Below are 288,358 nucleotides of genomic sequence, written 5' to 3'. Positions count from 1 at the left end.
TGGCGTGTTGCATGAGTGCAACAGGTTGTTGTGACTTAATTGTTGCGCAAGTGGTATGGAGGCCATGTCCTGCTCTGGACTGCTTGGCCCCTCCATTGCTGCTTGCAGCTATATTTATTATTCTTCTTCTTAGGACTGGGTGTCTATGGCAGCCCCCATAAGCGCTTGGTCGAAAGTTGTGAAATTTGGCACACTCATTGGGGACAGTCCCCTGGTCCAATTCACAAAGTTTCATGTCCCATACTATGGCACTCTAGCGCCACCAATGGGTCAAAGTTGGAGTTGTGTTTACACACGCAACTTTTGAACCGTATGTCCTATTTTCAAAAATGAGGTACCATTGGATTCCCTGGATCAAGCCGAGTGCAATGCACACCATGGCGTCAATTTCCGATTATATAGATTTTCTGCTATTTCCGGTTTTATCAAAAACCTCTGAAAGCCTACTCCTCCTACAATTTTTGTCAAATCTTCTTCAAAATTACCAGATATGCTCTTCAGACCAAGCCGCACAAAAGTTATGGTAGAGCATTTTGATCCCCACGACCGTTTGTCCGTGAGAGCCAATCAAAATCAGCAGAATAGACACCAAACAGGAAATGAAGTCTTATCTCAGCAGTTCTTTGAGGCAGTGACACCAAATTTGATATGCCTACTCGGAACCTTATTCTGAGTATGTCCTCCAAAAATGGTGTCATGTGACTAAAGGGGGCGTGGCCGGAAGCATAAACGTGTTTTGGTTAATAACTGTTGAAGTGTTTACCTTAATAAAGTAATTTCTTTGTCTGTTGGTGTCTTGTGAGATATAATGCTTGACCATCGATAATATTTCATAACAACCGAATTGACGCGGCCGCCATTTTGGATTTTATGGAAAAGTGTAAAAACCTTTTAAACGCCCCAAATGTTGTCCAATGTTTACTAAATTTGGCACAGATGATCTTCAGACCAAGCTTCACAAAGGTGTCGGATGGATTTTCCATTTTCAAAACCGTTTGTTCGGTAGAGACGATCAAGGCGGCGGCGAAGCCGCAAAAGACACGTGAGAGCGTAACTCAGCAACCATTTGTGCGATTGTCACCAAACTTGGGTTCCATCGTTCCCATGAGGAGCAGAAGAGGCCTGCGGTGTTATACCAACAAAAAAAACACTTTGAACACTCACTACTTTGGAACGCAAACAGATATTTCAACCAAACTTGGCGTGTTGCATGAGTGCAACAGGTTGTTGTGACTTAATTGTTGCGCAAGTGGTATGGAGGCCATGTCCTGCTCTGGACTGCTTGGCCCCTCCATTGCTGCTTGCAGCTATATTTATTATTCTTCTTCTTAGGACTGGGTGTCTATGGCAGCCCCCATAAGCGCTTGGTCGAAAGTTGTGAAATTTGGCACACTCATTGGGGACAGTCCCCTGGTCCAATTCACAAAGTTTCATGTCCCATACTATGGCACTCTAGCGCCACCAATGGGTCAAAGTTGGAGTTGTGTTTACACACGCAACTTTTGAACCGTATGTCCTATTTTCAAAAATGAGGTACCATTGGATTCCCTGGATCAAGCCGAGTGCAATGCACACCATGGCGTCAATTTCCGATTATATAGATTTTCTGCTATTTCCGGTTTTATCAAAAACCTCTGAAAGCCTACTCCTCCTACAATTTTTGTCAAATCTTCTTCAAAATTACCAGATATGCTCTTCAGACCAAGCCGCACAAAAGTTATGGTAGAGCATTTTGATCCCCACGACCGTTTGTCCGTGAGAGCCAATCAAAATCAGCAGAATAGACACCAAACAGGAAATGAAGTCTTATCTCAGCAGTTCTTTGAGGCAGTGACACCAAATTTGATATGCCTACTCGGAACCTTATTCTGAGTATGTCCTCCAAAAATGGTGTCATGTGACTAAAGGGGGCGTGGCCGGAAGCATAAACGTGTTTTGGTTAATAACTGTTGAAGTGTTTACCTTAATAAAGTAATTTCTTTGTCTGTTGGTGTCTTGTGAGATATAATGCTTGACCATCGATAATATTTCATAACAACCGAATTGACGCGGCCGCCATTTTGGATTTTATGGAAAAGTGTAAAAACCTTTTAAACGCCCCAAATGTTGTCCAATGTTTACTAAATTTGGCACAGATGATCTTCAGACCAAGCTTCACAAAGGTGTCGGATGGATTTTCCATTTTCAAAACCGTTTGTTCGGTAGAGACGATCAAGGCGGCGGCGAAGCCGCAAAAGACACGTGAGAGCGTAACTCAGCAACCATTTGTGCGATTGTCACCAAACTTGGGTTCCATCGTTCCCATGAGGAGCAGAAGAGGCCTGCGGTGTTATACCAACAAAAAAAACACTTTGAACACTCACTACTTTGGAACGCAAACAGATATTTCAACCAAACTTGGCGTGTTGCATGAGTGCAACAGGTTGTTGTGACTTAATTGTTGCGCAAGTGGTATGGAGGCCATGTCCTGCTCTGGACTGCTTGGCCCCTCCATTGCTGCTTGCAGCTATATTTATTATTCTTCTTCTTAGGACTGGGTGTCTATGGCAGCCCCCATAAGCGCTTGGTCGAAAGTTGTGAAATTTGGCACACTCATTGGGGACAGTCCCCTGGTCCAATTCACAAAGTTTCATGTCCCATACTATGGCACTCTAGCGCCACCAATGGGTCAAAGTTGGAGTTGTGTTTACACACGCAACTTTTGAACCGTATGTCCTATTTTCAAAAATGAGGTACCATTGGATTCCCTGGATCAAGCCGAGTGCAATGCACACCATGGCGTCAATTTCCGATTATATAGATTTTCTGCTATTTCCGGTTTTATCAAAAACCTCTGAAAGCCTACTCCTCCTACAATTTTTGTCAAATCTTCTTCAAAATTACCAGATATGCTCTTCAGACCAAGCCGCACAAAAGTTATGGTAGAGCATTTTGATCCCCACGACCGTTTGTCCGTGAGAGCCAATCAAAATCAGCAGAATAGACACCAAACAGGAAATGAAGTCTTATCTCAGCAGTTCTTTGAGGCAGTGACACCAAATTTGATATGCCTACTCGGAACCTTATTCTGAGTATGTCCTCCAAAAATGGTGTCATGTGACTAAAGGGGGCGTGGCCGGAAGCATAAACGTGTTTTGGTTAATAACTGTTGAAGTGTTTACCTTAATAAAGTAATTTCTTTGTCTGTTGGTGTCTTGTGAGATATAATGCTTGACCATCGATAATATTTCATAACAACCGAATTGACGCGGCCGCCATTTTGGATTTTATGGAAAAGTGTAAAAACCTTTTAAACGCCCCAAATGTTGTCCAATGTTTACTAAATTTGGCACAGATGATCTTCAGACCAAGCTTCACAAAGGTGTCGGATGGATTTTCCATTTTCAAAACCGTTTGTTCGGTAGAGACGATCAAGGCGGCGGCGAAGCCGCAAAAGACACGTGAGAGCGTAACTCAGCAACCATTTGTGCGATTGTCACCAAACTTGGGTTCCATCGTTCCCATGAGGAGCAGAAGAGGCCTGCGGTGTTATACCAACAAAAAAAACACTTTGAACACTCACTACTTTGGAACGCAAACAGATATTTCAACCAAACTTGGCGTGTTGCATGAGTGCAACAGGTTGTTGTGACTTAATTGTTGCGCAAGTGGTATGGAGGCCATGTCCTGCTCTGGACTGCTTGGCCCCTCCATTGCTGCTTGCAGCTATATTTATTATTCTTCTTCTTAGGACTGGGTGTCTATGGCAGCCCCCATAAGCGCTTGGTCGAAAGTTGTGAAATTTGGCACACTCATTGGGGACAGTCCCCTGGTCCAATTCACAAAGTTTCATGTCCCATACTATGGCACTCTAGCGCCACCAATGGGTCAAAGTTGGAGTTGTGTTTACACACGCAACTTTTGAACCGTATGTCCTATTTTCAAAAATGAGGTACCATTGGATTCCCTGGATCAAGCCGAGTGCAATGCACACCATGGCGTCAATTTCCGATTATATAGATTTTCTGCTATTTCCGGTTTTATCAAAAACCTCTGAAAGCCTACTCCTCCTACAATTTTTGTCAAATCTTCTTCAAAATTACCAGATATGCTCTTCAGACCAAGCCGCACAAAAGTTATGGTAGAGCATTTTGATCCCCACGACCGTTTGTCCGTGAGAGCCAATCAAAATCAGCAGAATAGACACCAAACAGGAAATGAAGTCTTATCTCAGCAGTTCTTTGAGGCAGTGACACCAAATTTGATATGCCTACTCGGAACCTTATTCTGAGTATGTCCTCCAAAAATGGTGTCATGTGACTAAAGGGGGCGTGGCCGGAAGCATAAACGTGTTTTGGTTAATAACTGTTGAAGTGTTTACCTTAATAAAGTAATTTCTTTGTCTGTTGGTGTCTTGTGAGATATAATGCTTGACCATCGATAATATTTCATAACAACCGAATTGACGCGGCCGCCATTTTGGATTTTATGGAAAAGTGTAAAAACCTTTTAAACGCCCCAAATGTTGTCCAATGTTTACTAAATTTGGCACAGATGATCTTCAGACCAAGCTTCACAAAGGTGTCGGATGGATTTTCCATTTTCAAAACCGTTTGTTCGGTAGAGACGATCAAGGCGGCGGCGAAGCCGCAAAAGACACGTGAGAGCGTAACTCAGCAACCATTTGTGCGATTGTCACCAAACTTGGGTTCCATCGTTCCCATGAGGAGCAGAAGAGGCCTGCGGTGTTATACCAACAAAAAAAACACTTTGAACACTCACTACTTTGGAACGCAAACAGATATTTCAACCAAACTTGGCGTGTTGCATGAGTGCAACAGGTTGTTGTGACTTAATTGTTGCGCAAGTGGTATGGAGGCCATGTCCTGCTCTGGACTGCTTGGCCCCTCCATTGCTGCTTGCAGCTATATTTATTATTCTTCTTCTTAGGACTGGGTGTCTATGGCAGCCCCCATAAGCGCTTGGTCGAAAGTTGTGAAATTTGGCACACTCATTGGGGACAGTCCCCTGGTCCAATTCACAAAGTTTCATGTCCCATACTATGGCACTCTAGCGCCACCAATGGGTCAAAGTTGGAGTTGTGTTTACACACGCAACTTTTGAACCGTATGTCCTATTTTCAAAAATGAGGTACCATTGGATTCCCTGGATCAAGCCGAGTGCAATGCACACCATGGCGTCAATTTCCGATTATATAGATTTTCTGCTATTTCCGGTTTTATCAAAAACCTCTGAAAGCCTACTCCTCCTACAATTTTTGTCAAATCTTCTTCAAAATTACCAGATATGCTCTTCAGACCAAGCCGCACAAAAGTTATGGTAGAGCATTTTGATCCCCACGACCGTTTGTCCGTGAGAGCCAATCAAAATCAGCAGAATAGACACCAAACAGGAAATGAAGTCTTATCTCAGCAGTTCTTTGAGGCAGTGACACCAAATTTGATATGCCTACTCGGAACCTTATTCTGAGTATGTCCTCCAAAAATGGTGTCATGTGACTAAAGGGGGCGTGGCCGGAAGCATAAACGTGTTTTGGTTAATAACTGTTGAAGTGTTTACCTTAATAAAGTAATTTCTTTGTCTGTTGGTGTCTTGTGAGATATAATGCTTGACCATCGATAATATTTCATAACAACCGAATTGACGCGGCCGCCATTTTGGATTTTATGGAAAAGTGTAAAAACCTTTTAAACGCCCCAAATGTTGTCCAATGTTTACTAAATTTGGCACAGATGATCTTCAGACCAAGCTTCACAAAGGTGTCGGATGGATTTTCCATTTTCAAAACCGTTTGTTCGGTAGAGACGATCAAGGCGGCGGCGAAGCCGCAAAAGACACGTGAGAGCGTAACTCAGCAACCATTTGTGCGATTGTCACCAAACTTGGGTTCCATCGTTCCCATGAGGAGCAGAAGAGGCCTGCGGTGTTATACCAAAAAAAAAAACACTTTGAACACTCACTACTTTGGAACGCAAACAGATATTTCAACCAAACTTGGCGTGTTGCATGAGTGCAACAGGTTGTTGTGACTTAATTGTTGCGCAAGTGGTATGGAGGCCATGTCCTGCTCTGGACTGCTTGGCCCCTCCATTGCTGCTTGCAGCTATATTTATTATTCTTCTTCTTAGGACTGGGTGTCTATGGCAGCCCCCATAAGCGCTTGGTCGAAAGTTGTGAAATTTGGCACACTCATTGGGGACAGTCCCCTGGTCCAATTCACAAAGTTTCATGTCCCATACTATGGCACTCTAGCGCCACCAATGGGTCAAAGTTGGAGTTGTGTTTACACACGCAACTTTTGAACCGTATGTCCTATTTTCAAAAATGAGGTACCATTGGATTCCCTGGATCAAGCCGAGTGCAATGCACACCATGGCGTCAATTTCCGATTATATAGATTTTCTGCTATTTCCGGTTTTATCAAAAACCTCTGAAAGCCTACTCCTCCTACAATTTTTGTCAAATCTTCTTCAAAATTACCAGATATGCTCTTCAGACCAAGCCGCACAAAAGTTATGGTAGAGCATTTTGATCCCCACGACCGTTTGTCCGTGAGAGCCAATCAAAATCAGCAGAATAGACACCAAACAGGAAATGAAGTCTTATCTCAGCAGTTCTTTGAGGCAGTGACACCAAATTTGATATGCCTACTCGGAACCTTATTCTGAGTATGTCCTCCAAAAATGGTGTCATGTGACTAAAGGGGGCGTGGCCGGAAGCATAAACGTGTTTTGGTTAATAACTGTTGAAGTGTTTACCTTAATAAAGTAATTTCTTTGTCTGTTGGTGTCTTGTGAGATATAATGCTTGACCATCGATAATATTTCATAACAACCGAATTGACGCGGCCGCCATTTTGGATTTTATGGAAAAGTGTAAAAACCTTTTAAACGCCCCAAATGTTGTCCAATGTTTACTAAATTTGGCACAGATGATCTTCAGACCAAGCTTCACAAAGGTGTCGGATGGATTTTCCATTTTCAAAACCGTTTGTTCGGTAGAGACGATCAAGGCGGCGGCGAAGCCGCAAAAGACACGTGAGAGCGTAACTCAGCAACCATTTGTGCGATTGTCACCAAACTTGGGTTCCATCGTTCCCATGAGGAGCAGAAGAGGCCTGCGGTGTTATACCAAAAAAAAAACACTTTGAACACTCACTACTTTGGAACGCAAACAGATATTTCAACCAAACTTGGCGTGTTGCATGAGTGCAACAGGTTGTTGTGACTTAATTGTTGCGCAAGTGGTATGGAGGCCATGTCCTGCTCTGGACTGCTTGGCCCCTCCATTGCTGCTTGCAGCTATATTTATTATTCTTCTTCTTAGGACTGGGTGTCTATGGCAGCCCCCATAAGCGCTTGGTCGAAAGTTGTGAAATTTGGCACACTCATTGGGGACAGTCCCCTGGTCCAATTCACAAAGTTTCATGTCCCATACTATGGCACTCTAGCGCCACCAATGGGTCAAAGTTGGAGTTGTGTTTACACACGCAACTTTTGAACCGTATGTCCTATTTTCAAAAATGAGGTACCATTGGATTCCCTGGATCAAGCCGAGTGCAATGCACACCATGGCGTCAATTTCCGATTATATAGATTTTCTGCTATTTCCGGTTTTATCAAAAACCTCTGAAAGCCTACTCCTCCTACAATTTTTGTCAAATCTTCTTCAAAATTACCAGATATGCTCTTCAGACCAAGCCGCACAAAAGTTATGGTAGAGCATTTTGATCCCCACGACCGTTTGTCCGTGAGAGCCAATCAAAATCAGCAGAATAGACACCAAACAGGAAATGAAGTCTTATCTCAGCAGTTCTTTGAGGCAGTGACACCAAATTTGATATGCCTACTCGGAACCTTATTCTGAGTATGTCCTCCAAAAATGGTGTCATGTGACTAAAGGGGGCGTGGCCGGAAGCATAAACGTGTTTTGGTTAATAACTGTTGAAGTGTTTACCTTAATAAAGTAATTTCTTTGTCTGTTGGTGTCTTGTGAGATATAATGCTTGACCATCGATAATATTTCATAACAACCGAATTGACGCGGCCGCCATTTTGGATTTTATGGAAAAGTGTAAAAACCTTTTAAACGCCCCAAATGTTGTCCAATGTTTACTAAATTTGGCACAGATGATCTTCAGACCAAGCTTCACAAAGGTGTCGGATGGATTTTCCATTTTCAAAACCGTTTGTTCGGTAGAGACGATCAAGGCGGCGGCGAAGCCGCAAAAGACACGTGAGAGCGTAACTCAGCAACCATTTGTGCGATTGTCACCAAACTTGGGTTCCATCGTTCCCATGAGGAGCAGAAGAGGCCTGCGGTGTTATACCAAAAAAAAAACACTTTGAACACTCACTACTTTGGAACGCAAACAGATATTTCAACCAAACTTGGCGTGTTGCATGAGTGCAACAGGTTGTTGTGACTTAATTGTTGCGCAAGTGGTATGGAGGCCATGTCCTGCTCTGGACTGCTTGGCCCCTCCATTGCTGCTTGCAGCTATATTTATTATTCTTCTTCTTAGGACTGGGTGTCTATGGCAGCCCCCATAAGCGCTTGGTCGAAAGTTGTGAAATTTGGCACACTCATTGGGGACAGTCCCCTGGTCCAATTCACAAAGTTTCATGTCCCATACTATGGCACTCTAGCGCCACCAATGGGTCAAAGTTGGAGTTGTGTTTACACACGCAACTTTTGAACCGTATGTCCTATTTTCAAAAATGAGGTACCATTGGATTCCCTGGATCAAGCCGAGTGCAATGCACACCATGGCGTCAATTTCCGATTATATAGATTTTCTGCTATTTCCGGTTTTATCAAAAACCTCTGAAAGCCTACTCCTCCTACAATTTTTGTCAAATCTTCTTCAAAATTACCAGATATGCTCTTCAGACCAAGCCGCACAAAAGTTATGGTAGAGCATTTTGATCCCCACGACCGTTTGTCCGTGAGAGCCAATCAAAATCAGCAGAATAGACACCAAACAGGAAATGAAGTCTTATCTCAGCAGTTCTTTGAGGCAGTGACACCAAATTTGATATGCCTACTCGGAACCTTATTCTGAGTATGTCCTCCAAAAATGGTGTCATGTGACTAAAGGGGGCGTGGCCGGAAGCATAAACGTGTTTTGGTTAATAACTGTTGAAGTGTTTACCTTAATAAAGTAATTTCTTTGTCTGTTGGTGTCTTGTGAGATATAATGCTTGACCATCGATAATATTTCATAACAACCGAATTGACGCGGCCGCCATTTTGGATTTTATGGAAAAGTGTAAAAACCTTTTAAACGCCCCAAATGTTGTCCAATGTTTACTAAATTTGGCACAGATGATCTTCAGACCAAGCTTCACAAAGGTGTCGGGATGGATTTTCCATTTTCAAAACCGTTTGTTCGGTAGAGACGATCAAAGGCGGCGGCGAAGCCGCAAAAGACACGTGAGAGCGTAACTCAGCAACCATTTGTGCGATTGTCACCAAACTTGGGTTCCATCGTTCCCATGAGGAGCAGAGGAGGCCTGCGGTGTTATACCAGAAAAAAAACACTTTGAACACTCACTACTTTGAAACTCAAACAGATATTTCAACCAAACTTGGTGTTTCGCATGAGTGCAACAGGTTGTTGTAACTTAATTGTTGCGCAAGTGCTACGGAGGCCATGTCTTGCTCTGGACTGCTTGGCCCCTCCATTGCTGCTTGCAGCTATATTTATTAGGGGCCAAGCAGGGAAGCTGCGAGGCACCTATTGTAATTGTTAGTATTATTATTATTATTATTCTTAAGACTGGGTGTCTATGGTAGCCCCCATAAGCGCTTGGTCGAAAGTTGTGAAATTTGGCACACTCATTGGGGACAGTCCCCTGGTCCAATTCACAAAGTTTCATGTCACATACTTGGCACTCTAGCGCCACCAACGGGTCAAAGTTGGAGTTGTGTTTACACACGCAATTTTTGAACCGTATGACCCATTTTCAAAAATGAGGTACCATTGGATTCCCTGGATCAAGCCGAGTTCAATGCACACCATGGCGTCAATTTCCGGTTATATAGATTTTCCGCTATTTCCAGTTTTATCAAAAACCTCTGAAAGCCTACTTCTCCTACAATTTTTGTCAAATCTTCTTCAAAATTACCAGATATGCTCTTCAGACCAAGCCGCACAAAAGTTATGGTAGAGCATTTTGATCCCCACAACCGTTTGTCCGTGAGAGCCAATCAAAATCACCAGAATAGACACCAAACAGGAAATGAAGTCTTATCTCAGCAGTTCTTTGAGGCAGTGACACCAAATTTGATATGCCTACTCGGAACCTTATTCTGAGTATGTCCTCCAAAAATGGTGTCATGTGACTAAAAGTGGGCGTGGCCGGAAGCATAAACGTGTTTTGGCTAATAACTGTTGAAGTGTTTACCTTAATGAAGTCATTTCTTTGTCTGTTATGTCTTGTGAGATATCAAGCTTGACCATCGATAATATTTCATAACAACCGAATTGACGCGGCAGCCATTTTGGATTTCATGGAAAAGTGTAAAAACCTTTTAAACGCCCCAAATGTTGTCCAATGTTTACAAAAATTGGCACAGATTATCTTCAGACAAAGCTTCACAAAGGTGTCAGATGGATTTTCCATTTTCAAAACCGTTTGTTCGGTAGAGCCGATCAAAGGCGGCGGCGAAGCCACAAAAGACACGTGAGAGCGTAACTCAGCAACCATTTGCGCGATTGTCACCAAACTTGGGTTCCATCGTTCCCACGAGGAGCAGAGGAGGCCTGTGGTGTTACACCAGAAAAAACACTTTGAACACTCAGTACTTTGAAACGCAAACAGATATTTCAACCAAACTTGGTGTGTTGCATGAGTGCAACAGGTTATTGTGACTAAATTGTTGCGCAAGTGCGATGGAGGCCATGTCCTGCTCTGGACTGCTTGCCCCCTCCATTGCTGCTTGCAGCTTTATTTATTATTATTATTATTATTATATTTCTCCGCTAAATGGCCCAATAGCTCAAAAAGTCCTGGACCCGATTTTTTCCAATTTGGCCCAATGATACAACAGGTCACTCATTACTCCCAGACGGCTAGTGGACCATGTGCGCCCAAAGGTGGTGCTATAAAACACGCCCAAAGTCTACGTGATTTCCCCAGTGCCCCATTACTCCAAAATGCCTGAAAATTGGTATACATGCCTTATTTCTCATGGGGAACAAAAAAGCCTCAAGAACCCATCAAGAACCCATAAACTCTGCCATGATAGATTTTGCTTTACTGTCCAAATTTGGTACAACCTTCAAAACCCTTCTACTCATAAACCATAGACCCAATCAACTTGAAATTAGTTCCAGATGTGTAAAATACATGTCTTTACATAGGGTGACATGGAATAAGAAATGCAATACAAAATGGCTGAAAGAAGATTATTCATGTAAATGTCCAAATTGCCTCAATATTTCTTTTGTTAATAAATCAAATATAATTTTGACTGATTGTTTTTGAAACCTAATAGGGTTCAAGACGACATCAATCTCTAGTACCATAAACAATTTCACCTTGGTGTGTCAATATGATTGAATTCAATTGAATTGCTCCACAGTGCGCGCGCTCCAAATTCTCACAGACTCATTCTGCCCCTTGACACTAGGGTGACCACCTGTCCCGCTTTGCGTTGTGTCGCACAGCATTTTCAGCCCTTGTTCCGCACGTCGCATATTGAAAATGCTGTGCTATACAGCGCAAAGAGGAACAGGTGGTCAACCTACTGACACACGCGCGAGCTTGGCGAGACGCACACACATCCTTTCTGGAAATGATGTGCTGACCAAGCCCCACCCTCACCCTCATTTTGCTTCCAATCGCAGCTCGCCGTTACGAATATAAATTATTTTTTGGCGGCCATTGTTGTTTTCAACTGGAATCACCAGAGGATGTTGGAGGCAGCCACGTTCGGTAAGTCCTATTTTTACACATTTTAAGCTAGAATCAATGATTGGGTTCGTGAAAGTTCACTACTCTTGAATTATGGTGAAGGTTTGAGCACTTTTAGACCTTTAGATTGTGAGTTTGAAGTGACGGAAAACCGAACTCGAAAAGTAGCTAGCCTTTTCCCTCTGTGTTATTAATGAATCATGTAGCATCTCGGCGAATTGATCAAAAAGGTAGGGGAGGGCAGCTTTTAGGAGAACAAGCAATTCCCCACAGACCTGTCAGCTCAGAATTTTTATTTGGGTCGAGAAAGTCTTTGTAATAAGCCTATGCGCCAGGGAGACCACATAGGCTTAGGCGGCAGCCATGTTTTGGTCGCGTCATGTTCATAAGTTCACCATTTTACAGTTCGGTCGACACCAAAAATGTGTTTGTTACCAAACCTCGAGGAGGGAAGCCTTTAGGAGATGTAGGAATTGTGATTGTAGCCAGATGTTCTGATTATTTTTGTGATTTGTGGAAAACTTGCAAGTGGAGTGAGACTGCGTCCCGAGGGTACATTGTTTTGACTTAGGCTCAATGACAGACTCGGCTCACTCACTCACTGGCAGTGTGTAAACAATATCGTAATTCACTAAAAATTCTAGTCCTACAACGTCAGGGAGGGCTGCTTTTTGTAGACAAGAGTCTACTGAAGATAGCCAGTATATGGGATCTTTCAAAACAAGCCTATTTCATTTGTCATTTTCCTGAGAAAGCGACCTACGTTAGCCAGGCTAGTTTCACTCGGTCAGCCTATTTAAAGGTCTCTCACAGTCAGAATCACTGTTTACAGGCAAAGGTCGAGCTGGTCTTTGGTCAGATGTGTATATTGACCAGTTTAGAGCTAAATACTCTTGCCAGAGCCTGGAATCGAGCCAAATGTTTTGAGTGACTTTGCATTCCCAGGTCTCACGGAACACATTTGGATTCAAGTTCAAGTAATGCCACTGCATTTCACAGTCAAAACTGTAGTTTATGTCAAGTGTAGATGTAAAAAGCTTTATTTTTCACAACTGACATGGATCCTTTCTTCACTTTTTACAGGTCTGGAGGGTCATGCAGAGGCCTGCTCAACAGAGTTCAACAGAGGATGCTGAGAGAAACACTGATCCCTTGCTGGACTACCCCCCTCTAGCTGGACAGAATCAGAATCAGGAAAGCTTCTCTTCAGCCCTGACCCCAGGACAGCTTGATCCATCGAGCCAAATGTTATGAGTGACTGTGCATGGCCGGGTCTCACGGAACACATTTGGATTCAAGTTCAAGTAATGCCACTGCATTTCACAGTCAAAACTGTAGTTTATGTCAAGTGTAGATGTAGAAAGCTTCATTTTTCACAACTGACATGGATCCTTTCTTCACTTTTACAGGTCTTGAGGGTCATGCAGAGGCCTGCTCAACAGAGTTCAACAGAGGATGCTGAGAGAAACACTGATCCCTTGCTGGACTACCCCCTCTAGCTGGACAGAATCAGAATCAGGACAGCTTCTCTTCAGCCCTGACCCCAGGACAGCTTGATCCAGCTGGCCTGCCTGCAGGCCCCTACCTGCAGGCCCCTGACACAGTAGCTCTGCAGACTGCTTTTTAAAGAATATTGATGAAAAAGGACAAACCAGCTTTTTTTACTTTGATGAAAGTCTACATTTTTTATCCTTTCCATGTCCCAGCATGCCAAGCTGCAGACTTTTAGTGTCTTAAGTAATTAAACCAGTTCACGTTATAGACTTTTGACCTGAATCCAATGATTAGTCATCTGAATAAAAACCACTCAAGAGAAGTATTGCTTCTTGGTTGATTTGTGCTCCACATCAGTACATCTCACACATTTGCATTTGTTTCCATGGGATTCATGGAATTGCTAGTTTCTGCTCCACCATTGTATAATAAAAAATATAATTTAGGACAGCAATTCCGTTTTTATGTTATCCTTTTGCATTACACACATTTAGTCAATGTACTTAAACTCAACCGATTGTTGTCATTTTACCATACTGTTCATTTTGAACAGACATCAGTGTTTGGGAAGATAACTGTATATTTCCACTTTTGATCTGTATTTCCATCGTAAATGTTTTCTTTAATTTCAATTGGAAGGGGTATTAAAAGGTCTTAAAAAGTCTTATATTTAACTTGTTTACACCTGTAGACACCCTGTGAAGCCCCCCCCCCACTCCAGAGACAGTTGGTGACAGAGAGGGACAGACATTAAGTTAAACATAGTTGTGCCTTAAGAGCAGAGTAAAAAATAGAGACTAAATGTGTAAATGGATGTTGAAACTCAGTTCTCTGAGTTGGTGCATGTCAGTTTAGGCAAAGGTTGTCTTTTAAACATCTAGGTTTAAAAATAATTCAGATTTGATTGGAACTCTCTCTTTTATAAATTTATAGTTGGATTTGACATCTAACAGCCATTGAATTAATTAAGCAAGTTGTTTAACTCAAACAACCATAACACAGTACATATGGTTTACAAAGCTGCAGTCAGATTTGGCGAAATTGTTAGCTTCGATGTTATCTTAACATATACATGGGGTCTTGATGATGATGATGCGCACGCAGCTTCAAGGCAGAAAGACGCATTACATTTCAGGAGACGCCGAGACCTTAGCGCGTCACTAGCATCTCGTCATATCACGCAGTCGGAGCACAGCTAGATCATCAGCGTCAGCGCTCTTGGGTACCCAGCATGCAATACGGCATGTCACAAAACGCCAAGACTTGTGGAAAATAGCTTGGTTACAACAGCGATGCAAGGGATTTCAGTTGTTGCGTTCGTTCAGTTAGATGTTTGTAATATTGTTGTTTGTTAGTTAAAATAATCTCGTTGGTCACCCTGAGAGTGCATGTTCTGTGGTTTAATGGGAAGTGATAGTCGGCCTTACTTCATTTATGTTGGCAAGGAGATGATCATGGGCTGTGCCATAGACCTCCTGCCCATGAGGCTCTTCTTGATTGTAAGAGGACTGTGGTTCTGGAAAGCGGTCTTCGAGCCATCTTTGAAAAAGTCCGGAAACAGTGTGGCGAGCAATGTGTTTTGATTGTGGGAGGCATTTTTTGGTCGACCTCATCCCGCTACAGCAATAATGTTTGGCGTGACTTGCGCTGGGAGGGAGGTAAACGACATGGATTCGGATAGTGTGCGTGCAGGTGTATTTTTATATAGGGTGAAATGGAATGAGAAATGCAATACAAAATGTCTGAAATTTGTGTATTTATGTAAATGTCCACATTGCCTCGATATCTTTGTGTCAATAAATCAAATATCATTTTGACTGATTGTTTTCAAACCTTATTGGGTTCAAGATGACATCACTCTGAAGTACCATCAACAATTTCACCTTGGTATGTCAAAATATGATTGAATTTGAGTAGTTTAAACTTTGGCTGAATCTAACAACTCTTACTCTTACTATTTCTTTTTAAAAGTTAGGAGCACACAAAGAAATTTAGGAGCACAGTGTTTTTTTATTGTATTTGTTTTTTAAACATAACTTAACACAGGGGCGTCCTTCGACCCTTTTTACTGGCACACAAGTCCGAATTGAGGTAGTAAAACATAAGTAGGTACTAAAACATAAAAACAATATTACATGAAGCAAAAAAAAATTGTAGCTTGCATTAGATGTCCCTGCCAAAACTGATATCAAACTTCCCTGAACTGTTAGTAGTGGGTTAAGCAAGGTGAGTTTTCTATAGCCTAATACATTTACATTTAGTCGCTAAATGACTAAATGTAAATGTAGTCATTTAGCAGACGCTCCTATCCAGAGCGACTTACAGTAAGTACAGGGACATTCCCCCTGAGGCAAGTAGGGTGAAGTGCCTAGGACACAACGTAATTTGGTACGGCCAGGAATTGATCTGGCAACCTTCAGGTTACTAGCCCAATTCCATGACCGCTAAGCCATCTGACTCCTTACTCCCTAATAATGCATTGTGCGCAACACGCTCGGAAGAAGGGATATGAATAGGGGCCTGTGCCCCTGTACAGTTTAATGTCTAACAACGCCACTGATTTAACAGTTAATGCTGTTAGACAACTAGCGACTTTCACTCTGATAGAACTAGAACAAATACTTTAAGAAATATGTATATAGTTTATAATATTTTCTTAAAATACTGGGACATTATAGACTATGTAAGCATGCCACAAATTAAAATGCTTGGTAGTCAAAGCTAGGTAGACCCAGAGCCATATAAAGGGGTTGAAATAGGTGTGTCTCAAGGTCAATGCGTGAGGCTTGAGAACCCTGCATCTGATAGAGCTTGCAACAATGAATTGCAGAGGGGTCCCCTATCGTCCAGCTAGCTGTCGAAGCTCGGCAGGAATTTCAGGTTCACTCATTAAAAACCAACTTGACCCTGTCACTGGACATATTGTATAATAAAATGTTTTATTGAATGCAATTGGTTGCTTTGTCTATTCTGTTCTATTTACCAAACTCCCTATTTGTCTTAAATTGAGCTAGTGTGAACTATAGTATGGTAGCTAGCATGGCCACATTTAGCTCTGCTTCACAATATTGCTGCCTAGTGTTATAAGTTAATGTAAAACATAAATGTTAATAAAGTATCAGGCATATACATGATACAACACACCAGTAAACAATTGATATTATGTGTTAACATACCAAAAATGTCAGTAAATCGAGATGCTGGTTGCCAGCAGGGAGGTTTTTTGCGAGGTACTTGAACCAAGTGATCACGTGTCGGCGAAATCAAAGAGTGTCGTAACTCTTTTTATATGGCTCTGGCCCATTGGTTGCGAATCGTCGCTCGCGCGTCATTATGTTATGTTCACAATGTGCAGTCGCGACTCCGTTATTTGCTTTCCATGTGAAATCAATGGTATGCTTCACTTCATCGCGCTGTTGTTCCGTGTGACAACAACCCGTCACTCGCGCACTGTGCTCGTGAATTATTTTTCAAGTTCGCACATACCTATTTTTAGGCGCAAATGTACGGTGGCCTACATGTGCAAACGCGCTGCAAACTAAGAAAACACATGCATATGGACAAAACACAAGCAAATTAAGAAAACATCTTCATTAATTTGACAACACATGCGTAGCATTCAGCAAAAGTGCTGCAAATACACACAACACAACCAAATACATAAACACGCTGCAAATACGCGTTGCAAAAATGAAAGCACGCAAACCAAAAACGCTGCAGTACATAAACGCATTGCAAAAACGAAAGCACGCAAACCAAAAATGCTGCATCCAGTTTTCACAACGGAAGTTTTCCAGGCCTCTAGGGGGAGCTCCAAGTGGAACATCTTGATTTTCGGCCCCATGGAGCGAGAGAGAAAGAGAGAGCATATGAAAAGTTTGGACCAACATCGAAGTAAGTCTTTTGAAAAACTGTAAAAGAGGAGGGGCACATGTGAAAATCCAAAAATGAATACTAATCTTTTTATGTCGCCTCTTTACTTCGATTTTGGTCCCCTTGTTCAAAACAAACTTCTCATCTGCCCTCTCTGGTTCGAAAATCACGCTCTTCCACTTAGCGCTCCCACTAGAGGCCTGGATGGATTGGATTGTGTGATGATGTGCCGTTGTGTTATCTGGTTGCAGCGTTTTTCTGTTTGCATTTGTTTTCGGGGTTTGCGTGCTTTCCTTTTTGCAGCGTGTTTCTATATTTGCAGCGTGTTTAAGTATTTGGTTGTGTTGTGTGTATTTGCAGCGCGTTTCTATATTTGCAGCGCGTTTGCTGAATGCTGCGCATGTGTTGTCAAACATGAAGATGTTTTCTTAATTTGCTTGTGTTTTGTCAATTTGCTTGTGCTTTGTCTATTTGCAGCGCATTTGCACATGTCGGCCACCGTACAAATGCGAGTGAAATACTCGCACTGTAGAGCCCTGTACTAACCGGAACTTCAATGCCACAGCCTCAATTTGATGTCCTTCTGATAACGAAGGTCTCCTCTACAGGACTGTGAAAACCACGAACATTTCCCAGCGGCGGGATTTTTTATAACTCTAGCTTATGTCCAAGGAGTGCCCCTGTTTTAGAGCTACATTTTGAGTGCTAACAAACTCCCCATCGCTCTATCCGGCTAGTTAGCTTACCACTAGCATTCCTCTCCCTGCTTCACTAACAAAATGTGAAAGACAGATGTGCCTTGTTTTCGCTAATTTAATCGGATCGACCTCAAAATCCGTTAACATATAGTGGAAACGTACATCTACTAATGTTTGGTCTCAAATATACATACAGAAAAATTTAAAATTTAAATTCCAGCGCGTTCAAACGGTCCCCTCAGTAAAGATTGGCTAGCAAGTTACAGCAGCAGCCTGGCCCTGTGACAGGTGGGGGGCGCAAAGGGCACACTTATTGCCTCCAACTAATTTTTTAGACAACTCATTCATTTGTAGCAGATACATTTAAAAACATGCAAGCTAGTAGGCCTGAAAACTAGGATTGAGAGAGGTTGATGTAGAGGGAGTATGAGAGAGGTTGATGTAGAGCACAGGTGTCAAACTCAAGGCTCGCGGGCCAAATGTGGCCGGCCACGTCATTTTATGTGGCCCGCGGAAGCTTAATGGGCTATTGAAATAAGTCTACGCTGCTTTACAGCGTGCATTGACCATAAACGACATCTCTCACCATGCATTTCGATTGTGTTACGGCAAAGTGACGACATCCCGCCTCTAGAAAGCAGTGTATGCACATCAGTGTTAAACGCAAAGTTTAACTGGGTGAAGGCGAGCATGGATTGAATGATAGCACTCCAATGCAGCCGGTTCTGCGAACGTACCCCATGTGCATTTTCAGCCAAGGTCCTCGGGCATTCAACCCAAGTTGGTATCGCTCTCGAACTTGGTTAGAGTACTCAGCCAAGCTAGCATGTTTCTGCTTCCGTTTTCGACAATTTGGAGCCAGAAATGATGAAGACATCACCTTCATTAGACAAGGTTTTATTGGAAAACGGCAATGTTTATTTTACATAAAGCTCAAAAAGCTATTCTGCGTTCAAATGAACGACAAAAAAAAAGTTTTGCTCTTGCACTATGCGCGCTTGCATTTGAATTTGGTCACTGAGACACTGACACAAATATGTCAATTTATCCTCCAAGAAAAACAGCAGAATGTCCAAGAATTAAATGGCGGTCTTAAATTGCAGCATAATAGGCCCTATGTTCACAAAAGCTACAACAAAAACACCATGTTTTTACATCGTTACTGACGTTACATCGTAGTTACAACTGGCCCTTTGACGGCAACCATAATGCTGATGTGGCCCTCTATGAAAATGAGTTTGACACCCCTGATGTAGAGGGAGTATAAGAGAAGCTGACCAAGCTGAATGAGTATTTTATTTGTTTGATGTGCAAGGCAACTAAACACATCTCTATGGGAAAATTAAAAAGGGAAAACAAACATTATGGAGATCCATAATTACTGAAGAGCTCTGGCAGTAGTGCAATGATTTGATAATGGTTTACTACATCAGAACCTGATGACTAAGTCGATGTATTAGATCAAGTACAACATTTAAATTAAAGAAGCCAATGACAAAAGGCTCTCACAAACAAGCTAGAAGTGGATAGTAGCTTACTTGTGCTACTATAACTAAAGCTTGTTTGTCAAAGCAGAGATCATTTTGTCATTCTCCTTTTTTAACTCAACCTAATCAACACAATAAAGTAGGCTTGTTTTGTCCTTTGCTAGTGCATGGACCAGGGGCGTTGTTAGACCCTTTTTACTGGGGCACAGCCCACCGTCACTTTAGGAGACGTCTGTACAGGATCGTGAAAGCGACATTATCAGCGGTGGAGCCTACTTGTGAAAATGTGTTATGCCAAAGCAGTATCCCAATCAACACTTGTAAAATTAAAGCAGTTGAACCGAAAACTCAAACTGATGGCCGCAGAATTCCATTAGTCAGCATACCTGCAAACTCATCCATGTGAATCGTGTAGATCTGGAGAGTTTTTATTTGGGGGGGGATACAATTTCAAAAACCTACTGCAGTCGGTTCACAATAAAGCGTCTTTTGTAATACGTCAGGCGAGTCATTTGGCCAATCACAATCAAGTGAACTGCAGCGTCTTCTTTGAAAAGAGTACAGTAGTCAGCTTGTCGACTAGTCAGCTTGTCAGCTAACGTAAGATCAGCGAAATGTGTTGCAGTAGCCTACCTTCAATATTGGAGCTAAATATATGTTCGTAATTTCATTACGAGCACGTAATGAAACAAGACCAATTGGTGTCTGGTTTATTGAGTGATCGAAACACCTTGACCAGCGGATCACTTAACGTTAATTTAATGCAGTCGGAGTTAGCCTTGACATTTGAGTTTTTTTTTTCACATTTGAGAAAACAGCCTTGAGTTTTCCAGTATGAGCGAGCTTAAAGAGAAGGATTCAATATATATAGGACAGCTGGACCTCAGGGCTAAGGTGCAAATGGAGCTGGGCCTGGATAAAGATCGAGGTCAAGACCCATGAGAAGGGGATTTTGGCACATTCTTTTGGGCTACCCACACAGTTAGTTGTGTTGCTCATTCCACGAATGCAAGATCCTTACAAGATGTACCTCATTGTAAAGGTGACTAATCAGGCTTTCCAACGATATTAAACACAATACCAATTGGTATTATTGAAGTGGAGGAATAATCAGGGGGGGGGGGCTGTATAAAATGTGTCACCTTTTCCAGCCCTTCAGAGTTTGCAGGTATGTGCTTTGGTCAAGTTTAATTGAAGGATAGACAAAAGTGTATATAAAACTTTTAATACATAAGTTCCTTCATCTAATGTTTACTATCATTAGATGCTAATGATAATTAATTGCTTTTCTTAAGTTGATTTCAATTAAAAGTTCTGTAACTTGCATAGTCTATTGTGTGTTACTGAATCAACCAGAGGGCAAAGCATAGATACATTGTAATTTTAAAGTTAAACATTATAATTTATATCACTTTTTTACTACCTCTCAGCATTGGTAACGTGTCCCACACTGTCCTACACCAGCATACTTTTTGACCCACATTTGTTTTTTTGAGATCTGGTCATCCTATTCCCTACTAACCCTCTCTAACACTAACTTCTGCCAACCCCACCGCCAAAGACAGAGGAACAAAAGACAAGCTGCATTGATGTGTGTATGTGTCTGAGTGTGTGTGTGTGTGCAGGAGTGTGTGTGGATGTAGGCCATTCTGCCTCCAACAGGTTTTTAAAAAGGTAGGATCAAAGCTGCTGACACCACAGTTAAGTATTGCAAAACACAGGCAGACACAGTGCCAGAAGTGCAAGCCTACCTGAACGATGGTATCTGGCAGTGCTTTGGCCACAATGGGACAAGCAAGTTGGACGAGAGAGAAGTCGCCTCGCTTCCATAGAAAGAGCAGCCATCACTGCTCCCATGGCAATCAGAATCAGAACCAGTTGTAACAGCAACCAAACAAACCGTAAACCAGGATTTCTACCAGACTTTCATCAACTGACTGACTGGTTGAATGGCTGACTGAGTATAAACATGTGATAGTCCCAATAGTGTCTGTGTGTGTGTTGGAAAAGAAAGGTGTGTGTTAGTGTGTGTGTTGGTATGTTTATGTGGATTTCATGGACCACATTTTCCAGTTTGTGGAGTTGAAAGTGAGAGAGAGATCAAACAGGACAGACCAAAGAACGAATGACCTTTCACAGGAAACACCTCGGCCCTTTTCTATCTCTTTCTCACATTCTCTCTTTCTCAGTGTTCCTCTTTCAACGATCTGTCTCTTCGAGTCTCGCTTGCTGTCATCTCTCTGCAAAGCTGCTAGGGCACCTATTGTTTTTGTTAGTTTTATTAGGGGCAAAGCAGCGAAGCTGCTAGGGCACTTATAGTTTTTTTTTGTTTTGTTAGGGTTCCTCCGGTAAAAGGAAACCTATTGTTATTAGGGCTGGGAATCGACTAACAAAAAAAAATCGCACAATATTCTGTGATTAATCGCAATTAATCACATTTTCCCCAAGCTCGTTATCATCATGTAAAACAGTGAATTAAATCATAAAGAATATTTTAAATAGAACATTTTATGACATCTCCTGAACTGTAAACAGTCTCTCCTGGGAACTACAGAATAGTAATTCCCACCAAATATATGCAGCAACTTTATAAACAACGAAGTGTTTAAGCGCACATTGAATATTTAACGTTTAAACCCTGAAGGTTATCAAAAATACTGGACAGGGCTCTACGCTAACTTTTTTTGTTGGAGCACAACAAAAGGGTTGTGCTCCAACAAATACTTAGGATACTTGGGGGGTCCTCCAAGTATCCTAGTCTGCGAACGCAAGCTGTCATTAATATTTTTTTCAAGCTTGTTGTTTGTCAACAATGTCAACATGACACGCACGCTTTTTATTTTGAGTCTTCGGGTCTGTAACTCCCAGAGCCAAAGAAATTTGTGGTCACGAAATGCTAATTTACTATTACTATTACTATTTTGCCGATAACGACCTAGCCTAACTTTATTGCGGGCAGTTCTGTTATGTGTGGGGCACATAGGCTACCCAGAGCAAGCTAAAGGTGCAGTCATGGACAGAGATGATTTGATTGTATTGTATTTTAGGCTCGTGAATGACCGTGGTAAAGTTGGTTTAAAGCTGCCTAAACAACACGTATGTTTAAGGACCATCAACAAATTACACGTTTTAAAAGTCAATAGCTTCTCAACAACATGAACTAATAGCGTAAAAAATTATGTTGAACTGTTGAAGACAAAGCCTTTATTTTGTTAAGTTATTAAGTTATTAAAAAGTGATTTTGTATTCAAAATAAACCTTCAAACTTCAATAGCTTTTTGGTCATGTGACCTATAATCCTCAAATTCATTTCAGTGTTCACTGACTATGCATATATTATATATAAGTGCTGTCAGTTAAACGCGTTATTAACGGCGTTAACGCAAACCCAAATTAGCGGCGTACATTTTTTTATCGCGCGATTAACGCTCTTTTTGACCTAGCAAACTTTGAGTTTTTTTCACATTCTGTTGCAACAACCACTGACGTTAGAAAAACTACAATACCGCACCGGATCTAGCTAGACCAGAAACAAAACAACAGGCACGCCACACACACTTGTTTGGGCTTGCGAGCCGGCTAAAGAGTGGTGTCTAAAATACAATTTTGATGGCCAAGCACACAGCTGATGCGAATTCTCCGCCAGGCGATTGCAATGTTGTTTTAAAAAAAAAACATTTGCACGAAGCAATCCGAACCACTTTTCCATGTTGATAAGAGCATTAAAATGTGAAAAAACAATGGATGAAAAAGAAATCAAGGGACATTTAGAATATATAAAAATGTGCGATTAATTGCGATTAATCTCGAGTTAACTATGACACTAATGCGATTAATCGCGATTAAATATTCTAATCGTTTGACAGCTCTAACATATATATACAGTGGGGCAATAAAGTATTTAGTCAGCCACCAATTGTGCGAGTTCTCCCACTTAACCCTTGTGCTACCTTCGGGTCATTGTGACCCACCGTCGTGTAGGTAAATAATTTTACCTAACCCTTGTGCTACCCTCGGGTCATTGTGACCCACCGTCGTGTAGGTAAATAATTTTACCTAACCCTTGTGCTACCTGTGAATACCTCCGGGCGGGACATGCCTGCCCGCCCGGAGGCGCGTTAGGCCTGTGAGGTCAGGTCGAGCGTCAGGGGAAACCGCGACGGGACATGCCTGCCGGTCCGCCGGCCGGCCCGGAGGCGCTTTAGGCCTGTGACGTCAGGTTGAGCGTCAGGGGAAACCGCGGCGGGACATGCCTGCCCGCACGCGAGCCTGGCGTGGCCTGACCTGGCCTGGCATGGCATGGCAGGCCTCGCGGAGTGGAATAATATCACGCTATTGTGATTATGAAGAACGATCGTGGGTCACGTGATAGACGAACTTACCTGTTGGTCACTTTTATAATTTCATACTTTTACGTAAATACATAAACATCCCACTCTCCCACTCCATTTAGTCCAACCACGGCCTTCACGATCGTCGATCCCTCTAGGCGGGAGAATTGGCCGGGTGTCCGTCCCGCCCGCACGCTCGCCCAGAGGCGTGTCACCCCTCGGAATTCGAGGCCTGTGAGACGTCAGGTCGAGCGTCAGGGGAAACCGCGGCGGGACATGCCTGCCCGCCCGGACGCCGGCCGGCCCGGAGGCGCGTTAGGCCTGTGAGGTCAGGTCGAGCGTCAGGGGAAACCGCGACGGGACATGCCTGCCGGTCCGCCGGCCGGCCCGGAGGCGCTTTAGGCATGGCATGGCATGGCAGGCCTCGCGGAGTGGAATAATATCACGCTATTGTGATTATGAAGAACGATCGTGGGTCACGTGATAGACGAACTTACCTGTTGGTCACTTTTATAATTTCATACTTTTAAGCCTGCCTTTATATACCTTTATATAAATATATAAACATCCCACCCTCCCACTCCATTTAGTCCAACCACGGCCTTCACGATCGTCGATCCCTCTAGGTGGGAGAATTGGCCGGGCGTCCCTCCCGCCCGCTCGCTCGCCCAGAGGCGTGTCACCCCTCGGAATTTGAGGCCGGGGCGGGACATGCCTGCCCGCCGGTCCGCCGGCCCGTCCGGAGGCGTTTTAGGCCTGTGACGTCAGGTCGAGCGTCGTCAGGGGGAAACCGGGGCGGGACATGCCTGCCCGCCTGCCCGCCCGTCCGCCGGCCGGTCCGGAGGCGCGTTAGGCCTGTGAGGTCAGGTCGAGCGACCAAAAGTTGGTCACTTTTATAATTTCATACTTTTATGCCTGCCTTTATATACCTTTATATAAATATATAAACATCCCACCCTCCCACTCCATTTAGTCCAACCACGGCCTTTACGATCGTCGATCATATCATCAATCATTTGTCCATGTAATCACGTGAGCTGTAGGCAAGTGCTACTAACACACATTCGTTGGGGGTCAGGACAGCCGTTGTCTAGGGTCACGCAGCTATGGCTCGGGATTTCAGTGCCCTGCAAGTTCTACAACAGATGTTTGCAAATATCGAGCAAAGTGAGTCAGAAGAGGAGGCCGAGGATGTGTCAGAAATAGAAGACTGCGAAGAGTGCGTGGAGCATGTGGCAGAAGAGCAGGAAGAAGAAGAAGAAAAAGACGACGGGCAAGAGTACGCGGAGCATGTGTCGGAACAAGCAGACGGGCAAGAGTATAATGCGGTCGACGACAACTCAGCAGCGGCCGCCGCCGCCCGAGCCCCTGAAATCGACAGAGATACTTTCTTGTCGATGGCAAAATTGAATGGCGTTCGGTTGCGTATCTGAGGAATCCGAGGCTGCTGTCGCAACGTGAAAGCCGTGAGAGGACCCCCAGAGGACCCACAGCGTACGCCGTTTCCCACACTCTCGACATCGTCTCTGCGTTTTTACTCTTTGTCACGCCACAAATCGAAACAGTGATCTTGGACGAGACAAATCGGGAAGGCTATCTGAAACGCGGAGAGGAGTGGAAAGCCATGGACGCCTCTGACCTACGTGCCTACATAGGGCTGCTAATCCTGGCAGGGGTGTACAAGTCCCGAGGCGAAGCGGCCGCCAGTGTATGGGACGCGCAAAGCGGCAGAGCGATTTTCCGCGCTACCATGCAGCTGAAAGTCTTCTACACCTATTCGACGTCGATACGATTTGACGAACGTGGGACGCGAGCGGCGAGACGCGCCACGGACAAGTTGGCGGCGATACGAGAGGTCTGGGATATGTGGGTAGAGAGATTACCCCGCCTCTACGACCCAGGGCCCGAAGTGACCGTAGATGAACAACTGGTCGCGTTCAGAGGACGGTGTCCTTTCAGGCAGTACATGCCGAGCAAACCGGCAAAGTATGGGATCAAGTCGTGGGTCACGTGCGACGCAAAATCAAGCTACGCTTGGAAGATGCAAGTTTACACCGGGAAGTCGAGCGACGGAGCCCCGGAGAGGAGCCAGGGGATGCGCGTCGTGCTCGATATGACAGACGGCCTGAAGGATCGCAATGTCACGTGTGACAATTTCTTCACATCCTACGACCTCGGACGAGAGCTCATGGCGACGAGAAACATGACCATGGTTGGCACCGTGCGAAAGAACAGGACCGAGCTCCCGTCCGAGCTGCTGACGACGACGAACAGGCGACGGGTGCTGTCGTCGCAGTTCGCCTTCACTCCCACCACCACTCTGGTTTCCTACCTCGCAAAGAAAAATAAGAACATTTTACTCATGAGCACACGCCACACAAACGACGAAATCAGCGACAGAAACGACGGCAAACCGACCATCGTCTTAGACTACAACCTCAACAAAGGAGGTGTAGACAATCTGGACAAGGTCATCGCGGCCTACAGCTGTAAAAGGAAGACGGCCCGGTGGCCCCTCGTCATCTTCAGCAACATCGCAACGTTTCCTCCTACAACGCCTTTGTGATATGGAGAGAGGTCAACCCCAACTGGATGCCGCGTAAGCACAACAAGAGGAGACTTTTCCTCGAGCAGCTCGGAAGGGCCCTTGTGACTCCGCTGATCGAGAGGAGACGATGTCTGCCCCGCGCGGAAGCTGCTGCCGCGGTTGTGAAAGATCTACGGATGGCCAGCTGTCGCGATCCACCTCCTCGACGACAACCCGAAGAGGATGGCGCAGCAGCAGCCGCCGCCTCCTCATCGGCAGGACCGACCTCGCCGGTCCCTGCCAGTAAGAGGAAGAGATGTCAAGTCTGCCCGGTGAAGAAGGACCGTAAAACGTTCACTGTTTGTCGCGGTTGTAAGAGGCATGTCTGCAAATCCTGTTCGCGTGTATACTGCCCCACATGCCCCACCGAGCTGGGCTTCGGCCAAGGAGAGGTTCCCGTTGACCCCGGACGACCTGCGGGAGTGTGTGCAGGAGACTGAACAACTCAGTCGAGTGCAGAAGATGGGCTTTGCTCAAGTCAAAGCACAGTGCTGCTGCTGCTGCTGCTGCTGCCGCTGCCACCACCAGCAGCACCACCACCACCGCTACATGCATGGGATGAATAGATGATGTATCAGGACGGCAGGCTGGAGGTCTATCCATAGTGCTGTCTGAGGGTCATTGTGATGCACGGTGTCATGCACGGTGTGACAACTTTTCATGGTACAAAAATAAATAAAGTGAAACATTTGATTTTATTCCTCGCGTTGTCTGCCTAGTCTATGACGCCACTCTCGTGCCGTATCGGGGTCGTGGTGAGTCAAACTGACATTGTGACAACTTTTTCATAGCCAAAAATAAATAAATAAAGTGAAACTTTTTATTTCTAGCCTTGTCTACATGCCTATTATTACACTCTCGCGCTGTATCCTAGTCTGCGCTGTGACTCACCATACCTAGTCTGTTACGCCACTCTCGTGTTGACGACCTTTCGTAATACAAAAATAAAAGTGAAACATTATCTGTCTACATAAAAAAATAAAAATAATTCATATTTTCCCTGGCCGGGGAGCAATCCAGGGCTGTGGAGTTGACAGCCTCGCAGCCTTGCCACTAGACCACAAGGGGAGTTGCTTGTTCTTTGTGCTGTCTCTGCCTCTTTATATATATTTTTTTTTCTTTTACACTGCAACGTCTGTGTCGTCTATTACGCGACCCCGCACTGTCTCCGGTTCCTTGTGACCCACAGCGGTCTTCTGACAACTTCTCATAATACAAAAAAAAAAAATAATAAAGTGAAACATTTATATTCCCCCAGTGTGGGTCACAATGACCCCGAGACAGCGCGAAGGTGGCGTAATAGACGGAGCTGTGGGTCACAACGACCCGGAGACAGCGCGAGGGATAAATGCAAGCTGCATAGACAATGAGGAGAGCGTGAGGGTTAAAAAGATGAGAGGCCTGTAATTTTCATCATAGGTATATCTCAACTATGAGAGACAAAATGAGAAAAAAATCCAGAAAATCACATTGTCTGATTTAAGAAAGTATTTGCAAATTATGATGGAAAATAAGTATTTGGTCAATAACAATAGTTCATCTCAATACTTTGTTATATACCCTTTGTTGGCAATGACAGAGGTCAAACATTTTGTAAGTCTTAACAAGCTTTTCATGCACTGTTGCTGGTATTTTGGCCCATTCCTCCATGCAGATCTTCTCTAGAGCAGTGATGTTTTGGGGCTGTCGCTGTCACGACGTGAGGTGGGGTTGGACCCAAATGCAGGGGAGTACCGAGGCATAGCGAGGAACACAGGTTTAATTCTCAAAACGGGAAACAGACAGGGTACACGCAGGGACAAAGGGTAATGCTAAGACAAAGACTGGACACAAAGCAGGAACCTAAATACACAGAAACAAACAAGACACAGGTGAACACAATGAAACTAACGACAACTGAACGAGACAGGTGACGACAATGACAGGGAAACACTAGGGCAGGGCAAAACCAAAAACAATAGGGGGGCACGGCTGTGGCCGTGACAGTACCCCCCTCTCAAGGGACGTCACCCGACGACCCACAAGGCAGGGCAGGGGGTCAGGGCAGGTCCGGGGGACGACCTGGAGGCAGGGCAGAGGGTCGGGGCAGGTCCGGGGGGCGGCCCGGAGGCAGGGCAGAGGGTCGGGGCAGGTCCGGGGGGCGACCCGGAGGCAGGGCAGAGGGTAGAGGCAGGTCCGGGGGGCGACCCGGAGGCCGGAGCACGGGCACGGGGGCACCTGGGAGCACGGGCACGGGGGCACCTGGGAGCGTGGACGAGGAGGCGCCTGGGAGCGCGGACGAGGGGGCGCCTGGGAGCGCGGACGAGGGGGCGCCTGGGAGCGCGGACGAGGGGGCGCCTGGGAGCGCGGACGAGGGGGCGCCTGGGAGCGCGGACGAGGGGGCGCGGACGAGGGGGCGCCTGGGAGCGCGGACGAGGGGGCGCCTGGGAGCGCGGACGAGGAGGCGCCTGGGAGCGCGGACGAGGAGGCGCCTGGGAGCGCGGGCACCGGGGCGCATGGGAGCGCGGGCACCGCGGCAGGCAGCAGCCAGAAGTCCTCGGGCGGAGGAGGAGGCCAGAAGTCCTCGGGCGGAGGAGGCGGCGACCAGGAGTCCTCGGGCGGAGGAGGCGGCGGCCAGGAGTCCTCGGGCGGAGGAGGAGGCGGCCAGGAGTCCTCGGATGGCCTGGCACTGGGCGGCACAACCTCGGGGCGAGGCAGGGGCTCAGGGCAGGAACGAGGCTGGGGCACAGGCCAGGAACGAGGCTGGGGCACAGGGCAGGAACGAGGTTGGGGCACAGGGCAGGAACGAGGCTGGGGCACCGGGCAGGAACGAGGCTGGGGTACAGGGTAGGAACGAGGCTGGGGCACCGGGCAGGAACGAGGCTGGGGTACAGGGCAGGAACGAGGCTGGGGTACTGGGCAGGAACGAGGCTGGGGTACTGGGCAGGAACGAGGCTGGGCTACAGGACAGGAACGAGGCTGGGCTACAGGACAGGAACGAGGCTGGGGCACAGGGCAGGAACGAGGCTGGGGCACAGGGAAGGAACGAGGCTGGGGCACAGGGCAGGAACGAGGCTGGGGCACAGGGCAGGAACGGGGCAGGGGTACAGGGCAGGAACGGGGCTGGGTTCTGGCGGCAGGCGGCCGACTCTCCCTGGCAGGAACAGCCTTGGTGGTCTGGGTGCTGGGCGGCGCAACCTTCTTCGTCCGGGCGCAGGGCGGCACAACCTCAGGATGAGGCAGGGGCACAGGGCAGGATCGAGGCAGGGGCCCAGGGCAGGACCGAGGCTGGAGTCGGGGTTCCGGCTGGGGCTGGAACCAGGACTTGGGGTGGGCCTTGAGCTGCAGGCTTCGGGGTCCACCAAAGGCCAGACGGGTCCCTAGGAAAGGGTTGGGTGACCTCTCTGCTGGGTCCCATCTTGGTCTTAGCATTCTGTCACGACGTGAGGTGGGGTTGGACCCAAATGCAGGGTACCGAGTACCGAGGCATAGCAAGGAACACAGGTTTAATTCTCAAAACGGGAAACAGACAGGGTACACGCAGGGACAAAGGGTAATGCTAAGACAAAGACTGGACACAAAGCAGGAACCTAAATACACAGAAACAAACAAGACACAGGTGAACACAATGAAACTAACGACAACTGAACGAGACAGGTGACGACAATGACAGGGAAACACTAGGGCAGGGCAAAACCAAAAACAATAGGGGGGCACGGCTGTGGCCGTGACAGTCGCTGTGCAACACGGACTTTCAACTCCCTCCACAGATTTTCTATGGGGTTCAGATCTGGAGACTGGCTGGGCCACTCCAGGACCTTGAAATGCTTCTTACGAAGCCACTCCTTCGTTGCCCGGGCAGTGTGTTTGGGATCATTGTCATTCTAAAAAACCCAGCCACGTTTCATCTTCAAATGCCCTTGCTGATGGAAGGAGGTTTTCACTCAAAATCTCACGATACATGGCCCCATTCATTCTTTCCTTTACACGGATCAGTCGTCCTGGTCCCCTTGCAGAAAAACAGCCCCAGAGCATGATGTTTCCACCCCCATGCTTCACAGTAGGTATGGTGTTCTTTGGCTGCAATTCGGCATTCTTTCTCCTCCAAACACGACAAGTTGAGTTTTTACCAAAAAGTTCTATTTTGGTTTCATCTGACCATATGACATTCTCCCAATCCTCTTCTGGATCATCCAAATGCTCTCTAGCAAACTTCAGACGGGCCCGGATATGTACTGGCTTAAGCATGGGGATACGTCTGGCACTGCAGGATTTGAGTCCCTGGTGGCGCAGTGTGTTACTGATGGTAGCCTTTGTTACGTTGGTCCCAGCTCTCTGCAGGTCATTCACTAGGTCCCCCGTTTTTGTTCACCGTTCTTGTGATCATTTTGACCCCACGGGATGAGATCTTGCGTGGAGCACCAGATCGAGGGAGACTATCAGTGGTCTTGTATGTCTTCCATTTTCTAATAATTGCTCCCACAGTTGATTTTTTTCACACCAAGCTGCTTACCTATTGCAGATTCAGTCTTCCCAGCCTGGTGCAGGTCTACAATTTTGTTCCTGGTGTCCTTTGACAGCTCTTTGGTCTTGGCCATAGTAGAGTTTGGAGTGTGACTGTTTGAGGTTGTGGATAGGTGTCTTTTATACCAATAACAAGTTCAAACAGGAGCCATTAATACAGGTAACGAGTGGAGGACAGAGGAACCTTTTACAGAAGAGATTACAGGTCTATGAGAGCCAGAATTCTTGCTTGTTTGTAGGTGACCAAATACTTATTTTACCGAGGAATTTACCAATTAATTCATAAAAAATCCTACAATGTGATTTTCTGGATTTTTTTTCTAATTTTGTCTCTCATAGTTGAGGTATACCTATGATGAAAATTACAGGCCTCTCTCATCTTTTTAAGTGGGAGAACTTGCACAATTGGTGGCTGACTAAATACTTTTCCCCACTGTATATATATATATATTTAAAAAATATTCCCAGAGGAGCATGCCCCGGACCCCCGAGGGGGTTCGGATCCTTGTCACCTTTTTCATCCCTGATGAGTTTGCACCCCTGAGTTTCTGTTTTTAAAAACTTTAAACATTGCATCATTATTAGACTATTGAATGAATTACACAAAATTGACCGGGAACAGGATTGGTTATTTATTTATTCATTTATTACTTTTTTGTTTTCATTGTAACATTGTTTCAAACTGACTGGCTTGGCCAAGCTTTGTAGCATGGGGAGTCTTTCCAGCTGACAGTTTTCAGCACATTTTGCGGCATCAAACATTTCCAGGGAGGGCACCTCTGTACTGATCCGAATGAGGTCCTTTGGAGGATGGGTTTAAACTACTCATTAATGGGAAATGTAGTGTTCATGTTGTATTCGCAACATGTAGGGTCGCAACTGCGCTCTTGGTTTTCAGCATGGCTTGCGGTAGGACAGAAGGGGACTCAGTTGGGGGGTTAATTTTGTTGACGGAAGCATTGTTTAAGTGTTTATTTTGGTAAGTTTTCTTAGTTCTATTGTTCACACTGAGGGCTTCGTATGTACATTCGCAAACGTAGCGTTATTAGCGCCATGGCCAACCCGCAGATTGCGCACGCTTTGATACTTCAGTTAACGTATTTTCGAAACATGCAGGTCATCGAGTAATCAGCGCCTTTCTCCGCCCACTATACCGTACATTGCGAGCATTTAAACGTGCAATTGAATGGGCCTCCTTCTCTCTTTCAATCATGGATCAGCCACCAAAGTCGAAACATCGATGACTGTTTGAAATGATCCTGATGCCAATATTTGTATATTGCGAGGAGTTTAACAACTGCTGGAATGGAATGTGAATGCTGAGGCAGAGATTCTATGTAATCTTTGCCATTTTCAGTTCCCGCGACAGGCAGTCTGCGCTTTTACCTCAGTGCGACATGTTTGTACATACATCACCATGCTTTTACGCGCAACTTGCGAAACAAATGGGTCAGTGACATATGTACCAGAAAAATTTCAAATAACAGGCATAAAAATGATTGACTTTTGTTCTACTAACTCTCATCTTTATAGAAACATATGTTGTTTTTTGATTTTCAATTGGAATCAGAATTTATGTGAGAATTTGTTTTATTAGTGCATAAAGTCGTCATATGGTGTGACATGAAAATAATTGTATATAAACTGAAATTGGATTATACCTTTCTTAAGTTACTCACTTTATCAAAGTCATTAATCATAACTAAACAGTGATCCATTATAGTTTTGTGAAGATTAATTACATTTGTGTATTATTTTCTAAAACATTGCTCAATGTGAGACCTATGCCGTCGGGTCTTTCAACATATTTTCTATTTATTGTGACAAACCTTGCTATAAAATTATAAAAATATTTGTGACTCTTGCTGATACCATTTTCTATGTGTTCCATGAACATTTTCAGGTGTTATCATTAATAAAGGTATGTTATTTTCACAATTTGGATAAATTGTGAAAATTACTATTACTAAAAAACTATACCAAATGATATAGTGTCACATTATATGACAATATCGCCATGTGTCAATGCAAACCATGTATTATCCTACTTATTGGTGAGTACTGATCACTCATATGGCAGGAAATATTTAACCACTCTTAAATGCTGGAAGGTAATATTCAAATGTTATTGATTTATTTGATATTTAACAATAAAACTTTTTTTTATATATTGTATGAAACATATGAACATATGTTTGGGTATCAAATTTCATTTCAATTCAAAACTGGTCTGCAATATGTATTAATATAAGTAAAACAAACATACAGGGTAGCTGAGTGGGTCCATTAGTAAATCAATTCATCTAGACTTCATTGTACATAAGCCAGTCAAATTTGCAGAGAGTAACAAACCGACTGCCTTGCTGAGGTTGTGATATGCCACAAACAACTTCCTGATCTTGATAATAAATGCAGTCTCGCCTGTTTGGCCAGACAAAACAATTTTTGTCTCCACATTGTTTCATGCAGTTCACCTGCAGCCCCTCCATACTTCTGTCAACAATTTGTCCCACATATGGTTTTCCCTCATACTTAATTAAGACAAACTGTCCTGTGTATCCTTCATCTGAAATGCTGTCTGAATCCTCAGCTGGGCCTCTCCAATTGATGCACTTGATTGGGCACATGCATACAGCACCTGAGTAGAAGAGTGGGCTTGGGGCTCTCTAGCAAGCTGGATGGAGAAGAAGGCACCTCCGTAGCAGAGCCACCATTATGGGCCCGGGACTCTGTAGTGGGCCAGCTGGGTTGGACAGAAGGCATTTCAGCCGATGGGCCACCATCATCACTTGTCTTGTCACCTGGCACCTCATCAGGGGATACATGGTCAAACTCAAGTTGGTGCAGCTTGTGACAGGTGCACATCCCTGGATACTGGCAGAAACAACTGAGATCTCTGTAAAATATATTTCCTGGAGCAAAAGACAGAACTTGGTGTGTACTGCTGATTCCAGTGACTGGACGCACTGATGGAGGGAGCATTTCAGCCTTGGTGGAGATCTGCTCTTCTTCAATCTACATGATGGTGACATTTTCAGAGGACTTTTGCAAATACTCATACAGATCCCTTGGTGTTTGTAGATCACTGCCTCCGAGGACATACATGTCTGCCTTACGCTTCAGCACTCCTCCCACACCGTCAGGTGCACCCTTCCCATGGGAACGCTCTGAAAAGTTCCAGGTGACCCTCTTGAATCCCCATGTATAGGGAATGCTGCTCATGAGGAAGCAGTTTGATCGATTCCGGTACTGGGTTGCTGGCCCATCACTGAGGACATGCAGGGTGTCGATTGCATTTTCATGTCTTCTTCGGAAATCATCAATAACTGGCTTGATGTGTGCCCACACGGCACGCTCATCACGACGCAAGGACTGGGAAATTGTGGTATAGCACTGGGAGCCACCGACTGGGTAGGCAACTCCAGTATGCATTGTGGCCTGCTGCCTATTGCCACCAAAATGAAAGGCCTGAATCTCAGTGTTGATTTACACACAGTTATCTGAAAAGTCTACGTGTAAGACCATTTCATTGGGATGGATGTTCTCCTTGATGTGTCTGAACTGTTTCACCTGATGAAGCCAGTTTAATTGATGACTTGCAATTGCATTGAGCCTTTGGTTGAACACACCAGTTAGCTCTCCTACTGTCCTCCTCTTCTTTTTCTTCACCCAGTTCTTAGCTTCTCTCTCCCACTACAACATCCTGCTTCTCCCACTGCTCCCATGTTGCAGTGTCAGCTGGGTTGTGGTCCTGCAGGTTAGGCTCATCATAACAGCACTTTGTGCACACACGTTGCATGCATTTTGTATTTTCAGTATCACATGTGATACCTGACAGCAGTGCTGACAGGCTTTTTGTTGTGATCATGCCTCTGCTTGAAATAGCATCAATTAGGAGCGAGATGTTTGCATGTTCCCAGCAGGCACATGTGTTGCGGTCGCTGGACCTAGCCTCTGTGACATAAAAAGGTTTATACCTTATGAACTGTCTGTAGGACAGCTGGTGCTTTTTTTTGACATTTTTGCATGTAGGCCTTATGAAGGTCCTTTAGTGAGCAAGTCAGCACTCGTCTTTGTCTTTTCTCTTTCCTGCCTACTGTGTCCTTCTTCCCAGGAAGCACAGTGCTATTTTCATCTAACAACATCTAACACCTGAGCCTTTTTCTCATTTATTAACTTTTTCCTTGGAGGCAAGTGGTTTTTTTCTCCGACTGTTAGTTTTGTTACGTTTTGCGTCACACTTTGTTTCCTAAATTTCTCAGCCCTCTTTTTTTTTATTGCTGACTTTTCTCTGGAGCCTTGTGTTCTGATCCTTCAGTCTCCTTAATGATTTATTCAGCTTCTTTATCTATTAAGTGTGTGGGCTTGTTGGTGACGTAGGTGGGCTTGGTGGTGGTGATGTAGGACCTGGGACTTGACCTGGGTCTACTTGGATGTCTCCATCATAGATGGAGTTATCTGGGGGAGTCATGTTGAGTAATGCATTTAAATTTCTTCTTTTCGCTCTACATTTTGTTTGAGAATTTCTCCATATCTCCCTCAGCTTCTCTCTTCTTGACGGTGGGAGAGTCTAGATTATAAATGTAGGCATTTCCCCTTTCTGTTTCTTTTCTTGATATCTGTTAACAGAGTAACATAATGGTATGAACATTTAAACAGTTGTTCAACATTGTCTATTTTCTTAATTTCATAACTGCGTTACTCTTACTTGCACTGCCTACACTGTAACCAAGAAGTCCAATTATATTTTAGCTATCATGTATTGCCAGGCGTCAAGAAATCAGCCTCAAGGCCTTTTGAATCAACAGTGAAAGCACCCTTTAAAACCCTCCCTCAGACCTTCCTATTGGTCAGCTAATGGAAACAGACAGTTGTTGTTTACTTTTCTTTTCCTCAGCAACTCCTCTCTCTTTGCAGGGTCTAAATTCAGTCTCTCCCTGTATCTCTTTGTCCTCTCTGCACTTGTCATCATTATTTGCCTCAAGTTGACAAAAGAAAAGGGAATGTATGGTTTGAGATGAAGACAAAACATTGTTTAGACTTAAACAGCATTCTAAGGTTTCTGTGAAGGGGTCTGCTGTGTCGAATAAAACTAAACTAAACACAATCAATTGTGGATAATTACAACTTGTATGTGATGATGGACCCAAATGTTTAAAAGGACAAAACATACATTGGACTTTGTTATTTATTGTTACATCTGCAGGAAATTACAATTCATATCATATGGTGTGACAATCAAATCATATGGCATGACAGGCAGACATGTCACACCATATGATATTGTCACACCATATGATGTATTCTGCACTTAGCACAACCTTTAGTCTTGTAGCTACACATTAGCATACAAACAACATGCTAGTTATAACAAAGCAGCTTAGATTTACATGTAATTATGGCAAAATAATAACATTTCTTTTGCATTTTTATGAAAAATGTGTCACACCAAAAGACATCTGGAAGTGGGACTTTTGTCAGAGTGCCAACAAAATATGATTTATTGTCCGTCCGTTCGTCCGTCACACCATATGATTTTGATTTGTGTGACAAAATCTTTTTGATTAGAACTGACTCAAAACATTATGCTTGGACTTTGAAAAGAGTACAATCACAAATAGACATCTGTAGTATTTGTCTGTATTTATTTGAGAATTTTTGTATTCATTTTTCTTAGTTTTATTCAAGTTCTCACTTTGAGAAACAAGTGCCGGACAGTCACACCATATGAGTTTTGTTATGTTTGGTTGAAAATTCTGAAAAAATGAGTGATGAACTGTTTTAATGTTGAGTGTGTTCACATAAAGCATAATGTGCTGCACAATATTGAGAAGGTTTTTGGCAAATATATTTTTTATTCATACATGTTGGACACTGAAGACAGCAAAACTGCCATGTCACGTCATCCACCCAAATACGCCTGAAGTGGGTGCAAAAGCGTTAGTACATGAGGCCCTGAGTGTGAAGGTTAGCTAGCTAGATTGCTAGCCAGGTTGTTACAGCGCAGGATAGATGCAGTAGGCTATCGCAGGATATCAGCCTACAGTATGAGGTTTATCCAAGTCACGATTATTAGTCGTTGAAATCTCTCTAAAAAATAGGAATAAACGTTTCCGGTTGCAAATAATGGTTTGAGCATTTTCGGGTTCCATAGACGCAGAAATAGTCTTATTTTTTATGTGTTAAACATTTCAAATTAATCGCCAAGATTAACGTGTTAACTTTTCCCAGCCCTAATTTTTATTGTTAGTATTCCTATTATTATTTTTTTTCCTCTTCTCCATGCAATGGCTCAATAGTGCAAAAAGTCCTCAACCCAATTTTTTGCGGTCACTCACTACTCCGAGACCGCTAATGGCCCAGGTACGCCCATAGGTGGCGCTATAAGCCATGCCCAAAGTTGATGTGATTTCCGCTGCACTACATTTCTCAAAAATGCCAGAAGTATTTTACACATGCCTTATTTCTCAATGGGAACAAAACAGCCTCAAGGACCCATAAGGTCCGCCAAGATAGATTTTGCTGTACTGTCCAAATTTGGTAGAACCTTCAAAACCATTTTCCTCATGAACCATAGATCCAATCGACTTGACATTTGTTACAGATGTGTAGAAAACATGTCCTTATATAGGGTGAAATTGAATAAGAAATGCAATACAAAATGGCTGAAAGGGGTGTATTTATGTAAATGTCCACATTGCCTCAATATTTTTCAAACCTTCAAGATGACATGATTTTGAAGTACCATACGCAATTTCACCTTTACATGTCAAAATGTGATTGAATTCAATTGAATTGCTCCACAGCGTGCAGGCTCCAAATTCTCACAGACTCATCCAGCTCCTTGACACACGTGTGACGCACACACATCTTTTCTGGAAATTGTAGGCTGACCAAGCCTCCACCCACAATCTTTGGTTTTTAACATAGGCCCTTGTGGACCTTGGTGTAATTGTATTTCCGATTTTGTATGCAGTAGTAAAAAGTTCTCAAATTCTCATATCCACTCCATGAGTCTAAAATGTCGGAAACTATATATGCCTTATTTATTATGGGAAACCATACAGTGGTGACCCATACAGTCCGCCATGTACGGTGAACATTTTGAAAAACGTACAAATATCTTATGAACCATGACTCCAATTAACTTAACACCAAATACATTAAAAAAAAAAATCCTTGAAGCACAAACATTCGCTTTCCCATCTTTATTGAAACTGCCTTCCATCCAGGGCTGGATGCAGCCTGCTTTGACTGGGGGTGCAGTTAACATTTTGGGGGGGTATAATGATTATGGAAGGGGATCTCATTATTTTTTATATTGATAGGCCTACCATTTTTGAGACTGCTTATTGATCCGAGTGTTAAAAGCGCGGAGCTAGGCGTTGTAAACATTCGGGGATTAGCCCAAACCTAAGAGGTATTCTGGGTTTGTTGTGATGCTAGATAGGGACTTTCACTCTTAATGCAAGCACGCATAGCACGCAAGCGACATTTTTTGCCCTTCATTTGAACGCAGAATAGCTTTTTGAGGTTTATGTAAAATAAACATTGCCGTTTTCCAATTGGTAAAACCTTGTCTAGTGAAGGTGAAGTCTTCATCATTTCTGGTTCCAAATTGTCGACAGGGGAAGCAGAAACATGCTACCTTGGCTGAGTACTCTAAGCAAGTTCGAGAGCGATACCAACTTGGGTTGAATGCCCGAGGACCTTGGCTGAAAATGCGCATGGGGTACGTTTGCAGAACCGGCTCCATTGGAGTGCTGTCATTCAACCCATGCTCGCCTTCACCCATTAAACTTTGCGTTTAACACTGATGTGCATACACTGCTTATTAGAGGCGGGATGTCATCACTTTGCCGTAACATAATCGAAATGCATTGTGAGAGATAGTTTATGGTCAATGCATGCTGTAAAGCAGCGTAGACTTATTTCAATACACCATTTAGCTTCACATAAAATGACGTGGCGGGCCACATTTGGCCCGCGGGCCTTGAGTTTGACACGTCATACACTGTAGACCGGTACAATGTATTTTGAGTACGGGGCACTACAAAAACATTAAGTGCATTGTCAATACAGAGGAGTACAGACATTTCCCATTTAATCCCACAATTTACACTGTTTAACACACTCTCATGAAATCCCAGATAAAACACAAACATCGGTAAGCATTGGCTACGTGCTGATTAAGCTATGCATAACCTGTTTAAAAGAAAGCTTGTCCTAACCAGCTTCACGTTAATCACCGCCGGCAAAATCCCTAACATTGATTTTAGCTAACTTGCAATACCATTCAATTGCTAACAAAACATTAGTAAAAATAGCTTGCTGATCAGGGAGACCTGGTTCATAGAGGAGACTCCGAGACCCAACCGCGTCACTAGCATCTCGTCATATCATGCAGTCGGGGCACACCTTCTAAGCAGAGCGGGTTATTACCCAATTTCACTCAAATGGAGTTGTGCTTTAACATGCATTAAACCTTATGTTCACCAATTATTCAATTACTGCCAGCATTAAAGTTTGTTGTTCAAACCTTTTGCTAAACGGGAAGAACTGGTTCATGCAGGAGACTCCGAGACCTTAGCGCGTCAACTAGCATCTCGTCATATCACGCAGTCGGAGCACAGCTAGATAATCAGTGTCAGCGTCTTGGGTACCCAGCATGCAGTGCGGCATGTCAAAAAACGCAAAGATTTGTGGAACATAGTTCGGTTACAAACGCTGTGCGAGGGATTTTAGTTGTTGTGTTCATTCAGTTAGATGTTTGTAATGTTATTGTTTGTTAGTTAATATAATCTTGTTGTTCACCCTGATTGTGCATGTTGTGTAGTTTAATGGCACCAGAGAGTCGGTTGCTTAATTATCATAAGCTGTTCTTGCAAGCAGCTTATGAACATGAGCTTTGCCTAGCCCAGAAGCTCACATGACTGTCATTAAATGTCCATTGGCTGGAAAGGGATCAACTAAAGAAGAGTTTCATTATCCACGGTTTTCAAACCATCTTCGGGAAAGATTGAAAACAGTGTCAGGTTAAAATGTGTTGGGGGGTTTCCGGGTTTAATAATGGCGTAACGTGTGTTTTCCAGGGCTCTGCCAAGTTGTGACAAACTTTCTATAATTTTCAGCATTTTCATTTCTTATTTGGTTATCGTAGACACATTAAGTACTGTTAACCGTTTGTTACATCTTGCCCTCATCCCGACTGGTTATGGTTTGAGTAACCCGATGTTTGGAGCTTGGGGTTATTGCTAACGTAGGCCGTAGCAGTAGGCTGATATGGTGTCTTTTATCATCCTGCAGACAATTGCACAAGCGTCTCGACCAGCTGCCGAAACGAGGCAATCGCGGCGTGTTTCGCAGCCCGTGTGGTCGGTCCCATTTGATAACATGGGCGCCGAAAGAAAAAAGGCGGCGCTTCCAGGCGCGTTGCAGCAGATCGCAGGCAGCGTGTCCCAGGCGAAAGGGAGGCCCCGCGAGAGCCCCGGGTTTGCCTGGACGCTCAACCCTGCCTTACGACTTGCCGGGGCTGGGGACAGACGATGACAGTTGGAAAGACGCTTTCAGTTTGTGGAGGTTCACAGAAGCTTTGGAGGGACTCAAATGATGCAGCTTCCGGTGCGCCTAAGAGATGGCCGCGTCGACAAGAGCTCCGCAAAAACCCAGCTTCGCCACCAAGCTCCTGTTTGGTCATTGACTAAGGCCCCGTTTACACGGAAGAAAAACGCATATATTTTCATGCGGTTTGGCCTTTCATTTACACGAAAACTGAGGTTTTATCACGGAAAACGAGCATTTCTAAAAACTCCGGCCAAAGTGGAGATTTCTGAAAACGCAGTTTTTGTGTTTGCGTGTGCACTAGCTTAAACGGAGTTATAGGTTCTCAAACCTCACAGTATGGGACTAAAAAAGCATCACGTCATGTGAGTGTCCTGTTTATAGTAATAGGTGCGTTCGACTTCATGCAGCCGCCTGCAGCCCGGCTGACTTGAAGCAGCCAATGGCTTTCTCAGGTTCAACGCAGCCGGCTATCGGCACCGCCGGTGGTGCATGAAGTCGAACACAACTAGCATAATGGGGTCATTTATTTGTGAATTGCGTTACATTTCTGAATCACGAAATACATTTTTGCATCGCATTTGTGAATCATTCAAACAAATGAACCTCGCACCTGAAAGGTAAAGGAAGTCGGTAGTGTTATTCGTCAATGTTGATTTTGAAAATTCTGATTGGTTTGCATGGCTTTATCCTTCACATTACACTGCCACCTACAGGTTTGGCATATTTATGATGGCGCTCGGGGGCGTATATGCGGGTTCATGTAAACAGAAACATTTTTTAAAACATACTTGTGTGTACAACGTTATTTTTAAAAATGGAGGGGCAGAAATATTTGTTTCTGTAAATACCCTGCTATTTGTAAACGTGGCCATAGTCACTGATCTGCAAATTTGGCACTATTGCACTGTACTCCACTTAGGTTAGAATAGGTTATAGGGTTGAAACAGGTTTTTTGTGCATTAGGGTTAGTATAGCGTACTATTTATTGTTATCTGTAATTTAGGAAGTTTTAGTGTTAGGGTTAGTATAGTCGTATATTTATTGCTATCTGTATATTTAGGAAGTTTCACTTATCTAAGCTCAGCATAGATGTAAATTTGTTCTGTGTACTTATATGTTATGTTATGCCAGGTGCTTGCGTTGTCTTGTTTTAAGAATTTCAGTGCCCAGTCTAACCTTGTGTTGTTCTGTGCACCTGACAAATAAAAGACTTGGACTGATACATTTATGATAAACTGGACACGAAAATTGAGCCACCCTGCGCTTTGAAATGTCTTCAGTAAAGGAGGAATTCAAATAATCTGTGGCAGCTCTACAAATTACAGTGGCTACACGGGGCACTACTATACTTGAACTAGAGCGCTCTGCTGTGTCCTGCAGCGATGACCTAACCACCCTCCAGGCCACAGTGGCTTCGCTCTCCTCAGATGTTAAAGGATTGAAGGACAAATGCGGGGACCTGGAGGGGCGCCAGCACTGCCACAACATCCGCCTGGTGGGCATTGCTGAAGATCTGGAGGGGCCCCGCTAACTGTCCCAACTGTTGCAGGACACACTTAACCTGGAGGAAAGACCCTTGCTGGATCCTTGCCCATAGGTCACTGCAAGCCAAACCCAAGGAGGGTGAACCACCACAGCCTTTTGTCGTTAGAATGCACTATTACCACGTTTGGAACCAGATCCTATGGAGAACTGGGGAGACATCACCCGTACTTCCAGACTTCACTGCTCGGTCAACCTGAAAGGACTGGCCGGAAAGCTGCCTAGCCAACTTCCGGTGGGCCGCTGGATGGATGAACCTAACACATGTATCCTACTACAGGCCGCCTGACTACTTTCTTTGCAATTTTGTTGTTATTGGTTTTCTTACTTCATCACGGCGAGCCACTATCCACATAACGGGTGTAGGGTTGTTTTGAATATTGGCCGTTGTTCCTTATATAGGCTTAAATAGCAGATTCCATTATGGCCTGAGGCCATTATCTGTCATGTGCCCTATGCTATTTAGTTTGATACCCTGGGGCCAGTTCTCCGTTTGTCGCTAACTCAGTTAGCTGGATTTGATTGTTGACGATTTGTCATTATCTTGGATTGTTCGGTTCTTTGAAGCTCATTCTGGACTTGCTGTCATAGCAACAAGTCATTTAGCTTAAACCTGCTCGGGAGCAGGCTTATTTTATGTAAACAAGATTTGATCGCGACTATATAAGCAGAGGTGATACAGGAAGGCTGTCACAGACATGTCTTGTCAGTTTTTATGACAATCCTTGAGCACAGCGCGATATGCTACTAGCCTATACTTTTTGAGAGATAGTCTATCGTTTTTTTATGAGGGTGTCATTTACATCACACATTTGTTGAAACCACATTATATGACATTAAAGGGGCAATTCACTGCAAAACCGATTTTACCTTGTCATAGTTGAATAACGACAGTTCATTGGGTAAACTGAACATACCGTGAATATCAAAGTCCATTGACACCTCTTTCCTATTCAAATCTCAAAAAGAAAAAATTTGGCTGTAAAACGCTAGCTTTTCAACAAAGCTACCGGTCCTACGTAGGACCGGTGATCGCCCTCTTATTGGCTCTGGTCTGTATCTTTGTCACGCCCCAGAATTTACATCCAGACAAGCCCGAGGTAGCGTCTATCTCCGATACTAGTTTAGCTGCGCGCTGCTCTGTGTAGGCTACTTATAAGGAATTACAAAGAAGAACGTTTTGAATTATAACAAGGATATTGAAAATGGACCATGGTCGTAAATGCTGTGTTCCAGGCTGTACAGGGAAGGCTAACACTCACAGTCTTCCAAAGGAGCCAAACATTCAACAGGCATGGCTGCTGTTGTCTATGAGAAGATCCCGGCAAAGTTCGACACTCAATCATTCATTTGCTCTGAACATTTCACCCAAGACAGTTTTGACAACCTTGGACAATTTCAAGCAGGATTTGCTAGGAAGCTGAACCTGGAAAGAGGTGCTGTTCCGACCGTATGCTCATTGCAACCGCAAGCTATAAGGACAGTATGATGTTGTGCTAACAGTTATTAGCAATGCTAACGTTTCCTGTATATAGCATACCAGGTAGAATGCTAAATACGTTTCTACACACATCAAATGACTCTAGCTAGACTAGCTGTAATCGGCATTAGAAGGGAAGCCTCCGAAGAATAGCCAGAAAATGAACAGTAGTCTGGCTTATTGCTAACGCCTGTCTAGATAATCTATTTGAAAGAACTGGAGAAAGGCAGGTTCTAGATGCAGGATACGTTAGCATTAACTAACGTTAACACCTAGACTGTAGGCATGTAAACAAGTTTAGCTTGCTAGTTAATGCAAGAGCATAGGTAGAATGTGTGATCATTTAGCCTAGTTTATTGGCAATGGGGCTAACGTTGATTCATGTTCCTGACTGTTTCATTCAAATAAATAACCTGTGTAATGAAAATCTACAATTCACAATGCATGTTTGTCCACATCTTTGTCATGTTATTTTACAGCAAGATATATAGAGCTAGCCTAGCTAGCTAACTGAAGCCGAGTAGAATCACGATATGGTTTGGTTGCTAAGCTGTAGCCTAACGTTCTACCCACCTAAGTCAATCCAGTTTGCTTCAACAACAGAAGTGGAAACAAGTAATGTTATCATTTCAAATGATATATAGTCAATCTGTTGAAAACAGTGTTGTGTAGACACAATAGATTTATTTGCGCGTTTTTATTTCAAGTCTCCAACTTCGGTGTTTCAGCGAGTGCTGCTGTTAGCCATGTTGCGTTTTTGCTCCCAGCTTCACTCATTGATAACCAACCAATCAGCGCGCAGCTTATCTAAATATTAATGAGCATACCATAAAAGGAGAAAAGCTAGTGTTTTTTCCCGGGAACATTTCAGAGGATCTGTCAGAGGGCATAGAACAGCACCCGGGCCACTTTAAACCAAACCAATGTTACATACCCTATTCGGAGACCTTAAGGAACAGTGTGAAATACCCAAAAAACCCAGTCAATTGCCCCTTTAAAGATGATAAACAAAGTATGAAAATAAAAACCAAAACCTACCTTACTGTAATAAGCAATAAAACATCTAAAGTGGTCACCACTATACATTTAATTTGGTCTGCTACTTTTTGCCAGCCCTCTTTCTTGGATTTGCAGACATTGAGGTGTTCCCTGGCGTTCTGATTAAATCTTAAAATTCGGAGTAACCTTCGAGCAAGCTGTTGCTCTGTTGCGTAAAAAACGAGGTGCTCTTTTTGGCCATTTGGAGCAGCCGTAGATTTAGGCTATGTGAGCAGCCAATAGCAGCGTTGATCAAGGTTTCTACTATCGATACATAGCCCCTTTTAGACCAACACTTAACTCAATCCAGCTATACTAATTATTAGTTGTTGTTTTCAAAAGAGCATAGGTCACTGATCATAACAATGAGGTAGCCCCAAACATTGTAAGCAGTCAAAACATAAAGCATTCATTGTGAAAAACCAAATAAGTGCCAGAGGGAAGAACCATATAAGAGCATGCAGTTAAACAAGTTACAATTAAACAACATGAAACTCAAAAGTGCAAGTACAATTAAACAACATGAAACCCAAAAAGTGCAAGAGTGTACCTGTAGAAGAACAATCAACAGTAAAATATTTCACAGCGAGTACAAAAGTTTAAATCCGTTTTAACTAACCAACAAGAGCAACAAGTCTCTCAATATGAGTCATTGTGAACCTGGAGGAAACTAACATCAGGTACAGCCAAGCATTCCTAAGTGCCGTTGTACTCCCGGAACAAGTGCGTCTTAAATTGTCTAGTTGAAACTGTAAGGGTTTGAACCAGCCAGTTCCCTAGCAGGGTACTTATTCATCTTCAACATCTGGGAACGCAGATTGCTTTCCTACAGGAGACCCCTCTGAGAGTTTCAGATCACTTTAGTTGCGTAAGGGCTGGATAGATCAGCTTTATCACTCCACGTTTCAAAATAAAACGCGAGAGGTCGCAATTCTGGTGCATAAATCTGTGCCCTTTGTCTCTTCCAATGTAATTTCAGATCCCCTTGGCAGAAATATTATTGTTGTTGGCAGCCTCTACAACACTCCATTGATCCTTGCTAATGTTTATGCGTCAAATTGGGATGACAAAAATGTTTTTCTTGCTTTTCTGTCTATTATCCAGATATGACCTCACACTTACTCATACTGGAGGTGATTTGGTAACCCTTCCTTTTACAGTCCCTTAATTACTAGGTATTTACATGAAAAATAAAGGGTATGTTTTGTGTATTATTGGGTAATTCCTATTGGCACCAAGGTGGTAAATATATAGATAATTAAAAGTATTTACCCAATAATTAAATGCTAACGTGTTGGTTATTATTGGGTAATTTTCACTTGTATTAAGGTGGTAAATATATAGATAATTCAAAGTATTTACCCAATAATTAAATGCTATCATGTTGGTTATCACTGGATAATTTTCACTGGTAATAATTAGGTAAAGACAGAAAACAAAACTTAGTATTTACCTGGAAATGTTTAAATATTACCACTTAATTACCGCTCAGAGCTCAACGTTAAAACATTTTGCCACTAGCCCCACCGGGCTAGTGGGTTTGAAACTTACTTGCCCCAAGACAATTTTTACTGGCCCCCCTCCAAAAGTTGTAATTTATCATTGTTACAACAAAACCAAAGACTTATCTTATTGTGTAAACATGTTTAACCATTTATTAAACACATCCTGGATATAAAAATAACAAAAATGAAATCACATTTCTAGTAATAAAATTTTTTAAGGTAATAGTCAACAAAACAATTTACTTTTTAAATTATTTGTTACAAACATGACGTGCTCTCTCCTCTGCTGACAGCCCTCTCTGCACAACTCTGTCTGGCTGAAACTGTGAAACCTCTGGTCCCTCAATGCTAATATATAAAAGCTTCCATAGCATTTCATCAGTACGATACTGAGTACCCAAGTCTACACCATTCTTCTGCTGCAGTTCAATAGCCTGGGGGAACGAGGCGAACGACTGCTCTGTCTTAATTACGTGATATGCCGTTGTTATAAGTCGTGCAATAACACGATGGGCATCTGCATTTAAATTCCTGACCAGCATTGTCAACGGCCTGGAAGATGTATTGTTAACCACCCGCTTAGCTGTCACGCAAACCAGGTGCTGTCTGCTATTACCATGGCTAATTTGTCTGCTTTAGACGGGAACATACGTCCACATAGTTCCTTAAAAAAAGTTGCTTCCGTTTGAGCTTGTGGCTCTCCTTTGCTGCCATCTTCACTTTATTGTGTCGCACCAGTTGTTAAAAATGTTATAGAGATTAGAGAATTACAATTTGACAACCACTAGTCACTCACTACTCAACTCTTGATTTGCCAACTGTGCACCCCACGAGCTGCAAAGTTATTTATGCAATTTAGCAGATAGCAAAACATATAAAGGATGTTAACTTTTACAATGCAATTTTTTTCAATCAATAATTTGCTGTGGCTCGATCGGGACAGTGAGTTTCTAGTTTCACTGTCCCAACGTAACTTTTTACTGACCCTGGGCCATCATTATTGTCGAGCCCTGCCGCTAGTAGTAAGTTGGTAACTACAGGAGATATATATGGTAAATGATAATGTGTTATTCGGTAAATAAGACTATTACTAAGTAGGTAAAGACGGCCGAGCTCCAGCAGAATTACAAAAAAAAGCTGTATTATTACCCTGCAGTTATGTAAGGTTTATATAGGTAACAGTCCTCGTCTAAGATAGTACTTCCAATAAAATACCTCCGCAGGAACAGATTTCCTTTACTATCATGTTAAATCTTCTTAGATACTGGGTAAGTTATTGCGCATGTTTGGACAATTTACTCAGTAAGCAAGCTAAAACTGTGCTGTAAAAGGAAGCCGTGTTTGTTTCCATGGTGTTACCAGGCTCTTACCATATCTTTTGTAAGCTAATATTACTTTGTCAACGTCACCCTTTACGGTGGACTTGTAATATACATTCCACAATGATACCAGGTAAAACTTGGCTATTTACTCAGTAAGGTGAAACTGTACTGTAAAAGGAAGCTGTGTTTGTTTCCATGGCGTTACCAGGCTCTTACCAAATCATTTTCAACTGTTCATTACCTTTTCCATGCAATAAACACAAACCTAAATTTTTCCATAGATAACATGATGAACACAGAGGTTATATTTATACAAACTTCAATATTTAAAATATATATTCACACAAACTTGTATTATTTTCTTTTTTGTTGCAATGTCACTAAGAAAAACATGACACTTTACACTGTAAATTTTTACATTATTTTAAATGAAAGCACTGTTTCCATAGCAAAACATGCAGTGTTTCCCACAGATTAGAAAGCAATTTGTGGTGGTGGGGGGGGGGGGGGTGTTCGTTACACAGATTTCTATCTCTTTCTCTCCCTGACCCTGTCTTTATGCTTGAGCAGCACTGGTTGAAGCCTGAAAATATTGTAAACAATTTCTACATGTATGCATGTAGCAACGCTAGTGCTAAATAACTATTTAGTTGGTCGGCTCCATGACGACGGGTAAGTAGGGCTTGCGAGACTGCTCACCAAAAGAACGATGGGGAACCCACTTGTCTAGCAGATTAAGACATGTTCGTAGGTACCTAGCGAAAAGCAACGTGTGCTGACGAAGTGACTCTGTGTGTGTGTATGTGAGAGACGCATGAGTGACAGAGAGACGGAGGGAGAGCAGGGAAAGGAAATGCAGCTGAACGAATACGCTATGTGTTTTAGATAGTGTTAAAATAAAATATATAGAAACGCAATAAGTGGTGGCTGGTGCTGATTCTGTGGCGCACCACCACAAATGAAGCGTAGCGCAAGTTCAGTCAGGCAAGACCTCTCCCTGCGCTCAGGCAACATCAACCATGTTTCACTACTAACTCCCCCCACTACGAACGCTCTTCTTCCCTCTTTCCTATATCGGGCTGTCATACGGGTCGGTTCGATTATCGTTCTCGTCTATCAATCAACGCTGTCAAAATCACATGATTGTGCCTTTAAATAAGATTCTCTCCCCGTGTAGTTCCTCCAGGCGATCAAGTGCGCGACTGTGTGATGCGTTGGCTCATCGCTCTGTTGTGCTTGTTTCTTTTTGGGGATTTTTCTTGTTTCATTATATCTGATTCCGAGCTGGAGCTCGAGGAAGTCGTCCCGGGTTCTCGCCGCAGCTCTCGGGTTGCTTCTCGTCGGGGCTCCGACGGGTCTGCATCGGCTACGGGGCTGCGTGCCCGGGGCTTCAATCCTGCTCCCGGGTTGGGGTTCTCCCAGCTCTAAGCTCTGGCAGGCGAGGCGGACGGCGTCTCCTCCGACCAAGCCCAGTCGTCCCCGGTTTCCGGGGTAATCCGCTCTTCTGGTCGTAAGCGTGCCAGGAAGACGTTTCATCAAGAGCTAATGGATCCTGCCGCCGCACTTCTGCCGGTCCCGCCGTTGCGCCTCCGTCTGCTCCCGCATCTACTCCTCCTGGAGAAGCCTTGTCCTCTACCCTGCTGGTCCTTGCCTCATCCTTGCAGTCCATCGACGCCCGTCTGCGGTCGCTGGAGAGCGCCGGGGCGTCCACCTCCGCTGCTGCTGGGATGTTCCCGCCCGTGGGCGCTCCACCTCCTGCCCCGGCGCCCCTGGTGGCTGTCGATGAGCCACAGTCAACCCTGGCCTCCGCCGTGGCAGCACCGTTTTCTGGGAGGCCTTACGTTCCTGCCAGTGCTGACTTTTCCCCGAGGTTGAGGTCGCATATTTTGCAAGGCAGGAACATTAATCTAATCCGGCTGATCCTCCCTTCCCCTGAGTGCGACGTCAGCATCACCGCCAGCAGTCAAATCTGTGCCATCATTAAGACAGCTAACCCAAGGCAGGCCAGGGACATGTCTATCGGAGAGTTTGTCGTGGCGTTCGGCATATTCCGTGAGGTCTTGTGCTCCGTCTTTCCCCAGCGGAGGAAGGAATTAGACGGGTACCTGGCCCTAATTGGAGATCTAATTTGCGTTATGGGAAGAATGTTTTTTACCTATACCACAAGGGGTTCTCCAGCAAGGCCGCCCTCCATGTCACCCGATGCAATATGCTGTTGGACTGGTCCTTGTCATGCTGGTCGGGGGCTCGCAGGCCGTGGTGTGCAACTCGTGCGGCGACATGGGGCATGTACCTGCTCTATGCCCGTTGGTGCCGTTTCAGGCATGGGATCCCTGGTCCCCGCCTCGTGCTTCTCACAGGGCCAGCTCGACACGCGTGGATATCCGTGGCCGCAAGGTTCATGTTGCTGGCACCAACGCAATATGTAATAATTTCAATGAGGGTGTGTGCTCGTTTGCCAACTGCCGTTTCCTTCATGTTTGCAGCGGCTGTCAGGACGCTCACCCCCAGTCAGTGTGCCCACGCCGGGTCCTTCCTCAGCGAGGGCGTCGTGGTGGTCCGAAATGATGGCTGGTCACCTCTCTACCCCAATAAATGTTGACGCATTGGCTTTGAACTCTCCACTCATCCTGATTCTGTGTTTGTTGACCACCTGTTATCCGGGCTGACTCAGGGATTCAGGGTGGGGGTTTCGTGTCCATTGTCCTCCTCTCTGGTCTTGGGTAATCTTCAATCGGCACAGCAGGAGCCGGACGTTGTGTCACGCCTTCTGGCTAGGGAGTGCGACAAGCGCTACGTCATAGGCCCATTTAGCTCGTCTCCGTTTCCCCTTTTTCGCAGCAGTCCCCTCGCCGTTGCTAAGCGGGAGTACTCCGGGAAGAAACGGCTTATTCTGGACCTGTCTTCCCCGCGTACTGGTCCGGTTTCCGGAATAAACGGGCTTATTCCTCTCGAGCCATACTCGTTGCACTACGCCACCGTTGATCACGCCATTAGGCTCATAAAGCTGGCAGGGCCCAGAGCTTGGCTTTCCAAGGCCGACATCACCGACGCCTTCGTCCCCGTGCACCCCTCTCAGTGGCACCTGTTCGGTATGAAATGGGAGAATCGGTTTTATTTCGCCGTGCGCCTTCCGTTCGGGTGTAGGAGCAGCCCTTCTATTTTTAACCAGGTGTCCGAGGCCCTTTGTTGGATCCTTTTAAATAGGGTACGGGTCCCCGCGCTGCTTCACTTGCTACACAATTTTTTGTTGGTAGATCCTCCTAACGATGCTTCTGGCTCTTCGCTGTTCCCCTTTCCGACGAGAAGACACTCGGGCCGGCCACTTGCCGGGTTTCTGGGTATCATGCTTGACACGGTTGGAATGAAGGCTTTCCTACCTGCCGAGAAGCTCAAGCGAGCGTGCAGCCTGGCCCGGTCTTCCGTGGCTTCTTCTGTCGTTACCAGCCGGCAGCTGCTCTCCCTTCTCGGGTATCTGAATTTCGCTATGCGCATTATTCCCCAGGGCCGTTCATTCATCTCCCGGCTGCTCGTCTTGGCTTCCTCCGTGTCCGGCCTGCAAGACCCGGTGTGCTTGGACGACGGGTGCCGGTCCGACTTGTCTTTCTGGCTTTGGTTGCTAGAGGTCTGGAACGGCGTGTCTTTCTTTTACGACGACGTTGTTCGGTCTTCGGACTCGCTTCGGTTCTTTACTGACGCTACTCCGTCCGTCGGTTTTGGGGGGTATTATCAGGAGCAGTGGTTCGCTAGCCCGTGGCCCCACGACTTCGCTGCGCCCGGTGCTTTATCCGCTCCGCACGAAATATACCCAGTAGTGGTTGCATGTCACCTGTGGGGCCAGTCGTGGTGCCGCATGCTGTTTTGTGCGACAACCAGGCCGTGGTTAGCATTATTAACAAAGGCCGTTCAAACTGCCCGCTAATCATGTCATTCATGAGACGCATTATATGGCCCTCCGTATGTCATAACTTTATCCTCACTGCACGTCACGTTCCGGGCCACGAAAACTCGGTAGCTGATGCTCTCTCTCGTTTCAATTTCCAGGTTTTCAGGGATCTGTGCCCGGACGCATGCCAGTGGCCCCTAGCTGTTCCCCCTCTCTCGTCACTGGCCCTAGATTAAAGGAGCACTGTTGGAGAAATTGAAGATGTAACACATTTATCCTGTATAAGAGTGATTCTGTGTTCAGCATTCCTTGTGTGTAAAGAGAAGCCTACCCCCAAATCTGGACTTTGGGTAACATGAGGCATACGTAAACAAGGTGACATGGGCTGACCACTCTCTCTTACTGGAGAGGCCATAAAAGATGTCTGGCCTTATCTGTGTTGGGTGAATCATGTGGTCAAGCTTACAGGGGTCAAAAGGCACACACACACTCAAAGTGCACAACGGTGGAGAACCTCGCAGCAAATATGGCTGTTTAAAAAAAGGCACATTTTTGGGGGGGGGATGGTGGAAAGGTGACAGAATTCTGGACTAGCTAAGAGGCACAGCTTTCGATGGACAAGGTAAGAATGAAATTGTATATATATAGTCGAATTTTGTGTTCAAAATTGATTTTTAAATTGAGAAAAATCCACAGTGGAGTCGTTAAAGACGCACTGAGGTCCTATATTAGCTAAGACCCGGTGAAAGACCCAGTGAGGTGAGTACATGGTATCCTATTTTACTAAGACCTAGTGATCGATGACGTATCAAAACTGATGCCGTAGCAGAAATACCCAGTGAAGTAAATAGGCCGTGTCATATGTACAGAGACCTGGTGATTTGTGGTCATCAGTAAACTAAATACCTTTGCTAAAATCCTATATGTATATCAGTGAAGTGAAGACTGTGTGCATTCTTTAACTAAGACCTGTGAAATATTGGTGAAGCGAAATGTGTTAAAATCTGATGAGTAGCTTAAAGACCTAGTGATGTACATAGCACAGTTCAGAGTCGATTTGAGGAAGACTACCATAATAAACCTCCGTGCGCACATAAAAGATAAATGATGTTTTCGCGATTATTGTTCGCGCCCGGGGCAAAGGTGCTGCATTAGTGTGTTTATTGCTGCTGAGATGATTTGTTGACATGTGTTGGGTTTGGTGGTATTAATATTTACCTAACTAAATGGACGTGTTGAAGGCTTGTCCAACCAGAACGCTGATACATGGTTAAGCTGTCATTTTCTGATGAGTGATATTAGGTGTATATGTAGACTTTGGATCCCAAATAGTACTAATAGTTGATAGAATTGTACATGAGGTTTTGTTGTAAATATAACCATGGTTAATTGTTTTAAAAGTTGTACAGAGGAATTGTGAAATGCTTTGAAATATGGAAACCAAAATTTGGGTTCAATGGTGAAATTGAAGTTTAGTTTGAGTTCCGATTTTTAAAGTTAAAGAATATAGTGAGGAGAATGTGTTCAATTTTGTCTCAAATATGTCTCAAATAAGGCTGATATGATTCTAGCGAATTTGCCAGTCCGCAGTCTGTTGAACAAAGTCTTTAACAAATTGCTTTGGGATCTGACAGGAAAAGATCCAGGCTATGACTTTGTTAGCTAATGGCTAATAGCTAACCGTGAAAACGTGGAGAAAGTGCATTTTGCTGTTCTGAGACCGAGGAGTCCAGGAAGTTGAATTTGCAACTATGGCAACGACATTTGTAGCTAACAAACTTGCATACAGACTCAACAGCGATGGCGGCGGGTACAGGCTAGTAAAGGTATTGCAGCTTGACATTTGACATCAAGGATGAGTAACCGCATGACGCATGCGCAGACTAATTGAGAAATCGAGACATTGAAAATACGCAAATGTAGAGAAATAGATTAATTTGGAGCGAATTTGACATTAATTTGGTTACTTTTGAAATATATTAAGTGATGAGTATTTTGATACATTTGCTAACAAGGTTTTTGGTTGTTCGAGTACATTTTACATGAGTTTCAGAAATTCCGAGGAAAGGTGGGGGCTAAGAGTCCCGTTACGTTGAAGTTTTGCAAAGGTGATCCAAGAGGGTAATTCTGCTTAATTATGTGAGTATTAATGCTGAAAGATGTGTCCGTTTGGATGAATTCGAAGTTTGGTGGTTAACAAATGCATGATCAACATTTGTTGTAATTCCTAGCCAAACAGGGAGGGTTTTTTGAAGCCTTTCCGACCAGAACTTGTATTTATAAGCGGCATATCTGTGATGTGTGATGGTATTCAATAAGAATGCAGAAATTAAACCCCCGTTTTATAAATTGGTTCCAATACAATCGGAAGAGTTATATAGCAAATTAAGTGAATAGAAGGTAAACGCCAACCATCTGTGTTGTTCAAAGAGAAGAAAAACAAAAAGTTTGAATATAAAAGATGGTCCTGGCGCGCTGTTGTTTGATTTGAGTTTGAACGGCGCGCTGTTGAGTTGAGTTCTTAAAACTAAGAGTAATTGAGAAAGTAACAAGAGTGTAACATTTAATCATAATACAAATTACAAAATATTCAAATTAAATATTTTCATTTTGGGTTTCTGGTCCACAAAATTGAGATTTGAAGAATTGTCTGTGCATTACGCATGTTGTGGGCGCTGGTAAATATAGGAATATTCAAAGGAATATTCTCTGTATGCTTTGATAAGACATTTGAGAAGTTAAAGAATAAGGTTTTTGTTTTACGGGCTTATGGTACTCATGTTAAATTGTGAATTTAAATGTTTAAAAAGAAAAAAGGAGAATTAATATTTTCATTTGTCTTAAGGGCATTGTTTGGTTGACGTGATTACGGACCGTAATACTGGCATGAGTGACTTAGGTCTGGGAGCAGTTTTAACTGTCCGAACATGGATTTAATGAAACAAAATTATGATAACGATAGTTTAAAGCAAATTAAAATGTGGGTCAGAGAATTAACAGAAGGCTAATTTTGAAATCAAACGGCGTGATTCAGTCAATAATTGCAACCTTGTGTGTTATGGGAACTTATGGGAAGTTTGCGTTTAGACAGGAAGGTTGTTTTTATTTGGCGAAGGAATGTTTTGTTTAAGGATTTGATTTAATTTGAAATTGTAACTTTAGTAGCCACTTCTGATTATAATAACCACTTGCACATCAAATATCCATTGACATGGAATCAATTGGTGGCACTTTTCCAGTTGGGTTATTTTGAAGCTGTGTTTTCACAAATGTTTTATTTTGGTTTGAAGAAATGTATGTAAAACAATATGAGGAAATGATTTGAAAGTTACATAAAAGATTGGTTTAAGAGGATCATAAGGTTATGGAATAAAACAAGAGAACGTTTTGTGTTGTGAAGAGATGATTGGTATAAACACTTTGATGTTCTGAAAAGGTAACTATGCATATACTTTAGGTATATGGGAAAACATTTAAAATCTAAATAGTGAAATGTAGGGTTTTTAAGAGTTTTGATAAAGGTATTGGATGCAATTTGGTTACAAATGAGAAAGAGAAAATAACTAAAATATACTTTTATTTGGAGTTTGATTGAAATATGATTTTAAGTTTTACTGGATGTTTTATCAGGAGCCTGACACAATGTTTTGGATAAACAGTTAGGCTGTGATAAGGTTGTATTAATAAATGGTATTAGTGCATAAGGAGGGTTATTATAACCTTTGTTCTGAAATAATTTGGGAAGACTCATAAGTCTGATAAATTGTGGTTATGATGGTTTGTGCTAATTAGCTTGTTTTGGACTGCAGCCAAAGCAAGTTATGAAGTTCTACCTATCTGACCTTTATGGAAAATATAGTTGGAAAAATGTTTTGTTAAAAGCTACATTGGGAACATTATGTGGTCTATATTTTCATTTGAGAAACATACAGATTAAATTCTGGTTTGGGATAATGACAATGTTTTTATAATGTCTTTGACAAAAAGAGGTGTGATTTGGTTAAACAGAGAATCTAAAATGATATAGGTCTTAAACTTAACTGTTTTGAGAGAAGGAAAAGGTTTTTGGAGTGTAAGAAATTAGACTAACAGTTGATTTTGTTTAAAAGGGAACAAAGAAACAGATTTCTAGACATAAAAAGAGATATCTTCTGCTAATTTCTGTTTCAGGTGGAGCAGTAAACCAGAGAGTGGATGAGTCAAACCAGGAGATTGGGTATTGATTAACGTTATTAAAAGAAAGAATTGGTCCAGCCCAGGTGGGAGGGACCATATCAGGTACTACTCACCACACCCACTGCATTCAAAATAGCAGAGAGGACGTCTTGGATGCATTTGTCACATTGTAAGTAAGGGACATCGATACAGGGACAGATTAGTTACTCACCACAGTCTTGAGGCACAAGTCTGACTACAAAGGGGAGTCATTCTCTTAAAGAACGGCGCGTCTCAAACTCAGTGAAGAAATCAACGGCCAACAGAGACATAGGGTGTAGACTAAATAGGCTAAAAAGATAGGAAACAGTAAGCAGGGAAAGGTAGAAAGGATGGGTGAACCTCATATTTCCTCATCCGTAGTATTGTGACCTCCGTGGTACCATATGTAGCTTACTGTTGCTAATATTCATAATAGTCTACCCTACACTATGGTTAAAAGATGCAATGTTTTAATAATAGTGACTATCTAAAAGGAAAGATGTCGATTATGAAGAATTTGTTTGCTCAACTAGAAGTTCATACTGATAACATTGATTTTATTTTTCTGGGAATGCTAAAGCAGATGTGGCAGCAAAAAGAGGCAGCCATACAGGTGTCTTAACATTAGGAAATGTGGATGTGACTGTCTTGAGAGATATGTAAGAAGTGTCACCAAAATTATGGGTTGTGTAAATTCACAGGAGAAACTTAGGTTACTGAAGAATCTATTTTGTTATGCTATAATATTGAGCCATGAGATGAATCATGTCTCAACAGGAGGGACTGATAATGAGAATGTTCACAGTATATGGATTTGCAAACTATTCAAGAAAACTTTAAGAAAAAAACTTTTTAGCATACTTTGAGAGAGAACAAGTAATGCATGAACTTTATTGAGCTAACGAAATGTTGTAAAGACTTGGGTATGGACCAACGACGAGTCAGTTGCTTTCAACTGACCTCTGTGAGAATGTAATTTTAATTACTGTGTAGTGTACTTCTTCTGAAATTCGCAGACAGGAGAGAGATGATGTCTCAATCCAGTGAGAGGTCCCTGACCTAAGGACACTGGATTGTGGAGACCGATTTGACACGTTAAGTCTGGAAAATGACCCAAGGTGAACGGGGTCATTCCTGACTAGTTTCAGAGAGGAAATGGCATGGCACACGTGAGTCAAGCGTGCACTTTGTTTGATGATGTCAAAATAAGGAAAACTCTGCGCTGTGCCTAAAGTACAGTGCGTTGAGGTTGCCGTTTTGATCAACTAGACTACATTTTCTATGAGAAGATTACACTATCACCATGCACACAATCATGGCATCAGTTTCAGCAAATTGGACTTTGATAATGATGGGAATTGTCTTGGGAATGACGTTCCGTTTTGTATGTTGAAATATGTAGGAACTACATGGTGCTATGACTACAGCTATGATTTAACTGTTTAATTGATAACAATTTAAATGTTGAACAGATTCAGAAGTGAAGTTTTAATCTTGAGATAAGTGAGAAACTTTTCTGTGTAATCAAATTTAGGTACAAACACTCCTATCATGATACGTTCTACCAGTTATGTAAAGATGTTCCAGTTGATTTGTTATGTTCCAGGGCAGAAGTTTGAACGTTTTGAGAACAGTTATTGACTGTCGGAAGAGAAGATAACAATACTGTGACCGTGATACTACAATACTTCATTTATGGGACTTGATTAAGTATTATTTGGGAGTTGCATTAAAGCTTAATGTTTTGTTTTTGAGAAACCTATTTGTACTACAGAAAGTTTATATTCATTTGAAAAGAAACAGAAATTGAGAACATGTAAGGAGATTTCAGGAGATGTGCCAAAGTGATCTTTTATCATGAAGAGGTTGTAAAAGAGTTAGCAGGAGGCTGGAGAGAAATGTCTGTTGATCTAGAGTCCTGACTGCTCTGTAGGAAATCACCTTCGGGGGAGGGTGAGCTTCTTTTGCCATCTATAAAATGGAAATAAGTTGTGGGGGAGTGCATTTGGAGACAAAATCTGGGGTGACTTAAGGGTTAAACAGGTTTTTGTTTGGTTAACTGAGGTTTATGACTCCCTGACTTGGAGAGAAATGCTTATCACCTAAACTGGAGAGGAAGAGCACAATCAGGGCCTGTCTTAAAAAAACCTGACTGACAGTCTACTGAATGTTTGATGGTTTTAGAGATGACCAGGTAGACAACAAGTAGGCATGTTCTTATATCCTGATAATTTCTGTATTGAATTCTTTGTTGCAATCTTTGTTTCTATTTGATTTTGTGTGAAGGAGATCTGAGGTGAGGTCCAACTCATCAGACGTCAAATGACCATTCTGCTGCGTGATGACGGGTTTTACCCAATACCATGGGTTTCCCAGTTATGTCCAAGCATTCACACTACTAGACTATAATGCTGTGTAGTCTTATTGAATATTACAAATCTTTTATTTTTATGAATTATTTTTATTTTATGTATTTTTGATTTTATTGACTGTGTGTAGACGTGACTTTGGAATAACACATTTTATTCAGGATAAACAGGAGGGATATGTTGGAGAAATTGAAGATGTAACACATTTATCCTGTAGAAGAATGATTCTGTGTTCAGCATTCCTTGTGTGTAGAGAGAAGCCTACCCCCAAATCTGGACTTTGGGTAACATGAGGCATACGTAAACAAGGTGACCTGGGCTGACCACTCTCTCTTACTGGAGAGGCCATAACAGATGTCTGGCCTTATCTGTGTTGGGTGAATCATGTGGTCAAGCTTACAGGGGTCAAAAGGCACACACACACACACTCAAACACACACGCGCACCAGGTCTACGCAAGAAGACCAAAGAAGAAGAGCCATGGAACATTTGCATGCCTTTGTCTTAACAAATGACTGTAAAGAGTGGGGCTGCATAAATAGCTAGCTAGCACAACATGCTAGCGGACAAACTTTGTAGCACAATGGCGTGTGATGTTTTTGTCTCCTTGTGGGCCAACCGCAAGCAATAAGCTTTCTTAAACCGACTGACCGTGTGCAATGCTTGATAGATTAATATTTCTGACAAGCACTCACTGCAGGTTTATTTAGGGGCAGCTAAGGGATATATGAGGAATGGATTGGCGGCTTCCACCCTTCGGTCCTACGATTTCGCTTGGAGATCATATGCTATGTTTTGCTCTTCTCTCTCTGTTCCCCTGTTTCCCTTGTATGTTAATGTTGAATGTGCTTTTGTTTTGTCACTGCACGGATGTTCGCCATTTCCAGCCGTGCTATATTAAAGGTCTGGTCGCGGGCATCCAATTTAATGCCAGATGCCTGGATCATTCGTTTCCCAGCCTCTTGTCCAACCCCGCTATCAAATTGCTGTTCAAAAGAATAGGCAAAGCGTTTCCCCCTAAAATGGACGACAGTTCACTCTATCCGTTCTGCATGCCATGCTTTCGGTGCTCAGACGTGGTTGTTTCTCCCGCTACATCGATTCCCTTTTAGATTGTTCGTTCCTACTGGCTTTCTACGGGTTTCTTCGTTGCGGGGAATTCACCACTCGGGCGAGTGCGTTCAATCCCACCTCAGACGTTTGCTTTTCTGATTTGATGTTTCACCCTGAATTCTTCAATCTTTTTCTTAGACACTCTAGATCCGGAGGCTCTTGATCCATGGTCATTGCTCGCACGGGGGGTCCTTTCTGTCCTTTCTCTTCCATGCTTAGGTATGTCAAGATGAGGGCTTCCTCAGATCCGCTCTCCCCTCCCTTCTTAACCCCTACCAATAAACCTATGTCTCAGTCCTGGTTCAGTCACCACTTAGCGCAGGTAGTGGCCAAGTGCAACCTACCCCCTGGACGGTATTCAGGCCATTCGTTCAGGATAGGTGCTGCCACGTCCGCTGCAGTCCAAGGGTTGTCCACTGCGACTTTGCAACAGCTGGGGCGTTGGTCTTCCTCTGCATATTCGTCCTACGTCCGTCCGGATGCTGCTTCCATCATCAAGGCCCAAAGATCTCTACGGCCTTGATGGCTCTCGGTGAGTGTTTGCAAATAACTGGTGGTCGGTGGTGTTTCGTTCTCGCACCAACTGTGTGTTCTACGAGGCTTCTCCCTGTAGCCTTGCAGGCTCCCTACGCACACAAGGACGTCGGTCCTCCAGCCGTCACAGGCTGTTCTCATACACCTAGGGCGTCGGCCCTCTAGCCCACATAGGTCATGTACGCGGGGATGCTGGTCCCCCAGCCGGCACAGGCTGTTCACATAGACTCAAGGGCATCGGCCCTATAGCCCACATAGGTCACGTACGCGGGGACGTCGGTCCTCCAGCCGGCACAGGCTGTTCACATAGTCTCAAGGGCTCTGGCCCTCTAGCCGACAAAGCCGTCTACTATCACCTACATACTCGAGGGCGTCGGGCCTCAGCCGGCACAGGCTATATCATGAGGGTGTCGGCCCTATCGCTAAAACACACTTTCCGACACAAGGGCATCGGTCCTGTGGCTGACGGGCCATGGCAGCTCGGCTGGCTGCTGCCTAACTTGCCTCGTCTGGTTTTGACTGTACGGAACAGTTTGACTGATCTGTTCTTGCCTTGCTTTCTCCCTCTGGATCCGGCCCAGGTTTTGTATACTTAGTACCTCATGTAGATCCCTTGAATGTGTTTTGTGTGCTTATTCTTCAGAGGGTCATTGGTTATCCCGTTGGTGAGTACGTTTTATGATTCTACTTCTCACCCCTTTTCTCTTTTGGGGATTCTTCTCGGATTTCGGGCAGGCGCCCTCTGAGCTATGATTCCCCTCGGGGTCTAAGCTCCAAAACATTGTTGTACATTCACCATTCTGTTATAAACATCACTCTCCTCTTACCTGGTCTCTCCTGATTGAAATGAAGCGTAGCGCAAGTTCAGTCAGACAAGACCTCTCCCTGCGCTCGGGCAACATCAACTATGTTTCAGTACTAACTCCACCCACTACGAACGCTCTTCTTCCCTCTTTCCTATATGGGGCTGTCATACGGGTCGGTTCGACTATCGCTCTCGTCTATCAATCAACGCTGTCAAAATCACATGATCATGCCTTTAAATAAGATTCTCTCCCCGTGTAGTTCCTCCAGGCAATCAAGTGCGCGACCCTCCACCTCCCGGTCGCCACCCTGTTCCTGTCTCCGTCTTCGACTCGTTGGTCGTCGGCTGCCGCCACCAGTGTCTGGACTCCGTGGGGGATTCTTCTCGGATTTCGGGCAGGCGTCCTCTGAGCTGTGATTCCCCTAGGGGTCTAAGCTCCAAAACATTGTTGTACATTCACCATTCTGTAATAAACATCACTCTCCTCTTACCTGGTCTCTCCTGATTGAAATTAGTCTATGTGTGGGAAACACTAACATGAACAAACACAAAGGTAAAAAAACCTCAAACTTCAAATAACTTTGTAGAATAGAACACGTCAGTATGAGCGTGGCCCCTTACTTTCTAAACTTGTATTTTATGGGGAGCTGCTCTGAGTGAACTTTGATATTTTCCCCAAGAAGTTTTTGCATAATTGCCTAAAGTGTCATCTTCTCTAAATACGGGAAGTGATCCAATGTCGTCCCTGTCAGTGGCAATGACACTTTCTGCAATCATGGCAGTCAAAGCTATCATATTTCTGTCGACATTTAAATTTCGGCAGCTGAGGGTCAAGCTCTTGAGGCCTGTACTACGAATCAAGATTTGGTGTTAGCGAGGTAACTTCAGGTTCAACCCAGGGTTTTCTGTATCACAACGGTGGATCACTTGTTACCAGGGTAGATCGCCATGGTAACACATGCTGAATGCCTAACCTGGTCGGCGAGCAGGTTAAGCAACAAAGCATAGCCTAGAAATCAGTTGACTGTAACAAATATCCATGAGGACTGCTCCTGGTAGCCTAAAGCATTCCAACAGGTAGCCTACTCGTCGCTCTCTGCAAATAAATCGGTATGGTCAAGGAAGATGTGTTCCCTCCTCAAGTAACGATCTGCAACATTTTGCAGCAGCAATAAATACGCCATTGTGTGGTGTAGTCCTAGTGTACGGAATAAGCCTACTTTGGGCCTATAAATACAGTGATAAGTCACTCATTATTTGATGGCAAAGTTCCCTGTTACATAACATAATTGATTTGAATTGAAGGCAAAGCAAGGCTAGTTTACAGTTTTTTACAATCGTTATGACAATCTTTTCAATACATCTAACAAGTTTCCTTGTTACTTGTTACTCTTACGCTTAATGCACCAACACACCTACCACACACAATTGGCAAAACTGTTAATTTCATGCTCAAAATCACACATTGTAAACTAAACTCAAACACTCATTTTCATAACACAAAAATACACTAACAATACACTATGTCTACCAAAACACTAACACACGTTTACGTTCAACAGGAACATTTACTGTAATCAATGATAGCACATGTCATAACAAACACTAACATCAGAAGAAATTACAGAAACTGCATTCTATTATACAGTATATGCGTCAGGTCTCACAGTATATGGATTATAGATTGTGTTTTGCAATGCAGTTTCTTTTGAAGCCTCTTAACATTTTTGTTTTGTTGGGTTTAGTAAATGCATGCATTTAGTTTCTTTTGTTGCAGAAATTCAGAACAAAAAAGGAATGACCCATGTCAGATTAGCTTTATAGAATGTACGGTTACTGTATTGAAAAAAAGAAGACAGAAACATAATTGCTGCAGTAAAGGCTTCAGTTGCAACAGGACATTACTGCAAGAAATATGCAATTTAGCTGCCATTTACCATTAATATTTCATCAGTTACCCTCGCTCTGGCCCTTCTCTGAGCAACACCACACATTCTAACTCCTCTCCCTTGCCCCACTCCTCTCCCTTGTCCTGGTACTTATTATCCTCTCCCTCGTGCAGGCATTACATATTATTTATTTCTTTGTGTTTCTCTGTAAGATTAGCCCAAAGAGGTCCTCTTACTGAATATACCTTATGGTCATGCGATTGAAAGAACCTCAACACCTGAGTGTTTCCCAGTTGGGAATCAGCTGTGATTTACAGTATTTGCATTACTTCAACCAGCTGTTTCTCAGTAGCAATGGAATAAAATACAGGGGATATGTTTGTGTTTCAATTTACAATATGAAAAGCTGTTCACTTTGGCTTTAGCCATTAAGTTAGGTTTTGAACATAACATGTTCCGACATACAGTGTGAAAGCATTGGTATATTGGGCAGTAAAAATCAATTGTTTTGTTCTTGGTTGAGCTTGTGTGTAAAAGAAGTTCAAGCATTTAAGATGCAGTGCCCTCCAAAAGTATTGGAACAGTGAGGCCAATTCCTTTATTTTTGCTGTAGACTGAAAACATTTGGGCTTGACATCAAACGATGAATGTGAAACCAGAGATCAACGTTTCAGCTTTTATTTCCAGGTATTTACATCAGGATCTGATGCACAAATTAGAAAATATCACCTTTTTGTTCGAACCCACCCATTTGTCACGTGAACAAAAGTATTGGAACATGTGACTGACAGGTGTGTTTTGTTGCCCAGGTGTGTCCTATTACATACATTATTCAATCAATAAATACCACTGAATGTCTACACTCAGGTTCAGATTGGGTAAGATAGGTTTTGTCTATGCAGACTGTATTCAGAGGTGAAAACAACATGAAAACCAGAGCGCTGTCTTTGGGTGAAAAACAAGCAATTGTGAGTCTTAGAGAAGATGGAAAATCAATCAGAGCCATTGCAGAAACATTGGCCATAGCCAGTACAACCATTTGGAATGTCCTGAAGAAGAAGAAAACTACTGGTGTACTAAGTAACAGACGTCGAACAGGTAGACCAAGGAAAACATCAGCAGTTGATGACAGAAACATTGTGAGAGCTGTAAAGAAAGACCCTAAAACAACTGTTAGTGAGATCAGCAACAACCTCCAGATGGCAGGAGTGAAGGTATCACTATCTACTGTTCGCAGAAGACTTCATGAACAAAAGTACAAGGGCTACACCAGAAGATGCAAACCACTCATTAGCAAGAAGAATAGGAAGGCCAGGCTGGAATTTGCCAAAAAGTACAGAGATGAACCTCAAAAATTCTGGGACAAAGTTTTATGGACTGATGAGACAAAGATTAACTTTTACCAAAGTGATGGAAAGGCTAAAGTTTGGAGAAAGAAAGGAACTGCTCATGATCCCAAACACACAAGCTCATCTGTGAAACACGGTGGAGGTAATGTCATGGCTTGGGCTTGCATGGCTTCTTCTGGGACGGGCTCATTAATCTTCATTGAGGATGTAACACATGATGGCAGCAGCAAAATGAACTCGGAAGTCTACAGAAACATTTTGTCTGCCAATTTAAGGAAAGATGCAACCAAACTGATTGGCAGAGCCTTCATCATGCAGCAAGATAACGACCCAAAACACACTGCCAAAACAACAAAGGAGTTCATCAGGGGCAAGAAATGGAAGGTATTAGACTGGCCAAGTCAATCTCCAGACTTAAACCCTATAGAGCATGCATTTTACCTGCTTAAGAGGAGACTGAAGGGAGGAACCCCACAAAACAAACAACAACTGAAAGAGGCTGCAGTGAAAGCCTGGGAAAGCATCAAAAAGGAAGAATGCAAAAGTTTGGTGACGTCAATGGGTCACAGACTTGCTGCAGTTATTGAAAGCAAAGGATTTGCAACTAAATATTAAGTCTTATTCACTTAAATATGTTTTAAGTATATCTGTTCCAATACTTTTGCTCACATGACAAATGGGTGGATTCAAACAAAATGTGATATTTTCTTAGTTGTGCATCAGATCCTGATGTAAATACCTGGAAATAAAAGCTGAAACGTTGATCTCTGGTCTCACGTTCATTATTTGATGTCAAGCCCAAATGTTTTCAGTCTACAGCAAAAATAAAGGAATTCGCCTCACTGTTCCAATACTTTTGGAGGGCACTGTATGTGTTTATGGATTTTGTGTCAAAGCAACAAGAAATGTGTTAATTGTATAGCCAACACAGACGGATGTTGTGTTAACTGTGTCAAGAGTTTAGGAAACTTGTTAAAAGCATTGAAAACATTATCATAGCGATTGTAAAATACTGTTTTTATATAGGCCTAGCACAATTCATAGACAATGGAAATTCCAAGTGCTTTACAAATGAGCAGACGTGTAAGTTTAGTGTGTATTTATTAAAACAAAACTAAAATATTGTACAATTATGAAAATAGTTAGTTGGAAAATTATAAAGGAGAGAAATATTCAATTTTAAATTAGAACGGATGAAAAAGGTATAACACCTTATTTTGCGCAAACATGTAAGCTTTCAATTGTGCGTAAGAGTGCTCTTGGGTGCTCTTGTCAATTCTGTTCTTACCTAAGAACAAATCCCATATAAGAAAACATTGGTGAATGCCAGAATCTTTGTGAAAACTGCGTAAGTGGGGACAAATGTGTTCGTAAGAACATTTGGTGAATGAGGCCCAATGATTTTGGAGAGTGATCGGAAATTAGGATATTATGATATGAGGTTGATATGCAGATTTTCTATACATATGTGAGGTTGTCTCTTGCTGTGGTTAAGAGGTCACGCAGTGAGCCTCTGACAATTCACATATAGATTGGAGAATGTGCACTTTAACCTACGGAAAGAGCAACATGCAGAAAATAGTACAAACGATGAGTGATGACCACATCACTTGGGTGTTGTTATCGTGTGCATTAAGTCATGGAATGTGTACTGTTTAAGGACATGTTTTGGTGGTTACTATATTTGTACTGTCCAACTCATGTATATAATGTCCATCTGAGAGAAATGTTTCTCACTCATGCTAGCCACTCTGTTGTGGACTGGTGGCATGATCCGACGTCAATGCTAATAAATTAAGCCAACCCTTTTCTAATCGTTGTGCCTCTGTCCGGTCTACCTGTTAAGAAATGTCATCCTTACAGAGGTGGGGATAACATTTGAAATCAAGTTTGAGTCAAGCAAAAAATAATCGATTCTAGAGAAAGATTTGTGTCTGTGAGAAAAAAGAATAATCCCTGTGTGGTGTACTCAAGCCTCCATATATCAACTAGATATACTAGATAGACTGGATAACATTAGATTATTCAAGGTTATGGAGGCAGCAGAAGGCACCAGGTTTGTTTGGGATGATCTATCCATAAAATTGTCAAGCACAGAATTGAAGTCACCACTTATGATCACATGTGTATCTGAGAGACTGGGCAGTAAATTGAAGACCTTACGGAAAAAATCTGGGTCATCAGAGTTGGGGTTAAACACAATCTTTCAATATCATAACCCCCCAACAGGGGGGCAACAGCGCCACCTAGAATCCCACATTCTGGGCCAAAAGTCCAAGTTCAGATGTCCATATTTCACACCAGGAACTGTTAAGGAAGAATTTGAGTGGCACTGTGTAGATCTGAATAGTCAAGGGATATGGTTTCAATACAATTTATTTAGACTATACAATTACATATGATTAAACAAAGCTTTGCTGATCGTTCGTAAGAGTGATAGAGAACTATCACACATGCAATGCCTTATTTAAACTTTAGATCAAATGGCATTCTATAAGGTCAATCAATCAATGTAGCAAACTCTGTGATTGGCTAACTCAACTTGGTGACAGCTTGAAACAATACATCTCCAGTGTGTCCCAAAGTTCTTTGATGTCACAGCTCTCTCCAGAGCAGTAGATAATAAAGCCACAGGGGTTGACCAATCAAATGGTCAACTGTCCTTTGTGTGACCATCTTCAAACAATACTTTCAATTAACACAAATAATGAAACAGGACACAGTCCTTCTAGCCAAAGTTCAGAGCAACTGTCTCATTGACCCCTTACAGTAACCAGAGGACAGAAGGCCATATAAGATGCTTCACCCATCCCCCAGGGCAAGCTGCCCACAGAGCCATCAGCACCTCACATTCCTTTGAACTCTACTTAATTATCTTCCCTTCCTGTCTCTTACCAATGAACATAGAAGATTATAGATTTCATACACATACATCTATGCATATGACCAAAATTGAACAAACAGAAGAGAAAGTAGAGCATCCAGACTGGCATTGTTTTACTCTCCGGATCAATACCTTTCCAATTATGTATTTGGTGTAGTCGTATGACAACATTTACATTTTTACCCTGCTGGACTAGACCATATGCACATTTAACAGACAAAAGAAAAGGTCAAATGCATAAAATTTGATTTTGTGTACATAGTGGCTAAATTCTTTAAATACACTTTTTTTTTTTACTTACTTTTATTGTTAAGGATTCAACCTGGGACTAAATACAACTCCCTGTCTGGGATTTTGTATTTAGACCAATATTGATACTCTTCACATAATGTCGGAACCACTTTCGAAGATGATGATGTGAAATATTGCTAAGTGAAGGTTACATATAAAGACAGTTAAATATTCACTTTTCGAGTATTGATAATTTATGGCTTGTATGTATATTTTAATTGATAACAAAGATGTTTAAAGTAACGAGTTTAAAAAGAAAACTGAATTTCCCAAATTGCGGCCAAAAAGTTTGAACGATAATAGGCACCAAATTTGTAGTTCCGTTTGTTCACTTTGGTTGTAGCGCAGATGATATTAAGTTATTAAATATGAAATTACTTTAAAAACTTGTATAAATCACACATGTTTATTGTCCCTAAATGTGAATTAATAATTGATGAGTTATACAGCCTACCTACCTGCTATAACTTTTATGATATCAAGGCAAGATGTCATCGTTCCGTACTCACACAAGAAGCGTTGTTGGAGTAGCCCGCTATTAGATACAGTGGACCTTCAATGACTAATGGATCCCCATCATGGTAAAAAATATTTTGTATTGCTAATAGGCCCTTACCTACATAAATTGTAAATTTCTTGCCAAAACAGAAGAATACTGAATGGAAATGAATTACTATTTAAAGTTGATAATAATAAATATTTACTTTTCAAACGTATTCCAAATAACACAAATAAATGAGGGTGATGGTTAGGTGGTGGAGGTGGAGCTGTAGAGAAAAAGTAGCTGAGGGGACCTAAATCAACATCTCTACAATTATTGTTGGTATCTATTCTTGGGTCTGTACCGATGAAGGGTCTGTCCACTCGCTGTCGGAGGCCTCGCTTTAGGTGTTCTTGGTTTTGTCCTTGTCATCTGTGCTTCTCTCTGACTATCTGGCTGCTGGCATCCAGGGCTTGTCTTCCAGAGGGCGCTCTAAAGGGGCCCCTCTCTCTCTCCCTGTCCTCAACACAAACACACATACACAGATAATCAAAACAAATGCATTATTTCACATACACATGGTCTCTCTTGTACACAAATACTTCTAATCACAATCCGACCATACTAGCTCTCGCTCACTCTCTCTCTCTCTGTCTCTCTCTCTCTCACACACACACACACACACACACACCTATACACTCTGCTTTCTGATGCTCTTGTTGAAGTGAGCATATGCAGGGGTGAGAGTCTTGTTGCACTGGGATGCATGCGCCTCCTGATGGTCCTTGGTTACCTTGCCCAACCTGCCAGGGTGGCTGGGTAATGGTGGATGGGTAGAGGGAGTTTACTTTATGTTAAACCAACACAGTCTGTTGGGTAATAGGAACAACAGTATCATTTGTAAGTGTAGTTTGTGCATAGAGTATTATTATGGTGAATTATTTAACATTGGGATACATTAAATTAAAAAACAAAACCATTATGGGAATGCAGTCCCAGCGAAGTGTTAGTGTCATTAAATAAAACTGTAGTTGTATATATAGTTTATTAGTTTACCTCCTGGATTCTGGGCATGGGTTAGTGGTAGGAGGCTGGGCCCAGCGCTGGATGTAGAGCATGAGGTTGGGACGAGCGCTGCATGCAGAGCAGGGGTTAGTGGAAGAAGGCTGGGACCAGTGCTGGATGCAAAGCAAGAGGTAGGGCTAGGAGGCTGGGACCAGTGCTGGATGCAGAGCAGGAGGTTGGGACCAGCGCTGGATGCAGAGCAGGGGTTAGTGGAAGAAAGCTGGGACCAGCGCTGGATAGAGAGCAGGAGGTTGGGACCAGTGCTGGATGCAGAGCAGGAGGTAGTAGAAGGAGGCTGGGACCAGTGCTGGATGCAGAGCAGGATGTAGGGCTAGGAGGTTGGGACCAGCACTGGATGCAGAGCAGGGGTTAGTGGAAGGAGGCTGGGACCAGCGCTGGATGCAGAGCAGCAGGTTGGGACCAGTGCGGGATGCAGAGCAGGGGTTGGTAGAAGGAGGCTGGGACCAGCACTGGATGCAGACCAGGGGTTAGTGGAAGGGGGCTGGGACCAGCGCTGGAAGCAGAACAGGGGTTAGTGGAAGGAGGCTGGGACCAGCGCTGGATGCAGAGCAGGAGGTTGGGACCAGTGCTGGATGCAGAACAGGGGTTAGTAGAAAGAGGCTGGGTTCAGTGCTGGATGCAGACCAGGGGTTAGTGGAAGGAGGCTGGGCCCAGCGCTGGATGCAGAGCAGGAGGTTGGGACCAGTGCTGGATGCAGAGCAGGGGTTATTGGAAGGAGGCTGGGACCAGCGCTGGAAGCAGAGCAGGGGTTAGTGGAAGGAGGCTGGGACCAGCGCTAGATGTAAAGCAGGAGGTAGGGCTAGGAGGCTGGGACCAGCGCTGGATGCAGAGCAGGAGGTTGGGAACAGTGCTGGATGCAGAGCAGGGGTTAGTGGAAGGATGCTGGGACCAGCGCTGGAATCAGAGCAGGGGTTAGTGGAAGGAGGCTGGGACCAGCGCTGGATGCAAAGCAGGAGGTAGGGCTAGGAGGCTGGGACCAGCGCTGGATGATATAACGAGGGTCCTACAACCGCGGTCCTGAAACTGCGGTGCTGAAACTGCGGTCCTGAATCTGCATCTCTCTGGCTCTCCAGCTCTGCAGGTTCATACTATTGAAAAACGTGGCATAGTCACGTAGATTCTTTTTCGTGAATGGGATCACAACATGAAACGGGCGATTGTAATCTACTGCCCTTCTGCTTATTTAAGGTCCAGGGTGGCTCATTATTAACACACATGGCTTAGCATATCATTAGACAAATCGAGTAATTACAACCTTGTAAACTACTGGTAGGACAGGAAGTGCCCTACAACTTGATTCAGATAGGTGATTGTTGTGTGATTTTCTGCAAATAAATCGACTGATTCATACTGTATCTGGTGTGATTCAACTGAATGGGTCGTTTTCCAGCTCTGCAGAAGCCTATTAACGACCATTCATTTGAACATGGGCGTCGCCGCAATGTAACTTGGGGGGGGTCACGTCCCCCACACTATAAAAAAAAAGTAGTTTGGACCCCCCCACATTTGCAATAAAAATATTAGTGCATGACTGGTCTACTAGTCCAGCGATCTTTCCATTGCTTCTCAATCAAATCTGTGTCACTTTATCAGTAGGGAGAATACCAGGGGTGGGCCAGATCATTTTTGCTGTGGGGGTGCTGGATCATTGATAGGGGGAGCTGCGCAATCATATATATATATATATATTATCAGGACCAGAGTGGGACCCATTTTCAGCCCGGGAGTGTAATGGCCAAAACCAGCCCATCCCCACCAGGATGCCTGACATACGGGCATATGTTGAACATTCGGGGCTTAACCCGAGTCAAGGTTTTTATGTGAACTGAAATCGGAATTTCACGTTAATGCGAGTGCGATATTTTTTTGCATTAAGTTCAGTGCAAAATCATTTAATTCATCTTAATGTAATATAAAGATTACGTTGGACTTATATTGCTATATTTTCCCAAAATTACAACTCAAATGTTTACCTGAACGATTCAGGGCTTTTGAGAAACCATATTTTTCCCACCCTTGCAGAAACCTAGATTTATTAAGTGACAGATCTTTCTCTTTTTAACCTGGCTTTTTCGGTTCCTCCTGGAATATTTTTCCCATCCATTTTATTATTTTTGCATCAGCTTAATCTTGCTAACTCCCTCTACAACAATAAATGATGGTTTAGGGTTGTCTCCATGAAAACAACATACACGCACTTATGTTTGAGAAAGAGAGCATGCATGATGTATGCGTCTAATCATGCGCTTATTTAGATTAAAAACCTAGTGTAGTCTATTAGCTTACTTATCAGACAATCACTTAAGAAACTTTCACACACTAACTTAAGAAACTTAACACATATTGTTTCATTCGATGTGTGAAAAAACAAAGAGAAAGCAGGTTATCTGCCGGCCAAATTTATGAGCGGGCAGAGCGCCCCACCGGGAATTCTCCCAATTCTCTCGATGGCCACTCCGGGCCTGAGTACTATTACTAAATGAGCAATATTTTCGGGCATGCTATCGGGGTGCTTTGGTCTTTCTTCGTAAGTCAGAGTTGTCCAAGTTTTCCCTTCAGTGGCTAAAGCACCCTTATGAGACATTCTCTGACATACCATTAGTTAAGTCACAAAGATCCTTCTGCAAACATTAAGATTATAGCTAGTTAGATAAGCAAGCTTTTTACCTACATCTAGCACTAGGCAATACCATACTTTATTTACCCATTACAAGTGGAACAGCATTTGTTGATTTCTTAATCTGGGTCTGAAATATGTTGTGCTTTTGGTCGTGTTCAGACCTAGGCCCCAATACGAGTAGCCTGGCTGCCACCCCAACTTCTCCCCGCCCACAATAAAAATTTGGTTGGGAAGTTGGGTCTGGAGGGTCTCGTATTGTAGCCTGACGTTGTCATACTCATAATTCTAGTCAGAATATGAGTCTGAGAACTCTCCGTTGGGCTTTGACTACGAGGCGTGTTTCAAACGAGCCTGGAAAACAAATGCCTCTTCGCTCAATTGGATAGATATACAACCAATCAGAGCAACAGAGTATGTTAAGCGCCGCATAGTTGTTGTCAACAGAACTAAACTGAGAGGCAGCTAAATCTTTACCGACTAAACTGCAAGCAGACTTTAAGTATGCTTGAAGAATGAATACAAACGATTTTTGCCGGTGTTGTAAAATTAATTTAAGGGTAGGGGGAGTACTTGTTCACACGGTCAACCTTTTTGAGCGAAACAATAAAGGGCAATGCATACGAACAAGTTCTCCGTTTAGGATTACAACTCCACAAAAGAAAAGGAGAAACCACAATGGCCACTGGGTTTTCATTGTGTCCCATCTTCTTCGCAACCATCGGGGCCAGCTGATAAATTAAACTTTTACCGAATCCCGTAGGAAGGACGGCAAAAACATATTTTCCATCGACAAATGCCTTGATTGCGTCTCTGTTCCTCTTTCAAAATTAATGTGCTGTCGATGTCTTCTAAAACAGGCTCGATGGCAGAATCATAACATCCCAGATCTCCAGCGGTAGCCATGTTTGTTCAAAACTAATTTAGCTTAAGCGCTCTTTTGTGTCTTGGGTGATTACGTTACTGTTGATCATCTGTCCATCATCGTATAAAGCCCGCCCTGGCAATTTCATTGGTTCGCCCAGATTCTGGTTTTCTGTAGTTGGTCCCCAATACGAGACCCTCCAGACCCAACTTCCCGACCAAATTTTTTTGGGGCGGGGAGAAGTTGGGCTGGCAGCCAGGCTACTCGTATTGGGGAACAACTACAGAAAACCAGAATCTGGGCGTACCATTGAAATTGCCAGGGTGGGCTTTATACGATGATGGACAGATGATCAACAGTAACGTAATCAACAACGTCACAAAAGAGCGCTTGGGTTGAATTCGTTTTCAACAAACAACATATTACGTTGCTCTGATTGGTTGTAAGTCTATCCAATTGAGCGAAGAAGCATTTGTTTTACGAGTTCGGTTGAAACACGCCCCGTAGTCACAGCCCAACGGAGAGTTTTCAGACTCACATTCTGACTAGAATTATGAGTATGACAACGTCAGGCTACAATACGAGACCCTCCAGACCCAACTTCCCGACCAATTTATTTTGTGGGCGGGGAGAAGTTGGGCTGGCAGCCAGGCTAACCGTGACCTAATCAATGACTGAAAAAAAAAAAAAAAAAAAATGTATTTCAGAATTGTCTCCCAAATTAAACAAGGTTGCTAAACTTGTAATTTTGGCAATTGAATGTTACTCTGTAACACAGTGGCGATTTTAGACCCTTTTTACTTCATCTCAGCACACCTAGAAATAATAATATTTATTTTATTTTATATATATATATCGTTTTTTATTTTATATATATATTGTTTATTGTCATTTGATGCTGGTAGTTCATGAAGAAAGGGACATCCTTAGTTTTTTTATTCTTTCAATATTTTGCATAATAATTGCATAAATGTATTAACTAAACTTAAATGCACCAGAATGCGGGAAATTGTATCTACATGAAATTCTGGGGGAGAAACCCCCAGACCGCCCGGCAAAATGCCCCCCCAACTCTCAAAATCCTGCTTACGCCCATGCATTTGAATCAGGTGTGTTGGAGCAGGGAAACATGTAAAACATGTAAAACATTTAGCGGATGTAAAAACAACCGCTAAATGTCGGCCCACAACACTTGGACCTCTTCTTTCCATGGTCAAAACAATGATAATACAGGGTCTGATTCAGTTTTCAGCTGTTATGGCAGCCACGAAGTTGGCTGGGCATCTCTATTAGCCTTAAATTAGTACCAGAGCCCTATTTTAGTACCGTTATAAAGCGGAAATGAGAATACGCGGATGGCCTATCGTGACTTCCGGAAGAGAGCAAATTCTAGACGGTTTAGCTGTCAGTGGATCCGGGACCCACTGGCAAGAACAGAGCCAGAGGTAAAAGCAGTAGATTGAAGTTAATCCACCATTTAGAGCAGGGGTGTCAAACATACGGCCCGCGGGCCGGAACCGGCCCCCAAGGAGGTTCGATCAGGCCCGCAGGATAATTTGAAAGTGGAAAAAATGCATAAAAGACATGGAATTAATATTTTTAAATCGCTGTAATTCATGGATTATCCGCTAAGGGGCGCACTCTTTCCATCAGAGTAGAAGACAAGCCGCATCACTGAGACAGACTGAAAACAGCAGACGGTATCAATTAATACCTTGGTCTCTACTAGGGATGGGCGAACGATGCCTTGTGAAGCTTTGGTGGTTTCTTCCGGATTGTGCCGGCCCAAAGAGCCGAACTATCGGCGCTTTGAAAATGAACAGCGTCATCTAGCAGCCGTTTAAACTGGCTGAATGAGGCGTAGTGGTTGTCTCCGACGGTAGACTACCCTACGTTATTCAATATTTAATTAAGGCTACATGTGTTCATTTTGATCTGATATTAGTGCTCACACATTAAAATGTTGTGATACATCCGTAGGCCTTTAGAATTATGTCATTTTCTCACAGTAAAAGTTAAAGAATATCGTACGAGATTCACTGGACTGGGGCGCGAACTTGGGATCCCAGATTCGCATTAACAATATGTAACCGTACAACGCTTTAACCAACTACACCACCGAAGAGATCATTACTTGTTAAAGCGGTTGGACGGACTTTATACGATATGGTCTTTATATCAATTAAACTAGATAACACAGAAGAAAGACATGATATTTTGGTTATTTATAGCAGAGTATGGTATAATTTTAATGGTCCGGCCCACTTGACATCTCCCTAGGCCGTATGTGGCCCACGATGCGAAATGAGTTTGACACCCCTGATTTAGAGGCTTTAACCCACCGCCTGATTTTTTATGGATGATAGATGTATTTTGTTGCAGCAATTACACCGTGGATAAATGAAAGTAAATAAATGCAAACAAATTAATACGTATAAATACATAGCCTTTATATATTTTATGTCATTTAATTTGTAATTTATAAATGTTATGTCAATTAAGCCTTAAATTATGTAATTGGTCGTTTATTTAAGCATTGTATTTTGTAATTATATCTATTCATGTATTTAAGCATTGAATTATTTATGTATATATTAATAGGGTTTCAAATAGAAATGTGTTAATAATAGGTTAATAAGTTTCAATGCATTTTTATGATAATCGTATGTCAATCAATTTACATTGTATTATCAGTGCTAAAAGTTAGTACTTGATCTTATTCAAGTGTCAACCAGACCTTTGCATAACCCCCCAGTGGGCCTTGGTCAATTTGTACCCTTTAATACCTCCTGACAGCTGGTCTGAGTGGTATGGGAGAATTATGGATGTGCACTCAAATATCTCTTGAAGAATGTTTGTAGGACTGTGTTGAGTTTGACACACAGAATTGAGGTCGTTCTGAAGGCAAAGGGTGTTCCAACCCAGGACTAACAAAATGTACCATATAATGACTGGTGGACAGTACACATGAATTTTCATGTGAACAGTAAGATTCATACCAGTACAGCACCACAGAAACAAATAGTTCTTTATTGGGCATTGAATTAATGAATACAAAAACAGGTGGTTTAATACCTTGTGACCACAACATATTTACAGGCATATATCTACAGAATAAAGTCAGAATGAATGTTTCCATAGAGATGGATGGAGGGATAGAACAGTATCTATACTACTGATGCAGTATGAAGTTAACCTGCCTATTGTTCTGCAGTGGTGGTAACAGGTGCTCAGAAAAGGCCAGGAGAAACAGACACCCACACAGTCGTGAGAGCTGGAGGCGAGAATTAAGTATTTAAAATGGTAGTAAGAGGCAGTCATATGACCATGTGTGGAAATTAATCTCTCACATGCTTTTCATAGCAGACACATCAAACATACAAAAACCTAAAGAAATGCCACTAACATTCATCTTGAGAAAAGACTGTACCCCTGCCCCCACCAATCAGAACCCCCTTTTGCTCTCTGTTGTAGTTTTCCTAAGACGCTTCCTCGTCGATCTTGGGAGCCAGGTAGTATTTGACGTGGCCCATGTCAGCAATCTTGTACTCCACCACTGAAAGAAGAGAGGACAGGTTAGACAGGCAGGGAGTGAGGGGCTAGAGACAGGAGAAGAGGCTCTGAAAGAGTACAGACCTAGAGGGATGTCTGCAGACATGCTGAGGATGACAGTCTTGGACAGAGGCGTGGCCTTGGTGAAGAAGTTCAGGTAGTTGAGAGCGAAGATAAGCTGGACCGGCTCATTCATCTCAATGCTGACCTGAGGGAAGACATAGATAACAGCGAAGACGAGATTACCTACAAGTTCTGCATTAACATTCTCACCCTCCACCAGAGCTGATGAAACATGAAGCTGGTACAATGAAGGCATTGTGTGCGTTTGTGTATGTGTAATACATACAGCCTCCTCCTCCTTGTCCACGTTGCTGGTCTGGGACAACTTAACGTTGCCCGTTCCCAGTTCTCCGGTGGCGGAGAACTTTACTCCGTCTTTGGCGCAGGAGATCATGACCGCGTCCCCAATCTGGGACAGGTCGCGGCATATACGAGCAAACTCCCCCGATGGCATTTTCACAACACAGCTGTACTCCTGTTCCTGAGGGGAGGGTTAGCATAGTACAGGACTGGACTTTCGGTGAAGCTCTAAAGTAGTGAACCTGGAATCTAAAACAGTGTTATAGCATATTTAACTAATTCAGGTTGAACTGTGACTTACTGGGATCCCCAGCTGCTCCACATCAAGGTCCATCAACTTCATCTCATAGTCTGAGACCTTCTCTTGGTCTGGGAGAGAGGTGCATTGAACATGATAAACCACTGTTGGTAGAGAGAGTATGCAGCTCCAAAGCTTAAGTTAGTGTGTGTGGACTTACTGAGTGTCTCAAACACAAGGGCCAGTGTGTCTGCGTTGTCTTCTGCTCTCAGGGTGATTGTGTCTTCATTCCCAGCACACTTCAGGATCTTTGACATGCTGGGGAAAAACAGACAACACTCCAGAAACAGCACAGGAAAAGACTGTATATTTGCAATGGTAAATAATTTGCAATAGTAAAAAATATTGTTAACCAATACTAGTCAATCTGATTGTGAACCAAGATAAAAGTATAATTCTCTATTTACATCAATTGTTATTTTTCCTACAAACCATGTTCAGATAGTCTTAACATGAAATGCTGGCTAATTAACAGTAAGAAGGAAAACCATCTACAAAAACGTGATCTCACCCATCTATGGGAAACTAGGGTGTTTCAATGTTAGTGTAAGAGTCTTGGCTCAATATCGTATCCCAACATTCAGACTCAGTGAATAATTCCCGCCAACTACAAACAGGGCGGTAAATTTGGCGCTCAAAGTACGTCACGTGAATGCAGGACTTACTGTTATTCCTGCCCACAAGTAACAACGTGTATAGCCCTTTATTATAAATTAAAAATTCAACACTTAACTATAATCATTTAAGATATGACCACATACATCCACTAAGGAGTAACTATTTTGGAAAATGCTCATGTACAGAAAGCTTCAGACGGCTCCAATTCTGGGACATATCCGGACATCTCGTACATAGAAAGGCAATAGAGTGGCGAAAACTCACACACATTTCAATGTGTCAACTATCCACAAAGATTTGATTATTGCCAGGTTTATCAAACAAATAACTGCAGCTAACGCTACGATTTAACACTTGGTCTGCCATCATGGCTAGTTAGGTACCTGGTCAGATTGACTCCCATGGCGAGGTTTCTGTCGCAGCGATATGAGTCAAAGCCATCGCTGCGAAGGGTGAGCTGGACGAGGGAAACGTGAGATGAGTCCATGCTCTGGAGCGAGATGCCGGACGAGCTGACGTCCCAACACGCCTCTGTGATTAAATCTTTCAGAGCCTCCAATACCTTCTTCAGGATAGAGCCCTGGACTAAACGAGCCTCAAACATGGTGATATGAGTTGTGTCGGTTCTAGAAGTTAATTGTAAAAAAGGCTAGAATGTCCTCACAATACGCGTCGCTTGTCTGTAGTTTGGTAGCTGGCTGGTACAAAAACCCTCTCCTAGTGAGTCAGCAAAGTGTGAAGGAAGTACTCCAATTTGGCAGAAATCGGACAGAATATCCTTCCTGTTCTGTTGAGGTTTGGACAGAATACTGAAAGCGCGCGCTCACGTGTTGCTTTAACGCCTTTACGTCTGTCGTCATATCCGCTTGCTAACGTACTCCTCCCAACATTCCAAATTAGACTTTACTGTTCCGTCTTGGCTCACATTTCATAAGTGGTCGAAATCTTAGACCGAAATCTTAGACCTACCAACATTTGTATATTGTTTGTATCTTATGAAAGACGTTTGTTCTTTAACTTTGTATAAGTTATTTGCAATAAATATATAAATATATACATATAGATAATTATTTTTCTTCAAAATGGAGGTGATGAAAGAGGATGAAATGATGCAAAATGAAAAATAGTATTAAATAATCAAGTGATTAAAATAATTTAAAAGCGATTTTATAAAAACTGTTGTGAAATGAAAACCTATGAAAACAAAGCCACGTCATTTCAAACTTTTTAATTTCACATCCATTTTAAACCCTATTACTATATTTTTCCATCAACATGCATTTCTATCACCTTTATTTCATCAAATAATTTGTGTTACTTCCTGATGGACAGGATGGACGGCAGCTCCGCCAACTGCAGACCTCTCTACTCAGGCCCCTCAGACCCAATTATCTATTTGTAAACATTGGGGATGCGTGCGCTTTATGGTTGCAGAAAACCACGCAGAGAGAAAGACAGTTAACCGACTCAATATATTACAGCCTACTTTATTCCGAATAGTTTAGTTTTAAAATGTACGCATACTACAACAGCTTTTCACCCAGTGCAACCCAGTGGCACTCCTATGCAACTAAATTAACCTAAGTAAATGGGATAAATCTCACACACCCACATGCTTTGCCCTGTCAATGGTCAAACGACAAAATGAAATGGCATAGCCTTCAGTGGCCAAAAATACAAAATTATCTGATCGACACTCCAAGTGTTTATACCTGGGATAAGTTAAAAGCTTACAAGTCTCTTGGTGCGTACAACTTGTCATGTGTGGTCATGGAAAAAAAACTAACGAAAAAGCTACTTGAGAATTTGAAGGTTATACTGTCAAACTGACTGAAGAACGAAATAACGACGTGAAATAATGAACATAGTGTGGCTCATTGGCTAGTCAATTCCCATGATGCATGGTGGTAAATAGTGTAAAAAATGGCTGATAAGTTTGCCTTTTGTTCGAAATACAAATGTAAATTCATGAATTTCGTTTTTTAAATGTGTCTGCTTAGAATGTTGCTTAGTGCTTTGTTGCGTGGTAATTGTCATTGTTGTGCTGGTTTACCAATGTAATCATGAGTTAAATGACTGTTACGTTTCATCAGAAGAGCTGGATTCTTAAAGAGTAGATGTTAATGCAGTAAGTAGCTTCTTTCAGAAATCTGCAGTGTGACTTTTTGAGGGCCCCCGTTCCCGCCATGTGACGCAAGATCTGAGGTGTCTGAGGGGCCCCTAAACATTTTTATTTATTAGTAAGTCAGAGTAAAATGATATTAATTAAGTTTACTTCTTGAGGTTCCTACATTAATTGAAAGTACACTTGAAAGTATTGCAAAGTATACTTTGAGGCTCTTTAGGAAGTATACTTAATGAACTGAAAGTGAACACAGTAACACAGGTTACTTTAGAGTATTCCAAGGTATGCTTTTAAGTACTTTAGGAAGTATACTTTATGAACTGAAAGTGCACTACACAGGTTACTTTAGAGTATTCCAAAGTATACTTTGAAGTACTTTAAGAAGTATACTTGATGAACTGAAAGTGCACTACACAGGCTACTTTACAGTATTCAAAAGTAAACCTTAAAATACACTGTAAGTGTACTTTAAAGTGTACTAAATGACCTAAAAAGTGGGCCAATTCAGTTTACTTAGTACAAACATAGTATATAAATAAGTACACTGCTAGTATACTTTAAGTAACATGATAATAGTATACTTATATACTACAACAGTACGTGGGAAGATCCCAATCAAACACGTTAAATCTGGAGCAGACGCCATGTTGTCAGAGCAATCAGCTGCACTTGCACTGGTGACGTCACTACATCTCCATGGCAACATATCAACAACTGAACAGAACAACTCTCTGGTTGGTTAATAACTACTAACTAACCGAGAGTGAGGTCATGCCGGGAAATATCAAACTGAGGAGGTCGATACGGCAAAGCCTCAGTTTGATATTTCCCGGCATGACCGAACGGTCGAGGTTAGTAAGTAGTTGTTCTACAAATCTAATCAGCATCATCTGGATAGTAAAACTCAGCAGCCGACTCGTTGATATCGCTCATTTTGAAGCTGGCGTCAGGGGGCAATACGGATCCGTATAGACCGGCAAGGAGGGCAATACGCGGCTGGCATGACTACCCATTAGCCAATCAGAACGCTCGTACCGTTGTTGCCATATAATAAAAACGTTTATTGACCTCTGCGAACATTCGGGAGGTCAATAAACGGATTTATTGACTTTTGAGAACGCCTTTGGACCAATAGGAACAGCGTTTTAGTCTAGTAAGCAATTATTACACTAGTATATAAGAAACTAAAATATAATATAATAAACCTCCTAATGTACAAAATAATATATAATATGGTATATTAAACCTCTAATACACATATTAAACTTACAAACCTACTAACCTAGGGCAAGTGGGGTACAGTTAGTGCAATATTGCTGATGCAACCAGTAGCTGAAAGTGCAACCAGTAGCTGAGTACAACCAGTGGCTGAAAGTGACAGTGTGTAAAGTGGCTAGTGAGAAGTGTCGACAGTGTATCAATGTCCATATCAATGTTCTTCAAAAACCAGATGGCCCTTGGAAAGAAACTGTAGTCCAGTCTTTGTGTACCGAATGCTTCGGTATTGCCTGCCAGAAGGTAACCGCAGACGCGTCTGCTAAATGACTAAATGTAACCTAGTTGAAGACTGAAGGATGGGTGGTAACAGTCTCTTCCTGCCAACTTTCCTGAGGTATCGTGTGTGGTAGGTGTCCTGTAGGGCTGGGAGCTTCCTGCCAATGATGAACTCAGCAGACCTGACCACACTATGTAGGGCCTTGCGGTCCCTTTCCGTGCAGCTCCCATACCACACTGTGATGCAACCAGTCAGTATGCTCTGTAGACCAACCTATGGGCAATGGTGGGCCATTTGTGGTGTGGTAGTAACTCATGGCCTATACTTTCAATGTTTCAGAACTTGGACAACTTTTTACCATTGCATACAAAATTGGAAATGCAATAACACCAAGATCCAAAAAGGCCTTCTGTAAAAACCAAGGAGTGGTCAGCCCACCCTTTAAAAAAAACCTTGGATGTGTGTGCGTCTCCCTAAGCTTGCATGTGTGTCAGGGGCCAGGATGTGTCTGTGAGAATTTGGAGTGCGCACACTGTGGAGCAAGGGAGACAATTAGAAGAAGCCCTAGCAATCAGCCAAGCAATCATATTTCAAATACTCACAATAAATCTACTTTTCATCTTACATTCAACTGTTTCCCAGATTTGTGTACTAAACATTGTCAAGTCTTCCATTGAACTTGTGATTCAATCGGAGTATCGATTAATGTATTGTGGATGTATAAAGCAAATTTTAGTGTTAGCAAAAACATATTTCCCTTTAATTAAATAATTTTGAAGATTTGAAGTTGCCCTTGCACATGGTAACATTTTGGAGGGTCTACCTTGTGTGTGGAACATATCAAGTCCCTAAGTCATTGTGGCACTTATTTATGAACACATGCAATATGTGCCACAAGTGCAAATTCACCATTATGTAAATAATTTGGCCATTTTGTAATATATTCCTTATTTCTTCTCACCAGTTCCATCAGTTTCGTATTTCAAGTCAATCGGAGCTACGGTTCATGAGGAGATTTGTGTAGGTTTGGACAAATCTTTATTGTACAGACAAATCCAATATGGCAGCCGTTATTGGTTCTCATGAGAAATAAGGCATGCTTACTAAATTTCAGAATTTTGGGACATATGGGCTGGAAATGGCATCACTTTGAAAATTGACAAATTGTGGCGTGGCCTGTAGCGCCACCTATTGTCTCACGTGGACCATGTTGGGTATGGTAGTTACTGCGCTGCAGTTTCAACATGCCAAATTTCTCAACTTTTTACATTACTGGTCTAGGGCAGCCATCGACTCCCATGGTACTTCCTCCTCCTACCGGAGGAACTCTAAATATATATGAGAAAACAGTGTGTGCCGACGCAAGCACACCCAATTACAAGAAGAAGAAAAGGTAGAAACACAGTAGCTTTGCTGCTTGGCCACCAATAAAATGAGGCAAGACTTTTTACTTGAAGGAACATACCAATTATTTTATTGGAGTGTTTGATATTTTCTTGCACACAATCATAAAATGCACTGCCACACTCCAGTTTGAAACTAGCACACATAGAAAATGGATGGAATAAATACTCTGTGCTGGTCTCTTCCCTGAGTACAGTGAAAACACATGTTAGGAACTGCTGGGCTGAGTCGGACGGATGGAACTTGCAAGGTTATAGAAGAATTCATGAAAGAAGACAAGTATTCTGGAATGTTTTCAAATCCACTATTGTGTTCTGTGCATTGTATAAGCAATTGGCACCTTTTACACGTGGACGGTCACTTATCAAGAAACATTCTACTGATTCTGTTTCTATATTAGGAGATGCTGACAGGATGGTGTGTTGTTAGGCACTGGGCAGGATGTAGTTTGTGGCCATGGCGAGAATGGGGGCACCAGTAGGAACTCCAGGGAACGGACCGCTGGAGCCAGCGATGTCAATGTGGGAGTAGGGTAGAGGCTGGTCTGAGTCCTGCCCATACTGAGATAGAGAGTGACAGTTTCTCATATGAACTACAATCAATAATAACAACATCATCAAGCAACATGTGTGTGTACCTTGTCTAGGCCAGAGGCCATGATGAGGAAAGCCGCAGGGGTCTGGTGACCTCGGGGGGTTGCAGAGGAAGGTAGGTTGTTGCTCTGCAGGATCTCCTCGTACTCAGACTTGCCCTTGTGAAACTCATAGTCCTCACGTCTGATACTGGACACCTCAAACACGTCCCCCAGCACCTCCCCAGCTACATTACCACCAGGGACACAACACCATCGATATATAAGTGTACACCTCGAACACTTCCCCCAGCACTACCACCAGGGACACATCAGTAGCTTACCTTTTTGCCACTGCAGAGCATTCCCAGAGCGATGGGCAGGCCCATTATCCATGATGATCTGTAGGGAACAGCCTCTCATCACTGTCTGTGTGTATATGGCAGACTAAGTGTGTGTGTGTGTGTGTGTATATGTTTAGCAAACATTGTAAAGCCGCATTTCCACTACAAAAACGTAACCCTGGAACTCAAAGCAAAAACTAAGTTCCTACTACGGGGGTAGTACTTTCCAAAATACAGGAACCTTTAGGGTGGGGCTTGCAGTGTCAAACATTTCAGATTAGTTGAGTACTCTTGGCAGCATTCTAGTATTCCAACCATCTTGTCATTTCTGAGGCAGCAAATAAGTACAATAATAATCTGTTCATGATGCATCTGGATCCTTCTTGCTGCAAGCACACACACATTAAAACATGGAGAACAAATTAACATACAATAGCTGGACCGATGAAGTTGACCAAAGTCCAAACATTTATGCTTGTAGCAGGAGGAAATTATCTGGGTAGCCTGTCTGTTCCACTTCAATCTAATTCAAATTGCTCTGTTTTAGTAGTCTAACATGCACCTTAATATTTTTCTCCCATAGATATACATGGAATTTATTCTCCAAAATATGTAACAAAGCACACTAATCAGCGTATCAGGACTTTAGTTCATGTTCAGTTTCTAGTTTCAAATTACGGGACGAGCCCGCAGCAACTGGAATCAGCGACCGGTAGGGCTGGGCGGTATGGCCTAGCTGCCTTCTCGATCCCCTCCCTGCCAAACTTTGTAGGGAACTTCTCCATATTATTGGACCGCCCATGCTTAGTATTATTAATGAATCTCTTGTAACTGGACAAGTCCCTGACGATTTCAAACAAGCTATTATCAAGCCCCTTCTTAAAAAACCAAACCTGGATCCAGGTTGTCTTAGCAATTACAGGCCCATTTCAAATTTGCCATCTCTCTCCAAAATTTTGGAAAAAGCTGTGGCAAAACAGCTCACTGAGCACCTCTCCTCAAATCAGCTCTATGAACCTCTCCAGTCTGGATTTCGTCTTCACCACAGCACTGAAACTGCATTAGCCAAGGTAGTCAATGATCTATTATTAGCCTCTGACGCGGGCTTTAGCTCTGTCCTTGTTCTTCTAGACCTAAGTGCAGCTTTTGACACTGTAGATCATGAGATTCTCCTGGAACGTATGGAGAACTATGTTGGGATTTCTGGTACTTCACTTCAGTGGTTCAGATCGTATCTATCTGATAGATCACAATATGTCCACTATGATGGTTGCTCATCCAGGAGCTCCATTGTAAAATACGGAGTACCACAGGGTTCAGTTTTAGGCCCTCTGTTATTTTCACTCTATATGTTGCCTTTAGGAAACATAATTAGAAGTTTTGGGGTAGATTTTCACTGCTATGCAGATGATACTCAGCTATACATGTCTATAAAGCCGGGAGAATTTCCACATGCTATGGAAACCTGTGTTTCCGGGTTGAAAACTTGGATGACTGCAAATTTCCTTCTTCTTAATTCGGATAAAACCGAGGTTCAAATTTTTGGTCCGAAAAAACACCGAAATAATTTATCCCATCTAACCTTAGACTTAGACGGCGTCAAAGTATCTCAAAGCCAGCTGGTAAAAAATCTGGGAGTCACAATGGACCCAGACCTTTCATTTGAGTACCATATTAAGCAAATCACCAGAACAGCATTTTTCCATCTACGTAATATTGCCAAAATACGAAAATTCCTCTCAAAGGATGATGCTGAAAAACTAATACATGCTTTTGTTACGTCCCGATTGGACTACTGCAATGTGTTGTTCTCTGGCCTCCCAATTACCTACCTAAAAAACTTACAGCGGGTGCAAAATGCTGCTGCTAGACTATTGACTAAAACTAGAAAGTTTGATCATATAACATCGACTCTTATCTCTTTACACTGGCTCCCTATCCAAGCCAGAGCTGATTTCAAAGTTCTACTACTAACTTACAAATCTCTGCATGGATTGGCACCACTGTACCTCTCCGGTCTCCTTGCACCCTATTGCCCCGCAAGGTCTCTAAGATCTCAAAATGCCGGCTATCTGGTAATACCCAAAGTTAAGAAAAAAACTGCTGGAGGTAGGGCGTTCTCATATAGAGCACCTCTTCTTTGGAACAAATTACCCATCTCAATTAAGGAAGCTGATACTGTCTCGACATTTAAAACTAGATTAAAAACGTTCTTGTTTAGTCAATTCTATGATTGTTAAAGGGAAGTATGTGTGTACTTTCTATGTAAACCTGGGATGTGTGCTTGCCTATGTGTGTATCACATGTAACTTTTAAATTTTAATTATAGCTTATGTTCACATTGCCCAGCTAGATGTTACAAATAAAGTAAACCTGTTACTGTATATTGTTAGTATTATTATTATTATAGTTCCGTTGCTGTATATTGTTACTGTTATAGTTTTTATTACTAGTTGGAGACAACGGGGGACTGGCTGTTTTCATCCTTATTCGTATAAGTATAACCTACTTTAGAGTTCTTTCCCCTGGAACAGATTTCATGTTCCAACTGAGGGGGGCTGTCGTTGTTTTGGTGTGTGGGGCTGCATCAAATACCCTTTTTGCTCTGTTAAATTGCTGCACTAGTCCACACTTGACCGGTGGGGATCTCATTCTATTTTGACTGTAACTGTTAGCTGCTCCTGGCATTCTCTAATCCCTGCTCTCCTCTCTGTCCCCCCCCCACACATTCCCTGTGGTGTGGGGGGTTTGAGCTGTCAGGACCTGCTTGGTCGTCGGTCTGCCAACGCTGAACCAGGTCGTCACCCGGAATCCAGTCTCCATGACGGCCAACAGCGAGTTTCCCGGTCCCATCCAACGTCTATAAAGCCGAACAATGGATTTTGGTGTTTCAAAACCCATTGACACTGTATGACTATGTTTAGCTTGTGTTCTGCTCCTCTCTCTTACCAACCGTCTCTGGAGGAGGGGATCCCTCTCTGAATTGCTCCTCCCAAGGTTTCTTCCATTTTTTCTCCCGGTGGGAGTTTTTCTGGGAGTTTTTCCTTGTCTTCCTTGAGGGTTTAGGTTGGTTGAGGGGCAGTTCTATGGGCGCATGTGAAGCCCTCTGTGACATGCTTGCGTGTAAAAAGGGCTATACAAATAAATTTGATTTGATTTTGATTTGATTTGATGGCCTAAAATGTTTATCACGGTATAATTCGTAAGCACTGACAGTATCGGTATTTATCAAGATATATTAGTTATTCTTAAAATGTCATAACAATGCAATCCGCACTGCAGGGGCTAATCTACCGCACTCTTACAGATTTGGATTGGGTAACTCCGGTGTGTCACTGTCTCAAGAGTTGAATTTTCCAAATTTTGCAGCGTTTAATTGCCACGGAAAATCGACGGAAAAAGCCTACGTTTATGGGATCGTAGGTCGTTTATGAGTTAGCTCTAGCTATAAACAATTAGGCTATTACATGACTGAATACTCGATTCTGTTGGCCTACAATAAACATACATTTCACAATTCTAACCAACTTGGCATTGGATTTGTCTCTTTGTAAAGAGATTGCTAATGTTTCTACCTTTGGCTAGCACAATTCGACGACACAATTTACAGAGTAGGCTACTGTTTGTTGGTCGATGTCGGATAACTTAAAACCAAATCATTTTCTAACGACAGAGGCTCGTGATTTTTATATGCAAATGACACATTTCTGAGAGTGACTTAAAGGCCATATTGCAGGTTAAACATCACTGTTGATAAATGGGTACATGAAGCGCTCAAGAAATGTATATCATTTTTGGTGTTAGCATTAGCATATTAGCGCAATTTGGTGATGACGTCACTTTGGGGAGACGTGGAGGAGACTAGGCATGGATATCCATAGACAATATAAAATATAGATATCTATGGAGACTAGCCGCAGATTAGTACTAGAACTATGGCGAATGACTGCAACTCACCAGGACGCTTCACCAACTCCACTCAATCTCCTCGGACCATCTAACTACATAAAACATTTACATAATTTCTACAGAATTTAACACTTTCTGTTATGTACGCTATTGAAGCTTTGTCCCAAGATCTCTACAGACCATGCAGCTAATTTAATGCTCAACACTTGAACACAGGGGCTTATTACTTGAAAGAGGAACTAGGGGTGGTACAATTTCTGCGGGAAATTGTAGGGCATGCGTCAGTTGCAGATGGGTCCGTTTATTATGAAACAAGCCGGACCCCTTTTGAAACCAGCTATTCTAACAAAGTTGTCACCAGCAGTATTTTTCAGATGGAATCGCAATTCAAACAGTACCATCTGCTAACTGAAAATATGCCCCCAAACGCGTAAATAAGCTTGATATTTAGTTCGGGGGAAATGGCTAATTCAAAAGAAGTTTGCTGGAAGCGATCATTGGCCGGGTTTCCCAGATTCGTTAAGAAGCGCTTAACGCTAAGATCTTCTTAAGAACGTTCTAAGAGCGTTCTAGCGGGAAACCCAGCCATTGTCAGAAAAAAAGCCGACCATTTGGTCTCAGTCTAGAGCCCTGCATGGAGAAGCTGCATGAAGAAGCTATGAGCCAGCTAGCCTAACTGATGTTGCTAGCCAAACTTCACTGAACGTGCCGGTGTTATGTCCCTACTGGTTTCCGAGCTAACTGGTTTCCCAGCGGTGCATGCACCTATCAGTCTGCCTCTATCACCAGATTCGTCACAAATTCACAAACATAATACTGGCGTTTTTCAAGTCAGATCTCATATTTGCTGTGGCGAATATTAAAGTATAGGCTATGTGCGCACTACGTTACCATTCACGACAAAATAAATGGAAACAAAATAAAACATTTGCAGGCTCGCATAAAGTGGGATTCGATTGCACTAGAGCAAAACACTAAAGTTACCAAAGGCCCTTGCTTTACGCAGTGAGCCATTCCAGCTCATGGAAATCTACAAAACAGTTAGGTACTTAATAACCACCTTGGCCTTCAGGTAACATTTTGATTTGGCTTCTTCTGGAACAACTGGTTACCAGAGAGACTACCCGAATGTAGGCTACTAATAACGTATTTGGGGTTTGTTCCGAGGCAATAGCCGTTTTTACCCCGACATCAAAGCTCCTTTTGACACCACATATTAAAAATTCATACTAAGAACATATCCCAGACAATACGATCAAAATACGCGCAACACAACATGAAAACATTTGTTTCCTATGCGATTTCGTGTTGCCCATGGCTGAGTGTTTCTTCGCCATATCTTTTGAAATCAATTCATTTCATAAGTTTATATTCTTAACAAATGTAGTGATCACTACATTACAGCCATTCACGCCATAATAAATGGAAGCTAAGAAAATAAAAGATTTGCGTGGGATTCGATCCCACAAGCAAAAACACATCCATTGATTGAATCCATTGCATTAGCCTACATCGCAAGCTACTGAAGCACATGGGAATACCAGGAATTATGGCAAAATCCATATCATGGCACAACGCAATACCGGTATTCATACCGGTATACCGCCCACCCCTAGCGACCGGCACTAAAAGTGTATTTTTCACAATGCAAAAAATAATATTAATGTCATTCTGTTTTCTATTTATATTCTATTTTATATACGATGCTGACGTCAGCAGACAAATTTTCCTAATCACGTGGTAAGTTCCTGCAGTGGAAATGCAGCAAACAATGGGCTGCAGGAACCTTCTAGTTCCTTCAAAAGGTAGTTCTGGGAACTAAAAGTTCCAGAACCTTGCTACATTCATTTTGTGTTTATGCATGTAGCTGCCCCTCAGTTTGACATGAGGTCATGCTCACAGAGTAGTTGGGTCCCATGGCACGGATGGCGTGGCCAGTCAGAGTGGCGATGGTGAAGAGCTGAGGAGACACCTCCCGTACCGCCTAGAGAGAGGGGGAATTCCTGAGGTGTGTGAGGAAGAAAAAGTGACATTCCCACATTTGAATAGTTTGTGTTCTGACCTTCTCTTTCATCTCACAGAGCAAGTCCACCATAACCATGCGGCCCTCTGCATCAGTGTTCCCCACACGCACCCTGCGACCTGCACGCGACACCACTAGCTCATCAGCCACGTAGCAGTCTGCGCACACACACACACACAGGGACAAATAAAAAAACATGTGGCTTCATTCTCGAACGCAGTTATGAAGAATTTAAGAAGGAATTTCTTCTGAATTGGATTTAGGAAAAACATTGGCATTCATGAAAGTTCTCTCATCTGGGATTTGTTCTGAACTTCAGAAGACTCGAACTCGAAATAGCAGTCGTAAATCGGCCAGTTGTCTCAAATGCGACTCCTTAAAAAACCACAAGGATCAAAGGAATTGCATTTGAGAAAACTCTCCGTGTTTGAAGCGTTAATGAAGTTATGAAAAATCGTTAACTCTACAGACTATGGCAAACTGTTTTATCATTTAACCAATTAATTTTTGATATCCAAAATTCGAATTCTTGATATCAAGAATTGCATTTTGGATATCCAGAATTCGAATTTTGGATATCCAGAATTGCATTTTGGATATCAAGAATTCATTGGTTAAATGATAAAACGGCTTGCCATAACAGACATCCTCGGATTTAAATAATTATAATACAATTCCACTGCTCATCTTACTGGTATGTTGCACTGACGCACCTGTGCACCGGTTGCTTTTCGCTTGGACATAACTTGCGTTGCTGTTGCTTTCCTAATTGTGTTGATTCTGACTGCCCTTATAAGGAGCTGTCGGGGCGTGTATGTATGCAAATTCAGGAGCACGAGGACACACTTTAAACTTAAGACAACTCTTCCCGGGAAGCACAGCTCAGAAAACTTCTGCTGCATAGGAACACATTTTCAAGCTTTCGTGAATTAGGCGGATGTCCTTTTCTTACGTTGTTTTTCCGAAGCCCGTAAGAAACAATTCAGAAGAAACTGAAGAAAATGTTCGAGAATGAGGCCCATGGAGAGACAGAGGGAGTTAAAAAAGAAAGAAAAAGAGATTCCACTGACCTGCCCCTACGCTGTTCCTCACCATGGCCATGGAGCCAACTACTTTCAGATGCTTAGGCTTCATCTTGGCCAGGACCTGGAGTGAGAGGAAGTTAGATCAACATCACCAGTACTACCAGAGTTAAAACAACACTACCCATACTACTACAGGTAACAGTGGAGGCAGTAGACCAGCCTCACTGACAATAACTGACCTGGAAGAAGCCAGCTACAGCTGCTGCTCCACACTTGTCCCTGTGCATCCCCGCCATGATGCCTCCAGCCTTGATGTCTGCTCCTCCCGTGTCATAGGTGATTCCCTAATGTTGGCACGTGCACATACACAACTTGATTAGAGCATAACAGGGGGTGATATACTTATGTTGGTGTTGGGGTCTCAGCTCTGTATTTGGGTCAGAGTCCCAAGTCTTATGTGGTGGACTAGGGTCCCAGGTACTAAAGCAGCAGTGTTCTCACCTTGCCCACCAGCATGAGGGTGGTTTGGATTGGGCCTTCTCCACAGTACTGCAGCTTCACCACTCTGGCCTGGTGGCGGGGCACCGCTACGAATACGCACTCACATTACAACAACACTCAGGAGAGCAACTTCACTCAACAGTGCTAGTAATGGATTAATTGATAAAAAGCCTGCTGATGGGTGATTGGTGGTAGTCTACCATTGGCACAACGGTTAACAGCAGCCAGACAGGGGTACTCTTTCTCCAGCACCTTCAGCTCACTCACCACCTCCACCTTTGGAAGAACATGAGGTCAGACCTCCTTACAGAACATGGTGTCCGACCAGGGACGGACTGGTCATCTGTAACACCGGGTGTTTTTCTAGTTGTCCGCTTAACAATTGGGGTTAATATAGGGTTAGACCACACTTCAATAACAAGTGTGAGTTCATAATATCTGCGACCACGTAACCGCATGCAACTTTTGTGGACGGGCCGAGCTGTAGAGCTGCTAGTTGCAGCTAAAAATAAAGTGCTGTGTGCCTGACTGGCCCAGGCGAATTAGCTTGATATTGCCAGACCAATTCACAATTGCGTATTAAGTCTGGAACCTCTCAGTTCCATTTTTAGCCCATGGGTTAGGAAATGGGTTCTTAACCCATTTCCAAGACGTCATCTTGTGTATTTAGAAAAATGCCTGAAAAGGCACTCCAGTCATCACATCAACCACCCCCGACAAGAGGTGAGAGGTACTTTGCTGAAGCAGGGCTCATAGCATTAAAGATCTAACATTGTAACATTTTACATGAGAAGTGTAAAAAATATTTTTGGTTCATTAGTACACTACGACAGGACTATGACCAACTATGACCACCACAGTCTAGATCAGGCTTCCCCAATTAGATTTCCAAAAGGGCCAAATTTGGTCAGGCATGCCAAGCAAAGGGCCAACATGTTTTTTTGGGGCGACAGTTTTCTGCGCGGATGTTACTTCTATTATGATTTTATAATTATTAGTAGTGGTGTTGGGAATCACACAAGAGAACATTTTTCTCTAGAACAAAAAATGATTACAAAACCGACATTTAATTATGAAATTTCCCTGGAGCATATTCTGTGCAAAGTCAGCAAACAAAAAGTCCAGCAAACACAACAGACAGCTGTTCCATTTCGTTTCGGTCACAGGACGTCTATTGCTATAGTGAAAATGCTTCTGTTTTCGAATTGGTAGTAGACTGGAAAAACACTCCCCTGCTAAAACTTCGACTCTTCTGATAGCCGACAGCGGAACTTGCTTCAACAGCTCAACAACTTTTATTTTTTCTCTTGGTTTAAAACTTAGGCAGCCATGTCGATTGCACATTGTTTAATTAACTCGGCAATCGGCGAATGGCTTGCCAGAGCTAGGATTCATTGTTTTACACATAGTTAAAACCGAGTGCTTGTATGGTGTTAACATGCTTGCAATTTTTTGTTTGCACTGGTCAGATTTTCTGGGTAGTTTGCATTAAAACTGGCAGCATGAAGGAAGTTAAAGCTGTCAGCGTGGGCCAGACATTTAGCTCTTGCCGGCTGGATCTGGCCCGCTGGCCGCTAATTGGGCTGGTTGGCTGGTCTAGATAATTAATGGGAAACACTTTGGGTGACATGAGGTCAGACTTCCATACAGGTGTTAATTGCATTTCTGGTACCTGAACAGGGCTGTCCTTAAAGAGAGCCTGGACGTATTCAGTCACACGAGGAGCAGCCATACGCTCTGGATCTGACCCTCCGATGTCCCGGCACACCAGCCTGAGAGGGTGGAGGGGGTAGCAGAGAAAAGAGGGTAGGGGCAGCGAGAGGGGGGAGGGAAAGACAGGGGCAAGGAAGTAAAAAGGAGAGAAGTGGCAAGGGTGAGAGAAATGGAGAAAAGGGGGATGGACAGACAGTTGGAGAGAAGAAAGGAGGACCAGAGAGAGAAAGAAAGATAAAAGGTAAGGTGTGGTTAAACCATCACACACATTCAAAATATCCAGTAACCAAGACTCTGGTTTTACATGTTGTGAATTACTTCTTCAAATCAGAGCTTATTTCTGATGACCGTCTCACCTGCCACCCTCAAGAGCAGAGGCCAGGTCCAAGAGTATCTGTCCCTGGGCCTGCTGGGCCACCCACAGTCCCAGGACACACACCTTGTATGGGCTGGGCTTCAGACTTGCCTCCCTCACCTCCAGAGGCTGGGGAACACAGGTACACACTGCTCTGAGCATCCAATCAGACAGTACAGTGTAAATAATGTGTGCGCATATGAGTGTCTGCATATATCTCACCATGTAGAGAGCATGCAAGGCCCCCAGGGCAGCCACCAGGGTGCTCCTCTTGTAGCTGCTGTGGCATGGACAGATAAGAAGAGGGCGCTGCATGCCTGCTTTCATGGCCCTGAGGGAGAAAGACAAATGATTAAATGTTTAAAACTCTCTGCTGCAAACCAGGTTTGACAAGGTAGTCTTAGATTGCATGACTGACCGGTAGACAATGCAGTCTCAGGTCACTGACCGTTTGATACCACTAATGGCAGCATCACTGAAGCGCCTGATGTCATCGTAGTCACGGATAACAGGGCCAGTAGAGGAAAACACAAGGCGGTTACCAGGGAGACCAGGGACCTTCAACACCACAACCTCCTCCCCTAGACCACTGTCAACCTGGGGGGGAAAGGGGGGGTGGGGTTAATATTCAGCATGTGTCCTCTTTATAATCCAACGGAGTGCAGTGTCACATTGACATTGTTTGGATAAGCATTGACATAAAATGTAAATTAAAATAATTTGCCTCCAGTTTAGCTTGCTCTCTCCATGTCCCAGCTCTGGTCTACAGCGAGTTTCCTACAAATATCTCAACTGGGCACTCTGCAAAGTTCATATTTTGCAGGTGTCCTTTTTAAAATCCAACGGAGTGCAGTACCGCGATGGAACTAATGCGATTAACAAAGGCATTCACAATTAAAATAAACTAGCAAGGAAAATAGGGACATTTGCTTGTACAACCGATAATCATCTGCTTTCAAAGGAGCTGGCTAGCAAACAGAACGACAATATAAAGTGGATATACTTTCAGTATAGATCAGTGAATTTTGTTGCATAAATTAATGTGTTTACTGATATCAAAACTGCTGTTTGTAGTGGTAAGACAATTTAACAGAACCAATATAGTACATTTTGATCAACATAAGCAATATATAACATAGTAAACAGAAGACAAATTAAGGCTACATAACCATTCGCATGAATGTAGATTACCAAAGCATTGGCAATTTGACTAGAATAGATGTGGTTGTTGAACAAGTACTTGAGAGATGACCGAGAATTTTAATAGTGATCTGGGAAATATAGGTATCAAAAACACTGAGAACTGTCATCACCAGCTGCATCATGGGCACTGCTCACAGGTGCACACTATAATTCCAGAAATCTGTGTCACTGACATCATCGTGGGCACTGTGCCCTATCTGGGTGTGTGTGCCACCAATTTTATCACAGGCACAATGCACTATCTTGAATCTGTGTGTCTTTAGTGTTGTTATCCAGTTCCAGAACTCTGTGTTCCAGCCTCCCACAGACCAGAGTCGGACGTCCTGATTTTTGCTCCACGGTACTGATACAGAAGAGGGAGACACTGAGCTGTCTCTCAGAGTTTTGTTGCGGGGTAGGTTAGGTCATATACTCTCTGCTTAAGCATTAATAAAGGCTAATGTGGCTAAATGGCTTGTCTTAGTGTCACTTTTCTTGATACCTGGTAGAGTTGTTGTTTTTCTTCCTTACTACACATAGCACATACACTGGTATAAATACAGTGCCCTCCAAAAGTATTGGAACAGTGAGGCCAATTCCTTTATTTTTGCTGTAGACTGAAAACATTTGGGCTTGACATCAAACGATGAATGTGAAACCAGAGATCAACGTTTCAGCTTTTATTTCCAGGTATTTACATCAGGATCTGATGCACAAATTAGAAAATATCACCTTTTTGTTCGAACCCACCCATTTGTCACGTGAGCAAAAGTATTGGAACATGTGACTGACAGGTGTGTTTTGTTGCCCAGGTGTGTCCTATTACATACATTATTCAATCAATAAATACCACTGAATGTCTACACTCAGGTTCAGATTGGGTAAGATAGGTTTTGTCTATGCAGACTGTATTCAGAGGTGAAAACAACATGAAAACCAGAGCGCTGTCTTTGGGTGAAAAACAAGCAATTGTGAGTCTTAGAGAAGATGGAAAATCAATCAGAGCCATTGCAGAAACATTGGCCATAGCCAGTACAACCATTTGGAATGTCCTGAAGAAGAAGAAAACTACTGGTGTACTAAGTAACAGACGTCGAACAGGTAGACCAAGGAAAACATCAGCAGTTGATGACAGAAACATTGTGAGAGCTGTAAAGAAAGACCCTAAAACAACTGTTAGTGAGATCAGCAACAACCTCCAGATGGCAGGAGTGAAGGTATCACTATCTACTGTTCGCAGAAGACTTCATGAACAAAAGTACAAGGGCTACACCAGAAGATGCAAACCACTCATTAGCAAGAAGAATAGGAAGGCCAGGCTGGAATTTGCCAAAAAGTACAGAGATGAACCTCAAAAATTCTGGGACAAAGTTTTATGGACTGATGAGACAAAGATTAACTTTTACCAAAGTGATGGAAAGGCTAAAGTTTGGAGAAAGAAAGGAACTGCTCATGATCCCAAACACACAAGCTCATCTGTGAAACACGGTGGAGGTAATGTCATGGCTTGGGCTTGCATGGCTTCTTCTGGGACGGGCTCATTAATCTTCATTGAGGATGTAACACATGATGGCAGCAGCAAAATGAACTCGGAAGTCTACAGAAACATTTTGTCTGCCAATTTAAGGAAAGATGCAACCAAACTGATTGGCAGAGCCTTCATCATGCAGCAAGATAACGACCCAAAACACACTGCCAAAACAACAAAGGAGTTCATCAGGGGCAAGAAATGGAAGGTATTAGACTGGCCAAGTCAATCTCCAGACTTAAACCCTATAGAGCATGCATTTTACCTGCTTAAGAGGAGACTGAAGGGAGGAACCCCACAAAACAAACAACAACTGAAAGAGGCTGCAGTGAAAGCCTGGGAAAGCATCAAAAAGGAAGAATGCAAAAGTTTGGTGACGTCAATGGGTCACAGACTTGCTGCAGTTATTGAAAGCAAAGGATTTGCAACTAAATATTAAGTCTTATTCACTTAAATATGTTTTAAGTATATCTGTTCCAATACTTTTGATCACATGACAAATGGGTGGATTCAAACAAAATGTGATATTTTCTTAGTTGTGCATCAGATCCTGATGTAAATACCTGGAAATAAAAGCTGAAACGTTGATCTCTGGTCTCACGTTCATTATTTGATGTCAAGCCCAAATGTTTTCAGTCTACAGCAAAAATAAAGGAATTCGCCTCACTGTTCCAATACTTTTGGAGGGCACTGTATGTAATGTTGTTGTTTGTGTGTACCTACAGAGCTGTAGTCCTGCAGAGGTGCTTTCAAGCATTCCAGTTCATGGGGAAGAGTTTCATGGTTCTGGGTGACCAACAAGATGCCATCGTAACTGGAGAGGGGTTAAGAAAAACACGGTTAGAAAGAGACACATGTACACACACATTCATTATAATATTACTTACTTTTGGTTCTTGCAGTCAGTGGTCCACTCAATTGGCTGGACACTGGAAATAAAAACATTCATCAAATCAAAGCACACTTTAATGCTGTAGTAGAAGGTTCAGTCAAACAAGCTATGTTTATTAGCCTGTGAAGGATTACTGCTCGTGTCTAAGCATAGGACTGGAACGCCATTGTAGTCTGACAGGGTATCAGGGGAAGTAGGTCAAAGTCTACCTTCCTCTCTGTCTTCTTTGTAGACCAATAATAGGAAGGCTAGCACTGCAAAGGAATAAAAACCTGTGCAGCACCATCTCTCTGAAATACTCAGGTTTCACTAACTCTCCTGGGCGATACCATCCCAGAATTGTCCTGTTGACTTGAACTTGAAAGACTTGGACAGGAAGCTACCGCATCTCATCAAAATCTAGACCGTTTAGTATATGATAATATTGTGGGTCCTGAGGTTAGACCAGGTGAGAACCACTGAAAGACAAGTGAAAGACCACAGCGTTTCATTTTCTAGGCTTCATTGTTGGAGATTTAACGGGTGAAGATCTACCCACCCTCAGCCAAGCACCATCGTTTTCCTTTAGGTGCACCTAAGAAGATAAGCAATCAAGCTAGCTATGCTTGATTAAAAAACGTAAAGCAAAACATTAGTTAAGTTCATAGTTGTTTATGATAAATCAGAGGTTTAGTCTCTTACCGGGTGCACATTGTTGGCCTTGCGACGTCTCCAGAGGAAGAAATAACCGTCAGCGGACATACACTCCCTTGTTCACGTGACGCAATAGGTGCGTTCGACTTCATGCAGCGCCGGCGTCGCCTGCAACCACCGGCTTGAAGCTGAGAATGCCAAAGGCGGCTTCAAGTCAGCCGGGCAGCAGGCGGCTGCAGGCGACGCCGGCGTTGCATGAAGTCGAACGCACCAATTAATCTCACAGAGTGTATCATGGGAGTTGTAGGCGTTTATCGGAAATATTAAACATTTCTTCCCAATCAAAATACCCAGTGGCTTTCCTATGAAATGTTGTACTTTTATATTATCAATTGTACCATAATCAGTTTCATGGTTATGGTACTACGGATACATCATTTTAACCCTACAAAACGCTGAACCAGGAACTATACCCTCCGTATTTTGACAGAGCCTTGCTTTTCCAACAGAGGGGGAGGGGAGAGTGCAACACAGGGGAGTGACTGTTTCAGTCCAAAGTGCATTTTCAAGTTTGTACAATGTGCTTTGCATACCATAAAAGTAACATTCCCTAGTCAGCATTGAACTTTAATCTGTGCAGGAGATAAGGCGCTTTAGTTTTTGCACAGAGTGGTGTGATCAGGTAGGCGACATTTGCCTTGCTGAAGTCTTGTGTGCCTTTGTTGTTGCTCTTTCTCTGATTAATTAGTAATGTATCTGCAGTTGTGGGTCTAGCTAGACTAAACCGTTTTGAATGTATCTGTTGGGAAGGATACATTCAAAACGTATTTCGTTACAGAATACATGCCCAAAAATGTATTTTGTAACGTATTCCGTTACGTTACTGAATACTTGGATTACTTCCACATTGAATTGCATTTTATAAGTGTAGGAATGCGACCATCAAAGTCTGCTTACTAAAATGCGTTTCCCGATAACGATGGATCTTAGTTGTTACAAGGTTCTCCACGAGCAAAATAACGAACCATCTTATTTTTACGTGCGTTTCCCGAACATGCTCGTAAGGAAAACCCTTGTACGTGTCTCTTAAAAACTATTTCAGAGTGGATGATAAGCATGCATTGGCCAACCCAGAGCCAATGACTCTATGGCTCTGGGCCAACCATGGTACGTGAGTTTGCGTTCCTTGTGCATGTGATGGCCATGCATTGGCTTAGCCAATAGCATTGCAGAAGGAAAGAACGAGAGGCAATGACATGGGAGCGATACATGTAGTTGTTAGCAGAGCCATAGAAAAAGAGAGTTGCGACACTTCCATAGACTCCCATTGTTATCGAGGAATGCGGAAGTTAAGCGTGTCTCATGCAACCTATAGTTCCAAACATGGTATTTTCCACCGTTGAACCCCATTCATTTTCAGTGTCTACGAAGTAAGTTAGCTGGTAAATTGATGAAAATCATGCATTTTTTCATATTTCAACCACCACATATCAATTGTTATGAGTAGTATTTCATATGGCCAACTTAAGATAAACATTTTCGTAAGATTATAGCTTGTTAGATTCTAAATGCAGTTAGAGCTGTTAGAGCCATATATGGCTTATGGGGTCCGAAGCAAGTGAGCTGGTAAATTGATGAAAATCCTGCATTTTTTCATATTTCAACCACCACATATCAATTGTTATTAGTATTATTTCATATAGCCAGCTGTAGATAAAATGTACTGTAAGATTATGGCTTGTTAGATTATAGCTTGTTAGATTCTAAATGCAGTTTGCGCTAGACTATAGTAGAGCTATGCAACACTTTTACTGTAGCTAGCTTTGCGGTCTAAGTTTTGTGAAAAGCAGACATTAAGATCACCTGCTCACTACAAACAAAAGGAGTGGAAGAACACTGGACATATTGTACAATAAAATGTTTTATTGAATTGCAGTTGGTTGCCTTGTATATTCTGTTCAATTTTTTTCTATTGAACAGTTGCCGGTGATCATGGTTAGATTCAACGTGCATCAAGTACAAACGTGTTGTTAATGTGGTAAATTGTAAGTGGGCTGATGAAGAAAAAAAAAAGTTGAACAAATCCCATTTACTTCAACAGTCGAAGGTTAAACGTTAAGTGGAACAATGTAGGGTAGCATAGCCATTTCCAGCTCTGCTTCACAATATTGCGTTATGCATTATAAGTTAATGTTATACATACATGTTAATAAAGTAGCATACATACATGATACAACACACCAGTAACCAATTGATATTGTGTTAATATACCGAAAATATCCGTGAATCGAGATGGTGCTGCTGTCGGTCCCGCCGAAAACCATTCAAACACGTTGACAGCAGTGGGTTTTCATTTAACTACAGCGAGCTACCGGAACCACGTGACAAAAAAGCTCTAGCTTTTTTCCTGCGTTTCACTGGCAGTGAGTGTTCACACATGTTGTAGTTCACTCCATTGTTCACCAAAAACGTCAGCGAGGACTGCCTAATGTAGATAAGAGTCAGCTGAAGATAGCCAGAATATCGGATTTCTTCAACTGAGCCTGTTTCATTCGTAATTTGCCTGAGAAAGCGACTTCCGTTGGCCAGCTCCATTGAAAACCATTCAAAAAAGTTGACAGCAGTGGGGCTTTTTGGAACTACAGCGAGCTACATGAACCACGTGATCACGTGTCGGCGAGATCAAAGCGTGTCGCAACTCTCTTTTTCTATGGCTCTGGTTGTTAGTACAGTGCAGAGCCATAGAAAAAGAGAGTTGCGACACTTCCATAGACTCCCATTGTTATCGAGGAATGAGGAAGAAAAGCGTGTCCCACGCGACCTATAGTTCCAAACATTGTATTTTCCACCGTTGAACCCCATTCATTTTCAGTGTCTCCGAAGTAAGTTAGCTGGTGAATTGATGAAAATCATGCATTTTTTCATATTTCAACCACCACATATAATTTGTTATGAGTAGAATTTCATACGGCCAACTTAAGATAAACATTTTCGTAAGATAATAGCTTGTTAGATTCTAAATGCAGTTAGAGTTAGACTGTAAGTCTAGTATCTTACGTACAGCTAAGCAACACTTTTACTGTAGCTAGCTAAAGAGCATTTGTATCAGAACCAGAAGTCCGTTGGTTTATAGTCTTTCAAATTAGTTCTAGTTATTGGTGTTTGTTGGCGTACAAAGATTGTCTTTATTTGCCTATAGAGCTAGCAACAATGAATGGAATATTATGGGGTCCGAAGCAAGTGAGCTGGTAAATTGATGAAAATCCTGCATTTTTTCATATTTCCACCACCACATATCAATTGTTATTAGTAGTATTTCATACAGCCAGCTGTAGAGAAAATGTATCGTAAGATTATAGCTTGTTAGATTCTAAATGCAGTTTGTGCTAGACTATGGGTCTAGTATCTAGAGCTAAGCAACACTTTTACTGTAGCTAGCTAGAGAGCACGTGTATTATAACCAAAAGATCGTTGGTTTATAGTCTGTCAAATTAGTTCTAGTTATTGGTGTTCTTTGGCATACACAGTTTACAGAATCTGCTTTTAGAGCTTTTAGATTAGAGCTAGCAACAATGAATTGCAGATTAAAGCCTATCGTCCAGCAACGCTCGGCAGGAATTTCAGGTCCACTCAGTAGTTAGCTAGTTAGCTCAACTAGATGCATCTACTACTGCGGTCTAAGGTTTGTGAAAAGCAGACATTTAGATCACCTGCTCACTACAAACAAAAGGAGTGGAAGAACACTGGACATATTGTACAATAAAATGTTTTATTGAATTGCAGTTGGTTGCCTTGTAAATTCTGTTCTATTATTTTCACAGTATTGCTGGTGATCATTTGCTGGTGTTGCTGGTGATCATGGTTAGATTCAACTTGCATCAAGTACTACAAACATAAGTGTTGTTAATGTGGTAAATTGTCAGTGGGCTGATGAAGAAGAAAAAAAAGTTGAACAAATCCCATTTACTTCAACAGTCGAAGGTTAAACGTTAAGTGGAACAATATAGGCTAGTTACTGCTAGCATAGCCATTTCTAGCTCTGCTTCACAATATTGCGTTATGTATTATAAGTTAATGTTATACATACATGTTAATAAAGTATCATACATACATGATACAACACACCAGTAACCAATTGACATTGTGTTAATATACCGAAAATATCCGTGAATCGAGATGGTGCTGCTGTCTGTCCCGCTGAAAACCATTCACACAGGTTGACAGCAGTGGGGTTTTTTTTTTACTACAGCGAGCTACCGGAACCACGTGACAAAAAAGCTCTAGCTTTTTTCCTACGTTTCACTGGCAGTGAGTGTTCACAATGTTGTAGTTCACTCCATTTTACACCAAAAACGTCAGGGAGGACTGCCTTATGTAGATACGAGTCAGCTAAAGATGGCCAGAATATCAGATTTCTTCAACCGAGCCTGTTTCATTCGTCATTTGCCTGAGAAAGCGACTTCCGTTGGCCAGCTCCATTGAAAACCATTAAAAAATGTTGACAGCAGTGGGGCTTTTTGGAACTACAGCGAGCTACATGAACCACGTGATCACGTGTCGGCAAGATCAAAGCGTGTCGCAACTCTCTTTTTCTATGGCTCTGGTACAGTGTAGGAACCACAAGATAGAAGTTCTGGGAAATGCATGGAGTTGCCTTAACTTATTTAGAGAGTGAATAGACTCTCTTTAACTAAATACAGTTACTCATAATTTGTATTCTGAATACGTAACGCCGGTACATGTATTCCGTTACCCCCCAACACTGAGTATAGATAAGATGGTGGTACCAGAGAATGTCTAATAAAGAGAGAACTCCCACTCTCGGGAAACTTCCGGGTTCTGAACTGGTTGCAGTTCCACTCAAGTTCCATATGAGGGCGCTAACGGTCGAGTGCAGAATGAATGAAGGTCTATGGAGCTATACCCCTCAAAATCCACTTTTCTCAGGAAATAATTTTTTGTCTAGTAATTTGAATTCTGAAATCGAAAGGGGAGGCAAAAAAAATACACACCACTGGGTGTTAGATTTGTTTTAAAGTCGCCTTTCTGTTCTAAAAAGCCTTTGAAAATGGCATTGACGTCATACACATCGTACGACCAGAGCTACTGCTTGACGACAAGCTCTGGTTACTTCCACTTTACTCTCGAGGCATCGACAACACAGCTGACAGGTTAGGCTCTCCCTGTCAATACACATGCTAGAAAGAGTTTTGGCTTGCTAATGTTGTTGCTAATGTTGCTAATGCTCTGACATTCTGGTTCTGCTTCGGATGCCATCAAGCGGGATCTCTGGTCGTAGTCAGTCCTTGACTAACCAATCAACATTCGTTAGCAGAATGCTAGCGTGTTATGGGCAACAACGATTTACCCTGTAAGAAATCGAAAGGACATAAGTACTCGTTCATTCAACTTTTGACCTGTAATCCATGTTGAACATGCAAAAACTATAATCAAATCTGAGATTTATCAACAACAATCAGGCGAAAGAGGCAAATTTAGCCGTTTAGCTCCATAGACTCCCATTCAACATGCACTCGACCGCGATCACTCCCAGTGGAACTCTGGTGGAACTGCAACAAAATTCGGTACAATGGGGATAAATAGGGAGTAGGCAGGCTCTCCTTAAACAGGCTCTGGTGGTACTGTCAGGCCAAATAGTGTCCTAGGGCCAAATAGTGTCCTACCTGACGTCACAATGCCGTTCTGAAGCAAGGACGCGTCCGTCGCTATGCCGACCTTAAATTCCTGAAATATCTACGAGTGCTAGCAGGAAACTGTCATGGTTGCTGCTATACTGGTTACTAGGTAGGAAGTTTTGTATTTAGGCTTATTTAAACCAGTTTATTCTACGCTACTATTTAAAGTTTTCACTCGTTTGATAGCTGGTGCTAGCTGGCTAATTGTTTTCGTCAAAAAAATTCACTTATTTAGCATCAATTTTAACAGACCGGGAAGGCCACACGTATAGTATTCTACCTGCGTGTGTTGCTGTCTCAGGAATGTCGAACGAGTGAAAACTTTAAATAGTAGCGTGGAATAAACTGGTTTAAATAAGCCTAAATACAAAACTTCCTACCTAGTAACCAGTATAGCAACCATGACAGTTTCCTGCTAGCACTCGTAGATATTTCAGGAATTTAAGGTCGGCATAGCGACGGACGCGTCCTTGCTTCGGAACGGCATTGTGACGTCAGGTAGGACACTATTTGGCCCTAGGACACTATTTGGCCTGACAGTACCAGAGAATGTCTAATAAAGGGAGAACTCCCACTCTCGGGAAACTTCCGGGTTCTGAACTGGTGGCAGTTCAGAATGAATGGAGGTCTATGGAGCTATACCCCTCAAAATCCACTTTTCTCAGGATATATTTTTTTGTCTAGTAATTTGAATTCTGAATTCGAAAGGGGAGGCAAAAAAATACACACCACTGGGTGTTAGATTTTTTTAAAGTCGCCTTTCCGTTCTAAAAAGCCTTCGAAAATGTAATTGACATCATACACATCGTACGGCCAGAGCTACTGCTTGGCGGCAAGCTCTGGTTACTTCCACTTTTCTCTCGAGGCGTCGACAACACAGCTGACAGGTTAGGCTCTCCCTGTCAATACACATGCTAGAAAGAGTTTTGGCTTGCTAATGTTGTTGCTTCGTTAGCAGAATGCTAGCGTGTTATGGGCAACAACGACTTACCCTGTAAGAAATCGACAGGACATATGTACTCGTTCATTCAACTTTTGACATGTAATCCATGTTGAACATTCAAAAACTACCATCAAATCTGAGATTTATCAACGACAATCAGGCGAAAGAGACAAATTTAGCCGTTTAGCTCCATAGACTCCCATTAATTTTGCACTCGACCGCGATCACTCCCAGTGGAACTCTGTGGAACTGCAACAAAATTCGGTACAATGGGGCTTAATAGGGAGTGGACAGGCTCTCCTTAAACAGGCTCTGGTGGCACCTTATATCATATCTGCAGTTTAAGACATTGAAGTGCTTTTCGATATCAAGATTGAAGCCTTGTTTTCTTCCTCTCCATGTCCACTTTTCCAACTTCTCCCTGCCTGCTTCCATATTCATTCTGTCTTCTACACTGATTCTCTCCCTCCTCAAATTTGTTTTTATCCTTTGAACCTTTGATTTTAGTAGAGGACGCTAATCCTCTCACCTTGCTGATTTTGAGAGGATTCTCTGATAGGCTGTCCAAAAGTACAGGACGGTTGAGCATCTACGTGGTGCAGCAATGCGGTTGGTGCAGTTCCAGTGCAGCAATGATGACGGTGGAGTCAGGGTGGGCGTTGAGCAGAGTGAAGGGCTTGGTGTGGTGGACCTCAAGGCCTTCGATGCCTCCATGCCTTCCACCATGATAGAGTTTCTAGAGATGGGCCATAAGGGCATGGAGTGTGCTCAGAGGTACATACCATACTTCTGACAGATCCTCATCACCATGCCCTCATCCCCACCCTTCCAAATCCATGTTTTTGTCTGCCTATTCTCAGTCAGAAAATATTTTATTAAGACACGAAGTAGTGAACTCATTACCTTAGATTCAGTCTATCCAACCTACCCTCCCCCCACCTAGGGCCCTGTCCTCAGGCCAGTGTATAGTGCCTAGGTCGGAGGTGAAGTTGCTACCCCCGGTCTTGGCCCCAGAAAAGGTGGTGTGCGTCGGCATGAACTACCGGGACCATTGCCTGGAGCAGAATGCCCCCATCCCCAAGGAGCCAATAATCTTCAGCAAATTCTCCAGCTGCATCACCGGCCCCTACGACAACATCACACTGCCGGATGAGAGCCAGGTGAAGGAGGGAAGAAAGAGAGAGATAGATAAATTAGAAAAATTGGGGGGAGAGGAAAGGAGAGCAAGAAAGAGGATTAAGACACATAATTACTTCACGGTTAAGCTCTGTAGTGTGAGCTACTCTGGCAGGTGTAGTAGAAACAAGAGATTGGAAGAAGCATACATTTGTATCAAGCGTGGCTTTCCCCAGATTTGGGCTCACAGAGGAGCAGGGACCAGGAGGGAGATCAATACTTTTCTTTTGCATTTCTGATTGAAGGAGGTGGACTGGGAGGTGGAGCTAGCCTTTGTGATTGGACGGAGAGGGAAACACATCAAGGTGAGTCTCTGATACCTGACGCAGATCGTCACTGCATTGAAGTTCGCAAAACTGAGATATGGTCATTGACGTATTTAACTTTGGACTTGTCCGTTCTTGCGCATAACAGTGGATCGCTAATAAATCGCCAAAATGTCATGTTTGTATGATTTACAGTCTCACGGGAATTTGCGAAAACATTTCTGAATATAATTTATTTTTAAATAAAAAAACGCATTGGCACAAAAACAATAGGGTTTCAGTCTCTACAGGGCTTAAACCCCTCAATGTAACATTAGAAAAATAAAGAGAAAAAATATAGCTGCAAGCAGCGATTCGGGTTCCTCCGCAAAATGGCAAAATATTATAAAAATGTATATTGTAGAAGATCAAGAGTTGGACAACAAGAGAGCAAAATTACTTCATATTTGACCAACAACAGGCTGAATGGAGATTCAAACTCGAGCATGTCAGCTCAACTTATTAGCTCCCTTTTTATTAGAGGTGATTCAACTAATTTTAATAATATGGGGTGTTTTGTATGCAAATACTTGATTTTTTAGTTTGTAGACTAGGAACAGGTGAGATTTATCAAGAAAATGTCCTAGAAGTGTGTGTATGCCGCTCGTATGAATATTTGATAAATTACACCTTGAACTGTTCCTGGGAATATTCCAAACCTCCACATAAGAAAGATTTCTACGCACACTTGATAAATGAGGCCCTAGGGACTGATGTCCGTAAGCTGTCGAACACGGTGCATCCCTCTGCTTCAAGAAGAATTCCGTGTGTCGCCGCATGTTTCAATAAATTCGACGTGCTTCCCCCTTTGCACGTAATAGTTTTGCAACATTTGTTGCATTTTGCGATGTCGAATCCTTGGCTGTGAAATACAGCCACACTTTCGACCGCTTCGCTTTAGGCATTTTAAATGCACTAAAAGCTAGCCAACGATAGCTAAAGACTAGCAGAGCAAGTGTAATATGTTTACTAGCAATCACGTGCAGTAAATGGTTAATATGCTTTTACGTCCGTTTTGGTGATCCCGGAGGTAAAATATGGCACTTTGAAAGTAGACTTCATCTACGGTAGCTAGCTAACGGTAGACTACATAGAAAGTGTGATATTTTACGGCCGTTTCGGAGCGACAGAGGGAAAATATTTCAGTCGACACATTAAGTGGAACTGAAATGAGGAAGCCAAATGTGCGTTTTACTCCGGTCCAATCCCTATATGTTGCATAGGAACTGGTTCCATAGTGGAACCATGTTTCGGTACCCAACTCTAAGCATGTCATCTCACACAGGGCTTGAAATTGCGACCGTTTTTTGTTGTATATGCTACCGAAATTGTGTCTGTGCGACCTCAAAATATTGTAATGAACCAGAACCACCCAAAAGGAGGGGGAACCAATTACCAGGTAGCTGCGGGTAAAGCTGCCACCACCTTTGTATAGCCTTTGTATAGCTGGTATGGTCTGGGTCAGAGGTCGGCACACACAAAATACGCAGTAGTTATATATATAAAACCCGGCCGTCACGAAATGGCAGGACTAAGCTTTAAAATAATACTGCACGCCAACTCAAAATGACTGTACTTTGCACCCCAAAAATAACCGGCCTGCCACACTAGCCTGACATAAAGTGATAACACACCCAAACTCAGACCCCCACCCCTCGCCCCTCGGCTTGAAGCAAAGGCCCCGGTGGATGTAGGTGGTATTGCATTAAGGTTAGGTTCCCGTGTCTTGCGGTCGTTTTATTCTATTAACTCAGAGGCAGCTGGGTTTTATATAACTACTGCGTATTTTGTGTGTGCCGACCTCTGACCCAGACCATACCAGCTATACAAAGGCTATACAAAGGTGGTGGCAGCTTTACCCGCAGCAACCTGGTAATTGGTTCCCCCTCCTGGCTCATACCACTAGCTTTTTAATCGAAATTTTTTCCCAAATTTTTGCTAAGTTTGAAACCAATCCGAAATGGGTAAACTAGCACCCCATTTATTTACCTACGTCAATAAAAGTTGCCTGCAAATGTGCTCGTGCACAAAAGTTCACATTGGCCGATAGCCGATTTACATTGAGCTGAATGAGCCATAGACTTATAGTGAATGAGCACAGGGAGAAATGGCTTGAGTTGCCTGCCTTGTTGTAGCAAGTTTAGCAAATCGTTGTCACCAGGGCCGTAACTACCATTGAGGACACCGAGGTCGTGTCCACTGTATTTTTTTTCGTATTTCTGTTTTTTTTTTGCTTAAATCGTGGTATATAAACTCAAAATAAAGTACACGTGAAACTGACTGCAGGACGATGATCTTGGTCTCCCACAAACCGTAACGTGATTTTATACTTGAAGAGCCGAGTAGCTCAAGAGTTTGGACATATGTGCTGCGCGTCATCAACAAAACGTACTGTCGTTATGGTAACCACCAAACACAAGTCGGACGCTGATGTTACCGCCATAGACATACCGCTACTGTTAGTGAATAGCCTATGTTAGTTACAGTCACTGGAAGAGGAGCGCAGCAAACTAAACATGTAGGTTAAGAGAAGTTTAAGTGGCAGATGACTGTGAGAAGAAAGATTCATTTTCATGTGGAAATATTGTATTGCAGCAGCGTACTACTCAGATAAGGGAACATCAAATCAAAGTTTGGTTAACTCCGTCAGTACTGTACCGGTTGTCAATCAATTTCCACCGGTTGAATCAACATTCATTTTGCGATTGATATGATATGTCATTGATGTGATTGATTGAAAATGAAATTCAGTGGCAATTGGGAAATATCAAACTGACTCGCTATCGCTCGGTCGATACGTTCCAGCCTCAGTTTGATATTTCCCGGCATGACCGAACGGTCGAGGTTAGTAAGTAGTTTATTATATGGCAATTTTAGATTCTTTTCATTTTGTAAACGAAAATCAATGGTACCTTTAGGCTAATTGTAGCTAGCTCTTAAGTCTTCTCACGGTGTGTTTCATGTGTTGCCAAGCAACTCATTACTTTTGATAGAAAGCGGACAACATGGTTCTGCTAAAATGGCTTTAATTTCATCACAAAATAACGACACAAGTGATTCAAAGAGTCTGGTCTTCATCCTCACTTTCGATGACAAAGCTTTTCAGCATCATCTGGATAGTAAAACTCAGCAGCTGACTCGTCGATATCGCTCATTTTGAAGCTGACGTCAGAGGGCAATACGGATCCGTATTGACCGGCGAGGAGGGCAACACGCTGGGGTGACTACCCGTTATCCAATCAAAACGCTCGTACCGTCGTTGCCATATAATAATAATAAAAAAAAAATTGTGGTAACTTGCCCTTACTTCATGAGTCCCATAAAGGTCCTTCAAAAAGCCTCAGAATGCCCCATGTTTACCTCAAAATTTCAAAAGCTCCACACCGCCCCATATTCAAATGTCATAATGATGATGTTTTTGCTCTTTAAGACTCAATAAGAGAAAATGGCCATATTTAAATAATGTAATTTTAAAAAAATCCGGGGGAGCATGCCCCCGAACCCGCCTAGAAGTTCTGACTCATGACCTCAGTATTTTTTGGGGCCTGCGTACGGCCCTGGTTGTCACACATACATGAAATGTTGTTAATATAGTTTATTCCAGTTATTTTAAAACAGATTTGATTTTTCGTAAAAACGTTCATGACATGATGGCAAATATATTATGTTAAGCGCGAGCATAGATTGTTGACATGTCTATCTTGAGCAAAGACGAAGATTAATATTTAACTGTTAACCACAATAGGAAATGATATATATTTAAATAATATTAGTCTTGCCTTAAGAAACTTTTGTTAAATACACCCATTATTCTTTTTTTGATCGTGTCATCAAGCCAGACTCCTTTTGTGGGACAATGAAGGTCCTCGGTGATTATGTTTCACCCCCACTTACATGTGATGGAAACGTCTTGTAGCCTATGGTTCTGTGAATCAAAGGCAAATGTTCAATAAAGTATGGAAGATTTCGGTTACCAAAATAACTACGCTTTCTTTGCCTGGCGAGAACAATGACGGAGCTGTTCATGTTAACAGTTTATTTCATCCGATACAATGCGTTGGAAATCATACTCATATCACGAAGAAAAAAAGCAATATATGTGATGAGTTCCATCTAGAATAGCCCTATATTTAGCCCTATAGCCTATTTCTAAAAAACAAGTAGAAGGAGTACTATACAGTGACAGAATACATTTCCGTTAAATTTGCATCATGTCTCTAATTCTTATCAGACTTTCTGCCCATAGATTCTGCCTTAGCTCACACGCTCGCAACCATATAAATCTATGCTCGCGACTGGTTGTCGCAAAGTATGACGTGTACAGCTAGTTGCAAGCGTGCACGAGGTTTCGGAGCTAGGGGAAAAAAGAGCCACTGTTTAAAGCTAGACCGGAAGACACGGAAGTGGAAATATGGCCGCGTCTAGTCTCGCGCTCTCGCTTGCCTCACTGCGCCACTGAGCACTTTTCATAGAAATGAATGGGGACGCCATCTTGGAAGACAAAAGTAGCTTACTGTAGTTATATTAACTCTATGCCCAAACTAGGTTAAGCATGCAAGACCCTCCCCCGCCTGACATTAGGGGTGTATAATGGTTTGGCATGCAATGGTCACTAGATGGCGCTTCTTGCACAGAGTTTAAGGCAAGGTCGGGAAAATAAACGGGCCTTCTTCAATTGCCATTAATTTCCGTGTTGTTAGTCGTGATTATTTCATTAGAACGTTTCATGTCTAGCCCTTCATTCAGCAAAATTCAATTTATTATGAAGGTTGTTACTAGTGGTGTTTTTATCAAGATTAATCTAACTGTAATCTTGGAATTAATCTAGATTAAAATGGCTCATATGAATTCCGCCGAAGTCATTCAGAATATGTGTGCTACCCAAATAATGACTAAAAGTAAGTCTTTGAGAATGGGTTTCTCAAGCCAGGTGAGCTAGGAGATTAGTTAGCTTGGCTGATAGAGCTGTGCTGACAGGCTTGCCTCGGTTGCACTCAAACAGTAGTTTACAACGACTCTTCCCCTGCGCTACATCAGTGCTTGGCCCAGTATCTTCCGCATTAGCTAAGGGATGCTTTGCTTTAGGTGGTATTTGAGACTGGAAAAACTCGTACAGTAAACTAATTCCGCATCGCACAAGGTGCAAACAACCTTAGTCTTGTCGAGGTTTCCATTCGGAAGCTTCTTAAAAATAAATTTTCTCTGAAGCAAACCCGGTGGCTTCATAGCTGCATCCATGTTAGCACGTCACGTTTGATGTGGTCATTTCATACACAAGGCATACACACAGGTTCGAAGATCGTTCTCGCCCCCTACAGTGCAATTCGGCTGGGTACACATACGCGCTAAAATATCAAGGTGAAAGTCATCATAGCCTGGGTAGTATAGACCCAGCTCCCAACCCAACTTTGAGAATAGATTAACGGCAAAAAAAAAAATATCGCCCAATAAGAGTCTCACGTTAACGCAGCACGTTAACGCCGATAACGGCCCACCACTAGTTGTTACACAAGTTGCGGGTTGGACTGCCGTTGGTGTATAAATGCGTAGCCCGACATCAACATTCTATATTATCGGCTGACAATGATCACTTGTGTCCAGTACTTGTGTACTTGTGTACTGTGTCCAGTCAAAAGTATTGTAGTGACCTGACAAGGGAGTTCCAGGGCTCTCAAGTTTTGAAGACAGGCAAGATTGACATTCTCTCTCACTCCCCCCCCCCCCCACATAGCCATTTATGTAATTATATATTAATTATAAATACATATATAATTACATAAATGGCTACAAAAAGGCTATGAATTAAATTGTAAAAAAAAAAAAAGATGGCCATAAATATATAAATATAGCCACATAATTATATAGCTGAATCCATTTACCTACATCAATTTACTTATTTCAAAATGACGATTTTGTAAAGAAGACATTTATTTATTTTGTGGGACTTTTATTTCCTAATGCCACATATTTCCAAACACCAAATTTTTTCTGTGGTGTATTTATTTCTAATCTCATATGCAAACGAGAGGGGCGTGGTTATCTTCAGACCAACGCAGCTGCACAAAGATTGAAGGCAGATATAGGGACACCTACTTTTGAAAGATGATGGAAGACATTAGTCGTGTCAGAGATCGCATGCTGGCCTTAGTAGATCAAATTGATCAGCATGGCTTGTCAGGATATATCATTTTGGTACACATTCTAGATTTTGCAGAGGTACCTGGGCAGATAAGTGCTCTACAGAATAGACATTGAACACAAAGTCTAAAACAGTTGAAGACTTATCAAGCACCGTGTTCGTGTGCAAGACGGCAAGTGCAGAAAGCCACCATGGGGCTTAAAATAATCTTCCTAATGTTAAGGATTAAGCGTATTTTGATTGTAGCATATTGTCTGGGTTCACAGTGACGATCTAAGTATTAATTTGTAAGATGTAGTTTCATAAGGGGCTGTGGTATCGTGGGAAATTTCCAAAACCTGTGCTAGGGGGATAGCTCTACTTGTGTCAGGGGTGACAAGTGCCATTGCATGGCCGAAAAGCATACAATATTGACAAGCTTTGCCCAGAATGTCTGTGTCGTCTCTGCCTTTTTATCATGGTTCCCAATGGGAGTGATGGCAGCGACTTAGTACGTGTGGGGACTTGGGGGGTATTTGAAAGCTGTAACGTAGCGCTGAAGTTATCTTTGGAAACATTGCTTTAGCTCCTGTGACGTGTAACTCGTCTGCAAAGCTAACAATCACTGCCATCACTACGTCTTCCTAGGTGGTATGTTGGCTACATGGGTGGATCTACAGGGGGGCAGGGGGGGGCAGCTGCCCCCCTAACTTTGGTGATCGCTTCATTTGCAAGAGCACTCTGTCCTTTGATTAGTTTTGATTTTAGTAAAGACAAGAACAGCTTAATACAGGAGTGCCCAACCTTTTTTGAACCAAGATCTACTTTTAAAGTTGATAGTGTATCGAGATCTACCAAGCCATAACAAAAGCCATAGCGTAGCCACAATTTATAGTTTGACACCATTTTCTGACACATAGATAAAGTTTTACAATAATAACACATTTACTGAAGTAAATGTGAATGTGAGTGGTGCAAAGAATAACCACAAGTAGGCCTAGGACTGGACCGTAACAACACAACATACAAACAACCCAAATAATACAATGCCTAATTCAAGTTGGAAAAGTGGTATTTCGCTACCTTAGTGGGATTTCTTAGCTTGACGTTGTCATACTCATAATTCTAGTCAGAATATGAGTCTGAAAACTGTCCGTTGGGCTGTGACTACGTGGCATGTTTCAACCGAACTCGTAAAACAAATGCCTCTTCGCTCAATTGGATAGACCTACAACCAATCAGAGCAACGTAATATGTTGTTTGTTGAAAACGAATTCAACCCATGCGCTCTTTCGTGACGTTGTTGATTACGTTACTGTGGATCATCTGTCCATCATCGTATAAAGCCCGCCCTGGCAATTTCATTGGTACGCCCAGATTCAGGTTTTCTGTAGTTGTTCCCCAATACGAGACCCTCCAGACCCAACTTCCCGACCACATTTTTTTGTGGGCGGGGAGAAGTTGGGCTGGCAGCCAGGCTAGGGATTTCTGGCACTGAGAGGAGGAAGCTAGTCTCTCATAGTCCGGACAGTAGGAGCTGAGTGCCAGCCGTAAGCAAACTGCAAGGTGGTCATCAGTCATGGTGGATCTGTATTTCGACTTGATGATTTTCATATGTGAAAAGGCAGACTCACACAAATATGTTGATCCAAAAAGTGCAGTCAAATTCTGTGCAGTTTTTCTTAGGTTGGGGTACTTCTCTTTCTGCATTAGATTCCAGAATTGGACATTCATGTCAGGTGTTGCTCTGGATTTGAGCTCAATGTCATTTTTCAGTGTTAGGATCTCAATAGCACAGCTATCCAGGTTGAAGAGTGAAGCCACTTTGGACGTCACACAATCCACATTTATATTTTCCCCAAATGGAAAACTGAGATAACTGACAACAGGCTCAATGGATGCAAAGTCGTCAAAGCGCCTGTCAAATTCTGACAAGATGCTCTGCACTTGATCATAACGTGCACTCTCAAGTTCTGCACAGTCTTTGCCTTGACGTTTAAGTTCTGTGTCCATGTGTGAAAAGTTCCGCAGATCACACTGTTGCAGCCGACTTGATACCAGGTGTAACTTGCTTTTAAACGTGTTCACGGAACTGATCATGTTCATGATGTGTTTCTCTTCTTCTTACCCTGCAGCTCTAGATTCAAGTTATTGAGATTCCCGGTCAGATCGGTAAGAAAGGCTAAATCCAAGAGCCACTGACTGTCTTCTAACTGTGCATATTCAGCATGGTTTGAACGTTTCAGAAATTCATTAATTTCGGGCAACAATTCAGAAAACCGTTCCAGAAATGTACCTCTGCTGAGCCACCTTACGTCTGTGTGCAGCAGCAGGTCTGTGTGTTCTGCACCACACGGAATAATCGCCTCTGCAGACTCCTGGCCCGAACAGAACACACAATCTTTTTAGCCACATCCATCACGTCTTTCATGTTTAAAATCTTTCTGCACAACCCTTGCTGGTGAATGATGCAATGATAAGTCAGGAAATCTGGGAAGGATTCACACTGTTTGCACAATCCAATGAACCCAGCAATGCGTCCAACCATCGCTGGAGCCCCATCGGTTGGAATGGAGACGAGTTTGAAGAGGGGCAACTGGCTCTTATTAACGAATTCCATAAAAACTTGAAAAATATCTGTGCCTCTCGTGTGCCCTTTCAAAGGCAAAATGGTCAGCAGCTCTTCTTTTACACTCAGGTCGTCAAAAACCATTCTAACAAAAACACATAGTTGAGCCACGTCCACAGCATCCGTGGATTCATCCAACTGGAGAGAGAAACCCTCACATATGTCAAGATCATTCTTCAATTGCTGTTCAACATCCTCTGCCATTCCCTCGCATCGCTGTGTAACAGAATTTCGTGATAACTGCAAGTCCTGAATAGCTGACACAATCTCCTTTCGATTTTTAAAATCGGCAAAGAGCTCATCTGCGGCTTCCATGAACGCTACTTTCACAATCTCACCATCCTTGAAAGATTTATTTCCTTTCGCAAGAATGCGACTGACACGATACGATGCTATGGTTGCAGCCTTACTGTTGTGCTGCTAGCTGACTTTTCAATTCCTGGACTTTTCGGGCCCGCAGCGGTGATTTAGCTGGGAAGTTTGTATCGTAGCTCTTGTGGGCCGTCTTGAAATGCCTCTCCAAATTCCCTTTCTTTGGTAAAGCCACGTTTGCATTGCAGATAAGACAGATGGACTTTGCATTCGAATACACAAAAAAATAATCCTCCTCCCACTCTGATCCTAAAATGAAGTTTTAGATTTTTTAGTTCTGCCATGGTAGTAGCGCCTATCCACTTGCTCTAGTCTAGCTTCTTGCGCCCTTTCGAGTCCTTAGTTACAACCTAGTAACCATACCCTGCATGCACAGATAGAAAGAAGCGTGAGATTTGTTTTTCATTATGCCTCATATAGCCTACTATTGTAGGCTACACATCTACACACTGCTGCTTCACATGATCGGCAATTCATTGTGCCTATTTAAGCTGTTTTAAATTGGAAGTTTTAATGTATCTTACACAACAGTAGAAATAGGCTACACACAACAAGTGACACAACATTTCTCGCGATCGACTGCAACTCAGCCAGCGATCGACTGGTAGACCGCGATCGACTGGTTGGGCACACATGGCTTAATATATAATATAAACTCTTGTTTGTATCCATAACGTTTACTGATGGTTGCTGTTTTGCCGACCTTACATTACAACACACAATAATACAGTGCCAGTTGGGAGATCGATCATTTATATGATTAAGCAGCCCTATAAAATCCACTTAATCTCACACGCTTGTGAAATGTTAGCTGCAAAGCATAACAACTGTCACCTTAAGCTTTCCTAAAAAATATGGGTGATCATGGGCCATTTGTGGACTGAAATGATACGTTTTTAATTAGGCTATAGTAAGTAGGCCTTCTTGAGTATTGTCTGCTGTTTTATACTTGTAGTCCACTGCATCTTGGACACAAATATTGTACTTTGAATTTTCATTTTGCTTTTTATACTTGACTTTTTAAAAGATGCACAGTTTTGTTTCGTTTGAACACTGGGCTCAGGCCCGGAGTTGCCATCGGGAGAATCAAGAAAATTCCTGATGGGCCGCAATGCCCGCTCATAAATTCGACCAGCAGATCGCCTGCTTTCTCTTTGTTTTTTTCACACACCGAATAAAACGATATGTGTTAAGTTTGTTAACTACTATGTGACTGATAAGTAAGCTAATAAGCTACACTAGTTTTTAATTTAAATAACACATGATCAGACCGTGCATTAAAATGTGCAGTTTTCAGTTGTCGCACATGCTCTCTTTCTCAAACACAAGTGCGTGTACCAAGGTTGTTGCCATGGAGACAAACCTAAACCGTCATTTATTGTTGTGGAGGGAGTTAGCAAGATGAATATGATGCGAAAATAATAAAATGGACAGGAAAAAGATGCCAGGAGGAACTGACAAAGCCAGGTAAAAAAAGAAAGATCTGTCACTTCATAAATCTAGGTTCCTGCAAGGGTGGGAAAAATGTTTTCTTAAAAGCCCCGAATCTTTCAGGTAAGCATTTTGGTTGTAGTTTCCAGAAATATAACAATATGAGTCCAACTTAATGTTCATATTACATAAAGCTCAACAAAAACTATTTTGCACAGAAATGTATGCAAAACATTCGCTCGCATTACTGGGAAGTTCTGATTTCAAATAACATCAACAGCACCTAGGTCCTAGGTTCGGGTTAAGCCCCGAATGTTCAACATATGGCTCGTTCCCTGGTGGGGGTGGGATGGTTTGGGCCATTACACTCCCGTGCTGAAAATTGGTCTTGTTTTTGTTTGTTAAAGCCATTTACATATAGGGATTCCCATGTACCGCTCACCCACACCACCATGCCAAGACTTCTTGCCCCCCCTTTGCCACCCCATGTAAAATGTTCTGGATTCGCCACTGGTTGGCTTTAACCGGTCTCAAGTCGGCAACTGTAGACTAAAGGCCGATATATGCTTCTGCGTTTTTCGAAAAACGGACACATGGGAACGCCCTCGTCTCCATGGAACGCCCTCTACAACCTCTCCGTCAGCCCCTCGTAGAGCCTCGGACAGCTTGACGTGCACCTCCTTAATTTTGTAACTCTCCGTCGTAGCTACGGAGAGCTACGGAGAGCTACGGAGACCCCCTTGGCTGTGATTGGTCAGTATTAAGTACCGCTTGCGTCAGGGGTAGGGGCGGGGTTGCCGTGATAGCAGGACGAACAGAATCCTTTGACCGCCATTGCGTGTAAAGTTTTTACAATTCATATTTCAGCTAAACGGTACAAGTAAATCAGAATCTGAATTAAAATGTGATGAGAAATGGGCAGTGTAGTTGCTGAAAATGTGCGTATTTTATTGATGGAACGGCTAATTTGTAAATTTGCTCCGACTTCGGTAATATAGGTAAATAAACACTCAAGGACGTCTAAACAAAAAACCGTTGCGAAACCTACACTTCTGGCAGTGAATTGTTTTCAGCACCCACAGCCTACGGAGAACCATAAACGCAGTCTATCCGTCCGTATCCGTGCGTATCCGTGCGCCCGCCCATCCGTAAACGGAGACGCAGAAGCATATTTCGGCCTTACATGTCCGGTTACCTATCAATGGGGGAAAAACAATAAAAGACGACATCGGTGTGGCCATTTCAGCTAGCTAGTGTTGGGCTGTATTGGCACAGACCTGAACAGCCAAACCCGTTTTGTCACTGATTGGTTATTCAAACGAGTCCGGTGTTAGTGGTTTGATTTAATATTGAAGAATTACATTAATAATAATATCTGGGTTTGGGTATTGTGTCCCGTGTTGAATGGGTCTTGGTCTGGACATGTCTTGGTTATTTCAATTCATTGCTAAAATTGACAACGCGTTATGAAATGTGGCTTCAATTTGAAGCAGTAAATCCAAAGGTATGGGTAATGTCTTGAATGGTCTGGTTTCACTTCAGGTCTCATCTCACTAAATGGTAATACTGGCATGGCATAATGGTGAGGCTAACTGCCTTCTTATCGACCTAGCTATCCACATAATGGCAGAGCGACGTAGTGGTGGCAGTGATTGTCTTCTTTGTTAGGCGGCACTAATCACTCCCCACACTACCTGTACATCTTGCACACGAACACAGTGCTCGATAAGTCTCAAACTATTTAAGACTTAAATGTGTATGTTCTGTAGAGCACTTATCCACCCAAGTACCTCTACAATTTGTGCCGTTATGTTATGCTGACAAGCCATGCTGATCAATGTGATCTACTAAGGCCAGCATGCATTTCTGACACGACTAATGTCTTCCATCATCTCTCGAATCTAGATGTAATACTTGATGTAATTCGATCTGCCTTCGATCTTGTGCATCTGCGTTGGTCTGAAGATAACCACGCCCCTCTCGTTTGCATGCGAGATTGGAAATAAATACAGCACAGAAATAAATGTGGTGTTCGGAAATATATGTGACGTTAGGAAATAAGTCTAAAAAAATAAATAAATGTGGCATTAGAAAATAAAAGTCCCATGATATAAATAAATGTTGTCTTTACAGAAACGTCATTTTGAAATAAGTAAATTTATTTATTTATGTAGGTAAATTGATTCAGCTATATAATTATATGATGCTGTATTTATATATTTATTGCCATCTTTTTTTTCGTAGCCATATTTATTTATATATTTATTTACTTATTAATTTACTTATTTATTTACTCTATAATTCAAACTAACTTGGCGTTCAATAGTCTTCGAGATTAATGTGTTCTAACACATTACAAATGTTAACAAAATAGTAAATATTTGACCATACATTTTTCTGTGCATGTCACTGGATATTGTAAAGTGGCAGCTGAAGTTTGTGTTAGCAAAACAAAATCAATGTTTTGATCTTGTTTTGACCCCCCCCCCCCAAGGAAGAGGATGCCATGTCGTTTGTGGCAGGCTTCACCGTGGCCAACGACGTCACCGCTCGTGATTGGCAGATGAAACGCAACGGGAAGCAGTGGTTGCTGGGAAAAACATTTGACAGCTTCTGTCCTCTCGGCTCAGCTTTAGTGACAAGCGATGCTGTGAAAGGTGAGAAAAGAATAGGAAGACTGGGGAGAATAGTTTGATTTAGATCAGTGGTTCTCAACTGGTCTAACTTCAGGACCCACATTTGTCCATGGCAATGAAGTCACAACCCCAAATTATCTAATTTCCAAACCATTAAATGTATTTCACAAAAAAGTTTATTTATTTCAGTAATTCGATTCAAAATGTGAAACTCCTACATTATATAGATTCATTACACACAGACTAATATTTCAAGTGTTTATTTCTTTCAATTTTGATGATTATAACTGACAGCTAATGAAAACCCCAAATTCAGTGTCTCAGAAAATTAGAAATATTACTTAAGACCAATAAAAAAATGATTTTGAACACAGAAATGTTGGACTACTGAAAAGTATGAACATGTACAACACTCAATACTTGGCTGGGGGTCCTTTTGCATGAATTACTGCGGCCTCTTCACAATACCCCATAGATTCCCCATAGATTCTCTACCCCATAGATTCTCTATGGGGTTTAGGTCAGACGAGTTTGCTGGCCAATCAAGCACAGGAATACCATGGTCCTTAAACCAGGTACTGGTACTGTGTTTTCTCAAGTCCAGCGCAGTCTCAGGTCAGCGCAGCCGTGTACCAGGAAGTTTTAGGGCACTTCATGCTTCCCTCTGCTGACCAGCTTTATGGAGATGCGGATTTCATTTTCCAGCAGGACTTGGCACCTGCACACACTGCCAAAGGCACCAGTACCTGGTTTAAGGACCATGGTATCCCTTTGCTTGATTGGCCAGCAAACTCGCCTAACCTAAACCCCATAGAGAATCTATGGGGTATTGTGAAGAGGAAGATGCGAGACAGCAGCCCCCACAACGCAGAAGAGCTGAAGGCCGCTATCAGAGCAACCTGGGCTTCCATAGCACCTTAGCAGTGCCACAGACTGATCGCCTCCATGCCACGCCGCAGTAATTCATGCAAAAGGAGCAGAGGTGTCAAAAGTATTCACATTCATTACTCAAGTAGAAGTATATAAACTAAGGTTTAAAAATACTTTTGTAGAAGTTGAAGTATCAACTCAAGCTTTTTAAGTACTGGTTTCAAAACTACTTAAAGGATAAAAGTAGTAATGTAAGGGGGAAAAAATGACATTATGGATAAAAGCTTAGGCCGCGCCACAGGGGCCTATAACGAACGACCCCCACCTCCCCCCAATTTTTTTATCTAAAGGCCATAATGACTGATGTTATATTGAAATGTTGATGTTGAAAAATGTGGGCTGCACCTGTTTATGCCCAATGAAAATGAACGCATTTTAGAACAATGCAAATACATTAAAGAACCATATATGTTTACTACTTAGCATTAACATGTGTTTCATGGAACGGAATATATGATGACTATTTCCCTATAAGTATTGTAGTGGTGCAAAAATTCAAACTTCAGAGGCTTGTTATCAATAGCCTTTATTCAAAATAGACGGAGAGTTTTTGAAATCCATTAGCCTAGCTCGTGGTACTGCGCAGAGCTTGCAGCGCATTCTAAAGTAGTTTTTTCATCGTTTCCAGGTACGGCCAGGGATGTAGAAGGGTTGACTGGTTTTCCTGGCTACCAACCTCCTTGCTGGTGCTTGGTTGGGACATTTCACTCAAGTTTTCTTGACTCTCTGCCACGGACATCTTAGGCTACATACGTCTGCTATTTCCATGCTGGAGTGTGACATGTTTGCGTCGTGTGCAGGTGCGATGGATCGCGTATAAACCAATAGGGTGTCGGAATGGTATATGCTTACACTTCTCATCCAACCATAATCAAATTCACTCTATCCGGATGGCTGGATTTTTCTGGATAGGTTATTTTTTGGTGAGTGTTTTTTTGAACGATTACAAGCCGGAATGAACCAAGCCAAGCTGAAATTGGAGTAACAACGCTATTTTTAAAATGTAAGGAGTAGAAAGTACAGATAATTGCGTGAAAATGGAAGGAGTAGAAGAAGAAAGTATTACTTCAGTAAAGTATGGATAAAGTATGGACACAAAATTTCGACATAAGGTAACGAAGTATTTGTACTTCGTTACTTGACTCCTCTGAAAAGGAGCCCCGACAAGTATCGAGTGTTGTACATGTTCATAGTTTTCAGTACTCCAACATTTCTGTGTTAAAAATATTTTTTTTGTATTGGTCTTAAGTAAAATTCTAATTTTCTGAGATACTGAATTTTGGCGTTTCATTAGACATCAGTTATAATCATCAAAATTAAAACAAACACTTGAAATATATCAGTCTGTGTGTAAGGAATCTATATAATATAGGAGTTTCACTTTTTGAATGGAATTACTGAAATAAATCAAATTTTTGATGATATTCTAATTCATTGAGATGCACTTGTATATGTTTTATATCCTGAGGTCACCCACATATTCCGAATGAACCCAAAATAGTCTCAATCGTTTGTACTTCGTTTGTGCTGGTTTGTGCCGTTAAAATTGTCGTTTGTGCTGCAGCGTTATTTTTCATATTAGACATTTAACTATGGCTGATGACGTCACCAGCCCCCCCACATATTCCGAATGAACCCAAAATAGTCTCAATCGTTTGTGCTTCGTTTGTGCCGTTAGAATAGTTGTTTGTGCCGCAATGGTATTTTTTATATTAGATATTTAATTATGGGCAATGACGTCACCAGCCCCCCCACTGGTTCCAAACTGATGTAAATAGTCGCAATTGTTTGTGCTCCGTTTGTGCTGGTTTGTGCTGCAATTATTTTCGTTTGTACTGCTGTAATGTTTGAGATATTAAAGAATAAGTAAAGGCCAATCTGTAGTCACTCTTCTCCCATGTGCATTCACGTAATTGTTGCTAATCCATTGTGCATTTTCAACTAGCAAGTAGCAACAAACACAGTGAGGCTCACAGGATGTATGAAAAGTAACTCAAACTCCAAGGTATATATTTTTACTTGTAATGTTGTTCAGTGAAAAGAATTCTGCATAAAGACTGTAGTAATATCAACGTTATTTCATAAATACACTTGCTACGTTTTTCAAATGTATTGATGTTGTCATACATTTTTATAATCTCAGTAGGCCTATCTAACTTGTAAAAAAGTTTATCGATGTGTTCCAGGCTTTGAACCCACATTTAAGTTTATCTGACCAACATGTTTAAGAAAGTGCACTTTAGTATACAGTGTTAGCTTGTTAGGCAGTGTTAGTGTTATACACTTCTTTTCACAGAACAACATTACAAGTAAAAACATATACCTTGGAGTTTGAGTTACTTTCCATACATCCTCTGAGCCTTGCTGTGTTCGTTGCTATTTGCTAGTAGAAAATGCACCATGGATTAGTAAGAAAGCACATGGGAGAAGATTGACAACAGATTGGCCTTACCTATTCTTTAATATCTAAAAAATGACGGCAGCAAAACAAAAATAATTGCAACACAAACCAGCAAAACAATTGAGACTTTTTACAATCAGTTTGGAGCAAGTGGGGGGGCTGGTGACATAATCGCCCATAATTAAATGTCTAATATAAAAAATACCACTGCAGCACAAACGACAATTTTAACGGCACAAACCAGCAGAAACGAATCACAAACAATTGAGACTATTTTGGATTCATTCAGAATATGTGGGGGGCTGAGTGACCTCAGGATGACCTATAAAACATTCTTTAATAACTAGGTTCAGTAACTTATTAAAATAAGTTTGGCTTTTTGAAAATGTTTTGCACGTCCCTCTCCACACCAGTTTGCAACCCAACTTTGGGTCTGGACCCACCAGTTGAGAAACATGGATTTATATTACCTGAAACTTTAGACAAAATTATAAATCTACTCAAGTTTTTACAGCAAAGGTCTGCATCTGTACTGTACAATGCTGTGATGTCTATGCTGGTCAGACCCTCACATGCTGGGGATCCGTTGCCTGGTTAATGGAGCAACGGTCCAGGACAGCAACACGGACCAGATGATCTTCAGGACAGAGAAGCTGGTGGCCTGGGTTTCACAGTAAGCTGTTGGCCTGGGACCTGGGTTTCACAGTATGCTGGTGGCCTGGGTTTCAACAAAAACTTGGCTGATAGAATTTTTTTTTTAAATGTGATAGACATAGATGATTGTGTGATTACATTCTTTCACGGTGTAGTGTGTCTGTGTTTGTCAGGTTTGTGACCTTGTCCCCAGGTGATGTATTTCTAACTGGCACCCCCCCAGGTGTGGGCGTGTTCCGGAATCCTCCAGTCTTTCTTAAGGTGATTCTAGTTCTCCAACCCTGTTATCCAGGGGGTATTCCAGAAAGAGGGTTTAGTGAAAACCTTAAGTTGGTTAATATTTACATTCATTCATTTTGCAGACGCATTTATCCAAAGCGACTTAGCGGTTAACCCTGAAATGAAGCAAAATCTGGGTTTTCCGTTCTAGAAAAAGAACGCAAACGCAAACTGTGGGTCGTGTCCTTGGTCACTGACTCTGTGAACCTAACCTGCTTTCTGGCAGGTTTTACTTAGCAAAATCTGCATTTCTACCTATCCCACTTTCTGAGCTTGATAAAGTTGGCATACATGGGGTGTCCATTCCTGGTTCAGCCGACAGATATCCAAAAATCCGCCTTGCCCTTAAGTTGAGAGAGGATTATAAAACCACAATTAGATGTGGTTTCATTCCGTTTCATTACCATTTTACGTCACATTCCATCATTGATTTTATTTAAGACTAGGAAAACTAAGATCACAGATACTGTCAAAACAATTTTAAGAGATGACTCAACAAAGTTTGTCCACCAAAAGTACGCTATGTGAGCTTAAACAAGTTTGTCCAATAAACTGCGCATTGGCGCCGTTTCATAAGTCACCAACGAGATGATAACGAAACAAAATATTAATTGAAAATCTAAGTAAACTGAATATTTGCATTTGGTTTTTGAGAATATGCAACAGCAAAACAATTTAACATGTTGGCGCAGCTGTGACTGAAGTCAATTCAGTCAGCTGCGCCAATGTGCCACGTTATTTACATTATAAATTGCAGATGATCCAAATGTATTTTGTAATTTTTTGTATTCCCGTTCCGAGGGCTTCAAGTGTTTTATTTACTGTCGGGGTGGATTGCCTTGCTAATGGATTTACATGTAGTCATTTAGCAGATGCTCTTATCCAGAGCGACTTACAGTAAGTACAGGGACATTCCCCCCGAGGCAAGTAGGGTGAAGTGCCTTGCCCAAGGACATAACGTCATTTTGCACGGCGGGGAATCGATCCGGCAACCTTCTGATTACTAGCCCGACTCCCTCACTGCTCAGCCATCTGACTCCCTCTTGCCCTCTTTCAGACTTTCACGGTTGCTTATCCAATCACAGGACATGTACATGTCAAGTTCAGCATAAGGCCTTCTAGCTCATAGATTATGTCTACAGGGCTCTCAAGTTTTGAAGACAGGCAAGAGTGACATCCCCCCCCCCCCCCCCCCGTCAGGGGATCAAAATTAATAAATTAATTGCTTTTTACCTGACATCTTTGAAAGGCAGCAATGATTAATGCATCCATGGCCAGGATATAATAATAAAATATGACATTATTTTAAAAGTCAACGGGATCGGGCCTGTTTTTACCGCGCACTGGGTTCGCTCCTGCCACCCTTGACATCCCAAGCGCTGCCACTACCAACTACGCCAACGAAAAGCTAGATCTCCGTTGCTGCGGGTGGCCTGTTACTTACCTGACGAGGGAGTTTCACCGATACATACCGGCTACATCTATGAACTACTTGTTCTGAGCAGGTGTTGTCAGTGAACAGGCTGTAAAACTGTTGGTTAAGAGACTCGTGAAAAACTGATGCAAATTATCTGGGAAACATATTTTAACAGCAGTCAAGTTGTCATTGTTTGTGTCAAACAAGTTGTGAATTTGTTGTAACACTAAAACAGGAGATCATGACTGTGCTCAAAGTGATGCTCGAGCTCCAGCAGTTTGCTTGGTAGGTGAACAAAACTTCCGGAAGACGTAGCAGAATCCCGAAAAATTACAGGATATGCTTTTTTTCCATTGGTTGTTGCATTAAATCTTACCCAGATACAATGGTGCTATTTTCCAATTGGCTATTGTATAGACCCTTTCCTTTTTTTGATTGGCTGATAAGTGGCAGGCTCGACTAAGAACTCCAGAGGAGACGCGCTTGACTGCCGGTTCCATAGTGAGAGTGAGGGGGCCAGAGGAATTTTGGTTGGGTGCTGCGGCATATTAAACATATTATAAATATTTTTTTTCTGCGTGAGAAATACAATGTGTGGCGGGAGGGCGTGACTAAAGACCGAAACGAGTGACAATGTAAATAGGCCCGATTCCTTTGACTTTTAAAATAATGTCATATTTTATTATTATATCCTGGCCATGGATGCATTAATCATTGCTGCCTTTCAAATATGTCAGGTAAAAAGCAATTAATTAATTGGGGTGTGCTGGCCTTCGGCGAACACAAACCATTGTTATCTCACATATATTATTATTATTATTATTCTTTTTGCCCCCCTAAAACTTTGTCAATATTTGGACTACATAGACAACCTAGGTGTCAAACGTTGCGTCTTGGTAGCGATTGAGTTGCTTGTATTTGGATTTACGTTCGGTTGCACAGTTTAGGAGGTTTCAACGTTTTTGTGGCGAAAAGTGAAGCTAACGGTGGCTAACTTGCTAGCCACAGTCACTGACGCCACTAACGTCACTGACGTCACGAAAACTCGCGTGACTATCTCTAGCAGAACATTAGTTTAGCAGCTCGTTAACTTCTGGGAGATGGCTAGGCTAACTGCTTTACTGCAAGGCAGCTGCAGAAACGCCACAAGCAAAGAGGCCTGGGTGATAACTATTTGCTCATTTTACTTCGTGATATGACACACAATTGTGATGTGCAATGTACAGTATAAAGTAATATCATTAAGGAAGTACATTTACTTTCGGAAACAGTCGGCTACTATTTCACTGAAGCATTAGTTGGTATCATGACATTAGCCTCTGTTGCCCGGGCAACACATACTACAGTGGTCTATTATGCATCTGTTTTCAATCGTTAAAATAAACATTCCTCACAAATTTTCGTTGTAGGATTTATTATGCCATTAGATTACAAGTAAATGATTTTTGAGTGAAATTATCATTACCTGTGGTTTCAAACCAGTGTAGCTCACTGCAACGTTGTAGCCTATAGTCTAGTACTGTAGCTAACAAAAACATCTCCACGGCTGTTTACAGTACTGTTTGAAACGGCAGCACATGTTTGGCACTACCCTTACTTAAATCAAAAGTATTTTAACAAGTGAAACTATCTGATTAGTGACTACTAACCTGAACTCCATTGCCACAGCCTAAATGTTGACAATCTGTTCATTAAAATAATTCATTTCAGCCTAGACCATACAATGGAAGTAACGTTAAATCGAATTCAACCAACACAATCTCTACCAAGACAGTCTAGTACAGTAGTAGTAGCCTACAATTTACTGGGGCAGCTTCTCTACGCTAGGTCTATATCCCATTTTGCCTTGTTACTGACAATTAGGTCAATTTTAACGGTCTGCCAAATGTATTCGTTTAGATTCAACTATGAGGTTGCTGATCACCATTCCCTCTTGCAGGGGAAGTAACAACTTTGTTTCACAAGCATTCTTTGTTACTACAAACTTCTGGGCGTCTAGCATATGGTCTAGCTGGATAATTGTTACTAAGTAACAACTTTGTTGCAGGAGCATTCTTTGTACATTGCAAGCTAACAGTGTCCGGTAGGCTTCTTCGCTTTAAATAATGATGTCGCTATAAATAATGATGTAAACCGAGGCCACTAAGTCCTCATAGAAAATGTAAGGTCAAAGAAACAAAAGAAAGGTTTGAGGTTACTCTGAAAATTATTAATAAAATAGGCTAATGTAATAATAAAACTGCTAAATCCTTCTTTAACTACGCTCCTCTATCTTGCATAATGAAACATAACGTTTTTTAAGTAATAAATAAGCATGCGCTTGCCCTCATTACTCTAATGATGCCGTTCAGGGCGGTAAAATTACAAAATAGGACGCGAGTGTCTCAGAAATAATATAGAGCTATTTGTCTTCATGGCCAACCAATGAGAATATTGTGAATACAAACAACACAGACACAGGCGGCAAATAAACAGGCAGATGTTAGCCTTGCATTGTTTGAAAAAGAAGAAGCGGGAAGCCAGCTAGTATATAACAGGCAGATGTTGGATCATGGAAACCCAAAGTCGTCCCCACGTCTGGATCGTTGGCAGCTCGTTGGTCTACTGGCTTGTGCGACACGCGGAGGAGGTCGGACTGTACCCCGACCTTGCACGGAGTGCCATATTAGGGGTGAGGGAAGTGGGCAGACCTTGTGCCTAAGCTCCGTGAGAAGCGTGGCATGCTTCCTGGCCGACCGTGGGATGGTGAGCATTCAACACCCCCAAATACGACACGGTTTCGTGTGGATGTACCAACCCGACGGTGTCCACCTTGATCACGTTGGAAACAATGTGTTCTTGGGAAACATCCAAGACGGTCTCCGACGACTCCTGTGCTAGCCACAGCACACACAACAACGACTCTTTTAAGAGCCACCCAAAATGTAAAAAAAGAACAATTAGACCGTTCAAAGTACCGTTGTAATTGTACAACCATGGGGTCTTACAGGGTTAAATTGTACCATCTTTACATCTTTGAAGTGTGTCATAAAAAGCGGCGTAATGTAGCTCAGCTCACTGTGTCCTACTCTTTAAAGCGAGCAACTCTACATTCATACGTCTCTGAGCTTGCTTTAAAATAACAGAAAACATTAATATATTTACATTGATACATTAAGATGCTTATATATTGAGTATGAATCAATATGTCCTACCACTTGAGAAACACTGTCCTACACATAATTAGACAAATGCAATATTAGACATCCCATAGCCTACAACCTCATAACCAGGTGCAACAGGTGTCTCAAGAGTATTAAGGAGTTGAAGAAGCAGATGCTGTGTCTTCCTCTTGTTGGACAACCAACAAGTTGTTTATATCTGAAAACAATTTACTAAGTTACCTACTAAGCGATACCATCTGAGTGATACATGTAATTTAAAAAAAAATATTATCAAGGGAACACAATGGTCAGAACTGCAGTCATACAGTTAAATGCTTTTTAAAATATGTAAACACCAGGAGACTATGGGTAGCTGGGGCAGCCGCAAGCACACCCTCACAATTTCCCCAGAAATTGTATGCTGTGTAGTTAATTTTGCTAGCCACAGTCACTAACGTCACGAAAACACGCGTGACTACCAAAACACACGTGACCACCTGTAGCAGAACATTAGTTTAGCAGGTCGTTAACTTATGGGGGATATAGCTAGGCTTTACCAGCTGCAGAAACACAAGCAAAGAAGCCAGGCTGATAACTATTTAATATTTTACTTTTTGATGTGAAATGTAATGTACAATATGAGCTGACATTATTAAGAAGTCTACTTTCGGAAACAGTAGTCTACTATTTCACGGAAGAATTAGCATCATGACATTAGCCTCTGTTGCCCGGGAACCACATACTACAGCGGTCTATGATGCATCTGTTTTCAATCGTTTAAATAAACATTACTCACAAATACATTTTCGTTGTAGGATTTATTTATTTACATTAGATTACAAGTAAACTATGTGTGGGTGAAATTATCATTACCTGTGGTTTCAAACCAGTGTAGCTCACTGCAACGCTGTAGCCTATAGTCTAGTACAGGGGTGTCAAACATACGGCCCGCGGGCCGGAACCGGCCCCCAAGGAGGTTCGATCAGGCCCGCAGGATCATTTGAAAGTGGAAAAAATGCATAAAAGACATGGAATTAATATTTTTAATTCGCTGCAATTCATGGATTATCCGCTAAGGGGCGCACTCTTTCCATCAGAGTAGAAGACAAGCCGCATCACTGAGACAGACTGAAAACAGCAGACGGTATCAATGCGCCATCTGCTGCTTGTTACGACGTTGTTAATACCTTGGTCTCTACTAGGGATGGGCGAACGATGCCTTGTGAAGCTTTGGTGGTTTCTTCCGGATTGTGCCGGCCCAAAGAGCCGAACTATCGGCGCTTTGAAAATGAACAGCGTCATCTAGCAGCCGTTTAAACTGGCTGAATGAGGCGTAGTGGTTGTCTCCGACGGTAGACTACCCTACGTTATTCAATATTTAATTAAGGCTACATGTGTTCATTTTGATCTGAGATTAGTGCTCACACATTAAAATGTTGTGATACATCCGTAGGCCTTTAGAATTATGTCATTTTCTCACAGTAAAAATTAAAGAATATCGTACGAGATTCACTGGACTGGGGCGCGAACTTGGGATCCCAGATTCGCATTAACAATATGTAGTCGTACAACGCTTTAACCAACTACACCACCGAAGAGATCATTACTTGTTAAAGCGGTTGGACGGACTTTATACGATATGGTCTTTATATCAATTAAACTAGATAACACAGAAGAAAGACATGATATTTTGGTTATTTATAGCAGAGTATGGTATAATTTTAATGGTCCGGCCCACTTGACATCTCCCTAGGCCGTATGTGGCCCACGATGCGAAATGAGTTTGACACCCCTGGTCTAGTAGGTCTAGCTAACAAAAACATCTACTGTACTGTAGGCACAGCTGTTTACAGGAAGTCAAACGGCGGCACATAATCGACCCTACCCTTACTTATATCAAAAGTCTTTCAATAGGTGAAACTATCTGACTAGTGACTTCTAACCTAAACTCCATTGCCACAGTCTAAACTTGTCAATCTGTTCATGAAAATAATGCATTTCAGCCTAAACCGTACCTGTTAAATCGAATTCAACGCAATCGCGAGACGAACACAGTCTAGTACTGACTGAAGTAGTACAATTCACAAAGGCTGTCACGCCCCTGTCTGTGACACTGTTTCTGTTTCTCTTTTTTTTTTGTTTTTCCGTGTGTGTGCATGGGCGAAGTTAGCCTGACGTTGTCATACTCATAATTCTAGTCAGAATATGAGTCTGAGAACTCTCCGTTGGGCTTTGACTACGAGGCGTGTTTCAAACGAGCCTGGAAAACAAATGCCTCTTCGCTCAATTGGATAGATATACAACCAATCAGAGCAACAGAGTATGTTAAGCGCCGCATAGTTGTTGTCAACAGAACTAAACTGAGAGGCAGCTAAATCTTTACCGACTAAACTGCAAGCAGACTTTAAGTATGCTTGAAGAATGAATACAAACGATTTTTGCCGGTGTTGTAAAATTAATTTAAGGGTAGGGGGAGTACTTGTTCACACGGTCAACCTTTTTGAGCGAAACAATAAAGGGCAATGCATACGAACAAGTTCTCCGTTTAGGATTACAACTCCACAAAAGAAAAGGAGAAACCACAATGGCCACTGGGTTTTCATTGTGTCCCATCTTCTTCGCAACCATCGGGGCCAGCTGATAAATTAAACTTTTACCGAATCCCGTAGGAAGGACGGCAAAAACATATTTTCCATCGACAAATGCCTTGATTGCGTCTCTGTTCCTCTTTCAAAATTAATGCGCTGTCGATGTCTTCTAAAACAGGCTCGATGGCAGAATCATAACATCCCAGATCTCCAGCGGTAGCCATGTTAATTCAAAACGAATTTAGCTTAAGCGCTCTTTTGTGTCTTGGGTGATTACGTTACTGTTGATCATCTGTCCATCATCGTATAAAGCCCGCCCTGGCAATTTCATTGGTTCGCCCAGATTCTGGTTTTCTGTAGTTGGTCCCCAATACGAGACCCTCCAGACCCAACTTCCCGACCAAATTTTTTTGGGGCGTGGAGAAGTTGGGCTGGCAGCCAGGCTAGGGCGAAGTCTCCCGGGGTAGACAACCATCCTCACCTGTGGCAGATCAGCAATCAACGATCTATGTAGACCCTGCTCACGATTCAGACTCTGCCAGATTGTTAACTCTGCTAGAACAAAGAACATTAAAAACGACCTTTTGAAATTGTTTGCCTCACGAGTCCGTTTTAAGGTCCGAACATTGCTTTACCGTAACAAAGGCAGCTTCTCCAGAGTTTTTTTTTGCGTTGTTACTGACTATGATCGCTACCACTGAGCTTTTTATGAATGAGGGATTTTCCCCTAAATAAATGTCAAGCTTATTTACGTTTATGGAGGCATATTTTTCAGTTAGCAGATAGTAGGCCTACTATTTGAATCGCGATCCCATCTGAGATAGCTATATGTAACGTCGTTGTTAGAATAAGCTTCAAAGGGGGTTCTTTAGTAATCAAGAGGGGTGAAAGTAAGCCGGTACTGGCCGGTACGCTGTACTGGTAAGAAATATCTTCCCGGTACTACGACACACGCACAGGCCCGTCGCGACAAGTCAAGCAAAACAAGCAATTGCTTGGGGCGCCGAGCTGGCTTGGGGCCCCAAGACAACGACTGGTTAATAATAAAATGCAACGACAAAATGTGTGAGCGCCCCTTTGATAGTCAATGCAGTAAAGTGCAATGACACTTATCGGGATCCCCTTCAAGGGGCCCCTCTCATGATCTGTGCTGCTGGCAAAATACAAAACCTCGTCGGTCGGCAGTCGTCATGAAGCGAAATTATCAAAAACAGATACAGGTGGGTTAAAGAGTGATACTAGAGTGATAAGAAGTCCTAGTGAATGCTTGATAAGTAGACTATAATACAGTAAATAAACAAATAAATAATTAGGCTAAGTGAAATGTATTAAACGTGTATCATAGTACCACCAAGAAATATAAACTACTTTCACCGCTGGTAATGAATGAATGCAATATTAGTTGTCTAAATGCCTGAAAATATCACGAGAAGGGAAAAACTTACAATTCTGTTAGTCATAGAGATTAGGTCCAGTTTTACACTGGTCTGCCAAATGTATTCGTTTTGGTTCAACTATGAGGCTGCTCCCTCTTGCAGGGGAAATGAAAAGACAACTATTTCATTCTACTCTTCACTCTTAGTATGAGCTCCCAGCTATGCAGGCTGATGGACCCCCTTCCTGGCAATGCCCATCCATGCTCTGTTTAACAGTTTTTCCCATTCATAATTCTTATCACTTTCACAGTATACATTTAAAATAGACAATTCCACACAAAACTGTAAATAAAAGTACACAGGGAGAGAACTACCTGTAGCTAGCTACCATACATGTAGGCCTCTATGCATCCCTCTTGGCAGCCGCAATCAATGTCTGTTTATCATCTTAATCATCATCATCATCCGGTGATGAAAAGCATTCTTTTGGGGTTTACTGCTACTACAAGTTGAGTTAGGCAAGTTGAGTTAACTGATATTTACTATGTATCATGTATGAAGATTACAAAGATGAAAAAGTTGACATTTGTTGCTGCTCATTTACACTTCAAAATAGTGAAGTGTGTAAGGAAACATTGTTCTTATCTCATTTCCCTGTGATTCTTCTCATACCCTGCAAGAGGGGATGGCGATAGTCTATGTGGCAGCCTCACATAGTTGAAAACGAAGAAATTGGGCAATCCCGTGTAAAATGGTCCTAACCTATATGTGACTTAAACTTTCTCTCAAGTTTTTTCCTTCTAGTGATATTTTTAAGCATTTACTCATATTGCATTTCATTAATAAAAAAAACCCTTTGAAACAAGCTTTTAACAACATTGGCAGTATCTTAGCTGGAATCGCGATTCAAACTGCGAATTCAGAAAACAGCAAATTCCAATCTGCAAACTGAAAATATGCTTCCAAAAATGTAAATAAGAACATATATGATATGTGATGATATATGGTCATACATGTATGACCAAGATACGAGCTTGCCCTTCGAAATGTGCCCCCCCCTACAACTTGCTTACCTTGTCACTGAAAATACTTTTTGTGGCACAGTCTACTGGTCAACATGAGGTACCATAATGACTCAAGTGTGTCAGACCTTCAAGTGTCAAAATAGCCAGGGGGGGGTGAATTATAAATAGAACAGTATGTGAGATAAGTGTGTGCCTTACTGATGCAAGCGCCCCCAATAAATATGTGTGATTACAATAGGTTGTGTTCAGGCCTGGAGTGGCCATCTGGAGAATTGGGAGAATTCCCGGTGGGCTCTGGCTGCTCATAAATTGGGCCGGCAGATCGCCTGCTTTCTCTTAGTTTTATTCGGTGTGTGAAAAAACGATGTATTAAGTTTGTTAGGTTACTGTGTGACTGACAGGGCCGGCTGAGCAAATTACGTTATGTCCTTGGGCAAAGCACCACTTGCCTCGGGGGGGGGGGGATGTCCCTGTACTTACTGTAAGTCACTCTGAATAAGAGTGTCTGCTAAATGACGTAATGTAAATGTTCTGAAACTGAAAAGTCAGAGTTTTCCATTTTAGGGTAAATCTACTCGGAGTTCAGGGTTAGGTTCACAATTTGTTAAATCCACTTTCTGGAATACACCCCTGGTTTGTACTGAAAAATATATAATGATGATTATACAAATGCCCATGTTTGTTTTTGTTTTCTAGAGCAGACCTGAGAAGGAAAAAAGATGAGACAAAAATGGCTATAATCAGTTATTTTGTGTTCTGTGTTCTAGAAAGGAGATGTGGTTGAGTGTCAGATCGACCAGGTGGGGGTAATACGGAACACCGTGGTTTGACACTGATTGGAGTCCGTCGTCAGACAGCACTGATGGCTGATTCAGCTCTTTTGTGATGTTAAATGCCACTAAATCAAATGACAAGTGAAGCAACTGGCCCACCTCATCCTGTAACAACCTAGGTGACAGATGCAGCATTGTCTTTAGAAAACAGTGAATTATTCTTTGAAACAATTATAGTTTGAATGATTAAATATTTCATCAATGTATGTATGAATTTATATGGTGTGTGCATGTGTCTGTACTTAAGAGCAACACTAGATGGTAGTGGTGTTTCAGAGTAAACCCACTGTTGTGGGAAACATTCCAATCTGCCAGTCCAACAGGACTAGTGATAAACTGAGGAAAAAGTCCAGTAATTTCTCATACCTTCCCCCCAAACCCTAACCCTGATCAACCCTAACCCTCCCCTGGAACAAATAACCCTCCAGGAATGAGGGCTAAAGCATGACTGACTGAACATGAGAACATTCACTGGATGAAAACTGATTTTAATCAAAGTTGAACACAGTATCACAACAAGATAAACCGAACACACAACACTGTTAACAAAACATAAATCACTTTTCAAACATTTCTTGGGTCCAATTATGAGGAAATGAAAGCATCATTCATCATGAACGGCCCTTCTCTCCATGGAAACTCAGACCACAGTATTGCTCCACAGTTTCAATATTGAACTGAAAGTTTAATTAGTAATGTAACCAGGCCCCTGTATACTAGCATGATGCTGGAACTACGGGACAACAACCCCTTCTGGTCCAAAGCGGGAACGCTTGAGGTAAACAGAGACAATAATAAACACATAACTCTGCTGTCTTATGTCTTTAGGGTTCATATCTATCAGTTAGTGGTACACAGTACATATGAACTTATGTAAGAGTGGTGTGTGTGGGAGTTAGTCAAACAGGTACTGTGAGATAAAGCGTTGCAGTTGTTGCTGGTTGCCCAGTTGCTGGAAGAGAAGACTGACCCTGAGGAACACTCTCCCTCCCTGGAGCTGCTCCTCCAGGACCTGGTCACACCGACACATTTAGTCATTTTAGTCATTTATTTACATTTAGTCATTTGACACACAAATTGAATACAATAAAAGAAAGCCATGTCACATAGCATGAGCTCTAGTCTTCACCTTTTTGGGGTGGAGGGGGGGATATATTATTATTATAAAGCATTTCTGGCTTTAAAAAAAGTATTATTTATGACAGAAACTGAGTTTTGGAGAGGACAGGAAATTGGGGTAGAGGGAGAGAGGGGAAGATATGCCTAGGCCGGATTCAAACCCAGGCCGCCGCAAGGCCTCAGCCTACATTGGTGCATGCATTGGTTCGGTGAACCACTAGGCGCCCTCTAGTCTTCATTTTTGCTGTCTCTTTCCCATTCACATCTTGACTCACCCCAAGGTCTATCAGTGTTCTGACTGTGGTGCATGCCACCTCCTCTGAGCAGCTCTCTGTAGGAAAAGGAAAAGACACATCTTGAAATAATGCAGTAATTATTTCCTTTAGCTCAATGTCACAGATTGATCTAATGTCATTCTGTGTGTATGTGTGTGGCCTCACCGTAGTGATTTCTCACTCTCTCGGCTGTTTCACACAGATGGGAATGTACCTGAGTCAAACACACTGGCTCTGGAAGAAACACAGACATGTTTAACACACACTAAGACAGACAAATACAAAACCACACGGCTCACCTGGTTGAGGTGTGTACAGGAGGTGCAGTCCCTCTGTGGCCCAGCAAAGTGCCCTCAGCTGGCCAGACAGCAGACTGCAGAGGAAAAACAGCATTTCTGGACACTGAGAGGGCTGGCTGACCTAGGGAGGAGGAGTGGAGAAGGATATTATGCTTAAGCACAGGTACCTTTGTTGTGGAAAAAAACTTCATACTGTGAATGAAAATGGGTAATGATTATGGATTTATATGATTTAAAATTAAACATACTCACCTTTTTAGCATATGGTATATTACTGAAAACCAGATGCAAAGCTGTTGACTGATTATTATTGCCACTAAAGCGTAGGAAATATTAAGCCCAAAATGTAAAGATCTGGATTAGGGGCCGAGTGTGAGAGAAGACTAAGAGTATATGCTTCTGTCATAGAAAACAAGAAAACACAGCTATCTCATGTGGCTCATTTATGGCCCTATGCCCAGAACCTAGCAGCTGGCCTTCAAGGCCAGAGCAGGCCTAACAATGGGAGTTTTCTACGCAAAAAGCACCTGGATTAGGGGCTGAGTGTGAGAGAAGACTAAGAGTATATGCTTCTGTCATAGAAAACAAGAAAACACAGCTATCCCATGTGGCTCATTTATGGCCCTATGCCCAGAACCTAGCAGCTGGCCTTCAAGGCCAGAGCAGGCCTAACAATGGGAGTTTACTACGCAAAAAGCACCTGATCTGAATCTCCTAGGACAAGGAAACCAGCAGGGGAAGAATGCATATTGCATTCGGTGACCAACAAGTATTGTACCAATTGGAGTACATCATGAAATAATTGGGAAAATATATGAGAAATGTCCGGAGAAAAAATCCAGTCTGATTCCGTGATCTTACTCACATTTGTTGGAATCTGTCACTCTGAATTCTAATAAACACTTTGCATTAAACTTTGCTGAGTTTCAGTGCTGTTTCAAACTTTGAGAATTGGTTGAATACGTAGTACATATTTTTCACTACACCCGGTAGGAGAGTGTGTAAGTACCACGTGTGTGTACCTTGAAGGAGCATGAGTGTTTGTACACCATGCAGAAGGGAGTGAGTACATTGGAGTATGTTTGTGTAGAAGCATGAGTGTTAGTATGTGTGCCATGTAGAAGTATTATGTCTGTATGTGAACCTTGTAGGAGCGTGTGTGCATGTGTACCTTGTAGGAGAGTGTTTATGTGTACAGTCCCTTGCAGGAGTGCATGTGTATCTTTGTGTACCTTGTTGCAGCGTTTCATTGATTCTTGAGACATGGGACAAAACACGTTACATGGGTACCATGTAGGAGCGTGTGTACCTTGTCGGGGCGTGTGTATTAACATGTAGCCCTTACGGAAAGAAAATATGTTCCATATATACCAATATATGATTTGAAATACATTTTAATATATTGTAATTTATTATTTTCCATTACATTGACCAATATATTATATATGGAAATACATGGGATAATATATTGATGATAAATATATTACTAATATATTATAAACTATTATATATATTCATGTAATATATTGCAATATATTGCAGAATACAGCAATGATTGCCGTTTTCCATATATTGCAATATATGGAACATGAATATACAATATATGTGGTTATATATCCCAAAATATATGCAATTATGTATTCATAAATAACCACCATAATCTATGCCGCTTTATATGGGAAAATTTATGGGTAATATATGTAAAGATATAGTGTCACATGTATGCTTCATATATGATAGAATATATTTTAAATATATGTAAAATTATATGGAAAGATATATTGTACAATGCATGTGTACATATATGAGAACATGCCCATACAATGTACAGACATATATGGTGATATTTACATTTAGTCATTTAGCAGACGATCTTATCTAGTGACTTACAGTAAGTTACAGTAAGTACAGGGACATACCCCGAGGCAAGTAGGGTGAATTGCCTTGCCCAAGGACACAGCTTCATTTTTGCGCTTCCGGGAATCGAACCGGCAATCTTCTGATTAATAATAACCTGATTCCCTAACCGCTCAGCCCCCAAACACGTAAATACCGTAAGATTGACATTTATTTAGGGGGAAGTGGCTAATTCAAAAGAGGTTTGCTGTAAGAGATCATTGTGTCACATATTTCAAATATTTTTCCATATAATTTTACTTATATTAAAAATATATTCCACAATATATTGAACACATATCTGTACATTTATTTCATGTATATCTTTCCATATAATTAGGATTACCCCGTCAGGAATAGGCTTTAAGGTGACTTCCCCCTGAAGTACCCTGCAAAGTTTCACCTTAATATGTGAAAATATGACTGAATTAGAGCTGTTTGAGCTTGGACCAAATGTGACTATGATTGCCATAGGAGAAACGTCTTATTTTATTATTCAGTAACTGTACACTGAAAAGTCTAGATCTTGGAATGGCTCAATTGGATGAGAGGTTGAGCTGGTAACCGAAGGGTTCCAGGTTCAACCCCAGACATAGGTGGTTTTTTTTTTTACAAAACAGTTTCTAGTTTTCTGGGTAATCCCGGTGTAACTATCTATTATGTCAATTTTACAATATTTTGCCATTTTGAAGGAGGAATTCGCCATTGCTGTTTACAGCTATATTTGTTTAGATATAATTCAAATATATTCTACCATATATTAAACATACATGTGACACTATATCTTTACATATATTACCAATACATTTTCCCATATAAATCGGAATACATTATGGTGGTATTTATAGATTTAAAATTGCATATATTTTAGGATATATAAACACATATATAATATATTCATGTTGAATATGTTGCAATATATGGAAAACAATCATTGCTGTATTCTGCAATATATTGCAATATATTACATGAATATATGTATTTACATATATTACCAATACATTTTCCCATATAAATCGGAATACATTATGGTGGTATTTATAGATTTAAAATTGCATATATTTTAGGATATATAAACACATATATCATATATTCATGTTGAATATGTTGCAATATATGGAAAACAATCATTGCTGTATTCTGCAATATATTGCAATATATTACATGAATATATTATAGTTTATAATATATTAGTAATATATTTATCATCAATATATTATCCCATGTATTTCCGTACAATATAATTATTTAATCCCATATATGGACATATATTGCCTAATATATCACATCATATTTTCCAATATACTGTAATATATTTTCCTTCCGTAAGGGAGAAGTCTGAGTGTGTGTACCATATAGGAGCGTGTCTGTAAGTTTGTGTGTACCTTGTATGAGTGTGTTTGTGTACTGTACCTTGTAGAAGTGCATGTGTGTGTGTGTCTATTAGGTTGTAGGAGCATGTATGCGTGTGTACACCTGTGTGTTTGCATCTTGTAAGAGAGTGTGACTACCCTGTAGAAGCACGTGTGTATCTTGAAGCCTGTGTGTGTGTAAAGCTGCATGTGTGTGTGAGTACCTTGTATGAGCGAGAGTCCTGCTCCTCATGGTCAGAGTCGCTGTCAGGGTTGTCTGAGGAGCTCCAGGTCTGAGGACTCCGCTTGGTCCAGAAGTCACACAGAGGTGTGTCTCTGGGAACCTGCTCACAAAGAAGGGAGCATGCACCAGCAACATGCTGATGTTGAGTTTTCTATGTGTGTGTGTGCGTGTGAGAGAAGTGTGTGTCTGTCTTACCTCCTCCATAACAAGGATTCCACAACGCACCAGACTGTCAACTGCATCCAGAGCAAAACTATGAGAAGACTGACAAGGCTGAAGATAGACACAGAGAGGGACAGTGACAGATTAAAGGAATAGTATTTCTATTTGAGTAAGAGACACTAAGACACCATGCTGCACAACTTTGTCTTGTTCTTTTGTAGAGGCAGAGTGTGTGTCCACTCACAGGCAGCAGCCCAGGTGGCAGTAGGAGGCAGAGCTGCAGAGCCCTCTCGGTCAGCTCTTCTTGGCAAAGCACCACGTCAAACTCCAGATCCTCTCCGACTTCTTGACCTTTCTGGCTGGACCCAAAGCCCATCTCACTGCCTGCCACCTCCGACAGCATGGCCGACACTGCACATGCTAAAGACACAAGTTTATTCAATTGGTTTTGTGGGGCCTTGAGATACTTGTTAAAGAAGCAATAAGTCCTTTTCACCTCCAACTGCCTCCAGGATGAAGGTTGCTGTGACCTTCTGGGCATAGAAGGTCAAGGTGAGGGTGGTGGAGAGGGAGGGGTGAGGGGTGATGAGGGGGTTTTTCCTAAATGGAGAAGAAAGAAAGGAGGAGAGTTAGGGGAGGAATGAGAACAAGGAGGAGAGGAATAAGAGGGTGAAAGACAAAAGATTTGAATGTAAATGGGCAAAGCTTGTTCAAGCATGGCACGCAAACTGTGCATTGTGTCATAAAACTCACACAATCCCTGCAGGTGTTAATTAAAGGTCATGAGCATAGACAGACATCACATTGGCAATTATCCTCTTAGGATGATCCATGACACAATGAAATATAAAGCATTGCACCTAGCTAAGTATGTACTCACAGTTTTTACTTCCACAATCCAAAAACAAGCGGAATACATTTAATTTGATTCATTTCATTAATATTTTAGGTGAGCCTATGATGAGTAGGATAACCAATAGCCCTACATATCTGCATTTTGAAACTCCCTGGGTTTTTTGTAATATGTTACTGGCTAACAGTTTTAGGTGGAGTAGCATTTGTATCTTTGTAGAATTTTGCTAATGGACGGCCTTCTCTCGTGTATCCTATCCCTTATTGTTATTTCCCCTTCCTTGTGGTGGCATCTTACAGCATTGACATCTGCACACTGTGAGGGGTCAGGTGGAATACAGGGTCCGGGGGCACCCTCTCCTGGGAGGTAGGCCTAAGGAAACCTAATTGAGGTATTCAGCTGAACAGTTGTACTCATATGCATGCTTTTGCTTGCTTTAAAAGGTCCCGATTAGATGAAGGAAGGGGAGTGTAGCCGGAGAAGGACTGGCGCAACGGCGATTGAGGGGCGGCCTGAGAGTTGTCCAAACATTTATATGCCTTGTTTTTTTGCGAAGTAATTTTGTTGACCGTTTTGACTACCTAGTACGGCAGTGTTCCTGCTAACGTTCTGGCTCTGCTGAAAAGAAAAGAAAAAAATATAGAACCTAAGTTGCTGCAAACTGTCCGTCTCAGCGTCTCATTTGCTGTCCTGCACCCGGGGGAGGGACGAATCGTCACAACACATAATATCTCTTGTGGTAACCCTGATCGAACTCTGTGGCCAAAGCGCAGACACGTTGTGGATGCGAGATTAGGCGTTTGCTTGTGGCTGTCACCTGCAACTAAGTCAGCAATCAGAACACCGATAAGAGGGCATGCTCGAAGTCAAAGAAAGAGAAAGAAAAGTGTTGGATGAGTGACTGCGGACACGATAGGTGAACACCGGAGAGCAAGTAGTCAGTTTAATTCAAGTTCAAATCTTTTATTGTCAGATGCATAGAACAACCCAAGGTCAGACAGGGCACTGAAATTCTTGGGACAAGACAACACAAAGCAACCTGGCATAACCTAACGTATAAGTATTCAGTTTTACATCTATGATAAGCTAAAATATAATAAACTTCCTAAATATACAAAATCATATACAATATACAGTACAGTATACTAAACCTCTAATACACATAATAAGCTATACTAACCTTGTAAACTATATTCTAACCTAGAGACAGGGGTAGAATTGTGCAATATTGCTGATAGTGCAACCAGTAGCTGAAAGTGACAAGTGTGTAAAGTAGCTAGTGAGAAGTGTATCAATGTCCATTCAGAAGCCTGATGGCTCCAGTCTGCATGTGCGAGACCTAATGCTTCGGTACAAGGTGCCGTACAAGGTGTCGCCTGCCAGAAGGCAACAAGGTAAAAAGACTGAAGGATGGGTGGTAACAGTCTCTTAGAATCCTTCCAGCTTTCCTGAGGCATCGTGTGTGGTAGGTGTCTTGTAGGGCTGGGAGCTTGATCAGCAGACCTGACCACACTATGTAGGGACTTGCAGTTCCTGTCTGTGCAGCTCCCATACCACACTGTGATGCAACCAGTCAGTATGCTCTCTATAGTGCATCTGTAAAAGTTAGTGAGGATGACTGAGTCCATGCCAAACTTCTTCAGTCTCCTTAAGGAAGAAGATGTGTTTCCGTGCGGCTTTGACCACATTGTCTGTGTGAGCATTCCAGGTGAGGTCATTGCTGATGTTCACCCTGAGGAACCTGAAGCAGCTGACCTTTTCCACTTTGGATCTGTTGATGTGTAGGGGTGCATGCTCCTCCTCCTGCCACCTCCTATAGTCCACAATCATCTCCTTAAGGCCGATTTATACTTCTGCGTTTTTACGCACACGCACAGGGGGAACGCCCTCTCCATCAAGAAACGCCCTCTGCGTGTCCTCGCAGAGCCCTCACAGAGCTCTGCGTGCGCCTCCTGATTTTCCTGACTATCCGTCTGTCCGTGCGTCTTTTTACGGATACCCCTTGGCTATGATTGGTCCGTATTAAGAACCGCTTACGTCAGGGGTGGGAGCGGGGTTGCCGTGACCAACAAGAGAACAGAATCCTTTGACCGCCATTTTTGTAAGTTTTTACAACTCTTATTTCAGCTAAACAGTACATGTAAATCAGCATCTGAATTAAAATGTGACGAGAAATGGGCAGCGTAGTTGCTGAAAATTTGCTAATTTTATTGATGAAACGGTTCATTTGTAAATTTGCTCCGACTTTTTGATAACCTAGCTAGCATCGCAGTGCAGCGTCATCTACTGTTCTGGCTGTGAATTGCTTTCAGCACGCAGAGCCGTCGGAGTAGTATAAATTCAACCAATCCGTCCGACTCCGTGCGTGCGTCTGTCCGTTAACGGAGACGCAGAAGTATAAATCGGCCTTAAGTCTTGCTGACTAAAGAGGTTATTGTCCCGACACCAAGATGTGTGCTTGTGTGGATGAGGTGCGGTCACCGATTCTCACCACCTGTGGCCTTCCTGTCAGGAAGTTGAGGATCCACTTGCATAGGGAGGTGCTTAGTCCCAGGTCCACAAGCTTGGAGACAAGTCTAGAGGGGATGATGGTATTGAATGCTGCACTGTAGTCAATGACCAGTATCCTCACATAGGTATTCCCTTTGTCCAGGTGGGAGAAAGCGGTGTGCATTGTCAGGGCAATGTCATCGTCTGCAGAATTGTTGGACCGGTATGCAAACTGCATAGGGTCCAGGGTGGGAGGCAGCGAGGAGCAGATGAATCATTTGACTACCCGCTCGAAGCACTTCATGATGACAGAGGTCAGTGCTATAGGGCGATAGCCGTTCATGCAGGTGACCTTGGTGTTTTTGGGCACATGGACAATGGTGGTTCTCTTGAAGCAAGTGGGGAGTACAGACAAGCTGAGGGAGAGGTACAATATGTCACTGAAGACCCCTGCTAGCTGGTCGGCACAACCCCTGAAGGCCCTACCTGATATGCCATCTGGGCCAGGTGCCTTGCGAGGGTTGATCTTTTTGAAGCAGTGCCTCACCTCAGCTACAGTTAATGTAGGCACACCACTGGCTAGGCCTTCATGTAGCTTCACTGCAGGGGGGTCACTGTCCCTCTCAATGCGAGCGTAGGCATTCAGCTCGTCTGGCAGTGGGACAGAGGACTGAGTCTCACTGTAGCCTCTTCCTTTGTTGTCTGTAATGGCTTTAAATCCACTCCACATGCGCCTGGGGTCAGAGCCATGGTATCTGGACTCCACCTTGGTCCTGTAAGCCCTTTTTTCTGTTTTGATGGCCTTCAGAAGGTCGTATCTGGCCTTCCTGTGCTAATCAGGGTCCCCAGAGTTACAGGCGACAGACCGGGCTCTCAGCTTGGCCCAGACCGCGGCATCAACCCAGGGCTTCTGATTGGGGAAAGACCGGACAACCTTCTTGGGGATGACGTCATCAATGCAGTGTTGAATGTAGCTGGAAACAGTGTCCGTGTATTTGTTTATGTCCCCATCTGCTGCCTCCCTAAAGGGCGATATATGTTTCTGCGTTTTTCAAAAAAAGGACACATGGGAACGCCCTTGTCTCCGTGGAACGCCCTCTACGAGCTCTACGTCAGCCCTCGGAGAGCCTCGGAGAGCTTGACGTGCACCTCCTGGTTTTCTAACTATCCGTCGTAATTTCGGAGAGCTACAGAGAGCTACGGAGACCCCCTTGGCTGTGATTGGTCTAAGAACCGGTTTTAAGAACCGCTTGCGTCAGGGGCGGGGTTGCCCTGAAAAACAGGATGAACAGACTCCTTTGACCGCCATTGCTGTAAGTTTTTACAATTCCTATTTCAGCTAAACAGTACATGTAAATCAGCATCTGAATTAAAATGTGACGAGAAATGGGCAGTGTAGTTGCAGAAAATGTGCATATTTTATTGATGAAACGGCTAATCTGTAAATTTGCTCAGACTTCTCGGTAATCTAGGTAAATAAACACTCGACTACGTCTCACAAAAAACGTTGCGCCACCTACTCTTCTGGCGGTGAATTGTTTTCAGCACCCACAGCCTACAGAGAACCATAAACGCAGTCTATCCGTCCGTATCCGTGCGTATCCGTGTGCCCGCCCATCCGTAAACGGAGACGCAGAAGCATATTTTGGCCTTAAACATCAGCCAGTCAGTGGTGTCAAAACAGTCCTGGAGGGTCGCCACACTCTCGTCACTCCACACTGACCTTGCAACTGGTCCGACCTGTTTTAGCTTTTGTCTATATGCGGGAAGGAGAAGAATGGAGGTGTGATCAGCCTTGCCAAAAGCAGGGCGGGGAAGGGGTTTGTAAGTGCCCCAGAATGCTGTATAACAATGGTCGAGGGTCTGGTCTCCACGTGTGAAGAAGTCAATGTGCTGATTGCACTTAACGTTCTCCGTCACTTTCTTCGACCGACGTTTACCAGCGTCACCAGCGTCCACACAACGCTCTTCTGGCGCTATACCAGCGACCATGGACGATTACCAACGTTTCCTCTAACGTCATAGAACATTGACCAGAACGTTACATGATATCCTCTGGGTCATGGCACGTTAACTATAATTCTCAGTCATGTAACTGCCTATCATAGCTACCCTTGTAGTCACTTGTTATCTCGTTTTCAACATCTCGGATAATGGAACATTTCTTCAACACAGATGGTGTGTAGGTTGTACAGATTGTTCTGATCCTGGCAGTCGCATCACAATCCTCAAACAGGAAACAATCAAACAATCCACCGCACTTGAATATATCTTTGCAAGATTTCGGCCATGCATTTATGGTCAAAGAATTGTATTGAGCTTTGGTTATAGTAACTGATAGTCATCAGAAGGGTGGTGTTATATCACAAGTATATATTTGCACACATTATCTATCCTAATGCTGTTTAAGGGTGTTGCTGTTGTGGAAAAAACATCACACTGTTGTAATTATGAAGATGGGTAATGATTATGGATTATATGATTGAAAATAAACCTCTCACTTCTTTACCTTTACATGCTATATTACTGAAAACCAGATGCAAAACTGTTGATTGATTAGTATTGCCACTGATATGTAGAAGATATTAAGCCCAAAGTGCAAATCTGGATATTTAGGGGCTGAGGGCGAGAGAAGTCTGTGTGTATATGCTTCTTCCATAGAAAACTACAAGGCCCAGATATCATGGGACAGATTTATGACCCTACGCTCAGCAGCCCAGTGCAGCTGGATTTCAAGGCCAAACGTAGGCCCAGAAAGTAGGAGACTAGAAAAAAACACTTGTAATTCAGATTCTATGACAATTGACCAACCGGGTGCGAATGCATAAATGCATCTGTGACCAACTATAATGTACCAATAGCAAAATCACAGAAGGTTTTGATATATAGAGGAATGTCCAGAGAAAAATTCCAGTCTGCTCCCCGGAACACACATAGTTTGTTGGAATCTCTGTGACTCTGAATTCTGATAAATACTTTGCATCAGACCTTGTTGAGTTTTAATGTTGATTCAAACTTTGAGAATTGGTTGAAGACATAGAATATATTTCACGACATTGGCTCTGAATCGCGGTTCATCGTGATGTTAAGGTCATGAAGTGAATGTTGGTGACAATGCTGCAGCCTACCCAAGTATTCATGGCTACACCCAACTGGTGTAGTAACTTATGCTTCAAGTAACTATTACCATGCTAAAATGGGTGCCCTCCACTAATAAATGTTTAATACACCCACATTAAGGGACATTGTCCTGTAGAGCTCAAACCATGAGCATTCAGAAAGCAGTTGGCTACCAATGTGGTCAAATATTGTGTACCATGGCTGAGTTCCTTCATACGTTGGTAATAGTAGCATGTCTGTTTAGATCTTTGTAACCCTTTCACAAGGCTCTTATGAAGTACACTCTGAATGGGAGCAATAACAGCAAGAATAACGTTATTTTCTCTACACTGTGCACAATTATTAGGCAACTTTGAGGATACATTTTATTATAGATTTTTTTATACTGATTAAAAAAATTAGTGACCAGTACCCACCCTTATTTTCAGTAAGAGTCATAAGCCTACCATTCATGAAGTTTGTCAATTTCTTAATCTGTTGATGATCAACTTTTGTGCAGCAGCAACCACAGCCTGCACTGTAAATATCCTGTTTAAGGAGGGCCCACAAGTTCTCAACAGGGTTTAGGTCAGGTGAGGAAGGGGGCCATGTCATTATTCTTTCATCTTTAATGCCTTTACTGGCGAGCCATGAAGTGGAGTACTTTGATGCATGCGATGGAGCATCGTTCTGCATAAAAATCATGGTCTTCTTGGAAGATGCACTTCTTCCTGTACCACTGCTTTGGGAGTTAATTTTGAGTCCATCTTCAACCCGAAAAGGTCCAACTACCTCATCTTTATGGCCATGCCAGTATCCCACCTCCACCTTGCTGGAGCCCTGTGCCCATTACTGATCAAGCCACGGGCCCATCCATTTGGTCTGTCAAGAGTCACTCTCATCTCATCATAAAACAAGTCCAATAAACAAAAACAATAAATACATTAACAAATAATGTTACTAATAAAATTCCATTACAACTTACTGTATTCCTCTGAATGTAAATCCTGTATTCAAATCAGGGAGTTAAAACAGAGGCAGGCAATGACATTGCATTAAAGTGAAATGTGGTGTGGTCTCCATCTCTCTAACCAGAGGAAGCAAGTATTATGCCATGCATCTTTTAAAGTTAGGTCTTAGATATCAACCTCATCAAAGTTTGACAGGCAAGCTACAATGAGAAGATCTTGGAACTACTTGAAGCTAGCTACCTCCAGTTACACAGAAAAGCCTAAATGTTTACGAGTTTAGCCTACTATTTTCGCTTCGCAGGTCACGCAATGGCGGATTACTTCTAAAAATTGCGAACTATTTTAAAATTGACATGGTAGAGACATGTATCTCACACATGAATTCACATTTCAAGGCAATTGGATCAATGGCCGATTTTAAGTTATAGTTTATAGTTTTTCACAAATTGTCATGACACTGTGCACAATTATTAGGCAATTAAGTATTTTATATATCATAATTTGTATGCATATATTCCAACTCCAAGCTGTATAAACTTGAATACCTATTGGATTGAAGTATATCAGGTGACGTGTATTTGTGTAATGAGGGAAGGTGTGGCCTAAGGAGATCAACACCCAATATCAAGGTGTGCATAATTATTAGGCAGCTTCTTTTCCTCAGGCAAAATGGTCCAAAAAGAGATTTAACTGACTCTGAAAAGTAAAATGTTTAGTCTTCCAGAGGGATGCAGCACTCTTGAAATTGCTAAGATATTGGGGCATGATCACAGAACCATCAAATGTTTTGTCGCAAATAATCAACAGGGTTGAAGGAGCGTGTTGAGAAAAAAATATGCAAATTACTGCCAAAGATTTAAGAATCAAACATGAAGCTACCAGGAACCCATTATCCTCCAGCGCTGTCATAGTCCAGAACTGCAACCTACCTGAAGTGCCCAGAAGTAAAAGGTGTTCAATGCTCAATGACATGGTAAGGAAGGCTAAAAACCTGACCACCACTGAACAAGACACATAAGTTGAAACGTCAAGACTGGGCCAAGAGATATCTAAAGACAAGATATTTCAAAGATTTTATGGACTGATGAGATTACTGTTTCTTGACAGACCAAATGGATGGGCCCGTGGCTGGATCAGTAACGGGCACAGAGCTCCAGCAAGGTGGAGGTGGGGTACTGGCATGGCCTTAAAGATGAGCTAGTTGGACCTTTTTGGGTTAAAGATGGACTCAAAATCAACTCCCAAACCTACTGCCACTTTTTAGACGACACCTTCTTCAAGCAGTGGTACAGGAAAAAGTGCAGAACAATGCTCCATCGCATGCATCAAAGTACTCCACTTCATGGCTAGCCAGTAAAGGCATTAAAGATGAAAGAATAATGACATGGCCCCCTTCCTCTAGCCTGGCTCTGCCGACCTACGTACTTCCGCTCAATTTGGATTTTGCTTCTGTACTTGGTCTGGCCGTTCAGTAGGTAAGTCAGATTTTGCACTTTTTAACCGGCCAATCAGCGAACAGAGGGAGTGGCTGAGAACGATGACGTTGATGTCGTGCGCTAGTTTCTGTTGTAGTTCTGTAATGGCGGCGGAGAAAGATGCGAGCGAAGCCATTCGGTCCGTTGTGGCAACGCTGCCGAATATCCAACAGCTAAAGCCGGAGCAAGAACAAGTTTTGCAGAGTTTTGTTGGTGGCCATGATGTTGTGGCCCTCCTCCCCACGGGGTTTGGGAAAACTTTGATTTTCCAGCTACGGCAGCTAGCTCTGTTACAGTAGTGGTGAAGGAATTGGCTAAGGCGAACGCTAGCGATTGGTTATGGCAGATCAGAGTGGCTCTGGGCAGATCCAATAGTTCACTTCAACAGAGTACCCGCCTACAAGGAAGTCAACGCTTGTCAATGGAGCGAGGCCAGACTCTCTGTACAAATGAAATGTACAAGAGTCTGGTTAGGACCAGGCTACCCTTCCTCACCTGACCTAAATATTTTTGAGAACTTGTAGGCCCTTCTTAAATGGGATATTTATGGTGCAGGAAAACATTACACCTCTCAGAACAGTGTCTGGGAGGCTGTGGTTGCTGCTGCACAAAAGTTGATTTTGTGCAGCAGTTGCTTATGACTCCTACTGAAAAGAAGGGTAGCTATATAGGTCACTGATTTATTAAATCAGTATTACATTTAATATATCTACTTTTATGCAAAGCGCACAGTACCATAGGAAACAATTAATAAAGCTAGGAAAGCTAGTAATAACTAGAGAGCATACAATTTCTGGGGGAATTGTGAGGGTGTGCTTGCGGCTGCCCCAGCTGCCCATAGTCTCCTGGTGTTTACATATTTCAAAAAGCATTTAATTGTATGACTGCAGTTCTGACCATTATGTTCCCTTGATAATAATTTTGTAAAAATTACATGTATCACTCAGATGAAGGAGTGGTGTTACTAGTTGGTTGGAAGAGAAGGAGGCCAAATGTAGCTCATGAAGAAGCAGCGCCATAGTAAACTTAGTATATTGTAATGAGATATAAACAACTTGTTGGTTGCCCAACAAGAGGAAGACACAGCATTTGCTGCTTCAACTCCTTAATCCTCTCGAGGCACCTGTTGCACCTGGTTATGAGGTTGTAGGCTATGGGACGTCTAATATTGCATTTGTGTAATTATGTGTAGGACCGTGTTTCTGAAGTGGTAGGACATATTGATTCATAAAAGTATATTGTAATGATATATAAACAACTTGTTGGTTGCCCAACAAGAGGAAGACACAGCATTTGCTGCTTCAACTCCTTAATCCTCTCGAGGCACCTGTTGCACCTGGTTATGAGGTTGTAGGCTATGGGACGTCTAATATTGCATTTGTGTAATTATGTGTTGGACCGTGTTTCTGAAGTGGAGGACATATTGATTCATAAAAGCATCTAAATGTATCAACATCAATATATTATTGTTTTCTGTTATTTTAAAGCAAGCTCAGAGAAGTATGAATGTAGAGTTGCTCGCTATATAGAGTAGCCTACCGGCAGGGCCGGTGTTGTGCCCAAGAACACATTGTTGTCGAGGTGGACACTGTCGGGTGGGTATGTACACACGAAACTGTGTCGTATTTGGGGGTGTTGAATGCTAGGAAGCTAGGCACCGCTGCGTTGACTCTACGTCTTGCCCTGTCGATACCAGAAGCGCTGGCGCTCCTCTGATACCTCCAGACGCAGCGTTCCAGGATATCCGAAAACATCAGCAGAGTGTTTGGGAACATCTCCATGATGGCCCCCAGGTGTCGCTTCATCCGCCTCGTCAGGTCTAGCCCGGTCACTTGGCTGAGGTTGTTTCCCCCGACGTGGAGCACCATTATGTCCGGGCTGGGAAGCATGCCACGCTTCTCACGGAGCTTAGGCACAAGGGTCTGCCCACCTCATGACCCTCACCCCTACCCATTCAATATGGCACTCCAGTGCAAGGTCGGGGTACAATCTGACCTCCTCCACGTGCCACGCAAGCCAGTAGACCAACGAGCTGCCAACGATCCAGACGTGGGGACGACTTTGGTTTTCCATGGTGTGATATAATCCAACATCCAACATCTGCCTCTTATATACTAAATGGCTTCCCGCTTCTTCTTTTTCAAACAAAGCAAGGCTAACATCTGCCTGTTTATTGGCCGCCTGTGTCAGTGTTATTTTTATTCACAATATTCTCATTGGCTGGCCTTGAAGACAAATAGCTCTATATTATACCCGCGTCCTATTTTGTAATTTTACCGCCCCGATCGGCATCATTTGAGTAATGAGGGCAAGCGCAGGCTTATTGATTACTTAAAAAACGTTATGTACGTTATGTTCATTATGCAAGATAAAGGAGCCTAGTTAGAGAAGGATTTAGCGGTTTTATTAGTACATTAGCCTATTTTATTAGTCATTTTCAGAGTAACCTCAAACCTTTCTTTTGTTTCTTTGACCATACATTTTCTTTGAGGGCTTAGTGGTCCCGGTTTAACATCATTATTTATAGCGAAGAAGCCTACCGGACACTGTTAGCTTGCAATGTACAAAGAATGCTCCTGCAACAAAGTTGTTACTTAGTAACAATTAGCCAGCTAGACCATATGCTAGACGCCCAGCAGAAGTTTGTAGCTAACAAAGTATGCTTGTGCAACAAAGTTGTTACTTCCCCTGCAAGAGGGAATGGTGATCAGCAACCTCATAGTTGAATCAAAACGAATACACTTGGCAGACCGGTGTAAAAATGGACCTAATCTCTATGGCTTAAAGGTCATTGTAAGTTTTTCCCTTCTCGTGATATTTTCAGGCATTTAGCCTACTCATATTGCATTCATTCATTAATAAAGAACCCCCTTTGAAGCTTATTTTAACAACAACGTTACCAGGAGTAGCTATCTCAGATGAAATCGCGATTCAAATAGTACCATCTGCTAACTGAAAATATGCCTCCAAAAACGTAAATAAGTTTGACATTTATTTAGGCAAAAATCACTCATTCATAAAAATGTCAGTGGTTGCAATCATGTCATTAACATGGCAAAATGCGATATAGCCCTACTGTGTAGAGAAGCTGCCCCGGTAAATTGTAGGCTTCTACTACTACTAGACTGTCTTGGTAGCGATTGTGTTGGTTGAATTCGATTTAATGTTACTTACATTGTACGGTCTAGGCTGAAATTAATTATTTTCATGAACAGATTGACAAAGTTTTGGCTGTGGCAATGGAGTTCAGATTAGTAGTCACTAGTCAGATAGTTTCACCCATTGAAAGACTTTTGATTTAAGTAAGTGCCAAACATGTGCCGCCGTTTGACTTCCTACAGTCAGTACTGTACTGTAAACAGCTGTGGAGATGTTTTTGTTAGCTACAGTAGGCTACTAGGCTACAGCAAGCTACACTGGTTTGAAACCACAGGTAATGATAATTTCACCAACAAATCGTTTACTTGTAATCTAATGTCATAATAAATCCTACAACGAAAATGTAATTGTGAGGAATGTTTATTTTAACGATTGAAAACAGATGCATCATAGACCGCTGTAGTATGTGTTGCCCGGACATCAGAGGCTAATGTCATGATGCTAATGCTTCAGTGAAATAGTAGACTAATGTTTTCGAAAGTAGATGTAACTACTTTAATACTTTTTTACTTTAATTATAGCTTATGTTCACATTGCCCAGCTAGATGTTACAAATAAAGTAAACCTGTTACTGTATATTGTTAGTATTATTATTATTATAGTTCCGTTGCTGTATATTGTTACTGTTATAGTTTTTATTACTAGTTGGAGACAACGGGGGACTGGCTGTTTTCATCCTTATTCGTATAAGTATAACCTACTTTAGAGTTCTTTCCCCTGGAACAGATTTCATGTTCCAACTGAGGGGGGCTGTCGTTGTTTTGGTGTGTGGGGCTGCATCAAATACCCTTTTTGCTCTGTTAAATTGCTGCACTAGTCCACACTTGACCGGTGGGGATCTCATTCTATTTTGACTGTAACTGTTAGCTGCTCCTGGCATTCTCTAATCCCTGCTCTCCTCTCTGTCCCCCCCCCACACATTCCCTGTGGTGTGGGGGGTTTGAGCTGTCAGGACCTGCTTGGTCGTCGGTCTGCCAACGCTGAACCAGGTCGTCACCCGGAATCCAGTCTCCATGACGGCCAACAGCGAGTTTCCCGGTCCCATCCAACGTCTATAAAGCCGAACAATGGATTTTGGTGTTTCAAAACCCATTGACACTGTATGACTATGTTTAGCTTGTGTTCTGCTCCTCTCTCTTACCAACCGTCTCTGGAGGAGGGGATCCCTCTCTGAATTGCTCCTCCCAAGGTTTCTTCCATTTTTTCTCCCGGTGGGAGTTTTTCTGGGAGTTTTTCCTTGTCTTCCTTGAGGGTTTAGGTTGGTTGAGGGGCAGTTCTATGGGCGCATGTGAAGCCCTCTGTGACATGCTTGCGTGTAAAAAGGGCTATACAAATAAATTTGATTTGATTTGATTTGATACTTCCTTATATCAGCTTATATTGTTTTTCATATCACAAAGTAAAATGAGTAAATAGTTATCACCCTGGCCTATTTGCTTGTGGCGTTTCTGCAGCTCCCTTGCAGTAAAGCAGTTAGCCTAGCTATCTCCCAGACGTTAACGAGCTGCCAAACTAATGTTCTGCTAGAGGTAGTCACGCGATATTTCGTGACGTTAGTGACGTCAGTGACTGTGGCTAGCAAGTTAGCTACCGTTAGCTTCACTTTTGCCACAAAAACTTAATTAAAACCTAAACCGTGCAACGGAACATAAATCCCAATAGAAGCAACGCAATCGCGACCAAGACGAACCTTTTGACATCGACGTTGTCTATGTAGTCCAAATATTGACTGGGCCTTAGTGGCGCGAAAATAAACAATAATAATAAGTAATATATATGTGAGATAACAATGGTTTGTGCTCGCCGAAGGCAGCACACCCCAACAGTGCATACAAATGTGAAAATGTAGCTGAATATTATTTGCTGGAGTTTTAAAAGGCCTGAAATGTATGTTAGAAAGGACCTGCAGCAAGATGAAGGCAGAAAAGTACAGAAAAGAGAAAAAAAAAAGCTAAAGTACTGGCAGTTGAAAGATACTGCTGTGAAAGGTATTTTTGAAAGGATCTGGAGCAAGTTGAAGGCAGAAAACAGAAGAAAAGAATAAGAAAAATCCAACACAAAAAGGGGAACATTTCAGAAAGATGAGCTGCAGGAAAATGTAAAAAATTTAGCAGAAAACCAGTTGCTGAAGTCTGGGTTGAACAAATTTTTTATTTTATTTTTGTCATTTAGCAGACGCTCTTATCCAGAGCGACTTACAGTAAGTACAGGGACATTCCCACCGAGGCAAGTAGGGTGAAGTGCCTTGCCCAAGGACACAATGTCATTTGGCGCAGCCGGGAATCGAACTGGCGACCTTCAGATTACTAGCCCGATTCCCTAACCGCTCAGCCACCTGACTCCCTCTATTGGAATTGAATTTTTGGAATTGAATTTTTGGAATTGAATTTGAAGGTGAAAGGACAACACTGGAATGACTTGAACTTGCTGGAAAAACGTAGCAACCGTTGGTCATTGGCAACAGACTGGCAACATTTCTAACCTACAATCTAGGTTTCAGGTTCAAGACGGAGGAGAAACTAATCATGCGTGCCTGCACACCCAGTCCTGTTCAGACACTTAATTTAAGATGACATCAAAATAATAATTCATAGTGCAGGGTTGCCGATGTTGTCGTTGTCCCTGGTGAGTTTTTTTATACATAAATAATAAGATCATGCTACATTTAATCAGCGGATCATTTCTTGCAAGTGTGTCAAAGTGGTATGTATTAACACCGTAGGCTTGAATAATAACCGAAGGCGTGAAGCTAGAGAGGATGCAATGGAAGATTTCCTAGATCTAGATCGACTACTTCAAATTGAAAACGGAGAAGATATTTAGAGTAAAGACAAGTTACTTTACATATGTGTTCAATATCGTCAATTAAAAGTAAAAGCTTTCCAGTTACAAAGCGTTTGTTCGTAGGATTAACGCCAGCTGCAGTTACCCCAGCCCTGGTTTGGCTGTTCATGACGGTCAGCTACTGTAAGACAGTCCAGCCTCGATGTTTGCATATTTCTGTAAAGCTTGCTAAAATAAAAACGATCTAGCTAGATTATGTACACTTTAAGCTCAATGTACGTTCCTTGTTTGGCCAATTTGGTCGATACTGTAGTTGAAGAAAAAGTCGAACCGTTTTATGGAGAGCCATATCGCGCTAGCTCGATTATAAGAGAATAACAAACATTTACCTAGCATCCACACCTCAAACAAGTTAATCTAGACGCAAAACTGTACTTCCAATCCAAAAAATAAGTATATATTCCGAGACCCAAGACTCTGCCGAAACCATTGATATCCTTTATGTGTCTGTGCGGTCATAAATACAACTATTTTTGCAGTTTCCAAAACGTTACCCAATTCTGCTTTCATGGTGCGTGTCTGTTTGGTTGCCACGGCAATGGATTAGCTGTACTCGCTAACGAGCTGGGCAGAGAGAATGACACATTTAGCTAGCATCCAAACCTCAAACAAGTTAACCTAGATGCAAAACTATACGTCCAATCCAAAAAATGGATATTTTCCGAGTCCCAAGACTCTCCCGAAACCAGTCATGTCCTTTAAATGTCTCTGCGGTCAGAAATACGACTCTACCGGCAGTTTAAAAACACGTCTACTTTCAAAATTCTCTGACGAGTGTGCCACTCTGCTGGCTGCTCAATCATAAAAATCAAGAAGGAGCTAAATTTTTCATGTATTTAAAACTGTCACAAATCAAAATTGGCTGAATATTTGAAAAAGATTAATCATTTGGGAATAGCTAAATGTCTTGTGAACATTCTAAAGGCTGAATGGTGTCTCTAGCTGAAAGTATGCTGAAGTAGTTAAGTTTGAAAGAGGAGGAAGCTTTTTAATGATTTGAAAGGATTTACCATTACTTTTAATGGGAGAATAATTTGCACAAAAACCTTAATTCTTTAAAAAGTATAAAAGTGAGAAATACCAGAAGTCATAGCCATCATCTCCTGAAGGAGCTGAACGTTTTGATACAAAAATTGTAGGAATCGGTGAAAGTATGCAGGACTCGTTATAGGGCAAAAAACGGCGGAAGAACTGAGAAGTTGAAAAGCAATAGTGAGAATGCATAACAGCATTCTCACAACTAGAAAAGGCATTTCCTGCTGAAAATGCGTTGGAATGCTGAAATCTTAAATTATTTTTTTAAATGGCTGAAAATACAGAAATGAGAAAATACCTGCAAGCTGAAATTAATTTAAAAAATGTGTGACTCACTCTAAAGAGGCAGTGTGGTAGCTGAACTGCATCATCTCACAAAGCTAAGTGCTTAAATACAATGCGGGAGAATAAGTTTGAACGTTGTTAAGCAATCAAAGAAAAAGTTTAATTTCAAGAGGCAGTGTGGAAGCTGAACTGCATCATCTAACAAAGCTAAGAGCTTAAATAGCCTACAATGCGGGAGAAGCTGAAAGTTGAACTGTTAAACAGAAGAAGTAGGCTAGCTAGTTGTAACAAGAATATTATAGTTTTAACAGTTTAAATTAGTTGGGATAGTAATATCAGTAGCAGATGTAGCCTACTATTGAGTGCGTTTACTCGGCTTTCTTAGTAGGATTCACTGTGTTGATTGAATGAAAAATACAACATAGAAGACACGGCGACACTATTTTGCAGAAGGATGATGGTGCAAGTTTTGTCCGTGGAGCATACAACGATTAATAAAAATAATCATGTAGACGTGTTAAACACTTGCTTTTAGTAATCGCATTACTAATTACTAGGGATGGGACGTATGGCACTGACGCATCGATGCTTGTGTCGCAAAACCAATACGCACAGTTTCGAAAAAGTGGTTTGGTGCTTGTGTGAAATGACGATGCCACGTGATTGATGACGTTCAATGCTTCAGATGTCACAAACTGGTTCAAAGTTGTGGCACACTTCTAAACCTTAGAAGAGGGAAAGAAACCAGTGCTTGTCGTCTTAATAGGAGGCGAACACTACATTGGCAGAAGTGCAAACAGTTATTAATAGAGTACATAGTTATTATTAGAGGACGATTAGAGAATTATCATTAGCAAACGAAAAGTAGGTTATATTAGCATAAGAGTATAGTTCAGCAGCAGAAGAGAAGTAGGTTATATTAGCAGAAGAGTATAGTTCATTAGCAGAATAGTACAGTTGAGAATTATTAGCAGAAGAGCAGAAAGTAAAGGACGATATGGATGCTACCGGAGTAAGAGAGCGATTCCCCTGAACACTTATGGTACACTGCCTTTTTATATTGCACAAGCACACCCCCACTGTCCCCACAAGTATTCCCCCGATTCACAATACATATCACAAATGTAAGGAATGAGACAGCTATATAAGCAGAGTGTTTGTGTAAGCTACCACTCTGTATCAGCATTCATTTAATACTTCCATACACTTAAGCATTCTACCGCCCTTATACTGTTTGCAGAACCTTACAAAGTGTGGTGTAGACCAGTACATCACAGTAAAACATATTTGTGGGTATGAAAATTACACAGTTCTCAAATACACATGTATGGTTTTAATGAATGAACAAGAGAATTAGACCATCACGTAGCCTTACAAAAATGAACGACATTGAATAATTAACGAGGCTAAGTACGACAGAAACTACTTGTACATCGCATTCAGTTGGTTTAAACGGCTGCTATAATTTTAGCTGACCACTAGATGTCACTGTGCTCTCCAATTTCAATGAGTAGAACAAAATAGTAGCCTACCATTAGCATAGTAGTTAGTAAAAGAGATATTAGCAGCATCTGCAGAATTAGTAGTTGTAGTAGTGGCATAAGATATAGCAGTATCATTAGTGGTAGTAGTTGTGTTGTGGTGCTCTTATTCTTTTAATGAGACAAGTTGACTGAAAAGCTTGTCTTGTGTCTCCACTAATCAGCTAATACCAATCACCTGTGTAAGAGACTGGCGCGTGTTTGTGTGGTTGCCACGGTGATGGTGCTTTATAAATCTTGTTATTTTTTGTTTTCTGTGACGAATTTGTCACCACATTTACATTGGACTCTATGGGGCCACAGGCAACTGTCTACAACTCAGTGTTTCCCACACATAGACTAATTTGTGGCGGTGCGCCACAGAATCAACTCCGGCCGCCACACATTGCGTTTCGTAAAACATTTTTTTTTATCGCTATTTAGGTAAAAACACGCAGCGTATTCGTTCAGCTGCATTTCCTTTCCCTGCTCTCCCTCCGTCTCTTTCACGCACGCGTCTTTCTCACATACACACACAGTCACTACGTCAGCACACGTTAGCAACAATGCATACGCCGTTCTAGTGAGACCGACAGCTACATCAGCGAGCCTTCAGCATTAGTGCCGTAGCTAAAGGTCTAGGAAAGTTGAGGCTACTTTTCGCTAGGTACCGACGGACATGTCTTAATCGAAGGTTCCCCTACGTTCTTTTGGTGAGAAGTTTCAAGAGCTAGCTACTTACCCGGCGTCATGGAGCCGAACAGTTAAATAGTTATTTAGCACCCTGTATGCAGCGTCGCTACCTGCATATGCAGAAATTATTTGTTTGTTGTTGTTGATTTTGTGAATTATTTCCAATCCCCCCCCCCCCCCCGCCACATATAGTTTTCTAATCTGTGGGAAACACTGCAACTAGCACAAAATTTGATATCTATTGATCCAAAAACGAAGCATGAAGAGCGAAAATTGTGGCAATGCTCGCAAACTAGAAATATGTTTTCAACGACATCTGAAGCTCCCCTCCACTCTAAGCGTTTCAGTTGCACAATAGGCTTTCTCGTACACACCCATGTAAATCTCAGAAACGGTTTGAAAAAGTAATGAAACATAATCAGTGATATTAAGTTGAATAGATATCAAAAAGCTGAATTATACAAAAATAGTTTAGGGTTTTGTCAACGTTTTAAAGTTTAAATGGTGGCTGTAGCTGAAGAATTGAGGAAGAAGAAGGATTTGAAAGTTGAAGAAGTTTAAGAGGATTAAGAGGATTTAAAAAAACGATCCATTGGAAAACCATGCCGCTGAAGCAGCATTCCAACAATAAGAAGAAAGAGAAACAGGAAAACAATAGTGAGAATGCTTAACAGCATTCTCACAATAATAATATTAATATATATGTGAGATAACAATGGTTGCGCCCTTGCCGAAGGCAAAGCACACCCAATAAAGCAATAGCCTACTCATCGTCATCATAATAGTAACAGACACACATATATACCTTGCTTTGCCGAGCCAGAACAACCACGGAGCCAGGTATTCAAGTTTATAGTTAATTTCATCTGACACAATACGTAGGCAGTCATACTAAAAATACGAAGCAAAAAGAAAAACCTATGTGGTGAGTTCCATTTAGAACAGGCCTATATTTCTAAAGTGAAAGGAATACTATACAGTACTGATAGCATTGATCTTTGTAAAGTTCACATATGTATCTGCTTCTATTGCAATGCCTTAGCTTACACGTTCACGACTGATTGTTGCAAAGTATGAAGTAGTATGCAGCTGGTTGCGAGCGTCCACAAGCCTTGGAGCTAGGAGCATGGCGAGCCACTGTTCTGTGCAAGACCGGACGATGCAGAAGTTGAAAGATGGCACGGTCTGTTTCTTGCTTGCCTCACTGCGCCACTGAGCACTTTCCATAGAATTGAACGAGAGCGCTATCTTTAAAGAGCTCCTTCGCTTGGTCTATTTCTATGGTTTATAGCTGCATAATTGTTTTAAATGCTCTCAATCTTCCTCCCCTAAGGACCACACAGCTGTGCTGGTGTTTCTGATTGGCTGGAGGTGGCATTAAAGTCTTTATAACTCGAGAGCTCTCAACTCGGCAGAAAACTTACCTCTGTATGCCTGCGCCTCATCCATTAATTGTATCGGGACAAGTTAAACCTTAATTTTCAGCATGAGAAATACAAGGTGTTGCATGAGAGCGCGAGAAATGGTTGAAATGCATGAGTCTCATGGCGAATACGGGAGACTTGAGAGCCCTTTTAGATACACAGAGAATACACAGTCACATAATTCCAACATGACCATGAGAATATTCTGAAACCACCTTATATTATTAGTAACCCAGTGGGACATCATAAGATCCTTTCCACGTAGAATACTTCTCTGGTTTGTGGTTTGCATTTTGGAGGATTTACATCCAATATAAATATATATTTATGCTCCCTGCCTTGATATTGTATGCATGTGTACTATGCTAGCCACTCCAAGGCAGAGAGATTTCCCATTCTAGTTCCATTGCGATATTTGGACAAAGCCAGTTCTGATATGGCACTCGTGCTGTCCATCCTGTCATCAGCTGAAATCAGACTCACACAATCCCTGCATTTGTGTTAATTTAAGGTAATAAGGAATCACCTGTCGTCACATGACTTCAACTGCCGATGGTAGCTGAATGATGAAGAGAGGGCTTTTAGATGGGAAGTTCCGTTTCAAAAAGTTGCGAGACGGCTCGGTTGACAAAACTAAGGCTGTGTGTACTGATTGTCAGGCTGAGTTTACTTCCAGCCTAAACTATCACATGCAAGCAAAGCACACAGCTAAAAGCAGCAGCAGCGTTAGCAGAGTTAGGAGTAGCAGCAGCAGCAGCTTTCGCTCGGTAATATATGGCAGACAACAAGCGAGCAGCTGACTGGGTTCAACAAAATAGAAACTGTATTGTTCAATATTAAGGTCAATATGTGGTTGCTTATGTATCTTAAGTATGTTTGAGTGATATTTGAATATTATGGAGCAGGATATTGTTGTAAGCTATGAGACAACATGTCTTAAATATATTTTATATTCCAGAACAAGTATAATTTTGTGGATGTTTATTATACAGCAGTATAGTTTGTGAGTGAATAAAACTCCCTCACAATTTAAATTGTGTTCCATCTGAAGTTGTTATATGGACATTATCATCCAGTTAGGCTTATTTGAAGTTTTTAAGTACACCCTTGTAATGTTATATATAAAAACAATATTCTCAAAATATTTTAAATCCTCATCGCCACTTCAAGTTCTAATCTGCAAAAAACCTTAAACTTAATAAACAGTTGTAGTTTGCAAATACATCTATAGAGCACAACCATACAACAGAACTCAGATAAGCTTGGAAGAAACAAAGCTCAAAATAATAAATCAAAGAATAAAAGGCAAGGTTTATAGAAATATTTGAATGTTTGAGTTCAGTGAGCCGCAGTATTAAGACACCATGGGGGTATTCCAGGTAGCGGGTTTAACAAACTCTGAGATTAACCCTGAACTCTGAGTTGAGTTACTCTAACATGGGAAAGCGCTCTAGAACGCTCTTAGAATGTTCTTAAGACGTTTTTAGCGTTAAAAGCTTCTTAACGAATCTGGGGAACCCGGCCATTATGAGAATAATGAATATAAAAACGATTTGCACATTCTGACAACAGGGCATGCTGTATACAGTGAGACGTTCATTTAAAGGCAGGTGAATTTTGCATGTGGAACAGTAAAATGTAGCTAATGTAATCTCATGTTACAATTAAATTAGTTGTACAAACTGCATCTCATGGAGAAAGTGCCAAAAACTCACCAAGAGATGGTGTAGGCCTACTTAGGGTAGAAGAATAAAGGCTAATCTCGAAAAAGATTTACTGGAACACCAGTTACGAGAGGATGCATGGTCACAGGTGATGTTAGTTGTAGGAACAATAACCTATATTAATATTAATAGTTGAATTTTCTGAATTTCTATTTTGACCAAGAGATGGTGTACTTAGGGCAGAAGAATAAAGGCTGATCTTGTATGGCTATCAACCTGCCCCCACCTCTCATATGGTAAAATATGGAGTTACTGGATGGAGTCTCAACTTGATGGCTCTCACATCTCCTTGAGTAAATTACTGTAGCATTGCTAGTCATGTTGATAAGTAAGGGTCAAGATTCTGGGGTGATTGTAGTTGTTCGTAAGGAATTGTGAAGCATTGTTTTGTGGATTATTGATCTCCTGAGACGTTCTCCTCAGCTCTAGCTTGTCCTACTCCTTCTTCCTCACTCTTGCTTTCTATCTCTGGTTTACAATAATCATGGTAGAGTAGACATAAGAGTTAACCTTCATTGATATCATTCATTTGCAATATGATAAAAATTATTCAACCTTAATTTGACCATTCTTGCTCTGATTTAACTCAAAAATCAAAATAGTCAAATAACTGTAATTCCATTGGTATTGGCCTTATGTGGTTAATGTTAATACACTGTTCAGTTTCCCATCTTCCGTCAAACCATAGGGGAATTACTTTCGGTTGTTTGGCCAATATTGACCCCCTACAATGTTGAAATAGATTTGCTGAAACACCAGTTTCATATGGTACATCATGTAAATTGTAGGAATCATATGAATCATGTAAATTGTAGGAACAATATCCGATAGAAATAGGCTGGGCTACTCATTGTGATTTTTATTTGTAGGTAATGACCAAATAGCCTGGCTGCCAGCCCAACTTCTCCCCGCCCCCCAAAAAATTTGGTCGGGAAGTTGGGTCTGGAGGGTCTCGTATTGGGGACCAACTACAGAAAACCAGAATCTGGGCGAACCAATGAAATTGCCAGGGCGGGCTTTATACGATGATGGACAGATGATCAACAGTAACGTAATCACCCACGACACAAAAGAGCGCTTAAGTTGAATTCGTTTTGAACAAACATGGCTACCGCTGGAGATCTGGGATGTTATGATTCTGCCATCGAGTCTGTTTTAGAAGACATCGACAGCGCATTAATTTTGAAAGAGGAACAGAGAGACGCAATCAAGGCATTTGTCGATGGAAAATATGTTTTTGCCGTCCTTCCTACGGGAATCGGTAAAAGTTTAATTTCTGTTTAAACTCTGTTGCTCTGATTGGTTGTAGATCTATCTAATTGAGCGAAGAGGCATTTGTTTTCCAGGCTCGTTTGAAACACGCCTTGAGTCAAAGCCCAACGGAGAGTTCTCAGACTCATATTCTGACTAGAATTATGAGTATGACAACGTCAGGCTAATGACCAAATACAATTTCAATTATTTGTATTTATTTCAGTGCCCAAAGGCATTTGGTCAATTCTGAGTGCATGTCCACGGCATGTAACACACGACGAAGGCCCAAGGGCTGAGAATGTTGCTAAAATAAATGACAGATTGTGACGGGAAACGGTAACGTTAACTTAGGTATTCATCAGGGAATTAAAGCACATCAAATCGCGTCTCCCAGCGTATAACTAAGCAAATTAAATTTTGTTCGAGATCGCTCAGCTGAACCAGGAAATGATATGCCGTGTCTGCCAAAGCTATCGGGCTCATAAAGTGGGAGGGGATCGGAAGAAACGCTGAGTTTGGCATGGAAAACCTGCTAGCGAGCAGGTTAGTTTCACGGAATAAGTTACCATGGAAACTTACCAAAAGGTTTCGTTACCTCTCTTTCTGGACCGTGGAACTCAGAGAATGCCTCTTTTCAGGGTTAAACAACTCAAAGTTTTCATTAAACCCGCTACCTGGAATACCCCCCAGATAACCTCCACGCGCATCGTTGATGTGCCACCCATAGTCGGCAGATGATGGAGCAGAGGTCGCTGTCGTAGCCGTTTGGACAAGTTCAGCTGTCACGTCGTTGGGTCGTGGTGTAGCCGGTGGAGCACAGAAACTGGCAATGGACAGCTGCGGTTGCTCTCTGCGGCCAACGGCGGCCTTGGCAGCGTTGATGCCCATCGAAGCTACGCTAATCTTCTTTTCACAATATGTACAGTAAGCCTGTTTTTTATGGACAGGCTTCAGCCATTGTATAAACTCATCTTTCTCCAACCAGGAGTCCGCAAATTTACATTTCCCCATTTCGGAGTCTGTTTCGCGACATGTGTCGCGACAAATACCTGACTCGCTGACCGAGCACTTCGTTGTGTATAATAGTCATGGGAGGAAAATAAATGTTCATGCATACTTTTTGGAGTCAAACTCTTTGGACAAAGCGTGAACAAAATGTAATACCTCATCGGGATTAAGACTTTGTAATACCTTTAAGGGCCTTGATTTTCCCTAAATGGATTTATCAATTAATCATGAAATAATGCGATTAATCGCGATTTAATATTTTAATCTCTCCGTCAACCACTCCTTCACTCACTCACCCTGCTCAACCGGGCGGGGCGGTGGGACAGGCTTGCTTCTTTCCCCACATATTAAATACACATCCACACCACTCTCTGTTACTGCCAAATCATTTGAACATGCTAACAGATCCTATCAAAGCATGCTTAATTGTTCTTTATCGCCCACTAGGACCGCTAGCCGACTATGTGGAGGAGCTGGATATGCTCCTCAGCGTCCTCCCGGGATGATGGAACCCCGCTGATAATCCTTGGGGACTTCAAAATCCACCTCCAAGGAACGCAGGCCGTCGACTTCTTGTCTCTCCTGACTTCCTTCGACCTGACGCTGCTGAGCACACCGGCAACCCACATGGCAGGCAAACAGCTAGACCTCATCTTGACACGTAACTGTATCACTGACTTAACCTCTGTAACCCCACTGCACATTCTGATCACTTCTTTATCCAATTCTCTATCTCTCTCCCCCCAACTCCTCCTACCTCCCCTCCCCTCATAACTTTCCGGCGCCAACCTCCGCTCCCCATCCCCCTCCCATTTCTCCTCTATTGTAACATCCTCCCTCCCTCCCATTGACGAGTTCTCGTCCCACCCCACTGACAATGCCGACAATCTTCTCCCTCCTGCCCGTGGCTTACGGATGTTATTCGTGAAGAACCACCCTTCGGGCAGCTGAGAGGAGATGGCGCAAGTCCAAAGACGAGCCAAAGATGGTCTGGACCTTTATAAGTATCATTCCCTCCTTAAATCCTTCTCTTCTCACATAACTGGTGCAAAAACCCACTACTTTCTGAACAAAATTAACTCTGCTTCAAACCCCCACAAACTTTTCTCTACCTTCACTACCCTTCTTAACCCACCTCCCCCACCACCCTGACAGCAGACGACTTCTCCTTCTTTGAGAAAAAAGTCGCCGACATTAGCAGTCGGTTCCCTAAACCCACCTTTCTTTCCCTCTCACCCTCCATGACTGATCCAACTAAATGTCTAAACTCTTTCTCTCCCGTCTGAGGCAGAGCTCTCTGACCTCATTCTCTCTCATCGCCCCACCTCCTGTCCCCTTGATCCTGTCCCCTCCCCCCTCTTTCAAACGATCTCCCCCTCCATCATAACTTTTATTCTCCATGTCCTAAACTCCTCTCTTACCTCCAGCACCTTCCCCTCTGCCTTCAAACAGGCCAGGGTTAGCCCTCTACTTAAAAAACCCTCCCTTAACCCTGCCGTCCTCCAGAACTACAGACCAGTATAACGGTTACCCTTCTTTTATAAAACAATTGAATGTGCTGTATCTAACCACCAGTCAAACTTTCTCTCTCAGAACAACCTGCTTGACCCCAACCAATCGGGCTTCAAGACTGGCCGCTCCACAGAGACTGCCTCCTTTCAGTCACCACTGCCCTCCAGTCTGCCAGAGCGGCTTCGAGGTCATCCGTCATCATTCTGCTGGACCTTTTTGCAGCGTTTGATACGGTTAACCACCAGATCCTGCTCTCCACACTTTCTGAGATGGGCATCACTGCAAGTTGTAGTGATTTCCTGTCCACTGAGGCATTTATTTTCTACAGTTCTTGACATGTTATTGCATATACGTGTGCTATGCTAGCTGATCAAAGGCAGGGAGTTTTCTCCTTAGATAAAACCACTCTGCCTATTTGACCTAATAGTTAAACCTATTTCCATTGCAATAAATTGCTCAAAATGTGAGGGACTTGATTGAATTGAAGTATACACCGCAATAAATGCTATCACATATACAAACACACACACCCAGGTGTACCTGGAGGGAAGGTTGGTGAGGAGCAGGCAGGGCTGGAGCAGAGTAAGTGCATGGTGGACCACATGGACCAGACTGCCCCCAAAGCCCACATCCTTGTTCCTAAACAGGACCTCCTCAATGAGCCAGACCAGGTCCCGACACAGAGTCTCCACACTAACTCCCTGAAGGGGGGGGGAAGGGGGGTACAATGTTTAGCCCTCACCATCAACCAGACCCTCATTCTCATTCTTACACTCACCCACACTCATTCTCTCCAAGACCCTCACTCTCACCCATACCCAAGACAAGGTCCCCATACACTCACTGCCTAGGACACACACACCCTGTACACATACACACACAGAGTGGTACCTTGCGGTGTCTGTGCAGCAGAAGACAGGACATTAGGCTGGTGCACATCAAAGCCTTACAGGAAGTAGTAGCTATTGACAGGAAACAAGTGTTTACGTCTACTCTGTACAGGATACACATGGTATAGACTGAGCAGATCAGGGATTAAAAGAGGGTAAGAAAGGAAGAAAAGAGGGAGAGGGGAAAGAAAGCAATAGGAAAGAGAGAAAGGGGGAAAAGAAAGAGAATGTATACTGTCCCCCTTCCTGTTGACCTCTGATGACACCGCTATTGTGGGGGGTATCAGGGATGGTCAGGAGGGGAAGTACAGGGGTCAGGACCACACACAGACACCTCACTGCAGACAACGCATACACTGGACACACACCAGTGAGGTCACTACAGTAAACAGACACACCTGGAACACACACACAAACTGCACTGCAGACAGCACACACACTGTTCCTGGCTCAAAAATAGGCTTAAGTGGTGGGTTGTGTGTTTGCGCCATTTCTGCTAGAAGGCGGTGTGAAAAAAGACTTAGGCTGACCGCCTTAGTCTTTTCAATGCAGGAAGAACCCTGACACTCCAGGAACACGCATCACAGCAGACAGCATAGACATCTACGCACTGTACAGACACATCCAAGCACTGTAGACACACACCTCACTGCAGACCACACATACACACACCGGGCACACACACCTCACTGCAAACAGCACATACACCTGGAACACACAATCACAACTCACACATACACCTCACTGGAGATAGCACACATATCTCAGAGAGAGGGAACAAAGAAAGGGAGAGGGGAATGAAAGTAAAGGGAAAGAGAGAGAGACGGGGAAGAGAAAGAGAGAGTATCAAACCTTGCAGACTTACAGTACAACAGGTGGAGGGTGAGGGTCATGCCCACCTCTCGCTCTGATTGGCTCAACTCAGGCATGTACTGAGGAGGAAGGACCCACGACAACTTCCTCTGACCAAATATGGATTCCTTCCTGGATAGATTGCACAGAAAGGAGGGAGGGAGGACAGGAAAGAAAAAGAGAGAAGATAAAGTATATTAAGTGGTGCTGAGCTCCCACTGTGAAGCTGATCAATTGTCCACGAGTGTGTGAATACAAAATACTTCTCAAAGTTGGACTGCTGGGATACACCCTCCCCGGAACCTCAGCGTGGACGCATAAGCATATGTATGTGAGGGGAGAGTTTTTTTCTTACAAATTTACTAGTTAGTTTCTGGTTAATGGGTTTCAGTCTATCAAATGCAAAATGTGCATTGCATATACTCAAGGTTTAATGGAACTTCAGTGTGAGTCTGTGTCTGCATTATTAAGACTGCTTAGCTGTGTTTGTCTAAAGAAACCAATATTACAACAGGACCTGAAGCCCAAGTAACAAAGATACTAAGATGGGAGGATTAAAGTGTTGATGATCGGTTGTTTGTGTTTGTGTGTTTGCGTGCAAGTGTGTGTATCCTTCACTCTTAGCTAACTGATATTTGATTTACCTGTTCTCTAGGATGGCAGGAAGCAGCAGATTATGTAGGGGACGCCCTCCATCCGATCTGCACCTCCCAGACTCACACATCTCCTACTCACACAACCACACACACACACAATCCATACCATCAGATGTAAAACGTAAAAAGACAAATCTAGAAGGTTCTGTAGAGAAAGGCTCCTCACCTGGAAAGAGAAGGGCTGGGAAAAGTGGACCCTGACACTGCCTCTGTATCTGCCCTGGAGCATTGACCACACACACCTCACTGCAGACCGAACACCCATCTGCAACACACATACACACACAGACTTTACCGCAGACAGCACACACGTCACTACAGACCTACACACACCTTACGGCAAAGTGTGCACACACCAGGAACACACACACACACTTCACTGCAAACCACACATGCACACACACACTTCACTGCATACATAATACAAACCTGGAACACCCACAAATACCTCACTGCAGATACGCACACACACACAAATCTTACAAACACAAAGATCAGATTAATCTCACTACAGACAGAACACACACCTGCAGCGCACACACACACACACTACACTGCAAACCGCACACAAACACCTCACTGCAGACCGCACACAGACAAACCTCACTGCAGACCTTGCACACACTTCAGTTTCCCCTACCATCATTTTGTCGGGGCGACTCCGAAAATGACCTCCCTCCCCCTAAAATAATTGAAAAATATATATAATTGGCCTATATATTCCAAAAAACACAAGAAAAAACTGTTCTCTCACTACAGGATATTTGCTTTTTGCTCGTCGCCTCAAAACTGTCCAATTCATTTGCAAACGTTTGCGCAACGTTTTTTACTCCTGATCACCTGTCGATGACTACACTAGATCCACTGGCAGCACCTAAATTTGCCTATTCGCTCCTCGCGAACAGTGTGGTGCTGGGAATAGCATTAACTTCCTTGCATATACTGTGCCAACAGTGTTATGCTAGCTAGTTTAGTTTTGACTGGCTACATACTGACCTTGCTCGTCCACAAATGCCCTAATAAACGCATATAATAGGGATTGCTTCTCTGGCAAGGCTACCTGTACGTGCTGCCAAGTATGTCACTGCCTTGTGGGGCCAGTCTCATGACTACCAAACACCTCACCACAGACCACACACACACACTTGGACCACACACACCTGGAACACACACACTTCACTGCAGACAGCGCACACATTCCTGGAACACACCTAAGTGCCGAAAGTATAAACACCTGGGTCACACACATCACTATAGACAACACACACACCTGGAACACACACCTCACTACAGAGAGCACCTACACCTTCGAACACACTGAACACACACACACACTTTACATACACACCTAGGACACAAACATTTCACTGCAGACAACACACACCAGCGGCACATGAACACATCTTACTGCAGAAAGACCACACACCTGGAACACCTGGAGTATGTGTGGGAGTGTGTATGAGTATATGTGTTTGTAAGCTCAATACCTTTGTGCTGGCTTGGGGAACACAGTCGTAAGAGATGCCAACGGGCACCAGGCAGACAGTGGGCATGGCCCCCTCCAGCATGATTTGATGGAGTCGTGCCAACCACTGCCCTCCCTGCCCACTCAGCCCAGACACACACACACTCACGGCCTGCCCCTCACACAACAGCTCCCCCAACACCTGTTGGAGATAGGATGGGGGAGAGCAGGGGAACAGGGGAGATGATGGTAATGGTGGAAAGCAATGGGAGAGGAGGAGAGGATAAACCAGTAGAGCAGCAGGAGAGGAGGAGGAGAATAAACAGGGGAGCGAGGGGAGAGGAGAAGGATAAAAGGGAAGGGGAACAGGGGAGAGGAGGAGGGTGAAACAACTGCTAGGCTTATTGAAAGGAGCAGACCTTGACACAATAAACTACAAAGGAACAGCTACCGATACAGACCCATCACAATTCACTGCTACATTCATGAAACTATCAACTTAGTCCGTCCCAGCCAAAAGAGCAGCAGCATTGTCAGTGTTGCAGAGCAAAGAGGGACCTGGAGTCAGGGTGTAGGGTTGTACCAGGCTCTTGCCCTTTGTGTATTAGTGGCACACTTACTGAGGTCATGATTGGTGAGTGGAGGCTGTTAATATGAGCATCCTCTTCACTGTTGGCACCAATAGGGAGGAGAACCACGCCCAGCTTTTGCAGGACAGACCTGTTGGAATAACTTATCCATGTTGAGAAGACAGGAACAACAACTACCTTACAATGCTATAGATGTTTGTGAGAGGAGGTGTGTGTGAATGAGAGAGAAAAAAGAGTACAGAGGTGGTTTGGGTGAGAGGAGGTGTGCGTTTGAGTGAGAGAGAGAAAGAGAGAGAGGTGTGGTATCTGTCTGTACGAAAGAGAGAGGAGATGGTGTGTGCACAGGTACCGTATCCAGGATGTGTGTATCTGCAGAGGGCAAATCGTGTACGGCACCCTAAGGTTGTAGCAGAACAGGACCAGGGGCAGCAGGACAAAATCCACCACACTCTGATGCTCACACACGTACACCAGGGGGCAACCCTGAGACACACACACTTTAGATCTCTCATCATGTCTAGACACAAGTTAAAAAATACAAGTGAGACTGTGTGTTTGATGTGTACCTTCTGTGCAGCTCTCTGTAGGGAAGCCAGATGGTTCAGGTTAACTTGAACACTACAGAATACACACTTTAGAAGCTTCAGCGCTAGCCAGCCTATTAAACTGGAGAGGGGGGGAAGAAAGAGGGGGAGGGGAGGTGAGGGGGAGCAGGAGAAGGCAGAGAGACAGTAAGAGACAGAGACAGACTTGGCACAAGGAGGATTGACAGACTTCAAAGAAGATGACAAAGGCACTATTTCATAACAGAAATGGGATGGAAATCACTGAAAAAATCTGAAGATAAGCTTGAATATGAATTCCATCTATGAAATCTAAGTTCAGAATGTAGAAGCTAGGTCCTAATGACTAGGGAGGCAAGCTTTACTTCCATGGAAATTCCAAGGAAAAATGTTACACACACATACCGAAGAAGAGGTGGGTAGATGCAGGTGTTGATGAGGAGGTGGTACGGGGAGAGACAAGTAAATGGTTCCTTAATGTCTTCCAACATAGAGGGTGTATGGGGGATGGAGAGAGCCTTCTGTACCCTGAAAAACACTTACAGGTTTTTTACACACCCACACATGATACACACCCATACTCTTCCAGACTCTCCAACCCAAATATCATACTCTTCCAGACTCTGCACCATCCCACCTGTCACTGTTCCAGACTCCACCCCTCCCTCACTTGTTCTCTTGCAGAGTTCGCACCCTCACCTGTCACTCTTCCAGAGTCCACCCCCATTTACCTGTCACTCTTCCATACTCTGTCCAGCCTGTCAGTAGCAGTACTGGGCTCCACCCTGCGTCCCCTGACAAACAGCACATAACACAGCCTTCTCACCAGCCAGCCTCTGTACCTACATCAAAGGACAAAGGTGTGTGTGCATTGCAAGTCAGGTCATACAAATGCCCCCCAAGAAGACTTCAACGCCCCCCTTTAAAATATTTTGCAGTGCCCCCCCCGACGTTCTCTGAACACCGCCTGGGGGACGGTACTGCCTGCATTGAGCAACGCAGATGCAGTGTAAACACCACCCTTTCTACGTGAAAACATTCATAGCTAGCTTGTGAAAATCACACTTCTGTGTGATTTTCCAAGAACTTCGGTGCCCAGTCTGAACTTGTGTTGTTCTGTGCACCTGACAATAAAAAACTTGAACTGTGTGATCGCGGTTGGTAGTTGTATCAAAATCTGCTAAAAAAACATCCTGGGTATGTTGAACTTGCGTAAGAAGTATAAGCCTTAGGTGTTTGTGTGTTTTCCATTTTACCTGGTGTGCGTCTCTTTCACACTCAATAGGTTCTGGAAGCCCAGGGAAGTAGAGTTCTGTCCATAATTCCTGCCCTGAAACACACACTCTTGTTACTCACGTTCTACTCTTCATCCCTTTCCATATCCTTTATATCCCTCTCACTCCCATCCCTCTCTATTCCACCAACTCCATCCCTCTATATTACCATGTCTATCCATTCTCTTCTTCATCCCTCTATCTCTATCCCTCTCTTTCTCACTCACTCACTCACTCACTCACTCACTCACAAGGCTGTCAGGCGTACACTGCTGGCAGCACTGGCCGACACTGGGTCTGAACTTTCCAAGGTGGGGAGCCACAGTCTTTAGCTTCTTCTTGACCTTCAATCCCCAGGACAGCTAAGGGACAGAGGACCACATACATCACAATAACTCACACTTCACAATAGTGATGTCACAACCGGTACTCTCCGGTACCAAATTGGCACTCAACCAGGGTTGGGGAGTAACGGATTACAAGTAATTGGATTAGTGTAATCTGATTACAATATAATCGTAACTGTAATCCGTTACGTTAGTGGCAAAAACATAATAATTGGATTACAGATACTTTCGAAAAATATTGAGGATTACTTTGGGATACTTTTACATTTGGGAGTAGTCCATTTTCTTAAAAAAAAAAAAAGTAGCCTTTTAATTGCAAAATTGGCAATTTTTTCTGTGACGTTTCACATTTGCTTAACAGACACTATTAGCTTGTTAAAACTTTGATCATGGCTGCCTAACAAACTAAAACATTTTTAAGTACATTACAAGTTACATTTTTTTGATTAATCTCATTCTAATTATTCATGTCTAGGAACATCTATTATGCATTGCATATTGAATCTGTTTTGGTACTGAAGCTGTAACCTTAATTACTGCCAAAACATTCTGAAACCCTATACTCTTGTACTGAGTATAAGAGTATGAGTATTTACATTTAGATTTATTCATTTAGCAGACGCTTTTATCCAAAACGACTTCCAAGAGAGAGCTTTACAAAGTGCATAGGTCACTGATAATAACAACAAGATAGCCCCAAAGCATTGCGGGTAGCCAAAACAAGCACACATTGTGAACAACCCAAAAATAAGTGCCAAAGGGAAAAACCATAAGAGCATGTAGTTAAGCAAGTTACAATCTAAACATGAATGATGATTCTCCTGGAACGTATGGAGAACTATGTTGGGATTTCTGGTACTTCACTTCAGTGGTTCAGATCGTATCTATCTGATAGATCACAATATGTCCACTATGATGGTTGCTCATCCAGGAGCTCCATTGTAAAATACGGAGTACCACAGGGTTCAGTTTTAGGCCCTCTGTTATTTTCACTCTATATGTTGCCTTTAGGAAACGTAATTAGAAGTTTTGGGGTAGATTTTCACTGCTATGCAGATGATACTCAGCTATACATGTCTATAAAGCCGGGAGAATTTCCACATGCTATGGAAACCTGTGTTTCCGGGTTGAAAACTTGGATGACTGCAAATTTCCTTCTTCTTAATTCGGATAAAACCGAGGTTCAAATTTTTGGTCCGAAAAAACACCGAAATAATTTATCCCATCTAACCTTAGACTTAGACGGCGTCAAAGTATCTCAAAGCCAGCTGGTAAAAAATCTGGGAGTCACAATGGACCCAGACCTTTCGTTTGAGTACCATATTAAGCAAATCACCAGAACAGCATTTTTCCATCTACGTAATATTGCCAAAATACGAAGATTCCTCTCAAAGGATGATGCTGAAAAACTAATACATGCTTTTGTTACGTCCCGATTGGACTACTGCAATGTGTTGTTCTCTGGCCTCCCAATTACCTACCTAAAAAACTTACAGCGGGTGCAAAATGCTGCTGCTAGACTATTGACTAAAACTAGAAAGTTTGATCATATAACATCGACTCTTATCTCTTTACACTGGCTCCCTATCCAAGCCAGAGCTGATTTCAAAGTTCTACTACTAACTTACAAATCTCTGCATGGATTGGCACCATTGTACCTCTCCGGTCTCCTTGCACCCTATTGCCCCGCAAGGACTCTAAGATCTCAAAATGCCGGCTATCTGGTAATACCCAAAGTTAAGAAAAAAACTGCTGGAGGTAGGGCGTTCTCATATAGAGCACCTCTTCTTTGGAACAAATTACCCATCTCAATTAAGGAAGCTGATACTGTCTCGATATTTAAAACTAGATTAAAAACGTTCTTGTTTAGTCAATTCTATGATTGTTAAAGGGAAGTATGTGTGTACTTTCTATGTAAACCTGGGGTGTGTGCTTGCCTATGTGTGTATCACATGTAACTTTTAAATTTTAATTATAGCTTATGTTCACATTGCCCAGCTAGATGTTACAAATAAAGTAAACCTGTTACTGTATATTGTAAGTATTATTATTATTATAGTTCCGTTGCTGTATATTGTTACTGTTATAGTTTTTATTACTAGTTGGAGACAACGGGGGGACTGGTTGTTTTCATCCTTATTGGTATAAGTATAACCTACTTTAGAGTTCTTTCCCCTGGAACAGATTTCATGTTCCAACTGAGGGGGGCTGTCGTTGTTTTGGTGTGTGGGGCTGCATCAAATACCCTTTTTGCTCTGTTAAATTGCTGCACTAGTCCACACTTGACCGGTGGGGATCTCATTCTATTATGACTGTAACTGTTAGCTGCTCCTGGCATTCTCTAATCCCTGCTCTCCTCTCTGCCCCCCCCCACACATTCCCTGTGGTGTGGGGGGTTTGAGCTGTCAGGACCTGCTTGGTCGTTTGTCTGCCTACGCTGAACCAGGTCGTTACCCGGAATCCAGTCTCCATGACGGCCAACAGCGAGTTTCCCGGTCCCATCCAACGTCTATAAAGCCGAACAATGGATTTTGGTGTTTCAAATCCCATTGACACTGTATGACTATGTTTAGCTTGTGTTCTGCTCCTCTCTCTTACCAACCGTCTCTGGAGGAGGGGATCCCTCTCTGAATTGCTCCTCCCAAGGTTTCTTCCATTTTTTCTCCCGGTGGGAGTTTTTCTGGGAGTTTTTCCTTGTCTTCCTTGAGGGTTTAGGTTGGTTGAGGGGCAGTTCTATGGGCGCATGTGAAGCCCTCTGTGACATGCTTGCGTGTAAAAAGGGCTATACAAATAAATTTGATTTGATTTGATTTGATGAATCTGTAAGTGCAAGTGTACATGTAGAAAAAACAAGCAACAGTAAAATAAAATAAAAATATAAGATTTAACTAAAAATATAATACAACAGTTTAAATCAGCTACCACTAACCAACAGGAGCAACAAGTCACTAAGCAATAGTCATTGTGATCCTTGAGGAAACTAGCATTGGGTTCAGCAAACCATTCCTAAGTACCGTTGTACTCCCTGAACAAGTGCATCTTGAGCCTTCTCTTGAAGGTGGAGAGACAGTCTGTGTCTCTGATGGAGGTGGGGAGTTGATTCCACCACTGGGGCGCCAGGCAGGAGAAGAGCTTGTGTTGAGTATTAATGGAAAAAACGAAAAAGCTACTCGAGAAAGAAGCAGACAGAAGGGTTGCATTATGCATTTGAAGGTTATACTGTCAAACTGACTAAAGAACGAAATAACAACGTGAAAAATGAAAAAGATAGCGTGGCTCATTGGCTGGTCAATTCCCATGATGCAAGGCGGCAAATAGTGTTAAAATTTGCTGATAAGTTTGCCATTTGTTCAAAATACAAATGTAACTTCAGTAATTTCATTTTTTTAATGTGTTTGCTTAAAATGTAGTGTTTTATTGCGTGGTAATTGGGTGTGCTTTGCCTTTGGCAAGGGCACAACTGTTGTTATCTCACATTTATATTTATTATTATTTATTTATGCCCCCCTAAGGCTCAGTCAATATTTGGAATACATACACAACGGTGGTGTCAAAAGTTTCGTCTTGGTAGCGATTGAGTTGCTTGTATTGGGATTTACGTTCCGTTGCACAGTTTAGGAGGTTACAACGTTTTTGTGTCGACAAAGTGCCTTTAATGGAGCTTGGATTACGAGTGAAAAATATTACCATTTGGCTTTGTTGAGAAAGCAATTTCGAGTGGAACTGCAATCTCGGATGTTTGATTTAGGTCGTCAAAGTCTTTGTAATTTGAGCGAGTGCGGGTCGCCCGTGAGACCGCCTAGTGTTTTAGGCGGCAGCCATGCTAGGAAGCGTCATAGTAGTATTTTTAGTAGCTAATTTTATAATTACATTTTACACGAAAAAACAGAAAGAGGGACATTTTATGACGATACGACTATTGTGAAGACAGCCAGGTGGTGAGATTTTAATGTAGGTTGCTGTAAAAACGTTGATTTGTTTGCTACGTGAGAGCCCCGTCAGCCTCAATTGACGATTGCGGCAGCAACAACAGTGTTGTCAATGAATGTTGACACTCGTCGACAAGTCTAATGCGTATTTTCTTAATTTCGTACCACGGTCAATTCTACATCCAAATGGAGAGCAGTGTTTTAAAGATATGGCGATTGTGAAGACAGCCAGCGGGTCAGCATATTTTTTTGATTTGTGTAAAACTTGGAATTTGAGTGAGACCGCGTCTTGTTTTGACGTTAGCCTCAGAGTCACAGACTCGGCTCGCCCACTGGCAGTGTGTAGTAGTAGGCTACAGTCATGGGCGTCACAGCAATGTAACTTGTTGTCTGGACCCCCCCACATTTGCAATCAAAATATTAGTGCATGACTGGTCTACTAGTCCAGCGATCCTTCCATTGCTTCACAATCAAATCCGTTCCACTTTATAAGTAGGGAGAATACCCATAGCAATAGAATTCCACTCCACGTTTTCTAGAAAAAAAGCATCAAGCACGCAGATTCAACTCCCATACTCTTTGATCGATGCATCGCGCTTGTAGCTAGTAGCACTTCAGATATAACTGTTCCACAGACGAGATGGACATAAGGAGGTTTTTTTTGAGGAAGAGGAAAGTAAGTCAAAGTTGCCCAGTTTTCCCTTCAGTGGCCAAAGCACCCTTATAAGACATTCTCTGACTATAATAGCATTAGTTAAGTCACAAAGATCTTTTTGCAAATCTTATGATTATTGCTAGCTAGATAAGCAAGCTTTTTACTTACATCTAGCACTTGGCAATACCATACTTTATTTACCCATTACAAGTGGAACAGCATTTGTTGATTTCTTAATCTGGGTCTGAAATATGTTGTGCTTTTGGCCGTGTTCAGACCTAGGCGTCTGTTTCAGGCAGAAAGAGGATGTTTTTTCCAAGTAGCTACAAAATAAATTGCTGGTGTTTTTTTATTGCCATAACAACCGTGAGCTAATCTGGAGTTAACCTTAGCTAACATGCTAGTTTTTCTAACGACTGAAAAAAAGAAGAAAAAAAACGAATTTTATGCTACATGTTAGTCTGTAACATGAAGGCAAAACTGATTCAACAATAAACCATATATCCTCTGAAAGCTTATACCCTCTGGATGTTATCTAATGAGACAAGTCCATCTTTCCATATTAGTATGCTGCCCATGCACAATAAATTCGGTATTGGTAAATGCAGTGTTGTATTGTAACGAAGTAGAAATACTTTGTTACTGTACTTATGTCGTTTTTTTGGATATCTGTACTTTACTTTACTACTTATATTTATGTTTACTTTTACTTCGCTACATTTTGCAAAGAAAATTGATACTTTTACTCCGATACATTTCCCCTGAAACCTTCGTTACTCGTTACAAAATCTAATCATCAGAAAATAAAATTATCATGAGAGTGATGAGACCAAACGTCGAGGACTGTGGTAGAACACAGACAGCAAGCAGGTTTGGCGAATCAGTGGTGCAAGCGCATGTTAATGCGCTATGACCGTTTGCAAAAGCCCTGCGCCCTTAGTTACTGTTGCTACGTGTTATGAACTCGTTCATGCACTACACTGTCTGTCAGTGTCAGTGATTCTTTTTGGAGTAATATCTTTGCGATATCCTCCAGATCAAGGCAAAATGGACTGCAAAATGCAGTGGAAGGATATATCCAAAACATTAAGACCAACAACGAAGGGGACACAACAATAATCGAAACAAAAGCATACGTCTCAATCAAAAAATGAGAAACCCCACAACCTTTTCATTTAATGCCACCAGCACAACCTTTTAGACTGTACTCATGTTTTTTCACTGCTGGGTAAGATCTGTATATAATATTTCAAGCTAGCTAATAACCAACAAAGATTATTATTATTCTTTATTCCAACTCTGGCGGTATCTAGCGAGGTATCTAGCTAGCTAGCACTAGCTAGGATGGTGACAATCTAAAGTACAGTAACGTAGCAGTGTCGAGCAAGATAGCTGCTAGTAACGATATTGTTCAAGGGGTGTGTGCATGTTGCTGAAAGTATTTCACAGTACTGATAACTTGCTTGTTAAACTGAGGATCCTGATGTAATGCTATGGCTTTGTATCAGATCGCCAGGTTATTGCTCTCAGGTTGTGCCTTATACTTATACATACCTTCTTTAGAAGATGAACAAAACATTTTTCAGTTTTAAGTAATGACTGGGTTGTTACTTTCGGTGCGGCTTTAGTATTGCCTATTGTGTTAAAATTGTGTTCAAATAAGGCCCAGTTTATAGGTATGCTCATTCTAGTTGGAATCAACTTCATAATTCTCAAAATTCTGACCATTTGCTTTTTTATTAACAGCATTTACTTGTACTTTTACTTTCAATACTTAAGTACATTTAATATCAGAAAATTACTTTCGATACTTAAGTACAGTAAAGATCAAATACTTTAAGACTTTTACTCAAGTAGTATTCTAAAAGGTTACTTTTACTTTACTCATTTTCCAGTAAGGTATCTTTACTTTTACTCAAGTATGGATTTTGGGTACTTTATACACCACTGGGTAAATGGAGTAGGCTATATGGCTGATACTCTTTTGGGCTGTGCCATTTAGGGAAGCTGATTCAACCACCTAAACCATGTATTTTCTGAAAGCTTACATCCTAAGGATGTGATCTGTGGAAAAGACTACAGGTTTGAACACAAATTTGATAATTTCTGAACTGTCCAGTCATGCTTTAGGGGAGATGCTATTTTCTTTATGTAGCCTACATAATTATTAGGCTACTAAACCTATACCAATTGTGAATTTTATATGCTGATAACATGATTTACATCTCAGAAATCTTCATATGAAAAATCTACATTAAGCTTATTATTATAAATATGAAAGAATGCTCAATGCATCTCCATGTCTCCTGATATAGGTGGTAGAGATTGAGAGTGAGTCACAGGCAAGGGCAGCATGCAGGGGCAGTGGAGACAGCTCTGTTGCTGAGGTGAGTGCTGAAAGGTGACAGGTAGTTGAAGATGTCCCATTGCTTATTGGGAAGTTTAGTTTTTTTTTTATATTTTAATGTCCAGCCCCTCAGTATATGTATAACAACTAAGGTAAATAGTTGTGGTAAATGCACCAGAATGCAGGAATTTGCATCTACATCTTTAAAAAAATTCTCGGGGAGAAACCTCCAGACCCCCTGCATAATGTGTCCCCCCCACTCTCAAAATGCTGCTGACGCCCATGGCTACAGTAATGTCTTCAATGCCACAGCTATGGCTAAACTTTATTATGTCTTATTACACGGCTGTTCTTTAATGCTGCACAATGCTCCATTTACTTGAATGGGGCATCCCAATGTTCTGCGGTGAACAATTTTCTCATATTTGACCGTTGCTATACACATTTGACCGCTGTCAAGGGAAGTGGCCTTTTTGCCTCTTGTTCAAAGTCTATGAAGTTCAACGTCTTTGGCGAACTATTTCTCTGCTGATCAACAATACGAATGGTAACAAATACATTGTAAAAAGACAAACTGTGTTAAGTTATTTTTGTTGGCAAGTAGCCGTGTAATAAGCGGATAATGTAGAGAACGCTGGTCATTATTGGGAAAATAAGCCCCTTCAGGGCGAAACAAAACCCCTCCGCTTCGCGTCGGGGTGCTGTTCGCCCTGTCGGGGCTTATTTTCCCGATAATGACAGGCGTTCTATACATTATACCTTACAAAAGAAACATTCTCATTTCCGGCTCTTTCAAACAATCAGTGAAGTGTGGATAGCAACGGCAGCTAGCTTGCCTCTAGCAGAATGCTTTTGAATTAGCCATGTCCCCCTAAATTAATATCGAACTTATTTACGTTTTGGGGGGCTTATTTTCAGTTAGCAGACGGTACTATTTGAATCGCAATTCCATCTGAAATACTGCCAGTGACAACGTTGTTACAGTAGCTTGTTTCAAAGGGGGTTCCTTGTTTCAAAGGGTGTTCTTAATGAATTATGCAATATGAGTAGGCTAAATGCTTGAAAATATCACTAGAAGGGAAAACGGACCCACCTGCAACCAACGCAAGCAAGCAAGCACACCCTACAATTTCCCCAGAAATGTTACCCTCTCTAGTCATTGTTGTGCTGGTTTACCATTGTAACCATGAGTTAAATGACAGTTACATTTGATAAGAAGAGCTGGATTATTACAATGTGAGTGCATACGCAGTAAATAGCTTCTTTCAGCTAATAATCTGCAGTGTCACTTGGCGAGGGCCCCTCATTCTCGTCAAGTGACGCAAGATCGGTGGCGTTTGAGGGGCCCCTAAACATTTAAATATTAGTCAATCATAGTAAAAGGACATTTATTAAAGTTTACTTCTTGAAATACTTACATTAATTGCACTTGAAAGTATTCCAAAGTATTTAGTATTAGTAGTTTGAAGTATACTTCATGAACTGAAAGTGCACTACACAGGTTACTTTAGAGCAGTAGTTCTTAACCCAGTTTTGATATATTTTTTAATATTATACTTAAAAATATATCAAAAGTTAACTATTTTCTAAGTATACTCCTTAAAGGTATATCAAAAGTTAACTATTTTCTAAGTATACTTCTTAAAAGTATATTTACATTTACATTTATTCATTTAGCAGACGCTTTTATCCAAAGCGACTTCCAAGAGAGAGCTTTACAAAGTGCATAGGTCACTGATAATAACAACAAGATAGCCCCACAGCATTGCGGGTAGTCAAAAACAAGAAGTACATATTGTGAACAACCAAAAAACAGTGCTAAAGGGAAAAAACCATAAGAGCAAGTAGTTAAACAAGTTAAATTACACAACATTAATCTCTAAGTGCAGGTGTACCTGTAGGAAAGCAATAAAAATAGGATTAACTAAAATAGAACACAACAGTTTAAACCAGCTACCACTAACCAACAAGAGCAACAGTCTAAGCAAGAGTCATTGTGATCCTTGAGGAAACTAGTTGGGTTCAGCAAACCATTCCTAAGTACCATTGTACTCCCGGAACAAGTGCGTCTTGAGCCTTCTCTTGAAGGTGGAGAGACAGTTGGTGTCTCTGATGGAGGTGGGGAGTTGATTCCACCATATAAAAAGTAAACTAAAAGCCTACCCTTACAAAAAATAAGTATACTAAAATATGGATAGTACACTTTTAGTTAACACAAACACCACAAGCAAATAGGCCAGGGTGATAACTATTTACTAATTTAACATTGTCATAAAAAAAATATATATATGAAATGAAATGTACAATATGACATACGTATTGTTATTAAGCAAGTACATCTATTTTCGGAAACTAGTTTGCGGCTCAGGCGTTAGCACCATGACATTAGCCTCTGCTGCCGGGCGACACATACGACAGCAGTCTGTGATGCATCCGTTTTCAATCGTTAAAATAAACATTCCTCACAAATAAATCCTCGTTTTTGGATTTATTGTGACGTGACATTACAAGTAAAACATTTGTAATGCCATAGCAAAGAGGCCATGGTGATAACTATTTACTAATATCGCTAACATTGTGATATGCAACACAATTGTGAAATGTGTACCTGATATTTTTAAGCTAGGATTGTAGATCTAGACAAGCTCTACTTTCGGAAACAGTAGTCTGCTAATTCACAGAGGAGTTGGCTCTAGTTGTTACCCCGGCACATCTCGGTACTACCAGCTACTCGGTAATACCTTCATCCCAGCCCTTCTTCAGGACAAGCTCTCCCAACTGAACGTGCCTGATTCCACCTGCAGGTGGATCACAGACTGCCTGTCTGACAGGAAGCAGTGCGTTAAGCTGGGAACACAAGTCTCTGATTCCCGGTCCATCAGCACCAGATCACCTCAGGGCTGCGTCCTTTCTCCTCTGCTCTTTTCCCTGTACACCAACAGCTACCTGGCACCAGAACAACCTAGAGCTCAATGCTCTTAAGACAGTGGAGATGGTTGTGGAGGAAGAACATGGCCTCATTCACGCCTCATGTGTGACTCCCCAGTCAACACTGGAGTCCTTCCGCTTCCTGGGCAGTATCTTCTCCCAGGACCTCAAGTGGGAACTGAACATCAGCTCCCTCACCAAGAAAGCACAACAGAGGATGTACTTCCTTCGGCAGCTGAAGAAACTCAACCTGCCAAAGACAATGATGGTGCACTTCTATACTTCTGTACGACCGGTACCAGAGTTTGGTCCAAATTGCCGGCAGTAAGTCAAACTTGTTAACGGTGAGGGTTGGACTCCGCCAGGGCTGCCATTTATCACCGATTCTGTTCATAACTTATATGGACAGAATTTCTAGGCACAGCCAGGGCGTTGAGGGGGTCCGGTTTGGTGACCTCAGGATCGGGTCGCTGCTTTTGGCGGATGTGGTCTTGATGGCTTCATCGGGCGGTGACCTTCAGCTCTCACTGGAGCGATTTGCAACCGAATGCGAAGCGCCTGGAATGGGAATCAGCACCTCCAAATCTGAGGGCATGGTTATCGCCCGGAAAAGGGTTGAGTGCAATCTCCGGGTCGGGGAGGAGATCTTGACCCAAGCGGAGGAGTTCAAGTATCTCGGGGTCTTATTCACGAGTGAGGGAAGAATGGAGCGCGAGATCGACAGGCGGATCGGTGCGGCATCCGCAGTGATGCGGGCTCTGCATCGGTCCGTCGTGATGAAGAAGGAGCTGAGTTGAAAGGCGAAGCTCTCTATTTACCAGTCGATCTATGTTCCTACCCTCATCTATGGTCACGAGCTGTGGGTAGTGACCGAAAGAACGAGATCGCAAATACAAGCGGCCAAAATGAGTTTTCTCCGCAGGGTGTCAGGGCTTTCCCTTAGAGATAGGGTGAGAAGCTCGGTCATCCGGGAGGGGCTCAGAGTAAAACCGCTGCTCCTCCGCGTTGAGAAGGGCCAGTTGAGGTGGCTCGGGCATCTGATAAGGATGCCGACTAGACGCCTCCCTTGTGAGGTGTTCTGGGCACGTCCCAATGGGAAGAGGCCCCGGGGAAGACCCAGGACACGCTGGAGGGACTATGTCTCTCGGCTGGCCTGGGAACGCCTCAGGGTCCCCCAGGAAGAGCTGGTGGAAGTGGCCGGGGAGAGGGAAGTCTGGGCCTCCCTGCTTGGGTTGCAGCCCCCCCCCGACTACATAGACAAAGTCGATGTCAAAAGGTTCGTCTTGGTCACGATTGCGTTGGTTCTATTGGGATTTATGTTCCGTTGCACGGTTGAGGTTTTAATTTTTTGTGGCAAAAGTGAAGCTAAAGGTGGCTAACTTGCTAGCCACAGTCACTGACGCTACTGACGTCACTAACGTCACGAAATATCGCGTGACTACCTCTAGCAGAACATTAGTTTAGCAGCTCGTTAACTTCTAGGAGATAGCTAGGCTAACTGCTTTACTGCAAGGGAGCTGCAGAAACGCCACAAGCAAAGAAGCCAGGGTGATAACTATTTACTTCTTACTTCTTAGTTACATCTACTTTCAGAAACAGTAGTCTACTATTTCACTGAAGCATTAGCATCATGACATTAGCCTCTGTTGCCCGGGCAACACATACTACAGCGGTCTATGATGCATCTGTTTTCAATCGTTAAAATAAACATTCTTCACGAATAAATTTTCGTTGTAGGATTTATTATGACATTAGATTACAAGTAAACGATTTGTTGGTGAAATTATCATTACCTGTGGTTTCAAACCAGTGTAGTTCACTGCAACGCTGTACTGTAGTATAGTCTAGTAGCTAAAAAAAATCTCCACAGCTGTTTACAGTAGCCTACGTAGGAAGTCAATGATGTTCGGCACTAACCTTACTTAAATCAAAAGTCTTTCAATATGTGAAACTATCTGACTAGTGACTACTAACCTGAACTCCATTGCCACAGCCTAAACTTCAATCGGTTCATGAAAATAATTCATTTCAGCCTAGACCGCGATTCCATCTGAGATAGCTACTGCTGGTAACGTCGTTGTTAAAACAAGCTCATAGAGATTAGGTCAATTTTTACACCGGTCTGCCAAATGTATTCGTTTTGATTCAACTATGAGGTTGCTGATCACCATTCCCTCTTGCAGGGGAAATGAGAACAACTATTTCATTCTACTCTTCACTCTTAGTATTTTGAGTTGTAAATGAGCAGAAAAAAATATGCTTTTAAATCTATGTAATATTATAAATAATAAGTAGGCTATGCATTTTAATATAAAATGTACAGAAATATCAGTTGTAAAATGTAATTTAAATACGGACCGCTGCAACCAACCAAACAAGCACACCCTACAATTTCCCCAGAAATTGTACCCTCTCTAGTTCCACTTACTACTGCTAGTTTATGTACCCTTAGTATAGATAATCACATATTTAAATTTTAGGTTCCTATATGTTTATTGTATGCACCTTTCTGCCAAAGCAAATTCCTTGTCTGTGCAAACTTTCATGGAGAATAAATCCCATTCTGATTCAGATTCTGAAGTGTTACTAGTAGCTAGAGCTAACTTGCAACCTTGTAGTCTTCCGTTCCAGACTGCTTAGGGGAGGTACTACTGTACAATATACGAGTGGCAGGTATACTAGTAATAGCAAGTTACTTAGCCTAGCTGTTAAACCTACAGCTACTTTGCTAGAACTACCATGTTAGTCTTCCGTTCCAGACTGCTTTGGGGAGGTACTTTACAATTCGTCCAGCCACCAGATAGTGCCGTATTGCCAGACCCAGTTAGCACTAGCTAAAATAAACATCTAGTCTTGTCAGCTTTGTTGTCTTTGCGCTGTTTAGCTAGAATACAATGTGATACTTTACAGTCAAGTAAGTGAAATGTTCGGTTTACATAGGTAAATCAGGTAATGTGGGACATCAGGTTAAGTGGGACAGTTATGCATTTTGATGATTTGATGTGTGCAAAACTCGTAAATACAACACTTCTAGTCACTATGCAGTGGTTTTTATTTGTCTGACATCATCTCATCATGTGTGATCTACCTTGACAGGAAGTCCGTACAGTAAAAGCGCATCGAAAGTTCAGCGGCATATGACATTCTATTTCTCAATGATAAGGCTGGCAAAGGAATTTAAATTAAGATACAATGAGTACTATTGCAGCATAATGAAGGGGTTTAACCACTGATTGAAACACACACACAAATGTGTAAAATAATGCTTTGTTAGCAACAAAAACGTTTTATGTGACTGTCCCACATTACCTGATCAGGTCAGGTAATGTGGGACAACATTCTTCAGGTAAAGTGGGACATCTACTAGGGCTGTCCCTACTCTGTCGACTAGTCAATTTTGTGGTCGATATGCTCTTGGTCGACCAATAATTTTTTAGTCGAGCTGCCGAATGGCAGTATGAGATCAGATTCCCGCTTGTGTCACCATTGCAGAATTAAAGAAATGTTCTACAGAAATTGTAGATTAGATTATTTAAGACAAAGAAAGCAACCAAAAAAAATATAGTTAAAAGAAAATATGTTGTTTTCCCGACCCTCGTTAATCTGTGCTTTGTTTTGTTTGTTTTTTGCACACGGCATGAGCACAATTGGCTGCCGAACTACAAACTCTGCCATAGCCTACTTTGTCGGTGTTATTAGGCAAAATGGCAAAGAAAATCTGTGGTATGGCAGCATTGAATTTACAGTACATTTACAAAGTATCGATTGACTCAAACGTTGAATGCCAACTCTGCCAACAACGGTTAATTTTTTATAGTTCGACGTTGAATATGATGTAGCCTACCACCTGAAAACCATAAGTTGTCCAACTTCGCTTATGCTAACACGCGCTGGGTTGAAAAATGAATATGCCTATAATAAGAATCACATCCAAATCGAATGACATTATCTTCTCCGGCCAAGACAACACAATCTCTCTGTTGCTCCGTTCCCCACTCGGCTTCTACGCAAGTTGCATGCTGCACTTTTTCAGGCAGTGAATAGCGCGCTGATTTGCATGTTAAACAATTATTTTTTTTATTTGTAGTACATTGTAAGAGATACTAAATACCATCGACATCCGGTCACAACAGGACTGGTGATACAAGTCTTATTATTAGTAGGCTAGTAGCAGTTGTTTTTTGTGTGAAAAAAAGTGCTCCGATTAGTTGATTTTCAGACGTTTTAGTTGAGTCTTGGTCGACCAAAAAAAAAATTGTCGGGGACAGCCCTAACATTTAGTAATGCTTTGTTTATGCTATAAAAATAATTTAATTTAACAGTTCTCACATTTTTAACACCAATACATCACACTGCACTTATGTTCCCAACTAAATAACAACTTTCACTGTCATCGAACCAGCGCTTTCAGACTTGTAAGCGTGACCATTAACGCTAGTCCAACGAAATGCTAACGCATCGCGACTAGCTAGCTAGCACATGGACTGCAGATCAATAAGGTTTACATAAGTTACACTTTATGCCTATTGTATAAGTCAAACCCCACAATTAAAATAATTTTGCCACACCCTTGCACCTAGCAATGTCGTATATAAACCAGGGTCGGACTGGCCATCGGGAGATTTCCCGAACGGCCGGTCAAACAAACGGCCGCTACGGCCACGGCACTATTCAAGAAAAAAAATCCTAATAGTTTATACTCACTTTGAGGACGCCCTTAATACCATTCAACTGTTAAACTGGAGGAATCCAAAATCCAAAGGGTGGGGGTGGGCATTTCCCCCGTGTAAACTTGAACGGTGCATTTGTCCGTCCATTTTACAGATCACGATTGGTCAAAAATCAATAGTTTTCCGAGTACAGCCAATTCGTTGGAGTTATTTTAGCCACCGTTGTTTCTTTAGCAAAGAAATGGAAAGGAAAAGAAAAGGAGAAAAACAACGGCACTGCAAGCAAATGCCGCACAATGTAGAAGTATAGAATACATGTTTACGTCGTCAAAAGACGGAGAGTCTGCAGCCCGAAGATGCGGCTGTAACAGAGGCGCCAGGTGCAAGTAGCTGTAAGCTGCTGTATTTTCGACATTTAGAAAATTCTAATATCATTCCAAACCATATCGTTTAAATTTTTCTAAAAACACTATACATTTGGTATTGCTATTAGCCAATATATAGGCTATACATTTTAAATGAAGTAAAAGAAATGGCCAAGAGAAAAAGGCACTCATCTAAATATGCACAACATGTTGTTTGGCTTTAATTAATAAATGTTTTTATTGCGCGATTAACGCTCTTTTTGGCCTAGCAAACTTTGTAGTTTTTTTCACATGCTGTTGCAACAATTACCGACGTTAGAAAGACTACAACACCACACCGGATCTAGCTAGACCGGAAATAAAACAACAGGCACGCCACACCCACACTTGTTTGGCTTGCGAGCCGGCTAAAGAGTAGTAGCAGAGCCCGTTTACGGATATTAGACATTCTCTGGTAGTAGGCTAACGTTACGTTTTGAGTGGATGGCGAGCGCAAGACGCCGAAATGGATGCCAATAAGATTCTGAATGGAAAGTTTACTTTTAAAAAGTTGCCAAATGGTTCCATTGACAAGACCAAAGTGATCTGTGTGTTTTGTCGTTGTAAACTGAGTTATCATCGCAGCACGTCCAGTCTGAAATACCACTTGATGGCCAAGCACACAGCTGATGCGATTCATGCGAATTCTCCGCCCCCTCGTCAAAGCCAGGCGATTGCAATGTTGTTTTCAATAAAAAAATATTTGCACGAAGCAATCCGAACCACTTTTCCATGTTGATAAGAGCTTTAAAATTGAAAAAAGAATGGGACAAAAAGAAATCAAGGGACAAGGGACATTTAGAATAGATAAAAATGTGCGATTAATTGATTAATCGCGAGTTAACTATGACATCAATGCGATTAATCGCGATTAAATATTTTAATCGTTTGACAGCACTAATATAAACTAATTATTATTAATATTAGCAGGCTAGGCTGACAGACGATGACTGTCCCACTTTACCACACAAGCTGTCCCACATTACCTGAAAATGCTACCTGAGTGAGAGAGGGGGTCATGTTATGTTTGAAAGTGTGTAGCTCCTAAAATACTGTGTATTCCCATTTCATTCCAACATGACAATGTTTCTAAGCCCTAAAACCATTTACAGAAACACCACTGGGGTGAGTTAACAGTTTTTTTGTAAGTCTTATGGAGCCTCTACCAAAATACCAAAAAGTGTCCCACATTACCTGAAATTACCCTACACATTACAATTGAGACTGCCCTCCTTTCAGTCACCACTGCCCTCCAGTCTGCCAGAGCGGCTTCCAGGTCATCCGTCATCATTCTGCTGGACCTTTCTGCGGCGTTTGATACGGTTAACCACCAGATCCTGCTCTCCAGACTTTCTGAGATGGGCATCACTGGCACTGCACTCCAGTGGATCTCATCCTACCTGTCGGGAAGATCCTACCAGGTCTCCTGGGGAGGCAAACTGTCAGGCCCACGCCAGCTCTCCACTGGTGTCCCACAGGGCTCCGTCCTTGGTCCCCTCCTCTTCTCTCTGTACACCACCTCACTTGGACCAATCATCACCTCCCATGGCTTCTCCTACCACTGCTACGCTGACGACACGCAGCTGTACCTGTCATTCCCTCCGACCGATCCGGGGATCTCAGCTAGGATTGAGGCCTGCCTCGCAGACATCTCCGCCTGGATGACTGAGCACCACCTCCAGCTGAACCTTGCCAAAACGGAACTTCTCATCATCCCGGCCAAACCCTCCATCTCCCATGACTTCTCAATCACCCTGGGATCTGCGACGGTGACCCCCTCATCCTCTGCCAGGAACCTTGGGGTTACCATGGATGACGAGCTCTCCCTCACGGCCCACATTGCTGCGGTCTCCCGGTCGTGTAGATTCACCCTCTACAACATCCGGAAGATCAGGAGATACCTGTCTGAGCACTCCACCCAGCTGCTTGTCCAAGCACTTGTCCTCTCCAAGTTGGACTACTGCAACTCGCTGCTCGCCGGTCTCCCATCATGCGCAACCCGCCCTCTTCAGAGGATTCAGAACGCAGCGGCCCATCTGGTCTACAATCTACCCAGACGCTCCCACGTTACCCCGCTCCTCATCTCCCTCCACTGGCTACCCATAACGGCCCGCATCAGATTCAAGACCCTGGTACTGACCTTCCGAGCAGTGAACGGGACTGCGCCCGACTACATCAAGTCTCTCCTGCAGCCTTACACCCCCACCCGCCACCTACGGTCTTCTTCAGACAACCGCCTGGTGGTCCCACCTCTCAAGACCGCCCGGTCCCAGCACAAGCTCTTCTCCTGCCTGGCACCCCAGTGGTGGAATCAACTCCCACCTCCATCAGAGACACGGACTGTCTCTCCACCTTCAAGAGAAGGCTCAAGACACACTTGTTCCGGGAGTACAATGGTACTTAGGAATGGTTTGCTGAACCCAACGCTAGTTTCCTCAAGGTTCACAATGACTCTTGCTTAGACTGTTGCTCTTGTTGGTTAGTGGTAGCTGATTTAAACTGTTGTATTCTTTTTTAGTTAATCCTATTTTTATTGCTTTCCTACAGGTACACCTGCACTTAGAGATTAATGTAATTTTTAACTTGTTTAACTACATGCTCTTATGGTTTCTTCCCTTTAGCACTATTTTTTGGTTGTTCACAATATGTACTTCTTGTTTTTGACTACCCGCAATGCTGTGGGGCTATCTTGTTGTTATTATCAGTGACCTATGCACTTTGTGAAGCTCTCTCTTGGAAGTCGCTTTGGATAAAAGCGTCTGCTAAATGAATAAATGTAAATGTAAATGTGTAAATGTAACAGATCAGAGTGGTTTACAATATGCCTTTTTCTATTCATACCTCACTGAGCTTGCTTTTAAATTATAGAAAACATTAATATATTGACGTTGATACGTGTAGATTTTTTAGAATCACTAGGTGCGTTCGACATCGACTGCGGCTGGCTGCATGAAACGACCGGCGAGAGTTGCCGCTTGCAGTTGGGGAGGGGTTAAAAACGCAAAGTCTGACATTCCTGCTTCTTCTCGTGGTTTGCTGTGTTGACGTCAGTCATGGCCGATCAAGCGCTGTTTGCTTACTTTATTTATAATTAAACTGAGTCTTTCCGTTAGTGTAGAGGCGGACTAAAACCCTTTCTACAACACATTTTTTATTCAATTAAACAGTTTGGTCCGGATTTGTGCATTGGCGAAACTGAAGGTGTCAGAATAAATACAAAACACGCATTAATGTTGTTGTGAGTGAGTCTGGTCAATCATGAAATAGCTGTGTCGTCATTAGAACTTGTGCAGTTGCTTTTGAGAAAATGCGCTCGGCTACACAGCCGGCAGTTCTCGAATCGATCTCACGGTACTACGTCACAGTGACCTAGCCTAGGCGCCGTCTCAAGTCGGACAAAAAGTGTAACCAGAATTCACTGGTTCGAGTTAGCCGTCTTGCAGCTGGCTGCGGCGCTGCATGAAGTCAGTCCATGTCGAACGCACCTAATATGTCCTACATCAGCTTCCGATCCACTTTTGGGTCGGGACCCACCACTTGAGAAACACGGTCCAACACATAATTAGACAAATACATTTATTAGACGTCCCATAACCTACAATTGACCTTTTAAATATAGCTAAGATGGGTGTTCATTTTTAACCCATTTTTTATCCTGTATTGTGTCAAATTACGCTGATGTGTTTCTAACCAGGTGCAACAGGTGCCCTTGAGAGGACTAAGTCGTTGAAGAAGCAGATGCTGTCTTCCTCTTGTTGGGCAACCAACAAGTTGTTTATATCTTTTATATATTTATATATTAGGATTTACTTTCTAAGTTTCCTCCTGAGCGCTGCATCTTCATGAGGTTCATTTGGCCTCTCTCTTCCAACCAACCAGCAACACCTCCATCTGAGTGATAGATGTAATTAAAAATATATACATTATCAAGGGAACACAATGGTCTTAAAACTGCAGGCACTTAAATACTTTTTAAATACGTCCCATTGTGTGGCCTACTTTAAACACAAATATCAATATAAAAGACACTTAATGGGTGGACAACTTGTCTGGGAAAAGTATACCATAACATTTAGCCAATTTAAGACTTCAGTGTTTCACACACACAGATTAATTTGTGGCGGTGCGCCAGAAAATCAACATCACATATTGTGTTTCGTTTATTTATTTTTTAAATGCTATTTAACCCTCCTGTTGTGTTCGTTTCTTGTTCACTACTTTTGTGGTCCCGGTCAAAAGTGACCGCCCCATTATAGCTGACTATAATTCCATAATAATACATATATTATCAACTAATGTTGTGTTACATCTTTTTAGCAACTTAAGTTATTGCAAACATTACAAGTTTTAAACTTCTGTTTGCCATTTATGGCAAGTAGGCCTCATTGACACAAGTGTATGCAACTCGTTTTTGAGTGAAAGAAGCATAATATAGAGATTATTTTGAATATGTACGCTTGGATGTTGGTCTGGTCTATCTCCTTCCAGTTGTCTTTGTAAACACATCTGCCCTCCAAGTTAGTCATGTTTATGACTATGGTTTCAATGGACTCTGTCAGGAACAGTTTGAAGCAGGATTGTATGTCACCAACCCGGGAGATGGCATATCTGGTTGGCCCTGGGGTCATCCTGATGTCATTTTCAGTCGACAGTCGACTTCAAGTGGTGATGAAGAACAAACCACAAACTCCCATTCTTGGACGGGAATGTCACAACAACCTCAGCAGGGCCCTTTTCCTTTGATTTGATTTCCTCATCACTAGATTGTTCAACATCGGTTGTCTCTTCGTCTGGATAATATTCTGTGTGTTTTGACCGGGAACACCACAGGTGTACAAAAGTTAAATAAAACACCCCAATTTTTATGAAATTCTGTAAAATTTTTGGGTTGTTTAGATACCCTGTGTGGACAAAGTCATGGAACCTTATGGCAATCAGAATAAATTAACTACATTTTTTCAGGGAGAAAACTAGTAAATCGGTCACTTTGGACCGGAACACAATAGGAGGGTTAAAACACTGCATTTCCTTTCCCTGCTCTCCCTCCATCTCTCTGTCACTCACGCGTCTCTCTCACATACACACACACAACGTCAGCACACGTTAGCAACGACGTAGATCGTCCGTTCTAGTAAGACAGACAGCTATAACAGCAAGCCTTCAGCATTAGTAGCGCAGCTAAAAGTCTAGGAAAGTTGAGTCTAATTTTCGCTAGGTACCTACGAACATGTCTTAATCTGCTAGACAAGTGGGTTCCCCTTCGTTCTTTTGGTGAGCAGTCTCATGAGCCCTACTTACACGGCGTCATGGAGCTGACCAGCTAAATAATAATTTAGCACTAGCGTTGCTACCTGCATATATAAACAATATTTTCAGCCTTCAACCAGTGCTGGTCAAGCAGAAAGAAATGGTCAGGGATGGGGATGCACCGATCCGACTTTTTCAGTCCCGATACCGATACCTGGGCTTTGTATCTGTCGATACCAGATACCGATCCGATACCGTTGTTGAATTAATAATAAACTGTATACCTCCCACCTTATACCTTCCTTCCACCATGTGGAAAAGACTAAAGGCACCAGACTTTCGTAACTAAGACAAAATAACAGGTGTAATCTACTGCATTCTTATTTAATTGTTATTTGAAAAACAATTGTGCATTCAAAATGCAAAAATAGAATGTAATCAAATGTAGGGCCTATTAAAATAAATAAAATGTAGCAGTAGAAACAAAATAGTGTATTGGTCAAACATACAATAGTAATCAAAAAACAACCAAACATTGTAAACAATGTTTGTAAAAATATTTGAATTCTTATTTATTTGTAGTCGCTGGTGTGTAAACCATGTAAGTTTTTAGCTTAAAGCATTGCACCGTGCAGTGTACAGCTCATGTCCAACCAGTGGACAGAAACTTAAAAGCAACATGGAGTGAGTCAAAGAGTTGGCTGTGTGGAGATATTTCACGCTTGCAACGCCAACTAGTTCGTCGGCTGTTTGCAATGTCTGCAAAGTAAATGTTTTGAGGGGTGGTGGTAGTACTGCAAAGTACAATAATACCAATTTAATCAAGCACATCCAAAAGCACAATGCTAGGAGCACACCAATTTCCTACAGCTCAACGACTCTACTATACTGTAGACTCTACAGTGTAGAACGAGTAGCTTTGCACATATGTGATCGTTCGAATGCGGGTCTCACAGCGCAACGTTGCATATGCGATTTCGAAAATTCCAACGGAATATTTTCCAATAGACAAAAACTATGCGACAAACGCTGTATGGCTTCAACATGTACTAATGAGAAGGCTAACAGGTAACACTAGCATGCTAGTAGCATTGCTTCGAGTATTATGCTTGCTGTGGGCACCGTCGGAAATATTTAGAACTCACGCATCTAAAGGTTGCATGGATCGGCCAGTGGATCGGCTACATTTTCCGATCCCCGATCCAGCTATTTTGTCAATGTCGGGGCCGATATCCGATTTTAGTATCGGATCGGTGCACCCCTAGTCAGGGAGAGAAAGAAAGATTTGTTAGGCATTGAAGAAAGAGTAGGAGAGGAAGACAGCATCCAACATGCTGCTGTGAGAGAGCCAGCTGAAGCAACAGGTGAGGTGGATTAATATTGTGCAACAAATTATTAACAACGGAATTATTTTGACCCCCCCACACACAGCACAGACACGGGCCGACCAACCCCCACAAATTGCTTTATAATCTGTGGGAAACACTGGACTTGCATGTAAGTAGCCTAATGTGTCCCATTAAAGAGTTGTCTTAACCTTATGATGTGTGGTTTGTTGAACTTCCAGGGAAGGCCTTTCTCTTATCCTACCGTACTCTCATCCACAGACAGGCCAAAATCTGACTAAACCTTAAAGATCCTGTAAAGTAAATTCCATGTTTTGCTTCTAAGTACATTATATACGTGTGAAATGAGTTCTGAAATCCACTGACCATTTCACGGCGGACAGCTTTAACATGGACCAGAGACAGACGGGGCTCACCAACACACGGCTTCTCTGGCAGCGCGGAGCCGTACCGAGCATCGCCCCCCCGGCCGTTTATCCTCCGATCGCACCTGGACCATCCACCGCCGCCAGCAGTTCATCACTCAGTTCTATGTGCTTATTATAATTATACTAGATAACTTTTCCAGAGGTATCTCTGCTATAATTAGTGCAAACCGCTAACTTGATATTAGGCTACTCGGTGTAGAATGATGGTAGTTTGGTGAAATGGTAGCTAATGTGCTAGAAGTAGTTGGAGAGCTCACTGTCTGCTGTCTCTGCTGTAAATGTTTACTCCTGTGTTACAGCTCAGGGGAATAATTCATTTATATGCATTTGTATGTTTCACTCATTGAACAAATACATTCTAATTCTATACTGTTTTGTTCGGCTTGACGTAGCGTTTATTATCTGGGTCGTAGGTCGCTTACTTGAGAGAGGCGGCGCTGTCGGAGAAGTTTTGAATGTAACATTATATCCTGAAAATACTGGTGCTAGCATTCCTTGCTAGCAGATAACCCCTCTCCTTACATGACTTATAGATGACACTAAGCTTACGTAAACAAACTGACCTAGGCTGACCATTATCATACTAGAGGTGCAATAAATAATTATATGGTCAAGCCTCTCTGTCGCTGGGATAGATCATATTGACAGCTGGTATGTAGAGGAGGGAACTTCTTTCCATTAAATGGTCTTGCATGATCATTTTTGAACCAGACAGACTTTGTATTGCGATCAGACTTTGTCTCCTTGCTAGCAAGCATTAAACTATTGTACTTTCTTTGAATCCGACGACTCTGTGCATTACTTGATAAAGAATTTATCTTAACATATTGGTCGAGATTAAAATAATAGCCTGAGGCACAGTCTCATTGGATTACAAGGTAAGAACAAGATTTGTGTTTTATTTTTACTTTAAATTGAGAAAAATTCCAGAGTATAATCGTTAAAGATGCACTCTGGTCCTATATCTGCTAAAATCTGATGATAATCCAGTGCAGCTAGTATAGGGCGTCATATTTTACTGATATTGGTATTGGTGGCGTATCGGTGAACTAAGTCGTTTTGCTAAAAACTAATATTTGAAGTGAAAGTGTGTGTGATAATATTGGTGAAGCGAAATGTTTTGAAAACTGATGCAGGAGAAATACTGGTGACGTAAATAGGCGAGGGGGGGGGGTTATATTTACTAAGAACGTGGTGACAGGAGATCCGGGTAGCAGATCTAGTTATTTGCTAATATCTGTGAGAATGAACCAGTCTGAGGTAGCCTGGCTGCCAGCCCAACTTCTCCCCGCCCACAAAAAAATTGGGTCAGGAAGTTGGGTCTGAAGCGTCTCGTATTGGGGACAACTACAGAAAACCAGAATCGGGAAAGACCAATGAAATTGCCAGGGCGGGCTTTATACGATGATGGACAGATGATCAACAGTAACGTAATCAACAACGTCACGAAAGAGCGCTTTGGTTGAATTTGTTTTCAACAAACAACATATTACGTTGCTCTGATTGGTTGTAGGTCTATCCAATTGAGCGAAGAGGCATTTGTTTTACGAGTTCGGTTGAAACACGCCCTCTAGTCACAGCCCAACGGAGAGTTTTCAGACTCATATTCTGACTAGAATTATGAGTATGACAACGTCAGGCTAAGTCTGAGGGACCGAAGTGTATACAATGGGAACCAGTCCGAGAGACTGAAGCGTGATTGTTGTTAAGGGCAAAGGTGCAGCATATTTGTGTTTATTGCTGCTGAGATGATTTGTTGAAATGTGTTGGTTTTGGTGGTATTAATATTTACTTAATCAAATGGACGTGTTGAAGGCTTGTCCAAACAGAATGCTGATACATGTTTAAGCTGTAATTTTCTGACGAGTGATATTAGATGTATATGTAGACTTTGGATCCCAATTTTTATGTTGAAGATAAAATAGTACTAAATAAGTCTGAGGACTAAGTGTATGATTGTATAAACCACGGTCTTCTTGTGAATTTAACCATGGTTAATTGTTGTACATGTTGTAAAGGAGAGTCTGTTGAGACTACTGAAGATGCTGAAGCTATGCAATTTCGAGGACAAAAAAATGTCAAATATCTGAAAGTATGGAGAACTAAATTCGAATTTAATGGTGAACTGTGTGGATAGCTGTTCCGCATTAGTTAAAGATATCCGAGCGAAAGGAAGAGGATATCAGAAAACTGATAAAAATCATGGCTTAGAACAGGCGAGAAAATTGGTTATGTGAAGCACATAACAGAAAGCCAAAGAATGAAATAAATACATTGGCTTTAGAGGATTCCGAGGTCATAAATGCAGTAACAAGATATGAATCTCGGAGCAGAACTTGATATTTTCTTGAGAACTCTGAACTGGACAACTCATGCAAAAGTGGCAACACATTTGGATGGGAAAGACAAACCTAGACGCTATTGACATATGTTTACTTTAACAAAGGAACAAGAAGAGACATTAAAGGAGGTTCCAGAATGTCTCTGGTCAAAAGGGAAAGCAGATGTGGGTCTAATGAAGGGTTTTCAATCAATCGAGATAACAGCAAAATCCACCTTTAGACCACATCAGAGACAATCAGACCCATTGAAACCAGAAGCAGAGGAAGGTATAGATCCAATCATTTATGATCTTTTAAAAGCGGTCACCTTTCGGGAGGTGACTCGGATCTAAGACGGATTCGAGAGACCGCAGATAGAGTGCGGCTAGTCTGGTTTATTATATGTTTTAGATTGATTACTTTTATCACTTGTATTATTGTTTTTGTTTATTTCATGTAAAGCACCTTGAGATGCATTTCCTGTATGAAATGTGCTATATAAATAAAGTCTTACTTAAGGCCGATTTATACTTCTGCGTCTCCGTTAACGGACAGACGCACGCACGGAGTCGGACGGATTGGTTGAATTTATACTACTCCGACGGCTCTGCGTGCTGAAAGCAATTCACAGCCAGAACAGTAGATGGCGCTGCACTGCGATGCTAGCTAGGTTATCGAAAAGTCGGAGCAATTAACAAATGAACCGTTTTATCAATAAAATAAGCACATTTTCAGCAACTACACTGCCCATTTCTCGTCACATTTGAATTCAGATGCTGATTTACATGTACTGTTTAGCTGAAATAAGAGTTGTAAAAACTTACAACAATGGCGGTCAAAGGATTCTGTTCTCTTGTTGGTCACGGCAACCCCACCCCCACCCCTGACGCAAGCGGTTCTTAATACGGACCAATCATAGCCAAGGGGTATCCGTAAAAAGACGCACGGACAGACGGATAGTCAGGAAAATCAGCAGGCGCACGCAGAGCTCTGCAAGGGCTCTGCGAGGACACGCAGAGGGTGGAGGATGGTACAGGATGTATAAGCTGTCAACAAAGCAGTGATACCTAGGGCCCCCACTGTGCCAGACCCACACACTTTGTTGAATGATTTGAGACCAACTAGTAAAATATTCTCTGTGGTTGACATCAGTAATGCATTCTTTTCAATACCTGTACATCCTAATAGTCCATTTTGGGTTGCGTTCACTTACAAATAGAATCGCTATTTCTATACGAGAATTCCACAGGGTTATTGTGAATCTATACTATTTTCTCTCAAGCTATGTCTGCTAATTTGGCCAAATTTACACCACCAAAGGATAGTCAGATTTTACTTTATGCAGATGACATTTTGGTTGCTTCCGATACAGAAGAGAATTGTAAAATGTACACACTTGCATTGTTGAAGTTCTTAGCAGAACAAGGACACCGTGCAAGCAAAGACAAGTTACAATTGTGGCAGAAGACCGTTATGTACCTTGGTTACAATCTTTCACAGGAGGGAAAATGTTTGAATGAAAACCGAAAAACAGCTATCTTACAAGCACCAAGACCACAAACAAAAAAGCAAATGATGTCGTTTTTAGGGGTAACTAATTTCTGTAGAGGTTGGATCTCGAATTAGGCAGCCATTACCCCCCGCCCCCCAACTGCGCTGATTTATGAGTCACCGATGGCAGCATCGGACCTTTTAAAATGGACACCAGAAGCAGACAGTGCTTTTGTGGAGATAAAACGGGTTTTAGTGGGCTCAGCTGTATTGGGGTTGCCAGACTATACAAAACCGTTGACCCAAACTGTTGATTGTAAAGATGGACACATGACTTCTGTCTTTACTCAGACACATGGGACAAAGGAGAGACCATTGGCCTACTATTCTACGAAATTAGATTCTGTAGCAAGAGCACTGCCCCCATGTGTACAAGCAGTTGTGGCGGCCTCTATGGCGGATCAAAGTAGTGCGACCATAGTACTATTTCATCCACTCACTTTAAGAGTACCTCATGCTGTGTCGGTGATCCTATTGCAGAATAATGTTTCCTATATATCGCCATCTAGACATTTATCTTGTATGACGGGATTATTGTCTTAACCACATTTGACAATTGATATATGTAACACACTTAACCCCTCCACTCTAGTGTCCGTGGCCACAGATGGAGATTCGCATGATTGCCTGGCAGATATTTCTGAGAAGGTGCTGCCAAGAGCTGACTTGAAAGACACGCCCTATGATGATAGTGAAATCACAATGTATGTTGATGAGTCAAGTAGGAAAAATCCTGATGGAACAAATGCTACCAAAGTTTTACAGGCTAAACCAATTCCTAGAAATTACTCAGCTCAAGCCGCTGAATTAATCGCCCTCACAGAAGCATTAAAACTTGCAAAAAGAAAGGTTGTGACTATTTATACCGATAGCCAATACGCCTTCACAACTGTGCATGTGTTTGCACAACAATGGAAAAATAGAGGTATGGTTACGTCAACAGGAAAAGACATAAACCACAAAGATCTAATACTTGCATTACTTGATGCTATCCAGTTACCTCTGAAAGTAGCCATATGCAAATGTATGGCGCACACTGGAAAAACAGACACAACTTCAATAGGCAATGCTAAAGCTGCAAAGGAAGCAGCTATGCAGGAAATGTTAACACTATCGGATATGCCGAGCTATGTAAATGAGACAGTGCTGAGAGATATGCAAGATGTGTCCCCTAAATCGGAAAAGACTAAATGGTTAACAAACGGGGCAACCATTACAAACGGGTTATACAAATGACAAGACGGCAAGTTTATATTGCCGAAGAATCTGTTTCGTTATGCGGCTGTATTGAGCCATGGATTGACTCATGTCTCAATAGGGGGGATGGTAGGACTGATAATGAGAGTATTTACAGCTTATGGGTTCATAAACTACTCAACTACGCCTTATCTGTGCAAGACACAACACTCAAGGGAATGAGACCAAAACGAGGACAATTTCCAAAACTTCAACATTCATTTCAATACATATGCATGGACTTTATTTAACTAAATAAGTGTGAAGGAAAAAAATATTGTTTATAGTTATTATTGACATGTTTACAAAATGGATTGAAGTATTCCCAAGCTCGACACCAGATGCTTTAACAGTGGCTAAAGCATTAGCAAAAGACATTATTCCAAGGTTTGGGATACCAGAAAGAATATATAGTGACAATGGGAGTCATTTTGTTAACAATACCATCACAATGATAGCACAACATTTAAGCATTAACTTGAAAAATCATTGTGCCTATCACCCACAATCAGCAGGTCAAGTGGAAAGACAATGGTATTTTGAAGAGTAAATTAAGGAAGACCATGGAAGAGACAGGGAAAATTTGGATTTACTGTTTACCATTAGTTGTGTTGAATATGCGCATTACTAAAACATCAGCATGATTGACATTTGAAATAATTTATGGAAAACCATATATAATACCACAACTTAAACCATTTACAAGGAATGATGAGGAAGCAGATCAGACACTGGCAGAATACATGAAGAAAATGCTAATAGAAAAATAAGTTGCTTGAGCTAACTCTATTCCAGGTGATCCAGTGGATCAAACTTCTGGAGGAGTGGAACCAGGAGACTGGTTGCTGATTAAGGTCATTAAGAGAAAGAGCTGGTCAAGTCCCAGGTGCAGTCAAAATAGCAGAGAGGACGTCTTGGATACATTTGTCACATTTTAAGAAAGTAAGGGACATTGATCCAGGGACAGATTAGTTATGCACCACAGTCTTGAGGCACAAGTCTGACGACAAAAGGGAGTCATTCTCTTAAAGAAGGGAGCGTCTCAACCTCAGTGAAGACACCAACGGCCAACAGAGACATAGGGTGTAGACTAAATAGGTTAAAACGTTAGGACAGTGAACAGGGAAAGGTAGAATCAAAATGTGGCATCCAGGTCCTTGTCCGCAATACTGTGGTGTTTGTGTTATATTATGTAGCCTACTCCTATTGTCAATCATAATGGGATTCATTCCACTATTATGGTATGACATGGAGATTTCTCATAACCAGGAGACTACCATGCATCCATGTAATCATCCAGTGCCCAGTAGGGAAAGATTGCTTAGTCAAAATAGACCTTTGTAACATTGTTAATTGTGTCCTGACACCTTGGAGACAAGGACGAGATTGGCAATATCCTAGTAAATATGTTTGCGTCACACCCTGTAATTCATGGCATCAGGTGTTTGCCAACACGGGACTGGATTGGAGGTATAACCCAGCAGTGGCCTCCAACCTCAAACCTTGTTTCACCATAGTGGGACGGTTGACTTCTGAGGGATGCCTGCCAGGGATATGCGCCCCGCTGTTTATTATCATAAAGAATGTGATTAAAAGTGATGAAGGGAATTATGTACTAGGTGCACGGGTGTCTGGATCTGATCCATTAGGACACTTTGACTTTTTAACTGACAACCCATTCCCCATATTCCCAACGAATGGTTGGAGTGGATGATGTATACAGCCCGTCAGAATGGTCAGTCTAATTGTCTTGCCTGTGCAAAAGCAAGACCACAACTTGGAACAGTGACTGATGAAAAGCATCCAACAGGTCTACAATGTGTTTTGCAACTTTTTGAAATACTTGATGTACCACTACAATCACAATGTAAAACTATCTCCTTATTGTTCCCTCCAGTTAAGAAAATGGATGTCCCACCATCAGTGACAGTATATCTGGGAAATTACACCTGCTTCTTAGAAACATGAGAGGGTTATGATGTGGGAATACTCCCACATACCTATTGTAGCCACACTATGGATATTACTAAGAATCTTGGCAGTGTGGTTCACTGACACCTCAATGAGAGCAGATTGTGGTGGCTGTGTGGGGACATGAAATTGCGCCCTAAATTGCCAGCTAAGTGGCGTGGAAGCTGTGCATTGACTCAACTACTCATGCCATTTCATCTTTTCCCCACATCTGATTTTAAGACCTTATCCGACCAACTCTAATGGCAGGGTATCACCAGGCGGAAGCGTGCTAAGGTGCCAGGATTATTTGACCCTCATATTTATATTGATGCTATAGGTGGGCCACAAGGTGTTCCCAATGAATTTAAGGCAAGAAGTCAGGTGGCGGCAGGCTTTGCATCCTTTCTATTCTGGTGGACAACTATTAATAAAAACGTTGATTGGATTAATTACATTTATTACAACCAACAGAGATTTGTCAACTACACTAGAGATTTTGTTAAAGGTATTGCAGAGCAACTGGGTCCCACTTCCCTGATGGCGTGGCAGAACCGAATGGCCCTGGACATGTTGTTAGCAGAGAGAGGAGGTGTCTGTAAGATGTTTGGCACACATTGCTGTACCTTATAACACCTCTCCTGATGGGAGCATAACAAAAGCTCTGGAGGGTATTACATCTCTTTCAGATGAGCTGGTGGAGAATTCCGGTATTGATAATCCATTCACTCGTATGATGGAGAGCTGGTTCAGCCGATGGAGGACACTCATCTCCTCACTGTTTATCTCCCTTGCCGTAGCAGTGACTATACTCATTACTTGTGGTTGTTGTTGTATACCATGCATTAGAGGCTTAATAACACGTTTGATTGACACAACCCTTACCAAGACTATGTATCAGCAATTGTAAGACCGTGCTGATGACAAGATGAATGATCATACTTATGATACTTATGATGATGCCTATGTATGAAGATCAAAAATGTGAAAATGAGTGAATTCACCATGATTCGTTTAATGAAAATCTGAAAAAGTGTTAAAATGATAATGCCGACAGGCTTGAAGAAGTACAACATTTTTGTTTTATGTTATTGTTTCTATACCATTGCATATAATGTGAGTTGATTTTTTCATCCTATTTAAAGTTTTTATATTATGTTTTTTTTTGGTAATTTCTTTGATTAAAGCTTGACTCCAGGTATAGTTGTGTTGTGAAAGACATCTGGAATATGTCTGCTATAAGGTGCATAGACGTCGAATGACCACTGGATTGAGTGATATAGGGTTTTCCGGTTATGTCTGAATGTATTCTTGCCATTAGACTGGATGACTGTATTTCTTTTACTAATGTTTTACTTTTATAAACCATAATTTGATTTTATCACCTGTATGTTCCAGTATATTCAGGGGGGACCTGTCGGAGAAATTTAGAATGTAACATTATATCCTGAAAATACTGGTGCTAGCATTCCTTGCCAGCAGAGAACCCCCTCCTTACATTACTTATAGATGACACTAAGCTTACGTAAACAAACGGACCTAGGCTGACCATTATCATACTAGAGGTGCAATAAATAATTATATGGTCAAGCCTCTCTGTCTCTGGGATAGATCATATTGACAGCTGGTATGCAGCGAATGGGGCTTCTTTCCATTAAATGGTCTTACATGATAATTTGTGAACCAGACAAACTTTGTATTGCGATCAGACTTTGTCTCCTTGCTGGCAAGCATTAAACTATTGTACTTTCTTTGAATCCGACGGCTCTGTGCATTACTTTAATTTAATTATCTTAACAGGCGCCTTCCAGCGAGGGGGCTGATCTTCAGCTCCTTCAGGCGACATGCCCTCCCAGTGTCGAACACAGAAGATTTCCTACGATTTCAAAGCCTAATTTAAAAACTTGTCAGTGTTTTTTTTGGATGGGTAGTTAATAATACATTATTATGTGGTGTGGTGAACTTGAAACTCGTTTTTAATTCCACTTTACAGGATCTTTAACCCAATTGTTTCTCAAGAAAGTGCCGCCCTTCAAGTTTCATCACAAAGCGATAATGCTTTTTTACACTTACCATAGAAAACAAAACATACCTACTACAGTAGGCTACAATAACATGTTCTACACAGAGCATATCTCAAGTAGATTGACGAGCGAGGTGAATAGCGAATGGGATGTGAGATGAGCGGTTACGTGACACTGACACAACAAATTTAGAAAAGTTACATTTCCCAAATAGGTTAAAATAAATAATGAAGTTCCTCATTGTAATGATATGTTAACTTGTTAAAGTCTTTCAAAATTGTAAGCGGAGGCTTTGACTGTGTCCCTGTTGTTATGGTCAGAGTTATGTCAGACACTTTTCTCTTACAGCCAGTGCAATAATTTAACGGTGAACAGACTGGAACTACTTAAGTGTACCTGAGAGCAAGAACGCCTGCAGCCAATAAGAATCGAGTATTCCCGAGACCATGGTATATACTGAAATATTACACGCAATTTGGTCTCTTGGCTTTCGAGCTAGGCTACCTGCTTTGCAAACCTCGAAACAAATAGCTAGTCTGATAGTCTGCGATTTCCCCAATGCTTTTAACTTCACGTTCCTGAACATCAGTGCCGATAGGACATATATTGCCAACTAATCTTTTCAGTCGTCACTCAGATAAGACATAAATTCAAATTATACGATGTACTTGGTTTATCAGAACAGGATTTAATAAAAAAAATATATATATTAACTAAATATGTCAAGACTGAAACATTCGAGTTATCCAGCACTTATGGCAATTCTAGCCAGTAGGCTATACAGAAATAATAGGGCATAGTGTGTAATAGTCTACCTTTTTCTTTATGCTTTTGAAATCTAGCTAGTTAAATCTTTAGCTTCCTTGGCCATCTAAAAAGTAAGCTTCTCTTCTCATACTTCTCACAGTTTGGATATTATTTCAGTAGGCTTTATACCTGGTCATAAAATGTTCTCATTACTTTCCAATTGCATTTTTTGGACTGTGTGCAAATTATGTTCTTATTTATTTCAAATAGTTCCTGATCTGTGCTCTGCATCTCCAGAAGGACAGACTGATCCTTGTTGCCCAGTGACATTTGTGAAGGTCCATCTTAATTTTCCCTACATAACTGTGTACTTGTAATACTCATATAAGGGATAACATTTAATAATAAGCACACAAGACATGATGCTTCACTTTTCATGGATTTAGTGAGAATTATATAGCAAGGATAAACAATTTCATACAAACAATTGTATAACAATTCACATTGTGAATGATATAACCTCCACATCATAAATCATAGTATAAACCCGATCGTACTACATCCAATCGTCCCACATAAACGTGTGGTTTATGATACACTTGACAACTGCATGGTCATGTAGGTTGCTTTATATCACCAGGGCTTAAAGTATTCCGGCACCGTGCTGGATGTCCGGTGTGAAGACATTTTTTAAATTAAATTGGGGAACTTGCATGCGGTTTAATATTTTCGAGTCAATTGATTTCACCTACCAATTATATGAGAGGAACGCAGCTCTAACTAACGTTACAAGCCTATCAGGAGCAGGGCGGGTCCTGGCAACACAGTGTGATTGAGAGCCATATGTCAAGTTAGCGTTGTCGGTGAAGTTCATGAAGCCTGGGAATAATGTCCTACCCATAGATGAAGCACTCAAAAATAAATGGCGCTGGGCGTGGATAGAAGAAAGTACAGACGGCGAGCCTTTTGGAAGTAACTAAGAGAGCCTGGTGCTAATTTATTTATTTTACACAGTATTTACCATAACTAATTTAGGCACACTAAAATTAATGTATGTACCACTGTGTGTGTTCAATATCTGTTAGGAAGAGTATATGTTTACCAGTAAGCACAGGAGCTTCACCTTTCATGTCTTTTTTGAGAATGAAGCGCCCTTTGAAAGTGAAATTGTGCACACAACTGCATGTGGGTTTTCATGTTCTTAACATTTGACTTAATAAACATACTATAATTGTGTTATTCACTTTAATTTATAGGAGAACATATGAGTATTAATAATTACAAGCTTAAACCCTTGTTATATTAATGAACTTAAAGGCGTCATGATTTTATAGGGTACGCAACATTGGTTGGCCTGAAAAAAGCCCAGGTGCTGTTCTATGTGCCCTAAAGCCCCCTGTGAAATAGCTCTAGAGTGAAACGAAAGGTTTTGTCCAGTTCATGGTATGCTCATGAATATTTAGATGATCTGCGCGCTGATTGGCTACTTAACAATGAGCAAAGCTGCGGACCAAAGACGCAACACAGCCAAACATGCATCGTGAATTGTAGATTTACATGACAACACAGGTTATTTATTCGAATGAAACACAGTCAGGGAAATATAAAAATGTTAGCCCCATTGCCAATAAACTAAATCATCACAAATTCTACCTATGCTAGACACAGGATACGTTACCATTGCTAATAACTGTTAGCGACAAAATCATACTTACAATTTGTGGTTGTGATGAGCATACGGTTGGATGTGTATGAAAATGTTGGGGCGTGACAAAGGTAAAGACTAAAGCCAAATAAGGGTTTGACGAGTTGACGTCAACTTGGTGGCTTTTTGGAAACTGACCGGTTTACAACAGCAGTTTAAAACGTAAAATGTGCAGAGGAAAGAGCTGTCAATGGACTTCACTGTATGTCCATTTTACACACCAAATTGTTGTTATTCAACTATGACAACGTAACTCGGTATTGCATTCAATAACCCCTTTAAATAGCCCCACTGAATCAACCCTCATAAGATGCAGTATATTTACATGCCATATACTTCAAGGTATCACATAATCAGTCATAAATGAATTTCTGATAGCACTTTTGTGTTTGAAATTATGTTTTTATTAGTGCTGGGCATATATATATATTTATCTAGATTAATCTCACTGTAATCTCACTGGTGTTAATCTAGATTAAAATGGCTCATCTGATTTCCGTCGAAGGCATTCAGAATATGTGTGCTACCCAAATAATGACTAAAAGTAAGTCTTTGAGAACGGGTTTCTCAAGCCAGGTGGCGCATTAGACCAGGCGCTCATCTCCTGTTTCCAAAATGCATCACAAACTGCTTGAGAAAGCTGTTCTACTATAATAATTGGTGATGAAAATAAATTATGTTCAATAAGATGTACTTGTGTTTATTAACTGTTTATTAGATTAGTTGGCTTGGCTGATAGAGCTGTGCTGACGGGCTTGCCTCGGTTGCACTCAAACATAGTAGTTTGACTCTTCCCCTGCGCTACGTCAGGTCTTGGCCCGGCATCTTCTGCATTAGCTAAGAGATGCTTTGCGTTTAGGTGGTATTTGAGACTGGAAGAACTCCTACAGTAAACTAATTCCGCATAGCACACGGTGCAAACAACCTTAGTCTTGTCGAGGTGTCCATTGGGAAGCTTCTTAAAAATACATTTTCTCTTAAGCAAACCAGACGGCTTCATAGCTGCATCCATGTTAGCACGTCACGTTTGATGTGATCATTTCATACACAAGGCATACACACAGGTTCGAAGACAAGTTCTCGCCCCCTACAGTGCAATTCGGCGAGGTATACATCCGCGCTAAAATATCAAATGAAAGTCATCATAGCTTGCATCATATAGACCCAGCTCCCAACCCAACTTTGAGAATAGATGAACGGCAATGTTTTTTTTATCGCCCGATAAGAGTCTCACGTTAACGCAGCACGTTAACGCTGATAACGGCCCACCACTAGTTTTTATTTTCTTGTCGTTCCAGATCTGTGCCCACATTGCCATGGTTCTTTTCTCTACAGTTTGGACTGCTTCAGGTTAACCCATTAATTAGTAGCGTCACATATATGTGATCGTTCGAAAGCGGGCCCCACAGAGTACTGTCACACGTGTGATTCTGAACATTGCAACCGACTATTTTCCGATAGACAAAAACTATATGACAAACGCTATAGTATGGCTTCAAAATTTACAATTAGGAGGCTAACAAGTAACACTAGCAGGTAGTAGCATTGCTACGAGTATTATGCTAGGTTGCTAGGTAACGGAAGCTAACTAAAGCTAGCTACCTTTCGTTTTGAAAAAATAACTCACTCTGGTGGAAGCGTCAGTAATATTAAGAACTCACTCATTTAAAGGTTAAAGGTTGGTAATAACAAGTACAGGCTACAGTAGCCAGCATTTGAGGTATGTGAACTATCTTATTTACTCTGTATAAAGATCTTGACATTCAAGGCCACTTTTTCATACCAGACAAAGCTTACAGGTTTGAAATGACTTGAAACACACAAGTTCGAATTTCAGCAGTGTGAATACAGTCATGCCAAGGAAATCTCAGGCTGCAAAGCTGCGCTGGTCTAAATTGGACATTTCAGACCCATGCTTTCAGAGTGCGGAGCCTCACAGAGGTGATGGTGAACATGGACAAGTGTGTAGTCAACCTGTGGCATCATCCCCATAAACAGCTCAGTTTCAAGTTCAAGAGCACAATGGAAGTGTGATTGCCACTTCTGAAATTACAATATTCAAGAAGAATGCATCCTAAAAAGTCAGATATCAGTGCAGGCGTCGACTCATCAGGGTCGTATTGGCTATGTAAAGTCAAGGAACAAACAGTGTACATGCATGGCTCTGACGTTTTTGGCATACCACAATGAGGTTGACGACCTTAGGAAGGCTGATCTTGACAAGATACTGGACACGGGAAACAGCTTGTAAGACAAAACTATAAAACAGCTAAAGCGTGGAAAAAAATATAAATGCCAACAATTGACCATGGAGGAACTACCACTCACAATCAACACTGACAAACATGAGTACAATGTTCTTAAATCTCTGGTGGAGATGGGATATGTTAGAGCCAGGGCAAACATTGACAACCAGGCTTGGTTTCTTTATCTCTCCACAAGACTTCAGTGTCTGTCTGCGGGTGTTACACATGCCCACTTACCATATCACCATATTGCATAGATGTGTTCAGAGACAAGTCTGGAAGATATGGACTGTTTAATTCTCATTGTTGAAATGCAGATGGACTACCTGACAGAAATGGAAAAGCGGTTATGCTTACTTTCACACATTTGAATGAGATGTTTGCAAGGATTCATACGTTGTATGAATTGCTACTGACAGATTGCAGAGGTCCTATTGATGGACTACAGTATGACTTCATGCCAGTCGCATTTCAACATGCAAGGCATCTTTCAACGTCCAAGACATCCGACGGTTTGCCATACCTATCAGTGCAATCTAACAAGCCACAAAGTGAAAAGCATGTGGAGAAGGTGACACAGACCAAAGACATAACACAAGCTGGATTCCCACCCAACAAACATTATTTGCAGTCAATCTATGCACCATCCACACAAGGCATATCAAAGGACAGTACTCTTATCTTCCGAATAAACATACCGGTACGTATATTTTTTAATTTTTTCATGCATTTTTTCCGGAAGGGAAGATAAATTTGAACTCTTTGATGTGAAAACATTAGCTACCATAGCTAGCTAGCTACTGGCAAGTAGCTTACATTAGCTAACGACGTTAGCTACCAACTGAAGGTTGTCAGTGCAAGCTAGTAAATGTTAGCCAGAGCCTCATTATGGCTCTGATGTTAGCTCTAGCTACTGTGCACTCACATAACGGTTCCCATTCAGCACACCAGCATGACAGTCACAACCTATAAACAACGAGCCTCTCATCGTCAATGTTGATGACCGTGTGCTAGTGAGATATGGCACTCTCAAAATGCCAGCTGTAGTTGTATGGGGGGAAGGGGCTGGGCTTGCTGTTAAATACTTTGACGGTGTAACTAGTACTGGTGCAAGTTCAGGATTGTATGCCGCACAAGACGCGGAATATGAGGTGCTGCGAGAGGATGTCATTAGAAATATCACAGCACCTTCAATAGTAGTCGTGTCTACTATAAGTTTGTTGAGGTATACCAGTAGTCATGTCATGTTTGTTATTTGACAGATTGGTAACTGTGTATTTCCTAGCTACAGGTATTGAAGTATTTCCCTACCAATGCTTTATTTGGTAGTGGTTGTCATGTTGACTGTAAGCTGTTTTAGGAAAAGTGATAGTACTAGTACATGTATGTTTGTAACTAGACAGCCTCTTTTTTTTACTTTGTAATAACTATGTATTTCCAGTGGTTTTCATGTTATGTTGCAGTCATGTTGACTAAGTTTTTGAGGAAAAGTACTACCATATATTTGTAACCAAACAGCCTCTTTTTTTAAATTTTCTAACAATGATTATGTATTTCCAAACTACAAGTGTTGAAGTTTTTTCCTAACAATGGTATATTTGCTGTCCATTTCTATTCCTGATTGCAAGTGACAGTAAAAGATGCGCACTTACACTGGTAGGAACACATTTTGATAGCATATGGACACAGTTTACGTGCTGATTTGGCAATTTTCCGGGGGGTACTTTTATTCTGGGGTGTACATTTATTTGGAAGATAAGAGTCCTGCATTTTCCAATTTAAATGTAAAACAGCAATAAAGACAAAAGGGAAGACAAAGAATGCAGGGTGCACACACCACCATCAGATACAGAGGAGATGCAGATTTTAATAAATAAGCAAAAAGACACTTTCTGCCTAAGGTATCATAATGATCCTGCGTTCAGAAAATACGAAAATAAATAGGAGAAAAGAAACTCAGCACCACAAGTTTCATGAGGATCCTGCCTTCAGAAAAAATGAAAAAGAAGCTTTGTGCCACAAGTACAAAAATAATCCTGCTTTCAGGAGAAAGCACAAAGAATCTTTGCGCCACAAGTACCACAATAGTCCTGCTTTCAGGAGAAAGCACAAAGAAGCTTTGCGCCACAAGTACCACAATAATCCTGCTTTCAGGAGAAAGCACAAAGAAGCTTTGCACCACAAGTACCACAATAATCCTGCTTTCAGGAGAAAGCACAAATAAGCTTTTAGCCACAAGTACCACAATAATCCTGCTTTCAGGAGAAAGCACAAAGAAGCTTTGCGCCACAAGTACCACAATGATCCGGCTTTCAGAAAACGTAATTTGCAACAATGCATCACTTACATGAGAACCAAATGTGAAAGTGAAGCACATTTTCAGATGGCCCATAAGATGCGCTGTGACTTCAAAGTAAGTAGGAAATACAGACAATGGACTCATTTTACACGTGAATACAGTCAACCAGTGGACAATGGCCTAATGCAGACAGCTATATCCACTTTCAACGAATGCATTAAAGCTGGCCCAACTTTTGTGTGCACAATGTGCCATGGCACCCTTTTTCCCAAACAAGTAAAGTGTTGCAATCGCAGCAGTTACGAGAAAAATCCACATGTTGTTGCTGTCTGTTTGACAGGGCAATATGTCCATGTGTGTGACGATCAATGTCAAGGCCCTGGACAATGCACTGTACCAGAAGAAAGGAAAAAAGAGTGGATTTGTCACAGCTGTCATTCCCATTTGAAGGCGGGAAACCAATCATTCATCGCTGTGGCTAACAACTTGGAGCTGGCGCCCATTCCCCCAGAGCTCTGTGATTTGAACGTACTGGAAAGACAACTTTTGGCCAAAATACTGCCATTTGCCAAGATCGTCACACTTCCTAAAGGTCGACAAGCAGCTATACATGGCGCTGTGGTGAGTGTGCCATCCAAGGTGGAAACGGTAAATACTAAACTTGGTAAATACTTTACCAAGACCATGCAGCTCATCCCAGTTATACAAAGTGAATCTCAAAAGACGTCTGGTTTACAAAGACCACCAGCTGTTTCAAACTAAACATGAGAAATGTAGTAGCAGGGCTATCAAAACTCATTGACACACACCCTGACTACAGAAACATTACAATCAGAGCTGATGACAGAATGTATGATGATGGGATGGACCTTGATAGCGGCGATGAAACTGAAATGATGGAGGTACTTAATCGCGTAGAAAGTACTGATCTATCAGAGGTTAAGTCTGCAGCTTTACAGTCTGCTTATGAGCAACATGAAGGCCATGACCAACAACCTCCCAATGCAGAGACTGAGAAAGCTGCACTAAGACCTGGAGTTGGCTTGGACAGTTGTTTACAGCCACCTGACCTTGGAGAAGAAACACTGACCTACGGGGATGGGATTTTCAACATCGCCCCAGCACAAGGAAACACGCCTGTTAGCTTTTCCCAAGTCCCGAGGCTTGAGGCAATGGGTTTTCCTTCCCTTCAGTTCAGTTCCCTACTGGAATGAATACATTAGACGAGACAAGTCAAACTATCCCTGAGCATGTATTTCAATGCAAGGCTTTTCTGTGTTGACACTCATTTTGCAAGAAACCAAAGCTACCTGTTTTTTGCACAGTTTGTCACAGAGACTCATCTGGCAAAAAGCAGCATGTCAAGAGAAATGTGACATTCTCAGAAGTAACCCTGTAACCACCATGCGCATGTTTGACAAGAGGGTTGATGCTCTGTTGAGACAGATGTTCTGTGAAATTATTGATTACTTTTACCGGGTTGAATTTCAGGCCAGGGGAAGCCCCCATATACATTTTCTCTGTTGGGTAGCAGGAGCTCCTATTGTCGGAGAAGACCTGGATGACAAGGTATGTGACTTTGTGGATCGCTACATACCATGCCAGCTCCCTGATGAAGACAAACAACCCTTACTTCACAGATATGTCACAGACGTTCAAATGCACAGCAGAAGTCATTCCAACTCATGCAGGAAAGGTAACAAAGTATGCAGATTTGGATTTCCAAAACCACCTAATAAAAAAAAAACCGCACGTAACTTACCCTATGCCACAAGAAGAGGAAGGACCACCCCAGCAACAGGCAATGGCACCACAAGCAGCCAAGAACAAACTGAAACCGGTCTGGGTCTTGCTAAACGACCCAAAAGCACAGGTTGAAGACATTTCACAGCTATTGGCGCAGTGTAATATGACATTTGATGAGTACAACACGTATGTTGAGTCGTTGACCTCCACAAGCGTCATTTTAATGAAGCGTGATGTCAAGGACTGCTGGGTGAACAGCTACAATCCAAATGTGCTTATGGCGTGGAACGCAAACATGGACATCCAGTACATTCTTGATGAGTATGGTTGCATCATGTACATGCTCTCCTACATATCCAAGCCAGAGCGTGAGATGAGTGACTCAGAGTGATCTCAGAACAATTATCAAAGACATGAGCCCAGAAAATCAGACGGAACAAGATGAAATGAAAGTTGTTTTTCAGGCTTATTCCAAACACAGAGAGGTCAGCGCCCAGGAGTCCTTGGCCCGTACATGTAGCCTGAAAATGAAGTCTTGCTCACGTGAAGTTTTATTTCTACAAACCAGTGACAACACACTGAAAATGAGTCTCCCACTTTGCGCATTGCAGAAGAAACCGGAGGAAAGTGAGTTTGTGGATGACGGGTATATCCGACAAATACAGAGCCAGGCCTGAAACGCCAGAGTTTGAAAACATGCGTCTAGCAGACGTTGCATCACATTTACAGGATTGTCTACGGCAAGGAAACAGAAGAAAGCAAGCGTGTCAGCCTATTAAACAACATGGGAATGATCCAGAAACGCACCAGAGGGAAGCCTGAAATCATCAGATATGCTTGCTTTTCAGAAAAGAAGGACTCTGAGAATATCTATGGAAGATTGCTCACACTCTACCTCCCCCATTGGTCAGAGTCATCGCTGAAAACGTAAATGTTCCCCACTAGGGGTGGAACGGTACATGTATTCGTACCGAACCGTACGGTACGGGCGTCACGGTTCGGCTCGTGAAATTACACGGAGAATACATGGTTAAACATTTATAAAACTTGCGTGCAAATTAATTAATGTAATGCGGAACTACTGTAAGATATTCGTGTTCTTTAGGGACAATCTAAAGCCCCGCCTTAGCTCTGAAACTGATTTGCGCCACCACCTGTGTAGCCGAGCTGTGCCTGAGTGAGTCAGAGATAGCTAGCAGCAGCAGCAGCACTAAAACGTAGCCTATGCAACACTAGTGCTAAATATGAATGTTCGTAGTGTAAGTATAGCGAAAAATAGCCTAAACTTTCCAAGACTTTTAGCTGCGGTACTAATGCTGAGGGCTCGCTGATATTGCTGTCTTACTAGAACGTGTGTAGGGCTGTTTTGGCAGCCCCTTTGTCACTGGTCACCCAGACACTCGTCTGGGACAGTTGTTGATTTGCATGAATGCTAAAATGACAATCACACCTTAATGACACACCTCTGGAGAGGTGGTCTCAACAGTTGAAGAGGAAGGCGGACAGAGGAAGGCTCTGAAATTATCATAAAAAATTGTGTTCTTACATTACATTTACATTTATTCATTTAGCAGACGCTTTTATCCAAAGCGACTTCCAAGAGAGAGCTTACAAAAGAGCATAGGTAACTGATCTTGAAAATAAGGTTCTAAACAGCTTTTAATGTCATGTTTGATATGCTTTTGTTTCTTATTTTATGTATTTCATGCTTGTAATAATTTTAATACTGTAACATGTACATGTACAGGGTTTACAAAGTTTGTGCCTACAGCAGACCAACATGTGTTTAACTTATTCCCTTGTCTTGCAAGGGCACCACTTGGTCTACTGCAGCCTTGATTAATGATCCAATTTGAATTTGTATGCGTTAGACAACTTTTCAATCATGTGACCGGTGTCCCCATTTTAGTCAGGTTTGGGTGTATATAGGAAGAAGTTTTACCAAACACTTTGAGTTTTGTTTACGATACAGCTCCGGTGCGTTAGGCGCCTAGTCTTCATTGTGAATACCTTTGTTAACCATTGCTCTGAAGGTATGTTTTGTATTTGATGATATTTCATTATCATTGTATTGATTATCTTACTATTTAGATAATAAACTACTATTGTGCATTTTGACGTTACTTGTTCTCTTTGAAACGTATCTATCAAGCTACGGCGGTGAAAAATTAGATCTAGTCTGGTTGATGCGGCTAACTGATTATGAACATAGACTTTTGGAGTAGGTTTTAACTTAAGGCCTCTGAGTCACTTACAGTGGATCTCCACGCTCCGAAGGAATTTACCGGGGCCTCTGAGTGATCGATTACATATCCTACTAGGTCTACTATGGTTAAATATATATTATAGTCGAGATAAACGACTGTTTAGTGAACACGCATACTTAAGGGTCGGTGCTCTGATCAAGCAGACGATTTTTACCTACGTCAGAGTTTCATGTCATTAACTGTTTAGCGCTCGAGGTTACAGGTAACGCACTTGTGCACGTCTTAAAATTGGAGTCAGATATTAACGAGTCAATGATCTCCCTGAGAATCTAACCTAAAGCGAATTGTGGTTCCCAAGCCAGGGACAAACACCAAGCGTCTCTGGCCTTTCGATTCACTGTCTACACAATGCATTTAGTCTAGCAGACGCTTTTATCCAGAGCGTAGTATCTATGAGTTGTTGCCAACGTGTGCTGACGTTGTACACACCCAATAAATTCCAAATGTCCAGGCCTCTCTAGTTTCTACTCTGCCACGACCTTCTGTAGCTTCTCAGCTAGGTGAGTGCTTGTGTGCTGCTTATACAGTCTGTAGAACTGACGCTTTCATTTCCCACTCAGTCAATAAAATGAGCAGTCACCGTGAGGTAGCTTTCGGTAGCACGAGAAGTCCAACCATCAGTCGTTAGTGAAACGGAGGGTGGAGCTGACAGCTCGCGCTCCATCAACGTCCGTGTTTTGTTGTATATGTAAGGGACCAGGGCCGGCGTTGCTGCTACTGTATCTCTGCCTGTGTTGCTCAGCTAGTAGCCTATCGTGTTGTGGTGTAGGAGGACTGATCGACAAGCGCATCATACATTTAGCTAAGACTTGCAACTTGCATGTACAGTAGTTAGTCTGGAGCCCTGCTTCTGCATTTTTGTTTTGCTTTTCCCCCCCATTGTACCGAACCGTGATGTCTGAACCGCGGTACGAACCGAACCGTGACTTCAGTGTACCGTTCCACCCCTATTCCCCACACACCTGGAGTCTCATTTATAAAGCTTGCGAACGCACAAAACGGGGCTGAAAATGTGCGTACGCCAATTTCCACGCAAAGGTTGTGATTTATAAAAAACAAACTTGACGGGAGAATGTGCGGTCCTCCACGCAAACCCTGACCCTCCAGTAGGCCTACGCACATTTTGGAAACAGTTGGAATTGGCGACGCAGATGTCCGTACTGTTGTCAGACTGCAGAAATGTGGGAAAAACGATTACTTGTAATATTTATATATTTTGTTTTCCTCACACACGTTTTTTTCACTCGATTTCATCATTATCATGAAGATTTAATCCAGCAGTATTATTTTAGCTTGTACTGAGAGATAATTGTTCCATAAGCACCTTACAATCAACTCAAATTTTTTATCAAAATTCAGAGCTGTCTCACCATCATATTGTCCACTATCGGAGTGCAGGAGGGGAAAATGCCCAACTGCATGGAATGCAGATTACTTCACATATCCTACCTTTAAATAACTGCAGAATACAGTGTATAACTAAATATCTTTATTTAATACTGTGCCTATATCATCATATGTGGGGATCCTAATAAAAATAAAAAATTAAAATAAAAAATATGTCAAAAACTGGAAATACAGTCGTTAAGCTCCCGCACAATCGCTACACTCCACGTCCCCGTTATCAGTCCAGACTTTAATAAATTACTGTTCATAACAAAACGCTTTTGTTTTCAAATTGTATCTCGACTCGCAGTATCACTGGCACAGTTGACGCCACTCGCAGTTTTTGGGCTCCACCAATAGGCTAACAGTGTCTGAGAAGTTGTCATGCGCTATGATCCACCGTAAAGAACAATCGCATGCCAGGATCATGATGATATACTAGATTAGCATTCATGAGGTGTTTTGCATTGACTATTTTATGGTTAAAAATTGGCGTGTTCAGGGTGGGGTACATTGCTGATTCACGTACGCACACTGTGGGTAATCTGTGATTTATAAAGAGAAAATCGCGCACAGGTGTGCGTACGCACGGTTTTATAAATCCGATTTTTTGTGTGCGTACGCCATTTTAGGCTTTTGGGCGTACGTACACTTTTAGTAAGAATCCTACGCACAGTTTTATAAATGAGACCCCAGGAGTTTTACAAACATGCCCATGTGAGATTACCAGGAACACATAAGATATGCGCAGTGACTACAATTGTTCAAATAAACCAACAGAAGTTTGAACAACACAGTAAGATAGTGGAACAAGTCTTAAATGACTACATGCAGAACGGCCCTGTGGAAGATGCTTGGAACACCTTCGCCCCAGAAGCTGATTTGATTAAGTTGGAATGTATAGAAGAACGAAAACAAGCAGAACCACTACGAGAATGAACAAGATGATGTTCCGGAGTTTACAAGTGAGAAGCAAACTGGGGGGATTACATAATCAGTGGCATAAAATGCCAAGGTGAGTTTTCACGGCTGTTTGCGCGTTTATGTCGCTTCACTCCATTATCCCTTATTGTTTACAACATTAACAGGGCTACTTAGTTGGCGTTGTCTTTTCAGCTTGAGATATACATGGTGTGGCGTGAGAGCGCGTGAAATGGTTGAAATCTCACGGCCAATGCGTGAGAGTTGGCAGCCCTGTGTTTGTCAAAAGTTTGCAGCATATTTGTAAATGCTGGTTTTTCGACCGTGTTTAATGGCTGCATCTCGTTGGCTATATGACGAGTTACGCTATCCGTCGGTGTGCGCCATTTTGCGCTGTCACGTGTATATTTGACTGTCGGGAAAAGGCATCTGTAACAGAACTGTATGGAAGACCCCTTTCCAGCTCCAGCTGCAGTTGTTGTTCACAGGTTAAAAAACTGGGTGGAATAGTTATGTATTGCTAGGTGAGATGTTAGGTTAGTTGCCTCTTTTAGTTTCCACAGTTTTTAAACAAAGTCGACATATCGTCTCGTTCACGTTAATTGGCTCTCATCTCATTCGGCTTAAAGACAAAATGTTCCCACACCGGAGCTGAAGATTGCGGCTTTGAAACCAAGTCAATTTGTACTTGTTCTTCCTAACTTCTTTTCACCTGTCGGTGTCCGCTCTGTGTGTGTGTAAACGCTAGTCCCGCCTACACTTTCGACACAGAAAGCAGACAAGATGAAATGTTGGTGACATTCGTTCTCATGTAAAAATGTATGTAATCATTATTTTTAATTAGAAAAATTATCAGTTGCAATATATCGCGGCACCAAAAAATGTTGCGCTCATTTCCATATACCGTGCGATAAGTCAATATATTGACTATCGCGACAGGCCTAAAGATGTCACGCCACAAAACCCACCAGCATCTCCAGCCTTCCAAACCAACACAGGATTCCATCAACACAACAAGAAGACATCACACCACAGAAACCGACCAGCCACTCAACAGCCTTCCTTCCAACGCAGGATCCCATCAACACAACAAAAAGACCAACAAGAAGACATCACGCCACAGCAACCAACCAGCCACTCAACTCAACAGCTAAGTGGGCCAGTGCGGCACTGGCAGACCTAACTCTGGTGTATTTTCTAATGGCACCTTGGTGATATGAGACAGGGGGGCCCTGATAAGAGTCTGCCACTGGGCCTAATGAAAAGGCTCTAGTCTTGATTTGCAATGCAGGTAGAGGAGGTTCTAGACCATGGGGTGGCAAGCTGGGGCCAGTTGTACTGTTAGAAAGGCCAGTTACATTTAACATTATTGTTGTCATATAGTTTTCTTCCCAAGCATTGCAGGCACTAACTGAAAAATAGAAGCAGAACAGTGCACCCTCCCACTACCATTATCTCTAATTCACTCTCCTCACTCCCATCTCTGTTGTATATCTGTAACTGCTATAGTATAGGCCTACATCAAAGTTTCAAAGTCAAAGTGTAGTAGTGCAGAATAGAGGAACTGGGAAATGGGTGCCGATGTGGAAAGTCCCCAAAAACTGTGTAGAATGGAAAGGAAATATTCGATTTTTAGATTAGATTGTATCAAAGACCAATTGGAGAAGAGGCCAAAGGATATTTACAATTGTAGTAGGCCATTGATATGTTTTAAAAGTTCAGGGGTGTCATTTGTTGGAGTGCAGACCTGCACTCCAAGCGCATCACTAGCATGTCGTCATATTATGCAATCGGAAGACAGCTAGATAAATATTGTAGCATCAGCGCCCTTGGGTACCCAGCATGCAGTGCGGCATACCAAAAAACTCAGAGTTGTGGAAAATAGTTTGGTTACAACAGCCATGCAAGGGATTTCAGTTGTTGTGTTCGTTCAGTTAAATGTGTGTAATGTTATTGTTTGTTAGTTAAGATAATCATGTTGGTCACCCTGATTGTGCATGTTGTGTAGTTTAATGGGATCAGAGAGTCTGACCATGTATAAGTATTATGAGGCTGCTGTACCATCACAAGGTACACTCAAGGTACACAAGCAGCTAGACATTAGCTCCACTTTGTCCATTTGCCCGCATGACTCTTGTCAGTTGTGTTTTGACTGAGATTCTAGAGAGAGGTCAATTCAGGGAGAATTCTTATAGCCATGGTTTTCTAACCATGGACATTTCTCGGGGAACCTTGAAAACAGTGTCACCGCGTGGGGTATATTTTTTGGGTTACTTTTAATCCTCATGCGGCCGCCGCATTTATGCCTTGGCGTAACCTGCGCTGGGAAAGAGGGAAACAGCATGGATGGGGAAAGCGTGTGGGCATTTTTCTCTACAGTGACAATTTGTCAAGAATTTCCAAAAATGACTTAAAATCAGCCATTACTCCAATTGTCTTGAAATGTTGTGTACATGTATGAAATACATGTCTGTATTATGTCAATTTTGCAAAAGTTTGCAATGTTGAGGAGGAACGCGCCATTGCTGCCTGCAGCTATATTTAGGATTCCTCCGTCAGGAGGAACCCTATTGTAATTGTTGGTATTATTAGGGTTCCTCCGGTAGGAGGGAACCTATTGTTATTGTTGGTATTCTTATTAGGGTTCTCCGGTAGGAGGGAACCTATTGTAATTGTTGGTATTACTATGATTATTCTTGCAATTTAGCTCATGAACACATTGGTAAAAAGTTTTGAAATTTGGCATATTGATACATGCCACAACTACGGCCCAAACACAGACTGTACAGTAACTGAACACTATGTATTATTCTCATCCTTGAGGGTAGCTCAATGGGTTGAAACAGTGTACTACAAAGTACAAGGTTATAGGTTTGAATCCAGGCACAGTCTTTTGGCCTGTCTTAATTTTGATTACTTGTTTAGTTAAACAGGCACACATCCTTCTGAAATACCATGCGCAATTTCATGCAACTTCCCCTTGAAATGTCAACCGTTTCTTAACCTTTGTCCCAAAGCTGACCAAACACTAATACTCATATCATGCAGTCGGCACCCTTGGGTACCCAGCATGCAGTGCGGCATGTCAAAAAACGCAAAGACTTGTGGAAAATAGTTTGGTTACAAAAGCCGTGCGAGGGATTTCAGTTGTTGTGTTTGTTCAGTTGGATGTTTGTAATGTTATTGTTGGTTAGTTATAATAATCTTGTTGGTCACCCTGATTGAGTATGTTGTGTAGTTTAATCGGACCAGAGAATCGGCTGCTATACAGTCACAGACTATTCTCGCAAGGAGCTGAATATGAGCGCTGCCCTAGCCCAGTTGCCCACATGACTATTATTGGGTGTGCCTTGCCTTCGGCAAGGGCACAACCATTGTAATCTCATATTATTATTAATATTATTTCTTTTTGCCCCCCTAAAACTTTGTTAATATTTGGACTACATAGACAACCTAGGTGTCAAACGTTTCGTCTTGCTAGCCATTGAGTTGCTTGTATTGGGATTTACGTTCCGTAGCACGGTTTAAGTAGAAATTACGTTTTTGTGGCGAAAGGTGAAGCTAACGGTGGCTAACTTGCTAGCCACAGTCACTGACGCCACTAACGTCACGAAAAATTGCGTGACTATCTCTAGCAGAACGTTAGTTTAGCAGCTCGTTAACTTCTGGGAGATGGCTAGGCTAACTGCTTTACTGCAAGGCAGCTGCAGAAACACCACAAGCAAAGAGGCCTGGGTGATAACTATTTGCTCGTTTTACTTTGTGATATCTCAGTGTCAGCTTTGCTCAAACTAGCTTCCTCTTGGCTAGCATCATGGCTACTGCTGCTCGTCTCTGCCATAGATATATTGACGGTCTCTGCAGCCTGGCTGGGAGCATCTTTCGAAGTTGACTGGAAAGCAACAACAACCATTATCTAGCATTGTCACCGGGTAACTTGGTCAAGCGTTATGTTGTGTAGTCTGTCTTGTACCCTGACTCTGTTTAATAATCAACACTTGGTCCAACCCTGCGTTCGCACCACTCGTTACAAAGGGTGAGGTCTTCACCGGTTCAGCCAACAATTAGGGGTGGAACGGTACACTGAAGTCACGGTTCGGTTCGTACCGCGGTTCAGACATCACGGTTCGGTACGAGTTCGGTACAATGGGGGGAAAAGCAAAACAAAAATGCAGAAGCAGGGCTCCAGACTAACTACTGTACATGCAAGTCTTAGCTAAATGTATGATGCGCTTGTCGATCAGTCCTCCTACACCACGTCACGATAAGCTACTAGCTGAGCAACAGCACAAACACAGGCAGGGATACAGTAGCAGCAACGCCGGCCCTGGTCCCTTACATATACAACAAAACACGGACGTTGATGGAGCGCGAGCTGTCAGCTCCACCCTCCGTTTCACTAACGACTGATGGTTGGACTTCTCGTGCTACCGAAAGCTACCTCACGGTGACTGCTCATTTTATTGACTGAGTGGGAAATGAAAGCGTCAGTTCTACAGACACGGCCCCTGTATGAGCAGCACACAAGCACTCACCTAGCTGAGAAGCTACAGAAGATCGTGGCAGAGTAGAAACTAGAGAGGCCTGGACATTTTGAATTTATTGGGTGTATACAACGTCAGCACACATTAACAACAACTCATAGATACTACGCTCTGGATAAAAGCGTCTGCTAGACTAAATGCACGTTCTAGTAAGACAGCAATATCAGCGAGCCCTCAGCATTAGTACCGCAGCTAAAAGTATAGGAAAGTTTAGGCTATTTTTCGCTATACTTACACTACGAACATTAATATTTAGCACTAGCGTTGCATAGGCTACGTCTTAAGTGCTGCTGCTGCTAGCTATCTCTGACTCACTCAGGCACAGCTCGGCTACACAGGTGGCGGCCCCAATCAGTTTCAGAGGCGGGGCTACAGATTGTCCCTAAAGAACACGAATATCTTACAGTAGTTCCGCATTACATTAATTAATTTGCACGCTAGTTTTATTAATTTTTATAACGTGTATTCTCCGTGTAATTCCACAAGCCGAATCGTGACGCCCGTACCGTACGGTTCGGTACGAATACATGTACCGTTCCACCCCTACCAACAATACAATGTTTATTGGCAATGTTTGCTTTTTTTTAAGTAGGCCCTAATCGCGAGTATTTCAGTTCAAAATAAAATTGGTTATAATTTCTTAAAATATTTAGGACGAACATGATTATTGCTGGCATCACGGCGGGGCCCCAGAAAGTGTTCCCATATATGGGCGGCCCTGCCTACTGAACATGTATTAGCAATGAATGATAGGTATAGAACGCTTGTTATAAAGCTTAGAGAGTGGCCGGCAGACAGCAGGTAGTTTATGAAGGGTGAGGTCACTCTGTTTGAGGATGTAGACATCCACAGAGGACCCATCTTAGATAAGTTGTTGGAGTCAACGTCAGAAGAGTTTGATGCTATGACTCAACAAGTTCTAGAACTTGTATTTGCTAGTTTAGTGAAAGTTTGCTGTAGGTTGGTAACGGACCACTTGGAACATGGACGGTATGATGATGTGTCTGAAGATCAGTATCATGTCCTCAGATCAGTGCCCAAAACAAATGTTTCATGCAAGAGGGATTTTGGGATATTTGATTAGATCAACGTTTAGGGCAAGTAAAATAGCATTAGAGGGTATGGTCATGTTTAAGCAGAATAGGTCCTGGGAATGGTTGTCAGGGTTAGATCCAGATAGAGGAGCTGAAGTTCTCGCCTCAGCTCGGACATCTGTGAAAGGATTTATAAATAGGTTTGTAGTCTTGCAATGGGTATGTAATATTCAGACTGTATTGGGTAAGTAGTCATTTGTTTGGTTTTAGCATTGGGTTGACTGATCAAGTGGGCCTGTGCGGCACTGACAGACTTAGCTTTGCAGTGTGTCATTTAGATATTGGTTTGTAATATTCAGGCTTTGTGGTCTCGAGGATATTCATGATGGACCATTTTGTGATATGAGACAGCGGGCCCCAGTAGGGGGTGACTCCCTGTTAAGCCAAATGGTCTGCCATAATATCTGATAGCTGCATTGGGTAAGTAGTAGTAGTATTTGTTTGGTTTTAGCATTGGGCTGTCTGATCAAGTGGGCCTGTGCGCCACGGACAGACTTAGCTTTGCAATATTAAAACGGATTATGTCTATAAAAGTACATACAGGTAGGATTAGAAGTAGTAGCTGATTTAAACTGTTGTATTCTATTTTAGTTAATACTATTTTTATTGCTTTCCTACAGGTACACTTGCACTTAGAGATTCATGTTGTTTAATTGTAACTTGCTTAACTACATGCTCTTATGGTTTCTTCCCTTTAGCACTCATTTTTTGGTGGTTCACAATGTATGCTTCTTGTTTTTGGCTACCCGCAATGCTTTGGGGCTATCTTGTTGTTATTATCAGTGACCTATGCACTTGTAAAGCTCTCTCTTGGAAGTCGCTTTGGATAAAAGCGTCTGCTAAATGAATAAATGTAAATGTAAGTAGTACAGTTTGGTAATATAAGACGGGGCACTGTAATGGGGTGACTCCCTGTTAAGCCAAACTGTCATAGCTAGTATAGAAGTACATTTACATTTATTCATTTAGCAGACGCTTTTATCCAAAGCGACTTCCAAGAGAGAGCTTCACAAAGTGCATAGGTCACTGATAATAACAACAAGATAGCCCCACAGCATTGCGGATAGTCAAAAACAAGAAGTACATATTGTGAACAACCAAAAAATAGTGCTAAAGGGAAGAAACCATAAGAGCATGTAGTTAAACAAGTTAAAAATTACACAACATTAATCTCTAAGTGCAGGTGTACCTGTAGGAAAGCAATAAAAATAGGATTAACTAAAAAAGAATACAACAGTTTAAATCAGCTACCACTAACCAACAAGAGCAACAGTCTAAGCAAGAGTCATTGTGAACCTTGAGGAAACTAGCGTTGGGTTCAGCAAACCATTCCTAAGTACCATTGTACTCCCGGAACAAGTGTGTCTTGAGCCTTCTCTTGAAGGTGGAGAGACAGTCCGTGTCTCTTATGGAGGTGGGGAGTTGATTCCACCACTGGGGTGCCAGGCAGGAGAAGAGCTTGTGCTGGGACCGGGCGGTCTTGAGAGGTGGGACCACCAGGCGGTTGTCTGAAGAAGTAATAGATAAAAGTTGCTCCCCTGAACCTTCACCATGGATGCAGAGGTGCCCAATTGTCCTCTGAGAGCTATTAACTTGTAGTTTTTTTCACAGGCAATGACTACATTTTGGACCATAAGTTTCATATCCCTATAAATAAAGTATATTATTTATAATATGATTAGTGTATACTTTTTGTCTATCATAAACAAACAGACGTATTCAAATCAAGGTATTTGAAAATAATGGGCAATGTCACAACAAGCACACACAAACACCCTGTTCAACGTTAAATACACCCCCAAGTGACCAAAAATTTACATTACAGCAGTAATGCTAAACGTGACAAAATTTGCATATTCGTGGTTGATTTAACATAATTATTTATAGCGAAGTACTGGACACCGCATTAGCTCGCAATGTACAAAGAATGTAAGTCTGGATAAGAGCAGAGAATCTGATAAGCCCTAGCTAGGAGCAGAGCTCTGTGACGTAGAACAATGGCGTTCTTAAAGGGAGCTTGACAGCTTCTCGGTGCCACAAAACTCAAGGCTTAAAGCGACGGAACGTTTTAAAAAATTACCTAAAACCACGCCTAAAAACTGGATTTGTGAGAAAACTAATAGAGGTAACTGAAATCTGACTTCGGATTAGTTTAACTTACGTTAGGTTACACACGGAATTGAAAGAAAAACTGAGCAAAACTGATTTTTGGTCTGTCCTCCCTACTACTAGTAGCCAACAAAAACATCTCTACAGTACAGGCACAGCTGTTTACAGGAAGTCGTCCGGCGGCACATAATCAACACTACCCTTACTTAAATCAAATGTCTTTCAATAGGTGAAACTATCTGACTAGTGACTTCTAACCTAAACTCCATTGCCACAGCCTAAACTTGTCGATCTGTTGATGAAAATAATGCATTTCAGCCTAAACCGTACAACGGAAGTAATGTTAAATTGAATTCAACCAACGCAATCGCTACCAAGAGTCTAGTAGTAGTAGTAGCCTACAAAATACCGGGGCAGCTTCTCCACACAGCAGGGCTATATCGCATTTTGCCTTGTTACTGACAATGATCGCTACCACTGACATTTTTATCAATGAGTGATTTTCCCCTAAATAAATGTCAAGCTTATTTACGTTTTTGTAAAATTCTTATTTTATTATTACGTTTTTGTAAAATTATTATTTTACAAAATATTATAAAATAACGTAACTTATTTACGTTATTTTCATATTTTCAGTTAGCCTATGGTACTATTTGAATCGCGATTCCATCTGAAATAGCTACTGCTGGTAACGTAGTTGTTAAAATAAGCTTCAAAGGGGGTTCTTTATTAACAAATGAATGCAATATGAGTAAGCCAAATGCCTAAAAATATCACGAGAAGGGAACAACTTACAATGACGTTTAAGTCATAGAGATTAGGTCTTACACCGGTCTGCCAAATGTATTCGTTTTGATTCAACTATGAGGTTGCTGATCACCATTCCCTCTTGCAAGGGAAATGAGAAGAACAATTTATTTCTACTCTTCACTCTTACGGTGCGTGTCCACTACAGTGGAGCGGAGCGGAGCGTCGGCTTCCAATTCATTTTCAACGAAACCGTCCGTTGACGTTCGCGTAAGTTCCAACAATGCCCTACACCAGTGTTTCCCAAACTTTTTTTCTGGGGACCCATATTTTAAAAGTCATAAGTCAATAAGTCAGACATTATTCGTAAATCACAAAGGTTAAGGTGGATTTGACCATTATTGAACAATAATAAGGATATTCTATTGTTATTTTATTGTTATTTCAGAACTTGTAGGCCTACTGCCATTGTTAATAAGCTATCACAGACTGAGTGATCACTTCTCGCTGAATAATTGAACCAGCAATATTTAAAGAAGTTATCCAAGTGCCTAATTGGACCTTAAATATAGGCTATAAAAAAAAAAAACATATAGCCCATTTCTTCTTATTTTCAACATTCAATTGAACCAGAAATATTGGAACAAAATATGTAATAATTAAAAAAAGATTACAAATGATACAAAACATTTTGTACCATTTCAACATTGCTAATGGGATAGGTAAGCCTGTCTGCGTTTTTGTAGCGTGTTCCAGTCAGGGGTGCAGGAGAAGAGCTCAACACGCATATCAGGCGTAGCATTCAGTCTGTTTTTGAGCTTTGTCTTCATTATTGTGAGCACAGAAAATCCCAATTCGCACATGTACGTGGTAGTGAAAGGAATAAGCATAGAAATACTGGCCCTACTGAGGACAGAATATTCTGACGAAATGCTCATCCAGAATGACGATAAGGTCACAGATCCATAGGGTCAGTGGCGATCGCAGCTGAGCTGCAACAACTCGGTTTCTTCTGCAGGACTCGGCGTCAGCTCAAGCAAAGTATTAGGACTCTCTAATTCAAAGGGATTTTGCATCGCACTTTAATCATTCAGAATGGCATACCTCTCTGTTGGAAAATAGCGATCAAAGTTCTCAATAAGCGCAACGACATGAGTTTGAATAAGCGCAGACGGCTGCTGGTTTTTCAAATAGGGGAAGCTCATTTTCGGCCTAAATCGCTAGTTCACCCCTACGACACTAGCCTAGCCTACTGTAGATTTACATTTATTCATTTAGCAGACGCTTTTATCCAAAGCGACTTCCAAGAGAGAGCTTTACAAAGTGCATAGGTTACTGATAATAACAATGAGATAGCCCCAAATAGGTTGCCGCAGTTTGTCTTTCGACTACACTTACAGAATCCGCAATGGGACTGAACTTGAATAGCTTCGGTGACTTTTTATAGTACAAAATTACTGTCAATCAAAAGGAAATGCAATCTTTTGACAGACCCTCCAATCATCACGCGGAAGCCCAGCGTCCAGGCCAGCCCACTCCTCCATTCACCCCCAGAGACGCTGAGCGTCCATGGGCGGGACATAATCGCAGTTTCGAAGCACTGAAATAAACTGTTCAAAACTGCCCCATTGAAGTCCATGGAAGCTGAGCTTCAACATGGAAATGGACTGTGGTGCTACGGGAATGAATGAGAAAGAAAACAGTCAGTCGACCTGTTAATATATGTAGCTGATTCTGAATGAACTCGTCTTCAATATGAACATGTTCTAACGCATTTAAAATGTTAACACAATAGTAAATATTTGACCATTAATTTGTTTAAGAAATCCCCACTGGCAGAGATGCAGATCGTGACCCCAAAAAAATCTCTTGCGACCCAGTCTTTGGGAAACACTGCCCTACACGAGGGTCAACGCCCGGTTTGAATGAAAATGAATTGGAAGACGACGCTCCGCGCCGCTCCGCTGTAGTGAACATGCACCGTTAGTAGGCTATTTTGAGTTGTAAATGAACAGAAAAAAATATGCTTTTAAATAAATGTAATCTTTATAAATAAGTAGGCTATGCTTTTTTATATAAAATATACAGAAATATCAGTTGTAAAATGTAATTTAAATACGGACCCCTGCAACCAACGCAAGCAAGCACACCCTACAATTTCCCCAGAAATTGTACCCTCTCTAGTTAGTTGTGCATTGACTGAGAGTCTGGAAAGAGATCAACTCAAGAAGAGTTTCAATATCCTATAAAAAGTTAATACTCAGCCCTTCCTAATAATACAGTCTCAGCAGTTGGTGTATAGCAGAGAGGCTGGAGAGACTGACTTGTTACCTTATGCTCATGAGTTCAAATCCCCATTCAGCCTATTGTTGATGGCCAAACATTAAGTCGTTTTACTCTCGTTGGCCAAGTCTCAATCTTCTACAGTGTACATGTTTATAATATTTTGCGGAGGAACCCGCATCACTGCTTGCAGCTATATTTAGGGTTCCTCCGGTAGGAGGAAACCTATTGTTTTTGTTAGTATCCTTATTATTATTTTTCTTCTCCGCTAAATGGCCCAATAGCTCAAAATTTCTGGACCCAATTTTTTCCTATTTGGCCCAATGATTCAACAGGTCACTCATTACTCCCAGACGGCTAGTGGCTCATGTGCGCCCATAGGTGGCGCTATAAAACACGCCCAAAGTCTATGTGATTTCCCCAGCGCCGCATTACTCCAAAATGCCTGGAAATTGGTATACATGCCTTATTTCTCATGGGGAACAAAAAAGCCTCAAGGACCCATATTGTCAGACTTATGAATTTTCTTGTACTATCCAAATTTGGTACAACTTTCAAAACCCTTCTACTCATAAACCATGGACCCAATCGACTTGAAATTAGTTACAGATGTGTAGAATAACTGTCTTTACATAGGGTGACATGGAATAAGAAATTCAATACAAAATGTCTGAAAGAAGTGTATTTTTGTAAATGTCCAAATTGCCTCAATACTTTTTTTGTTGATCAATCAAATATAATTTTGACTGATTGTTTTTCCAACCTAATAGGGTTCAAGACGACATCAATCTCTAGTACCATAAACAATTTCACCTTGGTATGTCAATATATGATTCAATTCAATTGAATTGCTCCACAGTGCGCAAGCTACAAATTCTCACAGACTCATCCTGCCCCTTGACACTAGGGTGACCACCTGTCCCGCTTTGCGTTGTGTCGCACAACATTTTCACCCCTTGTTCCGCACGTCGCATATTGAAAATGCTGTGCTATACAGCGCAAAGAGGAACAGGTGGTCAACCTACTGACACGCGCGAGCTTGGCGAGACGCACACACATCCTTTCTGGAAATGGTGTGCTGACCAAGCCCCACCCTCACCCTCATTTCGCTTCCAATCGCAGCTCGCCGTTACGAATATAAATAATTTTTTGGCGGCCATTGTTGTTTTCAACTGGAATCACCTAAAAGATGTGTTGGAGGCAGCCACGTTCGGTAAGTCCTATTTTTACACATTTTAAGCTAGAATCAATGATTGGGTTCGTGAAAATACACTACTCTTGAATTATGGTGAAGGTTTGAGCACTTTGAGACTTTTGGATTGTGAGTTTGAAGTGACGGAAAACCGAACTCGAAAAGTAGCTAGCTTTTTCCCTCTTTGTAATTACTGAATCATGTAGCATCTCGACGAATTCATCGAAAAGGTAGAGGAGGGCAGCTTTTAGGAGAACAAGCAATTCCCCACAGACCTGTCGGCTCAGAATTTTGATTTGGGTCGAGAAAGTCTTTGTAATAAGCCTATGCGCCAGGGAGACCGCATAGGCTTAGGCGGCAGCCATGTTTTGGTCGCGTCATGTTCATAAGTTCACCATTCTACAGTTCGGTCGACACCAAGAATGTGTTTGTTACCAAACCTCGAGGAGGGAAGCCTTTAGGAGATGTAGGTATTGTGCTTGTAGCCAGATGCTCCGATTATTTTTGCGGTTTGTGGAAAACTTGCAAGTGGAGGGGGACTGCGTCCCGAGGGTTCACTGTTTTGACTTAGCCTCAATGACAGACTCGGCTCGCTCACTATCTGGCAGTGTGTAAACGATATCGTAATTCACTAAATTCTAGTCTTAAAACGTCAAGGAGGGCTGCTTTTTGTAGACAAGAGTCTACTGAAGATAGCCAGTATATAGGATCTTTCAAAACAAGCCTATTTCATTTGTCATTTTCCTGGGAAAGCGACCTATGTTAGCCAGGCTAGTTTCACTCGGTCAGCCTATTTTAAGGTCTCTGACAGTCAGAATCATTGTTTACAGGCAAAGTTCGAGCTGGTCTTTGGTCAGATGTATATATTGACCAGTTTAGATTTAAATACTCTTGCCAGAGCCTGGAATCGAGCCAAATGTTTTGAGTGACTTTGCATGGCCGGGTCTCCATCAGTTTAACACATTTGGATTCAAGCTTAAGTAATGCCACTGCATTTCACAGTCAAAACTGTAGTTTATGTCAAGTGTAGATGTAAAAAAAAAATCACAACTAACATGGATCCTTTATTCACTTTTACAGGTCTGGAGGGTCATGCAGAGGCCTGCTAAACAGAGTTCAACAGAGGATGCTGAGAGAAAAACTGATCCCTAGCTGGACAGAATCAGAATCAGGACAGCTTCTCTTCAGCCCTGACCCCAGGACAGCTTCATCCAGCTGGCCTTTCCTGACTGCCTGCCTGCAGGCCCTGCTTGCCCCTACCTGCAGGCCCTAATTGCCCCTTCCAGCAGGACCTGCTTGTCCCTGCCAGCAGGCCCTGCTTGCCCCTGCCTGCAAGCCCTGCCTGCAGGCCCTGCTTGCCCCTGCCTGCAGGCCCTGCCTGCCCCTGCCTGCAGGCCCTGCTTGCCCCTGCCTGCAGGCCCTGCTTGCCCCTACAGAGACAGACAGTCACCCCACAGACACAGACGCTCAGCAGACTGCTTTTTTGAGGACATTGATGAAGAAGGACAAACCAGCATGTTTTACTTTGATGAAAGTCTAAATGTTTAAGCCTTTCCATGTCCAAGCATGCCAAGCTGCTGACTTTTAGTGTCTTAAGAAATGAAACCAGTTCAAGTTATAGACTTTTGACCTGAATCCAATGATTGAATAAAAACCACTCAAGAGAAGTACTGCTTCTTGGATGATTTGTGCTCCACGTCAGTACATCTCACACATTTGCCTTTGTTTCCATGGGATTCATGGAATTGCTAGTTTCTGCTCCACCATTGTGTAATAAAAAATATGATTTAGGACAGTAATCAAATTGTTGTGTTATCCTTTGGCATTACACACATTTAGTCAATGTTCTTAAACTCAACCGATTATTGTCATTTTACCATACTGTTCATATTGAACAGACATCAGTGTTTGGGAAGATTACTGTATATTTCCACTTTTTATCTGTATTTCCATTGTAAATTTGGTCTTTAATTTCAATTGGAAGTGGTATTAAAAGGTCTTAAAAAGTCTTACATTTAACTTGTTTACACCTGTAGACACCCTGTGAAGCCCCCCCCCCCCTCCCCACTCCAGAGACAGTTGGTTACAGAGAGGTGCAGACATTAAGTAACATAGTTATGCCTTAAGAGTAGAGTAAAAAATAGAGACTAAATGTGTAAATGGATGTTGAAACTCAGTTCTCTGAGTTGGTGCATGTCATTTTAGGCAAAGGTGGTCTTTTAAACCTCTAGGTTTACAGTTTTTCTCCATTGGTTTAGCTAATTTCACGAAAAATAAATAACATTCTCAAAACAACACGTGCAAACCTCCAAACCGCTGGGCACTTGTTCACAGCAGATTGGAATTTTTCATTCCTTTAATCAAATTGCAATTGTATTAGCACACCCTTGTAAATGACAAGTGCAATTGCCTACAGTTTGCACACATTTCAAATGATTTCGCACATCTTTGAAATGGTTAGGTATAATTGCCTTCAATAAGGCCAACTATCAATTTAAAATATCTTGTTGGTATAAACTGACTGTTGTTTCTCAGTCAAGTGGTTGTTCTCTGCAAAACATATTGGCATAATTTCCTTGTGTACATCATCACCTGCACAATATTTCACTCCACTGTCAAAATCTTTCAGGCACATAATACCATGAAAAACATGGTATATACTATAATATGGATCTCTTGGATCATATGCTTACAGTCATTGTCAGGTGCAACTAGAACTTTACTAAACAAGGGGACACATCCGATCACCAATCACACAGTAAGTTTAGTTAGCTGACAGGAGCTATCCAGGAGTATAAATGCTTCCATCAAATATATAGAGCTTGTCCCAGGCGAGCTCAGGAGAAACATCACTGTTTGTGCTGCCATTTCAGAGAATTGTGGTCACCCACATTCCCAGTCTTGGCCCATACAATACCCAGACACTCCTTGTGTCCTTGGACTGCCTGCACTCCGATCTTATCCCTCTACATGAGAGGGGTTTGGTAGGGCCTCACTTTCTTACATTTGTCATTGTGTGGGACAATGTAAGCTTCCACCGTCGCCCACTCATCAGGGTTCACTGCCCATCAAAGAACGCTGATGGTGCTCTTATCACCTGACTCCCCATTCCTTAGTCCTATCCAGGAGGTTTTTTTCTGCATGGAGATGGAGGGTTTATGAGCATCGGGCTCAAAACCAGAGCTCCCTGCTCCAGACAATGGATGCTGCTTGTGATGATTTCACAGCAGATCAGTCTAGGGGATTGTTGCGGCATGCACAACGATTCTTCCCCTGTTGCATCTTAAGGGAGAACATCAGATGTGATGTCAATTAAATCTGTGGCCAGACAGACAGGAGTACGAGGATGAGCAGGAGAGTGAGGACGACAACTAGTGAAACTCCAGCTTTGCTTTACTTTTTTACTGTATGTGTTTTCTTCTTGCCATGAAATGCACCCTCTGCAACTCTGACTAGGAAAGGGTCACATGCCTGAAAATGACCGTGGTTACTCATACTAGTCCCCTCAGTGTACAATACGTAAGAATCATTTGATGCTGGGATATACAGAACAGACAATAGAGGGGGTGTATTTCATGCCAGGCTTACTGTAATGCACCCCCTGCTAACTCTGACTAGGAAAGTCTCACTTGCCTGAATCTTACTGTGGTTACTCATACTACTAGTGTAGGTTATACATAATGTTAGTTTTGATGTGCTTACAGTATTGTATGAAAGCATATTGCGCTGTACACATTTTACAGTAACCCTGATGTATGGCAATTACAGTAACAATTTCCATGGCAGTGTAAGTGCAATATGTGATGTGAAACCTTGTAGGCTACACGTGAATTACTGTAATCTTTTTTCTGTTTGATACACATTTACATTTAACATGTATTCATTTAGCAGACGCTTTTATCCAAAGCGACTTCCAAGAGAGAGCTTTACAAAAGTGCATAGGTCAATGATCCTAAACAACGAGATAGCCCCAAAAACATTGTGGTTAGCCAAAACATGAAGCATACATTACAGTATTGTTGCTTGCTTTTCTACAGGTACACTCTTGCACTTTTGAGGTTCATGTTGATTAGTTGTAACTTGTTTGGCTACATGCTCTTATGGTTTTTCTCTTTGGCACTTACTGTATTTGGGTTTTTCACAATGTATGCTTCATGTTTTGGCTACCCGAAATGTTTGGGGCTATCGCGTTGTTAAGATCAGTGACCTATGCACTCTTGTAAAGCTCTCTTGGAAATCGCTTAGGATAAAAGCATCTGCTAAATGAATAAATGTAAATGTACATTGAGACACATTGTATTCTGGAAAGAAAACATCTACTACAGTAACTGTAGCACAGTGCACAAAAGGGATATTTCTAAGGTCCACTGCCATACTGACAAACATCTAAACATTTTGACTACACAATGCCAAAGGGACTTTTCATTTTGGGGGCACTGACTATTTGTATGAGAAAAGGATTAGTTTTGACTGATAAGTTGTCTGTTTTAGGAAAGAGATTACCCTTTCCAGTGTTCCATGGTGTTTTGCTGAACCATCTGGGTTATTTTGGCAAATGTATTTAAAGGTTTGAGAATGTTCTCTTTTTTCTCGAGAGATGAGCCAAAGCAATCGAGAAGGAACTTTTCATGAGTTAACTGTTTTGGGTGAGATATGACCTTTTGAAGGTGATCTATGTAGTTGTGCTGAACCATATAGGATATTTCGCTAAATGCACGTGGAGCTTTGAGAATGTAATTTATGTTTCAAGAATTGAGCCAAAGCAATGGAAAAAAACTGTAAAAAGAATTCAGATTTGATTGGAACTCTCTCTTTTATACATTTATAGTTGGATTTGACATTTAACAGCCATTTAATTCATTAAGCAAGTTGTTTAACTCAAACAACCATAACACAGTACATATGGTATACAAAGCTGCAGTCAGATTTGGAGAAATTGTTAGCTTGGATGTTATCTTGCCATATACTTGGGGTCTTGATGATGATGCCCACACAGCTTCAAGGCAGAAAGACGCGTTCCATTTCAGGAGACTCCGAGACCTTAGCGCGTCACTAACATATCGTCATATCACGCAGTCGGAGCACAGCTAGATCATCAGCGTCAGCGCTCTTGGGTACCCAGCATCCAGTGTAACATGTCAAAAAACGCCAAAACTTGTGGAAAATAGTTTGGTAACAACAGCTATGCAAGGGATTTCAGTTGTTGCGTTTGTTCAGTTAGATGTTTGTAATATTATTGTTTGTTAGTTAAAATAATCTTGTTGGTCACCCTGAGAGTGCATGTTGTGTGGTTTAATCGGAAGTGAGAGTCGGTTATTGTACATCCATGTCCGCAAGGAGTTGATCGTGGGCTGTGCCATCAACCTTTTGCCAATGAGGCTATTCTTGATAGTAAATTTACTGTGGTTCTGGAAAGCGGTCTTCAAGCCATCTTTGAGAAATTCTGGAAACAGTGTTGTGACCAATGTGTTTTGACTGTAAGAGGCCATTTTTGGTCGTCATCTAAACCTCATGCGTCCTCTACATTATTTCTGCTTTGGCGTGACTTGCGCTGGGAGGGAGGTAAACAGCATGGATTGGGACAGTGTGCGGGCAGATGTATTTTTATATAGGGTGAAATGGAATGAGAAATGTAATACAAAATGTCTGAAATTGGTGTATTTATGTGAATGTCCACATTGCCTCAATATATTTGTGTCAATAAATCAAATATCATTTTGACTGATGGTTTTCAAACCTTATTGGGTTCAAGATGACATCACTCTGAAGTACCATCAACAATTTCACCTTGGTATGTCAAAATATGATTTAATTTGAGTAGTTTAAACTTTGGCTGATTCTAACAACTCTTACCACAGAAACAGTTCACTTTTTTATGCAGTAACTTAACATGACAATATTCAACACTGAGAATAACAATGGACAGGGACAGTGACCTGCAAAGTATAAGATTGTAGGTTTGAATCCAGACAGTCTTTTAGCCTGTCTTAAATTGGAATATCTGTTTAGTTAAACAGGATGACATCATTATGAAATACCATGCGCAATTCCAGTTTGAAATGTCAACTGCTTCTTAACCTTTGTCCCAAAGCTGACCAAAGCCAATACTTTGCCTTTTCTACTCTTTCATTCTGAACAGTTGGTGTGTAGCAGAGAGGATAGAGAGGCTGCCTTGTAACCTTATGCTCATGAGTTCAAATCCCTATTCAGCCTATTGTAGTTGGCCCAACATGAGGTAGTTTTGCTCTCTTGTTGTCAAACTCTTGACCTTCTACAATGTACATTTTTATAGTTGTTTGCCATTTTCGGAGGAACCCGCATTGCTGCTTGCAGGGTTCCTCCGTCAGGAGGACGCTATTGTAATTGTTGGTATTATTAGGGTTCCTCCGTCAGGAGGACCCTATTGTGTTTGTTGGTATTATTATTATTATTCTAGTAATTTATCTCATGAACACATTGGTAAAAAGTATTGAAATTTGGCATATTGATACAACATGCCACAACTACGGCCTAAACACAGACTGGCCCACATCAGACAATGGGGGGCGCCACAGGCCACGCCCAAATGTCCACTTTTCAGAGTGATTGCATTTCCACCCCATTGCTCCAATTCTTCTGAAACTTGCTGTGCATGCCTCATTTTTCTTGAGGGACAAAAAAGCCTCAAGGACCCATAAGGTCCACCATGATGGATTTTCCTGTACAGTGATAATTTGGGAAAATCTTCAAAATAGATCTCTTCCTACAAAAAAGGTCTAATTGACTTGAAATTTTGTACAGATATGTATCATTGACATATTAGAAAATGTTACTTAAGACAGTTGAATCAAATACAAAATGGCTGAAAGGGGTGTATTTATGTTAATGTCCACATTGCCTCAATACGTTTGTGTCACTAAATCAAATGTAATTTTAAATGATGGTTTTTCAAACCCAATAGGCTTTAAGATGACACCATCCTGAAGTACCCTGCAAAGTTTCACCTTGATATGTAAAAATATGACTGAATTACAGCTGTTTGAGCTTGGACCAAATCTGACAATGCTTGCCATTGGAGAAACATCTTATTTTATTATCCAGTTGATGACTGAACATGGCAGATTCCAGATCTGGCAATGGCTCAATTGGCTGAGATGCTGTGCTGATAAACAAAGGGTTGTAGGTTCGAAACAGGTCAGAGGACATTTTTATTTTTTTTGACAGAACGGTTTGTAGTGTTCCGGTCAAATCTCCGGTTGTAAAACATAGCTATGGGTGTTTATTTGAGCCCATAACAACACTCCGGTCATATGTTAAGCGAGACTGTGTAAACCACTGCAAAACAAGCCAGGTTTACAACAGTAGCTAGCTACTTGGAGTCTATGTATGGTAGTGTCAGATTTACAACCGAATTAGCTCGAATGAAGTATATTGATCATCAGACATCTCTCTGAAGTACCATAAACAATTTCACCTTGGTATGTCAAAATATGATTGAATTAGAGCTGTTTCAACCTTGGCTGAATCTAACAACGCTTACCACAGGAGAAACAGCTTACTTTTTTGTACAGTAACTGAACGTGACAATATTCAACACTGAGAATAGCTCAACGAGCTGGAACGGTGATCTGCAAAATATAAGGTCGTAGGTTCGAATCCAGCCACACTGTTTGAGTCTGTCTTAAATTTGAAAATATGTGGATGACATCGTTCTGAAGTACCATGTGCAATTTCACCTTGATATGTCAAAAGACTATTGAATTACAGCTGTTTAAACTTTGGCCAAATCGAACAAACCACGCTACAGGAGAAACAGCTTTTTTTTTTTTATACAGAAATTTACCTAAATTTCCCAGTCCTATGGGTAGCTCAAAGGGTTGAAACGCTGTCCTGCAAAGCGCAAGGTCACAGGTTTGCATTCAGGCACAGTCTTTTGGCCTGTCATAATTTTGATTACTTGTTTAGTTAAACAGGCAGACATCCTTCTGAAATACCATGCGCAATTTCATGCAATTTCACCTTGAAATGTCAACCGTTTCTTAACCTTTGTCCCAAAGCTGACCAAACACTAATACTCATATCATGCAGTCGGCACCCTTGGGTACCCAGCATGCAGTGCGGCATGTCAAAAAACGCAAAGACTTGTGGAAAATAGTTTGGTTTCAAAAGCCGTGCAAGGGATTTCAGTTGTAGTGTTCGTTCAGTTGGATGTTTGTAATGTTATTGTTGGTTAGTTATAATAATCTTGTTGGTCACCCTGATTGAGTATGTTGTGTAGTTTAATCGCACCAGAGAATCAGCTGCTATACAGTCATAGACTATTCAAGGAGCTGAATATGAGCGCTGTCCTAACTCAGTTGCCCACATGACTATTATTAATTGTGCATTGACTGAGAGTCTGGAAAGAGATCAACTCAAGAAGAGTTTCAATATCCTATAAAAAGTGTATACTTAGCCCTTCCTAATTATACAGTTTCAGCAGTTGGTGTATAGCAGAGAGGCTAGAGTGACTGGCTTGTTACCTTATGCTCATGAGTTCAAATCCCAGTTCAGCCTATTGTTGATGGCCAAACATTAAGTCGTTTTGCTCTCTTGTTGTCCAAGTCTCGATCTTCTACAGTGTACATGTTTATAATATTTTGCCATTTTGCGGAGGAACCCGCATTGCTGCTTGCAGCAATATTTATTATTATTTTTCTTCTCCTTGCTCCCCAATATCTCAAAAATAATTTTCTAAGTTGCCACATTGATATTACATCCAGGTGGGTACCCCCACACCAAATATGGGCCACATCTTAAAGCACAATAGGCTTTTAGATGACACCACATTGAAGTACCCTGCAAAGTTTCACCATGATAAGTGAAAATAGAGTTCAAAACCAGTCAAAGCCCAAAAATATTTTTTTTTTTACAGAACGGTTTCTAGTCTTCCGGTCAATCGTCCGGTTGTAAAACATAGCGATGAGTGTTTATTTGAGCCAATAACACTCCAGTCATCTGTTTAGCGAGACTGTGTAAACCACTGCAAAACAAGCCAAATTCATTAAAGGAACCTAAGGCAGGACAAATCGCCACTGATACTAGTCATGATTTGAAATTCCTTACATGACAAGTTATGGCACCCCAAGCAACCTTTTTAAAGCACTACGAGTAAGCTATTCTTTACAGCAGCAACCCAGTCATCCCGTTGTGATGACAATTACGGGAGCATATGCGACCAAAAAGGTCGCAATGTCCAGCCCTGGTAGTGTAATATTGTTGTGTCATACAATATCATACTATAATATTGTAATCTTGTTATCTAGTGTAGTGTAATATAGCGTAGTGTAATCTAGAATATCTCACAGAAGGTTTTTGCTGAGCTGTGGGTAAATGCCTTGGGGCTTCTCTGACGACTTCATCCACATCTGGAAGCATGATGGTCCAGTCCACAGGAGTCTGTCCCTTTCTCAGAGTCCTACCATCACACATCAGAGAGGGAGGGAGAATATAGAGTCAACAAGGGTCTGAAAGCACTATAGAGACATAATACTGTAGCTGGAAGCCATCTGTACAAAGTGCTTGTTGAGTTAGCTTTATCTCAAATTCCAGATCACAAACAGCAAATGTTTACTCCTCGTCAGGTCTGCAAACGCCTTTGTAAACCGAGATTTGTTAAAACGTTTGTTACAAACAAATCGGCTTGATGTATTGTATTCTGCTTGATTACTTTGAATCCTTTCTGACTTTTTCCCCCCTAAATCAGAATCAGAAGGAATTTTATTCGCCATGAGTGTTTGCACAAACAAGGAATTTACTTTGGCAGGGAGTGCATACATTAAACATATAGGAATATTGAAACTTAAATATGTGGACTTACTATACAAAGGAGCAAAGTCGAGCTAATACTAAGGGGAATACAAAATAAAAATATAAGTTGCCATAATTTACAATTTAACCTAAAAATACCAAAAAATACAATTGAGCTAATGTTGCACTGTAGTGAAGATACTGTTTTGATTGATTCATTGCACTGTGGCTGATCCATGATCTTCTGCTGTACTTTCTTTAGGCACTATTTGTACATTGCTTTGGATGAAAGCATCTGCTAAATGAATAAGATGTCAAATCTATCAACCCACGGCCGAAGATGACATTTAGCAGAAGCTCTTATATAGAGCAACTTACAGCAAGTACAGGGACATTCCCCCCAAGGCAAGTAGGGTGAAGTGCCTTGCTCAAGGACACAACGTCAATTGCACGGCTGGGAATCGAACCGGCAACCTTCTGATTAATAGCCTGATTCCTTCACCGCTCAGCCATCTGGTGTCTTGCAGCATTTTTGTTGACTGTCGTGTCGCAGCGATTTTAAAATGGGAGAACCAGCTGTAAACTTTGATTTCCGAAGTAAAAATGTTTGTGCTGACAGACTCCAAACCATACTTTTGACGTCTCACTACAAGCTTACCATACAAAGCAATCAATGTAGACATTATTGCATTTAGTGTTATGGTGTGATCGTAATCATACGCGATTCTAGGTTTTAAAACTGGGGCTGCAAAAGGAAGTGCATTTTTTTTTGCTTACAAAAACATGCTCAAAATTAAAAGTATATCTTAAAATGTTAAATTAATCATTAGAGTACAAGCCGAATACAGCCCACCCACACATTTTGACCAGCCCTCTGAACAACGCCAGAGATGTTTTTATTTTATTATAAAAACAAAACGGTTCACACTGATTAATCAGAATCAGAAGGTATTTTATTTGCCATGAATGTTTGCACAAACAAGGAATTTACTTTGGCAGGGAGGTGCATATATTCAACATAGATATTGGAACTTAAATATGTGGACTAACTATACAAAAGGAGCAAAGTCTAGCTTATACTAAGGGGGGGTCTAGCTAATACTAAGGGGAATACAAAATAAAATATAAGTAGCCATAATTTACAATCTAACCTAAAAATGCAGATAGTGCAAAGAGAACGATACAAGAGTGCAAATTGCAATGTGCAGGGTGTCATTGTGCAGATTGTGATTTAAAGTCAGTGTGAGTCCTTGGCCTTGTTAAACTGGCCAACAGCGGATGGGAAGAAACTGTTCTTGTGGCGTGAAGTTTTGGTCTTGATGGACCGCAGCCTTCTGCCGGAGGGGAGTAGCTGAAACAGGGAGTGTCCAGGCTGGGAGGGGGGAGGGGTCGGCCACAATCTTCCTCGCTCGCCTCAGGGACCTCGAGGTGTGCAGATCCTCGAGGGAAGGCAGATTGCAGCCGATCACATTCTCAGCAGTGCGGATGATACGCTGCAGTCTGCTCTTGTCCTTGGCAGTGGCAGAAGCTTACCAGATGGTGATAGAAGAAGTGAGGATGGACTCAATGATGGCTGAGTAGAAGTGCACCATCATTGTCTTTGGCAGGTTGAATTTCTTCAGCTGCCGTAGGAAGTACATCCTCTGTTGTGCTTTTTTGGTGAGGGAGCTGATGTTCAGTTCCCCCTTGAGGTCCTGGGAGAGGATGGTGCCCAGGAAGCGGAAGGACTCCACGGTGTTGACTGGGGAGTCACTCAGGGTGATGGGGGTGAGTGGGGCTGTGTTCTTCCTGAAGTCCACAACCATCTCCAGTGTCTTAAGAGCATTGAGCTCTAAGTTGTTCTGGCTACACCAGGTCACCAGGTTGTCAGCTTCCCACTTGTAGTCAGACTCGTCCCCGTCAGAGATGAGCCCAATGAGGGTGGTGTCATCTGCAAACTTCAAGAGTTTGACAGACGGATGACTCGAGGTGCAGCTGTTGGTGTACAGGGAGAAGAGCAGAGGAGAAAGGACGCAGCCCTGGGGAGATCCGGTGCTGATGGACCGGGAGTCAGAGACTTGTGTTCCCAGCCTAACGCACTGCTTCCTGTCAGACAGGAAGTCTGTGATCCACCTGCAGGTGGAGTCGGGCACGTTCAGCTGGGAGAGCTTGTCCTGGAGCAGGGCGGGGATGATGGTGTTGAAGGCAGAGCTTAAGTCCACAAACAGGATCCTGGCGTAGGATGCTGGGGAGTCCAGATGCTGTAGGGTGAAGTGGAGGGCCATGTTAACGGCATCATCCACCGACCTGTTGGCTCTGTAGGCAAACTGCAGTGGGTCCAGGAAGGGGTCTGTGATGGATTTGAGGTGTGCCAGCACAAGGCGCTCAAAATACTTCATTACCACAGAGGTCAGGGCGACGAGTCTGTAGTCATTAAGTCCTGTTGGCCTTGGCTTTTTGGGCACAGGGATGATGGTGGATGACTTGAGACAGGCTGGCACATGGCATGTCTCCAGGGAAGTGTTAAAGATGTTTGTAAACACAGGAGACAGCTGGTCAGCGCAGTGCTTGAGGGTGGCTGGAGAGAGTCCAGCCCAGCTGCTTTGCGGGGGTTCTGCCTCTTGAAAAGTCTGTTAACTTCACCCTCCTGAATGGAGAGAGTCGTCACAGTGGAGGGGGGGAGGGGGGAGGCCTCCTGAATGGGAAGGGGTAGTTCAGGACTGTCCAATTGTCTTTCAAATCTGCAGTAGAACTTGTTCAGGTCGTTGGCCAGGCGGGAGTCGTTAGTGGAGTGGGGGGCTCTGGGCTTGTAGTTGGTGATCTGCCTTAGTCCTCTCCAGACAGAAGCAGAGTCGTTAGCAGAGAATTGACGCTTCAGTTTCTCAGAGTACAGTCGTTTAGCCACTCTCACCGCCTTGCTAAACCTGTTCTTCGACTCCTTGAATCTGTCTCTATCCCCACTCCTAAAAGCTTTCTCCTTGACTGACCTCAACTTTCTGACGTTACGCAGACGTGAACACATCCCAGTCAGTACAGTCCAAGCACGCCCGCAGATCCTCCATAGCCTCACTGGTCCACTGTTTTGATGTCCTCACAACAGGTTTACAGAGCTTTAATTTCTGCCTGTATGCAGGAATCAGATGGACCATGGTATGGTCAGAGTGGCCCAGTGCTGCACGAGGGATGGCGTGGTAGGCTCCACTGACTGTAGTGTAGCAGTGATCCAGAGTGTTCACTTCTCTGGTTGGGCATTTGATGAATTGTCTGTATTTAGGGAGCTCGTGGCTGAGATTACCTTTGTTAAAGTCGCCGAGTACAATAACAAGGGAATCCGGGTTTGCTCGCTCCACACTCAGAATCTGGTCGGCGAGCGTGCGTTGGGCATCTTTAACCTGTGGGCCAGGCGCCATGTAAACTCCGACCAAAATGAGCGACGCAAATTCTCGTGGCGAGTAAAAAGGTTTACAGATTATAAAAAATTCCAGATCCGGAGAACAATGTTGCAGAATCACTGTCACATCTACACACCAGCCACTGTTAATGTAGAAACAAATACCACCGCCTTTGGTTTTGCCAGAGTGCAGTGTCCCGATCAACTCTCACGAGTTGAAAGCCTGCCAGATGTAAGGCGGTGTCAAATCGCACAGCCATGTCTCCGTGAAGCACAAAACCGAAGATGAAAGAAAGTCTCTGTTTTTCACCATCAGTAGCTGAAGTTCGTCCATTTTATTGCACAGTGAACGTACGTTGGGGAGGAAAAAACTTGGAAGCACTGTTCGGATTCCACGTCTGCGTAGCCGAACTAGCGCTCCCGCTCGCTTTCCCCTTTTACGGCGTTTCACTGCATGAGCAAACCCTAGCGCGGCACTGGCTAGAATTCCCACAAAATCTGCCGCTGGAAGCAGAAAAGTGGGAAATAAGTCCACAGGAGTTGTGGTCCTTATGTTCAGAAGTACTTCTCTTGTTAGAGAACCCCGGAGATCTTGGCAGAACACTGAATTAACAGACAAAACAGGACAAAACAGAGCGCACTTCGCAACCACGCCCGCCCTCACCGGCGCCATCTTGCATATCAAACAGGTCTATAGCTTGCACTTTTATTAAACAAACTAAATGGCCATGTTATTTATCTTATTTACACGAAGGCATGTCATTTCTGTCTCTACATCAGTGGTTCCCAAAGTGGGGTTTGCGACCAGCGAGGGGGGGGGGGGGGGGCGCGAGTAATTTCCAGAAATCAAGGAACATTTTAAAACAATTACAAATAGCATATTTTAGCAAAAAAAATCACAAGCTAAAAGTAGTAGTTAAATTAATGCATGCAAATAAAAAACCATAAGCCTTTTAATTGTCCATTCTCTGTAAGTACGGCAAACTATCTGACATCAAACCAGGAAGACGCATTAGTTGAACTGTCAGGCGACCGAAAGTTGAAAGCAGCGTTCTCAGCCAAGACACTGGCTGAGTTTTGGATTTCAGTGGGAATATGGCCACGGGAACTAAGGGTGCTTCAGCACCCCCTGACGCCACGAGAATAAAAAATTATATATAGTCATATATATATATGACTTGAAAATCCATCACCGCGGCACAGCCCCGCAGTAGCGGACTGGTCATCGGGAGCACCGGGAGAAGAATAACGATGGAAAACCAGGCTAAGAAACATAAGGGTGGGGCTGAAAAATTGAGACAAAGACATCACGTTCACTAGACAAGGTTTTACCAAAACAGCTATGTGTATTTTACAGAAAGCTCATAAACTATTTTGCGCTCAAATAAAGGCCAAAACTATCAAACTCCCGAACTAGCATCACATCAAACACAGAATGTGCATGCATTAGCAGGTTAGCTGTGGTGGCGTATACGAAGGCCGGTTCTGGTGGGCCGGTCTGGATCAAAGTCCAGGGCCTATTTTTACTCCCACGTATACGTAAACCACCTCCGTGGATGCGGGGTCGTGCGTCACTGGCACCATTATTTTAGGGGTCGTGGCTGAAATGTTTGGGAACCCCTGCTCAACATGGTCGGTCGCCCCCCAAAGCTGTAAACCTAGGGGAAACACTGTTCTTAATATGTGTTGTCAATATTGTCAATTAAAAGTCAAAACTTTCTTACGAAGAATGTTTGTAGCAGTAATGTGAGTTATTTCAGGAAAGAATTATGTGACCGGTTTAGCCATTCGTTACAGGCAGCTATGACAGTAGTAGCATTGTTTAGCCTCGATTTTAGCAGATTTATGTGCAACTTGCAAAAACAACATGAACTAGCTAGATTGTGTACACTTTGAGCGTTTTTTTTGGTTATGGAGGTATCCAGCCATAGCGCCAGCTACTTTTGGAGGAGGGGAATTCCGTTTTTTAAAAATGTTCCACAACTAGAATGGTCATTTTAATAAAAATATGATATTTCTAATCTGTCTTCTGTTTTACATTGCCCACAGATTTGTGGATATTAACATTTTTCCTCCATCTTGTAATTAAAGTGGTTAAAATGTAGTTGTCTGATGAGGTATGGTGGATGGAGACCGAGGTGAAGTTGGTTTCATATTCGACATTCATCTCACATTCGGAAGACGCTACTTTGCGGCGTCGTGTTAGGGACCGGGTGAAAACTACCCATAACATTTTTGAAAATTGTGACTTTTATAAAACATTTACATTTACATTTATTCATTTAGAAGACGCTTTTATCCAAAACGACTTCCAAGAGAGAGCTTTACAAAGTGCATAGGTCACTGATAATAACAACAAGATAGCCCCAAAGCATTGCGGGTAGCCAAAACAAGCACACATTGTGAACAACCAAAAATAAGTGCCAAAGGGAAAAATTATGTATTAACATGTAGTTAGCAAGTTACAATTTAAACAACATGAATCTGTAAGTGCAAGTGTACCTGTAGTACAGTAAACAGTAAAAAAAAAATATAAGATTAACTAAAAAATAGAATACAACAGTTTAAATCAGCTACCACTAACCAACAAGAGCAGCAAGTCTATAAGTGAGTCATTACGATCCTTGAGGAAACTAGCATTGGATTCAACAAACCATTCCTAAGTACCGTTGTACTCCCGGAACAAGTGCGTCTTGAGCCTTCTCTTGAAGGTGGAGAGACAGTCTGTGTCTCTGATGGAGGTGGGGAGTTGATTCTACCTCCATCCTCTGCCAGGCAGGAGAAGAGCTTGTGTTGGGACCGGGCAGTATTGAGCGGTGGGACCACCAGGCGGTTGTCTGAAGAAGACCGTAGGTGGCGGGTGGGGGTGTAAGGCTGCAGGATAGACTTGATGTAGTCGGGTGCAGTCCCGTTCACTGCTCGGAAGGTCAGTACCAGGGTCTTGAATCTGATGCGGGCCGTGATGGGTAGCCAGTGGAGGGAGATGAGGAGTGGGGTAGCGTGGGAGCGTCTGGGTAGATTGTTGACAAGGCGGGCCGCTGCGTTCTGAATCCTCTGAAAAGGGCGGGTTGCGCATGCTGGGAGACCGGCGAGCAGCGAGTTGCAGTAGTTCAACTTGGAGAGGACAAGTGCTTGGACAAGCAGCTGGGTGGAGTGCTCAGACAGGTATCTCCTGATCTTCAGGATGTTGTAGAGGGTGAATCTACACGACCGGGAGACCACAGCAATGTGGGCCGTGAGGGAGAGCTCGTCATCCATGGTAACCCCAAGGTTCCTGGCAGAGGATGAGGGGGTCACCGTCGCAGATCCCAGGGTGATTGAGAGGTCGTGGGAGATGGAGGGTTTGGCCGGGATGATGAGAAGTTCTGTTTTGGCGAGGTTCAGCTGGAGGTGGTGCTCGGTCATCCAGGCAGAGATGTCTGCGAGGCAGGCCTCAATCAGAGCTGAGATCCCCGGATCAGTCGGGGGGAACGACAGGTACAGCTGCGTGTCGTCAGCGTAGCAGTGGTAATAATATTTAATATTTTTATGAATATTAAACCTCAAACGAACAGCAGAGTATTCCAACAATGTCTGGTATACTTCCACAGCCTTTACTTTCTTAAAAAAATATGTATAAATTCTCTGAAAATAGAATGACATCCTCATGAATCTCATTTTTTTTTTAATTGTGTCAAAATCGCAAATATACACCAGATTATTCTAATCATGTCTGACCTAGTTCCACACCCTTTACTTTTTCAATAATGTTTTTAAAAGAATGATAGAAAATCGCTAATCTCTGAAAATAGCATGAAATCCTTGGTAATCTTTTTTGTTTTGTTTTTTGAAATTGCTAATCTCTGAAAACAGCATTAAAGCTGTGCTAAACAAAATTCTGACCAATGATCATACAGCTGCAGGTCGACCAGGAGCTAGTCTGTGGTTTGATTGTGACAGCATAACCAACGTGTATTTGCACCAATATGCTTTCCACCAAATGTATCAGAGGACAGCCAGGGAGATGGACAGGAAGGGACCAAGAACTCTGTGTGGTCTGTCATGAGACCAAGTCAACTCGGGGACTAGGTGCAACATTGTCACACAAACAACCAGGCTGATGTTGACAGCTCAACCCCTCCACACCACAGGGGAGGTTAGATGGGCAACAGTGAGAAGTATAATTCGAGAATGCAAAGCGACAAATAAGTTACAATGACAGTATGGGTGAGGTCCCCACCAGTCAAGTGTGATTTAGTGCAATAGTTAAGCAAACTAAAGAGTTTTTGATGTAGCCCTAAACGCCAAGACAGCACCAGCCACCTTAGATTAGAAAGGGTGGACCGAACAAAAGATCGGAGTATTTTGCCTTTTTAGGGCCCCAGTGGGGGACTCCAAAGTGCTGCTGGGAGACTTCAACGAGTATGTGGAAAATAACAGGGACACCTGGGAGGAAAGGCCTCCATGATCTGATTCCGAATGGGTGTTTGTTGTTGTATTTCTGTGCTAGTCATGGATTATCTATAATAAACACCATGGTCGAACATAAGGATGCTCATAAGCGTACGTGGTACCAGAGCACCCGAGGCCAAAGGTCGATGATTGATTTTGTAATCATGTTGTCGGATCTGAGGTTGTATGTTTTGGAGTTTTCAACCTATCACCATGTTGTGGTGAGTGGGGTCAGGGGGTGGGGGAAGACTCTGGACAGACCTGGTAAACCCAAGCGAGTAGTGCGGGTGAGATGGGACCGTTTGGAGGAGGCCCCTGTTCGCGAGATCTTCAACTCACACCTCCAGCGGAGTTTCTCAGGTATCCATGCGGAGGTTGGGGGTATTGAACAGGAGTGGGCAATGTTCAAAGCCTCCATTGCTGAAGCCGCGGTGGAGAAATGCAGCCTCTGAGGTAGTCACTGAGGTAGTCAAACAACTCCACAGTGGCAGAGCCCGGGGATTTTTGCTCTTCTTGGGCGATTTAATCCCTGTACATCCAAAGCGAGAGTTGTGTCCAGGTCCTCGGCACAAAGTTGAGTTTGTTCCGAGTGGGGGTTGGTCTACGATTTTTGACAAGTCTGAAAAAGTTATTGAGATTAGTGAGGATTTCATGCTATTTTCAGAGATTACCGATTTTCTATCATAAAAAAAAAGCTATTGAAAATGTAAAGGGGGTGAAAGTATACCAGACATGATAAGATTAATCTGGTGTATACTTGAGATTTTTTGACAAGTTTGAAAAAAGTATTGAGATTAATGAGGATTTCATGCTATTTTCAGAGATTAGCAATTTTTTTTATCATTCTTTTAAAAACATTATTGAAAAAGTTAAGGTTGTCGAAGTAGACCGGACATCATTAAAATAATCTTGTGACAGTTTGAGGTTTTATAGCCATAGAAATATTGTGAAACACATACATTTTCTAAATTGTATTTAGTTTTCACCCGGTCCCTAACTCGACGCTGCAAAGTAGGGTCTTCCAAATGTGAGACAAATGTCGAATATGAAACTAACTTCACCTTGCTTGGATGGAGAAGATTTTTGTATAAAAAAATGGCTGCCTGAAATCACCTTGATAAAGGATGATTTGCCTTAAGTAATCATATATTTATTCACATCATAAAAATCCCCTAGTTCGCCTCTTCAATATGGTATAAACAGTTAAGGTGTATGGTTTAATATGAAAATTCAGAAAATATGAATATGCATATGAATATCATATTTTAACAGCATGGAATGTTCAGAATTTTGGCTTAACAGGAAACAAAACCAAAACACAAGCAAAATAGCCTTAAATTTGGGTTAGGGTTTTTCACAATGTGATTTTGAAAATGTTAAAATACTGGGTGATTAACTTTTTTTAAGGGTGGGGAAAAAAATAAAATAATATAGGTTGTGCCTTATCAAAGGCAGAAACACAAAATAAGTATGCTATGGTTGCCAACTTTCATGTATTACAAAGGACTTCCCCTATATATTGCAGAATGTTTTCCTCCCACACTGGTAGGAGGAACAAACTGAAACTTTAATTCAGTGCAGTTCATCTTTATTAATTTCCAGAGGGCATCCTGGTTGCAGCATAACACGGAAAACAACAATCAATTCCATACATTTTTATATATTAATTTAGCAGACGCTTTTATTCAAAGCAACTTCCAAGAGAGAGCTTTACAAAAGTGCACAGGTCACTGATCATAACAACGAGATAGCCCCCCCAAACATTGCGGGTAGCCAAAACATGAAGCATACATTGTGAATACCAAATAAGTGCCAATGGGAAGAACCATAAGAGCATGCAGTTAAACAAGTTACAATTAAACAACATGAACCTCAAAAGTGCATGAATGTACCTGTAGAAAATCAAGCAACAATAATATAATTCACAGCAAGTACAAGAAGTTAAATCAGTTACAACTAAACAAGCAACAAGTCCCTCAATAAGAGTCATTGTGTTCCTGGAGGAAACTACCATCAGGTCCAGCAAATCATTCCTAAGTACCGTTGTACTCCCATAAAACCGAGACAAAAACAAACACATCAAGTAATTACATGTATTCCTACTAACATTAGCTATAATTTAAATGCTTTATAGCTGAGGGGATATAAAATGATTTGTCTCACTGATAACAGTTCTAAAACGAATACCAGAGGGAACAAGATGAAACTCATGGTGCATGGGGCAGGGAATAATCTGTCAATACACTCTTGGTTTTTCCAACACTTGCCTTTGTCTGGGCCAAGCTCCTCTGCTTCTTCACAGTTATTTTACTTCCCTGATTTACCATCCTCTTCACAGAGTATTTTTCATGTTTATGGCACTAAACCAGTAGCCTGATCCTAACCAGACCCTCGTACATTTCATTTGTACAGAGGGTCTGGGATCTCTCGATTGACAAACGTTAACTTCCTTGAGGGCGGGTCCTCTGTTGAAGTTTAAAACTATTGGAACCGCCCAGAGCCACTCTGATTTGCCTTAACCAATCGCAAGCGTTTGCCTTAGCCAACTCCTTCACCACTACTGTAACGGAGCTAGATGCCTAGCTGGAAAATCAAACTTTTCAAGAACCCCGTGGGGAGGAGGGCCACAACATCATGGCCACCAACAAAACTCAGCAAGGAATGTTCTTGCTCCGGCTTTAAGCTATATTCGGCAGCGTTGCCACAACCGAAGAATAGTTTCGCTCGCATCTTTCTCCGCCGCCATTACTGAACTACTCAAACAAGTGTACAACATTAACGTCATCGTTCTCAGCCACTCCCTCTGTTCGCTGATTGGACCTACAAACAATTTGTTTCTGGAAACCGACTTCAGAGCGTAGCTCCCAGACCTAGTACAGAAGCAAAATCCAAATTGAGCGGAGGTACATAGGAGGGCAGAGCCAGGCTACTAAACCAGCACACCAGTGAAAAATATATAAACAAAATTACATTGAATCTATAAAACAAACACATCAATGTTTAATCCATGTTAAAATACCCTAGTTTCCTCAAGCAATCTGTCTTTAATGCCCCCTTCTACATGAAACATCAGTATTTGGGGAAAAACACAACCTCCTTTGTTCCGTATATTGACTGCCAGGGCTCGACATTAAGGCTTGTCCGCTTGTCCGGGACAAGTGGATTTTTTTGTAAGGCAAATGGAAGACAAATTTACTTGCCCCACTGGACAAGTTAAAACTCAAACAAAATACAATTTTACTTCACGTTATATGCCACTCATTACATTTATTTTACCGAATTCTGCATTCGCAAAACACAAAAAAGGGGCTTCGTCCTAAGATCTCTACAGACCGTGCAGCTAATTTAATGCTCAACACTTGAACGGGGGCTTATTAAATTAAAGAGGAATTATTTACTGTGTCGTCTGTTACACTATCAGGGCTTGGAAATACTGTGACTTGTTAAAGTAGGCAAATGTGAAGTGTATGTGGGCCAAACTGTGGATCATTTATCATTGCTTTGGAACAAAATGCATTCAATGACTACATCTTTCAAATTACATTCATTCTTTTCTCACTTCAACACAACAACTGCCAAAACTCTCTGTACCCACAGGCCAATTTGCACATGCTTACATGCTGTTTTCAAAACTGTTAAACTTCAGTTCAAAACCAGGACATTATACAAAACCGAATAAGACAGAAATTTGCTACATTTCTACAGTAATATTGTAATGAAATACATTTCGAATCAAAAAATGTAATGCTATAAAAATAATTGGACCAACCACAGCTGATTCGTATTGTAGCTGAACACCTACATAGGTGTTACTCATTCAATTTCATTACAAAAGGAGACAATTTCAGAATGGTTTTGTATTGTGATGTAAACACGGACCCAGAGATAAAGAAGTGGCTGAAAGAGGAAGAAGAGTGGCTGGGAGGACCAGTGTTTCCCACACATAGACTAATTTGTGGCGGTGCGCCACAGAATCAACACCGGCCGCCACACATTGCGTTTCGTGAAACATTTTTTTTATCGCTATTTAGGTTAAAACACGCAGCGTATTCGTTCAGCTGCATTTCCTTTCCCCTGCCCTCCCTCCGTCTCTCTGTCACTCATTCGTCTTTCTCACATATGCACAGTCACAACGTCAGCACACGTTAGCAACAATGCATACATTCGCCGTTCTAGTAAGACTGAAAGCTATATCAGCGAGCTTTCAGCATTAGTGCCGTAGCTAAAAGTCGAGGGAAGTTGAGGCTACTTTTCGCTAGGTACCTTACTCGAAGGTTCCCCTTCGTTCTTTTGGTGAGAAGTCTCAGGAGCTACAGTAGCTACTTAAAACTTGCGTGCAACTTAATTAATGTAATGCGGAACTACTGTTAGATACTCGTGTTCTTAGGAACACTTCATCTGTAGCCCCGCCTTAGCTCTGATTGTCGCCGCCACCTGTGTAGCCGAGCTGTGCCTGAATGAGTCAGAGATAGCTAGCAGCAGCACTAAAGACGAAGATGGCGAGTGGTGGCGACACACACGAGCTAGAGGACCCGCCGACTTCGGTTTCCCAGTCACTTAACGCTACTCTCGTACAGGCTAGAGTGTACTGGATAGGACAAGGACTTCGTGAGGAGGTATTCTATGTACTTAATAAATAAGAGATGCTGTATTTTCAGTTGTATTACTCTTATTTCGTTTACAAGTTACATATGGAGTCTGGAGATTATGTGGGGTACTTACTATTTACTACTTTACACACTTCACACTGTTGCAGCTAGCTCAGGGGAGAGACTGTAAGTGATTGGAGACATACACAATTAAAAAAAATTTGCTTCAAGTTCTCAGTGCTCCAGACAGTTTTTTGAGACAGTTTTTTTGTGCGACCTACAAATTTGGAATGTATTGGGTGTGCACAAAATCAGCACATGTTAGCAACGACTCATAGATACGACGATCTGGATATCTGGATTAGCATCTGCTAAATAAATGACTAATGCACGTTCTAGTAAGAAAGCGATATCAGCAAGCCCTCAGCATTAGTACTGAGCTAAAAGTCTAGTAAAGTTAGGCTATTTTTCATGTCTTAATACTTATTTAGTACTAGCGTTGCTGCTACTGTATCCCTGCCTGTGTTTGCGCTGTTGCTCAGCAAGTAGCCTATCATGTCGTGGTGTAGGAGGACTGATCGACAAGCGCATCATACATTTAAGACATTTAGCTAAGACTTGCATGTACAGTAGTTAGTCTGGAGCCCTGCTTCTGCATTTTTGTTTTGCTTTTCCCCCCATTGTACCGAACTCGTACCGAACTCGTACCGAACTCGTACCGAACTCGTACCGAACCGTGATATCTGAACCGCGGTATGAACCGAACCGTGACTTAAGTGTACCGTTCCACCCCTATTCTAAACAGTAGACAGGTGTCCTGGTTTTACAATAAAAAGACATTGTATAATGCTACCTGTTGTTAGTGTTTTTTAGGTCATTGTTTTTTGGGTGACAAAGTGTGTTTGTTGGCTGTCAACCATTGCTAATGTTATGGAAGAATGAGTTGATTTGAGACATGTATGAAGTGATTTGGTAGTTTTAGTGTATTTTGAATGTGAAATTAACTGCTGTGCCAAGCTGAAAGTTGGTTAGGAGAACTGCGTAAAGAGTTTTGAAAACATGATTTAAGTATTGAGAAATGCGCCCTAGCGCCCCTGTATTACACTTCTACATGCCCACTCTGTCACTGTATTAATATCATCCTATTATGGCAGGAATCTTGCATATGTACGCAACAAATGTTTTGCGTTCACAAAGGCACTGTAACTACAGTTAGTTGAAAACTAAAAAACTAACTGGCACAGACTCAACTTCATCACTGAATATTTATTTTCTTACTTGGCCAAGGATGTCGTATTAGGAGCCCATCGAGAGAAAGCTTGGGTTAGCTCTATATCCATCGGGCTGTTAAGGTAGAAAAGCGCTACATTGATGTAGTGTATTTACTATCACCACATAGCAGCTGACGTTACCTAGTTACCCACATCACTAACTGTAGTGGATTTACTATTCAGCAAACATATTTCATTAGAAATAGGCTAGTCAGGCTTTTAACAGCTAACATTAGCTAAATAGCTAGCCACATGACTAACAGTAGTAGTGGCTAACTATTCAGAAAATTATTTGAGCTATTTGATTAGAAATAGAGAACGTAAAATAGTGAATGTATGAGAGATCTGTCTAACCAGAAGAAAAGCAACATGGGCCCTATACTATTTAGTAGTGATGTGTCATTTGTGAACGATTCGTTCATTTTGAACAAATCATTAGTATGACTCGGGAGCAACGGGTAGTCTCAGAGAGCGATTCGTTCATTTTCTTGTGTCCGAGAAAAAAAGAAAGTTAAAATAACAAAACCTATAATTATCACTTGTGAACGAATATCATTCACGTCTTACTATACCTAGTCACGCGAAAGTGAATCAAGTAAACAAATACCAAGTTTCCTCTTCTGAGCCTATGCAAGTCACGTGAAAAATGACCCAAAGACTCTTACCCGAAGACTCAGTCAAAATGAACGAATAATTTCTGTTTCATCTAGCTACGCGGTACTGAGCCTATGCAGGTCACGTGAAAAATTTCCAAAGACTCATACCCGGTAGATGAACGAATCATTGATGCGAAGACTCAGTTGGCAGAAGAACGAAACATTGATCTGAAGACACGGTTGGGAGGTGAACGATTTGTTCATCTGCCGGGTACGAGTCTTTCGATCGTTTTTCACGTGACCTCACATCAAAACCTTGACTAGGTCTTAAGTTCGGGTGCGCCCTTTTATCGCCTCTGCTCCTGCACTCTGAAGTCTGCTGGTTGTCCTGGGGCAAGGTCCTCACCCGCCTGTGTGACTTGCGTGAGGGAGTCCTCCTGTTTCTCGCCTAAATCAACTCTCTGTTGGTGAAACACATGGAGGACATGAACTGGGTGGCAAGGTTGGCCTATTTGTCTGATATCTTTGAAAAGATAAATGTACTCAACACTTCTCTGCAGGGAAAGGAGTGCCATGTATTTTTGGTACATGATAAAGTCAAGTGTTTTTTTTTTGGGGGGGGGCACCATCGATACTTTCTTGAGCAATTAAATATATCTCTTGTTCTGGCTGTTATGTGATATGCATGCGTAAAAAGAGCATACTATTTCTATACAAAAATAATATCTGCATTATAATTATTATGACTATGATGATTTTTCATTAGGCTATTTTTGGTGCCCACTCAACACTTGGTGCCCTAGGCGCAATGCGCGTGGCGGGAGCGGCGGCACTGCCTATGTTGATCCCATTTGCTCGACAACAGAATTGGAAACAACTAACGTTATCATTTCAAATGATATTTCGTCAATCTGTTGAAAACAGTGTTGTGCAGACACAATAGATTTATTTGTAGGGCAATTCCAGCGTTATGGATGTGACATTTGTACTCAAAATGACAAGAAATGTATCAGTAAAAGAAAGCTTCTTACAATATTTAAATTAGTCATGCATATTCTGAAAGTACTCAATGGGTAGAATAAAGGAGGAAAACAATTTTTTGCAAAAAATATTTTTCAGACACAAAATTATTACAAAAACACCTGCGTTATGGATGTGACGAGAAATGGCAGTCATTTTCTGGAGACTGTACTTTTTTCTGTAACTCTGTGAACCCTTAAGTCTAATGAAGAAAGTTTGATATTGACATGATCATGGAGTTTTAGGTGAACATAAAAATAGCCATTTTAAAACATTTAGTCTTTTATGCAGAATTTTATGAGGAAAAACCTGCGTTATGGATGTGACATTATTCTGTTATGGATGTGACGTGTCTGAAATACACACAGAATCTGTTGGGAAATCAAGAATCAAACTTTCACAGCGCTTTTCTCAACATCTAAAATAAATTGTGAAATAGTTTTAACATTAAGAAAACCATCTGAAATGTCACTGGAGATTTTCAAGATGGCCACCAAAATAGCATTGATAATGACATTTTGGGCCCTATTTTAACAATCTGAAACGTAAATATAAAAAAGTGAAAAGCAAGTGACGTTGTGGGCGGGACTCCGGCGCTGTTGCTATTATACTGGCGGGATAAATGACTGCGCCTAGCGCAAATCTAAAATGGGTTGGTCTGAAGTAGCTACATTACTCATAGGTGTGGTTTGAGCTTAACGTGCAATAAACCAATCAGAGCAACATCTCACATTTCCTTTAAGAGCAGGTGCGCTTGTTATCTTGCGGATTGCTATTATAATGGAATTTGCCACAATTGTTAAAAATCAAGTTCAGATACAGAAACTCATGAAACTCTTTTCAATCATTGACATGGAGGAAATGTAATGCAGCTTGCAGGAAAAGGAGCCTGGCCTCGCCAGTAGTGCGCACGGGCCAAGCATGCACACTTATAATAGCATCTGAATAACGCGCCATTGACTTTAGACTAACTTTTTCCTGGTCTGTGGCGGAATTGTTTTATGCAAACTGCAAAATAACACCAAGGAACGTTTGCGCCGGAACACGCCCCCTTTTTTCGCTGAACTGCCCTGGGAGCGCAAGTTCCTTCCCTAATTTACCGACGTGCGTCTGTGAAGGGAAAAGTCTGCTTTCCGTTGAGTGCAAAATAGGAATGATACTTGCGTCAGTGTACAAAGTCAATTGCGCTGGGTACAAGAAAAGGACCCCTTATCTTTTTTTAGATTGAGTTGCTGTCAAATTACTATTATAAAAATTCAGAATGGTCACAATCATCTTTAGCTGTGAATACTCTTACACAGTCTTACAAATGATTTTGAGTAATACAAAAAAGTATTTTTTTAAATATTATCTCTTTTTTGGGAAACCAGCATTTCGGATATGACGTTTGAACGTCATGGATGTGACCCGTCTGGACCAGTCTTCTGCAAATTACATAAAACGCCTACATGAATAGTGATTTTCAACATTAAACTATTAATTCAGAAACTGAAATTAGAAACATTGAGTTAGAAATAAACTGTGTGAAATACCCCCAAAACACAGTCAATGACCCCTTTAAGACATCTTTGATCGAAGCTGTCAATTCCACCTCAGCTTGATCCGACAGGTAGCGCGAGCAAATTACAGAGCGCCGCCTTAAATGCCTGAACCAATCGAGTCCCTCGAGCACTTTCGAGTTGCCTCTCTAGTAGGAAGTAAATATTACAAACATGGAGCGGGGATCGAGAATGGGATCGAGGTTATGGCAAAGACAGTTACGACAAGACAATTAGGCGACTCGAAATTTCAGTATCACTGGAGAAGATGGCGATCGTTGAAGATATATGTTTAGGCTATATCATGTTACCCATGATTCCGACTATAATCATGACTGGAATGTCTGTTTCACTGAAACACGTCGGTGAAAGGAGGTTATAACAGCCGAAAACACGATTGTTAGCTTTGCCGTTTCATTTGAGAACATTTCCATTGTGTTGTGAACAGTGTATTGTGAAGATTTACATTGTGTAGCGTCCGTAACGTCACGTCCATAACACATCATTAAAGTAACAAAGGGGCATTTTTTTTAAATTAAACTAACCATTGCAGTGTTTCCCACACAGACTTATTTGTGGCGGTGCGCCACAGAATCAACACCGGCCGCCACACATTGCGTTTCGTAATTTTTTTTTTTTTATCGCTATTTAGGTTAAAACACGCAGCGTATTTGTTCAGCTGCATTTCCTTTCCCCTGCTCTCCCTCCGTCTCTCTGTCACTCATGCGTCTTTCTCACATATGCACGCAGTCACAACGTCAGCACACGTTAGCAACAATGCATACATATGCCGTTCTAATAAGACCGACAGCTATATCAGCGAGCCTTCAGCATTAGTGCCGTAGCTAAAAGTCGAGGAAAGTTGAGGCTACTTTTCGCTAGGTAGCTTACTCACATTTACATTTAGTCATTTAGCAGACGCTCTTATCCAGAGCGACTTACAGTACTCGAAGTTTCCCCTTCGTTCTTTTGGTGAGAAGTCTCAAGAGCTAGCTACTTACCCGGCGTCATGGAGCCGACCAGTTAAATAGTTGTTTAGCACTAGCGTTGCTACATGCATAATGCAGAAATTATATGTTAGTTGTTGTTAATTTTGTGAAGGTGTGAATCATTTTGGATTAATATTTAATGTAACAAATTACTAACAAATTAACTGTAACGAATTATTAACGAAGGAATTATTACGACCCCCCCCCCCCCCCCCCCCCCCCCCCCCCCCCCCCGTCTGACAAACCCCACCCCTCCCCGCCACAATTAGATTTCTAATCTGTGGGAAACACTGCATTGGTATAAATAAGCTTTGCACAGAAACTTTGGATGTTGTAGCATCGGCACTGTTTGATAGGCATAAACTTATTCTACAAAACGTTATGGACGTGACTTGGCCATGGAACTCACTGACTCATAAACAAGAGGCTTAATGCATTGAAGGAGTTGTGCTTTTAACTCAAGCTGAGCATACACAATGCTCTATCATTCCCTTGTCAATCAGGAAAATGCTAAATGGTAACATTTTATTGAAAACTGGAGTCCATTTACCCCGTTCTTGAAATGGTACAAAACGGCCATTTGACAAATGTTTTTTTTGCATGAGTGCACAAATTGTATATTATGTAAAAGAGTGCAATTGTCTATAAATTTAGATCAGAGTGGTTACATGCAACAAAATATAGACCTAATATAAGTGAACATTTTAACAACAGTCATTTTTGTGTGGGCACAACTTTTTTTTTTCAATGGTAAGGGTGACCTTTGCATGGAATTGCCCTGTACGTTTTTATATCAAGTCGCCACCTTCGATGTTTCAGTGAGTAATGTTGGCCATGTTGCGTTTTGCTCTGCAGCTTCACTCGTTGTAAACCAACCAATCAGTGCGCAGCTCATCTATATATTCATGAGCATACCATAGAATTAAGAAACCCTCTTGTTTTATTCCATGGCTATTTCACAGGGTGCATTAGGGCGCATAGAACAGCACCCGGGACATTTTCAGCCCAACCAAAGTACATACCCTATTCGGACACCTTAAGGAACAGTGTGAACAGTGTGTGCTCCTCTCTCTTACCAACCGTCTCTGGAGGAGGGGATCCCTCTCTGAATTGCTCCTCCCAAGGTTTCTTCCATTTTTTCTCCCGGTGGGAGTTTTTCTGGGAGTTTTTCCTTGTCTTCCTTGAGGGTTTAGGTTGGTTGAGGGGCAGTTCTATGGGCGCATGTGAAGCCCTCTGTGACATGCTTGCGTGTAAAAAGGGCTATACAAATAAATTTGATTTGATTTGATTTGATTTGTGAAATACCCCCCAAAAAATCATTCTATGACCCCGTTAAAATGGGGGAGGCCCCGGTGACTTGATGTTCTCTCAGGGGAGGCTCACTGTCTTACACTTTGAAAACCCCTGGTTTAGAGACATCTCCAGCTATGACCCCAATACCTACCCAAATGACTGCTAACCAGCCAGGTTATGGAGGTGCCATATCTCAGCTGTCTGGAGGATGTACTATGCTACAGTGGAGGGTAAGAGGAGACTGACAAAGATCAATGAAGCGTCCAGTGTGGAGGTCATGGCCATGCTAAGATTCTGCTGGAGGGGGGAATGAGGGGAGTAGAGAGCTGGGGATAATTGGGGGGGAGAAGGGTAGATAGGGAGAGTAGAATGAGACAAATTGACAGAAAAGGAGACAAGAGTTTGGCCAGATATGACAAGGCATTCAATCGAGACACCCACTGATCCTCAGTCATCCTCATCAGGTGAAGCAACCAGCAGGCATGCCACTATCCCAATCAAACTCGGATGACAAAATGACTCACTGATCTAGCACACACCTTGTAATGATCATATATGACACGTCTCTCTCTCTACCCCTCCCTCTCAGTCTCTTTCCCTCCATCTCAGCCTTCCTCCTCCTATCCCCCAACTTCCTTTCTTTATTCTGTTATCCATCTGCGACTCCATTCCAGCCTCTCTTTTTGTAAGTGCCTAATACCTTTGTTGTTGGTGTCAGGCACCCAGTACACTTCACCAGCAACACCTAACATGTCTAACCCCACAGACAGGTCTCCCTGATGGGTTGCAGATTAGGACAAAGAGTGTTGCATGATGGAAGGATGTATTAGCGGGATGGCTAGCTCTGCTCTGCTCACAAAGCAATAGCAACACAATCACAGAAGAAAACCACAGAATCACATCCAGAGCGATGCATACATACGCCGTTCTAGTAAGACAGACAGCTACATCAGCGTTTCAGCATTTGTGCCGTAGCTAAAGGTTTAGGAAAGTTGAGGCTTCTTTTCGCTAGGTACCTACCAACATGTCTCAATCGAAGGTTCCCCTTCGTTCTATTGGTGAGAAGTCTCAGGAGCTAGCTACTTCCCCGACGTCATGGCCGACCAGTTAAATAGTTATTTAGCACTAGCGTTGTTACCTGCATATGCTGAAATTATTTGTTTGTTGTTGTTAATTTTGTGAAGGTGTGAATCATTTTGGATTAATATAATAAAGTTCTGTGTAACAAATTATTAACATGACATGGTGGTCATCCAGCTATAAGCTTAAAATGTTGTGGGTGTGATTTACACACACTCAGGACAAAATAGACTCAATGGATATTGAAATAGATGTCTCTATAATTGAATCATTAAGTTGTTAGTCAAGCACACTATCAGCATGTTTACATAGCTCGAATAATAAAACCTCACTCCTAAGTCAATACATTACTTGTGTTAATCCTGCACCTAATGATGCACACACAAACACACCATGGTCAGGGAACATGGGGTGATGGATAGGACAGGGCTTATTAAATCATTGTAGTTTGGCAGGGGCTGGGTTAAGCTGGAGAGCAGTATGTGAGAGTGGGTGTACAAGAAAGTGTGTCAAGGATGGTCAAGCATCACAAAACACACCTGAACTGCACACAAACATGTTCACACAAACGCACACAAAAAACGGATGCGCACACACACACACAAAGCTGTTATTTACACAGAGGCCCACGCCAAGTGTGTGTTTAGAAAGTAATGTGAGGTGGTATGTGTCTCTACCACGAGGGCCAGAGTTCTTCAGGGAAAGTGGGTAATTTATTGAGGTCTTATGATCCAGCGAAGGCTATAAAAGCTGATGAATCTAATACAATCAGAGCTAGGGACTGTGTGTGTGCGTGTGCGTGAAAAAGAGAGGCATGTGAGGGTCGTTAGATAGACCCAATGAGGAGCCTGTGGGCTGTGCATGTGTTTGTGAGTAAGCATGTGTGTACCATCTATTGGCTAAGAGTGCATTTGTGGGTGTGCGTGTCTGTACGTGTACGTAGTATGGCCAAGCATATGCAGCAATGCATGTGTGTGATGTGTACTACATCAGGGCTCAAAATTAACTTTTTTACTTTGTAGCACTGTACTCCCACCGAAAACTTTCACATTGTCTTTTCAGCTCAAATTTTGCACGCTACTTAGCTCCCTGTCATGTGACAACGGAGCGCAGTGAGTGGATGAAAGAGTGATGGTGGCTAATATTAACTAATCTATAATCTGCTTTAAAGTTAACATAAATATGAATTTGTATTGTTCATGTAACGTTAGAGAGAACAGTGGACCGGTCACTATATCAGCTCAAAGCAGGCACATACAGTGCAGTAGGCTATTTAGTGAGAATTTTGTAAAGAAATTAAACCAGGTCGCAATATAACGTTTATTTGCACTCGCACAAATGCTCCCAAATGTATTTAAGATCAAATTCCAGGAGCATATGCAACCAAAATGGTTGCAATTTCAAACCCTGAATATACAATTTGTACAACATACTGAGATTGTTGGAGAGAGATGGAGGTCGAGGGATGGATGAAAAATTTGACAGATGGATGGTGAGGGATGATGGATAGATGAAGGGGGATGGGATTGAGAGAACAAGCACCAGTGGTATGGTTTTTTGTTGATATGCTCTGTAACTAATTCCTATAAACTTTGTGGATATGGCAATTAAATATTGGATTGAATTAAAGTTAATTGAATGAACAGAAACACTAGACATCGATTACTGGTGCACGGGTGACACTAACAGCCACCCTTATCAGGATCCTAAAGCTCACAATGAGTACATGGTTCTCCGTATTCAATAACAATTTAGTTTTTCCCTAAAATGTCTGACCTTGACTAAAACTAACTGGTAACTGTGCAAAGATTGTCAATAGTGGATTTTTCATGATAATGGACGTAAATTGGAAGTCTACACGTACTGCTGAAAAATCTGAGAAAGTCCTGTGGAAATAATATTTATTCTGTCACAAATTCAAGCCAATGGCTGTCTAGTAATATGCAAATAATGCAAACAAACCCAGAAGCTAAGTAGTAAAAGCAAATAGTAAGACAAGAGGCCAAGCTCATAAGAATGTCCCATTGCAACAACTGCGCCCAGCAGCCGTCCTACACATCCACCATTTTGGACTGAATTTAGTAAAACGTAACTGCAACAAATAGCCATACCAATGTAAACAAAATTATCAATAATGTATTGCCATATATGTAATGTCTAATGAAATAACATGTTTAACTATTATATAGGCCTATATAACCTGCATAAATATCTCTTTTATTACATAAACAACAAAAATGACGAACATTGGAATACATGATTCCTTCATTCATTCAACTTGATTATTTTGAATTTAGAAAACTTAAATCTAAACTTTGATTGCAATCTAAATACATTTAAGTTAATTATGAAAAAGCCTAACAAGCTCCAAAGAGACATTACAATATTTGGATTACATTTACATTACATATCTTTTACAATGTGACTTTATTGACATTTCTTAGCTGCCTTTGAAACTTTAGACTTTCCACCAACAGGTCCTTCTATACTGGAAACAAATATTCAAGCACAATTTTAGCCCACATAAATCAGGGCTCAACAGTGTGCCCATTTTACTCGTATATGCAAGTACAAAATATATAGTATTTGGGCGCAGGGGTGCGAGCGAGTTTTAACCATACTGTAGACTTACATTTACGTTCTTACGTTTTTAACCTATTGCAGCTGTCAGTTATATGAAGAGATGATGGAACCCGAAAATGTGCAAACCATAATTTGCAACAGAAAATGTTTATTCTTTTTTTTGGGGAGAGAGATTTCAAATACTAATAATCGTGACTTCATAGGCTCCATCCTGCGATAGCCTACTGCATCTGTCCTGCCTACTGCATCTTTCCTGCGCTGTAAAAACCTGGCTATCGGTCTAGGAACAAAATTAACCCCCCAACTGAGTCCTCTTCTGTCTTGCTGCAAGCTATGCTGAAAACCAAGAGCGCAATTGGGACCCTACATGAACACTGGTGCGAATACAACATAAAAACTACATTTCCCATTAATGAGTAGTTTGAACCCATCCACCAAAGAGGACCTCTTTTGGATCAGTACAGAGGGGCCCTCCCTGAATGTTTGATGCCTCTAAATGTGCTGAAAACTGGCTGTCAAGTAGAAAATCAAGGCCATGCTACAAAGCTTGGCCAAGCCAGTCAGTTTGAAACTAATGTTACAATGAATACAAAAAAGTAATAAACAAATATGCAATGAATAAATAAGTAACCAATTCTGTTTCCAGTCAATTTTGTGTAATTCTTTCAATAGTCTAATAATGATGCAATGTTTAAAGTTTTTAGAAACAGAAACTGACTGTGCCCCACATTTTTTGTCTGTGCCCCTAAAGTTCACTTGAGGGCACATGTGCTCTTGCTAAAAAAAGCTTGCATAGAGCCCTGCGCAGGGTTGGGGAGTAACGGATTACAAGTAATTGGAGAACTGTAATCTGATTTCAAAATAATTGTAACCAATCCGTTACATTACTGGCAACAACAAAAAATATTCGATTACAGATACTTCCGAAAAATTACTGTTGCGCCAGCTAACGTTGAGCGGAACAATGCTCAAGATTGATTACTTGGCCAGACATGCTATCATAGTGGACAGCTTGGATACTGATCTAACTAAACAACATTCCCAATCAGGGTGAACACTCAAATTATCTTAACTATAGACCATAGCATTACACATATCAAAACAGAACTAACACAACAATAGAACTCCAAACAATGCTTATTTAACTCAGCTAATTCCCTTAATTTAGTAGCTTTTCAGCTTGCCGCAGGGCATTCTGCGTACCAAGAGCATTGCACGAGTAGAGGCGATCTTACAGACAGAATCCATTGTTGTGTCTACAAAATAATTTTAGATATAGAATAAGTTTAGCTAGCTTGCAAATCAGAAAGCAGACCTTCCTATGTGACAACAGACAAGGGTGTTTTGTCCCTCAGGAGTTGCCGTAGGCTTGATACTGAAAGCACTTCGTGAAATCAGTGAGGTCTGTTCGTAGGGCTGCACGTTTAATCGAATTTGAATCACGATCAAATTCACGTGATCGAGCGATATTTTAAATGCGTCATTCTGTTAATAGAACGCTCCGTATCAAATAATTTTTTGCAAAGCCAATCTAGTGCTCCGTAAACCAATAGGTGCGTTCGACATCGGCTGTGGCTGCATGAAACGACCAGCGAGAGTTGCCGCTTGCAGTCGGGGAGGAGTTATAAACGGCTCTGTAAAGTCGGAACATTTGTCATTTTATGTATTGAGCTTTGATAAACTCTTTCTGCAATCTTACTTCACTACCCAAAATATGTCAGGTGGCGCAACCAAATATTTGTTAATATATATTAATTTTCTGACTATTTATTTTAAGTAAATTATCCATTAGAATGTCTATAGTCCCAAACACATTATCATTTTGAGTTGGTGTTTTGTATTTATAAAAATTTAAGATCATTGCATTCTAGTGCCTCGGTATTTAGTATCTTTAGCATCCGATTTTCACATTTAAAGACAAATAAATTATTCTACAAATCTACAAACGAATGCATTCAGTACAATAGCTATTCACATCATATATATCAACCATTTGTTCACTTTGACCTATTATTAATTGGTTGAATTTAATATTTTACATGGTCGCACCACCTGAGGATTATCAGTTGTGCCACCTGACAACATTAGTAATGACAGAAAATATGACGAATAATATATATATATTTTTTCAAATAAACACTTATTGTGTAAGTCAACAGTTTCTATTTAAGTAGTAAATTGATCAAAAACAGGATACATCACTATACAATAGATGCAATAGATTACATTGATACATTGTTATGGATTGAAAAACAAATTCATGTTTTAGTTTGATTCACAGGAAAATAAACATCAGCTTCAGTTTAATCATAAAATTCATTGGAAATAAGCATAATAAAAAGTATTCCTAGATTTTTTTTTATATTAAATTCACGACAAATGGAATGCAATACTATATAATAACTACATACTTTTTTTTGCAATTGTGATTTAACAACAATGTAATCATTTTTTACTACTAATTTCATTTTATTTTTGTACTGTTCGTTAAACACTGTTAGGGAGCTAATATCCCATTTGATGTGTGCTTACAAAAGCAGTCCCAGTCTGCATGTTAGCTGGGTGTGCCGTGAACTAAGAGGCTCTGGCACAGAGATTACTAATGTCCGCTTTACTGAAACACGTCGGTGAAAGGGGTTATAACATGGCGAAAAACACAATTGTCAGCTTTTCATTTGAGAACATTTCACAAGCAACAAAGGGGCAAGATTTGTTAATTAAACTAACCATTGGTAAATGAGCTTTGCACAGAAACTTTGGATGTTGTAGCATCGGCACTGTTTTGGCATAAAATTATTCTACAAAACGTTACAGACGTGACTTGGCCATGGAACTCAGTGACTCATAAAGGCTTAATGCATTTAAGGAGTTGTGATTTTAACTCAAGCTGAGCATACACAATGCTCTATCATTTCCTTGTCAATCAGGAAAATTGTAACATTTTATTGAAAACTGGAACCCATTTACCCCATTCTTGAAACGGTACAAAACGGGCACTTAAAAGTTTTTTTTGCATGAGTTGCATGCAACTTGTATATTATGTAAAAGAGTGCAATTGTCTATACATTTCGAAAACATAGACCTAAGTGTACATTTTAACAACAGTTATATTTGTGGTCTATCTATGGTAAGGGTAGCCTGGTCCTAACCAGACTCTCGTAAATTTCATTTGTACAGAGAGTCTGGCCTCGCTCCATTGACAAGCGTTGACTTCCTTGTAGGCGGGTACTCTGTGAAGTTATTGGATCTGCCCAGAGCCACTCTGATCTGCCATTACCAGTCGCAAGCGTTCGCCTTAGCCAATTCCATCACCACTACTGTAATAGAGCTAGCTGCCGTAGCTGGAAAATTAAACTTTTCCCGAACCCGGGCCACAACATCATGGCCACCAACAAAACTCATCAAAACTTGTTCTTGCTCCGACTTTAGCTGTTGGATATTTGGCAGCGTTGCCACAACAGACCGAATGGCTTCGCTCGCATCTTTCTCCGCCGCCATTACGGAACTACAACACAAACTAGCGCACGACATCAACGTCATCATTCTCAGCAACGCCCTCTGTTCGTTGATTGGCCGGTTAAAAATTAACCCGCAAAATCTGACTTGCGTACCTCATGGCCAAACCGAGTACAGAAGCAAAATCGAAAATTGAGCGGAAGTATGTAGGACAGCAGAGCCAGGCTATGGTAAGGGTGACCTTTGCATGGAATTGCCCATATGGCATGTGTACCAATATACAAGTAAACAAAGCAGCAGTTTTGCCACCTGACGCTGGTTGCGCCACCTGACTTTTGCAACTAAATTCAAATTTAACAGGCTTCTACCTGGACGCCTGTTTTAGCTTACACCATTGCTAGCAAATTAATACACTTTTTTAAAACACTTTTAAATAGAAGAAAGAGTTTTATGGTAAAAAAAATGTTTCCTTGTTATACATTGGTTGTACCATCTGACATGGAAAGTGTACCAGCCTACCTATGAGGTGAAAGTAGCTATTTTTATCAATATTTGAGAGAGCTCTACAAACCTTTTCACTCAATAATTCGGGTCATTTGAGGTCCTCTAGATGATGCAATATCCTGTTTACTGTTTAACCTGTTTACTTCACAATAAAGGTCCCATGTTTACGGTTGTGCCACTCTGACATTTGAGAACATACAAATGACCGGACAAAAGTTCTTCAGTTCTCAATGGCTTAAAAACTATTGGTATTTAAAAAATGTGGTTCATAAAAAAGGTTTCAAACATAAAATCATGCCAAAGTATATTATTTTGAATTTGTTATCATTAAAATATATTTTTTTATAGTTTTCCGAGTCCCCTTATTGCATGGACAGTTGCGCCACCTGACATTCGGGAGGTTTGAGATGCCAAAGCATAAAATTATATTTATTATTTGAATGTACTGAAATGTATTACAACTAATTAGGTTTTAAAGAGTAAATTGATACATGTCATGAATTAATTACATAATTTATTTGAAATAATGCACTCGGACACCAAAATATGCATGTCATGTCATTGACCCATATGTCTGCGTTTGCACCTCCCGTTCACACTAATACGGCGTATTCGGACACTGAAAACTGAGCTTTTTGAATACGCTCTCCTAGCCGGATATATTTGAAAACGCCGGGTTCGCGTAGTAGGCTAGTGTGGACGGGGTCCACGGAGCTTTTCAGATACGATGACGTTCAGTTGCTATGGCATTGGGGGTAGCTTTCGCTCTATAGCTATAATGTCAAGATGAACATGGAAGGTGAAAGAAATATGCTGCTCCATCTCTATAATTTATTTACCAGTTTGGTTAGTATTAGCCTATCACTTAATACAGTGGCTGTCAACCCTGGTCCTCAAGTTCCCCCTGTCCTGCACGTTTTAGATGTTTCCCTGCTCCAACACACCTGATTCAAATGAATGGTTGTTAAAAGGCTTCTGCATAACTAGATAACGACCCATTGATTGGAATCAGGTGTGTTGGAGCAGCGAAACGTCTAAAACGTGCAGGACAGGGGGTGCTCGGGGACCAGGGTTGAGAACCACTGACTTAATAGATAGCCTACGCGTTACTCCTATGCAGAAGGCGAGTTTTGTACTCGGTGTGCCTGAACGATAGGGGGACAAGGCAGAGAAGACGGTTTAAACCAAACATTGAGCGGCAATTCTGGGTGAGACCTGGCTGAACAGCTAGCTGGTGGGAACATTTCAAAACACCAAATAGTATTGCCAGAGGAGTATGTAAACAGGACACCGTGGCGGGAGGGAGGGGCAGGAGTGGCGTGACCATGACAACGATTGTCATGTACCCATGTTAGTGTGGACGGAGATTGTTTGTTTTTTATTTATTGTATATTTTGAATTTTATTCACATCCATTCTGCAGGTACAATACATTGTGACAATCAAGTTTGATTAGGTTAAAATCAACAAACAATTGTGATAATTAATCGTGATCTCAATATTGATCAAAATAATCGTGATCATTTTGGCCATAATCGTGCAGCCCTAGCTGTTCGAATGTCGATGTCAAGAAGAGCAGTGGTAAAATACAAGTTATGAAAAGAGACTGTGTCTGTGTCTTATTGTCCACACAATCATATACAAATATATCTAAAACGAACTTAAGAGCTCGGTTACACTACCAAAGTTGAAAATAGTAATGTTGTTAGCGATGCTAACGTTATTTTGCTAGCTAGTCTATAACAGGGGTTTTCAAAGTGTAAGACAGTGAGCCTCCCTTGAGAGAACATCAAGTCACCGGGGCTTCCCCCCATTTTAACGGGGTCATAGAATTATTTTTTGGGGGTATTTCACACTGTGCCTTAAAGGGGCAATTGACTGCAAAACCGATTTTACCTTGTCATTGTTGAAAAACGACAGTTCGGAGGGTAAACTGAACATACCGTGAATATCAAAGTCCATTGACACCTCTTTCCTATTCAAATCTCAAAAAGAAAAAAATTGTCTGTAAAACGCTAGCTTTTCAACAAAGCCACCGGTGGCTTTGGTAGGACCGGTGATCGCCCTCTTATTGGCTTTGGTCTGTATCTTTGTCACGCCCCAGAATTTACATCCAGACCAGCCCGAGGTAGCGTCTATCTCCGATACTAGTTTAGCTGCGCGCTGCTCTGTGTAGGCTACTTAATAAGGAATTACAAAGAAGAACGTTTTGAATTGTAACAAGGATATTGAAAATGGACCACGGTCGTAAATGCTGTGTTCCAGGCTGTACAGGGAAGGCTAACACTCACAGTCTTCCCAAGGAGCCAAACATTCAACAGGCATGGCTGCTGTTGACAACAGTGTTGTCTATGAGAAGATCCCGGCGAAGTTCGACACTCAATCATTCATTTGCTCTGAACATTTCACCCAAGACAGTTTTGACAACCTTGGACAATTTCAAGCAGGATATGCTAGGAAGCTGAACCTGGAAAGAGGTGCTGTTCCAACCGTATGCTCATTGCAACCGCAAGCTATAAGGACAGTATGATGTTGTGCTAACAGTTATTAGCAATGCTAACGTTTCCTGTATATAGCATACCAGGTAGAATGCTAAATACGTTTCTACACACTTCAAATGAAAGCTAGACTAGCTGTAGTCGGCATTAGAAGGGAAGCTTCCGAAAAATAGCCAGAAAACGAACTGCAGTCTGGCTTATTGCTAACGCCTGTCTAGATAATCTATTTGAAAGAACTGGAGAAAGGCAGGTTCTAGATACAGGATGCGTTAGCATTGCTAGTAACTGTTACTAGTAACACCTACTGTAGGCATGTAAACAAGTTTAGCTTGCTAGTTAACGCAAGAGCATAGGTAGAATGTGTGATAATTTAGCCTAGTTTATTGGCAATGGGGCTAACGTTGATTCATGTTCCTGACTGTGTTTCATTCAAGTAAATAACCTGTGTAATGAAAATCTACAATTCACGATGCATGTTTGTCCAGATCTTTGTCATGTTATTTTACAGCAAGATATCTAGAGCTAGCCTAGCTAGCTAACTGAAGCCGAGTAGAATCACGATATGGTTTGGTTGCTAAGCTGTAGCCTAACGCTCTACCCACCTAAGTCAATCCAGTTTGCTTCAACAACAGAAGTGGAAACAAGTAATGTTATCATTTCAAATGATATATAGTCAATCTGTTGAAAACAGTGTTGTGTAGACACAATAGATTTATTTGCGCTATTTTATTTCAAGTCTTCAACTTAGGTGTTTCAGCGAGTGCTGCTGTTGGCCAAGTTGCGTTTTTGCTCCCAGCTTCACTCGTTGATAACCAACCAATCAGCGCGCAGCTTATCTAAATATTAATGAGCATACCATAAAAGGAGAAAAGCTAGTGTTTTTTCCCGGGAACATTTCAGAGGATCTGTCAGAGGGCATAGAACAGCACCCGGGCCATTTTCAACCCAACCAATGTTACATACCCTATTCGGAGACCTTAAGGAACAGTGTGAAATACCCAAAAAACCCAGTCAATTGCCCCTTTAAGGTCTCCGAATAGGGTATGTAACATTGGTTGGGTTGAAAATGGCCCGGGTGCTGTTCTATGCACCCTGTGAAATAGCCCTGGGATAAAATGAGAGGGTTTCTTCTTTCTATGGTATGCTCATGAATATAAAGATGAGCTGCGCGCTGATTGGTTAGATTACAACGAGTGACGCTGCGGAGCAAAGCGCAACCCCCCCCCCCCCCCCCCCGGCCAAAACAACGGGGCTAACCCTATATTTCGGAGCAGCTGAATGTAATAGTCTAATAACTAATGTAATATGGAATATTGCAGATATTTTCGTCCTATTTCCCCTAAAGAAATACAATTAGCATACTTAAAGACACCTTACAGTATGTTCTAAATGGCATAAATGCTGCCAATTAATAATTGACGTAACAACTTATTGTAAATGCAGTGGCCTAGCCTACAGATTAAGGTATGCCACTCGGATGCATGTACACTGTCTGCTTCATTTGATCTTGATAGGTAAGCATTCTGTAGCAAATAATAACAACATACCCACTATTTATTCATTAAAACTAGGCTACTTAAGCATAATAATGCACCTAAAATACAAACGTGAGCAAGGGCAGCAATCGATATCGAATCAACAGACGTGCAATTTCGCTAGCAGGGGAAGAATACAAACAACGAAAATCACCAGTTAACTTAATTTAAATTTGCAATAACTATAGACTAATACAATAACAGGCTTAAATTAACTGACAACATTAGTTATACGACTTTCAGTTCTCAAGGACACACACACGCAATCTCAGCTGCGCTGTGAAGCGCGTCTGTGCTATTCTCCGACATGCGCTCTAACAATCACGGCTGATAGACGGCCTAAAATTTTGTACAGCTCTAATTCTGATACCGTGGCGGCAGAAATTTAACCGTGGCGGGCCATGGTTCCAATTCAACCTAAAATCAACATAGGGGAAACACTGAGCCATCATTTGAAATGATAACGTTAGTTGTTTCCACTTCTGTTGTCGAGCAAACGGGATCAACATAGGCAGTGTTGCCGCTCCGACCACGCGCATTGTGCATAGGGCCCCAAGGGGGCACCAAAAATAGCCTAATGAAAAATCATCAGTCATAATAATTAAAATGCAGATATTATTTTTGTATAGAAATATTATTATCTTTTTAGGCATGTATGTCACAAAACAGTGACATGTATATGTATATCATGTATATCACAAAACAGCCAGAACAAGAGATATATTTAATTGCTCAAGAAAGTAACGATTGTGCCCCCCCTCCCAAAAAAAACACTTGACTTTATCATGTACCATAAAGACATGGCACTCCTTTCCCTGCAGAGAAGTGTTGAGTACATTTATCTTTTCAAAGATATCAGACAAATAGGCCAACCTTGCCACCCAGTTCATGTCCTCCATGTGTTTCACCAACGGAGAGTTGACTTAGGCGAGAAACAGGAGGACTTGAATTTGATTTTTTTTTTTTTTTTTCAGACAATTTACCACAAAAGTGAACAACATACATATTCAGCTCAGCCTCGCATTACATATTCATACATCCATTTTTAACATAAATAGAAACTGATAATATACACAAGATTTCTAATTGAATAAACTTGTAAGTATACATACCTTCAGATATGAATTTATACAATTTGTCTGAAAAGGGGTATGAAGAAGCAAAACTTATTTGTTCATACACCTTCTCCTTATAATTACGCTTATAGAACTTTCCTGTTTGATTACTATGTATTTATCCAAAATTCAAAGACAAAACCAAAAAAACAAAAAATAAAATATAAATACACACACATATATACATACATCCATGTAAATACCTATCCACGTACCAAACTGTGTTCCACCTATACAACAACAACCCTACAGCAGGCTCTTGTGAGACGATCACACCTAAATACACATTCACACCCTTGTACATCAGCACACAGAGTACAGAGACCCTTCCCAACCCCCAGCGAGAGAAGCCAGGCACCAACAACTGCAGTCTCATGATGCAACGTCAAAAGGCCAGGAGAAGTGAAGTGGGCCAAGCACCCCCAAATGCACCACATACAGACATTCATCACAGTACTTATTGAAAATCAACAGTTTGATTCTTTTTTTAAACACCCTCATGCTTGGACTTTGCTTCAGCTCTTTTTGAAGTTTATTCCAGACCTTCACGCCACTGACTGAAATGCACATTCTCTTCAAGGTAGTTCGAACCCTCAAGGTTCTGAAGTTAAGGTTTTCCCTATAGTCATAGCCCCCCACTCTCTCAGTGAACAATTTTTGAATGAGATCTGGTAGTTGTTTATTTCTAGCTTTATACATCGACTGTGCTGTTTGAAATTCTACCAGATCTGGGAGTTTGAGGAGGCAGGACTTTATAAATAATAAGTTGGTGTGGTCGTGGAATCCTGCCTCATGAACCACTCTTAGGGCTCTTTTTTGTAATGTGCATAACGGTCTCAACAAGGTCTTATAGTTGTTGCCCCAAACTTCCACACAGTAACTCAAGTAAGGCAAGATAAGTGAGCAATATAGAGTATGTAGTGCAGCATAATTTAGAAAATGTTTAGCATTGCTGAGAACAGCTACACTTCTGGATATTTTAGACTGAATGTATTTTATGTGCGGTTTCCAGCAAATGTTATGGTCTATCATCACTCCCAAAAACTTAATCACATTAACTCTCTCCACTGATACATCATCTATTTGGATTTGCAAATTAGTTTTGCTTTTGCAGTGCCCAAACAACATAAACTTAGTCTTATCCAAGTTTAATGATAATTTATTAATATCAAACCATATCTTAAGTTTACATAACTCTAAGTTGATTTCAGCCAAAAGCTGCTGCAAATTATCATCTGTACAAAAAATATTGGTATCATCTGCAAACAAAACAAAATTAAGTATCTTAGAAACTTTACAGATGTCATTAATATACAGAATAAACAGTTTTGGTCCCAATACTGACCCCTGGGGGACACCACAGACAATGTCCAAATAAGATGATTGGCAGTCTTCCATTTGCACAAATTGTTGCCTGTTGCTTAAATAATTTTTCATCCATTGCAAGACTATGCCCCTGATACCATAGCGCTCCAGTTTCTTGATTAAGATTTCATGATTTATTGTGTCAAATGCTTTTTTGAGATCAACAAATACACCAACTGCAGATTTCTTTTTGTCTAAGGAGCTAGAGACTTCTTCTATTAGATCAAGGACTGCCATTGCTGTGGATCTTTGCGATCTAAATCCATATTGACTATCAGTAAACAGTTTGTGTTTATTAATGAATGTATCCAATCTACACACAAATAATTTTTCCAAAATTTTGGAAAATTGTGGGAGTAGAGAAACAGGCCTATAATTTGTTAAATGGTGTCTGTCCCCAGATTTATAAAGTGGAATGACTTTTGCAATTTTCATTTTTTCTGGAAATTTACCCACTTGAAATGACAGATTACAGATGTGAGTCAGAGGCTGAATAATGTCCTCAATTACCTTCTTAATTATTGTCATATCAATGCCATCACAGTCAGTTGACCTTTTATTTTTACATTTACTGACAATATCCAAAATTTCACTTTCTCCCACTGCGGTGAGAAACATTGAACAAGGATTTCTGCTGATTAATGTTTCATTCAGAGCTCCAGCTGTGGTAGGATCAGGGATTTTTTCTGCCAGATTAGGTCCCACATTTACAAAATATTTATTGAAATTATGAACCACATCTTTACTGTCCTCAAAATGTTCATCATTATTTGTAAAAAAAACTGTGGGAAAATTAACTTGTCCAGAGTTTTTCTTGATAATATTATTTAATACTTTCCAGATCCCTTTCATATTTTTCTTATTTCTATCTAATAATTTACTGTAGTACTCCTGCTTAACTATTCGTAAAATAGCAGTTAATTTATTCTTATATTTTTATATTTATTCTCTACTTCCAATGATCTATGCTTTATGAAATCTCTATATAGTTTGTTCTTTTTTTTTACAGGCATTTTGCAATCCCTTCGTGATCCATGGAGCTTCTGAATATTTGTTTTTTCCAGAGAACATTTTTAATGGACAGTTTTTGTCATATAATAATTTAAAGATATTCAGAAATATTTTCATATGCTTTGTCAATATCCTCTTCCTGCACTACTGACTCCCAATTATGTTTCAATAGTTCATCTTTGAATGATTTGATTGATTCTTCCGTTCTTACTCTTAAACCGCTGCTTAATTTTTTTTCATATAAAAATTGTTACAAACTACAAAGACTGGTAGATGGTCACTAATATGCTGAGTTATTAATCCACTTATTGTATTGGTATCTAATATATTAGTAAATATATTATCTATTAATGTGGCACTGTTAAGTGTGATCCTGCTGGGTCTAGTGATTCTGGGAAAAAGGCTCAAACTGTACATGGTACTAATGAACTCTTCAGTTGGTTTATGATTGTTTGAATTAAGTAGATCTATATTAAAGTCACCACAGATGAAAAAGACCTTCTGAGATGTAACTGTATATGTTTGCCCAACCCATTCTCTAAATATGTTCATATTAGAACCCGGAGCTCTGTACATACAACTAACAATAATGTTTTTAGTTTTTTCCATATATATTACCACTGATATACACTCAAATACATCTTTAGTCACTCTGGTAATGTTATCTACTATTTTATACTTTAGGTTTCTGTCCACATACACAGCTACTCCTCCACCGGTTTTCCCCTCTCTGCTGATATAATTGAACTCATAACCCTCCAGGTCAAAGTCAGCCCCCTTCTCAGAGCTAATCCAGGTTTCAGAGATGGCAATAATGCTAAATGGTTGTTTAAACTGACTCAGACAGTCTTTAAGGCCAGACACCACAGGTTAATAGGGTATTTTTTTTTACTAATAGATATCCCCATTAAACTTCCCAAATTGATAACTTATATTAAGACAATGTTTTTTTGCATTACAAGTTTTCTGAATATTTAATGTAGATATGCAAATTATATGCAAATGAGGCGCAATATACTTAAATATGCACACATTTCCAGAACTGAAATCTGAACATTGGTTAAAGCTAGGTAAACACTTTTAGTGTCCTTTTGTTGATACTTTTAATACAAAGTTTTTTACAGAGGACATTTTTGATATCTCTTTTTATCACTTCAGAAATCAGAAAATACTCTCAACACTCATAAAAACTCGATTTTCGCCACTTTTTTCAAATAAAATGGCCGATAAATCAGGCTATGAAATATTTATAAACAAACCCTTCTGTAAACTCCTAGACAAAGTAAATAGGAATTTAAATAGAAAGTTTGATCTATGTAAGTACTACAGAAGTGGAGATTTCACGCTCAGAGCATGAGAAAAAACTCATTTTGAGAAAACGGCCTTTAAAAGATATGTGTTGTAAATTTTTATACAAATGTATTTCAAAGCACTATTTACAGACAAAATATCTCATCAAAACCTTAGCAACCACAACAGACAACATCCCAAACACATTAAAACTAAAAATTGAACCAGCATTGGCCTTTAACTGAACAGAACTATAGTCAAACACACGCACCCGCACAGACACACACTGCGACCAGAACTGCCACACTGGTTTGGTGGTTGTCGCATTTATATTTATTTGTTAGCATTTATGTCTGCAGCCTAGCTTTCCATGCCAGCTTCATATGTTGGACCCTCATCCCTTTCTTGCTGATGCCTTTTCACTTTTTTTGCAGTGCTCAGACACTTGCGCCTGTGCTTCATGCTGGTGGTGTAAGCCTCATCTTTGGATATTCTGAACCGATCAGTTTCCCTCATGGCGTTAACTGTCACAACTGTGCTCTGAAGCCACAACCTCTCCATTACATTTAGCATGGCAGAGGCACCTTCATTAAAAGTGGAGATGGCCATACTGGCTGCTGCCTCAACCCTGCTTTTACCCACAAAAACCGTTTTTGGACACCGTGCCCATATAACAGAGTTGAGGCACTCGTTTGCATTTTGAGTGCCTCCATGCTGCATTCGCTGCAGCAGGCTGTCACTTGACATCCGGTGGTATACTGGTATAAGCTGCTTTCCCACCTCACGGTTTAAATAGTTCCCAGCATGCTGCTTGTGGCTACCAGGTGATTCCCCGTTCTCCTCTGCCTTCCTGTACCAACACCAGGAGGGATTGCACCTGGTGTGCAAGGGGTTATCATCTGTGGACATACAGTGGAGGAGACTTGCCCATATTGCTGCCTTCATCCCGTCTACTGAACCCTGGTTATTTATAATTGCCCCCCTGTAATAATTTTGCAAACTTTTGCATTTTTTTGCAGTTAGCTTTCCCAAACCCTTTCCTCCTAACTTTCCCTGTGCACTCAGCTTTCTTAGAGCTGTCCCCATTCGCTTGTGAGCATGATTGATACATTCTAATTTAACAATGTCATGCCCAGGGTATGGGTTCAGTGCAACCACCTCCCTAAATGCTGCACTATCCCCATCTGACAGCATCTCTGTGTACCGCACCTGGTGGCGATTCACCGACCTCGCCCACATCCTCTTAGCGGACTCCTGCTCCATTGCCTTACTTGACCCTGTGAAGTTCTTAGCACAGTCATTGTGAGTGTTCTTCCAACTGTCAAACTCCTGCTCTGTAATTTTTTTTTCTTGCTTGGCATTTTCTTTTAGAGCACAAGCATGGCAGTATGAGGATAGGACCTCATAATCTATTACTAGCCCCGAAAGGAGGTCAATGCAAACACCAATGCCATAATGAGAGGTGAAGCCTCTTTTTTGCCAGGTTCCATCAAAAGACACGCTGATGTTAATGACTGCATCTTCATCCTCCCTCAGCAACTCTGCCACTTCTGGGTCAACATCTGCATAAGCCTGTCTGATCTGCTCCCTGGTCCTGTGCAGTGACTCCAGCCCTCTCTCAATTTCTGCCACTAAAATCAAATGTTTAGTGTATTACTTACTGTTCATTTGGACAAGTGTTATTGTTAAAGTTATGTTTTTGCCACTAAATTAAAACAAATTATGTGTATTGGTGAGCTACATTATCTAAATATTGTCCACTCTGATATTAAAAGGAAAAGGCTGTGGGGTTTACTGTAAAACTTACTAAATAACACATGAATTATATACTTTATTCATCTGTAAAACAAATTGATGAAGGCTACAGTGGAGCTGTGTGGTTGGTGGGGGATACAACAATGCCTCCTTTCATTAGTAATTGACTTTGTCCAAAGTGCCACATTGTTTTCCACCAGTGAGAGAGATGCATTCCTTTTCCCCTACCACTTTAAGTCTCAGCCCTGTTTCCATAGCCTACCTGTCACTCTCTTGTCGTGTTTCTGATAAGTTTTCAAATGAAGAGCAGGTATCCCTAACACTTTGCTTATTTTCTTGAGCGCAGCATACCCCAACCCTAACTCGTGCGCTAAGAGCACCATTCGCACATTCACGTCAAAGGCAACGTCGTTTCTCGTTCCGTCTTGAAGACGCGTTGATGTGTAAATACTTTTGCGGTACCCATCTCTTTCGCACAGACTGCACTCCAGAAGTAAACTGCTACAAAAGCCTTGATTTTGCGGATCAATATTAATTTTAAGCCCTGTCCCTGCACAATTAGGACAAATTAATCCATTGACCAGTTCATTCAAACGCGCCACATGAACTATCAGCCACTGCTGTGAGGCGCGTTGTTCACCGCTATCTAACTCTTTTCCTATCGATAATTTTCGCATGGATGCGCTTTGTGAAGGAACTTGATAGTCTTCTTCATTAGACTGTTTAGCCTTTTGTCTGGCAAGTGACAATTGTTGTCTTCTTTTCTTGGTAGTTTTTGTTCGCGCTTCTTTCGGCATTTTGAGATTTAAAAGGTCCCACTGACAGCTAAACCAGGAAGCGTCAGCGCACATCACGTGATGCATTTGAACGAATCAAGTTATCATAAATCGACTCCAGCCAATGGGATTTCTTGATTTGGTCTAACCCCCCGTTTGTACTTTCACGATTGGTTGCTGATACAAAGGAAATTACCATGTTTGGATCGGATAACATTGTGCAGGAGAAAGAGAGCTTTACAACGATACCACGACTGTCATGGTGAAGCAAACGGTCGCGGTACTATATGTTACGTTAGAATGCTAACTTTTGCTGAATTTTGGTGAAATCCACAGGCACAACAAGACAAAGTGCAGTAGAATAAACACTTTAAAATATATTTTGAACGTTTTCTTTCTACTAGTTTGAAAATAGACATGTTGAGGAAGCAAAATAGCTAAGAAAATCAAAATTGACCAGTATACGAAAAACTCCTATTTTTGCCTGCCGTGTCTCGCCTTAATACTATTAAAGTTTGCATTTAAACTTCTGCTGTTGAAGTGTATGATTGAGAGCTTATTGTCTACTTTAACTGTCCTGTTGTATTGATCCGTTGTATAGTAGCAGCAGTTATCAACAATGTCATTGAAGAAGTTATTCTCTGGGTCTATGTCCTCTTCCATGTCCTGACATTTATAGTCCGTATAGCTAAATGTCTCCAGTTCCCGTTTATTGGCACCAACAATCGTAGGTGTTAGTGTTATGTCCATAAAAGATGAAGAAATATTACCTGTAACTTGTGACAATGAGTCGTGCGTGATACCACTGTGATCCAGATGTTCGTCAAAGAATTCAATCGTATTTGTCCAACTCCGTGATTGTCCCGAACAACTAGAACCTTCGCCTCCTCCGGTGTTCCGTTCAGCTTAATGAAGACCTTACAATTTGTGGTCCACGTTGACTGGATCTTCTTCTGCTTCCTCAGGAACCGGGCCTTCCTCGCAATGTCAGCGTTCTTCAAGGTCAGGTGCTCGTTAATGAAGACATCTGACCCTTTTAACAACCTGCCCTGTTTTAGGAGAGCAGATTTGAGTCGCCGGTTACTAAATCGCATAATAATGTCTGGTTTGTCATTATTACTTCTTCTCGGGAGCGGGTGGCATGCTTCCACAGTGTCACAGTCCAGCCTTATCCCCTTGGACAAGAGGAAAGAGGCCACCTGTTCCTCCGTGGAGTCAGTCACGCCAGGCGATGGCTCACCAGTCGGACCGGGCCCTGCCACCGCGCTGGCAAAAGAACGGGGCTTGACTCGCAATCCGGTGATGATTACATCGTTCATCCTGGTATATTGTTCCAGATCTGCCACTCGGTTCTCCAGAACAGCGATCCGTTTATCCTTTTCCTCATTAAGAAGCCGCAAAGCCTCACCTCTTCTACCAAGTCCAAAATGGACTTCTGCTGGAGTCGGATAGCCGAGGTTTCCTCACGCAAGTCACACAGGCGGGTGAGGACCTTGCCCCGGGACAACCAGCGGACTTCAGAGTGCAGGAGTAGCTGGCGAAAGTGTGCGCCCCTCTCATCGCAGAGGCCAATGCCAACATTTGGGACTTAACCCAAACCTAAGGCCTAGTCATGGTTTTGATGTGAGGTGAAATCGGAACTTCACATTAATGCGAGCGCGCGAGCAAATTTGTTACCATTAATTTCAGTGCAAAATATTTTTTTTTAGTTTCATGTAGCCTAGCCTAATATGAACATTACGTTGGACTCATATTCTTATATTTTTCGGAAATTACAACCCAAAATCCAATATTTTACAATCCAAAATATATATTTGCCGCCTCCCCTGAAACAGTTTGGTGCCCCCCAGGGGAGGCGCGCCTCACACTTTGAAAACCCCTGGTCTATAACATTTCACTGGGTCTTGCAGCTGTTTGATTAACTGAAATTATTTGCCTACTTGAGCAAGTCACTGTATTTCCAAGCCCTGATAGTGTGACTGAGACTACACAGTAGGGCTGCAACAAGGAATAGATTAAAGGGTAATTCTTCAACTATGGTACTCATTGAGCTAGACAGTTTCAGAAAATGAAAACATTTATACAAACTGTTTTTTAGTATCAGTTGGTTTCTTAATCTGTCTAGAAAACTTCCCCTAAATTGGCTGAGATGATTTGTATTGAATAATATATATTTTTTGCCATTTTTATCTGACAGCCCAAGAAAACGGTCATTTCCATCACATAACAAAACATGCGTTTTTAAGAGAACATTTTTAAATATCTTCTGTTATAAATATATTTGTCAAATTTGTTATTATTTTATTTTTTAATATGTTTTACTTTAAAATGTGTGTTGTGGTGGAAATGACATGGTGTGGCGGAAGAGACAGTGTGTGATGGAAATGACATAGATAGGCAACTTCCAATTAAAAACACATTTTCTACTGCTCTGTGGTGAACCTGAGCAAATCAATAACATCTCACCAATATTTTCAAATAAAAAACAATCCAAAAAATGAAAAAATATGAATTTGTGTTAAAAATCTGCAAATCATTTCTTCACTGCTGTATATATGCTAAACAAGAGCAAACTAGTATGAACTACGGCAAACGAGTACAAACTAGAGCAAACCCTTTATGTCATCATAACCTTAATATAACCTTTATATACAAGTTTTAGCATTGTAGCCCAAATGATTGGCTGTTCAGCACGAACAATGTAATTTCCACCACAACCTGTCATTTCCACCACAATGGACCGTGGTGGAAATGACTGTGAGGGAAATTACATTTACCCCCTTTCCCTCCAAAATCTCATGCTATGTTAGCCGACTACTATTAGTTTTAGAGTTATCATTAAATATACACAAATTACACAATATTTAATTAAAGGTATCCAGTTATTTCTACGCCCATGTTAAATATGAGCCGTTTTTGGAAATGACGACCAATAAACGTACTCTCAGTTTTACTCATATTTACCTAGATTTTTCTTCTTTTCACTAACCCCTGTAGGGGTCACACTTTCATCCAGCCATGTATTCCACTGTGGAGTTTCTGTTGCTATGGGTACTATGTATACAAACCTAAAACAATGATCCTAGGATTCTATTTTGTACAGTGTGGTGGAAATGACAGTGAACCCAAGGGACAAGGGTTCTACTCATGAAAAATATAGGAACATGTGAATAAATATCACAATATATAATATGTATAATTGAAATAGATATCATTTTAGCATTTGTACTTGAAATCTACATGATTTAATTAATTATTTAATGTTGAATTAGGCGAGATTGAAAATACAAAGTCTGGCTTGGGGACAGAGGGAAACCAGTAAAAACCATGCATGACAGGCCTCATATTATATAATAAAAAGAATGATTGAGCCATAAATTTTTTTTTTTTTTGAAGTTCCCCTTAGGCAGGGCTCCAGACTGCGACCAAATGGTCGCATTTTGCGACCAGTTTTTTAGACAATGCGAACATTTTTTACAAACTCGCGCATGTGCGACCGACAAATTTTGAATTCATTGAGTGTGCACAATGTCAGCACATGTTAGAAACGACACAGATACGACGTTCTAGTATGACAACGATATCAGTGTTTCTTCTGCATTAGTACCGTAGCTAAAAGTCTAGGAAAGTTGAGGCTATTTTTCGCTAGGTACATATAAACCTAGGTAAAAGTCTTGGAATGTTTAGGCTATTTTTCACTAGGTTCCTACGAACGTCTTAATCTGCCAGACAAATGGGTTCCCCTTCGTTCTTTTGATGAGCAGTTTCACGAGCCCTTCTTACCCGGCGTCATGGAACCTAGCAGCTAAATACTTATTTATCTCTAGCGTTGCTACTCCATCCCTGCTTGTGTTTGAGCTGTTGCGCTGTTATACTCAGCAAGTATTGTGTTGTAGTGTCGGAGGACTGATCGAAAAGTGCATCATACATTTAAGTCATTTAGTTAAGACTTGCATGTAGAGTGCGTAATGTCACATTAAATAATGTATTTAAACTCAACCTTATATAGTGCGTCGCTGTATATCAGTTGTAAAAATGACAGTAAAAAAAACGGACCCATCTGCAACCAACACAGGAACACCCCACAATTTCCCCAGAAATTGTCCCAGGGGCGATTCTAGGATCAGACCTTTAGGAGTGCTCAGCCCCCAAAGAGAATGTGACATGAATAGGCTACAGTGCCTTGCAAAAGGGCTAAACGTAAACCCCCTTGATAATATAAATCCCTAATTTCACTGGATAACAATTAATACATTTATGTATTATTATGCAAAATATTGAATGAAAAAACTAAGGATGTCACGTTCTTCATGAACTACCAGCATCAAATGATAATAAACAATATATTTAAAATATATATTAAATAATATATTTATATATTATTTTTAGGGGTGCTGAGAATAAATTTAGGGGTGCTTGGGCACTCCTGAAAAAGGGTCTAAAATTGCCACTGAATTGTACCCTCTCTAGTTACATTAATAAATGCATTGCGGGTCAATATAAGGTGTGCCCCTAAATTTTCAGTCAGGGGCTACTGTGCTCCTAGTAAAAAAAGTTAGTCTGGAGCCCTGTTAGGGTGAAGTAAGTGTGACAAAGACAAAAATAAATGTTTTTTTGTTTTTATTATTTCATCCAGGGACAAGAAAAGTACCATAGTTAAAGAATCACCCTAAAATCGATTATTAACAGCGCTGGCAACGAATGTCATTATTTATTGGTTGTGTCGCGCGACTATTATGCCACTCAATAAGTCGCAGATGTTTGAATATAAAAAATAAAGTAAAAAAATAAAGTTTAGTTGAGCACGGAGTAGAGCGGAGGTAGAGGAAAGACCATCGGAGAGACGTTGTTGAGTAACGTTGTTCTGAAACATGGCGGAGGCAGAGAAACAGTACGATCCCCAAGTCATCCAAGGTGTGGGAGCATTTCACACTACATACACCCAAAAAGTATGTTAATTGACCGAGGTGAAGTCAGTTTCATATTCGACATTTGGCTCACATTCGGAAGACGCTACTTTGCAGCGTCGCGTTAGGGACCGGGTGAAAACTACCCATACCATTTTGAAAAATGTAGACTTTTATAATATTTTTATGAATATAAAACCTCAAACAGACACCAGAGTATCTTAACAATGTCTGGTATACTTCCACAGCCTTTACTTTTTCAATTAAGTTTCAAACAAATTGATAGAAAATCACTAATCTTTGAAAATAGCTTAATCCTTGCAAATCTTTTTTCAAAATTGTGTCAAAATCTCAAATATACACCAGATTATTCTAATAAAGTCTGGCCTACTTCCACAACCTTTCAATTTTCATTTAAGTTTAAGCAAAACTCAAATAAATCACTCATCTCTGAAAATAGCATTAAATACACGCTAATATTAATAACTTTAAAAAAAAAATGGGGTGCCTGTTAGCATTCTGAAGATTTATTGCACTGTCAGTTCTGTTTCTGAATAAAGGGTTGGAAATGAATGCTTTTAAAAATCCGATTCATCGATTAATTGAAAAAAGAATCGACAGATTAATCGATTATTAAAATAATCGTTAGTTGCAGCCCTACTACACAGTAGATAATTCCTCTTTCAAGTAATAAGCCCCCCGTGTTGAGCATTAAATTACATGCACGGTCTGTACAGATCTTGAGACAAAGCCACTTTTTTGTTCTAAAACAAAGGGCACAAGAACACTGTAAATACGGTAGTCAATTTTCTTTTGTAAAATGTAACCTTTTAATTGCAAAATTGGCAATTTTCTCTGTGACATTTCACATTTGCTTAACAGACACTACTAGCTTGTTAAAACTTTGATCATGGCTGCCTAACAACAACGCAACATGTCTGCATTTTTCTTCTGGCGTTTCAAAGAAGAAAAAGGCAAAAACATAAAAGTTCAATTAGAGCTGGGCAATAAATCGATAAAAATAACTATCGAAGTAATGACTTCCCTCGATAAAGATATCATAACATTAATTCATTTTCAATCATATCGATAATGTCGATAGAAAATAATTAGGAACAGCAGTCCATTTAATTTCTGTGATGCAGCAAGAAGTTGCGGAGAAATGGTAGCCTATGCTCACTAAAATATACTGAGCACGTCGAGTGGAGTAGCTAATGTTAACAGCGGAAAATTAGTCTTATTGCCAAAAACAGTGGCAGCGATAGCCATGGCGAGGGAGCAACTTCCAATGAAGAAATTATTGATAAAAAGGGTTAGTCTTGTTCAGTTACTTGGAAGTTGTTTGGCTTTTTGAAATCCGACAAGGAGCAGAGCAATGTTTGGTGCAAATTGGTGTAGTAAACAAACAGGTGGTTACCAAGTCTGGTAAAACGACAAACTGCAAATGTGGACTTCTTGTTGACCTCGACCTACGGTCTCGGTTAACAAACGTTTTAACAAATCTTGAAAAAAGTTTGAAAAGAAACTTGAAGTATTTGAAGGTAAGGCTGTGGCTAATGATAATTGGCAGCAGGTAGCTATACATACATGTACTGGTTACCTACAAGTTGCCATCCTCCACAATTAGCAAACAAGTTAAATAGAGTAAGCTAGATGGCTAGTCAGCTGCTAGCCCCTTATTAAACCAATTAGTTGGCTAACTAATTAACTTGAAACATTGTCAAGTACGAAAAATATTAATTGTGGTGAAAGGTATGCCGTATCTTGGCAGAGACTACGTTAGCTATTCAGCTATCCAATTTAGATTAATTATTTGCCACATTTCAGTCCTAGCTACAACCACATTCTCAGATGTTTATTAAAACTAGTATGATCACTGCTCTTTTGCTTTCATCATAAATTGACTGTTTTTAATAAATGCCCAGTAGCAAACAATCATGGAGTTTGTGATAAGAGTTGCTGTGAAGTATGTATGCTGTACATTTTCATTGGTAAAGGATTCACTACCATATAGCTCACAGTTAAGATAACTATATTAATCATTCTCTTCATATTAAGATAACATTTTGAATTTGGTCAGGGTTGATTAAAGAATTAGCTTGTTAGGGACTGTAGTTTTGTGTAAGGGTAACATCTAGCTGACTTGTTTTTTTCCAACATTCCAAGAATGGTAAAACAGGTTAACTATAATAACCAAAAAAGGATATGAACTAAGATTCAAGCTTATACATAGGTTGACCTCGAATAAGACGTTAAATTTATGTTATGTGGTAACTTAAGTTCCTATGGTACTTCATGAATAATAAAATATACATTTTGAACCTTACATCATCATATCCACTTGATCATCCTTATCTTAACATTGGCTAATTTAACACTTATTTTTTTCCCTTTCAACTGAATAAGTAATTATAGTACTAAATGTAAGGCATTCTGTATAAAAGCTTAAAGAAACACTCCAGACCCCTAAACAGCTAAAAATTGTTGTGCTGGTAATATTTCTGTCACGACAGGCACTAAAAACACCTCACCACATTCGGTAACTCCAAACTCAGCCTCCGTAAGTGACCAGAAAATCTTAGTGACGTCACCTGAACATTTTCGAATGCGCCGAGATGTTTTACTTACGAAAACTAGTCATAATAAACCGAATTAGTTTTTTCTTAGACGTCTCTTTGTCCTCTCGTTTTCTCGTGCATCCTATAGCTATGAGTCAGTAGAATCACCCGTTTTTCTCCGTTTCATTTTTTGGACGAAAAACGAGAAAAATATTACAATAAAAGCAATTTTTTGGACGCACTTTTTTCATGGAATTGAAATGATCGTATCTTAAGTTTTACTTGGTGTATTTACACAAACCAAGCACTCAAATGTAGCTTCAGGTCTGTACTTACGCATGAAATTGACGGCTGCCCTCTGAGTGTCTTTGTTTACATGCTGCGTAGTCCGAAAGCTGACCTGCGCTCTGATCGCGCCGGCGCGATCACCGACTCGGTAGAGATAAGAGACTAGTGTGCAGTGAATCAATGTCTATATCAGTGTCCATTCAGAAGCCTGATGGCCATTGGGTAGACATTGTATAAGTGACTAGTGTACAGTGAATCAATGTCCATATCAGTGTCCATTCAGAAGCACGATAGCCCTTGGGTAGAAACTGTTGTCCAGTCTGCGTGTGCGCGACCGGATGCTGCGGTAATGCCTGCCAGAAGGCAAGGGGGTAAAGAGACTGAAGGATGGGTGGGAACAGTCTCTTAGAATCCTGCTGGCTTTCCTTAGGCAACATGTGTGGTAGGTGTCCTGTAGGGCTGGGAGCTTCCTGCCGATGATGAACTCAGCAGAACGGACCACACTTCGTAGGGCCTTGCGGTCCCGGTCTGTGCAGCTCCCATACCACACTGTGATACAACCAGTCAGAATGCTCTCTATAGTGCATCTGTAAAAGTTAGTGAGGATGACTGAGTCCATACCAAACTTCTTCAGTCTCCTCAGGAAGAAGAGGCGCTTACGGGCCGCTTTGACCACCTTGTCCGTGTGAACAGACCAGGTGTTCACCCCGAGAAGCTTGAAGCAGCTGACCTTCTCCACTTCCGATCCATTGATGAATAGGGGTGCATGCTCCTCCTCCTCCCGCCTCCTATAGTCCAAAAGAATCTCCTTGGTCTTGCTGATGTTAAGAGAGAGGTTGTTGTCCTGACACCATGATGTCAGGGTGTCAACCTCCTCTCTGTAGGCTGACTCGTCACTGTCAGAGATGAGGCCCACGATGGTTGTGTCGTCAGCAAACTTAACGAGGAGGTTGGAGCTGTGCGTTGCCGCACAGTCGTGGGTGAACAAGGAGAACAGGAGAGGGCTGAGCACACAGCCCTGGTGGGTGCCTGTGTTGGTGATCAGTACAGATGAGGTGCGGTCACCGATTCTCACCACCTGTGGCCTCCCCGTCAGGAAGTGGAAGATCCACTTGCATAGGGAGGTGCTTAGTCCCAGGTCCACAAGCTTGGAGACCAGTCTGGAGGGGATGATGGTGTTGAATGCAGAGCTGTAGTCAATGAACAGCATCCTCACATATGTATTCCCCTCGTCCAGGTGGGAGAGAGCGGTGTGCATAGTCAGAGCGATGGCATCGTCTGTAGACCTATTGGACCGGTATGCAAACTGCATAGGGTCCAGTGTGGGGGGCAGCGAGGAGCAGATGAATGATTTGACTAGCCGCTCGAAGCACTTCATGATGACAGAGGTCAGTGCTATTGGGCGATAGTCGTTCAGACATGCGACCTTGGTGTTCTTGGGCACAGGGATGATGGTGGTCCTCTTGAAGCAGGTGGGGAGTACAGACAGGTTAAGGGAGAGGTTGAAGATGTCACTGAAGACCCCTGCCAGCTGGTCAGCGCAGCCCCTAAGGGCCCTACCTGATATGCCGTCTGGGCCAGGTGCCTTGCGAGGGTTGATCTTCTTAAAGCATAGCCTCACCTCGGCTACAGTTAGTGTAGGCAAACCACTGGCTTGGCCTTCAGGTAGCTCCACTGCAGGGGGGTCACTGTCCCTCTCAAAGCGAGCGTAGAAGGAGTTCAGCTCGTCTGGCAGTAGGACAGAGGACTGGGTCTCATTGTAGCCTCTCCCTTTGTAGTCTGTAATGGCTTTAAGTCCACTCCACATGCACCTGGGGTCAGAGCCATGGTAGCTGGACTCCACCTGTAAGCCCTTTTCGCTGCTTTGATGGCCTTCAGAAGGTCGTATCTGGCCTTCCTTTACTCATCAGGGTCCCCAGAGTTAAAGGCCACAGTGCGGGCTCTCAGCTTGGCCCGGACCGCGGCATCAACCCAGGGCTTCTGATTTGGGAAAGACCGAACAACCTTCTTGGGGACAACGTCATCAATGCAGTGTTGGATGTAGCTGGAAACAGTGTCTGCGTATTCGTTAATGTCCCCATCTGCTACCTCCTTGAACATCAGCCAGTCAGTGGTGTCAAAGCAGTCCTGGGAGGGTCGCCACACTCTCGTCACTACATAGGTGAACTTACCTCTCAAACAGTCTGACCTGTTTAAGCTTTTGTTCATATGCGGAGAGGAGAAGAATGGTGGTGTGATCAGCCTTCCCAAAAGCAGGGCGGGGGGAGGAGTTTGTAACTGCCCTTGAATGCTTTATAACAACGGTCAAGGATCTGGTCTCCACGTGTGAAGAAGTCAATGTGCTGATAGTACTTGGGCAGGACTTTCTTCATGTTGGCTCTGTTGAAATCACCAACAACAATGAAGGCTACCTCTGGGTGCACATTTTCCAGACCATTGATAATCCCATACAGTTCATCCAAAGCAGCGGCCTTGTCTGCCTGGGGGGGATGTAGACTGCACTCATGATGACTGCAGTGAATTCCCGAGGCAGATAGAAGGGTCAGATTTTTACAGTTAGCTGCTCAAGGACCGGAGAGCAGTGAGATGCTAGTACTGCTACATCTGTAGCCCAGAGAGTTAACCATAACACAGACCCCTCCGCCCCTGCACTTCCCTGAATCAGCTGTTCTGTCCTGGCGGTATATGGTGAATTCCAACGGTGTAACCGCTGTGTCGGAGATCTCTGGAGACAGCCAGGTCTCGACGAACGCCAGTACACAGCAGTTCCTGATGTCCTGTTGGAATTTGACACGAGCGTTAAGTTCATCCATTTTGTTGTCGATGGACTGAACGTTAGCAAGTAAGATGGTGGGAAAAGCAGGTTTGAAGCACCGTTTCCGAGTTCGAATAAGAACTCCAGCACGCCGGCCTCGTTTCTTCTTCCTCCGTCTCGCGGGTAAACAGAGCGGCGGAACAACAAATGGCCAGCTGCAGTCCGAGCTCGCACTCCGAAAAGTGGAATTAAAGTTCGTAAAATAATCCTTGCCAAGTGACAACTTAATGTCCAGAAGTGTCTGCCAGTCGTACTGAATAAACGACAATATAACATTGACAAAACAAGTAACGAACACTAACATGACAAACAAAAAGCTAGGTTTTAGCGGAGCTCTCGTCGGCGCAGCCATCTCTAGGCGCACCGGATGCCCAAGATTATGGTTTTAGATTATATCTCTGCCATTTAGTGGCCAGTGGCCACAATAAGTGAATAACATAATTGGTTAATTGTTCCCAAACTGCAGTTTTGGGGGAATTATCAAAATTAGTTTAATGCATTTTTCAAACAATAAATAAAAGTGTGTAAATAATTTTGTGCATTACATGTCAACTGCCATTATTGGACCCTCTATATCCTTTTTTTATTTTGGTAAACTACCTCTGGCCATCAGTCTACCTAAAGTGTATTGCCCTTATTGAGATAATTTGGGGTGACCTTTGTATTTATTTTGGAGTGCTATTGTATGTCCTGCTGCAACAGTTTATGAGGCCTGTTCCATAAAGGCCGCTAAAAAAAGCTGGACTTGACAGTCCCAAACCTGACTTGAATTAGTTTAATTAGTTAGGTGCGGCTAAAGCGAGGGGGGGGGCACTGAAAACTGTCGGTTAGGATGAGAATGTCTGCAAAACTAGGGGTGGAACGGTACACTGAAGTCACGGTTCGGTTCGTACCGCAGTTCAGACATCACGGTTCGGTACGAGTTCGGTACAATGGGGGGAAAAGCAAAACAAAAATGCAGAAGCAGGGCTCCAGACTAACTACTGTACATGCAAGTCTTAGCTAAATGTATGATGCGCTTGTCGATCAGTCCTCCTACACCACGACAGGCTACTAGCTGAGCAACAGCGCAAACACAGGCAGGGATACAGTAGCAGCAACGCCGGCCCTGGTCCCTTACATAAACAACAAAACACGGACGTTGATGGAGCGCGAGTTGTCAGCTGCACCCTCCGTTTCACTATCGACTGATGGTTGGACTTCTCGTGCTACCGAAAGCTACCTCACGGTGACTGCTCATTTTATTGACTGAGTGGGAAATGAAAGCGTCAGTTCTACAGACACGGCCCCTGTATGAGCAGCACACAAGCACTCACCTAGCTGAGAAGCTACAGAAGGTCGTGGCAGAATAAACTAGAGAGGCCTGGAAATTTGGAATTTATTGAGTGTGTACAACATCAGCACACGATAGCAACAACTCATAGATACTACGCTCTGGATAAAAGCATCTGCTAGACTAAATGCACGTTCTAGTAAGACAGCAATATCAGCGAGCCCTCAGCATTAGTACCGCAGCTAAAAGTCTAGGAAAGTTTAGGCTATTTTTCGCTATACTTACACTACGAACATTCATATTTAGCACTAGCGTTGCATAGGCTACGTCTTTAGTGCTGCTGCTGCTGCTAGCTATCTCTGACTCACTCAGGCACAGCTCGGCTACACAGGTGGCGGCGCCAATCAGTTTCAGAGCTAAGGCGGGGCTACAGATTGCCCTAAAGAACACGAATATCTTACAGTAGTTCCGCATTACATTAATTAATTTGCACGCGAGTTTTATTAATTTTTTTACCGTGTATTCTCCGTGCAATTTCACGAGCCGAACCGTGACGCCCGTACCGTACGGTTCGGTACGAATACATGTACCGTTCCACCCCTAGCACAAACTGTCAGAAACCGTCTCAGGGAAGCTCATCTGCATGCTCATCGTCCTCATCAGGTTGGGGTCTCGACCTGACTGTGGGTAGCTGTAACAGATTACTTTTAAAAAGTAACCCACCCAACCCTAGCCCTGCATAACGAGTTGGGTACCTAATTGGAAACACAGTACCACCGAGATCTACCTGGGCCTTTACCTCAAGCAGATGAGCTAGGTGTGGGGGCTTGAGATGGACAGATGAGGATTGCTGCTGCAGCTACCATCAGTAGATCAATGTTGGTGCAGCTCCTAGCAGATCAATGTTGGTGCAGCTCCTAGCAGATCAGTTCAAGCAGCCATTTTAATTGGATGTGCCTGCCTCTGACAAGGCACAACCTTTATTCCTCTCTTATATTTATTTGTATTATTATTTATTTTCCCCTCGCCAACTCGTCTCTCAATTTTTGGTTGCAATACATGGACAATGTCGATTTTATATTCCGTTGCACGGTTTAGGTTTAATTAAAGTTTTTGTGGAGATAAGGTAAGCTAACCTGCTAGCTACACTCACTAACGTCACTAACGTCACAACGTCACAAACCCGCGCACTAACTTCTGGGAGATGGATAGCAACCTAAAACTGCAAAACAGCTGCAGAAACGCCACAGCAGCAAAAACTATTTGCCACCAAAAGATTCTTTGGAGGTGATCCATTGTTCTTGTCGTTGACAGATTATTGACAAGAGAAAAGAGAAAATGACTTCTTACTTCACAAAATGAGCCTTACAAAAAGTAGCAAAGTGACAGTACGGGTAAAACGCCATTAAAATATAGATTGTCACGATTGCAAATTGCATTTTAAAAGTAGGATGTGATGGGGGCAGTGGTGTTACACGACCCACCACCTAAGACTATTTTTGAGCTAGGAAAACATTTCTGATATTAAACCCCCTACCAGACCAAAGTGTACCTATCATTTGCAGGAGACCTCTCCTATTTGACCCAACATTTTTGAGCGCAGCTCAGATGAATAACATAGCCTCTATACCAGTGGTCACCAACCTTTTTAGGCCAAAGATCACCGACCTTTGCCTTGGTGACCCGAAGATCTACCTATTGAGGCGTTGAGAGACAGAACAGACTCCAGACTGAACTTACAACTTAACTTTATATTTGGCCTTATTGTAATTGAATGAAATCAAACACTTTGTGAACAATATGAACAAGAAAAAACACTTTTGCAATGAGCAGGCTGGATATGAACGGTTTTATTTATAAACTGAAGTTACAACACAACACTGACAAATTTCTCATGTGACAAGTCAGTGTGATGGCTGTGACTGAACACTGTCTGTGAGTGCCTTGTAGTTTGGCTCATAAGCAGAGACAGCCAGTCTGAGGCAGTCTGTGAGGTGTCTGTCAGTAAGCCGGCTCCTGTACTTGGATTTGGTGATTTTCATCTGTGAAAATGCCATTTCACAGAGGTAGGTCGATCCAAAGTAGGCACTCACTTTTAGTGCACATGCACTGAGGAGAGGAAACTTCTCTCGGCTGACAAGTCCCCAAAAGTCACTGTCCCTTGACCTGGCTTTCAGCTCAATGTCATTTTGCAAATCAAGCATCTCCATGTCCACTCCACTTGGCAAAGCAAATGCTTTCTCGAATTGGTCTGCAACCTCCTCTGTATTAATAGGCAGGAATGGGTTTGAAAGAAATGCAGCAATATCCTTCATGATTTCTAACTCACCAAAACGTCGACTGAACTCCGCTGCCAGTTTGTCCAGGTGCACACAGTACTGCTCAGGGTGAAAGTCAGAAGAGTCTTTGATGGACTGTGACATTTTTTCCAGGTTTGTAAAGTGTGTCAGCGTCCCTTTCCTCAGATTCGTGGTCCAGACACAGAGTTTGGCCTTGAACGCATTCACTGCGCTCATCATGTGGAGGAGGTGCCGGTCTTTTCCCTGGAGTTCGTGGTTGAGCGAGTTCAGTTTTCCGGTTAGGTCCGTCAGAAACTCCAGGTCCAGTAGCCACGCATCCGTTGAAAGTTCCTCGTGCTCCTCGTTCCTTTTCGACAGAAACGTCTTAATCTCAGGCAGCAAGTCAACAAATCGCTGCAGCACTTTTCCGCGACTCAACCACCTGACATCAGCATGCAGAAGCAGGTCTCCATACGCCGAATCGAGCTCATCCAATAACGCCTTGAATAAGCGATGCTGAAGCGCTTTTGCTCGAATCGAGTTTACCACTTTGACCACCA

The 288,358-nt window shown here is 42.0% G+C and overlaps 4 protein-coding genes across 12 annotated transcripts; 1 reads left to right on the top strand and 3 right to left on the bottom strand.

Annotated features, from left to right (window-relative positions):
- Positions 1-74,725: 74,725 nt before the first annotated feature.
- On the bottom strand, positions 74,726-77,368 carry LOC124463607 (proliferating cell nuclear antigen). The gene is made up of 6 exons (XM_047015385.1): positions 76,926-77,368; positions 76,085-76,182; positions 75,928-75,995; positions 75,613-75,807; positions 75,348-75,471; positions 74,726-75,267 (listed from the first exon to the last, which is right to left on the bottom strand). Exons 1-6 carry the CDS (start codon positions 77,144-77,146, stop codon positions 75,191-75,193), a joined length of 783 nt encoding a protein of 260 aa, XP_046871341.1. The 5' UTR covers positions 77,147-77,368; the 3' UTR covers positions 74,726-75,190.
- Positions 77,369-81,606: 4,238 nt separating this feature from the next.
- Positions 81,607-96,393, bottom strand: zgc:152830 (uncharacterized protein LOC767682 homolog). 3 transcript variants are annotated; one of them, XM_047015419.1, is made up of 16 exons: positions 96,291-96,393; positions 95,605-95,646; positions 95,441-95,531; positions 92,456-92,604; positions 92,230-92,338; positions 92,009-92,136; positions 91,612-91,711; positions 90,140-90,215; positions 89,940-90,025; positions 89,678-89,782; positions 89,484-89,559; positions 88,453-88,571; positions 88,291-88,374; positions 82,482-82,539; positions 82,204-82,385; positions 81,607-82,126 (listed from the first exon to the last, which is right to left on the bottom strand). In XM_047015419.1, exons 1-16 carry the CDS (start codon positions 96,299-96,301, stop codon positions 81,992-81,994), a joined length of 1,551 nt encoding a protein of 516 aa, XP_046871375.1. In that variant the 5' UTR covers positions 96,302-96,393; the 3' UTR covers positions 81,607-81,991. The 3 variants fall into 3 exon arrangements, with proteins under 3 accessions (XP_046871375.1, XP_046871377.1, XP_046871376.1); XM_047015421.1 differs by lacking the exon at positions 96,291-96,393 and adding an exon at positions 96,148-96,171; XM_047015420.1 differs by lacking the exon at positions 96,291-96,393 and adding an exon at positions 95,819-95,910.
- A 329-nt stretch (positions 96,394-96,722) lies between these two features.
- On the top strand, positions 96,723-132,412 carry fahd2a (fumarylacetoacetate hydrolase domain containing 2A). Of its 7 annotated transcripts, none has more exons than XM_047015423.1 (8): positions 96,723-96,924; positions 103,441-103,655; positions 103,825-104,041; positions 104,303-104,362; positions 117,407-117,569; positions 121,444-121,552; positions 121,707-121,794; positions 132,129-132,412. In XM_047015423.1, the coding sequence occupies exons 2-8, from the start codon at positions 103,486-103,488 to the stop codon at positions 132,189-132,191; spliced, it is 870 nt and encodes a 289-aa protein (XP_046871379.1). In that variant the 5' UTR covers positions 96,723-96,924; positions 103,441-103,485; the 3' UTR covers positions 132,192-132,412. The 7 variants fall into 7 exon arrangements, 6 of the variants coding, with proteins under 6 accessions (XP_046871379.1, XP_046871384.1, XP_046871381.1 ...); XM_047015425.1 differs by having other exon boundaries at positions 96,739-96,924; positions 103,428-103,655; XM_047015424.1 differs by having other exon boundaries at positions 96,739-96,924; positions 103,392-103,655.
- A 512-nt stretch (positions 132,413-132,924) lies between these two features.
- On the bottom strand, positions 132,925-239,657 carry gpat2 (glycerol-3-phosphate acyltransferase 2, mitochondrial). Its single transcript, XM_047015312.1, has 22 exons — positions 239,649-239,657; positions 169,429-169,539; positions 169,160-169,233; positions 168,635-168,745; positions 168,301-168,431; positions 167,907-167,998; positions 167,690-167,823; positions 167,371-167,470; positions 166,773-166,952; positions 165,452-165,550; positions 165,274-165,356; positions 164,643-164,761; positions 163,779-163,849; positions 163,428-163,588; positions 138,038-138,141; positions 137,786-137,961; positions 137,575-137,652; positions 137,360-137,479; positions 133,888-134,008; positions 133,754-133,822; positions 133,589-133,644; positions 132,925-133,206 (listed from the first exon to the last, which is right to left on the bottom strand). Exons 1-22 carry the CDS (start codon positions 239,655-239,657, stop codon positions 133,090-133,092), a joined length of 2,316 nt encoding a protein of 771 aa, XP_046871268.1. The 3' UTR covers positions 132,925-133,089.
- Positions 239,658-288,358: the final 48,701 nt, after the last annotated feature.

Source organism: Hypomesus transpacificus, unplaced genomic scaffold (genome assembly GCF_021917145.1).
Source record: "Hypomesus transpacificus isolate Combined female unplaced genomic scaffold, fHypTra1 scaffold_30, whole genome shotgun sequence".
NCBI classification, from domain to species: Eukaryota; Metazoa; Chordata; class Actinopteri; order Osmeriformes; family Osmeridae; genus Hypomesus; species Hypomesus transpacificus.
This window is presented reverse-complemented; position numbering and strand designations above follow the sequence as displayed.

Coding starts and splice junctions, on each gene's coding strand:
- gpat2 (XM_047015312.1), bottom strand. Junction 168,746..169,159: donor GTGAAAGAGACGCACACCAG/GTAAAATGGAAA, acceptor CCTTTGATGTAG/GTACAGAGGCTGGCTGGTGA. Junction 133,207..133,588: donor GAACACTGATAGACCTTGGG/GTGAGTCAAGAT, acceptor CGGTGTGACCAG/GTCCTGGAGGAGCAGCTCCA.
- LOC124463607 (XM_047015385.1), bottom strand. CDS start 77,146: ATGTTTGAGGCTCGTTTAGTCCAGGGCTCTATCCTGAAGAAGGTATTG. Junction 75,808..75,927: donor TGGAGCAGCTGGGGATCCCA/GTAAGTCACAGT, acceptor CCCTCCCCTCAG/GAACAGGAGTACAGCTGTGT. Junction 75,268..75,347: donor GTCTGCAGACATCCCTCTAG/GTCTGTACTCTT, acceptor CTCTTCTTTCAG/TGGTGGAGTACAAGATTGCT.
- fahd2a (XM_047015423.1), top strand. CDS start 103,486: ATGCGGTTGGTGCAGTTCCAGTGCAGCAATGATGACGGTGGAGTCAGG. Junction 104,042..104,302: donor CACTGCCGGATGAGAGCCAG/GTGAAGGAGGGA, acceptor TTCTGATTGAAG/GAGGTGGACTGGGAGGTGGA. Junction 104,363..117,406: donor GGAGAGGGAAACACATCAAG/GTGAGTCTCTGA, acceptor CCCCCCCCCAAG/GAAGAGGATGCCATGTCGTT.
- zgc:152830 (XM_047015420.1), bottom strand. CDS start 95,895: ATGGTGCTGCACAGGTTTTTATTCCTTTGCAGTGCTAGCCTTCCTATT. Junction 92,339..92,455: donor GCCATTAGTGGTATCAAACG/GTCAGTGACCTG, acceptor TTTCTCCCTCAG/GGCCATGAAAGCAGGCATGC. Junction 92,137..92,229: donor CCTTGCATGCTCTCTACATG/GTGAGATATATG, acceptor TGTGTTCCCCAG/CCTCTGGAGGTGAGGGAGGC.